We start from the raw sequence: 227,864 nt of genomic DNA, 5'->3' as shown, positions 1-227,864 counted from the left end.
CTTCTCCCAGGTGTCCATATTTTGGCTCTTTGGGATAATGATTTAACACAACCTTTTATTGCTGGAATAATCTAGTTCACCAAACGACAGTGACTATGTACCCGTTGACAATGATGGTCATTGGTGCTTTAGCCTAGATCCAAAGGACTCAGAAAAAGGACCAGTATAGCAATGGAGCTGGTCACTGAGCATCCCATTTTGTTCTTGGATGATCCCACCACTGGCTTAGACTTGAGAACTACGACTGATGTCATCTCAATCCTGAGAAGGTATGCGCTAAAGGGACATTAAAGTCTTATTTACTTAATGCCTGGTTGCTGGTGGGCATTTTCAGTGCAGGAGATGCAGAAGTAGGCAACAGAATTCTTGTTTATTAGAGGGAAACTTCAAAGAACAGAAAGAGGCATCAGGGGGTTGGGGATTTAGCTCAGTGGTAGAGTGCTTGCCCAGCAAGCGCAAGGCCCTGGGTTCGGTCCCCAGCTCCGAAAAAAAAGAAAAGAAAAAAAAAAGAAAGAAAGAGGCATCAGGAACACATCCTAGAGCCTATGACGGGTGGCTGTGGAGAAGCTGGAGCACTGCTTTAAATAGCGTCGTGTCCCTAAACCCTCAAGCGTGTGACAAGTGAGCCAGGGTCATGGAGAGACCTGAACAGAGTGACAGCTGCGGAGAAAATGAGTTTTCTCTGACGCAAAGCATGTTTGATGTGTCTGGAACATTCAAGAGACAGGGTAGACCAGAACCCAGCAGGCTGAGAGGATGGAAGGTTCCTTGCTAGTAACCACAGGGTGCGTCTGCTGAGCATGTCTCACTGAGCTGTGGATCGTGTATCCTCCTTCTCTGTGTCTGTGCCCTGATCTGTCAAATCTTAAATGGACGCCAGTTACATTAGGGCATGCTAGTAATCTCATTTAAGAGTGATCTTTATAATGCGTCTGTCCCCCATTATAGCTGCATTCTAAGTGCTTAGACAAGTGCTTAGACGTGAGGACTTCTACAAATGAGTCTCTGGAATTTGGCCCTGCACACTCCCCATTGGAGTGGGAAGGGCGTAGTTTGTGTTGAATGTAGTTTGCCTAGATCACCTGGGCCACTGTCAGCAGTGAGGTTGTTCCCATGGCAGGGGATGTGGGAAGGTTTAAGAGCAGAGCCATGCAGTCATGGGATAGGGTACACAGTTGCACCATGGGGATGAACAGATGCCCGCAGGAGGCCTAGATGTGGGGGTTCTTAGCTAGGAAATGCTGGGTTCTCTTATGCAGAATAAATGGGATTATCTCAGGGATTCACCCTGGATGTGTTGTTGGAGGGAATGGTTTCTTAGGTCTGGTTTCTGAACCGTGGGGAAGAATGAAGTAAAAGAAGTAACATTTCCTTCTCTCAAGAAAGAAGCCTGTGACTGAAGAATTTGTAGGAAAAATTGACCAAGAGTTTGGTTTTGTCCATTGAAAAAAATCAGTAAGAGTTTCAAATTGACTGAATAACCCCAAGATCCATACAAGGACCATGCAGTCTGCTGACCCAGGCTCCTGCCTCTTGCTTACCCTTTACTGCACTCTCTGTTTTCCCTTCCTCCCCTGTTCCGTCATCATCCTCCATCATCCTAACATCCCAGCGTGTAACTCCATGAACCGAGAGCACTCCCCATTGTGCTGTCCCTGTGAGGGGTCCAACAAGCGGGGCCTTGCCACCCCCTGGTCTGTGGACTCCTCAGGTGTCACCCTGCCTGTGTGTCCCCTTTCCTGTCTGCTTCAGGATACTCTCTAAGATCAGGTTCTTGCTCATTCTCCAGTATGGAACACTTCCCTCTGTCCATTTCTCTTGTTGTTGTTAGTCTTAGTTCATTGTGTGGGGTCATCCTACGTGTGGTTTATCCCAGTGTTCTGGGAGCAGACTCAGGACCTCACATGCTGTGCATGCCTAGGTCTCCAACACTCATGGAACTGCACCCTAGATGAAGAATTTTCTTTAAATTTTTTTACATTTATTTAGTCATTTATTTAGTTGTGGACATGTGTGCCTATGTTTGCATGTATGTGTGTATGCATGTGTATGTATGTGTGTCTGTCCATCTGATTGTGTGTAGCATGCACATAGAGGTCAGAGGACAACTCAATGGAGTTGGTTTTCTCTTTCTATCAAGAGGGTCTGGGAACAGAACTTGGGTCTTCACACTTGTCAGCATGTGACTTACACATTGAGCCATCTGGCTTGCCTATATGAAACTTTCTCATCTAATCATGCAGGTAGTTGCTGGATTCTGTGATATGAATTACAGTTTTTCCTCTGGTGCATTATTAATAGTCAGTCAGGGAAAACAGTCACCTCTTATGCCATTACTCTGCACCTCATCTGGTCTCTGCCAACCAGTTTCATGTGAACTTGTAATTTCCCACTTGATTTAATTACTTCATAGGCTGACATGGCTCTGTGTGGAACTAGGTCTCTCCTTACTTCCCATTTTGTACCATGGGCTGTAATTCCTTTAGTCTTCATTGTTCTAAGTAGTAAATAATTCGCCAGTCTAGTGGAAACTCCTTCACTGGGAGGATTTTTATGTTTCTCATGATTCTTTGAGGATTTCATACAATATATTTCAATCCTATTCTTTCCTTCAACTAGGATTCATATTTTTTAAAATAAAAAATTTTTAAATAAAATTATTTGACTGAGATGGACAGATGGGTTAGCACTGCTGCTCTTCCAGAGGGCTCAGGTTAAATTCCCAGCATGCATATGGTAGCCCACAACCATCTATGCTACAGCCCCCGGGCATCTAATTTATCTTTCTCACCTCCACATGAACCAGGGACACGTGGTCACAGGTGTTCTGGTAAAGCAGTAATAACACAAGGAAAAACAACAACAACAACAACAACAACAACAACAACAACAACAGCAACAAACAAAAAAATCACCTTTCTCTGTCCTGCAAGGCAGGGGCAGGATTCCTAACTGAGCTGTGAGAGGAGACCCTGCTGTGCAGCTGATCCTGGGCCTTGCTTCCAGGAAGGAGCTGGTCATATCTGCTCTCTGCTCTCTGCTCTCTGCTCTCTGCTCTCTGCTCTCTGCTCTCTGCTCTCTGCTCTCTGCTCTCTGCTCTGCTCTCTGCTCTCTGCTCTCTGCTCTCTGCTCTCTGCTCTCTGCTCTCTGCTCTCTGCTCTCTGCTCTGCTCTCTGCTCTCTGCTCTCTGCTCTCTGCTCTCTGCTCTCTGCTCTCTTAAGCACCTCTCTGCCACTGTCTGCCTCAGGTTCCAGCTTAGGACCGAAGGGAGGCATTCTTTCTTTGGATGTGTCGCCCCCTGAGCAATGTGTATAAAATGCTTTTCTTCAAGTTTTCTGTTTTCATTATTTTACTGCATGGGTCAGGTTGAACTCACTTTGTGCCTCCACCTTCGGAAGGCTGGGATTCAAGGTGTGCACTGCAGCCAGCAGCTCTCCCTCGCTCCCTCCCCTCCTCCCTCCCTTCTTTCCTCTCTTCTCTCTCTTTCTCTCTTTCTCTCTTTCTCTTCCCCCCTCCTCTCTGTCTCTCTGTCTGTCATTCTCTCAGTCTGTCTGTCTTTTTGAATAGGAATACTATGCAATCTATGTGTGTATTGAGTTCCTGAGGTTATCCTAGTTGCTGGGATTATACAGATATGCCATCATACCCAGATTTTATGAAATATTTTTGTTGTTTTTTTTAATACTGACTGCATATTTTATTAAATACAACTAGTAAAGGAGTCAGTCCTTATTTCAGTTCTAAGGATATAATTAGTTTCAGATAAATTTCTTTTTTTTCTTTTTTAATTTTTTTCTTTTTTTTTTTAAAAAAATGGGTATTTCTTATTTACATTTCAAATGTTATTCTCCTTTCCCCATTTTCTGTCCATAAGACCCCTATCTCCTCTCCCTCCTTCTATATAAGGGTGTTCCCCTCCCCATCCACCCACCCCCCACAATTTCCTACACTGGGACCAAGGGCTTCTCTTTCTATTGGTGCCCAACAAGGACCTCCTTTGCTACATATGCAGTTGGAGCCCTGGGTCAGTTCTTGTATAGTCTTTGGGTAGTGGTTTAGTCCCTGGGAGCTCTGGTTGGTCAACATTATTGTTCTTATGGGGTTGCAAGCCCCTTCAGCTCTTTCAATCCTTTCTCTGATTCCTCCAACAGGGGTCCTGTTCTCTGTTCAGTGGTTTGCTGCTAGCATTCGCCTCTGTATTTGATATGCTCTGGCTGTGTTTCTCAGGAGAGATCTATATCCAGTTTCTGTCAGCATGCATTTTCTAGCTTCATCCATCTTATCTAGTTTTGGTGGCTGCGTGTGTGTGTGTGTGTGTGTGTGTGTGTGTGTGTGTGTGTGTGTGTGTATGGGCCATATGTGGGCAGACTCTGAATGGCCGTTCCTTCAGTCTCTGCTCTTGGTTCTCCAGTAAGTCACAACTCTGTGTTACAGTAGTTCAGCTCATTTTTTCCCCTGTCATGGAATTAAACCAACAATCAAACCCCAGCTCTTTGTTCCTCACTGACTGTGTTCCATTAACCTGTTGCTTGGCCTTTTAATGCTTAGCCTCGAAAAGGGAAATTTATATTGAAGTTTCCCTTTGCCAATATCACTCAAATTGAAATGAGGTCATCACTGAAGCATTTAGCAGAGTGACCAGGTAGTTAGCAGTATGAGTCCTATTATCAGAACAATGAAAACCAATTCCTGAAGAAGCAGAAACTTTAGTGATCAAAGAGACTTCTTGTGCAATACAATCATAGTTTTCATATCTGCCCTATCACTGGCTCTCAATCATGCAGTACGCCTATATGTGATCTAATTCAGTGTGCCCGATGTACACTGCCTGGAGATCTACAGTGTCAAGAAAACTCTGGTGGACTGAGAACAACTGGTGCTCCACACATTAACAAATTTTAAACTTTCAAATAGAAGCATGGGGCTTGGTTTCTTCCTCGCGTGTATAACACAAGTGAGGTGAGGTGTTTATAAGGACATTTCAACCTGAAATGGGAGCAAAGAGTGTAACTTCAGGAATGAAATATTCTGACGAGAATTTCAAGGTTCCAGTGTCCTGTGACTTATCATGTCTCCTTCTCTGAACTTAGGATGTCGATGAAGGGAAAGACAATCATCTTCTCCATCAATCAGCCTCAGTACTCCATCTTCAGATTCTTTGATAGCCTCACCTTAGTGGCTTCAGGAAAACTCATGTTTCATGGACCTGCACGGGACGCTCTGGAGTACTTCACATCTGCGGGTACGGTCGCCTGTTGCTGTGAGAGCTCCTCCATTCACAGGACCTGCAAAGAGAACATGGGGTATCAGGGCTGCTGTTTGACTCTCGTGCAGGCTTACTGAGTGTGGGTTCCACTTTAAATACCGGTGGTTAATTTGGTGGCAGGATTTTTGCTAGTTTAACAGTATTGGCTTGATATCCAGGTCTTTTTTTTCTCTCCCTCTCTCTCTCTTTTCCTGCATGCATGGTTGCGTTTGAGTATTCTGACTGAACTCCTTGTTCTGCTTCCCGGTTGTGGTGACCCTCTTAGGTAACATGCTGGCCTCAGGCCCACTTATCTGTCATTTATTTGAACAGCTTGGGAAAAGCCCACATAGCAGATGGTGCTGTTAAGTTTTCCCCTAGTGTGTGATCTGACTTGGACCTGCTGTGGAGAAGCTACTTAACTCATGAGTGTGTTCTAGCTTCAGATTCAGACGTTGCTTGGGGAACTATAGAGACTTAAGTCTGACTTCATAGTTCTGGTCTTCCAGGGTCTTTCAGAGCCAGATTGTATGGTCAGAGTTTTTTCAAAGGTTAATGCAGTCAGCGTCATCTTTTAGAAATATGGATAGAGTTATGGAGGCTTCTCTGACTCCAGGTGTAGCCGTAACTATTTACTTTCCAGCACTCTTTATATTTATCAGTGATTAATCATTGTCACTCAAAATGTGCAAGCTTGTTGAATCTACGGAGTCTGATAAAAATGTAGACTGAGTTCAAATGTTTGTTTCACAGGACGAATTCACATGTCTATGTCTGGTCTACATCTCTTCTATTATCTATAGCTAGTTTATATCTATTTATTGTGTAGTACCAGCACACGTGCACACACATGTACAAAAACCAACACACACACACACACACACACACACACACACACACACACACACACACACACACACAGGCTGGGAAACAGAGAACGTCAAAATATTGTGTGGATATAAGAGGAAAAGGTAAATTAGTGAAGGGAAATAGAAAAGAGGAAGACGTTAGACTGCATCCTCCCTCTACTCCCCCACTCTCTGAGAGAGTGTCCTGAGGCTGTGTTCTTTGGTTGCATTCTTTGTAGGTTACCAATACGAGTCCCACAACAACCCTGCAGACTTCTTCCTGGACGTCATTAACGGAGGTTTCCCTGACACAGAGGAAGATGGCCATGAAGGTATGTGAATCTCCTAGAGTCACACAATTTTGCCTAACTGATTTCATTTAAACACAACACGGGTTCATTGGAATATAGCTTTTTATATTAATTAAGTGTCCTAAAATTAGCTGATAGACTTTGCTGTTGGTCGGTGCTGGGTGCGTTTGATATTATTTATGAAGGAACATTTCTGTGACATCGTCAGTAGTAATGACATCTGTTAGAAAGTGAATGCACTCATTGCTTTGCATATTATTCTCGTACTGCCTTAGACTGGGTTTGCTTAGGTGGCCAGGCTGGCCTTGCATCTGTGCTCTTTCTGCCTCACCTCCCAAGTACAAGAATTACAGGACTAATTCACTATGCCTGGTTTTGTTTATAACATTTCAAAAATAAAAACTTGGGCAGTTCATGTATGTGCATGTGGCAGAAAGCAAGAATCAGGTCTTCATATTCAGAAGCATAGACCGTATGGGAAAGGAGACTTTGTTAAGAATGAGAGTCCAGAAGGGAAAAGGCCATCAGTTTGCTGTATCCATGGGGTAATGACAGTAGACAGGTCACTTAGGGATGCTCTTCTAATATGTGAAGGAATTTCACAGCAGCAATTGTTTCATTCTTAATTTTCTGTGGGCTGAGGATGTAGGTCAGCCAGGAGAGTGCTTGCCTAGCAAGCACAAAGCATGGAGTTTGGTTTCCAGCCCTACATAACTGGGTGTGAAGGCAGAGACCGGGAGAAGTGTGCAGTCACTCTTGGCTACACAGCAACTTTGAGGAAAGTCTAGGTACTTGAGACTCTGTCTCAAAGAAAAATCAATACATAATTTATGTGTTATTCATGAAAATGTATCATAAATGTATCTGCTAATCACTCCTTGTCGTTGGCCACTTTCATCCAAAAGCTGACGAAAATGAGGAGTTTGTTGAGAGACAGCATCAAGTCACGGGAAAATTGGCCAATATGTATGCCCAGTCCCCCTTACACAGTGCCACAAGAGCCAGACTGGATCAACTCTTGGGGGAACAGAAGCTGGACAGGAGCTCAGCTGTGGAGACCACATGTGTCACCCCTTTCTGGCATCAGCTTGGGTGGATCACCCGTCGATCCTTCAAAAATTTCCTGGGTTTTCCATGGGTCACTACAATTCAGGTAATCCGATGAATTATTTTAAATGTACTGCAAAAAAAAAAACAAAAAACAAAAACAAAAACAAAAAAACAAAAAAACTCAAGTAGGAACAATTTATGTTTGTGTCAGAGACTTCCGGGTCACACTTGCCTTATGCTACTGTCTGTGTGTTTGTGGTCCCTCCGTACTTGCTGTGTAGAAATGTTCACGAGAGCAAGCAGAACATGACTAACGTCATACTTACGGAAAACCTTTCAGTGGTTATTTTTTACTTAGAGGGACTATAGTCACTAAGGCATGTAGGACATTTGATTCAGCGGTTGCATGAAGTAATGAGAGGCACACTTGGGAGTTCCTCTCAGCTGTACTCTTTAATTCACCAGTGCATCCTCAAGTTTAAGTACAGGCGTGAGTAAAGTGAGCACAGAGGCTTTTTCAAGATGCAACCTTCCATGTGGGCAGACGGATAAAATAGATAGATCTCCACAGGTAAAATAAAATAGATAGATAGAAAGATAGATAGTTTAAACAGATAAAATTCGTAGCATGCCAGTTGAAAGAACGGACTTTGGAGAAAGTCTAAGTTGAGAAAGGGTGGAGATGGCCAGAGAAAGGGAGGGAAAGAGGAGTTATCTGTAGCTGAAATCAGTCCGTGAGGAAACAATGCCATTGAACCCCTCTGAGGGGAGCCTTGCATCTACTGCCTGAGCGATGAGTCTGTTGTAGAGGGCTGATCTCTTCTTTGGGGGGGCTGGTGTTTGAGAGCAGTAGCTACTCAGAGACCAATTTATTACACAGTGCACCCAGATCTAACAACAAGACTCCTTGTCAGCTGGGAACTGGGAGGAGGGCACTCTCTGCTTTTCTTTAAACTGTCTCTCTAGCAATGGTCATCCTGCCTTAAATTTTCTGTTATTTTAACATGAATGTGACCGGAATGTAGTTCTTCCAGATTACGGGGGCCCAAACATATTCATTTATTTTTTATGTCATGATGATGATTCTGTTGTGTCATCTCTTGGTCGCAGGGTCTTTGCCGTTAGAGGGTAAGAACTGTGCTGTGGGTCTACATCTCCATTCCTGTGTAACCTTTACAGTCAGTCCACCCGGTTATTGCGGGCCGTTACTTTATTTACCAGACTTCAGTTTCTGTTGAACACTGAAACCGTGGCCAGTTGTTGGCTGCACCGAACCCCACCTAGTTCTTAACACAGGCACAGCCTTTTCATGTTTAAAGGTTGCTGCCTTTCTTTCCTCTGCGTGAGTACTGTTATTATTTGAGTTGTTCTGTTGGTTGCTCCCAACACTTTGATCTTTATAATTTGGCAGATCTGTCATAAAAGGGACATTTTCTGTCCTATTTCCTTGAAATAAAAAGATTTGATGTAATTCAAAACAGGTGAGTTACACTCAACCTGAATTATTCTTTTTTCCCCAATGAGACAATATCACGAAGTCTTATTTACTAATTTTTATGCGTGGGAAGATTTTCAGGAGGGTCAACATCTTTGGTGTGTAAACCTTGTTAAAAAATCTCTGTTGCACGGTGCTTATCAAAAACTTCTCTATTACAGAGAAACGGGACAAGCCGAGTCTTCTCCTTACATTTCTCTTTCGTGCATTTGTTTAAAACTCATGGTGCATGAGTTTATGTATAGGTGTATGTGTACGTATGTAAACATGCACGAATATTTGTGGAGTTGATCGTGATTGGCCGGCCCAGAGACTGTGAGTGTGTGAGTGTTGACTGTGCGTGTGTCTGTGTGTATTTCCTGTCTAAAGTATCTTAATTCTTTTCCCTTCCTGCCACAGAGCGCCAGCAATACGTCCTTTCACTTAAATTCCGGATTGCTAAACAGTATGTGTTAGCTGCCAGATATTAATGTTCACAGAGAGGTAGAAGGTTTAATGAAACACAGAGTTAGAGAGAAAAGAAACCAGCATTTTTTTTAAAAAAAAAGATTTATTTATTTATTTTATTTATGTGAGTCCACTGTAGCTGTCTTCAGGCACACCAGAAGAGGGCATCAGTTCCCATCACAGATGGTTGTGAGCCACCATGTGGTTGCTGGGAATTGAACTCAGGATCTCTGGAAGAGCAGTCAGTGCTCTTAACCGCTGAGCCATCTCTCCAGCCCTGAAACTAGCATTTTTTAACCTTGGAATAGTCAAGAAAGTTTTTTTTAGAACCTTTTAGAAGTTATCAGCAAGCATTGAGTACAGTTAGAGAACTAGAAGGCCAGAGACCATCCGTTTTTAAAAGTGTGTCTGGAGACTGGATATTGAAGATCAGCAAAGGATAAAAAGAAACATAGAAAAAGCAGTTTGGCAAGGGGAGAAGATCCCTGTAATGTTTTGGTCAGTTTGGACCTTTGTTTCAGTAGTACTAAAGGTTATGAGAAATACATTTGCTTCTGAGTTCACTATGTGTCCCTCCTGTACCTGTCTCTTGCGTCTTTCCTATAATCAACTTTGCTTGTGCCGGCGGGACCAGTTCAGAAATTATAGAAAGGGAGTTTGTAGAAAAGTAAGGGAGCTTGTCCAAAGTAACAGTACAATTTAGCAACCTTGAAACTGGGATAAGACTTAAAGTTATTATAATGTGTATGGACCAGGTAAAGTGCCTGTAGGTACCTTTACTCTTTGAACATTGATTAGAGCTAGGAGAGAGAGAGAAGTGGATTTGGAGATGCAAAACCCGTCAGGCTGCTTTGGCGGGAGAGAAGGGAAGTGAAAGCAAGCCATTCTGAGGCTAGGCGCAAAGGCAGGCTGTGTCAGAGGCTGCCCCAGGGGACAGCACAGCACTGCAGACTTTCAGCTCTGGTAGGAATAAGTAGTTAGGATTTCTGGTTTTCAAGCCTAAATGACACAAACTAACACATTATGCAAGTTAAAAAATGTAAATTATATAGAGCAAGTGCAGATTATGTGCATTTAATATAAACTATAAAGGCTGGATATGATTTACGTGCATTAGTGTATACATGTGTACAGTGAATAAAACTTTATACATTAAATACTGATATACTTGAAAATTATATGCTAACATATGAACTAAATATGAGTTAAATCTATAAAATATGAATCATAGTCTATACAATATACATAATTTTAAAAAATTCTTCAGGTCCTCAACTATTTTTTTAAGATTTATTTATTTATTTAATGTATATGAGTCTACTGTAGCTGTCTTCAGACACACCAGAAGAGAGCATCAGATCCCATTACAGATGGTTGTGAGCCACCGTGTGGTTGCTGGGAATTGCACTCAGGATCTCTGGGAGAGCAGTCAGTGCTCTTAACTCCTGAGCCATCTCTCCAGCCATATATACATAATTTTAATGTCTACAAGGACAAGGAATTATGAAATGAACCCATGGAACTCTAAAAATTCAGATGTATAAAAACAGAAATGGGAGGTGTTTCATGTTTCTTCCACATACTCTTGTTTCTTCAAAGTTCAGAATTTTAACATTGATCAATAGAGTTCCAATAAGTTAATGGATCATTGGCAGTTTGCAATTCAGTCCAAGCTCGAGATTTTAATTTCTCTTTGGTTGTTTTCTGAATATAAACTTAAAGATGCTTCTCATCATGCTAAAAAAACATCTCTGCTCAATCTGTATATGTATAGGTGTAAACCTATGGCTTTTACAACAGAGTAAATTTGTAAAATATGGATTTCAGTACAATGGTAAATGCCAATATCTATTCTTTTGTAAACTAAAGTTCACATAAGCTTCAGGGAATCAAGAGTCCTAAGACTTGGACCTTAAAAAATTAAAAGGGAGGAAAGTACAGGAACCTTTCATGTTTCTCTATAAGCAGTTGCAAGCTTCGCTGAGAACACTTATCCATCAAGCTTCATTCATACTTAATTTTCTTAATTTACCTCGAGGGGCTATACTTACTAGGACAGAAAAGCATTTTGATTCAGAATTGAATACAGAAATTTCTGTCCACAAAAGTCTGGGTTAAGACAGCTGCTGATGCCGAAAGGCTGAAAAGGGATGTTGTTAGTTGGAGGGAAAGGTATGGTGCTGTATCATTTCAGGGTGGACAACACCAACTCTGGTTGCTAGGGAGATGGATTCAGAGGTGCTGTGAGGCTGAGGAGGAAAGCAGCAATGAGGTGAGACAGGATGGTCCTCTTGCTGAAGAGCTGTCCGTTCAAACTGTGGCTCGTTTACTGGGACTGCTCGATCCACTTCTAATTATAGTTTTAAACAAAGAAAAGAAATACAATATTTCTGCTGTGTACCTTTGCCTTACTTAGTGCTGGCTGGAGAATTGAGCTTTTTATATCAGGAAATTACATGTACACGTGGTTTGTTTTTTTTTTTTTTTTTAAGATTTGTTTATGTATGTGAGTACACTGTATCTGTCTTCAGACAGACCAGAAGAGGGCATCAGATCTCATTACAGATGGTTGTGAGCCACCATGTGGTTGCTGGGATTTGAACTCAGGACCTCTGGAAGAGCAATCGGTGCTCCTAACCACTGAGCCGTCCCTCCAGCCCCCGTAGATTGTATTCTTGTATCAATAATAGCAGATTTTTATTTTTATTTTATTTCACACTCAGTGATGCTTGTGAAAAAAAAAAAAAAACGCAGTCATGCATGGTTACCTGTACGTATGGGCAGGCCTTGGGAGAAGAATCCTACTGACTTGTTACTAATGGAATTTTTTTTAAAAAGGACAAAGTGTATGTTAGGGATTGTTGTTGCTGTGATTTTAAGTCTTACTGTAGTGGATACCACAGCCTCAGTGGCTGGTGTAGCTTTGCATATTCCCTGGCAAGCTAAACATTTTATAGAACAATGACAGAGAAGACTCTCCTAAACTATGGGTTCATCAGGTGGACATTGATGTAAAGCTGCAGAGAGAAGTAGACGCGTTAAAGCAATCTGTATGTTGGTTAGGTCAAAAGTATTTGTTGAGTGTGTGACAACAGCTGCAGTTAAATTGTGGTTGGAATTCTACAACATTTTTATTGCTAATTTCAGTATAATGCCAGCCTTCAGGACTGGAAAAAGACCCAACAGTATTTGAAAGGAAATTTGTAGGGTTTGGGGGTCTTGCATCTGCTCTGCCACAGGGTATGGGCCCCTCGGGGAGGCGGAACACAGGAAGTGACTGTGTTTACAGCATGCCTTAGCCACGTGGCTGTTGGACTGTAGCTAGGGAAGCCCCGGGACACCGCTCCAGGAATGCTGAGGAAGTGCTGAGAACAGAGTCGCTCCCCCTCCCCCACACGGGGTGAGTGAGCTCTGGCGGGTCCTGTGGTTTGTGTAGGGGAGGGGGAGGGGGCTGTCCATGGCTCGATGACAGCAGGCTTGAGGCTTGAGTTTAGGCTTGGTATGGTGGCAGCTGCAGCTGCTAGTGCAGAGATCAGAGGGCGGCTCCAGAGGCCTTCTTCTCCTTGAAAAGAGGCAGTCCATGATTTTAAAGCATTTATTGTCGTGGCGGAAAGTCTATGTGTTAAAACCATAGCCCCCTTCTCAGAGTGGGCCTGAGATTAAACACCTTTTGCAGGGAAGAGTGTCTGGGAAGGAACGCTTATCAGCTAATCCCTCCAGGCCTTTAGGTACCTCATTAAAATGGAGATCCATCTTGAACCTATGTGACCACAGGTCACATACTCTACATGTGGAGGGGCTTGGGGTATTGCCCCTATGTGACATAGCCATAAATCTATGGGGGGCTGCAGCTAGCGACAGGGGCTTGGGGGGGGGGGGGCAGGTGAAGTGCCTGTCATCTCTTCAGGGTTTCTGGGATTTCAAGCCTTAGCTCAACGGGGAACCAGGCTACCTTTCACAGTCCCATAGAAATTCTACTGTTAGACAGGATGTTGAACACTTACAATGCCAAGTACAAAACGTTAAAAAATCAATTTCCATCTAACGATTCATCTGATATTGCTCAAATATTAGCTGATAAATTACCTGGCATGAATCCTAAAGCTTTAATTCAGCTCATGACTCACGGAGCTGGAGGAGCCTGTGTTCCTTTTTCTTAGTATTGTTTTAATTGGTGTTGTTGAACTGGATATTTACTAACGTTGTTTTTACAAGCACACTTTGCAAATACGTATCTTATGGCAGAATCTTTTAGAAACTAAAAAAAATGAAAAAGGAGGAAATTGTAGAGAAATGACATGAGGTCACTGCTCCCAGCATGCTAGCCAGCTGTGAGGTGACATAGGACTTCTGTAAATCTCAGCATACCGAGGCACCAGGAAGGCATTTTCTCAGCAGAGCATTCTGGGGTTCTGCCAAGCAAGCTGCACACCTGAGGAAGGGGTCTTCATGATCATTTTTCCCATGAGAAAGGAACTTTGTTTATAATTAAACTAAGCCGCACATCGAAGAGTTGGACCGCAGACAGATTTCTCAGTCTGCAAGGAGGTTTGGGTCACCTTGAACCAAGAGAACTATTGCTTGAGAAACAGAAGCTGGTGAGAATTAGAAGCTGTAGGAAACTTTTAATCTGCTTGCCTATAAAGAATGCCGGGACAATCAATAAACCATGCATTGACACATTGTGGCTGTGCATCCCCTGTGTCCTGACTCTCCCCTTAGGGTCCCAGCGCACTAGATGTTGACAGAGCCTCAGATTGCAGGGCCCTCGATTTTCAGTTTAACGTACTAACAGCCTATTAACATGCATGTTATATATTCTCACAGGGACACCTGCCAAAATATAGTATTTATTTCACTGTAGAGATCTGCTTAGAGAACTATATATCTTAAAATGTGTCAACACTACTTACTCCTAATGAAAGTTTTTACTTTTTCCTTCTATTTCTTTTTGGAAGGTGATTATCATAGTCATACTGGCGGTGGTCGTGGGGACTGCTTTCCGTCTCCTGCAAAATGTTTGTACTGAACTCCAGATGAGGTGAGCCAATCAGAAAATGCTGTCGTCTCATTGAAGCATGTAAGAACTGGAATTCATGACAAGAGCGTAAGCAAGGTCGAGTGCGATAGACACTGGAAGCTGAGCAGAGCTGACTTTTCCACGTATTTGTGTGAGGATAGTTCAAAACGATACACACCACTCAGTTCAAATTTTAATGGGTTTGTGTGTGTGGAACAGCCTCTCTTGATGCAGACAGACTACCATCTCATTCTACATGGAGGGCAATTTTTCACCTTCCTACATGGAGTTCCATAACTCTGGGAGAAGATCTCCCTACTTCATACGAATCACTCCCAATTCGTGGCAACCACCATTCTCCTCTCTGACTGTGAATCTGACTAATGTTAGACCCCGAATTGGCGTCACGATGCATTTGTGGCTTGTTGTTGTCTAACTTAGGTTCTTGTTTGTTCTGGCTGACTAGATTCCATTAGTGTAATGTCTTCAGGGCTCATCATAGCGTGGCGGGTGTGAGGATTTCTCGGACACTGTAAGGCAGAATAATTGTCCATTGTGTGTACATGCTGTTGTTTCCCGTTCATATCTGTCTGAAAATGTGGTTTGCTCTCACCTTTGGCTACTATGACCGATGCTGCTGAGGGTGGAATACATGTTTGAGCTCTAGAATTTTGTCCTTAAGGTAGAAAGGTACAGTTGACAAGTCATAAGGCCATTGTGACAGAAGTCATCTAGGAAAGGCTATTATTTGTCTTAGTCAGGGATTCTTCTCCTGCACAAACATCATGACCAAGAAGCAAGTTGGGGAGGAAAGGGTTTATTCAGCTTACACTTCCACATTGCTGTCCATCACCAAAGGAAGTCAGGACTGGAACTCAAGCAGGTCAGGAAGCAGGAGCTGATGCAGAGGCCATGGAGGGATGTCACTTACTGGCTTGCTCAGCTTGCTCTCTTATAGAACCCAAGACCACCAGCCCAGGGATGGCACCTCTCACAATGGGCTGGGCCCTCCCACCCTTGACCACTAGTTGAGAAAATGCCTTACAGCTGGAGCTCATGGATTTCCTCAAGGGAAGCTACTTTCTCTGTGATAACTCCAGCTTGTGTCAAGCTGACACACAAAACCAGCCAGTACAGCAAGCAAGTGAGTTTCCTGGAGATGTCCCACCATTTTTGCATGGCTGTGATGGGCGCACTCTGGAGAGGCGCAGCGCCAGAGATTTCATCCCAGGATTGCTTCTAACTGCTGATATGCCTTCCCTGACACTATTGCATAGCTTAATGATTCTTGAGCATCAGCCAACCCTATGTGGCAAATTCCTTACAGGTCAACATGAGGATGGACTTTCATGAATTAATACTGTTTAGATGAATTATTGACTTTATAGCATTCCTGATTTGACTCAAATAATTCTAGGAAGACGCTTCAAGGAGATGGTTTTAGTTATTTTGCCAGAAAGACACAGTAAAGTTAGAATCCAGAATAGATTGTGCCCCCTCCTCATAGAATAGACTGCATAATAAGGAATACAATAATCTTTCATAAATAGCATGAAGAAGAGAAATAGGCTTGAAACAAATTTGTGATCAAGGAAAAACATTCATTCTAGGTCAGGTCCAAGGATAAAGCCACAGATGTGCACTATGATAAGTCAAGGACTTGTGAAACTGTTGCTTTGAACTTCTAATGAGCTTACAGAATGAAACACTGCTTTCAACTTAATATCAACATCCTTCTGTAATTTCCCTTTTGTGTAACATTTTATCGATGAGGTAATTTATAGATAAGTTTATAGAGAACTTTTGTCTAAGAAGGTATACATTGCCAGAGAGAAGAAATAAAGTGTAGCTTTTGGGGCTCTGCCCCATCCACCAAATTTTTATATGTATATGTCTGTCTGTCTATATGTATGTACATATATATGTATATAGGTATATGAGAATATATACAAGTATGCATAAACACTTGTGGGACTGATAAAACATGTCAAGCCCAGACAAAGTGTGTGTGTGTGTGTGTGTGTGTGTGTGTGTGTGTGTGTGTGTGTGTGCGTGCATGTATGTCCTATAGTATGCATGCAGAGGACAGGCAAATTTACAAGAACTGATCTGCCCACCACATGGGTTTCAGGGATTGCTTGCAGGTCATCAGGCTTGGCATAGTCATCTTACCTGCCGAATCATCTCACTGGCCTTGGATTATTCTTTGCTATTGACTGAGAGTTATTTTTATTTCTGAAATATGAACCCCTCACCACATACATACATGATGCACACACATTTTCTCCCCTTCTGTGTGTTGCCTTTTTATTCTGTTGATAGTGTCCTTGATGCAGGGATGGCTTTAGCTTACCTATCTATTCTGCATTTGTGGCTTCGGGGTCAATTTTCCTGAATACACTAGGTTTGTTTGAATGTGAGTGTTGGGTAACGGATGGGATTCAGTTATTCTGACTTGTGGTTGTTGTCTAGTTTTGAGTTGTAATGTGGCCTTAAAGATATCCATTCATGATAAACTAAAGCATGTTCCAAACATCAGCAACATCACGATTATCACGATTATCACTGAAATTTAAGTATGGAAAACGACCTTGCTCACCTTAGTGGCCTATGTCTAGTTGAGCTGTTGTACAGTTTTAAAGATAAGCTTTCAGATACCTAGACATCCCCTCTGGTCACGACTAAAAAGAGCAAGTAACAGTGGAGAGATGAGAGAGAAGCAAACACAGAAATGTGTGTGCACAAGGAGGAGAGGTGGAACCGCAGAAGAGAGGATGGGAGGTACAGCCCGATATGAGTAGTCTGTGCTGCCCCCTGAGGTCACAGTGAGGTCCTCACCCAGGCTGCCACTGGGAACCTGCAGCAGTAGGGGCTCTGCATCAGTGTCTGTGGCCCATGTTACTACCAAAGGCCCTGTGGACATCTCTCTTCCGGGCTGCTGTCTGGGGCTATGTTGACGTCTGAGGGCTGCATAGAGTTCCCCCCAACCCCCTCCACCTCTTGCTAGCTGTAGGAAAATGCCTTCATCGGATTGACTATAGGCAAGTCTGTGGGACATTTTCTTGATTAATGATTGATATGGTTGAGGCCAGCCCATTGGGAGCATTGCTACTCCTGGGCACGTGGTTCTGGGTTGTATGAGACAGCAGGCTGAGCAAGCCATGGGGAACAAGGTAATAGGAAGATTCCTCCATGACCTCGACTTCCATTCCTGCCTCCAAGTTCCTGCCTTGAATTCCTGCTCTGACTTCCCTTGGGGATGGACTATTACTTGGGATGTGTACAGCAGATTAAATTTCATTTCCCCAAGTTTGCTTTGGTTATAGTGTTCACCACAGCAAAAGAAACCCAAGCAGGACAGTTAGAAACAGTTCCTCAGCACTACCCACTGAATTATTTTCAGTGTTACTATTTAAACTGTCGCTAATGTTCAGGAGGCCAGAAGTCACCTCTCCTGTTTGGATCCGGGGTTGTCTTTGTGCTTTGTTCAATTTGTGTAATTAGGAACTGGATTTTTTAAAAAGAGTTTCTTATTTATTTTATGTATACATTGTTGCTGTCTTCAAAAGAGAGCATCAGATCCCATTTCAGATGGTTGTGAGCCACCATGTGGTTGCTGGAATTTGAACTCAGGACCTCTGGAAGAGCAGTCAGTGCTCTTAACCACTGAGCCATCTCTGCAGCCCAGGAACTAGATTTGAATTTTGTGGCACATGAGTTCCTTTGACTCAACAGCCTTATAAGGTTGAGATACCAACAGACTATGAAGGAACTCACATTGAAAGAAATAATTAGACCCAGAAATTTATCCTGTGCACACTAATAAATATATTTGAAATAACTTCCCAAAATGCATCTGTACTCTGACATACCTTAGAGCATTGCACGCAGTATCCAAGTTTAAGACTTTCTGTCTGCCAACAGAAAACTGGCAAAGAAAATGAGACTTGCAATGTACTTATCTTGAAAAATGGGAATATCGAGAGAACTGAAGATTTGAAGAACAATCATGCAAAATAAAAGAATGCAAGGATCGAAAGACAAGCACATGGTTCACTTACATGTGGAGCAATTCACCTCCAGGCAGCGTGGCTGGCAGTGACAACCTCCAGAGGTGCTATGCACTGAGGAAACACACGTGACTTAATACTATACCACCTGATAAACCGGAGAAATAAGTTTTATTCTCTATTGAAGTGAATTATATTGAGCACACTCAATCCAGCAAATATACTCCGCACTTCAAAGTTTCTGAGACAACATTTCAAATGAGGTACTGTAGAAATGACGCATATTTGTAGAGACGGGTGTCGCATAATTTAGTCTGATATAATTATTTCACAAAATCATCCATGAATTATTACTTTTATGCCTTAAATATACAGCTGTTAATCTATCAATCTACAATTGCAACATTTAAAATATCAGGTCAGTAAGTAGATGTGGCATATAGTTTAACTATAATCAGGGCCACAAGTTTCCCTTCCTAAGTGTCTAGTTTTGTCAATAAAAAGATAGGAAAGTGTATATACAGATGGGAATGGGAACTGGAGGACAACTTATTAAAGATAGAGTGATGGAGGGAGGATGCCCACCAGCTGAGATCAGATGTGTGGGGGAAGGGAAGAGTGGAGAGAGAGTAGAGTGGAGGTAAAACAGGGGAACCTTGAAAGGCAGGACTGGCTCCTCAAGAGAGGAGGAAGAGCCCAGGCCTGCTATTGTGTCTGTCACAGGGTGCCCAGTTCCTCTGCTCTTATTTGACCTTGTGAGGCATGGCCAAAGTTGTAAACTGACAGGCCCAGAATTGTCCTGTAGCCCAGGATAGCCTCATTCTGTAGCAGCTCTCTGCCTCTGCCTCCTAAGTTCTGGGAGATCTAGAGGCCAGCCTTCCTAGTTTTCCCAGAGTTTTAATCCCATTATCAGGTTGTCTTTTTCTTTTCAACATTTTACTTTAATCTGGCCTTTGATAAATGGTAAGTGGAATTTTTTTATGTAGGAGGAGACTTGTCTCCAATAAGGCCCCTCATCTGATCTGCCTATCCATCCACTGTGTACCTGTATAAAGAGAGTCACTAACCTCTCTATCTGTCATTTAAAAGGGTGTTTTGTAGCAGGCTGTTAGGATCCAAATCCTGGCTTTTGTCTTAGACAAACCTAATGCATAAATCCAAGAAACACTTAACTACAGGTGGCTTTTATCCCCCTCTTCCTGCTTACTATCCCTTATCACACAAACACAAATTATTTCTTCATAAATGTGCACAACTGAATTTTTCTTTTAATGCTCTTGGAAACCATGCAGGAAGATGGTTGTCCTATTTTGGGAATAATCACCGTCTTGAAGGATGACACTATGGTGAAGTGTGTGGTGAGCTGTTGAGTGGAGATTCCCTCCACTGGTTCATGTTTTTATCCTTCCTCACCTGTGAAAGCAAAGTGGCTAACTGAATGTGAAAATGAGTTTTATTTTGCTTTCTTTTTCTGTATATTAGGAATGATACTTACCAATTTTGTTAGATAACTGAAGTGGTGGATTGGGGTGCCGTGACTAAACACCACAGGCTCAGTGGATTTAAAACTAAATGTGTCTGTACATTGCAGTGTGAGAGTCTAAGGGGAGGGTTCTGCCATGGTCTCTTCCTGTCTGGGCACCTTCTCTCAGGGCCCTCTCATGACAAAGGCGACAGTGCAGAGCCTTCGCCTAATGAGGACACAGACCACACTGTGTGGCTAGACTCTCATCATTTCATCACACTAAAAGGTCATTATATTAGGGACCATTAGCAAATTGTTGGATTTTAGAGGACACACGTCAATCCGTAGGTACTGCCGTGGAGTCAGAAAAAGTAAATACCTCATGGGACTCACACTTCCTGACCTTTGTAATCTAAATAGTTCTACATAACTCTACTTTCCCCCTTTTTTTCTCTTATTTTAAATACTTATTTTTATGTATACGCGTGTCTGCCTATGGGGTGTATATGCAGCCTGTGTGTGTCCTGGGGCCTGTGTATATCAGAAGAGAATGTTGTATTGTTAGGACCCAGGTAAAATATCAAGGCCTAAGTCAAATGTTAAGGCCTAGGTAACTGTTACCTGGATAGTCTGCTATTATAAGGAAACTTTCTCATAGGTTTCTTCTATTATAGGAAACCTTCTAATGCCATGATCGATTACGTATTCTGTGCTCTTGGAAACCAATCATAATAGAAGTCAGTAGAGACATTTTGTGTAATTGCCTACAATAAGCTTGGACCTGAACCAACTGCCCAATAGCATTTCCTGCACCTAGGTGTAAGCTTTTTAAGGGCCCAAACCTGAGAGAGACACTTGCACCAATATAAGAAAATATTTGGAACCTGGTCAAGTAAAGTTTAACTTCCCAAGACCTCTCTGGGAACTGACATCCTACTTGGCCGAAAGAGACATGTATGTGGCTAACTAATGTTCTTGTTGGCAAGTTAAGACATGAATGTTAGGGAAGTCCTCTTTTGACAGACAAGTTAGGACATGAATATTAGAGAAGGCAAGTCCCCTGCCTCAGTTGAATACCCCAACAAATGGGAGCAAGATAAATGAACAACAAAGACATGCTCCTAAGAAAATCTCCTATCTCTAAATCCAGAGTGGTGGGATAACTTGGCACAGATGTTTGTGGACTTTGGCCATAACAACCCTGTAGGATCTTAACTCAGGGTCATGGTTCAATTCCCAAATCTGGACCATGGCCCTGGACAATCAGTCCTGGGGCGTATGCTCAATAATCTAGCCCTGGGTGACTGATATCAGCGTTAACATGGTTTGTTAGACTATTCCCGGACCCCAACTACGTCTCCAGACTTGGAGTGACAGATGATTGTGAACCACCATATGGGCGTTGGGAAATTAAACATCCATGTTTTGCTAGATCAACAAGCACTCTTTATTGCCAATCCATCACTCCAGCCCTGCTTTTAAGTTTGTTGCTGTTGCTATTGTTTGGCTGGTTGGTTTTGTTGTTTTGTTTTTAAAAAACCTGGGTGATATCATTTAATTTGCAGGACGAGCTCTCCTAAGGAAACCATCCAAACGTTGAATTTGCTGTTTGCCTTTGTCTCTGTTCTCTCCCCGCAGAGCTATCCTGATCCTCCTGCTCACTGGTTTCCAGTGCATCACAAGTGTGACTGCAGGGGAGCTCTTTGTGATTGACCAGGATCGCTTTCTGTGAGTAGCTCCTGCTGTAACAGGCATCAGCCGCTGGTAATCAAGTTGATTACATTCATAGTTCGGCCTAGAACTTTATCTCATGAATTACCAGTATTTTTCTTTTTTTATCTTTATTTGTTTAACAAATAACAAATTCTTATGTTTCTCACATGCCATCATGTGTTTTGAAGTATGTACAGAGATTACTAATATTAACTGAAGAAGTGGGTGGAAACTCAAGGGCAGAGGTGTCTGCAGCTCAGTGGAAGTTTCCAAGTTGGGGTGTGGTCACCAGGTCTCGGTGCTGTAGACAAAGTAGCAGTAGGAAGATGAAGACCTAGGAAGATGAAGGATTGTTGGCCTTCATACTGGAGGCTTTCCATGGAGATCTCAGGCCCGGCCACTTGCGATGATTCAGACTAAGGGGAGAGAACTTGAGCACAGAGGGGAAATCACCTCTGCTTTCTCTGCTGCCACTTCAATTGCTCCAAGACATTGCTGGGCAGAGCCAGCAGGAGGCTGTCTAGTTAGCAAAGGGTGCAGGGGAGCTTCTGGAGGTGATTTTGGGAGAGCAGATCTCTTCTCCAAGTGGCCATGTTACAGCTCTTGTGACAGCTCTCAGACAACGGAGTAGTTCTCACATACCTTTACTCCTTCTGGATAGGAGGATTCTTAGATACAGTTTTGGGGTGGGTCAGGGTCTGACAGCAGGTACTTCCTATTGGCTCAGTCTGAGAGCTTGGGAATACCTTATCTATATGTGGGAGGGCATGGTCCTGCTTCTACGTGACTGATGGCCACAAGCCTCTCTACTGGGGGCCGTGGGTGGGTGGGTGAGGGTGGGGTGTAGCTACATGAGAAGGGCCTGGCCTCCTGAGAGTTTAGGGAAGCTCCTACTGTCCCTTTCAGGGTCACTGGGGTTTCGATCTTATCTCGACCGGGAACTAGGATACCTTTCACAGCCCGTCGCCCCACAGAAAATCATTCATGAACCCCTAAAATGATGTCAGGTCTTTGATAGAGCTTAGAGAGTTAGCAGCAAATTGGAGCTGGAGAGGTAAAGCTACACAAGAACGAGGGTGTGCAGCCCCCTTGGACGAAGGGCAAGAAAGAGCCAGAGAGATGCTCTAAGTGAACAGCTGTCTGATCTCCTGTGCTTGTCAAACACGGAAGAAGACTTCCCGCGTGGCCTATGCTAAGGACTCACATTTGCCTACAAGCGCATGCCAAGAAAAGAATCATCAGAGAGGAGCTGAGGGCATAGCTCAGTTGGTAGAGTGCTTGCTTAGCATATGAAACCCTGGGGAAGACTCACAGTACCACATTAACCTCAGCAGGGAGATATTCTGTAATTCTAGAACTTGAGGGTGGGGCAGAAGGATGGTCATTTTGCCTACATATGGAGTTTGAGGCCAGCCTGCACTAGTGGTCCTTTCTCAACAATTAAATTAAATTAAAAAAGTAAAATCAGAGATGTAATGAAGACACCGGCAGGGACGAGCCTGGAGTTTGGAATGGCTCAGTGATAGTTGCTTGGAAGGGGAAGGACTAGGTGTGGTAGCTCTTGAGGATTCATGGTTGTAAAGTGAGATTATTGAAGGAAGAAGTCTTTCCTAAAATGAGAGATGCAGAAGAGAAGGATATAGTAGCTGTAGGGTGACCTCAGAGGGCCAGTGTCACCTTTCTCATAAGAAGGGCATGGTGAGGAGTCTCCATGACTACTGCCTACAGTGAGGTACTGAGAGCTGAAGTACCTCAGGGAGCCAGCCTCAGAGGAGCAGAGTCTCTGAGGAGAGTGCGAACATCGGACTGTTTCCCTGCAGGGGCTGTTCTGTGGCCTAGTGAACCAAATGGGATTTCTCTGATGGGAGTCACAGTGAAAATGCCACAAGGATGATAACCTAGAGATGCTGGTTCAAAGAATGGGAGGTGAATGGGAGTCAGCCTGGAGCACAGGGACACTGTCTTCATAGTCTCCCTGTGGTATCAGAGGTCAGGCTAGCCAACACCTCACCTGTGCTTGCTGGACCAATCTATGGATGTATAACAAGGACTTTTGTTTCTGTAGACATGAGCACACCAGTGGATACTACAGAGTGTCATCCTATTTCTTTGGGAAATTGCTGGCTGAGCTAATACCCAGGAGGCTGTTGCCAAGTACAATATTTACTCTTATAACATACTTCATAGCAGGTGAGCAACAAAGCCAGAGAATGCGTCTTTAGGCTTTGAGGAACATGTTTTGGTTCTTACAACTTCAACAAGCCTTTGAAAAGAAAAGCTTGTCTCCACTGCGTGATATCTAAAATGATGGTTCAGTATCAAGTAAAATCTCTGAGATGTGTTCACAAGGAACCTCCAAAGCTGTTTATGAAACTGCATTTCCGCTAAGAGATTCTGTGCATTATAATGAATGTAGAATTAAACCACACATTTGAGGCAGTGCCAGTAGAGCAAAACCATTTATTAGATAGCTATCCATGTGTATTGTTGCATACATACAGAAACACGCACAAAGTCACAAAAACATAAACTCACTAACACAGAGACATACATCCTTATACACAGAACACACACATACACGCACACACACACACACACACACACACACTCATGCATGTACTCACACTCACAAAAGAGCATAGCCACACAGTGACTCACACACACATATGCACACACACTCACACATGTACACAGACACACTCTCACATACATGTTGTAGAAATTATTTAAATCTCTGCCTGGGGTTTCTTCCTCGTCTTTGGTTATTGACATCCCGGATAAAAGACACATTCACAGCTTCTATATTAACAATAAACTCTAAACTGCACAGTGGCTGGACAGCCGTCTCTCCTCCATGCTCTTGGAATCCACTCGCCTATTGATAACCCTGAATTATTACTTACAATTACTATATCCCATCTGGGCTTCTCTTAGCTCCAATTCAGCAGCCCTTAAGGCTGTGCTGCCTTGACCCTTAGCCTATGGTGGCCTCTTGACCTAGTTAGGGTTTTACCTCTGTGAACAGACACCATGACCAAGGCAAGTCTTATAAAAGACAACATGTAATTGGGGCGGGCTTACAGGTTCAGAGGTTCAGTCCAGTATCATCAAGGCAGGGGCATGGCAGCATCCAGGCAGGCCTGGTGCAGGAGGAGCTGAGAGTTCTACATCTTCATCTGAAGGCTGCTAGTGGAAGACTGGCTTCCAGGCAGCTAGGGTGTGGGTTTTATAGCCTAAGTCCACAGTGACACACCCACTCTAACAGGGCCACATCTACTCTGACAGGGCCACCCATTCTAATACTGCCACACCCTGGGCTGGGCACATACAAACCATGACACCTTTCCTTCCCCTTCTCTGGAACATTCTTCCTCTCCCTCTAAGCCCATTGGAACCTAAACCTCACCTATGTCTCTTCTGCCCACCTATAGGCTGTCAGCATCTTTATTCACCAATCAGAATTGACCTGGGGACAGGGTCAAAAGGGCTATGTGTAGACTCCAGGTCTTGGGGACCACACTTTACATTACAATAGACAGTAAAAGACAAAAACCTCAACTCACACATAGATATAGACACATACACATTCACACACACTCACACACGCACTCACTCACACACACACACACACACACACACACACACACACACACACACACACACACACACCCCTTCATAAGCAAGTACTGATAAACTTTAGACTTGTCTTTATAAGTAAGAGATTTATTATCCAGGATCACTCATTTAGGTCATGGGATGGCTTATGGGTAAATATGCTTATCCTGCAAGCCTGACAACCTGAATTCCATCCTTAAAATCTACAATGGAAGAGAGAGTCACCACAGAGAGCTGTCCTTCACTACGCACATACACAGCATGACATATGACCACCATGGCACATGCCCGCCATGACACATACACAACAACACTCATGTATGATACACAATTATTAACAATAACCTCTATTAAAGAATTAGGCATGAACTTCAGCTACCCCAGACCCCAACTTATTTTCCTGTGACTATTATAAAAGCACAGGATTATGTATGACTCATCCCTCAACTCCATAAAGCTTATGAATCAGCTTATGAAACTTACTGCCCTCCTGTATAGCTGTTGCATGACTTCCTAGGAAAAAATAAAGTTGGAGGTAGCCTCCCATCATCTAGGTATTAACATCTCTTCAGGCTTGTTCAATCCATGCAGTTAAACCAGGTATTGGGGTGATGGTGGAGGACTTACCTGTGAGCTTGTGGATGTCAGAAATCCTGGGCGGGGGCAAGCTATCTCTGGGTGTGGGCAGGTTGGGGAGGGCTGGAGCACAGGATCTGCTCCTGGGTACAGATGTGCACCAGAAGGAATTCCCTTGCAGCTTTTAATATTCTTTCTTTGTTCTCTAGATTTGATATTTTGATTATTATGTAGCAGGGGAATTTTTTTCCTCTGGTCTATTCTGTTTTTGTTGAGAATATTTCTGGGCCTTGGAGCTAGGACTCTTCTCCTTCTTTTATTTTTATTATTCACAAGTTAGGTCTTTTCATATTATCCCAGATTTTCCTCGTGTTTTGTGTTAGGAATTTCTTAAATTTAACATTTTCTTTGACTGATGTATCATTCTTTTTTTAAAATCATAAGGTTCTCTTTTCCATCCCCTATACTCTGTGGTGATGCTTGGGTTGGTGTTCCTGTTCTCTTTCCTAGGTTTTCTGTCTGCAGATTTCCCTCAGTTCGTGTTTTCTTTATTTCATCTATTTTTGTTTTCAAATCTTGAACAATTTTATCCATTTCCTCCACTTGTTTAATTGTATTTTCCTGTATTTATTTAAGGTATTTATTTGTTTCCTCTTTATTTTTTTAAAGATTTATTTATTATATATAAACTATAGCTGTCTTCAGACACACTAGAAGAGGGCATCAGATCATATTTCAGATGGCTGTGTGCCACCATGTGGTTGCTGGGAATTGAACTCAGGACCTCTGGAAGAGCAGTCAGTGCTCTTAACCACTGAGCCACCTCTCCAGCCCCTTGTTTCCTCTTTAAAGGTAGCTATCATCTTTATAAAACTGGACTTAAGGTCATTTCCTTGTGCATAGGTTATGCTATGATATCTAGGGATCTAACACTTGCTGAAGTAGGATCATTTGGCTCTAAAGGTGCCATGTTACCTTGTCTCTTGTTGACTATGCTCTTATGCTGGTCTTTAACCATTTGGTTGTCCCTGGATGTTTCTGTTGTAGAAGGTATTGGGAAGGTGTTCCTCCAGTGAACACCATCGTGGTTGACAACGGAACTCAGGGAGCATTGCACATCTCAGAGCATCTGGGTGTGTCCTGGTGGCACAGCCAACAGGAGATAGGGATAGGAGGAAGGGTCTAACCTGGATGTTTCTAGGGTAGCATGTCTGTCAAAGGCAAGCAGGTAAGTCACTGAATAATTGAGCTTGGTGGATGGCAAGTAGATCCATGCCCTGTTTTACTAATGAGGTTGCCTTTTCCCACATGGATGTAGCTTTCATTAAATTGACAAAAAGCCAGGTCAATTCTGATCCTGATTTCCTTATTAATGCAACCATAATAAACTCAGGGAGTGTAGACATAAACATTTTCTATCGGTGATTCTCCTGTGGGAGAAGGTAGTAGAATTTGAGCCATTCGTGTTGCCTGTAGCTCTCCCAGTCAGGATCTCCTAAGTTGTTCTTGATTACGCATAAAGGAAAAGAGGTATTATATGGAAAGGTATTTCTTGGCCAGTCTGAAAATAAAGCCATATGGTGGGGCGTGAGAGATGACCCATCAGTTAAGAGCACTTGGTACTCTCTGGAGCTCCCAGATTTGGTTCCCAGCATCTGTATAATGGGACAGTCTTCAACTGCCTGCAAGGACAGCTGTAGAGGTTGTGAGGCTCTCTTCTGGCCTCCAAAGGCACTTGCACACGTGTGGCATACATTCCCAAACACATGTAGATTCAAATAAATAAAAACAGAATAGGGCTGGAGAGATGGCTCAGTGGTTAAGAGCACCCGACTGCTCTTCCAGAGGTCGTGAGTTCAAATCCCAGCAACCACATGGTGGCTCACAACCATCTGTAAAGAGATCTGATGCCCTCTTCTGGTGTGTCTGAAGACAGCTACAGTGTACTTATATATAATAAATGAATAAATCTTAAAAAAAAACAGAATAAACATTATAAAACACTGTATGACAATATTATGAAGTCACATGGAAGGAAACAGTGGCATTGGAGACCCAGAGGTGAGACGAGGGTGGCCATAAAACTGTTATTAGTTTGTTTTTTCTCCATCTTTATTAACTTGGGTATTTCTTATTTACATTTCATTTATTATTCCCTTTCCCGGTTTCCGGGCCAACATCCCCCTAACCCCTCCCACTCCACTTCTGTATGGGCTTCCCCTCCCCATCCTTCCCCCATTACCATCGTCCCCCAACAATCTAGTTCACTGGGGGTTCAGTCTTAGCAGGACCCAGGGCTTCCCCTTCCACTGGTGCTCTTACTAGGATATTCATTGCTACCTATGAGGTCAGAGTCCAGGGTCAGTCCATGTATAGTCTTTAGGTAGTGGCTTAGTCCCTGGAAGCTCTGGTTGCTTGGCATTGTTGTTCATATGGGGTCTCAAGCCCCTTCAAGCTCTTCCAGTTCTTTCTCTGATTCCTTCAACGGGGGTCCCGTTCTCAGTTCAGTGCTTTGCTGCTGGCATTCGCCTCTGTATTTGCTGTATTCTTGCTGTGTCTCTCAGGAAAGATCTACATCCGGCTCCTGTCGGCCTGCACTTCTTTGCTTCATCCATCTTATCTAATTGGGTGGCTGTATATGTATGGGCCACATGTGGGGCAGGCTCTGAATGGGTGTTCCTTGTGCCTCTGTTCTAAACTTTGCTTCCCTATTCCCTGCCCAAGAGTATTCTTGTTCCCCTTTTAAAGAAGAAGTGAAGCATTTGCATTTTGGTCATTCTTCTTGAGTTTCATGTGTTCTGTGCATCTAGGGTAATTTGAGCATTTGGGCTAATATCCACTTATCAATGAGTGCATACCATGTGTGTTTTTCTGTGATTGGGTTAGCTCACTCAGGATGATATTTTCCAGTTCCCTCCATTTGCCTATGGATTTCATAAAGTCATTGTTTTTGATAGCTGGGTAGTACTCCATTGTGTAGATGTACCACATTTTCTGTATCCATTCCTCTGTTGAAGGGCATCTGGGTTCTTTCCAGCTTCTGGCTATTATAAATAAGGCTGCTATGAACACAGTGGAGCATGTGTCTTTGTTATATGTTGGGGCATCTTTTGGGTATATGCCCAAGAGAGGTATAGCTGGGTCCTCAGGTAGTTCAATGTCCAATTTTCTGAGGAACCTCCAGACTGATTTCCAGAATGGTTTTACCAGTCTGCAATCCTACGAACAATGGAGGAGTGTTCCTCTTTCTCCACATCCTCGCCAGCATCTGCTGTCACATACTTCTTTGGGCTCAGTACCTGGACTGACACACTTTTTTCTTTCTAAGGACTAAGAACAAGTGTGCGGGGTTTCTTCACCATGACATTTACCATCATGATGCTGGCTTATTCTGCCAGTTCCCTGTCACTGTCTTTAGGAGCTGGGGAGAATGTAGCAGCTATAACAACACTACTGGTGACCATCTACTTTGTGTTCATGCTGGTGAGTGCAAACTGTGTTTTTCTAAGAGAAACATTTTCCCCTGTATTCCTTCGTAGTGATGGAATTTGCTTGATAAATCAGTACTTGGGACATGAAGCCATATGCTAAAGCCTATTATGGTCTGTAGTAGAGAAGGAGCTGCCTTTCTTCCTAGGCTTTGTACTACTGCTCTGTTAGTACTGGGATGCAGTTAACACGCCCTTTCCAGTGGGTTCTTAAAAGAAATTTCTTGAGATCATATTAGAAACCATAATAAATTGGAATTCAGTAAAGTGCTCTGGGTGGCTGATTCCCTCACTGAGGGAGCAGATTGCTGCCTTGCTTTCATGCTGGTGTAAGAGAATTGCCGCCATGTTAGCTACAGCAGAGATGACCTGGTTTATTCACTGGTCTCTAATGGGAAAGTAAGGGTCATGAGAAAGTAAGTGTTCATCAGGAGAAAGCTCTCTCAGGACTCCCTTGTGTCCTGAAAAGCATTAGAAACAGTGGGAGATTCCAGAGTCCTCAGTACTAAGTCAGTCTCCTCTGTTAGCATATGTCTGCTCATCTCTGTAAAGTTGTTTATTCAGTCTTGCATGTCCATAAATGATACCGTTAGAGTATATGAATCAACAGACAAGTGAACCAGATTCCACACTTTCCCACCAAGCAGAGCAGATGAATAGAACTATTGAACGTGCTAATAACTATGTCATTTCTTCTGGTGCACGAGCTTCTTGTAGCTTGGCAATGGGAGATGCGTGGCTTTGAGAAAGTGCTCAGTTTGCTTCTATTTCCTATCTATATGGTCATATACATATGGCCATCCAGTGATGTAAATCTTCAATAAATATGTTTTTAATTAAACTTTGAGAGCTGTATAAATGCCTATAAGGTGTGTTGATCAAGTCTACCCTTATTTCTCCTTCCCAAATTCCTCTTCCGTGGGGATTTTTGAATGAGAAATGCCTCTAAGCCTTAGGGGACGCTGGGTTCACAATTGCTGCGTGAGGAAGGGACGTGATGGGGGAAGCATGTTGCTCAGGCAGGTTTTGAATGGTCGTGGTCCTCCTCACTTGCTCTTCCCTCTGTACTCTGTGCATTCATGTGAACACGTGAGCATTTGCCTTCCTGATCCCACATCCATGCCTGCCGCCTGCTGCAATACTGCCCTGTCAAGATGGCCTTTTATCACTCTGGAAACTTAAGGCTGAGCAAACTCCTCCTTATACGAGTTGCCTTGGCCATGGGGCTGTATCAGCATCAGGAAAGCAGCTGCTCCATTTCCTGTCACACTCACCACTCCTCCCATTCTGCCTCATGCTTTGCTTTGGTGGTTTTTTTTTTTGTTTGTTTGTTTGTTTGTTTTTTTAAGATTCATTTACTTTACTTATGAGTGTCACTGTCTTCAGACACACCAGAAGAGGGCTTCAGATCTCATTACAGATGGTTGTGAGCCACCATATGGTTGGGGGGAATTGAACTCGGGACCTCTGGAAGAGCAGTCAGTGCTCTTAACCTCTGAGGCATCTCTCCAGCCCCTGTTTTATTTTTGATAAACCCACTGGGTCTACTTAGACTACCTGTGTGTTTCTGTGTGGCCATAGCCACAGCACCAGACATGAAATTTCCATCTTATAGAGCAGGCTATGAACACCATCGGAAAAATGAGTGTGTGGTTACTGCCATTGTAGTAGTCTGTGCAGTGCCCCACACCCTTTTTGCCCAAGGGAAAGAAGTCGAAAAAGGCAGGCAGGATGGTGTCTGTCCTTGAGCATACTTGTAATTTCATCACATGAGTCCTGTGATTGCTTCCAACAGATTTCAGCACTTTTAGCTCATTGCCCATAGTCTACAGCACCCAATCGAAATGTTGAGTCACCGCACACAGGAGATAAAGAAAAACTGATGAAAAGACCTGCCTATTACACCAGGACTTGGACCCACAAGGTCTCGCCTGCTGGCATGCCCATAAACCAGTGTCTATAAAGGAATCTTTGGCATTTTGGTTCTTAGAGCTAAAAGCCTATAACTTGCTCACTCCTGTTCGAATATAGTGATGGCATTTTCTCCTCAGTTATTGCTTGGGTACTGGACTGCTAGAACATGGGGCAGTCAATTCACATGACAGCAGTGGACCTGTTGATCTGTAGGATATTGGCTCTGCTGCCATCCAAGAGCAAGGACCCCAAACATAGCAGAAACAGCAAGGCCCAGGAACCGCTTCAGGGAGCTCTGCCCATCAGGCTGGCAAGAAATCAGGTTCATGTTAGTCACGCTCATCCTATCCCAGAGTGTAAAAGTGAATCCGGTCACCTTCTAAAGCCCAGAGCTGCCTGTGTATTATGATGGAGTATTACAAAACTATGAAATGCAGTTCTTCAGTGACTCTGGAGCATTGGGTGAAGGGTGGGAGATGAATGAATATGTCCATATAAATAAGAGGGGGGAAGAGTGTGTGGCTCCTTGCTTTTTCTCCTGTGTGACTGTGGTATGTAAGGGACGGTAGAATATGGGCAAAAACCAGTAAGTACACCCCCTAGAATATATGGGGGAATTTCAAAAGGACTACCCAGGAGATTGTGATGTTAAACTGTCCCCTGGAGGTTGCCTCACAATCTGTGTAATAGACTGGCCTTTGTGTGGGATGAGCTGGCCCAAACCACAGCTTTCCCTAATGCTGTCACTCCTGTTGCTTTCCAGCCTGCCCTCTTTGGTCTCACTGTTGCTTCTGCTATGTGGAGTTGTTTGATTCCTAAATTTCATATGCATCTGCAACAATTTCAGTCTTCGCTTAAGACATCGGAACTAAGGCAGCGCTGAAACGAGTCTGTGAACTTTGAGTGTGCTCTTGAGCAAGAGCAGCTCCTTGGGTGGCTTCTGCAGGGCTTCCTCCTCCAGTCCCTATCTTGCTCTAGCAAGTTGGCAACCATCCACTGCTTAGTACCCAGAAGCAAGCAGGCTTCAGCCAGCTTGAGGCTGTGTGGCTTCTCCATCCATAACCAAATCTTGCCTTCACCTTAAAAGCACTTTTTGTTTTACCATAAAGTTGGACAGGATCCCTCTATGTTGATAAGCTTAAAATCTTAACGAAACTCTGGTTAATTGCTCAAGTCTCTTAGAAATGAAACTTCAGAACGATGGCTCCAGATTTGCCATCTTTAAAGGGTTACTAAACAAAGGCAAATGGTGGCTGCCCAGCTAGCCTGTTGCTTCTACTGCCAGGGCTAAAAACCGAAGTCCCTGACTTTACCAGACTCAGAACTTCTTTTGCTGTCAGAAGGAAGCCTGCAGAGCTCTTCGTGGACTTTGCTATTGTCTACAACAAGCCTTAGACAGACAACGAGGTTGCTACCACTGAAGTTCCTATCACCAACTTCTTTCATTGGCATAGGAAAAATGCAAAGTCTGATTCTTAAAATGAATTATCAGTAAGTAAACCTTCATTCTGTGGCTACAGATCCTCATACGATTGCTGATTGGACATGCTAAGATATGGGCACCCATAAAACAGAATCCCTAAAACAGAGGCAGAAGGAACACCCATTCAGAGCCTGCCCCACATGTGACCCATACATGTACAGCCACCCAATTAGACAAGATGGATGAAGCAAAGAAGTGCAGACCGACAGGAACCGGATGTAGATCTCTCCTGAGAGACACAGCCAGAATACAGCAAATACAGAGGCGAATGCCAGCAGCAAACCACTGAACTGAGAGCAGGACCGCCATTGAAGGAATCAGAGAAAGGACTGAAAGAGCTTGAAGGGGCTCGAAACCCCATATGAACAGCAATGCCAACCAACCAGAGCTTCCAGGGACTAAGCCACTACCCAAAGACTCTACATGGACTGACCCTGGGCTCCAACCGCATAAATAGCAATGAATATCCTAGTAAGAGCACCAGTGGAAGGGGAAGCCCTTGGTCCTGCTAAGATTGAACCCCCAGTGAACGTGATTTTGGGGGGGAGGGCGGTAATGGGGAGAGGATGGAGAGGGGAACACTCATACAGAAGGGAATGGGGAGGGGCTAGGGCAATGTTCGTCCGGAAACCGGGAAGGGGAATAACAATCGAAATGTAAGCAAGAAATACTCAAGTTAATAAAGAAAAAAAGAAAAAAGAAACAAACAAACAAAAAAAAAAAAACCCAGAATCTCACATTCTAACAACATCCCTTGTAGCTGCTTGTATTCTTATTGATAATTTCAGTTCCCCAAACTGCTCACACAAGTGTCCACAGGTAAGATACTCAGGGAGCCTGCGCCAGATTGATTCTGATTGGTAAATAAAGATTCCAAAAGTCAATGGCTATGCAGGGCAGGCAAAGGAGAGACTTAGAATTCACAGGCTTGGGAGAGAGGAAGGAGGAGGAGGAGGAGGAGATTGGCCATTCATCGGGGGATGGTCAGGAGATGCCATGCCTGGGAAGGTGTGAGACAGCACGTAGCCACCACGTAGGAGTGTGTGTATTTCATCAGGAACCCAGAACAGTGGTTGGGTAGCAAGGAACTCAGAGCAGCTGCTACCACTGGGGTTGATTTGAGTAGTTTAATGGGGTACAACTACAGTCCCTAACCCCTCCAACATGTTTGAAATTAGAAAAAATAAGGCCGTCACTCATACTGAACCTGACGTGCTTCTTGCTGAGATAATGAAAATCACCAATTTATTTCAACAACAACAAAAAACAAGGATCAGATAAACCTGTTATGATTATCTATTTAAAAGATTGCTTTGAGGGGTTGGGGATTTAGCTCAGTGGTAGAGTGCTTGCCTAGCAAGCGCAAGGCCCTGGGTTCTGTCCCCAGCTCCGAAAAAAAAGAAAAAAAAAAAAAGATTGCTTTGTACTATTCTGTATCCTGACGGTAAAGGAATAGTTGCATTTTTTCATTGCCTATGTTCAGTCGTCAAACACCCATGCCAGGTGGAATTTTTTAAACATAAGTTAAAAAAATTATAAAAATATAAAGATGATGCAGGGAAGTGAGTGACTTTAACCCTAGCATTAGGGCGGAGGCGGGAGGATCACAAAGAGTTCAAGGTCAACCTGGTCTGCATTGTACTGAGTTCCAGGACAGCCCATGCTACATGGAGGAACCCTGTCTCAATAACAAAAACAAAAACAACAACAACAACAACAACAACAACAACAACAACAAAATAATAAAGGAGAATGAGGAAGAGGCAAAGACTGATTTTTAATTAATAAAGGTCTATATATGAAGATTAGTGAATGTTCCCAGAATGGAAAGAAAAGCAAGGAAGTTTATGCAAGTGTCCAAGTAAGTTATTTAAGATATGTAAAAGATAAACCTTAGAGATGAGAGACAGGATATTACAAATTGTAAGCCAAAGATCAATGCATTTATGTCAAGTCTGTTCTTTTTTTTTTTTTTTTTCTTTTCTTTTCTTTTTTTCGGAGCTGGGGAATGAACGCAGGGCCTTGCGCTCGATAGGCAAGCGCTCTACCGCTGAGCTAAATCCCCAACCCCGTCAAGTCTGTTCTTAAATCAACAGAGTTCCTTCCCATAAGGTACTGACCAATCATGCTAACACTTATAAACACTGGCTTCTAAAGCTTTAGGCAAAGAGTTTCGATGATCACAGATACAAAATAAAAATACACGTAATCAAGATAATTGCTGTTTTTAACCTTGTTAGATTTAACTACTTAAAAAACAGAACCCAACCAAAAAAACATTTTAAAATGTCTGAGCTTTATCTACATGCCACACAGTTAAAGGGACAAGGCTGGGAATGCTGTCTTATTTCCAACAAAACTTGAAAGATGCAGCAAAGAGGGTAAGATGTTCAGAGAGGACAAATAGCATTCTGTCTTCCTACGTCAGACAGGATGCAGGACAATGAGATCCCTCTGATAAACAGTCTGTTTCCGAGAGGCCGTAGAGTATTGAGGCTCTAACCAGCCTACATTTTACAAGGAATCCACTGGGGACCCCAGGCTGTGGGTGATGCAATATAGAGGTTGGGATTGTGCAGGGTTTGTGCTGGTTACTTTTTTGCCAACTTGACACAAGGTACAGTCACTGGAGAGGAGGGGATGTGAGTTGAGAAAATGCTTCCGTTAGATTCTTATGTAGGCAAGTCTGAGCATGGGATGGTTCTGGATCAATGATTAATGTGGGAGGACCCAGCCTACCGTGGGACAGCCCTGTCCTGGGAATGTCACCCTGAGGTGTATAGAAACCATGGTTGTGTGCCAGTAATCAGCATTCTTCACCATCTCCTCTTCATCTCCTGCCTCCAAGTCTCTGTCTTTTTCCTGTCATGGCTTGACTTGATAGATTGTGGTCAGGGTGGGAGAGGCAAATCAACACTTTCTTCCTCATACTTTTAATCATGGTGGCCTTATCACAGCAATAGGACATCAGGGGTATAGAGTCAAAAATAACAAGTCCTATAAATAATGAGTTTTATGGATCCTTGGAAGTAGAGGTGGGTATATGATATTCAGTGTTTTTCCTAGCAAGGGCTTCTATTACCCTGATGAATAAAAGGCAAGTTACAGAGGAAAGCATTTATTGGGCTTATGCTCCCACATCACCATCAATAAAAGAAGTCAGGACAGGAATTCGAACAGGCAGAATCCTGGAGGTAGGGGCTTACACAGAGGCCATGGAGCGTGTTGCTTACTCATCTGAACTAATCACTCACTCAGCCTGCTTTCTTATATAACCTAGGACAACCAGACTGGGTGCGGTCCCACCTACAGTGGGCTGGGCCCTCCTACATCAATCACCAATGAAGTAAATGCCCTACTGACTTGTCTACAGCTGATCTTACAGAGGCATTTTCTTAATTGGCACTCCTTCCTTTCCAAGGACTTTAGCTGTGTCCAGTGGACATGATATGAGGCAGGCACAGTGTTTTTCCAGTATGTATTCCTAGATGGCAATAATTTTACTAGAATAGTCACTATAATTGGCCTGTCACACTGTCAAAGATTCAACTACTCACACATAGACGGTCTATGGAACAGTTAGTGCTTCTGTTCTGATTTAGCTCCATCCCCTGAATTATTTTGGATAAACTATATAGCTAATAAATTATACATTGTAAGAAATCTAGAAAGGATTTTAAACGTGTAGGATGGGTTCATTTAAAGTTTAAAAGATGCGCCAAGTTCACATTCCATTTTACATACAATGTAAATATCTATAGGATTTGCCTTGTGCAGAGTGGGTTGGCAGGCCTTTTGCTTTCAAACCGCAAAGAACCTTGACTTTAAGGAATGAACATTTCTGTTTAGAGTTAACTGAAATGTATATATTTTTTTAACAAGCTGGTTTGAACAGAGGGATGTAGGGGACTTGAAGGAGGAGGTCTTTCTGTAGAATGTGTAGTCACTGGACTGGTTCTAACTCGTGGTTCTACTCTTTGTAGTTTTTTTCAGGTCTGTCACTAGATACAGGCTTCCTGCCTGTACTCTCGTGGATTCGGTACTTTAGCATTCCTCATTATGGATTTAGGGTAAGCTGTCTTGTTTGCTGTATTTGCGTCCTCTAACTGTAGCAACTAAAATGAATGACCCAAGTCCTTTCATCAGCTATAATCTCCCCCTGCCCAGCTCTTGCCCAGGAACTTCCGTCCTGGAGCTAAAGATGAACAAAGTCCTACTCGTTTCACTTAGCATAAGGTCACTGAGTCATCGGGGGTTTTCCCCAGTCACCCGTTAGCTAAGGGTTAGAGACTCTGGAAATTAAAAGAAACAGAAGCCATGCAATGCCCACAGCCATATTGACTTCAAAAGCTTTCTCTGTAGTAAAGTGGTGTCTTAATATATTTTTACAACCAGTTTCGATGAAAATAAGGAAGAAAATACTGTTAGCATAAATCAACATTCATTTTATCAGCTGTGTTGCTTTAGTTATAGGGTTTACAGGGTTATGGAATTGGGCAAGGACGAAGATACCCGTGGTGACGTAGTTAGAGAAGCCACACATTAATCCAGTGGACGCATCATCATCTCAATACTAAAACTCCTGGGTGTGGGGGCAGTGGTGGGAGACACTGCTTAGCTGGGAAGACTGTGGTCTGAGTGCTTGGGGTTGAACTTTTTTTTTGCAAATTACAGTAAAGATTGAACTTGAAGATATAGATGTATTTGTTCTTTGAAAAGTTATGGACATATAAAATAATTTGCCTTTCCCCGTTCCTGCTTATGCTACAGGCTTTGCTACACAACGAATTCCTGGGACAAAACTTCTGTCCAGAATACAACACAGAAGAAGTCAGTAGATGTCAGAACTATGTAATGTAAGCTTGAGTTTAGTGTCATAATGGGGCATGGAAAGCTTGTAGACTTAGAGAGACCTGCCTGTCTAAGGTTAACCTCTGTCCTTTGCCTGTTCCCCGGAGTGAATCCCTGTACCACAGAGGACATATGAATGGGTTTAGACCCTAATTCTTTATGGTGTAGATAATATACAGAAATGGTTCTTTGGGTCATCGGGGGAAACACTTTTGGTATTTTGACTGTGGATTTTTGAGTTGCTTGTTTCAGAACATTGGAGTTTGACGTGGGTTGCTTTGATAAGTTAGCAAGGACATAGCGTTCCTAAATGTACAGGATACGGTACCTGTGAGCTGGCCCTGATACAGTCAGGGCAGCGAGGGTGAAATGTAGTGAGCTTTGCCTGTTATTCAGGGTCTTCTCTCTGCCTCACACTCTGGAAGACTTCAAGAAGTCAAAGGCTGGTGTGTGTGTGTGTGTGTGTGTAAAATGTCCTATCAGGAGATATGTCCTGCAATGAAAGAAACACATATTTCAGTATATTGAAAAGGAAATCTCATTTCTGCCTAATGCTATTAAAATGAAAATAGAATTAGTGTATTGTTTTAATGTTACAATTTCTTCAGTTTCTACTATTGTTTTCATTGATTTGATTTGGATATATAGCTTAGAAGAAAATATGCTGATATGTTAAATCTCTTATGGATGTTCAAAATAATAATGAATAATAGCAACACAAATTTGTGTTTTGAATTGCTGATAAGAAAACCACTGTGGGGGCTGGAGAGACGGCTCAGCGATTAAGAGCCCTGACTGGTCTTCCAGAGGTCCTGAGTTCAATTCCCAGCAACCACATGGTGGCTCACGACCATCTGTAATGGGATCTGATGCCCTCTTCTGGTGTGTCTGAAGACAGCTACAGTGTACTTATATATAATAAATAAATAAATCTTAAAAAGAAAAGAAAAGAAAACCACTGTGGAGAGAGATCTCATTTCTCATGTCTTCTTTCTCCTGGTGTAGTCAGGCATCTTTCAAATACAACTTCCTTACCAGTTTATGGTCAGGAGTAGGTAAAGTGAAAGCAGAGGAGGCCATCTATAGACTTCCTCCTCACAGGTTTGTCCTCTCAAGGGGCTGAACTCTGCTCTTTCAGCAGATTTGTGAACTGCTAAATTCTAAGTGATACAAGGGAATGGAGAGTCACAGCAGTTGTAGCTGCATGCGGACTTCGCAGCATCAGCTCCTGTGCTAACCTGTGTCAGGCCCACTGCATGCTGCTGTGCTCTCACTGCTACCACAGACTCAGGCTGTCACCTGTGCTTCTGGGGATATTCTGTAGCTAAGCATCTGTGATTGTCACTCCAGTCTTAGTACAGGAGCAGACAGGAATTCATTGACTCCTAGCTGAAACTCTTGATATCCTCTGGTCCCAAATCTAGAATTCCATGCTTCTGTTCTTGTGCATGACTGTCTACTGGGTCAGCAAGATGCTGACACAGCTTTTATCTCCTTGGAATGTCGGTGTCATTAGGAAGCTGGGGTTTTCCCATGTGTTTACCCTTTGTAGAGAGGAGCATTGTAGGTGTAAAAATGAATGGCATTGTTGGGTCTACAGAGTTGGGTCATAGTGTGGCCCTGAAAACTTCCCAAGTTTATTAGGACTACTTCCACTATGCTTTTGTGTTGCTGTAAAATTATTTTTTAAAAATGCTGTTTTTATCCTGCACTAGATCTGGTACCTTGGTACCCCAAGATATCTGGTAGACATCTTCATCTCAGTCAGCAAACCATCTCACCTGCTTTGCTCTAACCCATATCACACTGCCAATGGCCTCTCTCTGAGCCTGGCAACACTTTCTCTACACATCTAGTTCCCAAGGGAGGTTGCCACCATGCCAGACATACACATCCCAATTCCGTGATGGCCCAGTGTCTCCAGGGACCACATACTCTCTTGAATTCAATTAAATCACCACATGAAAGAACACACAACACAATAACCTCTGATCCAATTGATAATATATAATTGCACACCTAGACATATAAAGCCCTGTACACATCCATCCCTTAAGAATACTCATAACAACCTGTAAATGTACAGAGAGGAATCTAACATCCACCTCCATGTTTTCTCGGCTGCTTCCTCTCCCTCTTGCTCCAGTCTTCTCCTCCTCTCTAAAACTTTTCTCCCACCCATCCTTCCTTCTCATCCAATGACAGCCTTTCTCCCACCTATCCTTCCTTCTCATCCAATGACAGCCTTTCTCCCGCCCATCCTTCCTTCTCATCCAATGACAGCCCTCGTTCTATCTTGCGCCTGCCTTTACCTGCATAATGACATCATCCTATACTTTTGAGTAGCTGTTGCAGGTATACCAATTTGGATTGTTTATGAAATTAACTAAAGTACCAGATCCAAGTGGATTGGTTGGCATAATAGATAATAAAATTGTAAGCATATCATAACAGCTGTCAATTAAATAAAGAAATGTTTAATGGTGTGTCTTAACTGTGAGTTTGTAGATGGAAGGAAGTAAATGCACTGAATAAACTCTGACATTACCTTTGTGTGTGTTGAATTACAGATGTACTGGTGAAGAATTCTTGGAGATCCAGGGCTTCCATCTCTCATCGTGGGGCTTCTGGGAGAATCACCTGGCCTTAGCTTGTATAATGATTATCCTCTTAACAATTACCTATGTACAATTGCTACTTCTTAAGAAAAGGAAACATTGCTAAATTACCTTTGTGTGTGTGTGTTTTCATATTTAAATTTTTAATTCATTTGACTGATCCTGACATTAAACAGAAACCATCTTCTTTTTTCTATTTCTTTTAATTTTTTTTTTGTACTGTAAATTCAGCAAACAAACCTGTAGCTGACAAGGATTTAGGTCCTATGGTGGGAATTTTCTACAATTATTGAAAGAGATATAATTCCAGTAGAGAGCCAGGACTGTTCCACAGTCCTCTGACACAAAACCTGCCTGCAGAGAGCTGGTCTTCCAGGAGCGCTCTCTCTCCAAAGATCACAGGCTCCCAGGCAAAGAGGCCCACAGGAAAGACAAGCGCCAGTCAGAGGCAGGAAGACCAACTAACACCAGAGATAACCAGATGGCTAGAGGCAAGTGTAAGAACATAAGCAATAGAAACCAAGACTACGTGACATCATCAGAGCCCAGTTCTCCCACCACAGCAAATACTGGATACCCCAACACACTGGAAAAGCAAGATTTGGATTTAAAATCACATCTCATGATGATGATGGAGGACTTTAAGGAGGACATAAATAATTCCCTTAAAGGAATACAGGAGAACACAGATAAATAAGTAGAAATACAAAAAATTCTTCAAATAATTACAGGAAAACACAACCAAGCAGGTAAAGGAATTAAACAAAACCATTCAGGATCTGAAAATGTAAACAGAAACAATAAAGAAATCAGAAAGGGAGACAACCTTGGATATAAAAACCTAGGAAAGAGAGCAGGAATCGTAGACGTAAGCATCGCTAACAGAATACAAGAGATTGAAGTGAGAACCTCAGGAATAGAGGACTACATAGAAAACATTGACATAACTGTCAAAGAAAATGCAGAAAGCAAAATGCTGGTAACCCAAGACATCCAGGAAATTCAGGACACAAGGAGAAGACCAAACCTAAAGATAATAGGTGTAGAAAAGAATGAAGATCCCAACTTAAAGGGCCAGTAAATATCTTCAACAAAATTATAGAAGAAAACTTCCCAATCCTAAAGAAAGAAATGCCCATGAACATATAAGAAGCCTACAGAACTCCAAACAGATTGGACCAAAAAAAAAGAAATTCTTCCTGTCACATAATAGTCAAAACACCAAATACACAAAACAAAAAAGGAATATTAAAAGCTGTTGTTGTAAAAATATAAAAAATAAAAAATTCTAAATCCTGCTCTAGGTCCGGCACCACAGTGCCCCAGATATCTGCTGGATTTCTTAATTCTCAGTCAGGAAAGTGTCTCACCTGCTCTGCTCCATCCCATATCACACTGCCAAAGGCCTCTCTCTGAGCCTGGCAGCAATCTTTCTACCTATCTAGTTCCCAAGGCAGGTTTCCATGCCAGAAACACACATCTCAACTCCGTGGTTGCCCAGACCAGCTGCCGCACTCTCTCTTTCTTTCTTTCTTTCTTTCTTTCTTTCTTTCTTTCTTTCTTTCTTTCTTCCTTCCTTCCTTCCTTCCTTCCTTTCTTTCTCTCTCTCTCTCTCTCTCTCTCTCTCTCTCTCTCTCTCTCTCTCTCTTTCTTTCTTTCTCTCTTTCTTTTTTTTTTCTCGGAGCTGGGGACCGAACCCAGGGCCTTGCGCTTGCTAGGCAAGTGCTCTACCACTGAGCTAAATCCCCAACCCCGCCGCACACTTTCTTACACTTAAATCTACACATGAAAGAACACACAATTATTTTGTGGAATAAGATTGAATGTAGAGGTATGGAAATAAATTATAGAAACACAAGGGGAAAGTCTGTGAAGGTGCATATACAGTAGCTAGTAAGCAAGGGCTACTTATGACTAAAGCTACAGAGGATGTTGGGAACTAGAAGATCTGGAAGTGAGCAATTATTCTAAGAGGAAGTGTGCAAGGCAGAGCACAAACATCTGCCTACCAGGAAAGTTCCTCAGGAACGTCTCTAGCCAAATCCTATACCACTGAGTCAAACCTGGTAAATACGTATTAGCCTAAAAGCTTGAATTACCCAAGATACAATCCACAGACTGCATGAAGCTCAAGAATAAGGATGACCAAAGTGTAGATGATTCAGTCCTTCTTAAAAGGGGGAACAAAAATATTCATAGGAGGAGATATGGAGACAAAGTTTGGAGCAGACGCTGAAGCAATGGTTGTTCAGAGCCTGCTCTACCTTGGGATCCAGCCCCTATACATACAGCCATCAAACCCAGACAATATTGCTGATGCCAAGAAATGCATGCTGACAGGAGCCTGATAGCTGTCTCCTGAGAGGCTCTGCCAGAGCATGACAAATACAGAAGTGAATGCTAGCAGGAAACCATTGAACTGAGAAATGGGTCCCCATTGGAGGAGTTGGAGAAAGGACTGAAGGAGCTGAAGGTAACTGTAACCCCATAAAAACAACCATACCAACCAGAGTTCTGCAAAACTAAACCACTACCAAAAGACTACACATGGTCAGACCCATGGCTCCAGCCGCATATGTAACAGAGGATGGCCTTGTCGGGCATCAATGTGAGGAGAAGCCCTTGGTCCTGCCAAGGCTGGAAGCCCCAGTGTAGGGGAATGTCAGGGCAAGGAGGTGAGGAGGAGTGGTAGGTTGGGGAGGGGGAACACCCTCATAGAATAAGGGAGAGGGAGGTTGGGATATGGTATTTAGGGATGGGAAACTAGGAAAGGGAATAACATTTAAATGTACATAAATAATATCCAATAAAAAATTTAAAAATATTGTCATTAAAAATATTTATTTATTATTTATTTATTTATTATTTATTTTATGTGTGAGTACACTGTTGCTGTCTTCAGACACACCAAAAGAGAGCATCAGATTCCATTACAGATGGTTATGAGCCACCATGTGGTTGGTGAGAATTGAACTCAGGACCTCTGGAAGAGCAGGCAGTGCTCTTAACCGCTGAGCCATCTTTCCAGCCCAAGGCAAATCTCAGATGACAACATTTAATTGCAGCCGGCTTAAAGGTTCTTAGCTCCAGTGCACTATCATAATGGCTGGAAGCATAACAACATCCAGGCAGACATCAGGCTGGAGGAGCTGAGAGGCCTACATTTTGTTCTGAAGACAAACAGAAGATTCTCCTTCAGGCAGCAAGGAAGAGGATGTAAAAGCCCACACCCACAGTTGCACACCTTTTCCACTAAGGCCACACCTCCTAATAGTGTCACTTACTTGGACAAGTACATTCAAACCACCACAATGTGTGTCGCCATCTATGTCCTACAGCCTGCAGGTGAAGGACAGGAGAGACAGAGAGAAACACAAATGCAGACATACACACAGTGAAACACACACATACACATGCAGATACACACACACCATCATTCATATACAGACACACAGAATCAGACACATTAATCTTTTAAAAATAAGCACTGACACATCTTGGACTTGATTCTATATGTAAGAGATTTACCATCCGGAATCAATCATTTAGGTCACGTTTTTCTAAGGATTAAAATCAGGTGTGAAGAGTTTCTTCAGTATGGTACTTACCGTCATGGTGTTGGCTTCTTCTCCCAGTTCCCTGTAACTGTCTTTAGGGGCTGGAGAGAATAGAGCTCCTCTACCAACAACACTGATAACCTTCTATGTTACATTCATACTGGTGAGTGTGAACTGGTATTTTCTAAGAAACATTTTCCATGTGTTTCTTCTTGGACATGGAACCTCCTTGATAAAGCAGTACTTGGGAATTGAAGTCATGATAAAGCTTACTGTGGTCTATAGTAGAGAAGGTGTAGGCTTCCTCTTGGGCTTTGTGACTATTGCTCTAACACTCAACAATGTCAACCCCAAATGTATCCTGTTTACAACAAATGCATGCATAGGGAATGGAGGAGAGACTCAGGGAATGGCCAACCAATAACTGGTCCACCATGAGACCTATCTAATGGACAAGCACCAATCCCTAACACTATTAATGATATGCTATTAGGCTTGTAGACAGGAGCATGTTGTCCTCCAACGAGTTTCACCCAGCACCTGACTCATACAGATACAGACACCCACAGCCAAACGGTTGATGCACCTTGGGGACTCTTATGGAAAAACAGGAGGAAACATTGTGGGCTTCTCAGGGGAGAGGAACTCCACAGGTTGATTCTCTTGAATCAACCAAACTGGACCATTGGGTTTCTCAGAGTCTTAACCAGCAACCAAGGAATATACATGGATGGGCTGGACTTATGATTCCCTGCTCAAATGTAGTAGATATGCAGCTGGGCCTTCATTGGGTCCCAAATAACTGGACCCGGGGCTATGCCAAAAGCTGTTGCCCATATATGGGATATTTTTTCTTTCTTTTTTTTTTAATTGAATTTTTTATTTGCACTTCAAATTTTACCCTTTCCCAGATATCTTCTAGTTCCATTCATTTGCCTATGAATTTCATGTAGTCATTGTTTTTAATAGCTGGGTAGGACTCCATTGTGTAAATGTACCACATTTTCTGTATCCATTCCTCTGTCGAAGGACATCTGGGTTCTTTCCAGCTTCTGGCTATTATAAACTATGAACATAGTGGAGCATGTGCCCTTGATATATGTTGGAGCATCTTTTGGGTATATGCCCAGGAGTAGTATAGCTGAGTCCTCAGGTAGTACTACGTCCAACTTTCTGAGGAACTTTCAGACTGATTTCTAGAGTGATTGTACCAACTTACAATCCCACCAACAATGGAGGAGTGTTCCTCTTTCTCCACATCCTTACCAGCATCTGTTGTTACCTGAGTTTTTGATCTTAACCATTCTGACTGATGTGAGGTAGAATCTCAGGGTTCTTCTGATTTTCATTTCCCTGATGACAAAGGTTGTTGAACATTTCTTTAGGGGCTTCTCAGCCATTTGGTATTCCTTAGCTGGGAATTCTTTGTTTAGCTCTGTACCCCATTTTTAATAGGATTATTTGATTCTCTGGAGTTTAACTTCCTGTGTTCTTTGTATATATTAGATATTAGCCTTCTATTGGATGTAGGATTGGTAAAGATCTTTTCCCAATCTGTTGTTTGCTGGTTTGCTCTATTGATAGTGGCTTTTGCCTTACAGAAGCTTTGCAGTTTTAAGAGGTCCCATTTGTTGATTATTGATCTTAGAGCATAAGCCATTGGTGTTCTGCTCAGAAAATTTCTTCCTGTGACTAGGTGTTCTCAGCATTTCCCCACTTTCTCTTCTATTAATTTCAGTGTAACTGGTTTTATCTGGAGATCTTAGATACACTTGGACTTGAGCTTTGTACAAAGAGATAAGAATGGGTCCATTTGCATTCGTGTACCTGCTGACCACCAGTTGAACCAGCACCATTTGTTGAAAATACTGTCTTTTTTTTCCAATGGATGATTTTAGCTCCTTTGTCTAAGATCAAGTGACCATAGGTGTGTGGGTTCATTTCTGGGTCTTCAGTTCTATTCCACTGATCCACCTGCCTGTGTTGGTACCAAAGCCATACAGTATTTTTATCAGGATTGCTCTGTAATACAGCTTAAGGTCAGGGATGATGATTACTCCAGAAGTTGTTTTATTTGAGAATAGTTCCAGATATCCTGTTTTTTTTTTGTTGTTGTTGTTATTCCAAATGTATTTGCAAATTGCTCTTTCTAAATCTATGAAGATTTGAGCTGGAATTTTGATGGGGACTGCATTGAATCTGTAGATTGTTTTTGGCAGATGGCCATTTTTACTCTATTAATCCTGCCAATCCATGAACATGAGAAATCTTTCCATTTCTGAGACCTTCTTCGATTTCTTTCTTTAGACACTTGAAGTTCTAGTCATACAGATCTTTCACTTGCACCAAGGTATTTTATACTACTTGTGTCTATTGTAAAGGGTGTGGTTTCCCTAGTTTCTTTCTCAGCCTGTTTACCTTTGAGTAGAGGAAGGCTACTGTTTTGTTTGAGTTAGTTTTATACCCAGCCACTTTGCTGAAGTTGTTTGTCAGGTTTAGGAGGTCTCTGGTCTAATTTTTGGGGTCACTTAAGTATGCTATCTTATCATCTGCAAATAGTGATATTTGACTTCTTCCTTTCCAATTTGTATCCTTTTAACCTCTTTTTGGCCTTGTTCAGCATGAATAGGAGGAAAAGTCATTGATCCTGTGAAGGTTCTTTTCCCCAATGCAGGGGAATGGCAGGGCGTTGAGGTGGGAGTGGATAGGTGGGAATGGGAGCATCCTCATAGAAGCAGGGGAATGGGGAAGGGAGTATGGGAGAGGGATAACATTTGAAATGTAAATACATATAATATGCAAGAAAATAAAATAAAAATTATAAGGAACAAATATAAACAGAGATTTCCCCACAATCTCAAATGGCTGAGAAACATTTAAATAAACATTCACCATCCTTAGTCATAATGGAAAAGCAAATGAAAACTCTTTTCTGATTCCACATTATACATATCAGAATGTTTATGATAAATAACGTGAGTGACTTTTGATATTAGTTAGAATAGAGAGCAAGCGTGCCACCCTTTACTGCTTGTAGGAGTGCAAACTAATATAGCTTTATGGACATCAATATCACGATTCCCCAGGGACCTGGGAATCCATATAGTTCAAGACCCAGCTATATCAGGTTCAGGCATATATGCCAACTGCATGCCATCAAAAACACCACAAGGACACGTCCTCAACCATGTTCACTGCAGCTTTCTTCATACCAGCCAGGAGCTAAGAAAAACTTAAGTGACCCACTGCTGCAGAATGAATAAACGAAATGTGGTACATTTACACAATGAAATATCACTCAGTGCTAAAAATATGACAACATGAAGTAAATGCATGACAACAGGCTGGTGACTGCTATTAGAGTAAAATCACCCTACTTGAGGTAACCCAGCTCTACAATGATGGAAATTTTATGCATTCCATGATAAGTGGATACTAGCTCTTAGGTAAACTTTAATCAAGCTATTCTTCACAGACCCAGAGAGGTTATCTAAAGAGAAGGCATATAGAGGGGATACGGGTATCGTTACGAAAAGGGCAAATAAAATAGACTCTCTGGGTAAACTGAGGTAAATGGGGAAAGAAGTGGTAGGTATCATTTGGAAAGAGATGTAGGAAAAAAGTAAAATGCAGGGAGAAAGAACTAGAATTAGAAGGCATTTGCAGATTAGTCAATGCACTTAAGGTACTGGTAACAGCTAGGAATTCTGAGGGTGACACATGGGACCACTGCTCTTAATGGAGGACAGAGTCAGAAGTGGCTAAACAGGAACACTCCAGTATTGTGAACAGGTTTACAGTTTACTGTTGTATTAGCCAAGGAGGTCTCTAAACTACACATAATGATTCCAGGAAAAACACTTTGCTTTCTGCAACCTGACCACAGGGTCACATTGTTTTGGACAACTTTCACAGAGTTCAATAAAGGTGAAAATCAGGAGGTACAGGCTTGGAACGCTCATGCCTCTGTTCTAGTCTCTTTGGGGAGAGAAGGTAGTCCACAAGCCACAGAAAGATAATCATGGACACACTACAAGCTGTAACATCCTCCACCTACTCTCTCCTGCCTGCAAAATGTGCTGGGCTAAGGTGGTAATGAACTTTTTGAGTGGCCAACCAATAATTGGTTTACATTGAGGATCGGGACATCAGAGGGAAAGCAATTCTTACACTGCCTGGGTTTTCAGGAACCTCACAGAGATTTAGATGGCAAAGCGGGGCCTTGCATGGGTCTCAGCCAGATCATCAGCTTATGTGCTATGGTGAGAAGCTTGGTGATTTGCGACCCTAACACTGGCTCTGGTTCCTTTGCTTGACCTTGATGCTCTTTTCTTCCTATCTGCTTGCCCTGTACAGCTTCACATGGAGGACTTTCAGAATGTCTTTTCTATTTGCTTTGTTCTGCTTAAGGCTCCTCTCTGAAACCTGCTCTCTTGTAAAGCGAAAAGAGCAGGAGTGGAGATCTTGTGAATATGAAGATAGGAGAGGAGGGGTAACTGGAAGGAATGGAAGGAGAAACAGTGGTCCTGATATATTTATTATAAGAGAGGAGAATATATTTTCAAGGTAAAAGTTAATTCAATATTTCTTGAATGAAAATGCAAAGAAAAAAAGGGAAAAATAATGAGGAAGGAAAGGAAAATAGTGAAGACAAGGAAAGGATGATTTTGACAGAGACAGTTCTCATGCTGTTTCTGAAGAGGATGACCATCACAGAAGAGTTCATGCCAAGCCCATTCCTAAGACTTGTCTAGATCTCTGAAATCAGAAATTTTACTCCCAGATCGATATATACACACACACACACACACACACACACACACACACACACACACACACACGTAAATACAAAAATAGTTACATATGAAAGTATTATAACCCAAGGCAGGTTATTTACTAAGAAAAATGTTGAGATGAGTCACTTGTGTAAAGTTATTTCATTTCTGTTCAACTATCATTTATTGTCATTATTGAAATTCAAACAGTAACAATTAAGTGTATTTCTTGACCTCATTTTCAACTTCTCATGCAGAGAAAGTTCTGTTTCCATCCTAAGAAAAGAGTTTTCCTGACTGTTACAGTATGCTGTAGTAGCTATTTAATTTTCATTGTTCTGACAACTCTGGGTGAAAAAAGCTTGATACTTATATTGTCTTCTCCACACACCAACTAAGAGAACATTGTAACAACCCCTTGAAAGTGAATGCTTCATCTAGACTCTGTGTTTTTTCCCCTCAGTTTCTGTTTCAACCTGTAGTGCAGACAAGATGGCTGACACTCTTACATTCATGTGGTAAGTGGCAGTGCCTTTAGAGATGTAAATCAGATGGGGGAGCTTGAGCTCACACTGTATGCTGTCTCATGAACAATAGGGCACTGATTGTAGGGATCCTTTATAAGGGTACAGTCCTTTAAAAGTGAAATTGACCAATGTTACCAATGAGCACATGTATATACAAATTTATAAAAATCATAATCTTCAGAGCTTCCACAAAAATAATTCAAAGGAACTTTTAACTGTTATATTTCTCCATGGCAATCTACTCCTGATCTTTCTTCCAAATCCAGAGGCCCCAGGCTCTACAGATCTCTCTGCATGGAGGTAATCAAAATGGAGCATATGGCTCTGCAGTGCCACATGCCTCTGTGAGATTTCAGGGAGATCCATGCCCTCTGAGGCCCACATACAAAACAATGTTGAAGAACAAGGTAGCATATGATTCCTGAATACCTGGAAAACTTCTGAAACTCAAAACTCCTTTTGTAACCCCGAGTTGAATTTCCCTGAAACATGTGATTCATGTTGATGGTAGTGGAAATGAAAAAGGGTTCCAATCAATATTGCTGAAGGATGATTCCTATCTTGTTTCTTTCTAACAGTTTTCAAATTTTTAGTAAAATTTATCACACAAAACTGAACAGGGAATTCATTGTTAGGAACAACTAGAAACTAAATCTTCAATTTCTAAATCTCTCCACCGCACAACAAAAGTAATGCCTGTGGCTGGAGAGATGGCTCAGAGGTTAAGAGCACTGACTGCTCTTCCAGAGGTCCTGAGCTCAATTCCAGCAACCACATGGTGGTTCACAACCATCTGTAATTGTCGCGCCCGCCTCCGCCAGCAAGGAAGACACAACACGGTCAGATTCTTCTCAACAGCCTTTATTGCAGGACCACCTCTTTGCTGATCCGGGGACCTCGAGCAGCAAAAGTGCTTGCCTTATATACACAGCGGGCTGAGGCTATGCTAATTGTCCTTCAGGGATTGGCGGAGCATGAATCCCTCATTAGCATATTACCATCCTGGCCAACTGATGCCAGGTGCAAAACCCGAGCATACGCAGTACCGTGGGTCACCACAGGAGGGCACCCTACAGCTCCCCCTTTTTTGTTTAATAAAATGACTGGTCTAGATCAGGATGTCATGTCCATATTTGTCATTGCTCCTGTCTTAGGTCGTTCCTCTCGGCGATTTTACCTTACCCGTCATAGGGTTACCCTATCGCCACCAGGCCCCGTGTCTTAGGTTGGTCCAAGCCCGGGAAAGTTGCCCGTCTTTGGATACAATGACTTCACATGACTATGCCTAAAATGATCTAGGGCGAACTCTTAATCTTTCAAAGAGGCCAGCCATATGTTGGGAGAAGCACCATTTTCAATGGCAGTCATAGCCTGGTAAACAACCACTTTGTGTCTGGCATGTTCTCTTTTTAAACGGCCAATAAGCCAGAGACCTACTCCGCATCCCAGGAGGACAATAGCTCCCCAGGCAAACATGCCCGCCCACTCCTTAAAAAGGGAGAAAGCATTGGTAATCCATGAGGTAAAATCTTCAACTGTGATGGGGTCCAACCTAGTGCTGTTGAGGACAGCAATCTGCATCAGCAATTGTCTTGATAGTTGCTCTGCTTTCATGGACCAGTTTCCTTTCAGATAATTCGAGATTTCTTTGCTCTGTTGAGAATGTTGAGAAAAGTTAGCTCACAAAGGAGTAATGCATAAACCTCTAAGGGAGGAAACGCAGAACAGCTGCGTCATATGATACAGTGCTTCAATTTGTTCTTGAACTAAATCTATCCTTTGATTAGCTAATAGAAGGCCAGATGCCAAATGGGTACATTGCTCACATTAGAGCTTATATTATATTGAATAATGAAATGTGGCTCTACGCAACCAAATGCAGGGCAGGGAAGAGATCTTAACAGTAAAACATAAGGTATGCAACAGAGAAAAGTTAGTGGCGGCATACCGTTGGGGCATTTCGCCCTGAAGAGCCCCATATATTTGAGGGCCCTGGGGATGTGGACCCCGTTGTCCGTTTTTTGGTCGTGCACCACCATATCCTGTTGCTAGGGGTTGGCCATCCAAGTCCTTCACAGATCTACACTCATTTGCCCAGTGGCTTCCCTTCTTACACCATGGACATAGTCCAGGCTGCTTAGGTCTATCACTAATTCTCCCCTTATTCCTTTCAGGACACTGTCTTTGATAATGCCCTTTACGGCCACATTTGAAACAGGTATCCGTGGTGGCAGTTTTCCCTAACTGCACCACAGCTGCCTCTAGGCCAGCATTAGTCAATGGTCCTCCCATTTCCCTGAAGACTTTCAACCAAATTTCTAAACCTTTATGTTTGTATGGTGTTATAGCAGTCCTACATTCTTTTGTACATTGCTCATACACTAGCTGTTTAATGAGAGGCATGGCTGTATCAGGGTCTCCGAAGACCTTGGTAGCAGCCTCTACCATGCGGGCTACAAAGTCTGAAAATGGCTCTGTGGGCCCTTGCAGAACCTTGGTAAGGTTCCCAGAGACTGTGCCCCTATTAGGCAGTGCTTTCCATGCCTTAATGGCTATTTCATTAATTTGGCTATAGACTTGTTCTGGATAACCAGTCTGGTCCAGAGTGAATCTCCCTATACCCAATAGCATGTCAGCATCCCAATGTCTCTGAGAGTCTACTCCTGAGGCCAGATTAATGGCGGCCTGAGTATTAGCATATTCAAAAAGATAAGATTTCCAATCTAAGTATTGACCTGAGGAGAGGCAGGCTTTAGCCAGACTCCCCCAATCCCCAGGGGTGAGGCAATACCTAGCAATAGCCTCAATCTGATGCCCTCTTCTGGTGTGTCTGAAGACAGCTATAGCGTACTCATATATAATAAATAAATAAATCTTTTTTATGCCTGTTATGTGCAATGGACAGTGATATAATAAGCAACACAGCTTTCTCTGCTCAGACTTGTAGTCTCCCGCTCCGCACAGTATCAAAACTGAGTGAGTGTCAAAGGCCAATGGCTTCTGACCAGGCTATCACATGTACCAGCAGAACCAGTCTGTTTCACAGCCCACCCCAGTCCCTAAACACTGGACCCTGACACCTAAACAATCTTGTTCTTCTTGTTGCCTCACCCTCTCTCAACCCACATACACTATGGCACAGTTGAAGGCTCCCTCACAGCATCCAGGAATTGCATAGGGGAGAATCCAGGAAAGAACCTTAAAACTACCTCTCCCTGGTGTTCCTAGACCTGCCCAGATCTCTCATTCGCTTGGACATAAGACAGCATCAACTTTTCTGCTTGAGGATCAAAGCTGACATGAGTCAGAAAGAACAAGCCTTCCAATTTCTGACATTCCTCAGAAGGGGAGGTCTCAGCCATAGTCTTGTTCATTTTTATTTTCATAGAATCTTCCACTTTCCAGTGGCAACTGTTCATCATCCAAGGCACAGGATCTTTTGTATGCACTTCTCTTTACATACTCAAGGACTAGTCCAGCATCTCTACCTCATGTCTTGGGATGTCCAGCAGACAAACTTCAGTCAAATTTAAAAAGTAACAATTGAAGCAAGAAATGGGTATGGATGTTACAGCAAGTGGTGTTAATGGGAGGTCAATGGAAAAAGAAATAAAAAGGAAGGGACATGGCGTCTCCTAAATATGGTGAATTAGAAAGATTATAAATTGAGTAAAAGGGAGAGTAGACATAAAGGCAGGGACATCTGAGAGAATCCAAATTGGAAAGGAACATGAGCCATGTGAAGAGAGTTTCAAGGATCCTCCTTTATCCTCCCCCTATACAGAAATGTGCCACCATGCTGAATTTTAGGCAGATACTGGCGAAAGAAAAACAATGCTGGAGACATGATTGTACTGTATGAATATACAACTTTAGAAAATGTAGTCATGTAGGGAACCTGAGATAAATGGAGAAAAAGTAGTAGTATTCACAATGAGAAAGTTGACTTTAATAAAAAAAATTGACAGCCTGCTAATGAGATTTATCAACAAAACAATGAAAACTCTTTTAAAAAACAAATATTTAGAAATATTGCCATTATTAACACAAAGAAAGTATCACAGGCAGAAATCTATGTGACAAAGACTTAATTTGAGATTGTTAACAAAGTGTAGTTAGGAACAGTATATTTACGCACTGTTCCTTGAGGAACAAAGTAAAGACAGCTTCATGATTTACCAATGAAAGTGTTTTTCCAACTAAACTATGAAAACTGATTTTTTTCCAGTGAGATATTTTTAAATTTTTTATTAAATATTATTTTATTTACATTTCAAATGGTACGTCCTTTCATGGTTTCCCATCCATAACCCCCTAACACATCCCCCCAACCCCTTATTCTAATATGGTGTTCCCCCACCCCCAATAACCCACCCATTCCCACCTCCCTGCCCTGATATTCCTCTACACTGGGGGGTCAAGCCTTGACAGGACCAAGGGCTTCTCCTCCCATTGGTGCCCAACAAGGCCATCCTCTGCTACATATGCAGCTGGAGCCAAGGGTCTGTTCATGTGTACTCTTTGGATGATGGTTTAGTCCCAAGGAGCTCTGGCTGGTTGGTTCTTCTTGTGGGGTTTCAAGCCACTTCAGTTCTTTCAATCCTTACTCTCCGTAGAATGGGTGGGACCCCATTCTATGTTCAGTGGTTGGCTGTGAGTATTCCTTCTGTAATTGTCATGCTCTGGCAGAGCCTTTCAGGAGACAGCTATATCAGGCTCCTCTAAGCATGCACTTCTTGGCATCAGAAATATTGTCTGTGTTTTGTGGCTGTAGTACATGGGTTGGATCCCCAGGCTGTGCTGTGAATGGTCATTCCTTCAGGCTCTGCTCCAAACTTTGCCTCCATATCCCCTCCCATGAATATTTTTGTTCCCCCTTTCCAGAAGGACTGAAGCATCCACACTTTGGTCATCCATCTTCATGAACTTCCTGTGGTCTGTGGATTGTATCTTGGGCAATGGGAGCTTTTTGTCTAATATTTACTTATCAGTGAGTGCATACCATGTGTGGTTTTTTTGTGATTGCGTTACCTCACTCAGGATGATATTTTCTAGTTACATCCATTTGCCCATGAATTTCATTGAAGCCATTGTGTAAAGAATTACCGCATTTTTCTGCATCTATCCTCTGCTGAAAGACATCTGGGATCTTTTGAGCTTCTGGCTATTATAAATAAGGCTGCTATGAACATAGTGGAGCCTGTGTCTTGTTATAGTTGGAGCATCTTCTGGGTATATGCCCAGGGGTGATGTAATGGGTCCTCAGGTAGTACTATGTCCAATTTTCTGAGGAATCTCCAGACTGATTTCCAGAGTGGTTGTACCAACTTCCAATCCCACCACCAATGGAGGTTGCTAGAACTGTGATACAATCCACAGACCACATGAAGTTCATGAAGGTGGAAGACCAAAGTGTGAATGCTTCAGTCCTTCTGAAGAGGGGGAACAAAAATATTCAGTAACACCAGTGTTCATCACAAAATCAACAACTTTGGGGGGCCCAGAATACAGTGTGAATCTAGGCAATTTTGTCACATGCATTTAAACATATTGACATACTATATTATTTCAAGGAAATTCTTCTATTCAGTGTATGTTCTATTATTGTGGAATGGCAGCTCAGAGAATATCCATAATGATTGCTTCTCTGGTGGACACTACCCCAATTCTAGTCCTTATAGGGTGGCTCATGACATTCTGCAACAGAAGTTCTAGTTGACCTCTAACCTCCTCTGTCTTGCAGCTCACAGATCTATTTCCAAGCAAAATACTCATAGACACAAAATACAGAGACAAAAGAGCTGAGAAATAGAATATCAGGAGGTGATATCAGTTATAAATTTGCTTCTTACTATATAGTACCCTACTCTGATGATTTTCCAAAGAAGCCCACCATTGTCATTAAAAGTAGAGAAATCATTTAACCCAGTACAGAGGAAAAATAATTGTGGGGCAGAATAACTTACATATCATGAAGTAGAATCAAATAATTTACAAACACTTGATCATTTATTTCTAGATTGTGAAATCTCAAAGACACTCTGGGAAATGGCTAACTTATTTAACATATCAGAAGCAGAAACTGGTTGTTACTACATGTAATACAATCCTGGCTCTTCTGAGCACTTGTTCTGTTTGATAATTACCTAAATTTTCTTTCCAGTGAGATATGCTAGTTATAGGCTCCTTCTTCTTCATGGGCTTCCAAGTAAACCAGTCAATTGTTGGCAATCCAACAACTTCTGTGTTACCATTACACCAGCACATCTTTCAAGTAGGAAAGATTATAGGCTGAAGGTTTTGTTCCTGGATTATGTCACTCTCTGTACACTTCTCTATGGCTCTTCCAACCTACATTCACAGCCAGAACCACAACTCTGCCATTTTGAGTAAAAAAAAAAAAAAGGAGCAGGATCCCAGGGATAGCAACTGAACACCACATCACATGTGAAAATAAGAGTAGGCACAAATCCTCATATCAAAGCTAGGCAAGGTAATTAACTACTTGGAAAAGCATTGTAAGTTCAGGCAAAAGAGTCAGACACACAAACCCACTGTGGCTCTCCTATATGAATGCTTTCATGCATTAGAGGATGACTCTGATATGCGAAGGCTTAATCAAGTTGATATATGCATAGGGGCTCACTGCATGGTGTCATTTGGAATTTTTTTGAAGACCACCATAATGAGCAAAGGCTTTACAGCATTGGTTATATTCATAGGGCTTCTCTCTGGGAGGCATTCATTTATGACTTTGAAGATCACAGCTGTGATATGGCTTTACCAGAATGCTTACATTCACCGGACTTTTGCACATCATGTGATATTTTATGACTTTGCTAATGGCTGTAACATGCTTAGGCTTCACCATATTGATTACATTCAAAAGAGTTCTTTTATGACTCTAAAATCACTATTCTGTTCAAAAGATTTACCACATTGGTTATATTCATAGGGTTTTTCAATAGTATGTGTCCTTTTATGACTTTGATGTTGACTATGAAAGGAAGGATATTTATGATATAGGTTAATTAATTGGGCTTCTCTCCAGAATGTGTTCTTTTATTTCTTTGAACATCACTGTAATCTGCAAAACGTTTATTACATTGGTTACATTCACAAAAATTCTCAGCAGTATGTGACTTTTTTTATGCCTTTCAAGAATTCCGATCTGTGCAAAGGTTTTGCCACATTAGGTAAATGCACTTGGCTTCTCTGAAGTTTTATGGCTTTTCAGACTGCTATGACATGCAGAAACTTTATCACATTGCTTTCATGCACAGGAATTCTCAGCGGTATGTGATCGTTTTATGCCATTGAAGATTTCTATTTTGTACAAAGGCTATGCCACATTGGTTACAGGTAAAGTGCTTCGCTCCAGTATGTTGTTTTATGGCTTTGAACATGGCTGTAATTAATAAAGGCTTCACCATGTTGGTTACATGCATAGGACTTATCTCCAATGTGAGTTCTTTTTTTGGTTTGCAGATTGCTTTGACATGCAAATGCTTTACCACATTGGTTACATGCATAGGGCTTCTCTCCAGTATGAGTTCTTTTATGGCTTTTTCAGAATGCTATGACATACAAAAGCTTTACCACATTGGTTACATTCCTAGGGATTCTCTCCAGTATGTCTTCTTTTATGACATTGAAGATCCCTTTGATAAACATTGGCTTTACATCATTGGTTACATGCATAGGGCTTCCCTTTAGTATGTGTTCTTGTATGGCTTTGAAGATCACTGAGATAAGCAAAGGTTTTACCACATTGGTTACACTCAGGGCTTCTCTTTAGTATGTGTTCTTTGATGGCTTTGAAGAGCGTTTTTCCATGAAAAGACTTTACCACATTGGTTACATTCATAGGGCTTCTCTCCAGTATGAGTCCTTATATGGCTTCGAAGATTGCTCTGACAAGCAAAGGCTTTACCACATTCGTTACACTCATAGGGCTTCTCTCCAGTATGTGTTCTTTGATGGATTAGAAGATTTCTGTAATAAGAAAAGACTTTACCACAGTGGTTACATTCATAGGGCTTCTCTCCAGTATGAGTTCTTGTATGGAGATGAAAATCACTGTAAAGGGCAAAGGCTTTGCCACATTGGTTACATTCATAGGGCTTCTCTCCAGTATGTACTCTTTTATGGTCTTGCAGATACCTGAGCCATAAAAAGACTTTACCGCATTGGTTACATTCATAGGGCTTCTCTCCAGTATGTATTCTTTTATGTCTTTGAAGATACCCATATTCAGCAAAGGCTTTGCCACATTGGGTACATGTATAGGGCTTCTCTCCAGTATGTGTTCTTTTATGGACTTGCAGAGAGTTGTGCCATGTAAAGACTTTACCACATTGGTTAATTCATAGGGCTTCTCTCCAGTATGTGTTTTTTTATGGGCTTGCAGAGACCTGTGCCATGAAAAGGCTTTACCACATTGGTTACATTCATAGGGCTTCTCTCCAGTATGTGTTTTTTTATGGGCTTGCAGAGACCTGTGCCATGAAAAGACTTTACCACATTGGTTACATTCATAGGGCTTCTCTTCAGTATGTGTTTTTTCATGGTTTTGCAGAGAGATTTGCCATGAAAAGGCTTTACCACATTGGTTACATTCATAGGGCTTCTTTCCTGTATGTGTTTTTGTATGGTTTTGAAGATGGTCGTATTGAGCAAGGGCTTTGTCACTTTGGTTACATGCATAGGGTTTCTCTCCAGTATGACTTTTGCTATGGCATCTCAGATGGCTGTTTGATACAACGCTGTTTTCACATTGGTTAAATCCATAAGGTTTCTCTCCTGTTTGTGCTTTTCTGTTTACTTGAACAGTCCTACAGTGAACAAAGTCTTCAGTAAGTGTGATTTTATGTGTATGAAGATCATTGTGACTTGCAAACCCTTCTTTGTATTGTACACCTTCATAGGTTTTCTCTCCAGTGTGAATTCTTTCATTCCACTGAAGATGGCTGTGATATAGAATATCATTATCAGATTGCATATATTCAGAGTTTCTCTACAATATGAATTATTTCATGCTTGTGTATGTAATGGCACATATGGACAGTTTAATACACTCAGTATACTAATAAATAATTTTAACTTTATGAATCAAAACTGCTAGAAATCACAGTTTTACTTCAAGATTGCATTCATAAATTTTTCTATTATGTGGCCCATTCAACATTTTCAACTTCAACCAGGATGCACAGAAAATTTCTACATTACTAATACTCATCAAAATTTTCTGCAGTCTGAGGTTGTTGATGTATGCATAATACAACTGGAAAATCAATTAACTTTAAAATGGTATCAGATTCAACAAATTTACACTAAGTGGGGAAAAGTACATATCTTCTAATTGTACTGGGACAGAGATAAGTAAAGTGTGTCAATATCCCTTAGGAATATTGTTGTATTTCTTATATTGAGTAGATAAAAGGATAGATCAATAAAAAGATAAATAGATAGATGAATAAATATATAAATAAATAGGTACATAGATACATGATTGATAAGAGACAGAGATTTACTTTGATAAAGATAGCAATAATTATATATCTGTCCATTATAATACACCAATTATAAAGGAAGAATAACAAATAAAATGTATCCACATTGCATTCACACACTTTGAGATGTTTTGCTCATAGACATGTGGTATTTTGATTAAGTTTTCTCCACACCTTTTTTAACCTTCTTGAACTGCCCCTCTCACTAAAGTTAAGCAGCTTACTACAAGTAAATGAGTAACATCTGCTTTACTATGCACTATTTGCTTACTCATAGCTTCTGGATATATAAGCATCACATGTTCAACATGTACACTGCTATTATATCTTAGTGTTACAAGACTAAGCAAACTGGCATTTTGACAGAGTAGCTCTAAGGGAGCTGTAATTGAAATCCTACTTCTTGTTAAGGCATTGCTTCCATGTATTCTATCTTAAAGGAATGCCTTGCAAACACAAATCGACACAGAAACACATGCATTTGTAAGAATTTAATAACCAATATCCTTACAGCTCTGCTGATTTAGGGTGAGGCTCTTAACTAAAACTTCAAGAAAACATTAAAATTTCTTGAGGGGCATATTTGGATCAGAATGCACTAAAAAATTACCTTCCATGTCTTCTAGAATTTTGACAATTTTCTTCAATACTGTGGTCTTTCCAGTAATAGCCTAAAACACAGTACCAGAAAAATGCATGACATATTAATGGAATTTAGGGGATATTTTAGGTACTATCTTAAGTGAACCTTAGAACCATGCCTAATTAATTCACCTCATTTTCCCTCCTTCTCAATTGAAAGCAATGAAGCAAACAAATAAACAAAAATCGTTGCCCCCCTATTTTAAAAAGGAAACAAGAACAGCGTTACCTACAGCAGTGAGGTTCCCGTAGGTCTCCAGCATCACATCTCTGTAGAGACTCTTCTGGGAAGGATCCAGCAAAGCCCATTCTTCCCGAGTAAAGTTCACATGAATGTCCTCATATGTCACTGCTTTCTCAGATATCACATTCATGTGTACAAAACAAAGCATGTATACATATTGAACATGTATATTTCATTGACCATATATTCACATTATTCTAGTGTTTTCTCTAGCTATTTAATGATAGAAAAGTTGTAATGTTACCACTAATTCATTGTAGAAGGAAACTGAATGATAACGTTCAAAACTCTCACTTCCTCACCTTTTGAATAAGATAGACACTTGCAAGGGAAATGCCACTGGAGAGACATGAAGAGACCAGTATATAGATCAACAATGCTAAGCACACATCATAGATGTTGTATAAATAATTACTAACTACAAAAGCACTGAGGCTTTGGTAAGATGGCCATTTTTACTACAAATCCTACCTATTCATGAGCATGGAAGATTTTTTTACTTCCTTTGAAATCTTTTTCAATTTTTTTCTTCAGGGATTTGAAATACTTAACAGGGAGATCTTTCACTTGCTGGGTTAGTTACAAAATGATACTTCATATTATTAGAGGTTATTGTAAAGTATGTTGCTTCTCTTATTACTTCCTTGGCCCAGTTATCATTTATATAAAGAAGGGCTACTGTTTTGTATAGTTAATTTTGTATCCATGACATTGCTGATGGTGGGTATCAGCTGCAGGAACTCTGATAGAATTTTGGGGGTCACTCACTTATACTATCAGATCATCAGTAAACAGCTCTACTTTGACTTCTTCCTTTCCAATGTTTATCATAAACTCATTTAGTTGTTTTGGTTTTTTCCTATTTCTCTGCCTAAAAACTCAAGTACTCTATTGAATAGACAGGGAGAGAGAAAGCTGCATTGTTTTGTCCTGATTACAGTGTAATTACTTTATGGTTCTCTCCATTTAGCTTGATGTTGGCTATTGGTTTGCTTTAAATAGTTTTCATTATGTTTATCTCAGAATTCTATAATACCTTGAACCTGAAAGGGGTCTTGGATTTTATCAAGTGTCTGTTGGGCTTTATTCCTAGAGCTTTATCCTACCTGCTGGAAACTGGAGACAACCTAGATGTTCTTTGAGTGAAGAATGAATAAAGAAAATGCGGTACGTCTACACAATGGATTACTATTCACCTATTAAAAACGAAGACACCATAAATTTTGCAGGCAAATGGAAGGAACTTGACGATATAATCCTGAGTGTGGTAACCCAGTCCCCATAGGACATGGATGGTACTCACTTATCAGGAAAGACTCGCTGGATCATACAGGGACCATGCTACACACCACAGGCACAAGGAAGCTAAACAAGAAAGTAGGTCCAAGCAAGGATGACTGAATCCCACTTAGAGGCAGAAATAAAATAGAGGAAGATATTGGTGGGGACCTCGAATCGAGAGGAGATGGGAAGGAGAATGAGGGATTCAGGAAGGATCAGGTGTGGAAAAGGACAGGAGAAATGGCTGGATGGCCAGAAAATGACTATAAATCTGTACCTGACAGGGGTGAGGAGGTGAGGAACATCTCCATAGGATAACTGAGGCAATCAAGAAGCAATGTGGGTGACATTAGCTGTAACTCACTACATTGGGATAACAAACCTGAAGAGAATACCTTCTGTAGCCGGGCAGGAACCCCAGTAGTGCAATAGGGAGTCCAACCTACGCTCAACAATGTCAACCCTGTCTACAACAAATGCATGCATGTAGGAGAGACACAGGAAATTGCCATCCAATAACCTGGCCAAATTGAGACCCATTCCATGGTGCAGCACTAATCACTAATACTATTAACAATACTGTGTTAAGCTTTCAGACAGGAGCATGTTGTCCTCCAAGAAGTTTCACCCAGCACCTGATTCAGACAGATACAGACACACTTAGCCAAACAGTTGATGGAGCTTCAGGACCCTTATGCAAAAATAGGAGGAGGCATTGTGGTCTCCCAGGGGAGAGAAACTCCACAGGAAGATCAAGAGAATCAACCAACCTCGATTCTTTGGGTTCTCAGAGTTTTAACCAACAACCAAGGAATATACATGGATGGGCTGGACCTACGACTCCCTGCTCATATGCAATAGATATGCAGCTGGGCCTTCCGTGGATCCCAAACAACTAAAACAAGGGCTATGCCAAAAGCTGTTGCCTATATATTCTTTTTCAGTTTGGTGCACTTATCTGTCTTAAGTGCATTGATGGACAGGAAACTGGGAAAAGGGATAACATTTGAAATGTAAATAAAAAATATCCAATAAAAACTTTTTAAAAAACTTTTGGGATATAAGGGATGAATACAAATATAATAATTAAAATTTACTGTAAGCCGATATCATCAAATTAAAGGTAAACAAAGTCAAAAGAATTCCTTAAAATGATGAACAAGGCAAGGCTGACCAGTCTCTATATGTATTCAATGTATGGCATGAAGTTCTACCTACAACAATGAGACAATGGAAGGACATCAAGGGGATATAATTTGGAGAGTAAGAAATGAAAATATCCTAATTGGTAAATGATATGACAATATACATCAGTGACCCTAAAAATTCTACTACCCACTTTGTACAGCTTTAAAACATTTGATACAAGATTAACTAGAAAACAAAAAAAAAAACCAAAAAAAATCAATAAACCCTCCAATATGCCTCCTATATCAAAATGACAAAGGGACTGAAAAATCAGAGAAAACGGCAAATAGAAGAGACTCTATGGGTGGACTGTGCTAAATGGGCAAAGAAGCGGTAGGGATCATTTGGAGAGGAGACAGAGGAAGAGAGGAAGTGCAGGGAGAACGAGCTGGAATCAGAGAGCATGGGCAGATTACTACAGGAATTTAAGGCACTGGCAACTCCCACGGAATTCAGAGGGTGACTCTAGGGACCACTGCTATTAATGAAGGACAGAGTCTGAGGTACCCATCTTTATACCTAGCAAGGTCTGGTATTGGGACAGATTTACAGTTCACTGTGGTGTTAGCCAAGGAGCTGTCTAAACTATCCATGCCGATTCCAAGAAAAACATTTTGCTCTCTGTAATCTGACCACAGGGCCACATTGTATTGGACAACATTCACACAGCTCACTAAATGTAAAAATAAAGGGGGTGCAGGCTTGGAGACTTCACCCCTATGTTCTAGTCTCTTTGTGGGGTGGGGGTACTCTACAGGCCACAGAAACGTAATTCTGGACACAGTACAAGCTATACCATCCCTCACTGACTCTCTCTTGCCTGCAACTGTGCTGAGCCAAGGGGATAATGAGTTTTTTGAGTAGCCATCTAATATTTGGTTTAATTTGAGGAGCTGAGCATCAGAGGGAACCCAGTCCTTACACTGCCTGGGGTTTCAAGATCCTCACAGACACTTAAGTGAAAAGGGGAGCTTGCATGGGTCTCAGTCACGTCCTCCTTTATGTGCTATGATGATTAGCTTGGTGACATGTGGTAATGCTAACACTGGATGTATGGCTCTGTTCCTTTCCTTGAGCTTGATGCTCTTTTCTTCCTGTTTGCCTACCATGCCCAGCTTCACATTGAGGACTTTCAACATGTCTTTTCCATTTTACTTGCTCTGCTTGAGTTTGCTCTCTGAAATCTGCTATCTTCTAAAGGTAAAACATATGGGGTGGAGATCTTGGAGAGAGGAAAGTATGAAAGGAGGAGGTAAAACTGGAAAGAGTAGGGAGGAGACACAGTGGTACTGATATATTATATAAGAGAAGAGATCTATTTTCAGTGAAAAAATTAATATAATATTTCTTGAATGAAAACGCAAAAGGAAGAAGAAAAGCAAATTAGTGAAGACAAGAAAAGTATAATTTTGACAGATACAGTTCTCACTGTTTCTGAAGAGGATGAACATCACAGAAGAGTTCATGCCAAGCCCAGTCATAGGTTCTGTGTAGATCTTTGTATTCAGAAGTTTTACTCTCAGTAAGTACACACACACACACACACACACACACACACACACGAATGCATGTGTAACCATTTAAGGCTGGTTATTTACCAAGATAAAAAGAAACAGATGAGTGACTTGTCAAAGATATTACATTTGTGCTCAACAATCATTAATTGACATTATTTAAATTCAGACAAAACAATTCAGTCTGTTTCTTAACCTCTTTCTAATTTTTCATGCACTACGACCTGTGACTGATGGGCAGAAAGTTCTGTTTCCATGCTAATAAAACAGTCTTTGGATTTTTTTATTTTATTTTTTTTTATTAACTTGAGTATTTCTTATTTACATTTTGAATGTTATTCCCTTTCCCGGCTTCCCGGCCAACATCGCCCTAACCCCTCCCCCTCCACTTCTGTATGGGTGTTCCCCTCCCCATCCTCCCCCTATTACTGCTCTCCCCCCAACAATCACGTTCACTGGGGGTTCAGTCTTAGCAGGACCAAGGGCTTCCCCTTCCACTGGTGCTCTTAGTAGGATATTCATTGCTACCTATGAGGTTGGAGCCCAGGGTCAGTCCATGTATAGTCTTTGGGTAGTGGCTTAGTCCCTGGAAGCTCTGGTTGCTTTTGATATTCGATCTCAAGCCCCTTCAAGCTCTTCCAGTCCTTTCTCTGATTCCTTCAACGGGGGTCCTATTCTCAGTTCAGTGGTTTGCTGTTGGCATTCGCCTATGTATTTGCTGTATTCTGGCTGTGTCTCTCAGGAGAGATCTACATCCGGCTCCTGTTGGCCTGCACTTCTTTGCTCAATGTGCAGTCCAGCATCTCTACCTCATGTCTTGGGATGTGCAGTAGATAAACTTCACTCAAATTTAAAAAGTTACAATTGGAGCAAGAAGTGGGCATGGACGTTACAACAAGTAGGTGTTAATGGGAGGTCAATGGAAAAAGAAATAAAAAGGAAGGGACATGGCTGCTTCTAAATATGGTGGATTAGAAAGATTATATATTGAGTAAAGGGGAGAGTAGACATAAAGGCAGGGACATCTGAGAAAAACCAAAGTGCACAGCAACCTGAGCCATGTGAAGAGGGGAAGGAGAAGAGAAAAAAGCAAGTCCAAGAGAGGAGGTAAATGATAGATGAAAAAGACCGGGCTGGAGAGATGGCTCAGCAGTTAAGAGCCCCAACTGCTCTTCCAGAGGTCCTGAGTTCAATTCCCAGCAACCACATGGTGGCTCACAACCATCTGTAAAGAGATCTGATGCCCTCTTCTGGTGTATCTGAAGACAGCTACAGTGTACTTATATATAATAAATGAAAAAAAAAAGACCATGTAATGAATTTGGGTGGATCACATAAGGAAGGGATGCTTGGGAATAATACAGCCCAAGTCCGGGTCTCCAAGGCAGTTTTGCCATTCATAGACTGCAATTCAGTTAGCGACTGAGGAATTCTGGGGGAAACTGACAGCCTTTCCAGATTTCATTTGTTAGGTAGGGACTTCAGTAATTCTTGCCAGAGTTTGACAGTTAACCATAGGATAAAGCACTAAGCTTACATGATTTAACTATAATCTCAAGATTTACTTTAAAAAGTTGAAATAGGCTTCACAGTGGAAAATTATCCAGATATGAGACATATGTTCCAAAGCAGTCTATTTATTCCTCATATCTTTTCTCTCTGATATGCAATGTCAAACAGAATATTAGCATTCACCTTAGGCACAGACATAATAAATTGCCAAGACCAACTCAAGTCGGTTGAACCTGTGCAACTACCAATCTTGAGTTTCTAAAAATTTAATCCATTTCCTGATCTAGATTCTTGATTGCCTTATTTTCTGTACCCCTTAAGATTTCCAGTTTGGATTTTTATTGATCATATAGCATTGATAACATTAGAACCCAAAGATAATGGAAACTATGATTAAAGCAAGAAAGATCACTCATTGTTCCTCTCCCTTTTCAAGTTGGTCAGTGAACTCAATTCGCAATGAAATCTGTCTTTATTATTTCCCCAAGAAAGGCAGGGAGGTCGGGAACATTCCTTCCATTGTCTCTTTTTTTCTTACTGACTGGTCAGGGCTCAACCAGGAAGGAATTGCAAGACTCTCTTCAGGCACTTGGCAGCAGTTTTATGAGATCCCATTTATCAATTCTTGATCTTAGAGCATAAGCCATTGGTGTTTTGTTCAGGAAATTTTCTCCAGTGCCGATGTGTTCAAGATGCTTCCCCACTTTTTCTTCGATTAGTTTGAGTGTATCTGGTCTGATGTGGATGTCCTGATCCACTTGGACTTAAGCTTTGTACAGAGTGATAAGCATGGATCTATGTGCATGCTTCTACATGTTGACCTCCAGTTGAACCAGCATCATTTGCTGAAAATGCTGTCTTTTTTCCATTGGATGGTTTTGGCTCCTTTGTCAAAAATCAAGTGCCCATAGGTGTGTGGGTTCATTTCTGGGTCTTCAATTCTGTTCCATTGGTCTATCTGTCTGTCTCTGTACCAATACCATGCAGTTTTTATCACTATTGCTCTGTAATACTGCTTGAGTTCAGGGATAGTGATTCCCCTGAAGTCCTTTTATTGTTGAGGATAGTTTTAGCTATCCTGGGTTTTTTGTTATTCCAGATGAATTTGCAAATTGTTCTGTCTAACTCTTTGAAGAAATGGTTTGGTATTTTGATGGGGATTGCATTGAATCTGTAGATCGCATTTGGTAAAATGGCCATTTTTACTATATTAATCCTGCCAATCCATGAGCATGGGAGATCTTTCCATCTTCTGAGGTCTTCTTCAATTTCTTTCTTCAGAGTCTTGAAGTTCTTATTGTACAGAACTTTTACTTGCTTGGTTAAAGTCACACCGAGGTACTTTATATTATTTGGGTCTATTATGAAGGGTGTCATTTCCCTAATTTCTTTCTCGGCTTGTTTCTCTTTTGTGTAGAGGAAGGCTACCGATTTATTTGAGTTAATTTTATACCCAGCCAATTTGCTGAAGTTGTTTATCAGCTTTAGTAGTTCTCTGGTGGGACTTTTGGGATCACTTAAATATACTATCATATCATCTGCAAATACTGATATTTTGACTTCTTCTTTTCCGATCTGTATCCCCTTGACCTCCTTTTGTTGTCTGATTGCTCTGGCTAGAACTTCAAGAACTATATTGAATAAGTAGGGAGAGAGTGGGCAGCCTTGTCTAGTCCCTGATTTTAGTGGGATTGCTTCAAGTTTCTCTCCATTTAGTTTAATGTTAGCAACTGGTTTGCTGTATATGGCTTTTACTATGTTTAGATATGGGCCTTGAATTCCTATTCTTTCCAGGACTTTTATCATGAAGGGGTGTTGAATTTTGTCAAATGCTTTCTCAGCATCTAATGAAATGATCATGTGGTTTTGTTCTTTCAGTTTGTTTATATAATGGATCACGTTGATGGTTTTCCGTATATTAAACCATCCCTGAATGCCTGGGATGAAGCCTACTTGATCATGGTGGATGATTGTGTAGATGTGCTCTTGGATTCGGTTTGCCAGAATTTTATTGAGTATTTTTGTGTCGATATTCATAAGGGAAATTGGTCTGAAGTTCTCTTTCTTTGTTGGGTCTTTGTGTGGTTTAGGTATAAGAGTAATTGTGGCTTCATAGAAGGAATTCGGTTGTGCTCCATCTGTTTCAATTTTGTGGAATAGTTTGGATAATATTGGTATGAGGTCTTCTATGAAGGTTTGATAGAATTCTGCACTAAACCCGTCTGGAGCTGGGCTCTTTTTGGTTCAGAGACCTTTAATGACTGCTTCTATTTCGTTAGGAGTTATGGGTTTGTTTAACTGGTTTATCTGTTCCTGATTTAACTTTGGTTCCTGGTATCTGTCTAGGAACTTGTCCATTTCCTGCAGATTTTCAAGTTTTGTTGAATATAGGCTTTTACAGTAAGATCTGATGATTTTTTGAATTTCTTCTGAATCTGTAGTTATGTCTCCCTTTTCATTTCTGATTTTGTTAATTTGGACACATTCTCTGTGTCCTCTCGTTAGTCTGGCTAAGGGTTTATCTGTCTTGTTGATTTTCTCAAAGAACCAACTTTTGGTTCTGTTGATTCTTTCTATGGTCCTTTTTGTTTGTACTTGGTTGATTTCAGCTCTGAGTTTGATTATTTCCTGCCTTCTACTCCTCCTGGGTGTATTTGCTTCTTTTTGTTCTAGAGCTTTTAGGTGTGCTGTCAAGGGGCTGATATATGCTCTCTCCTGTTTCTTTCTGCAGGCACTCAGCACTATGAGTTTTCCTCTTAGCACAGCTTTCATTGTGTCCCATAAGTTTGGGTATGTTGTACCTTCATTTTCATTAAATTCTAAAAAGTCTTTAATTTCTTTCTTTATTTCTTCCTTGACCAGATTATCGTTGAGTAGAGCATTGTTCAACTTCCACGTATATGTGGGCGTTCTTCCCTTATTGTTATTGAAGACCAGGTTTAGGCCGTGGTGGTCTGATAGCACGCATGGGATTATTTCTATCTTTCTGTACCTGTTGAGGCCCGTTTTTTGACCAATTATATGGTCAATTTTGGAGAAAGTACCATGAGGAGCTGAGAAGAAGGTATATCCTTTTGCTTTAGGATAGAATGTTCTATAAATATCTTTTAAGTCCATTTGGTTCATGACTTTTCTTAGTCTGTCTACGTGTCTGTTTAATTTCTGTTTCCATGATCTGTTCATTGTTGAGAGTGGGGTGTTGAAATCTCCTACTATTATTGTGTGAGGTGCAATGTGTGTTTTGAGCTTTAGTGAGGTTTCTTTTACATATGTAGGTGCCCTTGTATTTGGGGCATAGATATTTGGGATTGAGAGTTCATCTTGGTGGATTTTTCCTTTGATGAATATGAAGTGACCTTCCTTATCTTTTTTGATGACTTTTAGTTGAAAATTGATTTTATTTGATATTAGAATGGCTACTCCAGCTTGCTTCTTCTGACCATTTGCTTGGAAAGTTGTTTTCCAGCCTTTCACTCTGAGGTAGTGTCTGTCTTTGTCTCTGAGGTGTGTTTCCTGTAGGCAGAAGAATGCAGGGTCCTCGTTGCGTATCCAGTTTGTTAATGTATGTCTTTTTATTGGGGAGTTGAGGCCATTGATGTTGAGAGATATTAAGGAATAGTGATTTTTTGCTTCCTGTTATATTTGGATATGAGGTTATGTTTATGTGCTTTTCTTCTCTTTGTTTTGTTGCCAAGACGATTAGTTTCTTGCTTCTTCTAGGGTATAGCTTGCCTCCTTATGTTGGGCTTTACCATTTATTATCCTTTGTAGTGCTGGATTCGTAGAAAGATATTGTGTAAATTTGGTTTTGTCATGGAATATCTTGGTTTCTCCATCTATGTTAAGTGAGAGTTTTGCAGGATACAGTAACCTGGGCTGGCATTTGTGTTCTCTTAGGGTCTGTATGACATCTCTCCAGGATCTTCTGGCTTTCATAGTCTCTGGCGAAAAGTCTGGTGTGATTCTGATAGGTCTGCCTTTATATGTTACTTGACCTTTTTCCCTTACTGCTTTTAATATTCTTTCTTTATTTTGTGCATTTGGTGTTTTGACTATTATGTGACGGGAGGAGTTTCTTTTCTGGTCCAATCTATTTGGAGTTCTGTAGGCTTCTTGTATGCTTATGGGTATCTCTTTCTTTAGGTTAGGGAAGTTTTCTTCTATGATTTTGTTGAAGATATTTATTGGTCCTTTGAGCTGGGAGTCTTCACTCTCTTCTATACCTATTATCCTTAGGTTTGATCTTCTCATTGAGTCCTGGATTTCCTGTATGTTTTGGACCAGTAGCTTTTTCCGCTTTACATTATCTTTGACAGTTGAGTCGATGATTTCTATGGAATCTTCTGCTCCTGAGATTCTCTCTTCTATCTCTTGTATTCTGTTGGTGAAGCTTGTATCTACAGCTTCTTGTCTCTTCTTTTGTTTTTCTATATCCGGGGTTGTTTCCATGTGTTCTTTCTTGATTGCTTCTATTTCCATTTTTTAATTCCTTCAACTATTTGATTGTGTTTTCCTGGAATTCTTTCAGGGATTTTTGTGATTCCTCTCTGTAGGCTTCTACTTGTTTATTTATGGTTTCCTGTGTTTCTCTAAGGGAGTTCTTCACGTCTTTCTTGAAGTCCTCCAGCATCATGATCAAATATGATTTTGAAACTAGATCTTGCTTTTCTGGTGTGTTTGGATATTCTGTGTTTGCTTTAGTGGGAGAATTGGGCTCCGATGATGCCATGTAGTCTTGGTTTCTGTTGCTTGAATTCCTGGGTTTGCCTCTCTCCATCAGATTATCTCTAGTGTTACTTTGTTCTTCTATTTCTGATGGTGGCTAGACTGTCCTATAAGCCTGTGTGTCAGGGGTGCTGTAGACCTGTTTTCCTGTTTTCTTTCAGCCAGTTATAGGAACAGAGTGTTCTGCTTTCGGTCGTGTATTTTTTCCTATCTACAAGTCTTCAGCTGTTCCTGTGGGCCTGTGTCGTGAGTTCACTAGGCAGATCGCTTGGAGTAGGAAGGTTTGCCTTACCTGTGGTCCGGAGGCTCAATTTGCTTGTGGGGTGCTGCCTACGAGCTCTCCATGGGAGCAGCAACCAGGAAGATCTGCGCCGCCCTTTCCAGGAGCTTCTGTGCACCAGGGTTCCAGATGGTGTTTGGTGTTTTCCTCTGGAATCAGTAATGTGGGCAGAGCGCAGTCTCTTCTGGTTTCCCAGGCGTGTCTGCCTCTCTGAAGGTTTAGCTCTCCCTCCCACGGGATTTGGGTGCAGACAACTGTTTATCTGGTCGGTCCCTTCAGGTTCCGGCAGTGTCTTAGACGCAGGGGACCTGCTGCTGCTATGCCCTTATCCAAGGGAACCCAGAGGCCGTATACAGTTTCCTCTTGGGCCAGGGATGTGGGCAGGGGTGGGCAGTGTTGGTGGTCTCTTCCGCTCTGCAGTCTCAGGAGTGCCCACCTGTCCAGGCAGTGAGCTCTCTCTCCCACGGGGTTTCGAGAAAATGAAATTTTACAAGTGTTAATAACAACCCACTTCTTTTTTTTTTTTTTTTTTTTCGGAGCTGGGGACCGAACCCATGGCCTTGCACTTGCTGGGCAAGCGCTCTACCACTGAGCTAAATCCCCAACCCCAACAACCCACTTCTTAAAAAAGAAAGGTAAAATTGGAAAAATTCCCAGCTTTAGTGACTTTTAAGAAGAGCAGGCCATTCCCTGCTAAAGGAAATGGCATCAGTGAGATGATGTACGATCTTGTTGCTATGTGCAACATTAGCTGCTGAGATCTGTAACCTGACACACACCGCTATCCCCATAGCCCCTGATACAAATTTCTGAGCTGACATAATTGGATCAACAAAGTTTGGTTCAACATAAACTCCCCAAGTTTTATGTCCAACAATGTAGACTATTTTCCCATGCATGAATTAATAAATGCTGGGGAATCAAAAAAAAATCACTCTGCCCCATACAGTACCTCCTTCCTAAAGGTGGCCCCTGCAGATGACTCTCTTAAACTTATGTCTGTGAGCTGGCTCTTGTCTGCATTGTTTAACCCTGCAGTGTACACAGTAAAGTATTCCTCTTTCTGGTCTGAAGGCAGAAGCCATGCTCCCCATGCAAGTATTTTACTTTTACTGCAGGGGACCGTTCATTACATGACTGAGACGAATAATTTTAAAATGCTCTTGTGGTAAAGCCCTTTAGCTAAAGAATTTAGGAAGTTTCATAAAAAGGAAAGCAGAGTCATAGCCCTGGGGGAGCATGAGAATGGGCTACAGATGACAACATAGGTTGTCTCAAACACAGTTTTCTAGAAGGCTAAACACGCAGCCGTTCAAAAATTATAAAATCGGGTTTTGTTTCTTAGTTTGTTCTTAAAAACCTAAAATATTGAAACAATATGCTTTCAGACACCCAACACACGAGCTTCCTTTTACAACCCAGACAAAATTAACTCCAAATGAATGCCAACCAAAATGTTAAATGGAATAGAATAACTTGTAAACTGTACTGGAGAAATTAAGACTGCCTGCCAGTGGTGTCCTGCCAATGGTGTCTCTATACACAAGCCAGTGCTCTAAGTGCTTGGTGGAGATTCAGCCCAGCCAATGAAATCTTTGAGATACCGCTGCTAACTCCAGGCTAATAACAAGAGGGACCCCACACACGTGGCTGCACCAAGGTGCTTGCTTCCTCCCGCCCTTATCTACGACCCATTACAGCAGATCCCGCTCCTCACCTTTGTGAGCAGTGAGCATACACTGGCCATGTTGCAGCTTCAGAGCTTGCCTAAGTTCCCTCAGTACACAGCATGAGATCAAAGTACAGCATGGCAAATCGCTCTAACCATGCTCAAGAGCACGAACCCTGCAAAGGGATTCCCGGAAAAACCCTCCTCCTCTTCTGACTGACAAGTCCTCTTGGAGACCCTGATTGGCCAATACATCTGCCAGTCCCTGTCTGTGCTTCCACTAGGCACTGCCTCTTGGAACACTAGAGCTGGGACGATCTATACTATGTTTTTTCTTGCCATTGCTTGGGCGATTCTGAACTTTAGGGAAATGCCAAGACCCAGTTTGAGGATGGAAAAGCAGTCCAAGAGGAGGGGTGAGGCTAGAGCACTTTTGGGTTCCTGGGTCAGGGACAAGGAAAGTGCCTCAGTGGTTCCGCGACTATTGTATATCAACGCACCACTGGGTGTCGCAGGAGAGCCAAGAACTGATTCACTTGTGCATGCCTTGGGCACTGAGGGAACAGGGAGTTCTGGCTCAGCTCAGCACAGATGGACCTTAGCTTGGCAGGGGCAGTCTGAAAGCACAGATGGGCCCTCGATGGGAGAGCTACGCTGAGGGTCTGTAGGCAAAGACCTTCTGCATGGTATCAATGGCAGTGGTAGATGATTGACAGAGTCCATGGTTGTAAACTGTTTATTGACGGTTCCTGACAGAAAGTTCAAACCCTTTTCTCGGGGTCTGAACTGAGATAAAATAGCTTTTGCAGGAAGGAATGTCTGGGAAGTTCAGCATAACGGCTAAGCCCTCAGGGTCTCTATTAGCATGAGAATCTCTGTTCTGGGCCTACAGGACCACAGGTCACATAGTGGGGAGCATGCAAATGTTCCAGGCCAGGGGCCGAGTGGGCAGCAGGACGTCACGTAAGTCTCAGATGTGTGCCCACCTAGTCTCCTGAGTCTCAACCCACTCTACCATCCATGCTTCTGGGCCTGGTTTTATATCCCACATGCATCTTGAGTGTCATGAGCACCTCCATCAGCGTTAGGGTGTGCTGAAGCAACTCACCATAGTGGTTCCTGTTACGGGCTTTCATTCTAGGTGAACACCTTTTCCATATCTGCAAAGATATGGATTTTCATAGCAGTTTCCGTAGCCAATTTCCAACAGCTTACATGTCTGACATCCCTGCCAGCCCTTGGGAGGTCTCACCACTCCAGCTCACCTCCGATTGGCTACCGGCTCCTCCCTTTTGTGGGCCATGACCTTGTGCTCACCAGGTCAGGACTTCTCTTCTGTCCTGTCCTTCCAGCACTGCACTCCGGAGGCATTTCCCCTTACCCCTCCTACAATCAGGCATGTTCCTAAAGCTTCAGTGGAGGAAACAATCTGTCCCACAAGTCAAAGACGCCCAGAGTGTTGACAATTAAGGGAGACTTTAAGAAATGAGATTTTGGGTTCATGGCTAAATGCTTGTTTCAGGGATATTGCAGTTCCCTTTCACCTGGTAGGTGTGTGACAGCATTGGGAGAAAGACAGAAACAGAGGACAACCACTGTCGAGCTTTACTCATAGTCAGCACATTTTCATCAGCTGCAAGAAAATTAACAAAAACACACGTATAATAGTAAAACCCTCTAGGAGGACAGAACTGATATAATGGATCTCTCTACGTACGTCAAAGTTACATTTACTAGAGTGACTACTGTGGGTCAACTACGCCAAAATTAGCTATTTGTCAACAAGATGCTGAAGAATGGAGTAGCGGTTCAGTCCCTGTGGATGATGTCTCAGTTGTTCCTCAGTGTATACCAGAATCCATATAGAAGAAAAACTTTACAAGTGTAAACAGTGTAACCAGTACTGCCAATCTTTGCACTCATCACAAAATCCATGCTGTAGAGAAACCTTAGGCATGAAAGAATGTGTGACCGTCTTCACCACAATCCCCCTCATTGAAGACATGAGAAAATGCATGCAAGTGCGATGCTTGAAAAGAAACTAATAAATATGAAGGTTAATTAACTCTTCTGGGACTTACGAGAAAAAAATATCTCTTCAAACTGTATGAAGACTCTACAAACATTATGACCAAGTTTTTCTTTTTGAACTACCTGAAATGTCGAACCATGTAATCATAAACATGATATGAAGTTTTAACTAATTTTCTGCCAAACACTTCACTAAAGTGCTTATTGGAAAATAACGTGAGCATGCTGTACTGTTTCAGTTTCAACAATCAAAGTGTTGGCTACTTAACATGGAACAGAAGCTCCAAGATACTATGTCAATGTTAGATTGACACATAAGTGTTTACGCCAGGAAATGATTGTTCATCACCAGGGAGAGTGCAAACATCTTTTAAATCATGGCTTATATTTTTGTGTTACAGGAAATTCTCTTATGTGGGGTATGATTTGAAATTTTGTACTCATTATTCATGTTATTTTAGCTTCTTAAAGAGTAAATATTAAAGGCTTTTTGCAATCTCGAATTTATTGTTTTTCATTCCCAATCCTCAATAAATGTATTTGAATGGCTCGTGTAAGTTCTTGCTGCCTCTCCATGATGGAGCTCTGTATTATTTGAGGATGGCATGAGGTAGTTTTTCTCTTTCATGAACCACAGTGCTTTAAGATCTGCTTCATAGTTGCTTGGAAGCCAGTCTTCCCATGGCAGGCTTTTTAACAAGATGTAGAAATCAAGCTCCTCACGCACCCTGCCAGCCTCCGCTCTGCCATGCTCCAGAACTGATGATCATAGACTGAACCTCTGACCTGTAATCGACCCCAATTGCATGTTGTCCTTATAACAAGTGACTTTGTCATGGTATCTGTTCACAGCAGTAAAATCATAAATAAAATAGAAATGAACAATTAAAAGGACAAAACAAACAAACAAAATGATTAAAGGCCATTTGAATGGACATATCCAGTGACTACCATTATTGCCTGTGCCCTGGAATACTTGATATTGACCCCATGTGCCCTTGGGGGTTGGAGGTGAGGTGGTGCAAAGTCAAGGACACAGACTCTGGAAGCAGGTGGAAAAGGCAACAGCAAACTCTCTTAACAATGCTGTAAGCTCTTTAATACCCTCCACCTGTGCTCTTCTTGTCCTAAGAAAGCATTTGTTCTAAATAGCAGTTCCTGATTGGCTGCACCAGCAATCCACAGTCTCTCAGGCAGTCCTCAATTAGGTTCTTCTGCAGGAGATGCTTTTGAGGCCCCACTGTCCCGGCTACATACCATAGTATCATCCTACATTTTATACATTTATGAAAGGAATTTAAATAAAGTCACCATATAATGGAGGAGACAAGGGCAGAATAAGACAGCTTATATTATCAAGTAAGATGTCACCTTGAGTGCTAGGAATGGATGACATCACGTTGAGTCTTTTGTCAAAGGGGATTCGATGGACTCCCACAACATCACAGACTAGTGCCAAGGCTACTGGTTACTGTCCATAAGTTGATAGTAGAACCCTGTTGCTGAAGCCCTCATTTACTTATGACATTGAACACAAATACATTAAGCTGCTACCTCTCTGGAAACATCTTTGCTGCTGTAATTGATCCTAAGATTGGATTGTGAGTCTTACTCAGCACACAGAGGATGCCCTACAGCGTTGTTTTACCATCTGTCTGGAAGACATTGCTATACTGTTTTAACTTTGAACTTAAGAGGGACATATGTTTCCCTTATTCTTATAACTCACTCAATGTCCTGAATATTTTGTGAATATCAGGGTATCTTAGTTCTATTTGATAAAATATCATGGCAAAAAATAATTTGGGGTAAGAGGGACTTCTTTCATGTTAAAGCTTAGAGTCCATCATCAAGGGAAGTCAGGGCAGGAATTTAAGGCAGGAATCTGGTGGTTGTAACTGATACAGAAGCCATGGAGGTCTGCTCCCTGGCTTGCTCGTTATGGGTTATTTTTCATGGCTTGCTCAATCTGCATTCCCATAACACCCAGGGGCAGCAGCCTTTGGGAACGGGCCAGTGGTCCCCGCACTCAAGTGGTAGCAAGCACTCTTTGAATGATGTTAGGCCTCCAACTCTCATTCTATTTTAAATACATAATTTTTCAAATGAATGTGAGATAGGCAGCACTGATTTTAATTCTGAAAGGGGTAGTGAGATTGCTGGTTATATCTTTCTAGTGTTTTCTTATATATTAATATATTCTCGTAAAGTAGGAAGACATCAACTCAGGTATCAGAAACATCTAATGTCATAAGAAATTACTAAAAATTATATATATAACATAACATTTAATTGTATGTTATATTACATACATTATTTATTACAACTAGGTGGGTCTCCTCAGGTGCATTGCTCCTTCTCTTTGAGGTGTGGTCTCTTACTGAGACTGAAGCTTACTGATGCAGGTAGATCTGCTGCAGAGTGAGCTCCATGGATGCTCACGTGTTCCCACCCATTATGGACATGGACCCCCGTGCTGGCTTTAATGTGGCTGCGAGGCATATGAACTAAAATGCTTGTGCTGCAAGGTAGGCCCTGTGCAAACTGAGCTTTCCCGAGGCATCCTATTTTCTTCCCGTTTCACAATGTACAACACAGTGATATATTCACAACGCTGCTCAATATCATCATGATGCATTACCAATTAATGTTTTCCAGGATCTGAAGTGAAAATTTATGTTAATTGTCAGATTTTCCTTTTTTTTTTTTTTTACCCGAATCTAAAGCACTTACACTTGATTTTACTTTGTCATTAGGGATGACTCTAATGCACTCCAGAAGTCAGGGGTGAGATGCAGTCACATGGGAGTTAGCACCTGAAGCTTTTCTCTGACCGTGAGCAGAAAGACAAACATCCAGTGGCAGTGTGGACAAACCCACCTTCTAACTGTTTCACAAAGAAACCAAGAAAATGGAGAGGGTAGGGGGGGACAGAGAAAGCAGGGGAGTAGTAAAACCCAAAGAGAAAAATTTCTAGAATATCATATCAAATGGAATCAAAGAATAGTTTCTAGAATATTTTATACAATGGATCCAAAATCCAGAGTGACTGAGAAGCATTAGAAAAGCCATCCCCTCTGGCCCTGGAGGAGGGAGGTAAGAAAGACTGCAGAATCAGCAACAGAGTTCATTTCTCCATTTAGACACCATATACGCAATTGTGCCACCGTGCCATGATACCTGCCAACAGTTAGGTATTGAGGTGGGAAGCAGGTGACCTCTAAGCCATTAACCTTACTGTTTGGGGATCTAGAATTGATGAATTCTAGCAACTATCTCTTTCTTCCCTTGTGGGGCAAAAATCTTCTGCCTTTTGGCAATGAACTCTTGCTGATTGCAACAGGGGACAGAGAAAAGAGACTTAGTTACTTGGGCCTTTTACTCTTTGACAGACTGGGCTTCTTGCTAAACTAAAGGCTAGGAGTGGATGAATTCTTCGTGAGCCCTAGAGAAAGAAAAACAAGTCAGGAACGCACGCACACAAACACACAAACACACACACACACACACACACACACACACACACACACACACACACAAAGAGAGAGGTGGGGGAGACTGGATGAAGCAGAAGAGGCTACATGTAAGCTTTTTAGCAAAAGGTTTCTCTTTAGGAAAAAAAAAAGCCTCATACATAAACTGTTACACTAAAGGGAGTTACGGCAAAATGTAGATCATAAGGTAAAAGCAGTGTTTCATTCTATTTTACTGTCTTTACTGTCTTCAGAGGCACCAGAAGAGGGCAACAGGTCACATTACAGATGGTTTGAGCCACCGTGTGGTTCTGGGAATTGAACTCAGGACCTCTAGGAAGAGCAGTGAGTGCTCTTATCGGCTGAGCCATCTCACCAGCCGTGTAGATGGCTCTATCCAGTGGTTATTCATCCAGAGCAATAGCTTTAATGCCCTTGCTTTCTCATAGGGCATACCTGTAGCCTCATCCTTGGACCAGAACAAGAATGAATGTTTTTTTTTCTTCTTGCTTTTTTTTTTTTTAAGATTTGTTTATTTATGTGAGGAATCTGCAAGTGTTTTCAGACACACCAGAAGAGGGATTCAGAAATCAGTCTTTGTAGATGTTTGTGAGCCACCATGTGGTCACTGGCTATTGAACTCAGGAACTCTGGAAGAGCAGTCAGTGTACTTAACCAGCCTTTTTTTCCTGATCATTAATATGGTCCAAGGCTGTTTTATTTTCCTTGTACAATTCCAGCATAACAGTTTTAGGAGTGCATCAAATCCCCCTGCACGTCGTAACTGCCCTGCTGGTTAAGTTTTATCCACTCAATAGAATACAGTCTTTTTTTTTTTTTTTTTTTTTTTTTTTGGTTCTTTTTTTCGGAGCTGGGGACCGAACCCAGGGCCTTGCGCTTCCTAGGTAAGCGCTCTACCACTGAGCTAAATCCCCAGCCCCAATAGGATACAGTCTTATCCATTACTTTGACAAATTTGGAGGAAAGGGATTGTACATCATCAACACTCCCATCACAGAGAACCGGACAATCCGCCTACAGTGGCACATTTGTTTGTAAAAAGTGTCTCTTTACATTTGCATTCAGTTGCATATGATTTGCACTGGAATAAGGTTCTTCACTGACATCTCCTCCTGTGAGCCTGCAACCCTACCGTGACACCTTACAGAGCCCAGCCATCCACACTCACTGACCTAGGGGTCAGGGGAGAATCCCTGTGTCTCTGAGTCTCTTTGGGTGCTGGGACCCAGATCAACTTAGTGGACACAGCCCTGCAGGAATAGCTGGGGTGGGAAGGTTCTGAAATCCTGGGACCCATGTGGGAATAGGGAGTGGCACAGGCCATGTGCAAGGTGTCAGAACAGGCACAGGACCAAGGTCCTGGCTTAGTGAGCACTGGAGGGTCTATATGCACAGAGCACAAGCTGGAGCCCCAGCCCAAGCTCAGCAAGTTCAGAAAGCCACCTCTTCTTGCTGTAATGAGTAAGCATCAGGTTCCTGAGTCAAGTTTCAGAGCAGAATTGGAAATCTGACTGGAAAAACGAGACAACAGCACATTGGAGTGTGAGTCACTATGTTGTCCACAGCTAGGCTAGACAGTGATACACCCTGAAAAAAGATATACAGCATGGAAACAGTTAATTAGTGATTAATAGTCAAGCTGGGCAATCAGTAATAAAAAAAAGTAACAGTAATTATGCAACCATAAGCAGAGTACCTAAATGTAGGGATTTTTAAAATAGTAAACCTTTGTTGAAAAAAATATCCTTCATAGCACAGACACTTAAAGCCTCAGAAGACACCTTGATGTGCACGTATAACAAGTACTCCAATGTATGTGCCACATGGACACTTTGAACTTATTCATGAACTCTGTATTTTCCCTCCAGTTCCACCATACACATTGTCAGGAACCATAATGGGACAGGGTCATAACAAGCAGGTGATTTTCCTGAGATGGCCTGCTTCAGATTATTATATACTCTACAACAGGTTCAGTCTTATGAGGCAAGGCCTTAGCAGAAATCATTTTAGGAAAGGTGCCTGCTATTAATATGCTTTTCCTGTTATTATTAGACATGTATAACAGTCTCTACGTTATAGCCCTTCCCCCAGAGTCATAGGTCTCTGGGGATCTATGAAGACGCACTGTCTTGTAGTGATGCTACGTAGACAAACAAATGACTCCTTAAGCCTTCATGATGAACCTGTAAGGATTCCTGAAATTGTATCAGAGATTATTAAGCTCTTTTAGAGTGGGACTGTTATTAGGTCATTTCCTGATCATCAAAACTGTGATAGTCTCCGAAGTATCACCAGTTAATTGCTGTTAGATAGTAGCCAGACTTTCTCCTACTCAGAGCACATCCCAAGTGTCTGTTAATCAATTAACAAAAGATCATATAAAGAGAACTAATGATTTATTGTTGGTGATGCGACAGAAGATAAAATACTGACTGGGTTTATCTATACAAACTTGACTAATAACTTAGTTATGGTTTTCAACCTGCAGTGAATCTGTGGAGTTGACAAGTGAGGGATGTTTAGTCAGATAATTACTCCTAATGGATATGAATGTAAACATTGTCTGTGGTAAACTTCTATTTCAATTTATGATTTGATTTCTTGAGTGTGAACTTGTGATGAACGTTTTAACATATGATCATGTATTCTGAAAGATGTATACGTACTGAGGACAAAGGGATGAAAGAGAGGAGTAGAATTTTTCCCTTTCTAGAATTTTTTTTTTGGGTTTCCCTGAATACAAAACAATGTTTTTCCCTTTCGATATTTAGAAGATTTTTTTCCCTTTCACGCTTAGGATCGTTCTGACATTACGCAAGACCCAGATACACAAATCCGGAGAATATACCAAAAGGACACTGTCCTATAACACAAGAGCACTTGCTCAATTACATTTATAGCAGATTTTTTGTAATAACCAGAAATTGGAAACAAGCTATATGTGTCTCAACTGAAGAAGGAATAGAGAGAAATTTAGTACAACTACAAAAGGACATACTATTCAGTTATTCAAATCAAAGACATCGTGAAATTTCCAGGCCAATGGAAGGAACTTGAGCATATTATCCTGAGTAAAGTAACCCAGACCCAGAAAGACACATGTGGTATATACTCACTTGTAAATTGACATTAGCCATAAATTTCAGCATAACCATGCTGCAAGCCACAGACCCAAAGGAACTAAGCAATAAGGAGAGCTCAAGGGAGGATGCTTGAATCTCACTCAGAAGGGGAAAGAAAATAATCATTGGAGGTGGATGAAGAGAGGGAATTAGGTGGGAGAGGAAGAAGTCAGTGTCTGGGAAAGAGAAGGGATTGTACGGGGCATCTCTAGGACTAGCTGGAGCCCTTGGATACTGAAGACTACTTGGAGTCTGTTGGGTGTGTGTAGCTGAGACTCCTAGCTCTGAGCATATGGAGATTGAAGTGGTCAACTCCTGTATCGAGTTCAGACTTTCAATACAGGGAGGGAGACATAACTCACCCATAAAACCTTCAACCCAAAGTATATATTACCTACAAGATGCACAGGGTTTAAGGTGGAGAAGAGACTTAAGGAACAGCCAACTGATGGCTAGCCCACCTTGAGGTCCATGCCATGTGAGATAACCATTCCCTAACACTACTAATGATATTGTTTTATGCTTACAGACCAGAGCCTAGCATCCCTTTCTCCTGAGATGTTTCATCAAGGAGATGATACAAACGAGTACAGAGACCCAAAGCCATACATTGGTCAGAACTCGAAGAGTCTTATAGAACAGTGGGAGTTAGAACTGACCAAGCCCAAGTGCTCAAGGACACCACAAAAAGACCCATATCTTCAACTTACCTCAGCCCATGGGGGCTCCCAGAGAAATAACCACCAACTAACACCATGCTGATGATGGATCCAGCCCTATTCATGTTTGTAGCAGATGTGCAGCTTGGTGGGCTCCCGATCAATTGGGAGTTAGGGCTGTCTCTGACTCTGATGCCTGACATTAGATCCCCTTCCTCTCCCTGGACTGCCTAGGTGGACCTCGGTGAGAGAGGGTGTAGTTAGTCCTGCTGGAACTGGATGTCCCAGTCAGAGAGGTACCCAAGGGGTGTTTTCCGTTCTCTAATAAGAATGGTGCATGGCGTAATGGTGGGAGTGATTTGTGAGGGTGGTCCTTGGTGGAAAAGAACAGGGGCTAAGGTCAGAATGTAAAGTGAATGCATTAATTAATGTGAAAAAAGAATTTACTTACACAAATCTTCCATTTCCCTTATCTGTTTATGATTGTATCATTACTGGTAATTTTATACTGATTTCTGAAACCAACTATTAATTCCTAATTAATATTTTCCCACGGTGTATAACCTTTTAAAAGTGAATGTACATATATATATATATATATATATATATATATATATATATATATATATATATATATATATATATATATATATTTTGGTCTAGCATAGTAGCAGCTAACTTGGGCCATGCCCACGGATGTGCTGGTCTTTGTATTTTCCAGACAGGCTGACAAATCCGTTCTGAAACTTCATTCAGGAACCAGGTCCTTACTTTTGGCAGTCAGAGGCACTGATTTTCTGATTTCTTGAGGTTGGTTTTGGGGCTCCCGCTTGGCTCTCAGCCTGTAAACTCACCCTCCACTGTGACCTAGGCTCGGGCCTTAGTTGAGTCTGCTGATGCTTTTACCTCCTGAAGCCATCACTGTAGAGCTGTGTCCCCTTATCCTAGCTACAAATCCCAGCACCCAGAGACCCTCACACTGACACTCATCTGACCACTAAGCTAGTGAGTATGGGTGGATGGTCTGGGTGAGATTACCTGCTCATTCCTGGAGAAGATTGTGAGGATTGTCCTTGCAGTGGAAATCAACTGAAAGTGAATGCGAAATGGAAACTGTTCAGAAACGAACTTGAAGCTGAACACAGAGGGTACAAGTGCTTTTGGGGGGTTGATACTGTAACATTATTAGTTCTCCAAATGAGCAAAATGAATCTAGTTAATTAATGGATAAAATTTAACTAGGAGGGCAGTTAGCAAAGGCATATCGATATTTAATACATTGATATGTTCAGAGGGTTGACCAGCCTGGCTTTAGTGGGTGGTTGGGGAACAACCTCATATAAGAACAGGGAATGGGCATGGGATACGGGGCTTTTGGATGGGAAACCTGGAAAGGGAATAACATTTGAAATGTAAATGGAAAATATCCAATATAAAAAGTAAAAAACACACCAGTTAAAGTATATCTACAATATTGCTTCATTTTTTGCTTAATTGGGAAATGGAAAGGCTCCTTTCACTTTTACAAAAACATACAGATTTACAGTACCAACTGTTCAAGGGGAATCAATGTGCTTGGATTTTAGGAAGTGTGTGTGTGTGTGTGTGTGTGTGTGTGTGTGTGTGTGTGTGTGTGTGTTTTTCTAGCCTCCGTTCTTTTTATGACTTTGATGATGCCCAGGACAGGATCTTTATCATCTCTGTTACATTAATTGGCTGTCTCTGCAGTATGTGTCCTTTCACGAATTTGAAGATCACTGTGACCGGCATAGGCTTTACCACAATGGGTACTTTCATAAGGTTTCTCTCCAGTATGTGTTCTCCTATGCCTTTGAAGATTTGTCTTTTGTGTAAAGGTTTTACCACATTGGTTACATTCATAGGGCTTCTCTCCAGTGTGTGTCCTTATATGGATTTGAAAAGTACTGTGATGGGCAAAGGCCTTTCCACATTGGTTACATTCATAAGGTTTCTCTCCTGTATGTGTCCTTTTATGATTTTGAAGAACACTGTGTCGGGCAAAGGCTTTACCACATTGGTCACATTCATAGGGTTTCTCTCCAGTATGAGTTCTTTTATGGCTTTGAAGATTATTGTTACTTGCAAAGCCAATTCCACATAAGTTACAGGAAAATGGTTTCTCTCCAGTATGTATTCTTTTATGGCTTTGAAGAGCACTGTAATAGGCAAAGGCCTTACCACATTGGTTACATTCATAGGGCTTCTCTCCTGTATGTGTCCTTTTATGACTTTGAAGCGTACTGTAATAGGCAAAGGCCTTACCACATTGGTCACATTCATAGAGCTTCTCTCCAGTATGTGTTTTCATATGGCTTTGAAGACCACTGTGATGGGCAAAGGCCTTACCACATTGGTTACATTCATAGGACTTCTCTCCTGTATGCATCCTTTTATGGCTTTGAAGATCACTCTGACCAGCAAACGCTTTACCACGTAAGTTACATGTATGTGGTTTCTCTCCAGTATGCGTTCTTTTCTGGCATCCCACATTGCTGCAACATGCAAAGGTTTTCCCACATGGGTTAAAATCATAAGGTTTCTCTTCTCTTTGTGTTCTTCTGTTTATTTGGACACTATTATAGTATACGAAATCTCCAGTAAGTGTTCTTTTACATGTATGAAGATGACTGTGACTTGCAAACACGTTTTTTATACTGCACACCTCCATAGGGCTTCTCTCCAGTGTGAATTCTTTCATCACCGTGAAGAGGCCTGTGATATACAAAATTGTTATCACTTTTCATATATTCAGTGCTTCTCTACAATATGAATACTTTCATGCTTGTGTATGTAACTGGCAATGAAGAACTGTTTACTAAATTCATTATGCTAATGAATATATTTATCTGTACTAATTTATTTTATAACGTTTCTTGAATGAAAAGAGGAATCAGATGTACTAAGGGTTTATCATTTTCATTAAATCCATTCTGCTTCATTAAGGTTCTTATAGTATTCTTTTCCTTTTCGGGGTTTTTGTCATATCTGACAAAATTGCAAAAACTCTGAGGTTTGCCAAACGATTACATTCATAAATTTTCCCATACTGTGGGCCATTCAACATTTGCAACATCAACTAGGATGCACAGAAAATTTCTACATAGGTAATTTGTGTAGTGCGAGGTTTTGAATGTATTCATAATGAAACTGGAAAATCATAGAACTGTAAAATTGTATCATGTTAAACAAGTCTGCACTAAGTGGGGAAAACTACATATCTTCTAATTTCCCAAGGATATAGAGAGGTACAGTACCTCTGTCATTATCTCTTAGCAATAGAATCTTATATCTTTTGTATATGATAGACTGATTGACAGATAGGCGAATGGATATATATATATATATATATATATATATATATATGTAAATAGATATCTAGATGGGTGAGAAGTAGAGGTAGATTTACCTTGAGAAAGATAGATATAGATACATCTGTCCCTTATAATACACCTATGAAGAGAAAAATAACAAAAAAATTATCCACATCGCATTAACACAGTTTGACATTTTGTTTTTCATCGATATGTGCTATTTGGATAAAGATTTCTCAACAACTTTCTTAACTCTGTTGAACTGCCCCTGTCACTAAACTTAGCCTCCTTTCTACAGGTATATGACCAACATCGGTTTTACTATGCACTGTTTGCTTATTAGATGGTTCTGGACTTATATGCATCACATGTTCAAAGTATAAACTTTTGATATATCTCAGTGTTATATTACTAAACAGACTGGCAGTTCTACAGAGTAGCACTAATTCAGCTGTACTTGAAATAGTAGTACCTGTTAAGGCATTGTTTCGTGTATTCTTTCTCAATGGAATGCCTTACAAACACAAATCATGCATCTGTGAGAATTTCATAGTCAATATCCGTAAAGCTCTGCTTATTTACACTGATGCTTTTTAACTACAATGTCAAGAAAGGCATATTTGAATCAGCATGCACATAAAAATTACCTTGCTGGCCTTCCAGGATTTTGACAATTTTCCTCAATACTCTGGTCTTTCCAGTAATAGCCTAAAACATGGTACCAGAAAAATGAATGACATATTATTGCTATTTAGAAAAAAAGTCAAGGGGGTGGGGATTTGGCTCAGTGGTAGAGCGCTTGCCTAGGAAGCGCAAGGTCCTGGGTTCGATCCCCAGCCCCGGAAAAAAAAAAAAAAAGTCAAGGTACTATGCATCTTCACTGAATCTTAGAAACATGCCTGATTAATTCACCACATTCTCCCTCCTTCTCTATTCAAATTATAGAAGAGTACCAATAACAGCAACAAAAGCACTGAAGCAAGCAAGATAGCAAAAAACAAAACACAGTTGCCCCCTATTTTAAAAATGGAAACAACAATAACAGCCTTACCTACAGCAGTGAGGTTCCTCACATCTCTGTAGAGACTCTTCTGGGAAGGATCCAGCAAAGCCCATTCTTCCCGAGTAAAGTTCACATGAATGTCCTCATATGTCACTGCCTTCTCAGATATCACATTCATGTGTACAAAAGAAAGCCTGGTGCTTACATATTGAACATGCATATTTCATTGGTAATATATTATTCTAGTGTTTCTCCAACGTACTTCCTGACACAGAAGTTGTAATGTAATCACTAACTCATTAGAGAAGGAAACTGAATAAGGCTAACATCTTTCATTTCTTCACCTTTTGAATAAGATATACCCTTGAAAAGAAATGCCAATTAAGAGGCATAAAGAGACAAGTAGAAAGATCAACAAGAATAAGCACATATCATAGATGTTGTATAAATAATTATTGACTGCAGAAACAATGAGCTTTTGATGAGATAGGCATTTTTAATATGAATTATATTCATTACTGAGCACGGAAGTTCTTTGAAGTCTTCTTTAATGTCTGTCTTCATGGATCTGAAGTCATGTTATACACATCTTTCACTTGAGTCGTTAGTGACATCAAATATTTTCTATTATTAATGGCTATTGCAAAGGGTGTTGTTTCATTTATTATATCCTCATCCCAGTTATCACTTGTATAAAGGTGCACTACTGTTTTGTTTGCATTAATTCTGTATCTAGCCACATTGCTGAAAGTGTGTATTAGCTCCAGAAATTCTCTGATAGAATTTTTGAGGTCACTCCTGTATACTGTAACATCATCTGCATACAGATGTACTCCGACTTCCTCCTTTCAATTTTGTGTCCCCTTAATTGCCTTTAGTTTTTTTATTACTGTGGCTAAAATTTCAAGTACTATACTGAACAGATAGGGAAAGAAAGAGGGCATCCTTTTTTTTTTTCATTTATTTTAGTGGAACTTCTTTAAGGTTCTCTCCATTTAGTTTATGTTGACTATTGTCTTGCTTTACATTGTTTTGATTGTGTTTACGAATATGATGTGTAACTCAGATTTCTCTAATACCTTGAACATAAAGATGTGTCTAATTTTATCAAAGACTTTCTGACCTATGTTCCCACCAGCTTTATTCTTAACTGTTGGAACCTTGAAAAGACCTACATGTACCTTGACTGAAGAATGGATAAAGAAAATGTGGTACATCTACCAAATGAAGTACTATTCAGTTATTAAAAACAAAGATATAGGGGGCTGGAAAGATGGCTCAGTGGTTAACAGCACTGACTGCTCTTCCAGAGAACCTGAGTTCAATTACCAGCAACCACATGGTGGCTCACAACCATCTGTAATAAAATCTGATGCCCTCTTCTGGTGTGTCTGAAGACATTACAGTGTACTTATACATAATAAATAAATAAAATTAAAAGGGGGGGGCTTACTCTCTTAAAAAAAAAGATATCATGAATTTTGCAGGCCAATGATGGAACTTGAGAATACAATCCTGAGTGAGGTAACTCGGTCCCCATAGGAAATGGATGCTATGTACTCACTTATCAGGAAACAGTCACTGTATCATATGGGTACCATGATATATTCCACAGACATGAAGATGCTAACTGTGAAATTATGTCAAAAACAAGGATCCCTGGATCCCACTTAGCAGGGAGGAATAAAATAGGCATAAGAGGAAGGAGGAAGGCAGGGACCTGGAGTGGAGAGGGGACAGAAATTTGAATGGGGGATTCAGGATCAGGTGTGGAGAAAAATAGGAGAAATGGGTAGGTGGCCAGAAAATGAGTATACATCTTCAAATGACATGGATGAGGAGGTGGAGGCATCTGCAGGAAGAGACAGGGACCTGAGATAATCAAGGCAATAAGAAGCAATGTAGGTGACCTTGGCTGTAATTCACTATATTGGGGATACTGAACCTCAGTAGGACACCTTCTGACGCCAGGCAGGAACCCCAGTGGTGCAACAGAAAGAACAGCTCACCAACAATATCCACCCAAAATGTATACTTTCTGCAACAAATGCATGCATGGAGAATGGAGGAGAGACTCAGAGAATGGCCAACATTAACCAGCACAATTTGAGACCTATCCCATGGTTATGCACCAATCTCTAACATTCAATGATCTGCTGTTATGTTTGCAGAAAGGAGCATGTTATTGTCCTAGAGGCTCCACACAGCCCCTGACTCAAATACAGACACCCACAGCCAAACAGTTGATGGAGCATGGGGACACTTATAGAAGAATAGGAGGAAGGACTGTAGGCCTCTAAGGGAAAGGGAACTCCACATGAAGAAAAACAGGGTCAGCCAACCTGGAGATCTGGGGTTTTCAGAATTTTAACAACAACCAAGGAATATACATAGGCTGGACTTATGTCACGTCACTCACATGTAGGTGATGTGTTGCTGGGCCTTATGTGGGTCCCAAGAAAGTGCAACAGGGCCTATTCCAAAAGCTGTAGCTTATATATGGGACATGGTTTCTAGCAAAGGTGCATTGTCTTGTCTCAGTGACAGGCGAAGTGTCTAAAACAGCATAGACTTTATGTGCCAGGATGGGAGTAAACGCAAGAGGGCCCTTCGCACTCAGAGGAGAAGCAAACAGGAGAGGATGAGAGAAAGACTGTGGGAGGGGATGTAAGGAGGGGTCAGTAAGCACGTTGAAAAAGTAAATAAATATTTTAAAAAGTTAAAAAAAAAAAACAACCAATGAGCAGGCTGGTTAGATTGGCTCATGCCCTTAATACCAGCACTAGGTAGACAGAGGAAAAATGTCTTAGTGAGATGGATCCGTAAATGTCAAAGGATTCAGATTATAGAAGAGTATTCCCATTTCAAAAGCTGTAATGAAACTAAAACCACCACAGTGATCAATTCTCCGTATTTATTTAATTCCATATGTAGTCAACTTGATTCTCAGCAATAACAGTCCATACACCTATGAAGCACAAGAAGTTGGAAGACCAAAGTCTGGATGCTTCACTCCTTCTTAGAAGGGAGAACAAAATATCAGATACACTCAAACTAATAGAAGAAAAGTGGGGAAGAATCTTGAACACATGGGCACTAGGGAAAATTTTCTGAACAGAACACCAATAGCTTATGCTCTAAGATCAAGAATCATAAAACTGCAAAGCATCTGTAAGGCAAAGGACACTTAAGACAAAATGGCAACCAACAGATTGGGAAAAGATCTTTACCAATCCTACATCTGATAGAGGGCTAATATCCCAAATATGCAAAGAATTCATGAAGTTAGACTTCAGAGAGCCAAATAACCCTATTAAAAATGGCGTACAGAGGTAAACAAAAAAGTTCTCAGCTGAGGAATATCGAACGGCTGAGAAGTACCTAAAGAAATGTTCAGCATCCTTAGTCATGAGGGAAATGCAAATCAAAACTACCATGATATTCCACCTCACAGCAGTCAGAATGGCTAAGATAAAAAAACTCAGATGACAGCAGATGTTGGCAAGGATTTGGAGAAAGAGGAACACTCCTCCTTTGTTGGTGGGACTGCAAACTGGTACAACCACTCTGGAAATCAGTCTGGAGGTTCCTCAGAAAATTGGACATTCCACTACCTGAAGACCCAGCTATACCTCTCCTGGGCATATACCCAAAAGATGCTCCAACATACAAAAAAGACACATGCTTCACTATGTTCATAGCAGCCTTATTTATAATAGCCAGAAGCTGGAAAGAGCCCAGATGCCCTTCAACAGAGGAATGGATACAGAAAATGTGGTACATATGCACAATGGAGTACTACCCAGCTATCAAAAACAATGACTTCACGAAATTCATAGACGAATAGATTGAACTAGAAAATATCATCCTGCGTGACACACATGGTATGCACTCATTGATAAGTGGATATTAACCCAAAATCTGGAATTACTCAAGATGCAATCCACAGACCTCAGGAAGCTCAAGAAGAAGGATGAGCAAAATGTGGATGCTTTCCCTTCCTTCTTAAAAGGGGGAACAAAATTATCCATAGGAGGGGATATGGAGACAAAGTTTAGAGTAGAGACTGAAGGTATGGCCACTTAGACCCTACCCCATATGTGGCCCATATATATATATACAGCCACTAAAACTAGATAAGATTGATGAAGCTAAAAAGTGCATGCTGAAAGGGACCAATTACAGATCTCTCCTGAGAAACACAACCAGAGCATGTCAAATACAGAGGTGAATGCTAGCAGTAAACCACTGAACTGAGAACGAGACCCACCCTTAGGGGGAATTTGAGGAAGGATTGAAAAAGCTAAAGGGGCTTGCAACCATATAAGAACAACAATGCCAACCAACCAGAGCTTCCAGGGACTAAACCACTACCCAAAGACTATACATGGACTGACGCAGGGTTCCAACTGCATATGTAGCAGAGAATAGCCTTATTGGGGCACCAGTGGAAGGGGAAGCATTTGGTCCTGCCAAGGTTGGACCCCACTGCAGGGGAATGGTGGGGGAGCAGTGAGGGGAGTGGATGGGGGGAAAAGCCTTATGGGAGAGGGGGAGGGGATAGGGGGCTTATGGAAAGAAGACCAGAAAAGGGAATAACATTTGAAATGTAAATAAATATATCCAATAAAAAAATAAAGAAAAAGAATGTAAGTAAAGAAAATATCAAATTAAAAAAAAAGAATAACAAGCAAGAAAGAAGAGCTGAAAAGATTTCCTTTTTATTTTGTCAGGTAAGAAGAGTTTGGGAATCATTTCCAAGTAATGATTTTATTAAATAAAGGAAGAACTGAGATTTTATATAGGGGTTCTGGTTGTGTTCACATAAAGGGTTGCTTGTTACTCATCTTTCTGTGAACATGGTCACAGTGTAAAAGTAGAGATATTTAAGGGAAATTTTGCTAGAAGTCATAAAGAGGCATATGTAAATCGTAAAAACTGATGGGCAGAAATGACCATGAAATTTTAATTTTGTAGCATAGTATGTTAGCTAAAAATTAAGTAAATGACACCAAGAACATAGATTGCATACCAGCTCTCTTAGCGTTTCTATTCCTACACAAAACATAATGACCAAGAAGCAATCTCTGAAGGAAAGGGTTTATTCAGCTTACACTTCCACATTGCTGTTCATAACCAAAGGAAGTCAGGACTGGAACTCACACAGGTCAGGAAGCAAGAGCTGATACAGGGGCCATGGAGGGATGTTACTTACTGGCTTGCTTCCCCTGGCTTGCTCAGTCTGCTCTCTTAGAGAACCCAAGTCTAACATCCCAGGGATGGCACCATCCACAGGTGACCCATCCTTTCACTTTCCTATTTGAAGGTAGACTTTACCTACATTTAGCTGTAGAAGCAGACACTGTCCATCTTCTGCAGAACAATTATCCCACACCCTCTCTTCCCTAGACTGTTTATCATCCTTAGGGGGAATGTCTTATGTTCTTCATTACCTCTATGCCTTCTGTCAGAGACCACACTAAATTCTAGGTCATTTCTAAATAGAACAAATTGTTGTGGCCACAGGTACTTCATAAAATGGTTTCTATGTCATCAAAACTCAAACTGTATTGTATGCCGAGAATTGGATTGATTAGAATGATTGTTGCCTGGAAATATTTACCCCAAATGTACTTTATTTTAAATAAGCAATAGTTGGGCTGGAATTAGACTCCCCATTTCTGTACCAGGTTGACAAAGTCAATCTGCAACAGGTTTTCCTTCTCATCTCTTAGCATGGTTCACTTCCCTATTTGATACATAAAGGGACATCATGAACAGAAGTTCGTTCTGCAAGTGACCTAGACTGCCTTCAACAGAAAACATTATCATATGTAAAAATCTGGGGTGGAATATACCTCAAAAGCTAGTAAGGCAGAATGATCTTCAGGGGCACCCAGCTTTCATTCCCAGTATATAAAACTCATGTTCCAGTATTTCTAACATAACCCCTCCTCTGCCCTGCAAGCATGACCAGGGTACAAACCATGCATATGGGCAAAACATTTGTACAAATACAACAATGGTTAAAATTCTTTTAGTAGGAGAGGGGTGGGGAGAGAACACTAGAACCATAAAATTTGCTGTTCAAGCTGGGCACCGTAGTACATTTTCTCAATATCTGCACTCAACATACAAAGAGAATGTGGAACACTGGGTGATGAGTAACTGGAAGTAGCCACAAGGAAGTCCCAAATGTCAGAAAAGCAAGAGGTTGCCAGGTCTCTATAGGGATGAAATTAGATGAAATTCCCAACCAAGGGGAGAGAGAACCTGTACAGACCATATCCAGCGGTTAGGCACAGCCTCTGTTTAAGGGATGGAGCTACCCACCCATCACAAAAATATTAACACAGAATTGTTCCTTCCTAAATGAAATGCAGTAACAAGGAATGGACCAGGGACTCAGTAAAAGGCCATCCAGAGACCAAACCACTTAGGGATCCAACCCATCTGCATACAACAAACCCAAACACTATTGCTGATGCCAAGAAGTGCTTGCTGACAGGACCCTAGTATGGCTGTTCCCTGAGAAGCTCTGTCAGAACCTGACCAATACAGATGTGGATTCTTGGAACCAACTATCAGACTGAGCATGGCACCCCACAGTTTATACACACACACACACACACACACACACACACACACACACACACACACACACATCCCAGGGCACCCAGGGAATAAACCCCCAACCAAAGAGTACACATGTAAGTACCCATAGCTCCACCTGCTTATGTAGCAGAGGATTACCTTATCTGGAAACAGTGGGAGGGGAAGCCTTTGGCCCCATGGAGACTTGATGCCCCAACCTAGGGTAATTGTAGGGGTGAGAGGCAGGAGTTGGTGAGGTCCCTCATAGAAAAATGGTGAGGGAAGGATAGACGAGGAGGTTTTGGGAGGGGAAACTAGGAATGGATTTAACATTTGAAATATAAATAAAATAACCAATAAAAGAGACTGAGAAGGAAATAAAAATTAAAATAAAATCAAAAGTTCCACCTAAAAAATAGGGTACATTCTTTTTTTTTTTTTTTTTTTTTGGTTCTTCGGAGCTGGGGACCGAACCCAGGGCCTTGCGCTTCCTAGGTAAGCGTTCTACCACTGAGCTAAATCCCCAGGCCCAATAGGGTACATTCTTAAACAGAGGATTCTCAACAGACAATCTCAAATGACGGAGAAACGTTCAAAGGAAGGTTCACCATCCTTGTCATTATGGAAATTCAAATGAAAACTATTTTGTGACTCTATGTTACACATGTCAGAATCATTAAGTTGAATAACATGAGTGACTTTTCCTATTAATAAGAATATAGGGAGTTGGGGATTTAGCTCAGTGGTGGAGCGTTTGCCTAGCAAGCGCAAGGCCCTGGGTTTGGTCCCCAGCTCAGAAAAAAAAAAAAAAGAAAAGAAAAAAAAAAAAGAATATAGAGCAGGTGTGCCACCCCGCGTGCTCGTAGGAATGCACACCGATATAGGCAATATGGAAATCAATATCATCATTACTCAGAAAACTCAGCATTCATCTAGCTCCAGGTGATGATGTAGCTTGTCTCAGAAACAATTTTCTAAAAAGCTAAACATGCAGCTTTAAAAAATTATCCCATGAGTTTTCTTTATTCGTTTATTTACAATAACCGTGAAATATTTAAAAAAAAATATGCTCTCAGTCACCCAACACTTGAGATGGGTTCTATAACCTAGACACAACTGACTCCAAATGAATCAAAACCAAAACGTTAAGGGAAGAGAAGAGCTTGTAGACTCTACTAATCCTGTCATCCACTGGCATCCTGCCAAGGCTCTTTCTCTACACAAGCCCCTGCTCCAAGTGTTTTGTGCAGATTCAGCTCTGAGAGTGAAGTTATGCAGACGCCACGGCTAGGTCCCTTAATGGCTAACGCCAAGAGTGAAGACGCAGGTGCCTTCATCAAACGGCTGGTACCCACCCATCCCTGCCTAGGCACCCCCGCAAGAGCTTCTGCTCCTCACCTTTGTGGGTAGTGAGCATATCCTGGCCATGTTGCAAATTCAGAGCTTTCTGAAACTTCCCTCCGCACAACACACCAAATCACTTAAAACCGCTCAAAAGCATGGAACATGCAGGGGGATTACCGGAAGAACCCTCCTCCTCTTGGGACTGGCAGGCCCTAATACAGGCGCTGATTGGCCAGAGAATCTGTCAGTCTTTGCTCTTCCACTGAGCACAGCCTCTTGGGACACTGAAATTGGGAAGTTCCTTACGGTTTTCTATGCCATCGCCTGGGTGGTGCTGGGCTTCAGAGGAATGCCAAGACAGGGCTCCGAGGTGGGAAAAGCAGTCTGAGATGAGAGGCGGGGCCAGAGCTGGTTCTGAGAATACTGGACCCCAGATTAGATCGACCCTGAGGGGTGGCCGGTGGATCCCTGACTATTGTACTTCTAGGCAACACTAGGTGTAGCTGAAGAGCAATAAAGAGTTGGACTCCCTAGGCGTCTTGGGGAATGTGGACTCCCTGCTTAGCTGAGCAAGGATGGTCCTTAGCTTGGCAGAGGCAGCCTCAAAGCACAGGTTGGCCTTCTGTGGGAGAGCTATGCTGCTGGTCTGTCTGTATGTGAAAAAGACCTCTGCACATTCCCCATGGTGGTGGTAGATGAAAGAGATAGTCCTTCGTTCTAATCTGTTTATTGTCTGTTCATGGCAGAAAATGCATCCTTACCCTTTCCTCAGGGTCTGACCTGAGATTAAATATCATTTCTAAGGAAGAAAGAATGTCTAGGAAGGGAAGCTTGTTGGCTAAGTCCTGTGGTCTGCTAGGTACTTCTGGTACTCTTGACTTCACTTTTTCCATGAATGATAACTCTAAATGTGTATGGAGGTAAAAATCATACGGCTCTGTTCCCTTGACTCCACTTTGTCCATGATGTCTCTAAACATTTAAGTAAAATCATATTAACTGTCCCCTTTATGTCAACCTCATTCACTGGTATAATGTTGTCAAAGTTCTTGTCATAAAACATATGTAAAATATTCTGTCTTTTTATGCTCACAAATTGATCATGTACGTTTCATTTTTAATATATTATTCTAGTGTTTCTCCAACATATTTCCTGACACAGAGGTTATAGTGTAATCATTAACTCATTTTAGAAGGAAACTGAATAATAAGGTTCACATCTTCGATTTCTTTATCTTTTGAATAAGATATACCCTTGTAAGGGAAATGCCAATTAAGAGACATAAAGAGATGTGTAATAAGGAAAAAATTAAAGATTTTTTAGAATTTAATGAAAATGAAGGTACAACATAACCAAACTCATGGGACACAATGAAAGCAGTGATAAGAGGAAAACACATAACTCTGAGTGCCTGCGGAAAGAAACAGGAGAGAGCACACAGAGCCTGACAACACACCTAAAATCTCTAGAACAAACAGAAGCAAATACACTCAGGAGGAGTAGAAGGCAGGAAATAATAAAACTCAGGGCTGGACTATACAAACAATCAACAAAACCAAGAGCTGGTTCTTTGAGAAAATCAACAAGATAGATAAACCCTTAGCCAATCTAACCAGTGGGCACAGAGAGTGTGTCCAAATTAACAAAATCAGAAATGAAAAGGGAGACATAACAACAGAACCTGAGGAAATTCAAAAATTCATCAGATCCTACTATCAAAGCCTATATTCAACAAAACTTAAAAATATTGAAGAAATGGACAATTTTCTAGACAAATAACAGGTACCAAATTTAAATCAGGAACAAATAACCATCTAAACAACCCCATAACTCCTAAAGAAATAGAAGCAGTCATGAAAAGTCTCCCAACCAAAAGGAGCCCAGGACAAGATGGGTTTAGCGCAGAGTTCTATCAAACCTTCATAGAAGACCTCATACCTATAGTGTCCAAACCATTCAACAAAATAGAATCAGATAGAGCACTACCAAATTCCTTTTATGAAGCCACAATTATTCTTATATGTAAACCACACCAAGACCCAAGAAAGAAAGAGAACTTCAGACCAATTTACCTTATGAATATGAATGCAAAATACTCAATAAAATTCTTGCAAACCGAATCCAAGAACACATCAAAACAATCATCCATCATGATGAAGTAGGCTTCATCCCAGGGATGCTGGGATGGTTTAATATATGGAAATCCATCTACGTATTGTACTATATAAACAAACTCAATGATAAAAACCACATGATCATGTCATTAGATGTTGTGAAAGCATTTGACAAAATTCAACACCCCTTCATGATAAAAGTCCTGTAAACAACAGGAATTCAAGGCCCATACCTGAACATAGTAAAAGCCATATACAGCAAACCAGTAGCTAACATAAAACTAAATGGAGAGAAACTTGAAGCAATTCCACTAAAATCATGGACTAGACAGGGCTGCCCACTCTCTCCCTACTTATTCAATATAGTTCTCGAAGTCCTAGCCAGAGCAATCAGACAACAAAAGAAGGTCAAAGGGATACAAATTAGAAATGAAGAAGTCAAAACATCACTATTTGCTGATGATATGACAGTATACTTAAGTGACCCTAAAAGTTCCACCAGAGAACTACTAAGCCTGATAAACAACTTCAGCAAAGTGTCCAGGTATAAAAATAACCCAAACAAATCATCAGTTTTTCTCTACTCAAAGGATAAAAACACTGAGAAAGAAATTAGGGAAATGACACCCTTCACAGTAGTCACAAATAACATAAAATACCTTCGTGTGATTCTAACCAAGCAAGTGAAATATCTGTATGACAAGAATTTCAACTCTCTGAAGAAAGAAATTGAAGACGATCTCAGAAGATGCAAAGAATTCCATGTTCATGAATTGGCAGGGTTTATATAATAAAAATGGCCACTTTGTCAAATGCAACCTACAGATTCAATGCAATCACCATCAAAATTCCAACTCAATACTTCATAGAGTTAGAAAGAGCAATTTGCAAATTTACTTGGAATAAAAGAAACCCAGGACAATGAAAACTATCCTAAACAATAAAAGAACTTCTGGAGGAATCCAATCCCTGACCTCAAGCTCTATTTTACAAAGCAATAGTGATAAAAAAAAAAACCTGTATGGTATTGTTACAAAGACAGATAGATAGATCAATGGAATTGAATTGAATACCCAGAAATGAACCCACACATCTACCGTTACTTGATCTTTATAAAGGAGATAAAACCATCTGGTGGGAAAAACATAGCACTTTTCAACAAATGGTGCTGATTTAAATGGATGTCAGCATGTAGAAGAATACAAATCAACCCATTCTTATCACCCTGTGCAGAGCTTAAGTCCAAATGGATCAAGGACCTCCACCTGAAACCAGATATACTCAAACTAATACACGAGAAAGTGGGGAAGAGGCTCGAATATATGGGCACTGGGGAAATTTTCCTGAACAAAACACCAATGGCTTATGCTCTAAGATCAGGAATCAACAAATGGGACCTCATAAAACTACAAAGGTTCTATAAGCCAAAGGAAACTGTCATAAAGATAAAATACAGAATGGGAAAAGATCCTATATCTAGAGGGCTAATATTGAATATATACAAAGAACTCGAGAAGTTAGTCTCCAGAGAGCCAAATAACTCTATTACAAATGGGGTACAGAGCTAAAGAAAGGATTTTCAGTTGAGGAATATTGAATGGCTGAGAAGTAACTAAAGAAATGTTCAACATCCTTAGTCATCAGGGAAATGCAAATCAAAACAACCCTGAGATTTTACCTCACACCAGTCAGAATGGCTAAGATAAAAAACTCATGTGACAACAGATGCTGGCAAGGCCTTAGAGAAATATGAACACTTCTCCGTTCTTGGTGGGATGGGAAGCTGGTACAACCACCCTGAAAATCAAGCCGGAGGTTTCTCAGAAAATTGGACATTTTACTACCTGAGGACTCAGCTATACCTCTCCTGGGCATAAACCCAAAAGATGCTCCAACCTACAACAAACACACATGCTCCACTATGTTCATAGTAGCCCTATTTATAATAGCCAGAAGCTGGAAAGAATGCAGATGCCCTTCAACAGAGGCATGGATACAGAAAACGTTGTACATCTACCCAATGGAGTACTATTCAGCTATCAAAAACAATGACTTCATGAAATTCATAGGCAAATGGATGGAACTAGAAAATATCATCCTGAGTGAGGTAACCCAAGAACAAAACGCACACACACACACACACACACACACACACACACACACACACACACACTGTATGCACTCACTCATAAGTGGATATTAGCGCAAAAGCTTGAATTACGCAAGATAAAATACCACATTACCACATGAAGCTCAAGAAGAACGACCAAGTGTGGATGCTTCAGTCCTTCATAAAAGGGGGAAGAAAAGTATTCATAGGAGGAGATATGGAGTCAAAGTTTGGAGGAGAGACAGAACGGATGGCCCTTCAGAGCCTGCCCATCCTGGGGTTCCAGCCCATATACATACAGCCACCAAAACTAAACAATATTGATGAAGCCAAGAAGTGCATGCTAACAGGAGTGTCATATAGCCTGCTCCTGAGAGACATTGTCAGAGCATGACAGTACAGATGTCAACACTAGAAGCAAACCACTGAACTGAGACTGTGGTCCCCCTTGGAGGAGTCAGAGAAAGGATTAAAGCAGTTGAAGGGGCTTGAAACCCTATAAGAACAACAATATCAACCAACCAGAGCTCCCAGGGACTAAAGCACTACTCAAAGAGCACACATGGACTGACCCATGGATCCAGCGGCATATGTAGTAGAGGGTGGCCTTACTGGGCACCAATGAGAATAGAAGCTATTGGTCCTGCCAAGGTTAGACAACCCCCAGGGGAATGTCAGGGCATGTAGGCAGGAAGGGGATTGGATGACAAGGGGGAACACCATTAGAGAGGAAGGGGGAGGGGTGGGATAGAGGACTTATGGGCAGAAAATCAGGAAAAGGAATAACATTTGAAATTTAAATTAAAAATCCAATGAAAAAGAAAATGTTCTGTCTAATATCAACATTTAGACTTTAATTTTTCAATCTAAATATATTATCTGTTCTAAACTTTTATTTCTTGAATTTAAAAAAAAAGGAAAAGAAACAACTGAGAATTTAATATGGTCTCTGACCTATGGCATAGAAGTAATGAAGTACAACACACATTTCCTCTAAGAATGGTAAGGGAAGAGAGAGTATGGGACAATTATTCTGCAGAAGTTGGATAACATCTGCCTCGACAGCAAAAATAAGGTCATGTCTGCCTTCAAATAGCAAACAGGTCACAAGATCATTAACCAAATGTACTGCGAGCCTTTTGGATCTAATGAAGCTATTTTATCTTTTTTATAGAGAAGATCCCTATGTGTGTTAAATATTCCTGGGTTCCCTAGTGAACTGTGGGTACAAAGGAGTTTTTCGCCAATATCCTGTTTCTCATTACAGAGGGAAAATCTGCAGCAATTGGAAGGATTATCCTGAGGGAAAGATGACTTCACTACTTGAATATTCAGTGCAACATGCCCAGTCCTGAAGTCATTATACGCGCACACAACAGAATATACTGAGGAAATTCTATTCATATACTTCTGTATACTTAATCACACATTCTTAACCAGGAATAAATCAGATGGGAAAATTTTTAGAAGGAGTATAGAGAAGACTAAGAGGAAAACTGACCTAATATGTTTTAAATAAAGAGTGTAATAAACAACAAATAAAATGTATAATTGAAAATAAATGAAAAGTGACTAGAATTTTTGTTACAGTGGACAGTGTTTCCATCCTGAGACACCACATTTTATTTAACACTTTATGTGGATGGATTCCCATACATCTCCTGCCTTCTTCTGGCTTCCTTTGGTAAGTCGCGCAGACCCATGAAGGCAACATTCACTACAGATATCATAAACAAATTGACCTGTATACAGTGATGCCAAAGCCCTGAGACAGACGGTCATCAAGTCTAGTTCAACTGTGATATTTCTGGTCCTGCACGGAAGGCATTGTGGCCTTCCTTTGAGCCAGCCTGCTCAGAGGCAAAGGCCGCCTTATTCTGAGGTTAGAATAGCACAGCAACGTTGTTTTTCTAGTAACAATGTTCACAGTATTGATAGGTGACTTTTCCTTGATGTCGTCTGAAATTTCTTCTCTGTCCCTTATGTGAGAATTGTTGAAATAATACTTCTATCTGTTAGATCTTATATAACGAATAGGTAGCATTGACTGGGATCTTTTGTGTGTCAACTTAACAGAAGCTGGAGTTATCAGAGAGAAAGGAACCTCCCTTGAGGAAATGCCTTCATGAGATCCATCTGTAATGCATTTTCTAAATTAGAAATCAAGGGTGGGAAGGTGCATTGTGGGTGATGCCATCCCTGGGCTGATAGTCTTGGGCTCTATAAGAAAGCAGGCTAAGAAAGCCAGGGGACGCAAGCCAGTAAGTAATATCCCTCCATGCCCTCTGCACCAGCTCCTGCTTCCTGACCTGCTTGAGTTCCAGTCCTGACCTCCTTTGGTGATGAACAGCAGTGTGGAAGTGTAAGCTGAATAAACCCTTTCCTCCCCAACTTGCTTCTTGGTCGTGATGTTTGTGCAGGAATAGAAACCCTGACTAAGACAACTGATAAACGGTCTACATTCTCACTGTCATATACTTTAAGCTTACATGCTATGCCAGAAGATGAAAATTCCATGGCCATTTCTGCCTATCATTTTTATTATTTAAATATGTTTCCGTTTGACTTTGAGCTAAAATGCCCTTAAATATGTGTGCCATAACACTTAAAACACTGTGACCATGTTCAGACAAGGACCAGTAGCAAGCAACACTTTATGTGAACACAACCATAATCCCTATTTAAAATCTCGGTGCATCCTTAATTTAATAAAATCATTGTTTGGAAATGAATCTTAAGCTCTCCTTGCCTGCCAACTTAAAAAAGAAATCTTCCTCATCTCTTCCTTCTTGCCTATTGTGATTGCTATCCTTGAGAGCCATGCTGACTACCTATGGAATCGACGAAACCCAGAGAGTTGAGTACTCTGGAGGTTTGGACTAGTATCCCTTATGAAGTAGGAAAACTTGCTGCCATATTCTGAAGCTTTGACCTTTTAAAATCTACCTCAATGATATATTTTCCTCTCTCTACCTTGTCCTGTGTTTAAGTGAATGTGTTTAAGTCTAACCAGCATGCTCACTGACTTTTTACTTGCCTTCATATCTTTTTAAATTTATTTACCTTTTAATTGTGCTTAATGCCTCCCTCCCTCACCATCACCCTCTCCCAAAATCTTTCCCTCATTGCTTCTTATACTTTTCACCTCTGAGTGGGTAGCCACCACCTGGATATTTGCCGAACCCTTGAACATCCATTGTGCGCTAGGGTAGGCCTGTGACACTGAGGCCAGATAAATCCACCAAGCTAAAAAAACACCTATCCCATATATAGGGAGCAGCTTTTGGGATAGTCCCCGTTCCAGTTGTTTGTGCCCCAATAAAGGCCCAGCTGCATATCTACTACATATGATTGGGGCGACATAGGTCCAGCACATGCCTATTTGTTGGCTGTTAGTTAAAACTGTGAGAACCTCAACGGTCCAGGTTGGTTGATTCTCTTGGTCTTCCTGTGGAGTTTTTCTATCCTGAGAGGTCCACAAGGCTTCCTCCTATTCTTCCATGAGAGCCCCCAAGCTCCAGCAACTGTTTGGCTAGGGTTGTCTGTATCTGTCTGATTCAGGTGATTGAAGAAACTTCTTGGAGGACAACATGCCTCTGTCTGCAAGCATAACAGTATATTATTGATAGTATTGGGGATTGATGTTTGACTATGGGACGGGGCTCACATTGGGCCAGTTGTTGACTGGGCATTCCCTGATTCTCTCCTCCATCCCCTATGCATGAATTTGTTGTAGACAGGATACATTTTGGGTTGACATCATTGTGGGTAGGTTGATCTCTCTCTTGAACCATTGGAGTTTCTGCGTGGCTACAGGAGGCATTATCTTCAGGATCGATATCCCCAATATAGTAACTCACATCTAAGGTCTCCCACATTGGTGTTTGAGTGCCTCGATTATGCCAGGTCTCTGTCTCTTCCTGGAAATGACTCCTGCCCCCTCTCCCCTGCAAAGTGCCGATTTATACTCACTTTCTGGCAATTTAGCCATTTTTTCCAGTCTTTTGTCAGCACCTGATCCATGCTGAATCTCCAATTCTCCCTCTCCACTCCAGGTCTCTACCTTCCTCCTCCCTCTATGACTATTTTATTCCACCTTCTCTCTGAGATTCAGGCATCCCTGCTTGGGCCTACTTTCACGTTTAGCTTTTTTGGGTCTGTAGAGTATATCATGGTACCTGTATGATACAGCGAGTGTTGACTGATAAGTGAGTACATAAAATGCATGTCCTATGGGGACCATGTCACCTCTCTCAGGAATATATTCTCACGTTCCATCCACTGGTCTGCAAAAATCATGATGTCTTGGTTTTCAATAACTAAATAGTACTCCATTGTGTAGATGTAACACATCTTCTTTATCCATTCTTCAGTCAAGAGATATCTAGGCTATCTCCAGTTTCTAGCTCTTAGGAATGAAGCTGCTAGGCAGATAGTTCAGCAAGTGATAAAATAAAATATCTGTTTATGATCACGGTATTAGAGAAATCTGAGATACAGGTCATATTCCTTAACATAATGAAAACAATATTAAGCAAGCCAACAGTCAACATCAAACTAAATGGAGAGGATCTTAAAGCAATTCCACTAAAATAAAGGGGGGGAAAAGGCTGTCATCGTTCTTCCCATCTATTCAGTATAGTACTTGAAATTCTAGCCATGGTAATAAAAAAATACAATCAAGGGGATAGATATTGGAAAGGAGGAAGTCAAATTAAATCTATTTGCTGATGATGTAATAGTACACAGGACTGACCCTAAAAATTCTATCAGAGAAGTCATGCAGCTAATACACAGTGACAGCAATGTGGATGGATAGAAAATTGACACAAACCAAACAGTAGTGATCCATTAGACAAATGATAACTGGGCCAAGGGGGTAAAAAGGGAAAGAACAAGGTTTACAATAGCCACTAATAATATAAAATATCTTAGAGTAACTAATGACTCAAGAGAAAGGTCTGTAAAACAAGAACTTCAAATCCCTAAGACAGAAATTAAAGAAAATTTCATAAGATGGAAAGATCCTCCATGCTCATGAATAAATATAATTCATAATAAGATAGCCATCTTACCGAAAGCTCATTGCTCTTTTAGTTAGTAATTATTTGTACAACATCTACTATGCATGCACACTATTGTTGATCTATTTACACATCTCTTTATGTCTCTTAATTGGCATTTCCCTTTCAAGGGTATATCTTATTTAAAAGATAAAGAAATCGAAGATGTGAACCTTATTATTCAATTTTCTTCTCAAGTGAGTTAGTGATTACATTATAACCTCTGTGTCAGGAAATATGTTGGAGAAACACTGGAATAATATATTAACAATGAAACATACATGTTCGATTTGTGAGCATAAAAAGACAGAACATCTTACATATGTGTGATGACAAGACCTTTGTCTTTGTCTTGGTCTGAAGTTCTCTTTCTTTCTTGGGTCTTGGTGTGGTTTACATATAAGAATAATTGTGGCTTCATAAAAGGAATTTGGTAGTGCTCTATCTGATTCTATTTTGTTGAATGGTTTGGACACTATAGGTATGAGGTCTTCTATGAAGGTTTGATAGAACTCTGCGCTAAACCCATCTTGTCCTGGGCTCCTTTTGGTTGGGAGACTTTTCATGACTGCTTCTATTTCTTTAGGAGTTATGGGGTTGTTTAGATGGTTATTTGTTCCTGATTTAAATTTGGTACCTGTTATTTGTCTAGAAAATTGTCCATTTCTTCAATATTTTTAAGTTTTGTTGAATATAGGCTTTGATAGTAGGATCTGATGAATTTTTGAATTTCCTCAGGTTCTGTTGTTATGTCTCCCTTTTCATTTCTGATTTTGTTAATTTGGACACACTCTCTGTGCCCACTGGTTAGATTGGCTAAGGGTTTATCTATCTTGTTGATTTTCTCAAAGAACCAGCTCTTGGTTTTGTTGATTGTTTGTATAGTCCAGCCCTGAGTTTTATTATTTCCTGCCTTCTACTCCTCCTGAGTGTATTTGCTTCTGTTTGTTCTAGAGATTTTAGGTGTGTTGTCAGGCTCTGTGTGCTCTCTCCTGTTTCTTTCCGCAGGCACTCAGAGTTATGTGTTTTCCTCTTATCACTGCTTTCATTGTGTCCCATGAGTTTGGTTATGTTGTACCTTCATTTTCATTAAATTCTAAAAAATCTTTAATTTTTTCCTTATTACACATCTCTTTATGTCTCTTAATTGGCATTTCCCTTACAAGGGTATATCTTATTCAAAAGATAAAGAAATCGAAGATGTGAACCTTATTATTCAGTTTCCTTCTAAAATGAGTTAATGATTACACTATAACCTCTGTGTCAGGAAATATGTTGGAGAAACACTAGAATAATATATTAAAAATGAAACGTACATGATCAATTTGTGAGCATAAAAAGACAGAATATTTTACATATGTTTTATGACAAGAACTTTGACAACATTATACCAGTGAATGAGGTTGACATAAAGGGGACAGTTAATATGATTTTACTTAAATGTTTAGAGACATCATGGACAAAGTGGAGTCAAGGGAACAGAGCCGTATGATTTTTACCTCCATACACATTTAGAGTTATCATTCATGGAAAAAGTGAAGTCAAGAGTACCAGAAGTACCTAGCAGACCACAGGACTTAGCCAACAAGCTTCCCTTCCTAGACATTCTTTCTTCCTTAGAAATGATATTTAATCTCAGGTCAGACCCTGAGGAAAGGGTAAGGATGCATTTTCTGCCATGAACAGACAATAAACAGATTAGAACGAAGGACTATCTCTTTCATCTACCACCACCATGGGGAATGTGCAGAGGTCTTTTTCACATACAGACAGACCAGCAGCATAGCTCTCCCACAGAAGGCCAACCTGTGCTTTGAGGCTGCCTCTGCCAAGCTAAGGACCATCCTTGCTCAGCTAAGCAGGGAGTCCACATTCCCCAAGACGCCTAGGGAGTCCAACTCTTTATTGCTCTTCAGCTACACCTAGTGTTGCCTAGAAGTACAATAGTCAGGGATCCACCGGCCACCCCTCAGGGTCGATCTAATCTGGGGTCCAGTATTCTCAGAACCAGCTCTGGCCCCGCCTCTCATCTCAGACTGCTTTTCCCACCTCGGAGCCCTGTCTTGGCATTCCTCTGAAGCCCAGCACCACCCAGGCGATGGCATAGAAAACCGTAAGGAACTTTCCAATTTCAGTGTCCCAAGAGGCTGTGCTCAGTGGAAGAGCAAAGACTGACAGATTCTCTGGCCAATCAGCGCCTGTATTAGGGCCTGCCAGTCCCAAGAGGAGGAGGGTTCTTCCGGTAATCCCCCTGCATGTTCCATGCTTTTGAGCGGTTTTAAGTGATTTGGTGTGTTGTGCGGAGGGAAGTTTCAGAAAGCTCTGAATTTGCAACATGGCCAGGATATGCTCACTACCCACAAAGGTGAGGAGCAGAAGCTCTTGCGGGGGTGCCTAGGCAGGGATGGGTGGGTACCAGCCGTTTGATGAAGGCACCTGCGTCTTCACTCTTGGCGTTAGCCATTAAGGGACCTAGCCGTGGCGTCTGCATAACTTCACTCTCAGAGCTGAATCTGCACAAAACACTTGGAGCAGGGGCTTGTGTAGAGAAAGAGCCTTGGCAGGATGCCAGTGGATGACAGGATTAGTAGAGTCTACAAGCTCTTCTCTTCCCTTAACGTTTTGGTTTTGATTCATTTGGAGTCAGTTGTGTCTAGGTTATAGAACCCATCTCAAGTGTTGGGTGACTGAGAGCATATTTTTTTTTAATATTTCACGGTTATTGTAAATAAACGAGTAAAGAAAACTCATGGAATAATTTTTTTAAAGCTGCATGTTTAGCGTTTTAGAAAATTGTTTCTGAGACAAGCTACGTCATCACCTGGATCTCCGTCTCCTGTTCCCCAGGGCAAGGACCCTACGTTCCTTTTCATTAAACGTCTTAAATTCGATAGTTAAAGTATGTACGGCAAGAGCATTTCAAAATTGCTCACCTCTGCCGTGTAATGAAGTGTCATTTGCAGTGACAGGAAAGTACTTGCGTGGATGGGGAACATGCCTTCTGCTCTCAGAACAGAAAGGAGGAACAGTTTACTGTGTACCCCGCAGGGTGAAACTGTAGAGAATAGCTAGCTCACAGATTTAGTGTAAGGGAGTCACCTACAAGGTCATCATTAGGAAGGGGGACTGAAAGGGCAAAATGAGTGATTTTGTAATTCCCCAGCATTTATTAATTCATGCATTTTAATAGAAATTGTCCAGATCGGTGTGTATACAAATGGGGAGATACTGTTTAACCCAACTTTGTTGATGTACTTAAGTCAGCTCAGAAATCTGAATCAGGGGACATTGGCTATCGCTGTGTCTGTCAGGTTACAGATTTCTGGAGCTAATATTGCACATACTGACCAGACCATATTTTATGTCATCGACACTGTGTTCCCTAGGAGGTATTGGCTGTTCCTCTCGCATGTCCCTACAGCTATCCATCGTTCTGACTTTATCTTTTAAAGAAGTGAGTTGTTAGCAACACTTAAATTTCATTTCCCTAAAGTATCACAGCTCTGGTCAACTATTTATTCTTATTTCTGCAATGTCTCTGGGGAATTAAGAATGTTATTCCTTTTTCTCAAGTCTTTTGCTTACTTGTTTCTCTTTAGAGGAATTTCTTCTGTAGGGCAGGCTTGCCAACTACTTTGTAATTACTTTGAAAACCTAATTCTGCCTCTGCTGCCCAGTGCCTGAAGAGAGTCTTGCAAATCCTGTCTGAGCCCTGATAGAGCATGTCCTCCCACTTCCCTGATTTTCTTGGGGGAAATATAAATACAGAGGGATTTGAGTATGAGTTCAGTTTGCTGACCAACTTTGAAGCTGGTGTAATCACAACAAAGAAAGTGAGGGTGAGGAAGGAAGGAGGGAGCTCTGTTTTATGATAGTAATTATCAGTGGGTTGTGATGTTAGCAATGCTGGACGATCAATATGTCCAAACTGGAAAACTTAAGGGGTACACAAAATAAGGCAATCAAGAATCTAGGTATGGAAAAGGATTGATTTTTTTTATAAGCTAATTATCTGTAGTTACACAAGTTCAACCAACAGAGAAGGTCTTGGCGTATTAGTGTGTCTGAGCCTGGCATATTAGTATGTCTGTGTCTAGTGGTAGTGATAAAATTCTGATATTGGAGGACATGTCAAAGGGAAAAGTTCTAATAACTTCTGTGCTTTGGAATATATTTCTCTTACCTGAATAGTTTTATACCATGAAACCTATATTGTCTGTTTACAGTAAATTTTCAGATTATAATTACATCATCTAAGCTTATACTTTCTACTATTGTTAAGTCTCAAACCTTGAAACAAATGTCTAAATTCCCTACCTGAAAGACCCCCAGAGTGGGGAGACCCTCACTGCGATGATGCGAACCCCCAAGAACTCACACAAGACCGTCCTTGCTGTAATCACATGAGGTTTATCGATAGAAACCTGTGCACTGGGGTCGAGACTTACAGTATCCCATGCAGGTCAGTGGAGTTCGAGGACCAGTAGCTGGTAGAAGGGGTAATTAAAGGAAGAACACACCCAAGGGGGCAAGGGTGGTGTCATGTGAAAAATCACAAGGAGAAGTTCCCAGTCTCTCAAGATTGCTTAACTTTATGGTCCTATAGTTCCTAGGAGAGGCTTCCTGCTTCTCAAGGTTATTCTCTTAAGATTTTAATCTAACCTTTTGGTCAGCTAGTTCCTGGGAGAAGCTTTCTGTTATCTTTACTAGGTCAGGAATCGCTTATCTAAGGGCCTTATCTTAAGTCCTTTTATCTAGTTTCTGGGAGAGCAGGCTCTAGAAATGTGACCTTTTACCTACTTATAGGTAGAGAGTAGGGTCTGGAATTTGAGGTATTTAGGGCTTCTTAAGGGCGAGATAGCATTTTTAAACTTCTGACTTCTCAGCTGCATATTTTTATTCTTTCAATGTAACAAATGAAAGCAGGACATTTGTGGGTTTTGCTCAGAATTCCTCTATCCTACCTGTTACCATCTATGACTGGCAAAAGCATCTTGGACTCCATGGGTTGGGCTGCACCTCTCCAAGCTGCCCTTCCTTATGCCATACACTGAAATGTATTACATGTTCTCTTCATCTATCATTAACCATTTCATCCTCTCCACTGGCTTATTTCTCCTCTCCTTCCTCTCTTCACATCGCTCATGTTCCTGTTCACTTTGGACTCTTCTAGATGTCCCTTCCTCTAGGTCTTCTCTCCCCTTTGTGCTCTCTGTAAACTTTCTTGTACCATATCCAGGAGCAGCCATGTCCCTTCCTTTTTATTTCTTTTCCAATTCACCTCCCTTTGACTTTTACTTACATTCACATGCATGGCTCTTCCAGCTTCAGTTATTGTTACTTTTTGAATTTGTGCTGCAGTTTGCATGCTGTACTTCCCAGGACATAAGGTAAGGGTGCTGCACTGGACATTGGGTATGTAATTAAAGGTGCAGACCAAAGACCCTGAGCGTGGATGATGGAGAGTTACTCCTAGAAAGTGGAGGATTCTATGAAAATAAAAATGTTGAAGACTAAGGGTGAGTCTACCCCTATTTATGTAAGGTCACATCTAGGAAGACCTGTTCTTTCTGACTCACGCAAGTTCTAGTCCTCCAGCAGAGAATGTGATACTGTCTAAAGTCCAAACTAGGGGGTCACAACAATGAGGGATCTGGGCAAGTCTAGTAATTAGGATCACCAGTGGGAGGTAGCTTGCAGCTTCTTTCTTGAGTTCTCCTTCGATGCAATTCTGGGAAGCTGTGAGGAAGGCCTTAAGCTGTGCCACAGTGTGTGTGAAGGAAGGAGGATGATGAAGCAGAAAGAACAGGATAGCTGTGGTGTCAGAGTCCAGTCTTCTGGGACTGTGGTGGACTGTGCACCAGACCTTGGTTCTCTTGGTTCATATCATAAACCAGGCTGAGGCCCTTGGCCTGTGATCCTCTCTTGATTTTGATTTAGTGGCGAGGGGATGACTCCACAACTCCAGGCACATGAAACTGTGTTGCTTATGATATCACTGTCCATTGGGCATAAGGGCATTACTTTTGGTCAGCAGTGAATAAACAGATGTACAATTAGAATATCTGGTTTCTAGTAGTTTCTAACATTACCTTCCATGTTGAGTTTTGTGTGATAAATTTTACTAAGAGTATGAAAACAGTTAGAAAAAAGGATGATGGGCATCATCCTTCAGTAATATTTGATTAGAATCCTCTTATATTTCCACTATCACCTGCCACAATCACTTTTTCCATGAAAATTAAATTCCAGGGTAGAAAAGGAGTTTTGTGTTTTTCAGTGGTTTTTCATGTGTTCATGGTGCTTGGCAGGGATCAGCCATTCAAATGTTCTTCCACATGTATTTGTATATGGATTCAGATGGGTTGGATTTCCTGAAGTCACAGTGAGGCACGAGGGACTGCAGAGATCACCTCCATGCAGAGAGGTCTGTAGAGCTTGAGGCCTCTCAGTTTAGAAGAAATATCAGGAAGAGGTTGACATGGACAGTTAAAAGTCGCTTTGAATTAGTTTTGTAGAAGGACTGAAGATGATGTATGTTTAATTTCTATACACATGTGCTGATAGGTACCATTGATCAAGGTCACAAGTAAGGGATTATGCCCTTATAAAAGATCACTACTATCAGTGCCCTGTTGTTCATGAAAGACCGTACAATGAGAGCACAAGTAGTGTGAGGCTGATGTTCCCACGCGATTTAAATCTGTAATGGCACTGCCATTTGTGACATTTGAAAGATCCCACGCAGAGAGACCCTTACTCAAGTTTTGGGAAATCGCGGACCCCAGACACAGAGAGACCATTTTGGATGTAATAAGGAAAGGCGAGGTTTATTACGGAGACCTATTACAGAGATCTCCAGGCCGACACATATCCCACGCAGAGACAGAGGTGTCGACCCCGAGAGGCTGGGAGAAAGCATTTAAAGGCAGAGGCTGTGAGCCCCAGGGGATGGGGGGACGTCAAAGGGGAATGCGCCACAAGTTACAGGATTGTTTTATGGCTCCAGGAGATAAGGGGACTCCAGAAGGTTTTATGACCTCCTGGTTCCTGGAACAGAGCTACTAAATCAGGAGAATGGTTGGGTCTTTAGGTCCTCATTATTTTTAAAAGTTTGTCAAAATTGATGAAGCATCTGTATTTGAAACACCTCTGGTTAGGCTTGGGCCGCTGGTTTCCTGGGGTGCTCTCTGTAGGACGCAATGGCTAGAAAGCACAAGTAGGGGCTTAAATAAACATCACAGGGGCAGAACAAAGAACAGTTACTCACACCGGTGATAAGCAAAGTAGTTCTCTTGCATTCCTTTTCTTTATCTTTATGGCCTGTTATTCCTGGTGGCAGAGCTTAGCCCTGAGTCTGTGGCTTTTGGGGCTTACTCTTTTAATTTTATATTTTTAAACCTTAAATTTGTATAATTTTCCTTTCAATTGATGTAAGAGCGTCAGCCATCTTGTCTACCTTACAGGTTGAAATAGAAAGTGAGGGGAGGAAACACAGAGTTTAGATGAAGCATTCCCTTCAGTGTGTTATCATAATGTTCTCTTAGCTGGTGTGTGAAGAAGATAGCGTAAATATCCAACTTTTTCTACCCAGAGTTGTCAGATAGAAGAAAATCAAATAACTACTACAGTATACTGTAAAATCCAGAAGGTTCTTTTATTAGGATGCAAACAGAACTTTCTGCCCTTGAGTCATAGTGCATGAAAAATTTAAAATGAAGTCAGGGGGTTGGGGATTTGGCTCAGTGGTAGAGTACTTACCTAGGAAGCGCAAGGTCCTGGGTTCGGTCCCCAGCCCTGGAAAAAAAAAATAAAATGAAGTCAGGAAAAATGCTATATTGTTTTTGTTTGAATTTAAGTAATGACAATAAATGGTATTTGAGCAAAACTCTTATAGCTTTGGACAAGTCACTCATATTTCTTTACTTCTTTTTTTTTTTTCCCGGGGCTGAGGACCAAACCCAGGAACCCAGGGCCTTGTGCTTGCTAGGCAAGCACTCTACCACTGAGCTAAATCCCCAACCCCTCTTTACTTCTTAGTTAGTAACCAGCCTTAAATGGTAAAACTGTCATTCATATACATGTGTATGTATGTGTGTGTATATACACACACAGACACACCCACACACAACCTACTCTCTCCAAGGTCCCCACTCCATCTGTTTTATCTTTAGCAGAGAGCAGATGTCAGAGCAGAGCCAAGCAGAACAAAGCAATTAGAAAATGCATGTTGGGGGTTGGGGATTTAGCTCAGTGGTAGAGCGCTTGCCTAGGAAGCACAAGGCCCTGGGTTCAGTCCCCAGCTCCGAAAAAAAAAAAAAAAAAAGAACCAAAAGAAAATGCATGTTGAAAGCCCTCAATTTGAAGCTCAACATGGCAAGCAAACTGGAAAAAAGAGCATCAAGATGAAGCAAAGGAATCAGAGCCATATTTCCTCCCAGTGTCAGGATTACCACAAATCACCAGGTTAATTGGCCATAACACATAAACAGAGGCCCTGTTGTGGGATCCACTCAAGACCCTGTTTTGACATTTTAGTCTCTGTGAGGTTCCAGAAAACCCAGTCATGTGGTTCCCTTGATGTCTAGCTCCCCAAGTTAAACCAACCATTGGTTGTCCACACAAAAAGTTCATTATCACCTCAGCTCAGCACATTTTGCAGGTAGAGCGTAGGTGGAGGATGTTACAGCTTGTACTGTGCATGATTACCTTTCTGTGGCTTGTGGACTACCTTCTCTCCACAAAGAGACTAGAACAGAGGGGTGAAGGCTCCCAGCCTGTGTGCCCTATGAATTTCTTCTCTTTATGTAAGCTCCCGGGGCATGTGGAGGGTAGCTTGATTGAGGTTGATTTAAGAGCTAGTATCCACTTACCATGGAATGTCTATCATTTCCATCATTCTAGGTCTGGCTTACATCATGTAGGGGATTTTACTCTCGTTCCAATCATCAGCCTGTTGTCATGCATGCATTTCCTGTTGTCATATTTTTAGCAGCTGAGTGATACTCTATTATGAGAAAAGACCACATTTTGTTTATTCAATCTTCAGCATGGGCCATTACAGATTTTCTTACTTTCTGGCCAATACAAGGAATGCATCAATGAACACAGTTGAAAATGTGTCATTGTGGTTTCGTTGATGGTATAACATTGGCATACATGAGTGAGACTCATATAGCTGAGTCTTGAGCTAGATGGATGCCGAGTTTTCTGAGGAATGGTGATATTGATTTCCATATTGACTATATCGGTGTGCATTCCTACGAGCCTTAGAGGGGTGGCATACCTGCTCTATTTTCTTATTAATAGGAAAAGTCACTCATTTTATTCATCTTAATCATTCTGACATGTGTAACATAGAGTCACAAAATAGTTTTCATTTGAATTTCCATAATGACTAAGGATGGTGAACCTTCCTTTGAACGTTTCTCAGCCATTAGAGATTGTCTGTTGAGAATCCTCTGTTTAAGAATGTATCCTATTTTTTAGGTGGAACTTTTGATTTTATTTTAATTTTTATTTCCTTCTCAGTCTCTTTTATTGGTTATTTTATTTATATTTCAAATGTTAAATCCATTCCTAGTTTCCCCTCCCAAAACCTCCTCGTCTATCCTTCCCTCACCATTTTTCTATGAGGGACCTCACCAACTCCTGCCTCTCACCCCTACAATTACCCTAGGTTGGGGCATCAAGTCTCCATGGGGCCAAAGGCTTCCCCTCCCACTGTTTCCAGATAAGGTAATCCTCTGCTACATAAGCAGGTGGAGCTATGGGTACTTACATGTGTACTCTTTGGTTGGGGGTTTATTCCCTGGGTGCCCTGGGATGTGTGTGTGTGTGTGTGTGTGTGTGTGTGTGTGTGTGTGTGTGTGTATACACATATATATATATCTTATGCAACTGCGGGGTGGCATGCTCAGTCTGATAGTTGGCTCCAAGAATCCACGTCTGTATTGGTCAGGCTCTGACAGAGCTTCTCAGGGAACAGCCATACTAGGGTCCTGTCAGCAAGCACTTCTTGGCATCAGCAATAGTGTTTGGGTTTGTTGTATGCATGGGTTGGATCCCTAAGTGGTGTGGTCTCTGGATGGCCTTTTACTGAGTCCCTGGTCCATTCCTTGTTACTGCATTTCGTTTAGGAAGGAACAATTCTGTGTTAATATTTTTGTGATGGGTGGGTGGCCCCATCTCTTAAACAGAGGCTGTGCATAACCTCTAGATATGGTCTGTACAGATTCTCTCTCCCCTTGGTTGGGAATTTCATCTAATGTCATCCCTATTGAGTCCTGGCAACCTCTTGCTTTCCTGACATCTGGGACTTCCTTGTGGCTACCTCCAGTTACCCATCACCCAGTGTTCCACATTCTCTTTGCATTTTTAGTGAAGATATTGAGAAAATGTACTACGGTGCCCAGCTTGAACAACAAATATTATGGTTCTAGTGTCCCCCCCCCCCCCCACCGCTCTCCTACTGAAAGAATTTTAACCATTGTATTTGTACAAATGTTTTGCCCATATGTATGGTTTGTACCCTGGTCATGCTTGCGGTGCAGTGGGCGCGGGGGGGGGGGGGGGGTTATGTTAGAAATACTGGAACATGAGTTTTATATACTGGGAATGAAAGCTGGGTGCCCCTGAAGATTGTTCTGCCTTATTAGCTTTTGAGGTATATTCCACCCCAGATTTTTTACATATGATAATGTTTTCTGTTGAAGGCAGTCTAGGTCACTTGCAGAATGAACTTCTGTTCATGATGTCCCTTTATGTGTCAAATAGGGATGTGAACCATGCTAAGACATGAGAAGGAAAACCTGTTGAAGATTGACTTTGTCAACCTGGTGCAGAAATGGGGAGTCTAATTTCAGCCCAACCATTGCTTATGTAAAATAAAGTACATTTGGGGTAAATATTTCCAGGCAACAATCATTCTAATCGATCCAAGTCTCAGCATACAATACAGTTTATGTTTTAATGACATAGACCCATTCTTATTGCCTTGATTATCTCAGGTCCCTGTCTCTTCCTGCAGGTGCCTCCACCTCCTCATCCATGTCATTTTCAGATGTATACTCATTTTCTGGCCACCTACCCATTTCTCCTATTTTTCTCCACACCTGATCCTGAATCCCCCATTCAAATTTCCATCCCCTCTCCACTCCAGGTCCCTGCCTTCCTCCTTCCTCTTATGCCTATTTTATTCCCCCTGCTAAGTGGGATCTAGACATCCTTGTTTTGGCATAATTTCACAGTTAGCATCTTCATGTCTGTGGAATATATCATGGTACCCATATGACACAGTGACTGTTTCCTGATAAGAAAGTACATACCATGCATGTACTATGTGGTCCAGGTTACCACATTTAGGCTTATATTCTCAAGTTCCATCATTGGCCTGCAAAATTCATGTTGTCTTTGTTTTTAATAGCTGAATAGTACTCCATTTGGTATATGTACCACATTTTCTTTATCCATTCTTCATTCAAGGTACATGTAGGTCTTTTCCAGGTTCCAACATTTAAGAATAAAGCTACTAGGCATAGAGGTCAGCAAGTCTTTGATAAAATTGATGTAACTAATGACTCAAGTGAAAGATATTAGAGAAATCTGAGTTACAGGTCATATTCATAAACACAATCAAAAGAATATAAAGCAAGCCAATAGTCAGCGTAAACTAAATGGAGAGAATCTTGCAGCAATTCTACTAAGATAAAGGGAAAACAAGGATGCCCTCTCTCTGTGCCTATCTCTTTAATACAATACTTAACATTTTAGCCAGAGTAATTAAAAAAAGTAAAAGCAATAAAGTGTATACAAATTGGGAAAAAGAGGAAGTCAGAGTACATCTGTATGCAGATGATGTTACAGCATACAGGAGTGACCTCAAAAATTCTATCAGAATTTCTGGAGCTGATACATACTTTCAGTGATGTGGCTGAATACAAAATTCACTCAAACAAAACAGTAGTGCTCCATTATACAAATGATAACTGGAACCAGGATGTAATAAGGGAAACAACACTCTTTACAATAGCCACTAATAGTAGAAAATATCTTGATGTAACTAATGACTCAAGTGAAAGATGTGTATACCATGAACTTCAAATCCCCGAAGACAGAAATTTAAGAATACTTAAAAAGATGGAAAGATCTTCCATACTCAGAATGAATATAATTCATACTAAAAATGCCTATCTCATCAAAAGCTCATTGTTTCTGCAGTCAATAATTATTTATACAACATCTATGATATGTGCTTATTCTTGTTGATCTTTCTACTTGTCTCTTTATGCCTCTTAATTGGCATTTCTTTTCAAGGGTATATCTTATTCAAAAGGTGAAGAAATGAAAGATGTTAGCCTTATTCAGTTTCCTTCTCTAATGAGTTAGTGATTACATTACAACTTCTGTGTCAGGAAATACGTTGGAGAAACACTAGAATAATATATTACCAATGAAATATGCATGTTCAATATGTAAGCACCATGCTTTCTTTTGTACACATGAATGTGATATCTGAGAAGGCAGTGACATATGAGGACATTCATGTGAACTTTACTCGGGAAGAATGGGCTTTGCTGGATCCTTCCCAGAAGAGTCTCTACAGAGATGTGATGCTGGAGACCTACAGGAACCTCACTGCTGTAGGTAAGGCTGTTATTGTTGTTTCCATTTTTAAAATAGGGGGCAACTGTGTTTTGTTTTTTGCTATCTTGCTTGCTTCAGTGCGTTTGTTGCTGTTATTGGTACTCTTCTATAATTTGAATAGAGAAGGAGGGAGAATGTGGTGAATTAATCAGGCATGTTTCTAAGATTCAGTGAAGATGCAAAGTACCTTGACTTTTTTCTAAATAGCAATAATATGTCATTCATTTTTCTGGTACCATGTTTTAGGCTATTACTGGAAAGACCAGAGTATTGAGGAAAATTGTCAAAATCCTGGAAGGCCAGCAAGGTAATTTTTATGTGCATGCTGATTCAAATATGCCTTTCTTGACATTGTAGTTAAAAAGCATCAGTGTAAATAAGCAGAGCTTTAAGGATATTGACTATGAAATTCTCACAGATGCATGATTTGTGTTTGTAAGGCATTCCATTGAGAAAGAATACACGAAACAATGCCTTAACAGGTACTACTATTTCAAGTACAGCTGAATTAGCGCTACTCTGTAGAACTGCCAGTCTGTTTAGTAATATAACACTGAGATATATCAAAAGTTTATACTTTGAACATGTGATGCATATATGTCCAGAACCTTCTAATAAGCAAACAGTGCATAGTAAAACCGATGTTGGTCATATACCTGTAGAAAGGAGGCTAAGTTTAGTGACAGGGGCAGTTCAACAGAGTTAAGAAAGTTGTTGAGAAATCTTTATCCAAATAGCACCTATCTATGAAAAACAAAATGTCAAACTGTGTTAATGCGATGTGGAAAATTTTTTTGTTATTTTTCTTTTCATAGGTGTATTATAAGGGACAGATGTATCTATATCTATCTTTCTCAAGGTAAATCTACCTCTACTTCTCATCCATCTAGATATCTATTTACCTATTTCTTTATTTATATATATATGTATATATATATATATGTATATATATATATATAATATCCATTCGCCTATCTGTCAATCAGTCTATCATATACAAAAGATATAAGATTCTATTGCTAAGAGATAATGACAGAGGTACTGTACCTCTCTATATCCTTGGGAAATTAGAAGATATGTAGTTTTCCCCACTTAGTGCAGACTTGTTTAACATGATACAATTTTACAGTTCTATGATTTTCCAGTTTCATTATGAATACATTCAAAACCTCGCACTACACAAATTACCTATGTAGAAATTTTCTGTGCATCCTAGTTGATGTTGCAAATGTTGAATGGCCCACAGTATGGGAAAATTTATGAATGTAATCGTTTGGCAAACCTCGGAGTTTTTGCAATTTTGTCAGATATGACAAAAACCCCAAAAAGGAAAAGAATACTATAAGAACCTTAATGAAGCAGAATGGATTTAATGAAAATGATAAACCCTTAGTACATTTGATTCCTCTTTTTATTCAGGAAACGTTATAAAATAAATTAGTACAGATAAAAATATTCATTAGCATAATGAATTTAGTAAACAGTTCTTCATTGCCAGTTACATACACAAGCATGAAAGTATTCATATTGTAGAGAAACACTGAATATATGAAAAGTGATAACAATTTTGTATATCACAGGCCTCTTCAAGGTGATGAAAGAATTCACACTGGAGAGAAGCCCTATGAAGGTGTGCAGTATAAAAAACATGTTTGCAAGTCACAGTCATCTTCATACATGTAAAAGAACACTTACTGGAGATTTCGTATACTATAATAGTGTCCAAATAAACAGAAGAACACAAAGAGAAGAGAAACCTTATGATTTTAACCCATGTGGGAAAACCTTTGCATGTTGCAGCAATGTGGGATGCCAGAAAAGAACGCGTACTAGAGAGAAACCACACACATGTAACTTACGTGGTAAAGCGTTTGCTGGTCAGAGTGATCTTCAAAGTCATAAAAGGATGAATACAGGAGAGAAGTCCTATGAATGTAACCAATGTGGTAAGGCCTTTGCCCATCACAGTGGTCTTCAAATCCATAAAAGTGCACATACTGGAGTGAAACCATTTGTTTGTAACTTGTGTGGTAAAGGCTTTGCAGGTAACAATGATCTTCAAAGACATAAAAGAACTCATACTGGAGAGAAGCCCTATGAATGTGACCAATGTGGTAATGCCTATGCCCGTCACAGTACTCTTCAAAGGCATAAAAGGACACATACAGGAGAGAAGCCCTATGAATGTGACCAATGTGGTAATGCCTATACCCGTCACAGTACGCTTCAAAGTCATAAAAGGACACATACAGGAGAGAAGCCCTATGAATGTAACCAATGTGGTAAGGCCTTTGCCTATTACAGTGTTCTTCAAAGCCATAAAAGAATACATACTGGAGAGAAACCATTTTCCTGTAACTTATGTGGAATTGGCTTTGCAAGTAACAATAATCTTCAAAGCCATAAAAGAACTCATACTGGAGAGAAACCCTATGAATGTGACCAATGTGGTAAAGCCTTTGCCCGACACAGTGTTCTTCAAAATCATAAAAGGACACATACAGGAGAGAAACCTTATGAATGTAACCAGTGTGGAAAGGCCTTTGCCCATCACAGTACTTTTCAAATCCATATAAGGACACACACTGGAGAGAAGCCCTATGAATGTAACCAATGTGGTAAAACCTTTACACAAAAGACAAATCTTCAAAGGCATAGGAGAACACACACTGGAGAGAAACCTTATGAAAGTACCCATTGTGGTAAAGCCTATGCTGGTCACAGTGATCTTCAAATTCGTGAAAGGACACATACTGCAGAGACGGCCAATTAATGTAACAGAGATGATAAAGATCCTTTCCTGGGCATCATCAAAGTCATAAAAAGAATGCAGGCTAGAAACACACACACACACACACACACACACACACACACACACACACACACACACACACACACACTTCCTAAAATCCAAGCACATTGATTCCCCATGAACAGTTGGTACTGTAAATCTGTATGTTTTTGTAAAAGTGAAAGGAGCCTTTCCATTTCCCAATTAAGCAAGAAAATGAAGCAATATTGTAGATATACTTTAACTGGTGTGTTTTTTACTTTTTATATTGGATATTTTCCATTTACATTTCAAATGTTATTCCCTTTCCAGGTTTCCCATCCAAAAGCCCCGTATCCCATGCCCATTTCCTGTTCTTATATGAGGTTGTTCCCCAACCACCCACTAAAGCCAGGCTGGTCAACCCTCTGAACATATCAATGTATTAAATATCGATATGCCTTTGCTAACTGCCCTCCTAGTTAAATTTTATCCATTAATTAACTAGATTCATTTTGCTCATTTGGAGAACTAATAATGTTACAGTATCAACCCCCCAAAAGCACTTGTACCCTCTGTGTTCAGCTTCAAGTTCGTTTCTGAACAGTTTCCATTTCGCATTCACTTTCAGTTGATTTCCACTGCAAGGACAATCCTCACAATCTTCTCCAGGAATGAGCAGGCAATCTCACCCAGACCATCCACCCATACACACTAGCTTAGTGGTCAGATGAGTGTCAGTGTGAGGGTCTCTGGGTGCTGGGATTTGTAGCTAGGATAAGGGGACACAGCTCTACAGTGATGGCTTCAGGAGGTAAAAGCATCAGCAGACTCAGACTAAGGCCCGAGCTTAAGTCACAGGGGAGGGTGAGTCTACAAGCTGAGAGCCAAGCGGGAGCCCCAAAACCAACCTCAAGAAATCAGAAAATCAGTGCCTCTGACTGCCAAAAGTAAGGACCTGGTTCCTGAATGAAGTTTCAGAACGGATTTGTCAGCCTGTCTGGAAAATACAAAGACCAGCACATCCGTGGGCATGGCCCAAGTTAGCTGCTACTATGCTAGACCAAAATATTATATATATGTATATATATATATGTACATTCACTTTTAAAAGGTTATACACCGTGGGAAAATATTAATTAGGAATTAATAGTTGGTTTCAGAAATCAGTATAAAATTACCAGTAATGATACAATCATAAACAGATAAGGGAAATGGAAGATTTGTGTAAGTAAATTCTTTTTTCACATTAATTAATGCATTCACTTTACATTCTGACCTTAGCCCCTGTTCTTTTCCACCAAGGACCACCCTCACAAATCACTCCCACCATTACGCCATGCACCATTCTTATTAGAGAACGGAAAACACCCCTTGGGTACCTCTCTGACTGGGACATCCAGTTCCAGCAGGACTAACTACACCCTCTCTCACCGAGGTCCACCTAGGCAGTCCAGGGAGAGGAAGGGGATCTAATGTCAGGCATCAGAGTCAGAGACAGCCCTAACTCCCAATTGATCGGGAGCCCACCAAGCTGCACATCTGCTACAAACATGAATAGGGCTGGATCCATCATCAGCATGGTGTTAGTTGGTGGTTATTTCTCTGGGAGCCCCCATGGGCTGAGGTAAGTTGAAGATATGGGTCTTTTTGTGGTGTCCTTGAGCACTTGGGCTTGGTCAGTTCTAACTCCCACTGTTCTATAAGACTCTTCGAGTTCTGACCAATGTATGGCTTTGGGTCTCTGTACTCGTTTGTATCATCTCCTTGATGAAACATCTCAGGAGAAAGGGATGCTAGGCTCTGGTCTGTAAGCATAAAACAATATCATTAGTAGTGTTAGGGAATGGTTATCTCACATGGCATGGACCTCAAGGTGGGCTAGCCATCAGTTGGCTGTTCCTTAAGTCTCTTCTCCACCTTAAACCCTGTGCATCTTGTAGGTAATATATACTTTGGGTTGAAGGTTTTATGGGTGAGTTATGTCTCCCTCCCTGTATTGAAAGTCTGAACTCGATACAGGAGTTGACCACTTCAATCTCCATATGCTCAGAGCTAGGAGTCTCAGCTACACACACCCAACAGACTCCAAGTAGTCTTCAGTATCCAAGGGCTCCAGCTAGTCCTAGAGATGCCCCGTACAATCCCTTCTCTTTCCCAGACACCGCCTTCTTCCTCTCCCACCTAATTCCCTCTCTTCATCCACCTCCAATGATTATTTTCTTTCCCCTTCTGAGTGAGATTCAAGCATCCTCCCTTGAGCTCTCCTTATTGCTTAGTTCCTTTGGGTCTGTGGCTTGCAGCATGGTTATGCTGAAATTTATGGCTAATGTCAATTTACAAGTGAGTATATACCACATGTGTCTTTCTGGGTCTGGGTTACTTTACTCAGGATAATATGCTCAAGTTCCTTCCATTGGCCTGGAAATTTCACGATGTCTTTGATTTGAATAACTGAATAGTATGTCCTTTTGTAGTTGTACTAAATTTCTCTCTATTCCTTCTTCAGTTGAGACACATATAGCTTGTTTCCAATTTCTGGTTATTACAAAAAATCTGCTATAAATGTAATTGAGCAAGTGCTCTTGTGTTATAGGACAGTGTCCTTTTGGTATATTCTCCGGATTTGTGTATCTGGGTCTTGCGTAATGTCAGAACGATCCTAAGCGTGAAAGGGAAAAAAATCTTCTAAATATCGAAAGGGAAAAACATTGTTTTGTATTCAGGGAAACCCAAAAAAAAAAATTCTAGAAAGGGAAAAATTCTACTCCTCTCTTTCATCCCTTTGTCCTCAGTACGTATACATCTTTCAGAATACATGATCATATGTTAAAACGTTCATCACAAGTTCACACTCAAGAAATCAAATCATAAATTGAAATAGAAGTTTGCCACAGACAATGTTTACATTCATATCCATTAGGAGTAATTATCTGACTAAACATCCCTCACTTGTCAACTCCACAGATTCACTGCAGGTTGAAAACCATAACTAAGTTATTAGTCAAGTTTGTATAGATAAACCCAGTCAGTATTTTATCTTCTGTCGCATCACCAACAATAAATCATTAGTTCTCTTTATATGATCTTTTGTTAATTGATTAACAGACACTTGGGATGTGCTCTGAGTAGGAGAAAGTCTGGCTACTATCTAACAGCAATTAACTGGTGATACTTCGGAGACTATCACAGTTTTGATGATCAGGAAATGACCTAATAACAGTCCCACTCTAAAAGAGCTTAATAATCTCTGATACAATTTCAGGAATCCTTACAGGTTCATCATGAAGGCTTAAGGAGTCATTTGTTTGTCTACGTAGCATCACTACAAGACAGTGCGTCTTCATAGATCCCCAGAGACCTATGACTCTGGGGGAAGGGCTATAACGTAGAGACTGTTATACATGTCTAATAATAACAGGAAAAGCATATTAATAGCAGGCACCTTTCCTAAAATGATTTCTGCTAAGGCCTTGCCTCATAAGACTGAACCTGTTGTAGAGTATATAATAATCTGAAGCAGGCCATCTCAGGAAAATCACCTGCTTGTTATGACCCTGTCCCATTATGGTTCCTGACAATGTGTATGGTGGAACTGGAGGGAAAATACAGAGTTCATGAATAAGTTCAAAGTGTCCATGTGGCACATACATTGGAGTACTTGTTATACGTGCACATCAAGGTGTCTTCTGAGGCTTTAAGTGTCTGTGCTATGAAGGATATTTTTTTCAACAAAGGTTTACTATTTTAAAAATCCCTACATTTAGGTACTCTGCTTATGGTTGCATAATTACTGTTACTTTTTTTTATTACTGATTGCCCAGCTTGACTATTAATCACTAATTAACTGTTTCCATGCTGTATATCTTTTTTCAGGGTGTATCACTGTCTAGCCTAGCTGTGGACAACATAGTGACTCACACTCCAATGTGCTGTTGTCTCGTTTTTCCAGTCAGATTTCCAATTCTGCTCTGAAACTTGACTCAGGAACCTGATGCTTACTCATTACAGCAAGAAGAGGTGGCTTTCTGAACTTGCTGAGCTTGGGCTGGGGCTCCAGCTTGTGCTCTGTGCATATAGACCCTCCAGTGCTCACTAAGCCAGGACCTTGGTCCTGTGCCTGTTCTGACACCTTGCACATGGCCTGTGCCACTCCCTATTCCCACATGGGTCCCAGGATTTCAGAACCTTCCCACCCCAGCTATTCCTGCAGGGCTGTGTCCACTAAGTTGATCTGGGTCCCAGCACCCAAAGAGACTCAGAGACACAGGGATTCTCCCCTGACCCCTAGGTCAGTGAGTGTGGATGGCTGGGCTCTGTAAGGTGTCACGGTAGGGTTGCAGGCTCACAGGAGGAGATGTCAGTGAAGAACCTTATTCCAGTGCAAATCATATGCAACTGAATGCAAATGTAAACAGACACTTTTTACAAACAAATGTGAGACTGTAGGCGGATTGTCCGGTTCTCTGTGAGGGGACTGTTGATGGTGTACAATCCCTTTTCTCCAAATGAGTCAAAGTAATGGATAAGACTGTATCCTATTGAGTGGATAAAAGTTAACCAGCAGGGCATTTACAACATGTGCAGGGAGATTTGATGCACTCCTAAAACTGTTATGCTGTAATTGTACTAGGAAAATAAAACAGTCTTGGAACATATTAATGATCAGGAAAAAAAAGGCTGGTTAAGTACACTGACTGCTCTTCCAGAGTTCCTGAGTTCAATATCCAGCGACCACATGGTGGCTCACAACCATCTACAAAGACTGATTTCTGAATCCCTCTTCTGGTGTGTCTGAAAACACTTGCAGATTCCTCACATAAATAAACAAATCTTAAAAAAAAAAGAAAGAAAGAAAGAAGAAAAAAAAACATTCTTGTTCTGGTCCAAGGATGAGGCTACAGGTATGCCCTATGACAAAGCAAGGGCATTAAAGCTATTGCTCTGGATGAATAACCACTGGATAGAGCCATCTACATGGCTGGAGAGATGGCTCAGCGGTTAAGAGCACTCACTGCTCTTCCTAGAGGTCCTGAGTTCAATTCCCAGAACCACATGGTGGCTCACAACCATCTGTAATGTGACCTGTTGCCCTCTTCTGGTGCCTCTGAAGACAGTAAAATAGAACGAAACACTGCTTTTACCTTATGATCTACATTTTGCCGTAACTCCCTTTGGTGTAACAGTTTATGTATGAGGCTTTTTTTTCCTAAAGAGAAACCTTTTGCTAAAAAGCTTACATGTAGCCTCTTCTGCTTCATCCAGTCTCCCCCCTCCCTCTCTTTGTGTGTGTGTGTGTGTGTGTGTGTGTGCGTGTGCGTGCGTGCGCGTGCTCGTGCGTGCGCGTGCTCGTGTGTGCCTGCGTTCCTGACTTGTTTTTCTTTCTCTAGGGCTCACCAAGAATTCATCCACTCCTAGCCTTTAGTTTAGCAAGAAGCCCAGTCTGTCAAAGAGTAAAAGGCCCAAGTAACTAAGTTCTTTTCTCAGTCCCCTGCTGCAATCAGCAAGAGTTCATTGCCAAAAGGCAGAAGATTTTTGCCCCACAAGGCAAGAAAGAGATAGTTGCTAGAATTCATCAATTCTAGATTCCCCAAACAGTAAGGTTAATGGCTTAGAGGTCACCTGCTGCCCACCTCAATACCTAACTGTTGGCAGGTATCATGGCACGGTGGCACAATTGTGTATATGGTGTCTAAACGGAGAAATGAACTCTGTTGCTGATTCTGCAGTCTTTCTTACCTCCCTCCTTCAGGGCCAGAGGGGATGGCTTTTCTAATGCTTCTCAGTCACTCTGGATTTTGGATCCATTGTATAAAATATTCTAGAAACTATTCTTTGATTCCATTTGATATGATATTCTAGAAAATTTTCCCTTTGGGTTTTACTACTCCCCTGCTTTCTCTGTCCCCCCGACCCTCTTCATTTTCTTGGTTTCTTTGTGAAACAGAAGGTGGGTTTGTCCACTGCCACTGGATGTTTGTCTTTCTGCTCACTGTCAGAGAAAAGCTTCAGGTGCTAACTCCCATGTGACTGCATCTCACCCCTGACTTGTGGGGTGCATTAGAGTCATCCCTAAGGACAAAGTAAAATCAAGTGTAAGTGCTTTAGATTTGGGGGAAAAAAAAAGAAAAAAAAACAAGAAAAATCTGAGAATTAACGTAAAATTTCACTTCAGATCCTGGAAAACATTAATTGGTAATGCATCATGATGATATTGAGCAGCGTTGTGAATACATCACTGTGTTGTACATTTTAAAATGGAAACCAAATAGGATGCCTAGGGAAAGCTCAGTTCACACAGGGCCTAGTGTGCAGCATGAGCATTTGTTTCATGTCCCTAGCAGCCGCATTAAAGCCAGCACGGGGGTCCATGTCCATAATGGGTGGGACACCTGATGATCCATGGAGCTCATTCTGCAGCAGACCTACCGGCATCAGGAATCTTCAGTCTCAGTAAGAGACCACAACTCAAAGAGAAGGAGCAATGCCCCTGAGGAGACTCACACAGTTGTAATAATATAGTGTATGTAATATAACATACAATTAAATGTTATATATATATATATATATATATATTTCTTAGTAATTTTTTTTCCAGAGCTGGGGACCAAACCCAGGGCCTTGCGCTTGCTAGGCAAGTGCTCTACCACTGAGCTAAATCCCCAACCCTTAGTAATTTCTTATTGGCATTACGTTTCTGATACCTGAGTTGATGTCTTCCTACTTTATGAGAATATATTAATATATAAGAAATCACTAGAAAGGGGTTGGGGATTTAGCTCAGTGGTAGAGCGCTTGCCTAGCAAGCGCAAGGCCCTGGGTTTGGTCCCCAGCTCCGAAAAAAAGAAATGAAAAAAAAAAAAAAAAGAAAGAAATCACTAGAAAGATGTAACCAGCGATCTCACTACCCCTTTCAGAATTAAAAACAGTGCTGCCTATCTCACATTATTTGAAAAAAAGTTCTGTACTTAGAATGAAAATTGGAGGCCTAACATCATTCAAAGAGTGCTTGCTACCACTTGAGTGCTGGGACCACTGGCCCGTTCCCAAGGGCTGCTGCCCCTGGGTGTTATAAGAATACAGATTGAGTAAGCCATGAAGAATAATCCATAAAAAGCAAGTCAGGAAGCAGAACTCCATGGCTTCTGTATCAGTTCCAACCACCAGATTCCTGCCTTAAATTCCTGCCCTGACATCCCTAGATGATGGACTATAAGCTTTAACATGAAGCAAGTCCTTTCTTCCCAACTTATTTTTTGTCATGATATTTTGTCAAATAGAAACCTGAACTAACATACCTTAATATTCACACAATATTCAGGGCATTGAGTGAGTTATAAGAATAAGGGAAACATATGTCCCTCTTAAAGTTCAAAGTCAAAACAGTATAGCAATGTCTTCCAGACAGATGTTGAAACAACGCTGTAGGGCATCCTCTGTGTGCTGAGTAAGACTCACAATCCAATCTCAGGATCAATTACAGCAGCAAAAATGTTTCCAGAGAGGTACCAGCTTAATGTATTTGTGTTCGATGTCATAAGTAAATGAGGGCTTCAGCAACAGGGTTCTACTATCAACTTATGGACAGTAACCAGTAGCCTTGGCACTAGTCTGTGATGTTTGTGGGAGTCCATCGAATCCCCTTTGACAAAAGACTCAAGGTGATGTCATCCATTCCTTAGCACTCAAGGTGACATCTTACTTGGTAATATAAGCTGTCTTATTCTGCCCTTGTCTCCTCCATTATATGGTGACTTTATTTAAATTCCTTTCATAAATGTATAAAATGTAGGATGATACTATGGTATATAGCAGGGACAGTGGGGCCTCAAAAGCATCTCCTGCAGAAGAACCTAATTGAGGACTGCCTGAGAGACCATGGATTGCTGGTGCAGCCAGTTAGGAAGTGCTGTTTAGAACAAATACTTTCTTAGGACAAGAAGAGCACAGGTGGAGGGTATTAAAGAGCTTACAGCATTGTTAACAGAGTTTGCTGCTGCCTTTCCCACCTGCTTCCAGAGTCTGTGTCCTTGACTTTGCCCCACCTCCCCTCCAACCCCCAAGGGCACATAGGGTCAATATCAAGTATTCCAGGGCACAGGCAACAGTGGTAGTGACTGGATATGTCCATTCAAATGGCCTTTAATCATTTTGTTTGTTTGTTTTGTCCTTTTGATTGTTCATTTCTGTTTTAGCTATGATTTTACTGCTGTGAACAGACACCATGACAGAGTCAACTGTTATAAGGACAACATGCAGTTGGGGCTCGATTACAGGTCAGAGGTTCAGTCCATTATCATCAGTTCTGGAGCATGGCAGAGCCCAGGCTGGCAGGGTGTGTGAGGAGCTCGATTTCTACATCTTGTTAAAAAGCCTGCCACGGGAAGACTGGCTTCCAAGCAGCTTTGAAACAGATCTTAAAGCACTGTGGTTCATGAAAGAGAAAAACTGCCTCATGCCATCCTCATATAATACAGAGCTCCATCATGGAGAGGCAGCAAGAAGTTAACTGAGCCATTGAGATACACGTATTGACGATTGGGCCTGAAAAGATAAATTTGAGGTTGCAAACAGTCTTTAGTACATGTCCTTTAAGAAGCTAAAATAGTGTGAATGCTATAATGGTTACAAAACTTACAATCATACCACAGAGAAGAGAGTATCCTGTATGTCAAAAATATAAGCAATGATTAATGTTTGCACTCTCCCTGGTGATGAACAATCATTTCCTGGCGTAAACACTTATGTGTCAATCTAACATTGACATAGTATCTTGGAGCTTCTGTTCCATGTTAAGTAGCCAACACTTTGATTGTTGAAACTGAAACAGTACAGCATGCTCACGTTATTTTCCAATAAGCACTTTAGTGAAGTGTTTGGCAGAAAATTAGTTAAAACTTCATATCATGTTTATGATTACATGGTTCGACATTTCAGGTAGTTCAAAAAGAAAAACTTGGTCATAATGTTTGTAGAGTCTTCATACAGTTTGAAGAGATATTTTTTTCTCGTAAGTCCCGGAAGAGTTAATTAACCTTCATATTTATTAGTTTCTTTTCAAGCATCGCACTTGCATGCATTTTCTCATGTCTTCAATGAGGGGAATTGTGGTGAAGACGGTCACACATTCTTTCAGGCCTAAGGTTTCTCTACAGCATGGATTTTGTGATGAGTGCAAAGATTGGCAGTACTGGTTACACTGTTTACACTTGTAAAGTTTTTCTTCTATATGGATTCTGGTATACACTGAGGAACAACTGAGACATTCATCCACAGGGACTGAACCGCTACTCCATTCTTCAGCATCTTGTTGACAAATAGCTAATTTTGGCGTAGTTGACCCACAGTAGTCACTCTAGTAAATGTAACTTTGACGTACGTAGAGAGATCCATTATATCAGTTCTGTCCTCCTAGAGGGTTTTACTATTACACGTGTGTTTTTGTTTTGTTTAGTTTTCTTGCAGCTGATGAAAATGTGCTGACTATGAGTAAAGCTCGACAGTGGTTGTCCTCTGTTTCTGTCTTTCTCCCAATGCTGTCACACACCTACCAGGTGAAAGGGAACTGCAATATCCCTGAAACAAGCATTTAGCCATGAACCCAAAATCTCATTTCTTAAAGTCTCCCTTAATTGTCAACACTCTGGGCGTCTTTGACTTGTGGGACAGATTGTTTCCTCCACTGCAGCTTTAGGAACATGCCTGATTGTAGGAGGGGTAAGGGGAAATGCCTCCGGAGTGCAGTGCTGGAAGGACAGGAGAGAAGAGAAGTCCTGACCTGGTGAGCACAAGGTCATGGCCCACAAAAGGGAGGAGCCGGTAGCCAATCGGAGGTGAGCTGGAGTGGTGAGACCTCCCAAGGGCTGGCAGGGATGTCAGACATGTAAGCTGTTGGAAATTGGCTATGGAAACTGCTATGAAAATCCATATCTTTGCAGATATGGAAAAGGTGTTCACCTAGAATGAAAGCCCGTAACAGGAACCACTATGGTGAGTTGCTTCAGCACACCCTAACGCTGATGGAGGTGCTCATGACACTCAAGATGCATGTGGGATATAAAACCAGGCCCAGAAGCATGGATGGTAGAGTGGGTTGAGACTTAGGAGACTAGGTGGGCACACATCTGAGACTTACGTGACGTCCTGCTGCCCACTAGCCCCCTGGCCTGGAACATTTGCATGCTTCCCACCTATGTGACCTGTGGTCATGTAGGCCCAGAACAGTGATCCTCATCCTAATAGAGGCCCTGAGGGCTAGCCGTTAAGCTGGAATTCCCAGACGTTCCTTCCTGCAAAAGCTATTTTATCTCAGTTCAGACCCCGAGAAAAGGGTTTGAACTTTCTGTCAGGAACGGTCAATAAACAGTTTACAACCATGGACTCTGTCAATCATCTACCACTGCCATTGGTACCACTCAGAAGGTCTTTGCCTACAGACCCTCAGCGTAGCTCTCCCATCGAGGGCCTATCTGTGCTTCCAGACTGCCCCTGCCAAGCTAAGGTCCATCTGTGCTGAGCTGAGCCAAAACTCCCTGTTCCCTCAGTGCCCAAGGCATGCACAAGTGAATCAGTTCTTGGCTCTCCTGCGACACCCAGTGGTGCGTTGATATACAATAGTCGCGGAACCACTGAGGCACTTTCCTTGTCCCTGACCCAGGAACCCAAAAGTGCTCTAGCCTCACCCCTCCTCTTGGACTGCTTTTCCATCCTCAAACTGGGTCTTGGCATTTCCCTAAAGTTCAGAATCGCCCAGGCAATGGCAAGAAAAAACATAGTATAGATCGCCCCGCTCTAGTGTTCCAAGAGGCAGTGCCTAGCGGAAGCACAGACAGGGACTGGCAGATGTATTGGCCAATCAGGGTCTCCAAGAGGACTTGTCAGTCAGAAGAGGAGGAGGGTTTTTCCGGGAATCCCTTTGCAGGGTTCGTGCTCTTGAGCGTGGTTAGAGCGATTTGCGGTGCTGTACTTTGATCTCATGCTGTGTACTGAGGGAATTTAGGCAAGGTCTGAAGCTGCAACATGGCCAGTGTATGCTCACTGCTCACAAAGGTGAGGAGCGGGATCTGCTGTAGTGGGTCGTAGATAAGGGCGGGAGGAAGCAAGCACGGTGGTGCAGCCACGTGTGGGGTCCCTCTTGTTATTAGCCTGGAGTTAGCAGCGGTATCTCAAAGATTTCATTGGCTGGGCTGAATCTCCACCAAGCACTTAGAGCACGGGCTCGTGTATAGAGACACCATTGGCAGGACACCACTGGCAGGCAGTCTTAATTTCTCCAGTACAGTTTACAAGTTATTCTATTCCATTTAACATTTTGGTTGGCGTTCATTTGGAGTTAATTTTGTCTGGGTTGTAAAAGGAATGTCATGCGTTTGGTGTTTGAAAGGATTTTTTTTTTTCCAGTATTTCAGGTTTTTTTAAAAACAAACTAATAAAACCCGATTTTATAATTTTTGAACAGACACATGTTTATCCTTTTAGAAAATTATTTCTGAGTCAAGCAATGTTGTTACCTGGACCCCATGCCAAAGCTGTACCCACCAGCGTAGGGGAATGTCAGGGTGGGGAGGCAGGAAGTGGGTGATTGGGGAGGGGGAACACCCTTTTAGAAGAAGGGGGAGGGGGATAGATAGGGGTTTTGTAGACCAGAAAGTGGGAAAGGGAGAAACATTTGAAATGTATAGGAAAAATGCCCAGTAAAAAAAAGATTTTTAGTTTGTCCTTATATTGATCATGTAACATTTCTTACATCAGAAGTGACTGATAATGAAAACTTCTGTCAAAGCAAAATAGTTCCTTCCTTCCTACTTCTCCCTTCTTTGTGGTTACACCAGCTTCAAAGTTTGTCAGTGAAATCAATTCATACTGCAATCCTCTTTATTTATATTTTCCCTAAGAAAGTCAGGGAGGTGAGAAGACATTCATTCCATTGTCTCTTTTTCTTACTGACTAGTCAGGGCTCAGCCTGGAAGGCTTGTCAAGACTCTCTCATGAACTGGGCAGCGGAGGCAGAATTAGGTGTTCAAAGGAAGAGGCAAGCCTGAGCTACAGAAGAAATTGCCCTAAAGAGAAACAAGTAATCAAAGAGTTGGGAAAAAGGAACAAGGAACAACATTCTTTTTTATCATTCGATATTTTTAATTTACATTTCAAATATTCTGTTTATACGTTTCCTGTTCACATACCCCCTATACCTTCCCTTTTCCCCTTCTGTGAGGGTGTTCCCCTCCACAACCTCCCATCCCTTCCTGCCTCCCCGCCCTGGCATTCCCCTACACTAGGGGGTCCAGTCTTGGCAGGACGAAGGAATAACATACTTAATTCTCCACAGACGTTGGAGGATTATAGACAGTTGACCAGAGCTGTGATGCTCTAAAAAAATGAAATTTAAAAAGTGTTACTAACTCAGTTCTTTAAAAGATAGATAATATTGGAACAATTTATAGCTAAAGTGACTTTCAAGAAGGACAGGCCATTCCCTGCTAGGGGAAAAGCCATCAATGAGATAAAATATGATCTTGTCATTAAGTGTGATTTGTAGCCTGACATACACAGCTATAGCCAATATCCCCTGATTCAAATTTCTGTGCTGACTTAACTACATCAACAAAATTTTCTTAAATAATACCTCCCCAAGTTTTATACCCGCCAGTCTGGACAATTTCTATTCACATGCGTAAATTAATAAATGCTGGGGAGTTACAAAATGATTCACTTAGCCCTATCAGGTTTCTGAGACAGCTAGGAAGTGTGTTCATTCACTACCACAGGATCCTTGTCGCTCTCTTCATAGTGGGAGCAATGCTGACTCCTGTGAAGCAGCCCCCTCAGTTCTTCTTGTCCATTATGACTAGAAAACTGCACCAACTTTGCTCAGACATCTGCTCTTTGTCTGTTTTAATGGCCATGTAAAATGTCAGTAACAGAAGACAGTGTCTCTGCTCAATGTGCTGCTGTAGCCTAAGTTCTGAAAGCAGTTTTTCTCGTGATGTCTCAATGCTTTCTGCACAAAAAGTCCTCAGGCTTTCCTGGTCTGGGAGTGCGGCTCTGTTAAAAAAAAAAAATGCAACGAGTAATGCCTACTTCTCATTCCTTGGGATGTACTTATTGATAACACAAAATTTACCAACCTCCTGATTTTATCTTGTGAGTGTGTTGTTTGTATTGGCATGTGTGTGCAATGTGATGTCTCTCTCTCTCTCTGTGTGTGTGTGTGTGTGTGTGTGTGTGTGTGTGTGTGTGCTATACACATGAGTGCATGTGCATGTGTGCTTATGTGCATACAGGTGTGTATACACATATGGTAGCCAGATGTCCAATGTCAATATTGGGTAATTTTCCTCTATTCAGAAACCAAAGTGTTATGTGCCACACTCAATTGTGGTTTTGGAAAGCTATGTCATGGTCTTGGTAAGATGGATGGATAAATTTGGAAAGGTATAAGAAAGGAAAGAGTAGTGATACAATGTGTATCGTCATAAAATGGGTATTATTTCTCCATAAAAAGTCATGGAATAACTTACATCTGTCTTATGTCAAGATCTTTGACAACATTATACCAGTGAATGAGCATGAAGTTAAGGGACAGTTAGTATAATTTTACTTACATATTTAGAGACATCAATCATGGACAAGGTGGATTCAAGGAAATAAATAGTATGATTTTTCTTCTATACACATCATTCATGGACAAAGTGAAGACAAGGGTACCAGAGGTACCTAGCAGACCCCAGGACTTAGCCAATAAGCTTCCCATCATAAACATTCTTCCTTGGAAAAGGTATTTAATCAAAGGGTATGGATGCATATTCTGCCATGAACAGTCAATAAACAGATTAGAACCAAGGAATGTCTCTGTCATTTACCGCAACCTTGGGAACCGTCAGAAGGACTTCACATACAGAGAGCAGCCTAGCTCTCCCATAGAAGACCCAGCTGTGCTTCCGGGCTGCCACAGCCAAGCTAAGGACCATCCCTGCTCAGCTAAGCAGGGGCTCCCCATCCCCACAGCCCCTGAGAACACCACACCCAGTGGTGCCTAGATGTCCAATAGTTGGCTATCCACACCCCACCACCTTATCCCACCCCCATGTGAAACCTAATTGCAGGTCCAGGAATCCCGGAACCAGCTCTTCCTTCTCCCTTCATCTCGGACTGCATTTCCCATGGCTGAGCAGTGTCTTGGCATTGCCCTGAAGCCCAGCATCACTCAGGCAATGGCACGGGAAATCAGAGTCAACAAATCCCCACGTTCAGTATTTCAGAAGATCAGTCGCAGACTGACAGATTGTCTGGCCAATCAGTGGCTCATCATTTTGACTGACCTCTTTACACGGCTCATGTTCCTGTTCACTTTGGACTCTATCAGATGTCCCTGCCTCTAAATCTACTCTCCACTTTACCCGTTTGATGAACTATCTATTCCATGATATGTAGGAGCACCCTTGTCCGTTCTTTTTCATTTCTTTTTCCATTCACCTCCCATTAGTTCTTACTTCACATTCATGGCTCTTCTTACTTCTATTATTGTTATGTTTTGGATATGAGTGATGTTTGTGTTCTGGATTCCCGACATACAAGGTAAAGATGCTGCACTATACATTGATTGTGTAATGAGAGGGGCACACAAAAGACCCTGCACCATGGATGATGAACACTTGCCCCTGGAGAGTGGAAGAGTCCATGAAAAAAAAATGTACAGGACTAAGGCTGAGTCTGCCCCTACAATGAAAGGTAGGATCTAGGAAGACCTGTTTTTTTTTTTTTTTTCTGACACATGTGAGCTCTAATCCTCCAGCAGGGAAGGTGCGATTGTCTTATGTCCAGACTAGGAGGTCAAACTAATGAGGGATCAGGGCAAATGTAGAAATTAGGAGCACCAGTGGGAGGTAGCTTGAAGGTTCTTTCTTTGATTGTTCTCTGATGCAATTCTATGAAGCTGTGAGGGAGGCCTTAAGCTGTGCCATGTTTTGTGTAGTGGGAAGGAGGGTGAGGCAAAAGGGAGAACAGGATGGCTAAGGCATCACTGTCCAATCTCCTGAGACTGGTGTGGCCTGTGTCCCTGGTGAGACTGGTGGTGTGTGAGACTGGTGGTTGTGTTGGTACATGTGATAACGTGGGCAGAAGCTCTTGACCTTTGAACTTCACTTAATTGTGATACTGTGGGGAAGGAGGCCCTCTATGATTCTGGTTACAGGAATATTGGTTGCTTACAATATCACTGTTCATTGTGCAGTACAGGCATTACTTCTGGTGTGTACTAGATAGACAGATGTGGAAATGGAAGAACGGGAATTAAGAGTTCCTAGCATTGTGGTCCATGTTCAATTTTTTACTAAGATTTTGGAAACCGTTAGAAGGAAAGATGATGTGAATCGGCCTTCAGCGATATTTGATTTGAATCCTTTTACATCTCCCCTACCACATGCCACAAGCACACGTTTCAAGGAAGTTAAAATTCCAGGGTACAAAAGGAATTTTGTGTTTCAGAGCTCTTTCAGGTATTCATGGTGCTTGGCAGGAATCAGACATTAAAATATTCGTCAACATGGATTTTTGTAAGGGTTTCTGAGGAGATGGGATTTCCCGAAAAGACAGGAGGGAATACAGAGTCATAGCCACCACTGTGATCATCTCCATGTACAGAGTTCTTTAGAGCCTGGTGACTCTGGGTTTGGAAGAAATATCAGGAGTAGATTGACATGGAGAAATATAACAGTTAAAAGTCACTTTGAATTATTTTTGTTGAAGTTCTGAATTTAAGGTGGTTTTTAATTTCTATACCCATGCTCTATAGGTAACTTTGGTAAGGTAATATTTAAGGGACTTTTCTCTTATATAATATCCCTACAATCAGTGCCCTATTTTTCAAGAAATAACATAGAATGAGAGCATAAGCAGTGTGAGGCTGACTTTCCCATCTGATTTAAATCTGTAATGACACTGTGATTTGAACATTGATGTAAGAGCTTCAGCCTTCTGTCTACATTAAACGTTAAATGAAAATTAGGGGAGAAAACACAGAATCTAGCCAAAGCCTTCACATTCAATGGGTTATTACAATGTTTTCTAAGTGGGAATGTTGAGAAGATAATGTAACTATCGAGCTTTTTACACCCAGAGTTGTCAGATCAATGAGAATCCAATAGTTAATACAGTATACTGTAAAAATCCAAAGACTGATTACCATGGAAACAGACCTTTCTGCCCATGAGTCACAGGTCATAGTGCATGAAAAATTAGAAAGAGGTTAAGAAACAGACTGAATTGTTTTCATCTGAATTTAAATAATGTCAATTAATGATTGTTGAGCAAAAATGTAATATCTTTGACAAGTCACTCATTTGTTTCTTTTTATCTTGGTAAATAACCAGCCTTAAATGGTTACACATGCATTCGTGTGTGTGTGTGTGTGTGTGTGTGTGTGTGTGTGTGTGTGTGTGTGTGTACTTACTGAGAGTAAAACTTATGAATACAGAGATCTATACTGAACATAGGAATGGGCTTGGGCTTGGCATAAACTCTTCTGTGATGTTCATCCTCTTCAGAAACAGCGTGAGAACTATATCTGTCAAAATTATACTTTTCTTGTCTTCACTAGTTTGCTTTTCTTTCTTCATTATTTTTCCTCTTCCTTTTGCATTTTCATTCAAGAAATATTATATTAATATTTTCATTGAAAATAGATCTCTTCTCTTATATAGTATATCAGTACCACTGTTTCTCCTCCCTACACTCCTTCCAGTTTTACCTCCTCCTTTCATACTTTCCTCTCTCCAAGATCTCCACCCCATATGTTTTACCTTTTCGAAGAGAGCAGATTTCAGAGAGCAGATTCAAGCAGAACAAATAAAATAGAAAAGACATGTTGAATGTCCTCAATGTGAAGCTGGGCATGGTAGGCAAATAGGAAGAAAAGAGCATCAAGCTCAAGGAAAGGAACAGAGCCATACAACCAGTGTTAGCATTACCACTAGTCACCAAGCTAATCACCATAACACATAAAGGAGGACGTGACTGAGACCCATGCAAACCCCCCTTTTCACTTAGTGTCTGTGAGGATCTTGAAACCCCAGGCAGTGTAAGGACTGGGTTCCTTCTGATGCCCAGCTCCTCAAATTAAACCAAATATTAATTGGACACTCAATAAGTTCATCATCCCCTTGGCTCAGCACAGTTGCAGGCAGGAGAGAGTCAGTGAGGGATGGTATAGCTTGTATTGTGTCCAGAATTACCTTTCTGTGGCCTGTAGAGTAACCTCACCCCACAAAGAGACTAGAACATAGGGGTGAAGTCTCCAAGCCTGCACCCCCTTTATTTTTACATTTAGTGAGCTGTGTGACTGTTGTCCAATACAGTGTGGCCCTGTGGTCAGATTACAGAGAGCAAAATGTTTTTCTTGGAATCGGCATGGATAGTTTAGACAGCTCCTTGGCTAACACCACAGTGAACTGTAAATCTGTCCCAATACCAGACCTTGCTAGGTATAAAGATGGGTACTTCAGACTCTGTCCTCCATTAATAGCAGTGGTCCCTGGAGTCACCCTCTGAATTCCGTGGGAGTTGCCAGTGCCTTAAATTCCTGTAGTAATCTGCCCATGCTCTCTGATTCCAGCTCGTTCTCCCTGCACTTACTCTCTTCCTCTGTCTCCTCTCCAAATGATCCCTACCGCTTCTTTGCCCATTTAACACAGTCCACCCATAGAGTCTCTTCTATTTGCCGTTTTCTCTGATTTTTTAGTCCCTTTGTCATTTTGATATAGGAGGCATATTGGAGGGTTTATTGATTTTTTGTTTGTTTGTTTTTTAGTTAATCTTGTATCCAGTGTTTTAAAGCTGTACAAAGTGGGTAGTAGAATTTTTAGGGTCACTGATGTATATTGTCATATCATTTACCAATTAGGATTTTTCATTTCTTACTCTCCAAATTATATCCCCTTGATATCCTTCCATTGTCTCATTGTTGTAGGTAGAACTTCATGCCATACATTGAATACATATAGAGACTGATCAGGCTTGCCTCGTTACTCACTTTAAGGAATTATTTTGACTTTATCTACCTTTAAGTTGATGATCTAGGCTTACAGAAAATTTTAATTATTATATTTGTGCTCATCCCTTATATCCCAAAAGGTTTTTTTTTAATTTTTTATTGGGTTATTTTAATTTACATTGCAAATGTTATCCCCTTTCCCAATTTCCTGTCCATCAATGCCCTGTCCCATATCCCCTCCTCCTCCTATGAGGGTGTTCCCCCACCCATAAATCCACCTCTTCCCACCTCTCCGCCCTGACATTCCTCTGCACAGTGGGGTCCAGCCTTGGCAGGACTAAGGGCTTCTTCTCCCATTGGTGCCCAACAAGGGCATGCTCTGCTACATATGCGGCTGGAGCCATGGGTCTGTCCATGTGTACTCTTTGGATGGTGGTTTAGTCCTTGTGAGCTCTGGTTGGTTGGTATTGTTGTTCTTGTGGGGTTGCAAGTCCCTTCAGATCCTTCATTCCTTTCTCTAACTGCTCCAATGGGCTTACAGTAAATTTTCTGTATCATGTTTGCTTATATCCCTTGTTTCCTGCAAGGTTTTCTCAAATTCACAGTGAGTACATTCCCTTTGCGTTTTGAGTGCTTGGATTGAAGAAATCTACTAAGGTGTCCAGATTGAACATGAAGTTTTATGGTGCTAGTGCTCCCCACCCCCTTTCTCTCCCATACCAAAAGAATTTTAATCATTATTGTATTTGTACAAATGTTTTGCCCATGTGTATGGTTTTTTTCTACCCTGTTCATCCACATAGGACAGAAAGATGGGGGGCTCTGTAAAAACCCTTAGAACTTGACTTACAGATAGTGAGCTGGGAATGAAAGCTGGATGCTCCTGAAGAACATTCTGTTTTCTTAGTTTTTAAGGTACTTTCGCCCCATATTTTTATACCTGATGATTTTTCTGTCCCAGGCACTCCTGGTTACTTACAGAACAAACTTCTCTTCATGATGTTCCTTTACCAAATAGGGAAGGAAACCATGGTAAGAGATGAGAATAAAAACCTGGTGGATATTAACTTTGTCAACTTGATGCAGAAATTGAGGAGTCTAATTCCAGCCAAATCATTGCCTTCATATTTAAAATACAATACAATTTGGGGAGCTATTTCCAGGCAACTATCAGTCAAATTCTAGGTACACAATATACTTTATGTTTTGACAACATGGAAACCATTTTATGAGGTACACATACCACAAGAATGGGTTCTATTTAGAAACGACCTAGAATTTAGTGTGGTCTCTGACCAAAAGCACAGAGGCAAAAAAGTACATAGGACATTTCCCCTAAGGCTGATAAACAGTCTCAGGAAGGGAGGGTGTGGGATAGTCGTTCAGCAAATATTGGACAATGTCTGCCTCTACAGCTAAATGTAGGTAAAGTTTGCCTTCAAAAAGCAAAGAGGAAGGTTGGGACAGCCTGTTGTGGGTGGTGCCATCCCTGGGCTAGTACACTGTCTTCTATAAGAAAGCAAGCTGAGCAAGCCAGGGGAAGCAACCCAGTAAGCAGCGCTCTCCGTGGCCTCTGCATCAGCTCCTGTATCCTGACTTGCTTGAATTCCTGTACTGATTTCCCTTGGTGATGAACAGGAATGTGGAAGTGTCAGTTGAATAAACCCTTTCCTCTCCAATTTACTTCTTGGTCATGATGTTTGTGCAGGAATAGAAGCCCTGACAGAAACAACTGACAAGCAGTCTACATTCTCGGTGTCATTTACTTTATTTTCAGCTACAATACTAAGCCACAAAATGAATTCCATGGCCCTTTCTGCCTAACATTTTTATCATTTAAATATGTTTCTGTATGACTTTGAGCTAAAATGTCCATAAATATGTCTGCTTTTACACTATGACCATGTTCAGACAAGGACTAGTAGCAGGCAACCCTTTAGGTGAACATAAACAGAATCCCTATTGAAAATCTCAGTGCTTTATTATTTATTATAATCACTGTTTGGAAATGAATGCCAAGCACTCTTTGCCTACAAAGTAAAAAGGAAATCTTCCTCAGCTCTTCTTTTTTGCCTGCTGGGATTGTTATTCTTGAGAGTCAAGTTGACTGCATACGGAATTAACTAAAGCCAGAGAGTTGAGTACTCTGGGGGTTTTAGTTTCAGTATAGCTTATGAAGTGGGAAACCCTCCTATATTCTGAAGCTTTTGACATGTGAAGATCCACCTCAGTGAGATACTTTTCCTCTGTTTACCTAGTGCTTGTATTAGTCCATGAGCCAATCTAACCAGCTTGCTTTTCCTTTTGTATTCTTTCTTGTCTTTTATATATATTTCTAAATTTATTCACTTTTCATCCTGCTTCCTGCCTCCATCAGCCTCTCCCACCATCTCTCCCTCAACCCCTCCTGTCACATTCTGCTCTGAGTGGGTAGTCACCTCCTGGGTAATACTCCATCCCTGGCACATTAATTCTATGCTAGGGTACGCAATTCTTCAGGCAGTTAGGCCAGATAATTCCACTGTTGCAGTTGTTTGGGACCCAACGAAGGCCCAGCTGCACATCTACTCCATATGAGCAGGGAGTCATAGGTCCAGCCCCTGGATATTCCTCGGTCGTTGATTAAAACTGTGAGAACACAAAGGATTGAGGTTGGTTGATTCTCTTGATCTTCCTGTGGAGTTCCTCTCCCCTGAGAAGCCCACAATGCTTCCTCCTATTCTTCCAACAAGTCCCCAAGCTCTATCAATTGTTTGGTTAAGGGTGTCTGTATCTGTCAGAATCAGGTGTTGGGCGTAACTTCTCGGAGGACAACATGCTTCTGTCTGAAGGCTTAACAGTTTCATTCATTGTATTAGAGATTGGTGCTGCACCCTGGTATGGGTCTCAATTTGGCCCGGTTATTGGATGGCAATTTCCTGTGTCTCTCCTCCATGCATGCATTTGTTGTAGACAGGGTTGACATTGTTGAGCGTAGGTTGGTCTCCCTATTGCACTACTGGGGTTCCTGCCTGGCTACAGAAGGTATTCTCTTCAGATTTGTTATCCCCAATGTAGTGAGTTACAGCTAAGGTCACCCACATTGCTTCTTGATTGCCTCAGTTATCCTATGGAGATGTTCCTCACCTCCTCACCTCTGTCAGGTGCAGATTTATAGTCATTTTCTGGCATCCAGCCATTTCTCCTGTCCTTTTCCACACCTGATCCTTCCTGAACCCCCATTCTCCTTCCCATTCCCTCTCCATTCCAGGTCCTCACCTCCACAGTCCTCTCATGACCGTTTTATTCCTTCCTCTAAGTGGGATTTAGGCATCCTTGCTTGGACCGACTTTCTTGTTTAGCTTCCTTGTGTCTGTGGTGTGTAGCATGGTCCCTGTATGATCCAGCGAGTGTTTACTGATGAGTGAGTACCAGTCATGTCCTATGGGGACTGGGTTACCACACTCAGGATTATATCGTCAAGTTCCTTCCATTTGCCTGCAAATTTATGGTGTCTTTGTTTTTAGTAGGTGAATAGTAATCCATTGTGTAGACGTACCGCATTTTCTTTATTCATTCTTCACTCAAGGAACAGCTAGGTTGTTTCCAGTTTCCAGCAGGTAGGATAAAACTCTAGGAATAAAGCCCAGCTATCTTTGGTAAAATCCAGTACCCTTTCATGTTCAAGGTATTACAGAATTCTGAGATAAACATAATCAAAACTATTTAAAGCAAGCCAATAGCCAACATCAAGCTAAATGGAGAGAACCATAAAACAATTTCACTGTAATCAGGAAAAACAAGGTGGCCTTCTCCCTATCTATTCAATAGAGTACTTGAATTTCTAGGCAGAGAAATAGGAAAAAAAAAAACCTAAATGAGATGAAGGAGATATAAATTGGAAAGGAAGAAGTCAAAGTAGAGCTGTTTAGTGATGATCTGATAGTATAAGTGAGTGGCTCCAAAATTCTATTTCAGAACTCCTGCAGCTGATACCCACCATCAGCAATATGGATGGATACAAAATTAACTATACAAAACAGTAGATCACCTTTATATAAATGATAATGGCGCCAAGGAAATACTAAGAGAAATAGCATATTTTACAATAGCCACTGATAATATAAGGTATCTTTTTGTAACTAGCCCAGCCAGTGAAAGATCTCCCTGTTAAGTACTTCAAATCCCTGAAGAAAAAAATTGAAAAGGATTTCAAAGGAAGTAAAAAAATTTTCCATGCTCATGAATAGACAGAATTCATAGTAAAAATGGCCATCTTACCAAAGCCTCAGTGCTTTTGTAGTTAGTAATTATTTATACAACATCTATGATGTGTGCTTAGCATTGTTGATCTATTTACTGGTCTCTTCATGTCTCTCCAGTGGCATTTCCCTTGCAAGTGTCTATCTTATTCAAAAGGTGAGGAAGTGGGAGTTTTGAACCTTATCGTTCAGTTTCCTTCTACAATGAATTAGTGATAACATTATAACTTTTCTATCATTAAATAACTGGAGAAAACACTAGAATAATGTGAATATATGGTCAATGAAATATACATGTTCAATATGTAAACCTGCTTTGTTTTGTACACATACATGTGTATGTGTGATATCTGAGAAGGCAGTGACATATGAGGACATTCATGTGAACTTTACTCGGGAAGAATGGGCTTTGCTGGATCCTTCCCAGAAGAGTCTCTACAGAGATGTGATGCTGGAGACCTACGAGAACCTCACTGCTATAGGTAAGACTGTTATTGATTCCTTTTTAAAATAGGGGGGCAACTGTTTTTGTTTGCTTGCTTGCTTCATTGCTTTCAATTGAGAAGGAAGAATGAGGTGAATTAATGAGGCATGGTTTTAAGGTTCACTTAAGATAGTACCTAAAATATCCCCTAAACTCCAGTAATGTGTCATACATTTTTCTGGTACTGTGTTTTAGGCTCTTACTGGGAAGAACATATTATTGAAGAAAATTGTCAAAATTCTAGAAGACATGGAAGGTAATTTTTTAGTGCATTCTGATAGAAATATGCCTCTCAAGAAATTTTAATGTTTTCTTGAAGTTTTAGTTAAGAGCCTCACCCTAAATAAGCAGAGCTTTAAGGATATTGGATACTAAATTCTTACAAATGCATGTGTTTCTGTGTTGATTTGTGTTTGCAAAGCATTCCTTTAAGATAGAATACATGGAAACAATGCCTTTTTCATCGCCATACAATTCAATTACAGCTCCCTTAGAGCTACTCTGTCAAAATGCCAGTTTGCTTAGGCTTGTAACACTAAAATATAATAGCAGTGTACACATTGAACATGTGATGTTTATATATCCGGAAGCTATGAGTAAGCAAATAGTGCATAGTAAAGCAGATGTTACTCATTTACTTGTAGTAAGCTGCTTAACTTTAGTGAGAGGGGCAGTTCAAGAAGGTTAAAAAAGATGTAGAGAAAACTTAATCAAAATACCACATGTCTATGAAGAGCAAAAAGTCTCAAAGTGTGTGAATGTAATGTGGATACATTGTATTTCTTATTCTTCCTTTTGTTGGTATATTATAAGTGACAGATATATAATTATATCTATCTTTATCAAAGTAAATCTATCTCTGTCTCTTATGTATTCATCAATCTATTTATCTACGTACCTACTTATGTATATATCTATTCATCTATCTATCTATCTATCTATTTATCTATCTATCTATCTATCATCTATCTCTTTATCTACCCTATATACAAAATACAACATCATTCCTTAGGGATATTGACAGAAACATTTTACCTATCTCTGTCACAGTACAATTAGAAGTATGTAGTTTCCCCACTTAGTGTAAATTTGTTGAACCTAAAACCATTTTCCAGTTAATTGATTTTATAATTTCATTATGCATACATCAACAACCTCAAACAGCAGAAAATTCCGATGAGTATTAATATCGTAGCAATTCTCTATGTACTAAGGTTCAAGTTGCAAATATTGAATGGGCTACACAATAGAAAACTTTATGAATACAATCTTGAGGTAAAGCTCTCAGTTCTTGTAATTTTGTTGACATATTTATGTGAAGAACCCTGCAAAGGGAAAAATTGATATAAATATGAGGCATATAATCAAAGCTTTTACCATCACAGCAAACATGTAAACTGAACCAAAATGAGGGAAAACAATGGATATAAGAAAGTGAGAAATGCTTATTAGATCTGATTCTTCTTTACATTTACAAAACACTGTAAAATCAATTCATGTAGATAAAAATATTCATTAGTATACTGAGTGGAGTACACTGTCCATATGTGCCATTACATACACAAGCATGAAAGAATTCATATTGCAGAGAAACTCTGAATATATGCAAGCTGATAATGCTATTCTATATCACAGCCATCTTGACTGGAATGAAAGAATTCACACTGGAGAGAAAACCAATGAAGTTGTGCAATACAAAGAAGGGTTTGCAAGTCAAAATCATCTTCATACACATAAAAGCACACTTACTGAACCCTTTGTATACTATAGTACTGTTCAAGTAAACAGAAAAGCACAAACAGGAGAGAAACCTGGAGGATTTAACCAATGTGAAAATGCCTTTTTATCAAACACCTATCTGAGATGCCATAAAAAAAGTCATACTACGGAGAAACACTACGCATGTAACCAGCGTTGTAAAGCTTTTGCACAAATCTGTAGTCCTCAAAACCATACAAAAACTCATCCTGAAGAGAAGCCCTATGAATGTAACCAATGCAGCAAAGTCTTTTCATCGCACAAGTCTCTGCAAGCCCATAAAAAAACACATACTGGAGAGAAGCCCTATACATGTAACCAATGTGGCAAAGCCTTTGCTAAACATGCCCATCTACAAAGACATAAAAGTACACATACTGGAGAGAAGCCCTATGAGTGTAACCAATGTGGTAAAGCCTTTGCTTGTCAAAGCTATCTTCGAATACATACAAGGACTCATACTGGAGAGAAGCCTTATCAATGTAACCAATGCGGTAAAGTCTTTACATGGCAGAGCATTCTGCAAAGCCATAAAAGAACACATACTGGAGAGAAGCCCTATGCATGTAACCAATGTGGCAAAGCCTTTGCCCATTACAGTGATTTTCATCGCCATACAAGAACTCATACTGGAAAGAAGCCCTTTGAATGTAACCAGTGTGGTAAAGCCTTTTTTCGTCACAGCCATCTTCTCAACCATCAAAGAACACATACTGGAGAGAAGCCCTATGAGTGTAACCAATGTGGTAAAGCATTTGTTTCTCAGAGCAATCTTCAAAACCATAGAAGGACTCATACTGGAGTTAGGCCCTATGAATGCAACCAATGTGGTAAAGTCTTTGCTTGTCACAGCAATCTCCAAAGCCATAAAAGAACACATACGAAATAGAAGCCCTGTGTGTGTAACCAATGATGTGAAGCCTATGCCCATCAAGGGGATTTTCAGCGTCAAAGAACATATACTGGAGAGAATCCCTGGGAAGGTAACCAACATGGAAAGGCTTTGGTATGTCATAGCATTCTGAAAAAGCTATAAAAGAACTCATACTGGAGAGAAACCCTATGCATGTAAGCAACGAGGTAAAGTCTTTGTTCATCACAGTAATGTTCAAAGCCATAAAACAAGACGTACTGGAGAGAAGCACTTTACCTGTAACCAATGTGGCATAGCCTTTGTACAAAACAGAAATCTTCAATGGCATAAGATGATCACATACTGCCGAGAATTCCTGTGCATGAAAGCAATATGATAAAGTTTCTGCATGTCATAGCAGTCTGAAAAGCCATAAAGAGAAGCCGAGTGCATTTACCTAATGTGGCAAAACCTTTGCACAGATCGGAAGTCTTGAAAGGCATAAAAAAAGTCACATACTGCTGAGAATTTTTGTGAATGTAACCAATGTAAAAAACCCTTTGCAGATTACAGTGATGTTCAAAGAAATAAAAGAACACATTCTGGAGAGAAGCCCAATTAATTAACCTATATCATGGGGTTGGGGATTTAGCTCAGTGGTAGAGCACTTGCCTAGTAAGCGCAAGGCCCTGGGTTCGGTCCCCAGCTCCGAAAAAAAGAATAAAAAAAAAAAATTAACCTATATCATAAATATTCTTCCTTTCACAGTCAACATCAAAGTCATAAAAGAACACATACTAGAGAAAAACCTTATGAATGTAACCAATGCGGTAAATCTTTGAATAGAATAGTGATTTTAAAGTCATAAAAGAACAAATACTATAGAGAACTCTTTTGAATGTAATCAATATGGTGAAGCCTAAGCATGCTACAGCCATTTGGAAACTCATAAAAAGAAAATCACATGATGTGCAGAAGTCTGGTGAATGTAAGGGATCTGCTAGGGCCATTGTACACAGCTGTGATCTTCAAAGGCATAAATGAATGCCTCCTGGAGAGAAGCCCTTTAAATATAACCAGTGCTGTAAAGCCTTTGCTCATTATGGTGGTCTTCAAAAAATTCCAAATGACACCATGCAGTGAGCCCCTGTGCATATATCAACTTGATTAAGCCTTCGCATATCAGAGTCATCCTCTAATGCATGAAAGCATTCATATAGGAGAGACACAGTGGGTTTGTATGTTTGACTCTTGCCTGAGTTAAGTACTTTGCCTAGCTTTGATATGAGGATTTGTGCCTACTCTTTTTCACATGTGATGTGGTGTTCAGTTGCTATCCCCGGGATCCTGCTCCTTTTCTTTTTTTTTAATCAAAATGGCAGAGTTGTGGATCTGGGTGTGAATGTAAGTTGGGAGAGTCATAGAGGAGTGTTCATAGGGTGACCCAACCCAGGAACAAAACCTTCAGCCTATAATCTTTCCTACTTGAAAGATGTGCTGGTGTAACAGTAACACAGAAGTTGTTGGATTGCCAATAATTGACTGGTTTACTTGGAAGCCCATGAAGAAGAAGGAGCCTGTAACTGGCATATCTCACTGGAAAGAAAATTTAGGCACTTATCAAGCAGGACAAGTGTTCAGAAGAGCCAGGATTTTATTACATGTACTAACTGCTAGTTTCTGCTTCTGATATGTTAAATAAGTTAGCCATTTTCCAGAGTTTCTTTGAGATTTTCACAATCTAGAAATAAATGATCAAGTGTTTGTAAATTATTTCATTCTACTTTATGATATGTAAGTTATCCTGCCCTACAATTTTCTATCCCCTGTACTGGATTAAATGATTTCTCTGCTTTTAATGAGAATGCTGGGCTTCTTTGGAAAATTATCAGAATAGGGTACTATATAGTAAGAAACAAATTGATAACTGATATTACCTCCTGATACTCTATTCCTCAGCTCTTTTGTCTTATTTCTTTCTTTGTATTTTGTCTTTATGAGTATTTTGTTTGAATATAGATCCGTGAGCTTCAAGACCAAGGAGGTTACAGATCAACTAGAACTTCTGTTGCAGAATGTCATGAGCCACACTATAAGTACTAGAACTGAGGTAGTGTCCTCCAGAGAAGCAGTCATTATGGATAATCTCTGAGCTACCAGTCCACAAAAATCGAACAGTGAATAGAATTCCCTTGAAATAATATAGTATGTCAATATATTTAAATGCATATGACAAAATTGTCTAGATTCACACTGTATTCTGTGCTCCACAAAGTTGTTCATTTTGCGATGAACACTGGATAAATGAGTACTATCAACCTCCGTTGGTGGTGGGATCACAAGCTGGTACAGCCACTCTGGAAATCAGTCTGAAGATTCCTCAGAAAATTGGACAGAATAATACCTGAGGACCCATCTATACCTCTCCTGGACATATACCCAAAAGATGTTCAACATATAGCAAGGACACATGTTCCACCATGTTCATAGCAACTTTATTTATAATAGCCAGAAGCTGGAAAGAACCCAGATGTACTTCAAGAGAGGAAGGAATATAGAAAATGTGGTAGGTCTACACAATGGAGTACTACTCAGCAATTAAAAAACAATGACTTCGAGGTTGGGGATTTAGCTCAGCGGTAGAGCACTTGCCTAGCAAGTGCAAGGCCCTGGGTTCGGTCTCCAGCTCCGAAAAAAAGAAAAAAAACAAAAAACAAAAAACAATGACTTCATGAAATTCATAGGCAAATGGATGTAGCTATAAAATACCATCCTGAGTGAGGTAACAAAAGTCACAGAAAACCACACATGGTATGTACTCACTGATAAGTGTATATTATCCAAAAGCTCAGATTGCCTGAAATACAATCTACAGACCACATCAAGCTCAAGAAGAACGATGACAGATGCTTCAGTCCTTCTTGAATGGAGGAACAAAAATATTCATAGGAGGGAATTTGGATACAAAGTTTGGAGCAGAGACTGAAGGAATGGCCATTCAGAGCCCACCCTACCTGGGGATTCAGCCTATATACTACAGCCAAAAAAACAGGACTGCTGATGCCAAGAAGTACATGCTATCAGGAGCCTGATATAGCTGTCTCCTGAAAGGCTCTGCAAGAGCTTGACAAATACAGAGGGAATACTCACAGCCAATCATTGAACATAGAACAGGGTCCCCACTGGAGAATTGTTTGCAACTCCGTAAGAGCAACATTACCAACCAACCAGAGCTCCCAGCGACTAAACCACCATCCAAAAAGTACACATGAACAGACCCATGGCTTCAGCTGCATATGTAGCAAAGGATGGCCTTGTTGGGCACCAAGGGAGGAGAAGTCCTTGTTCATGTCAAGGCAGGACTCCCCAGTGTAGAGGATTGTCAAGGCGGGGAGGTTGGAATGGGTGGGTTGTTGGGGGAGGGGGGCATCATCTTAGAAGAAGGGATTGTAGGGCTGGGTTAGAAGGGTTATGGACGGGGTTGGGGATTTAGCTCAGTGGTAGAGTGCTTGCCTAGGAAGCGCAAGGCCCTGGGTTCGGTCCCCAGCTCCGAAAAAAAAGAAAAAAAAAGGGTTATGGACAGGAAACTGGGGAAGTAGATAAGCTTTGAAATATAAATAAATAGTCAATAAAAAATTCTTAGAAATCTCACTCTGGAAAAAAAATCAGTTTTCATAGTTTAGTTGGAAAAACACTTTGATTGTTAGATCACGAAGCTGTATTTTCTTTGTTTATCAAGGAACAGTGCTTAAATACAGTGTTCCTAATTACAGTTTGTTATCAATCTCAAATTAAGTCTTTCTTGCTTAGATTTCTTCCAGCAAAACTTTCTTTATGTTAATAATGGAAATATTTCCTAATATTTGTTTTTTAAAAGAGTTTTCATTGATAAATCTCATTAACAGACTATCAATTTTTTATTAGGATCAACTTCCTCATTGTGAATACTACTACTTTTTCTCCTGTTTACCTAAGGTTCCCTACATGACTACATTTTCTAAAGTTGTATATTCATACAGTCCAATTACGCCAGCATTGTTTTTTTGTTTTTTTTGCCAGTACCCGCATAAAATGCAGCATGATGGCACATTAATGAAAAGCGGGAGTGATAAAGGAGGATCCTTTTAACTCAGTTGGAAGCCAGCCTGGCTGTATTATGGAGCTTCAGGTTTAACAGGATCCTGAATCAATAAATAAAGTGGAGTCCAGCTGTGGAATATCACCCAGTTATCATTATGTAACATAATGTACAATAATATACTACATATATTTCCATTTAGTGTATGTTCACTTACCATAGCATGCCTTTGATACCTAGGTTATGACATCAGTACTTTCCAATATGCAATCATATAAGAAATCAGTAGGAAAATATAACAGTTACATTGTTGCCATTGGGCAGTTTAAGAAATATGTGGCCTTCAAGGGAGGGTCAGAAATAGCTATTTAGAGTACAATGAGAAAGGAAGACCTAACATCATTCATCTTGATTCCTTTCACTTCTGAAATTAGATACCTTCCCAAATACTGTAGCTTTACGTAGCACTGGAGCCAGCCCCGCGCCAGTATTGCATTATGATATTGTGCAGGCATGTTACTGGTGTGGTTACAGCACTCGTAGATGATACTTGTGATTGTTCTATTGCAAAGTAACTTCCAACATCATGAATGATAGCAGTAGGGGTGACTCTACTGGTTGGGTACCTCTTTGACTTAATTTGTGTTCAGTGCCATAAGTGACGGGGACCTTCAGTAGGGTTTCCCTTTAGGTTATGAATAGTAACCAACAGCCTTGTTCGCTGATGCCATACAGGAAGACGTACACTTGGCAGGTGATCTTTGTAGAGATCGCCAACCATTTTGCATGGCAGTGATGGGTGTATCCTGTAGAAGCATGGACCCAGAGGCTTCATCTCAGGATTGCTTCTTGCTGCATGCTCTGTCATGTTTGTCATTGCTTTATTCCTCATATATCTAGCATGGTATAATTAGGTGTGGGCAGACCCTCACTGCCTGTAACCTTGTGTGATTGCTTCCTGCTTACTCTATTAAGTAAGTTTCCTGAAGACAAACAGGATGATGAACTATCAAGAAATAAAAACTTGTTCAGATCAACTAACAATTTTACAGAATTCCTGATCTGACTTAAATAGCTTTAGGAAGTTAGACTGGGTTGTAGAAAGTATAAGGCGATGGTAAGTGGTTGTTCCGGAAAGATGAAACAAAGTTAGAATTTATAAAATGTACCTCCTCCCTTGTAGAATAGTGAGGACTGCATAGGTAAGGAACAGTGTAGTGTGAGCTTTCATGCCTTACAAACACGCAGTTATCCTTGGAAGACAAAAATAGTCTTGGGACAAGTTGATGGTCCAAGACAACATTCCTTCTAAGTTGGGTCTGAGTTCCTGGACCTTTCATCTAGGGCTGTAGCCACAGGTTTTGGGTGTACCATGAAAGGACGAGATTATGAAGAAGGGGTAAATAATTCTACTTTAAGAAGAGAGAATTTGACTCCAAACCCATTCCCAAAACACCCACAGGAAGCCCATCTCCCAGGTGCTCTAACACACCCAGGATCACAGATGAGGAGGCCACAACAATTGCCCCAACAGCCAGAGTAATTGTGAAACCCGCACGCATCCAGAAACACAGAAACCTGCCAGCTTGAACCTGCAACTGGAGCAGACCTGGTTCTTCGGCTCTGCACCCTCTCCTCCAACACTCAGTGGGAGCCCAATTTCCAGGTTTCCTGAAACACAAAGGATTACAGGAGAGGCCACAACATGTACTCCAACACCTGGACTACCTGGGTATCCCAGGATCCAGGGACTCAGGAACCACTGTCCAGTCAGTAGCATGGGTTGCTTCCGGTTTGAATCTGCACTGGGAGCAGACCTGGAGTGCTAGCTCTGCATCATTTTTTTTACAACACCCAGAGGGAGCCTGACTCCCTGGTGCTCTGAAAGGCCCACTATCATAGAGGAAACTCCACTCCCAGGAGATCCGACAAATCCAAGAACACTGGAGTTCTGACACACTCAAGATCACAGTTGAGGCCACAACATCTTTCCCAACATGCAGCATAACCGTGACCCCCACCGGAATCAGGAGAATACAAACCTCCACCCAGCCAGAGGCACAGTTCCTTCCAGCTCACTTCTGTTCCTGGGGCAAACTCTCCACCCAACCCTGCAACACTTAGAGGCAGCTTGACTCCCAGGAGCACAGGATCAAAGGGACAGCTGGACTCTGAGGAGGTCTGAAAAAGCCAGGATCACCGGAGGGTCCTACTCCAGTTAGATACAGCAAAGGCAGGTAGCATTAGAGATAAGCAGATGGCAAGAGGCAAGTGCATGAACACAGACAAAAAAAAAAAAAAAGAAAGAAAAAGAAAAGAAAAGAAAAAGCAAATATATTGGCATCATCTAAACCAAGTTTCCCCACTACATTATGTCTGGATACCCCATCACACTGCAGTTTCAAAAGCAAGTTTGAAATTTAAAATCACACCTCATGATGATGGAGGACTTTAAGAAGGACATAAATAACTCCCTTAAAGAGCACAGGTAAAGAGGTAGAAATGCGGGGTTGGGGATTTAGCTCAGTGGTAGAGTGCTTGCCTAGGAAGGCCCTGGGTTCGGTCCCCAACTCCAAAAAAAAAAAAGGAAAAAAAAAAAAGAGGTAGAAATGCTTCTAGAGGAAACCCAAGAATCCCTTAAAGAATTCCACTAAAGCACAAGCAAATGGGTGAAGTAATTGAACAAAACCATCCAGGATCTAAAAATGGAAATAGAAACAATAACGAAACCACAAAAGAACACAACCCTGGGGATAGAAAACCTAGGAAAGAGATCAGAAGTCATAGATCAGTAGTCACCAACAACACAATACAGGAGATAAAAGAGAATCTCAGGGGCAGAAGAAACCATAGAAAACATTGACACAAAAGTCAAAGAAACGGCAAAATGCAAAAAGCTCCTAACCCAAATCATCGAGAAAGCCCGGGACACAATGAGAAGACCAAACTAATCATGTATTCTGAAGGATGTTTAAGTGCTTAGGGCAAAGAGAAAAGACAGGAACTGAGCTGCAGAAAACTTTTTTGGACAGAACACTTCTTAGACAAAGATGAAACGCTAAGAAAAAAATTATCCCTTGTGCAGCTTAGGGTCTTTCCCCTTTCCTTATATAGCTTTCATAAGAAATTTTACAGCTTAGTAATAAACACTATAGTCACATTTCAAGGTAGCCCCTTTCCCTCCTGTGACTGCTGACTAGCAGGCTGAAAGTAAGAGCCCCACAGGTCCCGCTGAGATAGCATAAAAGCCACATTACGTAATCCCCTGCTGTAGGGCTGCAGGTGTAAATCTCCTAAGGAAGCAGTTTTTTACCATCCAAAACAGCAAGAAAATTTCTAGACTATTTGGAAGGTATCATCAGCATTTCGGTACAGTTAGAGAGCTAGAAAGTCTTGAGACTTTCAGACTTTAAAGCCATACCATAGTCCTACTTTGTGTCTGTCCACAACCCTCTCCAGGCAGGAAGGCTCCTGGCAAAAGAGGAACTATCCTCCACTGCTGGTAAGATTGCAAGTCGGTAAAACCACTATTGAAATTAGTCTGGTAGAACCTCTGAAAATTGGAAAGAATTTTACCTGAGGGCCCAGCTATACCGCTCCTGGGCCTATACCCAAAAGATGCTCCAACACACAACAAGGACACATGCTTCACTGTGATCATAGCAGCCTTGTTTATAATAGCCAGGAGCTGGAAAGAACCCAGATGTTCCTCAACAGAAGAATGGGTAAACAAAATGTGGTACCTTTACACAATGGAGTACTATTAAGCTATTAAAAACAAAGTCTTCATGAAATTTGAAGGCAAATAGATGTAACCAGAAAATATCCTGAGATGGGAGTGGATGGGTAGGTGCAGAGTACCCTCATAGGAGCAGGTGGTACTCGGATGGGACAGGGGGTTTGTAGAGGGAAAACCAGGAAGGGGGTTAACATTTAAAATGTAGGGCTGGAGAGATGGCTCAGCAGTTAAGAGAACTGACTGCTCTTCCAGAGGTCCTGAGTTCAATTCCCAGCAACCACATGGTGGCTCACAACCACCTGTAATGAGATCCGATGTCCTCCTCTGGTGTGTCTGAAGACAGCTACAGTGTACTCATATAAAATAAATGAGTAATTTTTTTTTAAAAAAAGAAAAGAGATTATAGAGTTTATTACTAAGTTGTAAAAAGTTTCCTCTTAAAGGAATCTAAGGAGAAAACCAGAAAGATGCTAAACAGTGAAAGGGAAAAATTCTTCCAGGAGGGGAAAAGGAAAAAAATTCTTCTAAGTGTGGAAAGGGAAAAACATTTTTTTCTAATGAGGGAAAGGCAAAACAATTCTAGAAAGGGAAAATTCTACTCATCTCATCTCTCACTGCAGTTTTGATGATCAGAAAACAGCCTAATAACAGTCCCACTATAAAAGAGCTTAATAATCTCTGATACAATTTCAGGAATCCTTACATGATCATCATGAAGGCTTAAGGAGTCTTCTGTTTGTCTATGTAGCATCACTACAAGACAGTGCGTCTTCATAGATCCCCAGAGGTCTGCTCCAAAGGGATGGGCTATGACTTAGGGACTGTTGTACATGTTTAATAATAACAGGAAAAGCATATTAATAGCAGGCACCTTTCCTAAAATGATTTCTGCTAAGGCCTTGCCTCATAAGACTGAACCTATTGCAGAGTATATAATAATCTGAAGCAGGCCATCTCAGGAAAATCACCTGCTTGTTATGACCTTGTCCCATTATGGCTCCTGAGAATGTGTATGGTAGAACCGGGTGGGGGGAGGAAATACAGAGTACATTAATAAGTTCAAAGTGTCCATGTGTCACTTACATTGAAGTACTTGTTATACGTGCACATCAAGGTGTCTTCTGAGGCTTAAGTGTCGGTGCTATGCAGGATCTTTTTTTCAACAAAGATTTACTATTTTAAAAATCCCTGGGGTTGGGGATTTAGCTCAGTGGTAGTGCACTTGCCTAGCAAGCGGAAGGCCCTGGGTTCGGTCCCCAGCTCCGAAAAAAAGAAAAAAAATATCCCTACATTTAGGTACTCTGATCATGGTTGTATAATTACTGTAACTTTTTTATTACTGATTGCCCAGATTAACTGTTAATCACTAATTGTTTCCATGCTGTATGTCTTTTTCAGGGTATATCCCAGTCTAGCCTAGATGTAGGCAACATAGTGTCTCATACTCCAATGGGCTGTTGTCTCGTTTTTCCAGGCAGGTTTCCAATTCTGCTCTGAACTTGACTCAGGAACCTGATGCTTACTCATTACAGCAAGAAGAGGTGACTTTCTGAACTTGCTGAGCTTGGGCTGGGGCTCCAGCTTGTGCTCTGTGCATGTAGACCCTCCAGTGCTCACTAAGCCAGGACCTTGGTCCTGTGCCTGTTCTGACACCTTGCACATGGCCTGTGCCACTCCCTATTCCCCCATGGGTCCCAGGATTTCAGCACCTTCCCACCCCAGCTATTCCTACAGGGCTGTGTCCACTAAGTTGATCTGGGTCCCAGCACCCAAAGAGACTCAGAGACACAGGGATTCTCCTCTGACCCCTAGGTCAGTGAGTGTGGATGGCTGGGCTCTGTAAGGTGTCACGGTAGGGTTGCAGGCTCACAGGAGGAGATGTCAGTGAAGAACCTCATTCCAGTGCAAATCATATGCAACTGAATGCAAATGTAAACAGACACTTTTTACAAACAAATGTGAGACTGTAGGCGGATTGTCCGGTTCTCTGTGAGGGGACTGTTGATGGTGTACAATCCCTTTTCTCCAAATGAGTCAAAGTAATGGATAAGACTGTATCCTATTGAGTGGATAAGACTTAGCTAACAGGGCAGTTACCACATGTGCAGGGAGATTTGATGCACTCCTAAAACTGTTAAGCTGGAATTGTAGAGAAAAAAATAAAATAGGCTTGGAACACATTAAAGATCAAGAAAAACAGGGCTGGTTAAGAACACTGACTGCTCTTTCAGAGGTCCTGTGTTCAATTCCCAGCAACCACATGGTGGCTCAGAACCATCTACAATGCTTTCTGATGCCCTCTTCTGGTGTGTCTGCAGATAGCACTGTATCATATGTAAAATAAATTAATCTTTTTTTTTAAGTATCAAACACTACTTTTACCTTATCATCTACATTTTACTGTAACTCCCTTTGGTGTAACATTTTATCTTTTATGCTGGGAGCCAAGCTGCTTACACAGCCTCTGTCTCAGGAATGTTTCAGGAATGTCAAGCCCACGTACACCCTCTGAGAAACCTAGCCAATTATCTGTTCTTATCAACACACCTGCAATTTGAGGTTTAGGGTTACAGGAACCAAAAGAACAACGGGAGGGTGGTAACAGTAGTGAAATTGGTCTTGGGCCTTGCGTTGCCTTCCTGCTAGCTTGTCTTTATAAGCCACTGCATGGAAATAAAATTTGAGAGCTTGATCAGACCATAGACTTGCTCTCCTTTGTGCCTCCTGTCCCCCATTCTTTAGCCCCCTCCCAGGTTTCCTCTGAACACCCGCAGGCCAGGGCACTATAAGGCAAATTTTTTCTACAGAAAAGAGTTTTGTTAAAAAGCTATAAAAAGCTGACATCAAAAAAATAAAGGCGGGCTGGAGAGATGGCTCAGCGGTTAAGAGCACCCGACTGCTCTTCCAGAGGTCCTGAGTTCAATTCCCAGCAACCACTTGGTGGCTCACAACCATCTGTAAAGAGATCCGATGCCCTCTTCTGGTGTATCTGAAGACAACTACAGTGTACTTATATATAATAAATGAATAAAGCTTTTTTAAAAAAAAATAAAGGCTTAAGTGTAGCCTCTTCTGTTTCATCCAGTGTGTGTGTGTGTGTGTGTGTGTGTGTGTGTGTGTGCCCACGCCTGACTTTCTGTTTCTTTTTCCATTTCTTTTTCTCTAGCTCACCAAGAGTTCACCAACTCTTTAGCCAAGCCATTAGTGTAGCAAGAGGTCCCTGAGTAAAAGAGTAAAAGTCCCAAGTAATTGAGTTTCTTTTCTCAATCCCCTGCTGCTCTCAGCAGGTGTCTATTGCCAGAAGCTAGAAGATTTTGGCTCCCCAATGCAAGAGAGATATAAATTGCTAGAACCCATCAATTTCTGGCCCCCAGAAAAGTAAGGTTAATGGCTAGAGGTCATCTGTTTCCCACCTCAGTACCTAACTGTTGGGGAGGCATGGTGGCACAATTGTGTATATGGTGCCTGCACAGAGGATGGGACTCTATTTTTGACTCTACAGTCTTTCTTACCTCCCTCCTACAGGGCCAGAGGGGATGGCTTTTCTAATTCTATAGGCTTATCAGTCGCTCTGGACTTTGATTCCATTTGATATGATATTCTAGAACCTTTTCTCTTTGGGTTTTACTACACCCCTGCTTTCTCTGACCTCTTCATTTTCTTGGTTTCTTTGTGAAACAGGTAGAAGGTGGGTTTGTCCACTGCCACTGGATGTTTGTCTTTCTGCTCATGGTCAGAGAAAAGCTTCAGGTGCTAACTCCCATGTGACTGCATCTCGGCCCTGACTTGTGGGGTGAATTTAGAGCCATCACACAGGAACAAAGGAAAATCAAGTGTAGGTGCTTTAGATTTGAGAAAAAAGGAAAGAAAGTCTGATAATTAACATAAATTCTCACTTCAGATCCTGGAAAACATTAATTGGTAATGCATCATGATGATATTGAGCAGCGTTGTGAATACATCACTGTGTTGTACATTTTAAAATGGAAACAAAATAGGATGCCTAGGGAAAGCTCAGTTCCCACAGGGCCTACTGTGCAGCATGAGCATTTGAGTTCATGTCCCTTGCAGCCGCATTAAAGCCAGCACGGGGGTCCATGTCCATAATGGGTGGGACACCTGAGGATCCATGGAGCTCACTGCACAGGAAATATATCTGCACCAGGAATCTTCAGTCTCAGTAAGAGACCACAACTCAAAGAAAAGGAGCAATGCACCTGAGGAGACTCACACAGTTGTAATAATATAGTGTATGTAATATAACATACAATTAAATATTTTGCATAATATATATAATTTTTAGTATTTATTCACTTTGCATGACTTGTCTCTGATACCTGAGTTGATGTCTTCCTACTTTACGAGAATATATTAATATATAAGAAATCAGTACAAAGATGTAACCAGCGATCTCACTACCCCTTTCAGAATTAAAAAACAGTGCTGCCTAGCTCACATTCATTTGAAAAATTATATATTTAAAATAGAATGAGAATTGGAGGCCTAACTGCATTCAAAGAGTGCTTGCTACCACTTGAGTGCTGGGACCACTGGCCCGTTCCCAAGGGCTGCTGCCCCTTGGTGTTATAAGAATACAGATTGAGGGGGTTGGGGATTTAGCTCAGTGGTAGAGCGCTTGCCTAGCAAGCGCAAGGCCCTGGGTTCGGTCCCCAGCTCCGAAAAAAAAAGAAAAGAAAAAAAAAGAATACAGATTGAGCAAGCCATGAAGAATAACCCATAAAGAGCAAGTCAGGAAGCAGAACTCCATGGCTTCTGTATCAGTTCCAACCACCAGATTCCTGCCTTAAATTCCTGCCCTGACTTCCCTAGATGATGGACTACAAGCTTTAACATGAAGCAAGTCCTTTCTTCCCAACTTATTTTTTGTCATGATATTTTATCAAATAGAAACCTGAACTAACATACCTTAATATTCACACAATATTCAGGGCATTGAGTGAGTTATAAGAATAAGGGAAACATATGTCCCTCTTAAGTTCAAAGTTAAAACAGTATAGCAATGTCTTCCAGACAGATGTTGAAACAACGCTGTAGGGCATCCTCTGTGTGCTGAGTAAGACTCACAATCCAATCTCAGGATCAATTACAGCAGCAAAGATGTTTCCAGGGAGGTACCAGCTTAATGTATTTGTGTTCAATGTCATAAGTAAATGAGGGCTTCAGCAACAGGGTTCTACTATTAACTTATGGACAGTAACCAGTAGCCTTGGCACTAGCCTGTGATGTTTGTGGGAGTCCATCGAATCCCCTTTGACAAAAGACTCAACATGATGTCATCCATTCCTAACATTCGAGGTGACAGACATCATACTTGGTAGTATGAACTGTCTTATTGTTCCCTTGTCTTCATTATATGTAGAAAATGAAGGGTGATACTATGGTATGTAGGTATTTCTTGCAGGAGAACTAATTGAGGACTGCCTGAGAGACGAAGGATTGTTGGTGCAGACAATGCCAGCCAATCAGGAACTGCTGTTTAGAACAAATGCTTTCTTAGGACAAGAAGAGCACAGGTGGAGGGTATTAAAGAGCTTACAGCATTGTTAACAGAGTTTGCTGCTGCCTTTCCCACCTGCTTCCAGAGTCTGTGTCCTTGACTTTGCACCAACTCACCTCCAACTCCCAAGGGCACATAGGGTCAATATGAAGTAGGGCAGGGCACAGACAACAATGGTAGTGACTGGATATGTCCATTCAAATGGCCTTTAATAATTTTGTTTGTTTGTTCTGTCCTTTTAATTGTTCATTTCTGTTTTAGTTATGGTTTTACCGCTGTGAACAGATACCATAAAACAACTCTTATAAGGACAACATTTAATTGGGGCTCGGTTACAGGTCAGAGGTTCAGTCTATTATCATCAATACTGGAGCATGGCAGAGGCCAGGCTGGCATGGTGCAGGAGGAGCCGAGATTTCTACATCTTGTAACAAAGGTTGCCATGGGAACACTGGCTTCCAAGCAGCTATGAAATGGATCAAAGCAACGTCATACATGGAACAGGAAAACTTTCTTATGCCATCCTCATATAATACAGAGCTTCACAATGGAAAGGGAACAAGAAGGTAACTGAGGGGGTTGGGGATTTAGCTCAGTGGTAGAGCGCTTGCCTAGGAAGCACAAGGCCCTGGGTTCGGTCCCCAGTTCCGAAAAAAAGAACCAAAAAAAAAAAAAAAAAAAAAGAAGGTAACTGAGGTATTGAAATATATTTATTGCAGATTGAGGCCTTTAAATAAATAAATTTGAGGTTGCAAACAGTCTTTAGTATTTACTTTTTAAGAAGCTACAATACTGTCAATAATGTGATGGCTACAAAATTTAAAATCATACCACACAGAAGAGAATTTCCTTAACACAAAAATATAAGCAATGATTAAAATGATGTTTTGAATCTAGCTGATGATGAACAATCACTTCTTGGCATAAATACTTGTGTGTTAAATTAACATTGCTATTGTAATTTGTAACTTTCATTTTGTTCCATTTTAAGTAACCAACAATTTGAGTGTTGAAACTGAAACAGTACTACATGCATAGATTATTTTCCAATAAACACTTTAGTGACTTTTTTTTTCAGAAAAAAGTTAAATATTCATACCATGTACATGATTACATTGTATGATATGTCCCATAGTTCACAAGGACGAAACATTGTTCAGTGTTTGTACAGTCTTCATACAGATTGAAGAAATATTTTGTTTCCTTAACTCCCAGAACAATAAATTAACTTTGATATTTATTAAAGGATCTTTTCTAGCTTTGAAATTGCATTCATTTTCTTATGTTGTAAGTAAGTGAGATTGTAGTTAAGAGTATCACACATCCTTTACCTGCCTCAGGTTTCTCTACAATGTGGATTTTGAGGTGAGTTTAAATATTTGGAATACTTTTTACATTACTTACATTTTCTTTTACCTGGATTTTAGTATATACTGAAGGACATCTGAGACATTCCGTCACAGGCGCTGGTTCACTATTGGATTCTTCAACAGCTAATTTTGGATTAGTTGACCCACAGCCTGTGAACCAGTCTAAAAAAAAATCCACACATAAGGAGAACCATTATATCAGTACCGTTCTCCTAGAGAATTTTAATGGTACGCCTGTGTTTTTGTTTTTGTTTGGTTTTCTTGCAGCTGATGAAAATGTGCTATGAATAAAGCTCCACAGTGGTTGTCCTCTGTTTCTGTCTTTCTCCCAATGCTGTCACACACCTACCAGGTGAAAGGGACCTGCAATATCCCAGAAATGAGCATGAAGCCACAAACCCCTATCTCTTGCACGTATGGAGAAGATGTTCATCCATACTGAAAGCCCATAACAGGAACCACTATGGTGAGACATCTGAGACTTATGTGACTTCCTGCTGCCCACTAGCCCCCTTGCCTGGAACATTTGCCATGCTCCCCACCTATGTGACCTGTGGTCCTGTAGGTCCAGAACAGAGATCCTCACGCTAATGAGTTATCTAGAGGCCCCGTGGGTTTAGCCATTAAGCTTGACTTCGCAGACATTCCTTCCTGCAAAGGTACCTAATCTCAGATCAGACTCTGAGAAAAGGGTATGCTTCCACTTCCTGCCATGAACAGTCAATGAACAGTTTGCAACCATGGACTCTCTGCCACTGCCATTGCTACCATGCAGTTCTTTGCCTACAGACCATCAGCATAGCTCTCCTATTGAAGGCCCATCTGTGCTTCCAGCCTGCCACTGCAAAGTTACTAACCATTCCTGCTAAGCTGAGCTGCAGCTCCCCATTCCTCCTGGTAACTGAGGGCCGCCTACTTGTTTCTTGACTCTTCTGCTACAACCAGTAATGCCTGGATGTCTAAGAGTCAGAGAAACCCTCCACGCAGGCCCGGGCCCTATTTCCGGCCCAGGATACCCTGAATCTGCTCTGGCCTCAATTCTCACCTCTGATTGCTTTTCCCACCCCTGAGCAGTGCGTCTGCAATTCCCTGATTCCCAGAATCTGCCAGGGGAATGGTACGGAAAACAAAGAACTTCAGCAATTTCAGTATCCCAAGAGGCTCTGCTCAGCGGAAGGACAGACACAGACTGACAGACTAACTAGCCAACCAGGGCCTATGTGAGGGCCTGGCAGTCGGAAGAGGGGAGAACCACAATGCAGGGTCCACCCACTTGAGCGAGCAGCATTAAGTCATTGGTGCGTTGTCCTTTTGCCTAACTGCTGCGTTCTGAGGGAAGCTTCGGCAAGCTCTGAAGTTGCGACATGGCCAGGATATGTTCACTGCCCGCAAAGGTGAGGAGCGGGAGCTGTTGTGGTGGGGCCTACCCAGAGCTGGTGGAAACCAGCAGCTTGGTGAAGGCACGTGTGAGATCCATTCTTGGACCTAGGGGTGGTGCCTGAATAACTTCTTTATCTGTGCTGAATCTGCACAAAGCATTTGGAGCAGTAGCTTGTGTATAGAGATGCTCTTAGCAGGATGCCAATGGCAGACATATATTTAGTTTCTCTCATAGAGTTGACAAGGTAATCTCTTCTATTTAACGTTTTGGCTGTGATTCCTTTGGAGTTAATTTTGACTAGGTTGTAAAAAGCATCTCAAGTGTTGTGTGACTAAAAGCACATCCTTTCAAGATTTCTGGTTTTTTTGTTTTGTTTGTTGTTGTTGTTGGTGGTGGTGTTTTTGTTGTTGTTTTTAGCTAGAAACAAAAAACCCCATGCAATCATTTTTGAACAGCTGCATGTTTAAAAATTGTTTCTGAGACAAGCTTTGTTATCACCCGGCTCCCCGTCTCATGCTCCTCAGGGCAATGACCCTGCTTTCCTTTTCATTAAACTTCCTAAATTCTTGAGTTAAAGGGCTGTACCACAGGGGAGTTTTAAAATTACTCATCTCAGTCATGTAATGAACTGTCCTCTGTAGAGAAAGGAAAGTACTTGTATGTGGAGCATGGCTTCTGCCTTCAGACCAGAAAGGAGGAACAGTTTACAGTGAACACTGCAGTAGAAAATACCACACAGACTGAAGTTTAGGGGAGTCATTTTCAGGTGTCCCCATTAGGAAGGAGGACCCTGATGGGGCAGACTTTGTAACTCCCCAACACTTATTCATACATGTGAGTAGAGATTGTCCAAATTGCTGGGTATAAATGTTCCAGAGGTTATGTGGAACCAAACTTTGTTGATCTAGTTAAATCCATTCAGAAATTTGAATCAGGGGCTATGGGGTATAGCTGTGTGTGGGTCAGCTTACAGATTCTAGCAGCTAATATTGCACATAATGACAAGATCATATTTTTTCTCATTGATGTCTTTTCCCCAGCAGGGAATGTCCTGCTCTTCTTGAAAGTCACTAGAGCTATGCATTGTTCCAGTTTTATCTATCTTTTTTTTTTTTTTTTTTTTCGGAGCTGGGGACCGAACCCAGGGCCTTGCGCTTCCTAGGCAAGCGCTCTACCACTGAGCTAAATCCCCAACCCCTTTATCTATCTTTTTAAGAAGTGAATTGTTAGTAACATTTTAAATTTCATTTCCTTGGGGATCACAGCTCTCATCAACTATTTGTTCCTCTTCTGCTATTTCTTTTGAGACTTAAGAATGTTATTCCTGGGGCTGGAGAGATGGCTCAGCGGTTAAGAGCACCCGACTGCTCTTCCAGAGGCCCTGAGTTCAATTCCCAGCAACCACATGGTGGCTCACAACCATCTGTAAAGAGATTCGATGCCCTCTTCTGGTGTATCTGAAGACAGCTACAGTGTACTTATATATAATAAATGAATAAATCTTTTAAAAATATTGTAAAAAAAAAAAAAGAATGTTATTCCTTTTTCCCAAGTCTTTGATTACTTTTTTCTCTTTAGGAGAATTTCTTCTGTAGCTCAGGCTTGCCTCTTCTTTGTCATTTCTTAGAATAGCTAATCCAGCCTCTGCTGCCCAGTGCCTGAACAGAGTCTTCACATCCTTCCCAGTTGAGCTCTGAGTAATCAGTAAGAAAAAAGAGACAATTTGAATGAATGTCCTCCCACCTCCCTGACTTTCTTGGGGAAAGTATAAATAAAAAAGGATTTCAGTATGAATTGAGTTTGCTCAAATTTGAAGCTTGTTTGATTATAACAAAGAAAGGGAGGGAGAGTCAGGAAGAAGAAAGCTTTCTTGCTTTGACAGTAGTTTGCATTATCACTGGGTTCTGATGTTATCAATGTTGTATGACCAATAAAATTCCAACCTGGAAATATTAAGGGGTACACAGACTATGTCAATCAAGAATCTAGATAAGAAAATGGATTATTTTTCCAAACTACCTATCTATTGTTACACAAGTTCAACCAACACAGGAGGTCTTGACAAATTAGTGTGTCTGTGCCTAATACGAATGTTAATATTTGAATTTTACAGTGCACATCAGAGAGAAATATGTGAGTCATAACTGGTCTGTTCTGGAACATATGTCTGATACATGGATAATTTCCTACCATGAAGCCTATTTCAGTTTTTTTAAAGTAAATTTAGAGATTATAATTAAATCATTTAAGATTATACTTTGTACTATTGTGAAGTCTCAAACTCTGGAACAAATGGCTCAAGTCCCTACCTAACAAAGGAAAGCTGGCCAGTATGTCAGTTTCCCCAGAATCCTTCAGTCCCAACTTGTTACTGTCTGTGACTGGCAAAACCACCTCACAGCCCAGGTGTTGGATTGCACTTCTACCGGCTGCCACCCTAAGTCATTACATCATCTTTTCCATCAATCATTTTACCACCTCATCTTTTCAACTGTTTTTTCTCCTCTCCTTCCCCTCTTCACATGACTCATGTTCCTGTTCACTTGGATTCTCTCAGATCTCCCTTCCTCTAAGTCTACTCTCCTCTTTATCCATAATAACTTTCTTTCCAACCTATTTAGGAGCAGCCACGTACAGTCCTGGTTGGTTCTTTTTCCATTCTCCTCCCATTGATAGCTATTTAACATTCATGGACAGTTCTTACTTCAATTGTTGTTACTTTTTGAATTTGACTGAAATTTACCTGGACTTCTCAAGATCTGAGGTAGAGATGCTGCACTGGACATTGAGTATGTAGGGAAAAGTGCATACAAAGACCCTGAACCTTGCATGATGAACAGTCGCCCCTGGAACGTAGATGATTCTATGGAAATAAAGGCTTCGGCTAATTCTGCCCCTAAAGTCAAAGGTAGGATCTGGGAAGGCTGTTCTTTCTGACTCATGTGAGCTCCAGTCTTCCATCAAAGAAGGTGATTAGGAGCACCAGTGGGAGGTACCTTGCAGGTTCTTTCTTGGATTGTCCACTGATGCAATTCTAGGGAGCTATGAAGGATGCTTTAAGCTGTGCCATGGTGTGTCTGGGAGGAGGGACTCATGAGGCAACAGGAAGAACAGGATGGCTACTGTGTCCAATTCTAATCTGCTGGGTCTGGGATGGACTGGGATGACCAGTTGATCATTCTATTGTTACACGTGATAACCTAGGAAGAAGACCTTGGACTTTGAGACTCACTCACTTTTGATATTGTGGGGCAGGGGAGACCCTACAACTCTGGTCACAGGAATCTGTGTTGCTTATGATAACAACTGTCCATTGTACATTTTAGGCATTGCTTTTTGTGTGCAATGAGAAGACACTTCTTTTTTTTTCTTAATAAATAACCAGCCTTAGATGGTAACACACATACACACACGCGCGCGCGCTCGCGCTTACGCACACACATGACGTATGAGATCTGTAACTGTCAAAATCATGCTTTCCTTGTCTTCACCATTACATTTTTCTTTCATCCTTATTTTTTCTTTTTTTCTTTGAACTTTCATTCAAGTCATATTAAATTAAATGTTTTCGTTGAAATCAGATTCTTTTCTCATACAGTTTGTCAGGACCACTGATTCTCTTCCCTGCATTTGTTCCTGTTACCACTCCTCCTCTTGTATATTCCTCTCCCCTAGCTCCTCACCCCACCAGTTTTATCTTCAGAATAGAGCAGATTTCATAGAACAAAGGAAATAGAAAAGACATGGTGAAATTCCTCTGTGTGAAGCTGGACATGATGAGCAAATAGGAAGAAGAGAGCATTAAAATCAAGCATACCTCGTTCCAGTGTTAGGGTTACCACAAATCACCAAGCCCCATGTAAGCCCCATTTTTGCCTTTTAAGTCTCTAGGAGGTTCCTGAAAACCCAGGCAGTGTAGGCACTGTGTTCTTTCTGATGTCCAGCTCCTCTGAGTAAACCAAATAGTGGTTGGCCACTCAAAATGTTCATTATCTCCTTGGCTCAGCACCTTTTGCAGGCAGGATAATGTAGATGGAGGATGTTATAGTTGTATTGTGTCCAGAATTATCTTTCTGTGGCCTGTGAACTCCCTTCTCTCCACAGAGAGACTAGACAGGGGTGAAGGCTCCAAGCCTGCACCTTCTTAATTTTCACATTGAGTGGAACTTGTCCATAAAAATGTGGCCCTGTGGTCAGGTTACAGAGAGCAAAATCATTTTCCTGGAATCAACATGGGTAATTTAGAGACCTCTTTGACTCACACTACAATGAATGAACTGTAAACCTGTCTCCAGTACATAATCCTTGCTGTTTATAAAGATGGCTACTTCAGACTTGGTCCTCCATTAATAGTAGTGGTTCCTAGGGTCACTCTCAGAATTCCTTGAATGTTGCTAGTACTTTAAGTTGCTTTACTACTCTGCAAATGGCCTCTAATTCCAGCTCTTGCTCCCTGTACCTTACTCTGTTCCTACATTTCCCCTCCAAATGATCCCTACCACTTCCCATTTACTTCAGTCTACCCACAGAGTCTATTCTATTGTCCCTTATCAGAAAAATGCATGTGCCCTCTTTATATGCCTTCTCCTTATATCACCTCTCTGGGTCTGTGCAGGATATCTTAAAGTTTACCTAAGAGCTAATATCCACTTATTAGGGAATGGCTAACATTTCTATCATTTTGGTTTGGAGTACCTCGTTTAGGGTGAATTTACTCTGAAAGACCCCCAGAGCGGGGAGACCCTCACTCAAGTCTCGGGATGACATGACCCCCAAGAACTCACGTAAGACAGTCCTTGCTGTAATTTACACGAGGATTATTGATAGGAACCAGTGCACTGGGGTCGAAACTCATATCCCACGCAGGGGCAGTGGAGTTTGACCCGGAGAGGCTGGGAGAAGAGGTATTTAAAGGAAGAAACCACAACCCAAGGGGGTAGGTAGGGCATCATTGGAAAATGTCGAGAATACCAGTGAAAAATCACAAGGAAAAGTTTCCTTTTTCTCAAGATTGTTTAACTTTATGATCAGCTAGTCAGTTCCTGAGAGAAGCTTCCTGCTTCTCAAGATTGTTCTCTAAGATTTTAATCTAACTTTATGGTCAGCTAGTTCCTGGGAGAGAGTTGTCGAACCAGGAACTGGCTGATGTAATTACCTATTCTATGGTCCTAGGAGAAGCTTCCTGGAACATACAATCTCAGGGCCTAACCTGTTTTTTGCTTCTACTCTGAACTGTTTTATGGGGTTGGGGGCAGGGGGAAGCAACCTTAAAACTTCTACCTTTCAACTCTAGTTGCAATCATCAGCCTGTTGTCATGTATTCAGTTTTATGTTGTCTTTTTTTAGCAACTGAGTGATACTCCATTGTATAAACATAACACATTTAGTTTATCCATTCTTCAGCAGTTGGGCACTTAAGTTTTTCTTACCTTCTGGCTAGTACCAAGAAAACTGTAATGAACATAATTGAGGATGTGTCCTTGTGTTCTGTTTTGTTTTTTCCTTTTTTTTTTTTTTTTTTTTTTGGTGTACCAAACACATATTCCTGAACCTGATATAGCTGGGTCTTAGGCTGAATGCATTCCCATTCTTCTGAGTACTCATGATATTGCTTTCCATGTTTGCAATATTAGTTTGCACCCCTACCTGTACTAGACGGTGGCACGCTTGCTCTATGTTCTCACTAATATGAAAAATCACTCATTATTTATCTTTCTGATGTGTAATATGGGATTGTCTGTTAGGGATTCTCTGTTTAAATATGTACCCTATTTTAAAACTGGAATTTTTATTTTATTTTATTCCTTCCTCAGTCTTTTTTTATTGGTTATTTTATTTATCTACATTTCAAATGCTATCAATTTTCCCAGTTTCCCCTCAAAAAACCCATGCCATCCTCCCTTCTCCCTTCTACAATGAGGGAGCTTCCTCACTCCCCCACTGACTTCTGCCTTGTATTGCCAAGTATTCCCCTACATTGGAGCATCAGGTCTCCACAGGACCAAGAACCTCCTCTCCCACCGATGCAAGATAAAACCATCCTCTGCAACATAAGCAGCTTGAGGCCTGAGTCCCTCCATGTGTGCTCCTTGATTGGTGATTTAGTTCCTGGGAACTCAGTGGGTTCTGTTTAGTTGATATTATTGTTCTTCCTATGGGCTTGCAAAATCCTTCAGTTCCTTCAGTCTGAAGGATTAAAAATTAATAATAAGCCGCCTAGCTACCCAAAAAGAAGAGGTAGGGTCTGTGAGAACATGAACTTTTCACCCCTCCCTTGCTGTACAATGGTTCCCGGAACATTCTTGCATGAAAAGTTTCCTGGAACAGCCACAATGACCCATAGCCTCCGGCCACAATGGTCCAATGGCCCTGAAAATGTCACTACCCCTAATCACAATGTCACAAAGTCCTGGGTGTGTTGCCTAGTGTTACACATGACTAGCATATGACCTAAATGTATGGGCAGTTTGTGGTTTTGGAATTCCCCTCCTCCCTCCCTCTTGATCCCCCTGGTTTGTGGTTTTTTCCTTTATAAGCTCTGTGAAAATTCAGGTCGGGGTCGAACTCCTCTACTCCCTGTGTGGTGTATGAGTCTCGACCCCAGCATGCTGGCCTGAGCTCTCGTTTCATCTCGCCTACAATAAATCTTCCTCGTGTGATTGCAGCAGGTCGGTGTCTGTGTCCTACTGGGTGCGCGTCTTTCCCGAGACTTGAGTGGGGGGCTCCCTTCGGGGGTCTTTCATTTGGGGGCTCGTCCGGGATCTGCGCGACCACCCAGGGGTCCTAGACCCACTTGGAGGTAAGATTCTCTGTTTTATCTCAGCGCTGTGTCTGGGTCTGTGTCTATGTTCTGTCTGGGAATCTGGTGCGATCGCTGTTTCGGTTTTGCGGACGCTCAGTGAGACCGCGCTCCAGGAAGGAGAGCGGGGTGGATAGGGATAGACGTGTCCAGGTACCCACCGTCCGTTCGCCCTGGGAGACGTCCCAGGAGGACAAGGGGGGACCAGGGACGCCTGGTGAACCCCATCTGATAGGTCCAGAGGAGACTTTACTCCTTGACGACCGGTTTGTTAGGCAAGGTCTGCGACCTGCCGATCAGTTTCAGTGCCTCTGGTCGACACGAAGTCGACGTCGGTTTTGTTTTCTTTTTTCTCTTTTGTTTGTGCTCGTGTGTGTGAGTGTGTGTGAATTAAGTCCTGTAGTCTGTGTTTTTCGGTACCGGTTTAAGGTCTTAGTGCACTGTCTGGGCAGATGAAGGATTCCTGCCCTGTGCACGAGAGTCTTAGTGCACTGTCTGGGCAGAAGAAGGTTTCCTGCCCTGTGCACGGGTGGAAGAAGGTTCCCCACCCCGAAATGGCGCCTGTGAGTAGATGAAGGATTCCTACTCCGAATAGTCTTTTTCTTTCTTTTTTTCCTTTTTAGAAAGCGCACCGGGGGACGCCCCAATCGCGCAGGCTCTGGGACTCGTGAGAGACGTTCCACGAGTCAGCCTTTGTTGGGTCCTGGCTCTGGGACGGGTGAGAAACGTTCCTCGAGCCGAATTTTGTCGGGAGGACCCGGCAACGGACAGTCAAAAAGATCTGACTGTGACTTTGGAGGTCGAGTTCGGCTGCCTATTTAAGTATAGGCACGGACAAGTGTGCTTAGATGTGTTAGTGTCTGTTGTCTGTATTCTGTTTCTGTGTTTGGTATCCCGGAAGCAGCTAAGGTTAAGCTGCAGTTTGGGCCAGGTACTGAAGGTACCAGGCATCTGTGGAAATTGGTTATAGGATGCTTTGTCTTGGTCTTGTTTGTCTGGATTGTTTTCTGTGGTATTGTCCAGTGTTTTTTTTGACTTTTGTTTCGTGTTTGAATTTGGACTGACGACCGTGTTTAAAATCTTGGACTGACGACTGTGTTTGAAATCATGAAACTGTTTGCTTTGTTCGTCGAAGAGTTTTACTTGGTCCCCTTAACGCTTAGTGAGTAAGAAACTTAATTTTGTAGACCCCGCTCTAGTGGCAGTGTGTTGGTTGATAGCCAAAGTTAATTTTTAAAACATAGTGTTTTGGGGGTTGGGGATTTAGCTCAGTGGTAGAGCTCTTGCCTAGCAAGCGCAAGGCCCTGGGTTCGGTCCCCAGCTCTGAAAAAAGGAAAGAAAAACAAAACAAAAACATAGTGTTTTATCTGTGCTTATGCTCGCAGCCAGCTGTGATGAACTGGGAAAGATTTAAATTTTGCTTGGGAGCAAAGAATCTTAAAGGCAGAGTTTCAGCCGGTATGACACGTAGTGCATAACTGCCTAAAAGATCAAAAATGCTGTTAACAGGCTAAAAAAAAAAAAAAAAAAAAAGGGACAGGCTGTGTTAGAAATGCTACAGGAAGAATAATCTAAAAAGGCTGAGAGCTAGGTGGGGCTATAAGGAAAACAAGAATAGGAAAGGAATTTCTGACATTTGCTCACAGTAGGAGAGCACTCATTTAGAGAAGTTCTTTAAGGAAGCCTGCCTTATCTGCTGTCTTTATTCCAAGGGAGGAGTCAGTCTCCAGCACTAAATTACTTGGCGGTAGCCAAGGTCAGGATTAATGTTTTCTTTTCCTTGGCCCCTTTAAACCCAGTGAGACAGTTTGGTAAAGGGCTACTACTGAGGTCCTGATAGCCCCAGGTGAACTGGTTACAATTCTTTTATCAGCCCCCTGGCATCTAGCACCCAGGTTCTAACCATCTCTCCATCCTTTTGTTATTAGTTGTTACTAGAAGCCTAGTGTCATTTGGAGGCTGGTTCTCTTGAGAGGCAAAGCCATGGAGCTGACACTGACAATGGCCTTTTTGTTCCAAGAAAGGCCTCCTGGTTTAGCTGTGTGACTAAATGCTGTTTGCCCTCTTCGGTAGACTCTATTCTCAAGATTCTCTTGTTTTCTCACCATCCCATTTGATATGCTTGTTAGTAACTGTTACAGGTCTTCTTTACCACCGAGGAAAGACAGAATCCTACTAGAGGCCTGAAAGAATGTTCCAGACATGGCTAGAAGGCCCTCACTTGTGCCTGCTCTCTTCAGACGCCTGAAGGTAGGGAGTGCCAGGTCTGCCCCCAGGCTCCAAGGGTCGGTCTCCTAGGGGCTGGAAAATGCCCCACCAATCTGGCTAAGATAAGGAAAAGATATGAAGAGAAAGTTACAGAAACTTGAAGGGTTAAGCTAAGTCGCTGAGAGAGTTATTGTAAGTTGATGCATGGTTCAGGGTCTGTGCAGAAAAGTGGACAGCACCTAATAGCTGTAGAAGAAGATGCAGAGAGACTGAAAAGAAAAAAAAAGAAAGAAAGAAAGAAAGAAAGAGGTAAAGAGTGCAGGAAGCTAGGGAAGAAAAGAGACTAAAAGAAGAGGAAGCTAGAGAGCTAAAGAGAGATAAAAGACAAGAGAGGAACATATACTGGCCACAGTAGTTAGGGAACCTAGGAAGACAGTACCTGGCAACAGAAGAGAATTCCTGGCTAAAGATCAGTGTGCCTAATGCAAAGAAAAAAAAAAAAGACACTGGGTCAGGGACTGCCCCAGAAAGAACAAGAGGGGACACTGGAGAGCCTCTTGGTCCTAGAGTGCTGGCTATGTACAGAGATAGAAGGGAAGTGTGGATGCAGGGACCCAATGCTCTGTGCTCCTATGCCCCCCTCCAGTGGGCCAATATCCAAAGACCTTGGGTACAGGGGCCTACTGGCAACAAACAATACTTATGGACTGCCCGAAGAACAGTGGACCTTGGCGTGGGCCGGGTAACCCACTAGTTCATAGTCATCCCTGACTGCCCCTATCCCTTGCTCATGAGAAAATTGCTCTCCAAAATGGCTTGCGTGGGCTGAAATGGCTGGGTGAGGCCATGTGTATGCATATCTACAGACTGTGTGTGCGGAGCTTAAGACCTGTCTCAGTGCACCAGTACCTGATGCTGGGAGACGAATGGCTTAGCGCTGTTCTACTTGGAACATATCACTCCTGCCAGCCGGGCACTAACAATTATCACCCAATCCAGGACTTAAACTGTGATAGAGTGGCTGATGTTCTGCCTTTGAATAGAGTGTCCCAAAAGATGGGACCACTGGTCAGCTGCCATGGACTAGATTCTCCACCGGTTGGGGACAATCTGGTCACCTTGCTGCCCAATCCGGACCTGGAGCCACCACAGCACGAGTGTCAAGTACTGGCAGAAGCCCATGGGTGGAGGAAAGACCTCTGCGACTGGCTGATTGACCCCTGCTGAAAGCCGAGGACCTTGTCCACAGACGGGAACAGTTCTCTTCATGAATGAAGGTCAGAGACAAGTGGGTGCTGCCATGGTGGACAACACAATGTCATCTGGGATGACTGAACCTCTACCCCCCCCCCAGTACATCAGCACTGCAGATGCCTTTACCATCTCTTGGATGCCCTGGTGAAGCCAACAACTGTGAGTACTATTCATTGCTCAGGATATCAGGAGGGAAGAGATTCAGTGACATGGGGCAATAACGAAGCAGATAAAGTGGCTCGAAAAATGGTTATGCAGGAGCCCATCCTGGTTGCAGGCCTGCAAGAGACAGCCACTGGGAACTGGGATCGGACTAAGGGATGGCCTCACTTAGAAAAGGCCCAAATTGCTTAAAAGATAAAGGACAATGGCACATTGAGGGGAAAGCTATACTTCCCAGAGAACAAAGAAAAGACTCACTTTGCCAAATACAGAAATGGACTCAATTAGGAGATAAAAAGTTTGTCCAAGTAGTTAAGTGTATGTAATAGACTTTAAGATTTTAGCCAGAGAGACAGTAGAAAGTATAAGGTATGTCAATAAGTGAATGCTTAGCAAGCAAACAGGGCAAAGAGACCTAGAGAGTTTGGTGAAAAGTCGAAGTGAACTTCACTGAGATAAAACCAGAAAAATATAATCACAAGTATCTCCTAGTGCTTGTAGATACTTTTTCAGGAATAGATAGAAGCTTTCCTCACCAAACAAGAGACGGCCTCTGCAATCATCAAGAAGATACTGGAAGAAATCTTCCTCCGATTTGGAATGCCCAAGGTAATCTGGTCAGACAACTGGCCCTACTTTCGTTGCCAAGGTAAGCCAGGGTGTGGCCAAGTATTTAGAGGTCAATTGGAAATTACATTGTATTTACAGACCTCAAAGTTCAGGACAGGTAGGGTAAATAAATAGAACTCTAAAAGAGACCCTGACCAAATTAACCATGGAGACTGGCACAGACTGGGTGACACTCCTTCCCTCTTGCTCTCTTCAGAGCAAGAAATACCCCTTCCAGATTCAGCCTTACCCCCTTTGAGATCTTATATGGGGCCTCAGCCCCCCTGACTGTATTAGATGATGTTACTGAACCAACATGTCATAGTGCCATAGTAATAATGATTTGTGTGCCAGGCTAAAAGACCTACAGGTGATACAGAAAGAAATCTGCTCACAGCTGACAGCAGCCTATGCCCCGGAGACCCCTGAGACATCCCATCAGTTCCAGGTTGCAGCTACACTGAGTCCAGACACTCGAGCCTCGCTGGAAAGGACCGTACCTGGTGCTGCTGACCACCCTGACAGCTGTCAATTCTCAGCCCTCACCAGCCGTGTACTAGCTGTTGGGGCTGAGAGCTGGGACCTAGAGGGAAATTCAGTCATGTTTGTCCTGGGTTCTATCAAGATAGGTGTGGGATAGGCTTGATTTCCATTACAAATGATGTAACATTGCATATGTTAGTACTCTTAACACTTCTTGGGACTGTGCCTCAGGGATCACAGTCCGTATAAGCTTAGAAGTTCTAAAAGCTAGTCATGACCTTGGTGGATAGGCTTGGATAGTGTCCAGGTTAGAATCCTCATGTTAAGACTACAATACCAAGCTGTTATGCTAGATGAAGCTGAGTTCTCCATGAAGTTCTAGGATTAGAACTATTAACAAAAAAAGAAGTGGGGAATGAAGGATTAAAAATTAATAATAAGCCGCCTAGCTACCCAAAAAGAAGAGGTAGGGTCTGTGAGAACATGAACTTTTCACCCCTCCCTTGCTGTACAATGGTTCCCGGAACATTCTTGCATGAAAAGTTTCCTGGAACAGCCACAATGACCCATAGCCTCCGGCCACAATGGTCCAATGGCCCTGAAAATGTCACTACCCCTAATCACAATGTCACAAAGTCCTGGGTGTGTTGCCTAGTGTTACACATGACTAGCATATGACCTAAATGTATGGGCAGTTTGTGGTTTTGGAATTCCCCTCCTCCCTCCCTCTTGATCCCCCTGGTTTGTGGTTTTTTCCTTTATAAGCTCTGTGAAAATTCAGGTCGGGGTCGAACTCCTCTACTCCCTGTGTGGTGTATGAGTCTCAACCCCAGCATGCTGGCCTGAGCTCTCGTTTCATCTCGCCTACAATAAATCTTCCTCGTGTGATTGCAGCAGGTCGGTGTCTGTGTCCTACTGGGTGCGCGTCTTTCCCGAGACTTGAGTGGGGGGCTCCCTTCGGGGGTCTTTCAAGTCCTTTCCATAACTCCACCATTGGGATCCCCATGGTCATTGTGATGGTTGGCTGCAAGCATTTGCATCTATGTTGGTCAGGCTCTGGCTGAGTGTCTCAGGAGGCAACCATACTAGGCTCCTGTCAGCAAGCACTTCTTGGCATTAGCAATAGTGTTTGGATTTGGTGTCTGAAGATGGGATGGATCCCTAGGTGGGGCAGTCTCTGAATGACCTTTCCTTCAGTTTCTGCTCCACTCTTTGTCCCTGCAATTCTTTAAAAAGAAATGATTCTATGTTAACATTTTTTAGAAGGATGGGTGTCCCCGTCCCTCAATCAGGGGCCATGATAACCTCTGGATATGGTCTCTACAGGTTCTCTTTGTTGGGTATTTCCACTAATGTAGGACCCTATTGGGTCCTAGAAGCCTCTTGCTTTCCTAGTATCTGGATCTTTCTAGTGGCTAAAACCAGTTCCCCATCCCCCACTGCTACACACTTCTGTTCAATTTCCTGACCCTCTTTATTTCTCCCATATCTCTTCCCACACCTGATCATTTCCCTAATTTTTCCTACCACTCACTCCCTCTCTCAGGTCCCTCCCTGCGTTTATATCCCGTGTTTGTTTTGTTCCTCTTTCTAAGTAGGACTGAAGAATTCACTCTTTGGTCTTCCTTTTCCTTGAGTTCCATATGATCTGTGACTTTTATCCTGGGTATCCCAAGTAGTGTGAATGATATGAGGGGCTTCTTCATTGATCAGTGTCAAAAAGGCAGCTACACCAAGATCCAACTTGACAAAAGATACAAAGGCAGGGAGATAAAAAGGCAGACACATTTCAAGTTCAAGGTCAGCCTGGAACCCAGCAAGTCCAGGCCCAGGAGTGGTAAAAATGGAAACTTCAGGGCAGAGTCCCATTCAACTAGCTTGTTATGTATGCTTACCAAAGCAGACAGATGTCTGAATTCTTTTGCAATGTTAAACAATGTGGGCAGGCTGATGTCTTAGAATTGAAGGGTTGGGTTATTGAGATGTTGATTTCTGAGATACTCAAATGGAAATCTGGAGTAACTGATTAGATTGATATGTAAAATAAAATACTAGAGCTGTGTTATGCAGGAGATGTGCTATCCTGTATAATTTTTAAGATTAAAAGAAATGGGGCTGGGGATTTAGCTCAGTGGTAGAGCGCTTACCTAGGAAGCGCAAGGCCCTGGGTTCGGTCCCCAGCTCCGGAAAAAAAAGAACCAAAAAAAAAAAAAAAAAAGAACTGCATGGAGAACACACACACACTACTCTTAGAGTAACAAGAAAGTCGGATATATTCAGAGAGCTTTCCCCGGAGAAAGCAGAATATACAGAGAAGCATGCTGGACAAACTGTATAAAACAGAACACAGGTCATCAGCTAGAATACACACTTTACCTTCTAGTCATGCCTTTTGCTATTCCCAAGTCCCTGTTTTCTCAGAACCCATCTCTGATCCAAGGTTGGTCCTTGGCACCACTTGTTTAAGGTGCTGTGTATTTCTGAGTGTGTCTAGATGGATTCTGTAGAAAACACTAGGTGTGCTTATGTGATTGGAATTGTTCCAAATTGGTTTAGCTCTCCAGGGTTTGTTCCTAGGGGATAGAAATTGTCCTTTCAGGTCTATAAAGACTTGTTTTGAAATATTGATGAGGATTGTGTTGGACATGTAGATTACTTTTGGGATGATAGCTATTATTATTTTATTAACCCTACCAAACTATGAGGATGAAGGATTTTACCATCTTCTATGTACTTCAGTTTCTTGAAATTCAAATTTTTATCATTCAAGTCTTTCACTGGCTTTTAAAAAGGTTTTCAAATATATTTCATTTTATTTGTTATTTATTTCTCTGATTTTTTTAAGTGCATTTGCCATTTTGACATAGGCATAGTGGAGGGTTTATGGATTGTTTTTTGGTTTTCAGTTAATCTTGTATCCCACCATTTTCCTGGAAGTGTTTATAAGCTGTAGAAACTTGGCAGTATAATATTTAGGGTCACTAACATATACTGTCATGTCATTTATCAATTAGGATATGTTGACCTCTTACTATCCAAATTATATCCCCTGATTTCCTTCAATTGTCTCATTGTTGTAGGTAGAACTCCATATTGTGCATTGAATAAATATAGACTGGTCAGCCTTGTTCCTCTGAGTTTATCTCCATTTAATTTAATATTTGTTATAGACTTACAATAAAGTGTCTTTATTATGTTTATTTCCATCTCTTGAATCCTGTATACTTTTCTCAAATTGTTATCCTGCTCCCTTTGTGTAGTGTTAAATATTTAAAAAAAAAGAAAGAAAGAAAAAAAAAGACTAGGCACCCTAGTATGCTAGTGCCTGCTACTTTGTGGCCCCATGACTCTGCCATGGCTAGCCCCAGCAGTGTCCACCCATCTAGATTCCCTGGTGGGTTCCTACCATGCCAACTCCATTCAAGGACCACCATCTTGCTGTCAGCTGTCACAAATCCCTGTAACTTGGCAAAATCAAAACTTTTGAGGCTTGAAATTTATCAATCAGATTTATATCAGTAAATTGTCATCCCAAAAAAGTTCACACAATAAACTCAGAACCAATTGATATTGATATAAACTGCCTACCTAGATAAGACAAATTGTCCTGTAATTATACATCCCTTATAAGATATTCATAGTTACCTGTGGCTATTTGAAGCCACATCTATCTGGTTATCTTTCTCTTCCTCCATTTTCCTCCTTTCTCTCCAATCTCTCCTGCCTCACAAAACTCTGCACCAGCCCTCCTTTTCTACTATCACAGGCCTTTCCTTATCTTGTGCCTGCCCTCACCTACACATAGACATCAACCTACAGCCTTGTGTTCTGAGTACTGGAGATTGAGGGAAAGCTCACAGATGCCCAGTTTAAACACTTAAGTTTTATGTTCCTATTCCTCCCTCTCCTTCACTCCCTGATTTTGTAGGTAGTAGTTATTAATACAACATCTATTATGTGAACTTAGTATTGTTGATCTATTTCCTTGTCTCTTTATGTCTGCTAATTGGCATTTTTCTTACAAGGGTATATCTAATTCAAAAGGTGAAGAAATGAGAGATTTGAACCTTATTAATTCCGTTTCTTCTACAATGACTCAGTGATTACATTACAACTTCTGTATCAGTAAATAAATTGGGGAACACCACAAAAATGTGTATATATTGTCAATGAAATATATATGTTCAATTTATGAGCAACATGCTTTCTTTTGTACACATGAATGTGATATTGGAGAAGGCAGTTACATATGATGATGTGCATTTGAACTTCACTCGGGAAGAGTGGGCTGTGCTGGATCCTTCCCAGAAGAGTCTCTACAAAGACGTGATGCTGGAGACCTACAGGCACCTCAGTGCTGTAGGTAAGACTGTTATTGTTGTTTCCATATTTAAAATAGAGGGCAAATGTTTTTGTTTGTTTGTTTGCTTGCTTGCTTGCTTCATTGCTTTTGTTGTTGTTGATGCTTTTATAATTTCAATTGAGAAGGAGGGAGAATGAGGTGAATTAATCAGGCATAGTTCTAAGGTTTACTTAATATAGTACCTTAACGTTTTCATAAATTCCAATAATAAGTCATTCATTTTTCTGGTACTATGTTTTAGGCTATTACCTGGAAGACCACAGTATTGAAGAAAATTGTGAAAATTCTAGAAGACATGGAAGGTAATTTTATGTGCATGCTGATCCAAATATCCCTCTCAAGAAATTATAAAGTTTTCATGAAGATTTTCTTAAAAGCATCAGTGTAAATCAGCAGAACATTAACTATATTGGGCATTAAATTCTTCAAGTGCATATACCTCTGTGTCAGTTATTTGTTTTGTGTTTGCAAGTCATTCCTTTCAGATGGAAACGATGCCTTAACAGGTAGTACTATTTCAAGCAGACTGAATTTAGTGCCGTTTGTAGAACTGCCAGTGTCTATATTCTTATAACACTGAGATATAAAAAAAGAATAAACTTTGAACATGTGAAGTGTATATATCCAAAATCATCTAATAAGCAAACAGTGCATAGTAAAGCAGATGTTACTCATAGACTTGTAATAAGTTGGTTAACTTTAGTGAAAGGGGCAGTTCAAGAGAGTTAAGAAAGTTGTAGTTGGGGGTTGGGGATTTAGCTCAGTGGTAGAGCGCTTGCCTTGGAAGCCGAAGGCCCTGGGTTCGGTCCCCAGCTCTGAAAAAAAGAACCAGAAAAAAAAAAAAAAAGAAAGAAAGAAAGTTGTAGTTGTAGTTATGTTAATCAAAATACCACATGTCTATGAAGAACAAAATGTCAAAATGTGGGAATGCAGTGGGGATATATTTTATTTGTTATTCTTCCTTTCATAGGTGTATTATAAGGGATAGATTATATCTATTTTTGTCAAGGTAATTCTATCTCATCTATTAATCTATGTATCTACCTACCTATTTGTGTGTGTGTATGTGTATGTATCTATATATCATCCATCTATTATTGACCTACTTACCTACTTATCTATCTATATTTCATCTATTCTATTCTATTCTATTCTATTCTATTCTATTCTATATAAACATACAAGATTCAAGGTCTAAAGAATATTAACAGAAACATTGTACCACTCTCTGTCCCAGTACAATTAGAAGATATGTAGTTTTCTTCACTTGATGCAGATTTATTGAACTTAATACCATTTAATAGTTAATTGATTTTCCAATTTCATTTTGAATACATTAACATCATCACACTGCAGACAATACTATGAGTATTAGTAACATAGAAATTTTCCCTGTGTCCTGTTTCATTTTGCAAATGTTGTACGGCTGAAACTATAGAAAAATTTATTAATGTAATCTTGTTATAAAGCTCTAATTTCTTGTAATTATGTCAAATATGTGAAAAACCCCACATAGGAAAAGAATGCTATAAGGTTGATGCATATAATCAATGCTGATACCGTCCCAGGTAAGATGCAAAGTGAACCATAATGAGGGAGAACACCATGGATATAAAGAAATTAATAAACCCATATTGTATCTGATTCCTCTTTACATGTGAAAAATACTGTAAAGTCAATATATACCAATGAAAAATATTCATTAGTATACTAAACAAATCGTTATTATGTGTCAGTTACATATACAAGCATGAAAAATTTATATTGTAAAGAGACTCTGAATATATGCAAACTAATAACGATTTTGTTTATCATAGGCATCTTCACTGGGATGAAAGAATTCACACTGGTCTGAAACCCTATGAATGTGTGCAATATAATGAGGAATTTCCAAGTCACAATCATCTACAGATACATAAAAGAACACTTACCGGAGCCTTTGTACACTGTACTGGTCTTCAAATATATACAAGAAAACACACAGGAGAGAAGCTCTGTGATTGCAAACCCTGTAGTAAAGCCTTTGCATGCCACAGTCATCTGCAATGCAATAAGAGAATGCATGCTAGAGAGAAACACTATGCATATGACCAATGCTGTAAAGGCTTTGCACAGATCAATAGTCTTCAAGGGCTTGAAAGAGCACATACTGGAGAGAAGCCTTATGAATGCAGCCAGTGTAGCAAAGCCTTTGCCCATCACAGTGATCTTCAACACCATAAAGGAACACATACTAGAGAGAAGCCCAGTGCATGTAACCAAGGTGGCAAAGCCTTTGCCCATCACAATGATCTTCAGAGGCATAAAAGGACACATACTGGAGAGAAGGCATATGAATGTAAACATTGTGGTAAAGCCTTTGCTCGTCACAGCCATCTTCAAAGGCATAAAAGAACACGTACTGGAGAGAAGCCCTATAAATGTAACCAATGTGGTACAGCCTTTGCTTGTCACAGCCATTTTCAAAGCCATAAAATTACACATACTGGAGAGAAGCCGTATGCATGTAACCAATGTGGCAAAACCTTTGCCTATCCCAGTTATCTTCAACGTCATAAAAGAACACATACAGGAGAGAAGCCCTATGAATGTAACCAATGTGGCAAAGCCTTTGCATTTCACCGCTATCTTCATCGCCATACAAAAACACATACTGGAGAGAAGCCATATGAATGTAACCAATGTGGTAAAGCCTTTGCTCGTCACAGCCATCTTCAAAGGCATAAAAGAACACGTACTGGAGAGAAGCCCTATAAATGTAAACAATGTGGTACAGCCTTTGCTTGTCACAGCCATTTTCAAAGCCATAAAATTACACATATTGGAGAGAAGCCCTATGCATGTAACCAATGTGGCAATGCCTTTGCCCATCACAATGATCTTCACCGTCATAAAAGGACACATACAGGAGAGAAGCCCTATGAGTGCAACGAATGCGGTAAATTCTTTTCACGTCGAAGTAATCTGCAATGCCATAAAAGGACACATACTAGAGAGAAGCCCTTTTAATTTAACCAGTGTTGTAAAAAATCTTCCTTTCACAGTCACCATCAAAGTCATAAAAGAACACAACCTAGAGAAAATCCCTGTGAATATAACCAAATTTGGTGAATCTTTTGGACAGAATGGTAATTTTCAGAGGTATAAAAGAATAGATACTATAGAGAATGTAATCAACGTGATAAAGCCGTTGCTTGTTATAGCCATCAGCAATGCCATAACAGGACACATATTGTGGAGAAGGCTTATGAATGTAATGACTGTGGTAAAGCCTTTGCACACAACCATGATCATCAAAGACATAAATGGAAACAGTGAAGAGAAACCCTATGCATATATCCAATGCTATAAAGCCTTTGGTCATTATGGTGGTCTTCAAAGGCCTCCAAATGACACATTGCAGTGAGGCCCTATGCATACAGTCAACTTGATTAAGCCTTCGCATATCAGAGTCTCCTAATGCATGAAAGGAATCATACTGGAGAGATATAGTGGGTGTGTATGTCTGACTTTTCCTGATCTTGCAATGCATTTCCAACCAGGATTTGTTCCTATTCTTATTGTCATATGTAATCAGTTGTTCAGTTGATATCCCCAAAAGTTCTGCTCTTTTTTTTTAAGGAATTGGCAGCGGACTGGATCTGGGTGTGATGGTTGGGAGAGTCAGTGTCTTTTTTTTTTTTTTCCTTTTCTTTTTTTCGGAGCTGGGGACCGAACCCAGGACCTTGCGCTTGCTAGGCAAGCGCTCTACCACTGAGCTAAATCCCCAACCCCAGGAGAGTCAGAAAGAAGAGGACAGAGGGTAATCCAACCCCGGAACAAAACTCTGCCTATAATCTTTCCTGCTTATACATTGAGCTGGGGTAATGGTAGCACAGAAGTAGTGGGGCTTGCCAACTTTTGACCAATTTAATTGGATGCTCATAATAGAAGAAGAGTCTATAATTGACAAATCTCACTGGAAAAAAATTTAGGCAAGTAGTGGATAGGAGAAGTGCTCCAAAGACCCAGGATTTTATTATAGGATTTTATTGCCAGCTCTTGCTTCTGATATGTTAAATAAGTTAGCCAGTTGTCCTGAGTTTCTTTGAGATTTCATAATATAGAAATAGATGAGCAGCCTGGAAAGATGGCTGAGTGTTAAGAGCACTGACTGCTCTTCCAGAGGTACTGTGTTCAATTCCCAGCAACCACATTGTGGCTTAAAACCATCAGTAATGGGATCTGATGCACTCTTCAAGTGTGTCCGAAGATAGTTACAGTGTCTGCATATAAATAAAAATTAATAAATCTTGAAAAAAGAAAAGAGCAAGGGTTTGTGAATTACTTCATTCTACTTCAGGATATGTAAGTTATTCAGCCCTATGTTTTTTTTCTATTTACTTGTATAAATGATTTCTCTGCTTTTAACGTCAATGCTGTGGTTCTTTGGAAAGTAACCAGGGTACTGTACTATATAATATGAACCAAATTTATCACTGATATTACCTCCTGATATTCTATTTCTCAGCTTTTTCATCTTGAATTTTTTCTTTATGTGTATTTTATGTCTATGGATATTTTGCTTGCATATACATCTGTGAACTGCACGACAGGGGAGGTTACAGATCAACTGGAACTACTGTTGCAGAATGTCAAGAGCACCCTATCAATACTAGAACTGAGGTAGTGTTCTCCAGAGAAGCAGTCATTATGGTTAATCTCTAAGCCACCACTCCAGAATAATAGAACATAAATTAAATAGAAGAATTCCCTTGAAATAATGTAGTATAACAATATTTGTACATGCAGGTCACAAAATTTCCCAGATATACACTGTACTCTGGGCTCTCCAACATTGTTGATTTTGTATTGAACACTGGGTAAATGAGTACTCAGTAGGGAAAGCAATTTTTTTATTCATAATTTCATTCATATATTTCATTCATAAATGACAAAACTTTTTACCCCTGGTTCTTTAAGGAAAAGTGCTTAAATACACTGTTATTAATACACCATTGGTATCAATCTTGAAGTAAGCCTTTCTCACATTGATTTCACTTTGCAATACTTTCATTATGTTAATAATGGGAATATTTCTCTAAAAGTTTGTTTTTCAAAAGACTTCTCATTGTTTTTGTTGGTAAATTTCATTAGCAGTTTTTTGATTTTTTTTTAATTAGGTTCAACTTCCTCATTGTGAATATTACTATTTTTTCTTCTGTTGATGTAACTTACCCTACATGACTACATTTTCTAAAGTTGCATATTCATATAGTACAACCATATCTCCAGCATTGTTTTTCTTTCCCCAGCACCCACATAAAATCCAGCATGGTGGCAGATTTCTGTAATGGGGGAGGGATGAATAATGATCCTTGAAACTTAGTGGGAAGCCAGCCTGGCTGTAGCATGGAGCTGCAGGTTTAACAGAAGATCCTGACTCAACAAATAAGAGGGAGTGCAGCTAAGGACCATCACCCAGTTATAATATTATACTGTAACACAACACACAATTATATATTATATAAATTACAATTTAGTATATGTTCACTCAACATAGCATGTTTTTGATACCTAGGCTTATGACTTCAGTACTTTCTAAGTATATACAATCATAAGAAATCAGTAGAAAAATGTAATAGTAATATTGCTGCCTATGGGCAGGTTAAGAAATAAGCCTCATATTTAACCTTCAAGATTCAAAAATAGCTATTTAAAATACAAGGAAGTAGAAAGACCTCACTTCATTCAACTTGATTCCATTCATTCCTGGGAGTAAATACCTGTCCAGCCACCATAGCTTTAGGCAGTACTGTAACCAGTACTGTGCCAGTATTGTATTATAATATTTTGTAGGGACGTTACTGGCTTAGGTTACAGAGTTTGTAGATGAGTGATACTCCTGTTGATCCTATTGCAAAGTAACTTCCAGCATCATGAGTGATGGCAGCAGGGTTGAATCTCCTGGTTATGTACCAGCTAGACTTATTTGTGTTCAGTGCCATAAGTAACTGGGTTCGGAAGCATTAGAGGCTTCCATTCAGGTTATGGATAGTAACCAATATCGTGTGGCTGACGCAATGCAGGAGGCCATACAGCTGGCAGATAACCTTCTTAGAGATCACCAACCATTTTGCATGGCTATGATGGGTGTATCCTTGAGAGGCATGGACTCATGGACGCAGAGGCTTCAGCCCACTGTTGCTTCTTGCTGCATGCTTTCTCTTGTTTGTCATTGCTGTATTCCTCATGTATCTAGCGTGGTGTAATTAGTGGTGGGTATACCCTCACTGCCTGTAGCCTTATGTGATTAATTCTTGGTTGATAGCCCACTCTATTGGGCAAGTTACGCACAGGAAAAAAAAAAGAAGATGAACATTCATGAAATAAAAGCTTGTTCAGATCAAACAACAATTTTACAGAATTCCTGATCTGATTTAAATAGCTTTAGGAAGGTAGGGTTAGTTGGTAGAAAGTTGATGGAGTTGGTAAGTTGTTTATCCTGAAAGATAAAATGAAATTAGAATTAATAGAATGCAACCGCTCCCTTGTAGACTAGTGAGGGCTTCATAGGTAAGGAAAGGAACAAAGGGTTTCATGCTTTACAAGCACGAAGATGTGTTTGGAAGAGAAAAATAATATTAGGACAAATTAATGATGCAAGAAAACATTTCTTCTAAGTTGAGTCTGAGTTCATGGATCTTGTCATCTGGGGATGTGGCTACAAGTTTTGGGTGTACCATGAAAGGACAGGATTATGAATGAGGGGTAAATAATTCTACTATAAGAATAGAGAATATGGATCCACACCCATTCCCACAACACCCAGAGAAAGGCCAACTCCCTGGTGCTCTAACACACTCAGGATCATAGGCGACAAAGCCAAAACAACTACCCCAACACCTATTCCAGGGTACAGGGATGCAAAATTGCCTGCCCAGCAAGTGGCATGGTTTCCATCTGGTCTCAACCTGCATCTTGAGCAGACCTAGAGTGCTGGCTCTGCATCCACTTTCACAGCTCCCAGAGGGAGCCCGAGTCCTAGATGCTCGAAACACCCAGAATCACAAAGAGTCACTGAGGAGTTCTGACCCAACCAGGATAAAAGAGGGACAAGCTCCAGTCAGAGAAAGGGCAGGTAGCACTAGAGATAACCAGATGGCAAGAGGCAAGCACAAAAATATAGGCAAAAAAAAAATAATAATAAAGCAAGGCTACTTGGCATCAACACAATCTAGTTCTCCAACTACAGCAAGTCCTGGATACCCCATCACACCAGAAATGCAAGAGTCAGATTTAAAGCCACATCTCATGATGATAATAGAAGATTAGGAGGAGGATATAACTCCCTTACAGGAGAACACAGGTAAACAGGTAGAAACCCTTAAACAGGAAACATAAAAATCCCTTAAAGAATTACAAGAAAACACAACCAAAACAGTCATCGAATTGAACAAAGCAATCCAAGATCTAAAAATGGAAATAGAAACAATAAAGAAATCATAAAGGGAGACAACCCTGGAGATAGAAAACCTAGGAAAGAGATCAGTAGTCATAGATAGATGCAAGCACCACCAACAGAATACGGGAGACAGCGGAGAGAATGTACAGAAGATACCATACAAAACATTGACAGAAGAGTTAAAGTAAATGCAAAACAACAACAAATCCTACCCCAGGAAATCCAGGACACAATGAGAAAACAAAACTTAAGGATAATAGGTACAGAAGAGAGCAAAAATTCCCAACTTAAAGGGCCTGTAAATATCTTCAACACAATTATAGAAGAAACCTTCACTAACCTAAAAAAAAGAGATGCCCATGTGTCCCGCGCTACGTCTCGCCAGCAGGAACGACGCGGCACACATAGGATCCTACTACAGAAAAGCTTTAATGCGTCTTGAGAGGGAGAGCATAAGCTTACAATGCGGAGACGGAGAGTGAGGAATAACCGTCCCTTATATAGGAAACTATCCTCGCCTAGGACGTGTCACTCTCTGACTGGTCGCTGCCAATTATGCCAGATGACGTACCAAAACGTACGTGTCCCTTTGAGTAGGGACATTACCAGGCGCCTGCGTATTGCCCTTTTTACTAGGTGCGTTCTGCCGGATGCCGGTGCCATCTTGTAATGGAGTTTGTGAGGACAGCTCCTCACATATGCGAGGACAGCTCCTCGGACAGCTCCTCACATCTCTGTGAGGACAGCTCCTCGGACAGCTCCTCACACCCATGAACATAAAGGAAGGCTACAGAACTTAAAATAAATTAGGCCAGACAAGAAACTCCTTCTGTCACATAATACTCAAAGCACCAAATGCAGAAAACAAAGACTATTAGAAACAGTAAGGGTAAATGGTCAAGTAATTAATACAGCCCTATCCAAACTACACCAGGTTTCTCACTAGAGACTCTAAAAGGCAAAAGATCCTGGGGAGATGTCATAAAGATGCTAAGAGAACAAAAATGTCAGCCCAGGCTACTATACCCAGCAAAACTCTCAATTATAGATGGAGAAACCACAATATTCCATGACAAAACCAAATTTACACAAAACTTTTCACAAATCCAGCACCACAAACAACAGTAAATGGAAAACTTCAACACAAGGAGGGAAACTACACCCTCAGAGAAGCAAGAAAGAAATTGTTTTTCAACTAACCCAAAAGAAGAAAGCCACACAAATATAATTCCACTTCTAATAACAAAAAAAGCAGGAAGCAACAATCACTTTTTCTTAATATCTCTGCACAACAATGCCCTCAGTTCCCCAATAAAAAGACATATACTAACAGATTGATTATGTAAACAGGACCCAGTATTTTGCTGCATACAAGGACACAACTGAGTGACAAAAGACAGACATTACCTCAGAGTAAAGGGCTAGAAATCTTTTCCAAAAATTTGGTCCCAAGAATAAAGCTGGAATAGCCATTCCAATATTGAATAAAATTGACTTTCAACCAAAAGTTATCAAAAAAGATAAGGAAGAACACTTCATACTCATCAAAAGAAAAATCAACCAAGATGAACTCTCAATTCTGAACATGTATGCATCAAATGCAGGGGCACCCACAATCATAAAATAAACTTTACTATAGCTCAAAGCATGCATTGCAACTCACACAGTAATACTTGGACACACATTTCTCTCAGCAATGGAGTGATTATGGAAACAAAAACTAAACAGAGACACAGTGAAACTAACAGAAGTTATGAACCAAATGGATTTAACAGATATCTATAGAATGTTTCATACTAAAACAAAAGAATATACCTTCTTCTCAAGAGCTCATAGTACCCTCTCAAAAACTGACCACACAATCAGTCATTAAACAGGTCCAACAGATACAAGATTATTGAAATAATACCATGCACCCTATCAGATCACCATGAGCAAAGGATGATCTTAAATAACAAAACAAAACAAAACAGAAAAACAGAAAGCCAACATACACGTGGAAGTTGAACAATGCTCTACTCAATAACTTGGACAAGAAAGAAAGAAATTAAAGGCAATTTATGATTTGATGAAAATGAAGGCACAACATGTGAAAACTGGTGGAAGCAGTGCTAAGAGAAAAAAATCATAGTTCCAAGTGTCTCCAAAAAGAATCTAGAGAGAACATACACTGACACCATAAATGCACACCAGAAAGATCAGGAACCAAAAGAACTGAATACACACAAGAGGAGGAGACATAAGGAAACAGTCAATCTCTGGGCTAAAATCAACCAATTAGAAACAAAAAGAAGGACACAAAGGATTAACAAAACCAGGAGCTGCTTCATTGAGAAAAATCAACAACATAGATATATCCTTACCCAGACTAACCAAAGGGCACAGAGTAAGTATACAAATTAACAAAATCAGAAATGAAAGGAAGATATAACAAAAGAAAAGTATGAAATTCAAAAAATGATCAGATACTAATACAAAAGTCTATACTCAATAAAACTGAAACATCTGGATGAAATGGGCAGTTTTCTACACATATACCAGGTACCAAAGTTAAATTAGGGTCGATAAACCATCTAAATAATCCCATAACTGCTAAAGAAATAGAATCATTCATTAAAAGTCTCCCAAAAAAGAGTCCAGGACCAGATGGGTTTAGTGCAGAATTCTATCATACCCTCAAAGAAGACTTTATATCAATACTCTTCAAAACTTTCCAAAAAATAGAAACAGTAGTAAGTCTACTGAATTTGTTCTGTGAAGCCACAATTACACTTATACCTAAACGACACAAAGTCAACAAAGAAAAAGTATTTAAGACCAATTTGCCCTATAAACATCAATGCAAAAATACAAAATAAAATTCTCAAAAACCAAGAACAAATCAAATCAATCATCCGTAATGATCAAGAAGGCTTCATCCCAGGGATGCGGGGATGGATCAATATATGGAAATCTATCAATGTAATCCACTATATAAACAAACTCAAAGAAAAAACCATATGATGATCTCTTTAGATATGAAGAAAGCAGTGCACAAAATTCAACACCCCATCGTGGTAAAAGTCTTGGAAAAATTAGGAATTCAAGGCCCATGCCTTACCATAGCAAAAGAAAAATACAGCACACCAGTAGCCAACATCAAACTAAGTGGAGAGAAACTTGAGGCAATCCCACTAAAATTAGGCACGAGAAAAGGCTGCCCACTCTCTCTACCTATTCAATATAGTACTTGAAGTTGTAGCCAGAAGAATTACACAACAAAAGGAGGTCAAAAGGATACAATGGAAAGTAATAAGTCAAAATATCACTATTTGAATATGATATGATTGTATATTTAAGTGACCCCAAAAATTCCACCAGAGGACTCCTAAACCTGATGAACAAATTCAGCAAAGTGCCTGGATGTAAAATTAACTCAAATCAGTAGCTTTTCTCTATCATCATAGGATAAACAGGTCGAGATAGAAATTAGGAAAGTGGTAACCCTCACAATAGTCACAAATAATATAAAAAAACACTGGTATGACTCTCACCAAGCAAGTGAAAGATCTGTATGACAAGAACTTCAAGTCTCTGAAGAAAGAAATCAAAAAGATCTCAGAAGGTGGAAAGATCTCCCATGCTCATTGATTGGAAGGACTAGTATAATAAAAATGAACATCATGCTTTAAGCAATCTACAGATTGAATGCAATCCTCATCAAAATTCCAAATCACTTCTACATAGAGTTACAACGAGATATTTGCACACTCATTTGGAAAAACCACAAATCTATGATAGTGAAAATATACTCATCAATAAAAGAACTGCTGGGGGAATCACCATCCCGATCTCAAGCTGTATTACAAAGAAATAGTGATAAAATCTGTATGGTATTGGTACCAAGACAGGCAGGTAGATGAATAGAGTTGAATTGAAGACCCAGAAATTAACCCACACACCTACGGTCATTTGATCATTAACAAAGGAGCTAAAACCATCCAGTGGAAAATAGACAGCATTTTCACCAAATGCTGATGGTTCAACTGGGAGTCAGCATGTAGGAGAATGCAAATTGATACATTCTTATCACCTTGTATAAGGTCAAATCCAAGTGGATCAAGGACCTCCACATAAAACCAGATACAATGAAATTAGGAGAGAGAGAGAGAGAGAGAGAGAGAGAGAGAGAGAGAGAGAGAGAGAGAGAGAGAGAGAGAGAGAGGGTAAAAGCCTCAAATATGGGTACAGGGGAAAATTGACTGAACAAAAAACCAATGACTTATGCTGTTAAATCAAGAATCGACAAATGGGACCTCATAAACTGTAAAACTTCTATAAGGCAATGGACACTGTCATTAGGACAAAATGGCAACCAACAGATTGGGGAAAGATCTTTACCAGTCCTACATCCAATAGAGGGTTAATATCCAATATATACAAAGAACTCAAGAACTTAGACTCCAAAGAGCCAAATATCCCTATTTAAAAATGGGGTACAGAGTTAAACATAGAATTTTCAGCTGAAGAATATCAAATGGCTAAAAAAAATACCTAAAGATATGTTCAACCTCCTTAGTCCTCAGGGAAATTCAAATCAAAACAACCCTGAGTTTCTATCTTTTTTTTTTCTTTTTCTTTTTTTCAGAGTTGGGGACCGAACCCAGGGCCTTGCGCTTGCTAGGCAAGCGCTCTACCACTGAGCTAAATCCCCAACCCCCTGAGTTTCTATCTTATATCACTCAGAATGACTAAGTTCAAAAACTCAGGTGACAACAGATGCTGACAAGGATGTGGAAAAATAGGAACACTCCTCCATTGTTGGTGGGAATGCAAGCTGGTACAACCACTCTGGAAATCAGTCTGGAGGTTCCTCAGAAAATAGGACATAGTACTACCTGAGGACGTAGCTATACCACTCCTGGGTATACACTCAAAAGATGCTCCAAAATATAACAAGAACATATGCTCCAGTATGTTCATAGCAGCCTTATTTATAATAGCCAGAAGCTGGAAAAAGCTCAGATGTTCTTTTATTTATTTGTTGATTTCTTTAAATTTTTTATTAGGTATATTTCTTTACTTTCATTTCAAATGTTATTCCTCTTCCTGGTTTCTTACCATAACCCCCATTCCCTCCCCTCGCCCTCCCCCCATACGAATATTCCCCCTATATATCCACCATACAGCTCCCACCCCCCATATTCCACTGCACTTGGGGTCCAACCTTGGCAGGACCAAGGGCTTTCCCTTCTACTGGTGCCCCAACAAGGCTATTCTCTGCTACCTATGCAGTTGTAGCCCTTAGTCAGTCCCTGTATAGTCTTTTGGTATTAGCTTAGTCTCTGGAAGCTCTGGTTGGTTGGCATTGTTGTTTTTATGGGGTTGCAAGCTCCTTCAACTCTTTCAATCCTTCCTCTAATTCCCCCGAGGAGTTCCTGTTCTCAGTTCAGTGGTTAGCTGCTAGCATTGACCTCTGTATTGGACATGCTCTGGATGTGTCTCTCAGGAGAGATCTTTATCTGGTCCCTTTCAACATGCATTTTCTAGCTTCATCAATCTTATCTAGTTTTGGTGGCTGCATATATATGGGCCACATGTGGGGCAGGCTCTCAATGGTCATTCCTTGAGTTGCTGCTCTAAACTTTGCTTCCATATCCCCTCCTATGGATATTTTTTCCCTTTTAAGGAGTGGGAACATCTGCAGTTTGGTCATCCTTCTTATTGAGCTTCCTGTGGTCTGTGGATTGCATCTTGGGTAATTCAAGCCTTTTGGCTAATATCCACTGATCAATGAGTGCATACCATGGGTGTTTTTCTGTGATTGAGTTACCTCACTCAGGATGATATTTTCTAGTTCATTCCATTTGCTTATGAATTTCATGAAGTCATTGTTTTTGATAGCTGAGTAATACTCCATTGTGTAGATGTACCACATTTTTTTTAACCCATTCCTCCGTTGAAGGGCATCTGGGTTCTTTCCAGCTTCTGGAATGTCAAATTTTCTGAGGAACCTCCAGACTGATTTCCAGAGTGGTTGTACCAGATTGCAAGCCCACCAACAATGGGGGCATGTTCCTCTTTCTCCACTTCCTTGCCAGCATCTGCTGTCACCAGAGTTTTTTATCTTAGCCATTCTGACTGGTGTGAGGTGGAATCTCAGGGTTGTTTTGCTTTGCATTTCCCTGATCACTAAGGATGTTTAACATTTCTTTAGGTGCTCTTTGGCCATTTGATAATCCTCAGCTGAGAATGTTTTGTTTAGCTCTGTACCCCATTTCTTAATAGGGTTATTTGGCTCTCTGGAGTCTAACTTCCTGAGTTCTTTGTATATTTTGAATATTAGCCCTCTATCAGATGTAGGATTGGTAAAGATCCTTTCCCAATCTGTTGGTTGCTGTTTTGTCTAATGACAGTGTCTTTTGCCTTACAGAAGCTTTGCAGTTTTATGAGGTCCCATTTGTCGAGTTGTGATCTTAGAGAATGAGCCATTGGTGTTTTGTTTAGGAAATTTTCCCCAGTAACCATGTGTTCAAGACACTTCCCCACTTTTTCTTCTATTAGTTTGAGTGTATCTGGTTTGATGTGGAGATCCTTGATCCACTTGGACTTAAGCTTTGTACAGGTGATAAGCATGGATCGATCTGCATTCTTCTACATGCTGACCTCCAGTTGAACCAGCACCATTTGTTGAAAATGCTATCTTTCTTCCATTGGATGGTTTTAGCTCCTTTGTCAAAGATCAAGTGACCATAGGTGTGTGGGTTCATTTCTGGGTCTTCAATTCTGTTCCACTGATCTATCTGCCTGTCTCTGTAGCAATACCATACAGTTTTTATGACTATTGCTCTGTAATACTGCTTGAAGTCAGGAATGGTGATTCCCCCAGTAGTTCTATTATTGTTGAGTAAACTTTTTGCTATGGGTTTTTTGTTATTACAAGTGAATTTACAAATTGCTCTTTCTATCTCTATAAAGAAATGAGTAGGAATTTTGATGGGGATTGCACTGAATCTGTAGATTGCTTTTGGCAAAATGGCCATCTTTACTATATTAATCCTGTCAATCCGTGAGCATGGAAGATCTTTCCATCTTCTGAGATTTTCCTCAATTTCTTTCTTCAGAGGCTTGAAGTTCTTGTCATACAGATCTTTCACTTGCTTGGTTAAAATCATGCCAAGATATTTTATATTATTTGGAACTATTGTAAAGGGAGTTATTTCCTTAATTTCTTTCTCTGTTTGTCCTTTGAGTAGAGGAAGACTACTGATTTGTTTGTGTTAGTTTTATACCCTGACACCTTGCTGAAGTTGTTTATCAGGTTAGGTAGTTCTCTGGAGGAGATTTTGGGGTCACTTAAATATACTATCATATCATCTGCAAATAGTGATATTTTGATTTCTTCCCTTCCAATTTGTATCCCTTTGATATCGTTTCATTGCCAGATTGCTCTGTCTAGGAATTTGAGTACTATATTGAATAATTAGGAAGAGAGTGGGCAGCCTTGTCTAGTCTCTGATTTTAGTGGGATTGCTTCAAGTTTCTCTCCATTTAGTTTTGTGTTAGCTTCTGGTTTGCTGTATATTGCTTTTACTATGATTAGATATGGGCCTTGAATTCTTGATCTTTCCAGGACTTTTATCATGAAGGGGTGTTGAATTTTGTCAAATGCTTTCTCAGCGTCTAATGAAATGATCATGTGGTTCTTATCTTTGAGTTTGTAATATAGTGGATTACTTTGATGGATTACCATATATTAAACCATCCCTGCATCCCTGGGATGAAGCCTATTTGATCATGATGGATGATTGTTTTTATGTGTTCTTGGATTCGGTTTACAAGGATTTTATTGAGTATTTTGAGTCAATATTCATAAGGGAAATTGGTCTGAAATTCTCTTTCTTTGTTGCGTCTTTGTGTGGTTTAGGTATAAGAGTAATTGTGGCCTCATAGAAGGAATTTGATAGTGCACCATCTGTTTCAATTTTGTGGAATAGTTTGGACAGTATTGGTATGAGATCTTCTATGAAGGTCTGATAGAATTCTGCACTGAACCCATCTGGACCTGGACTCTTTTTGGTTGCAAGACTTTTAATAACTGCTTCTATTTCTTTAGCAGTTATGGGGCTGTTTAGATGGTTTATCTGTTCCTGATTTAACTTTGGTACCTGGTATCTGTCTAGAAATTTGTCCATTTCCTCCAGATTTTCCAGTTTTGTTGAATATAAGTTTTTGTAGTAGGATCTGATGATGTTTTTAATTTCTTCAGATCCTGTTATATCTCCCGTTTCTGATTTTGTTAATTTGGATACACTCTCTGTAACCTCTGGTTAGTCTGGCTAAGGGATTATCTATCTTGTTGATTTTTTCAAAGAACCAGCTCCTGCTTTTGTTGATTCTTTGTATAGTTCTTTTCATTTCTACTTGGTTGATTTCAGCTCTGAGTTTGATTATTTCCTTCCTTCTACTCCTCTTGGGTTTATTTGTTTCTTTTTGTTCTAGAGCTTTAAGGTGTGCTGTAAAGTTGCTGACATATGCTCTCTCCTGTTTCTTTTTGCAGGCACTCAAAGCTATGAGTTTTCCTCTTAGTACCACGTTCATTGTGTCCCATGAGTTTGGGAATGTTGTATTTTCATTTTCATTAAATTCTAAGAAGTTTTTAATTTCTTTCTTTATTTCTTCCTTGACCCAGTTGTCATTGAGTAGAGCATTGTTCACCTTTCATGTATATGTGGGCTTTCTGTCATTATTGTTGTTATTGAATACCAGTCTTAGTGAATGGTGATCTGATAGGATGCATGGGATTATTTCTATCTTCCTGTACTGTTAAGGCCTGTTTTGTGACTGATTAGATGTTCAATTTTGGAGGAGGTTCCTTGAGGTGCTGAGAAGAAGGTGTATCCTTTTGTTTTAGGATGGAATGTTCTATAAATATCTGTTAAGTCCATTTGGTTCATGATTTCTCTTAGTCTGTCTACGTCTCTGTTTAATTTCTGTTTCCATGATCTGTCCATTGATGAGAGTGGGGTGTTGAAATCTCCTACTATTATCATGTGACGTGCAATGTGTGCTTTGAGCTTTAGTAAGGTTTCTTTTATGAATTTAGGTGCCCTTGCATTTGGAGCATAGATATTTAGGACTGAGAGTTAATCTTGGTGGATTTTTCCTTTGATGAATATGAAGTGTCCTTCCTTATCTTTTTTAATCACTTTTGGTTGAAGGTCAATTTTATTTGATATTAGAATGGCAACACCAACTTTTTTCCTCAGGCCATTTGCTTGGGAAGTTGTTTTCCAGCCATTTACTCTGAGATAGTGTCTATCTTTGTCTCTGGGATGTGTTTCCTGCATGCAGCAAAATGCTGGGTCCTCTTTACGTATCCAGTCTGTTAGTCTATGTCTTTTTATTGGGGAATTGAGTCTGTCGATGTTGAGAGATATTACGGAACAGTGATTGTAGTTTCCTGTTATTTTTGTTGTTAGAGGTGGAATTATGTTTGTTTTTCTCTCTTTTGGTTTCATTGCAAGGAAATTATATTCTTGCTTTCTGTACAGTGTAGTTTCTCTCCTTGTGTTGGAGTTTCCCATCTATTATCCTTTGTAGGGCTGGATTTGTAAAAAGATATTGAGTAAATTTGGTTTTGTCACAGAATATCTTCATTTCTCCATCTATGTTAATTAAAAGTTTAGCTGGATACAGTAACTTGGGCTGGCATTTGTGTTCCCTTAAGGTCTGTATGACATCTGTCCAGGATCTTCTGGCTTTCATAGTCTCTGTTGAGAGGTCTGGTATAATTCTGATAGGTCTGCCTTTTTATGTCACTTGACCTTTTTCCCTTACTGCTTTTAATATTCTTTGTTTTGTGCATTTGGTGTTTTAACTATTATGTGATGGGAGGAATTTCTCTTCTGGTGCAATCTATTTGGAGTTCTGTAGGCTTCTTGTATATTTATGGGAATCTCTTTCTTTAGGTTAGGGAAGTTTTCTTCTACAATTTTGTTGAATATATGTATTGGCCCTTTATGTTGGGAGTCTTCACTCTTTCTATACCTATTATCCTTAGGTTTGACCTTCTCATTGTGTCCCGGATTTCCTGGATGTTTTGGGCTAGGAGCTTTTTGCGTTTTACATTATCTTTTTCAGTTGTGTTGATGTTTTCTATGGTATCTTCTGCCCCTGAGATTCTCTCTTCTATCGCTTGTATTCTGTTGGTGATGTTTGTATGTATGACTCCTGGTCTCTTCCTTAGGTTTGGTTTTGTTTTGTTTTGTTTTTTTATCACCAGGGTTGTCACCCTTTGTGCTTTCTTTATTGTTCCTATTCCCATTTTTAAGTCCTGGAGGGTTTTGTTCAATTCATTGTGTTTTCCTATAATTCTTTCAGGGATTTTTGTGTTTCCTCTTTAAGGCTTCTACTTGTTTACTTGTGTCGTCCTGCATTTTTTTTATTTTTTTATTTTTTATTTTATTTTATTTTATTTTGCCTTTTCAGGGTTTTTAATAGTCACATGCAGATGTCCGGTTCATTTCAGCTCCTTCACTGCCAAACCTGGGGGGCAGGGACTGCTTCAGCTTCTCCACCTTCTCCTTGTCTGTGATAACCAGGGTGTAGAGGTACCTGCTACAGTGGACCTTGAACTTTACATTATCCTTGTTTTCTTGATCTTGATAGATTTAGCATCCTTCTGCCGGACTGTGAGTAGAAAGTCCTTGATTTCCTCAATTTTCCGAGGCATGGCGACAGGCCCTCGGCTCTGGCATCAGCACCTGCCCAAAAAAAACTCACAGGGGCCAGCTCGTCCTGCATTTCTTTAAGGGAGTTATTTATGTTCTTCTTAAATTTCTCTATCAGTATAATAAAATGTGATTTTAAATCTAAATCTTGCTTTTCCAGTGTGTTTGGATATCTGATATTTTCTTTGGTGGAAGAACTGGGCTCTAATGATGCCAAGTAGTCTTGGTTTCTGTTGCTTAGGTTCCTGCACTTGCCTCTCACCATGGGGTTGTCTCTGGTGTTCGCTTGTCTTGCTGTTTCTGAGAGTAGCTTGATCCTTCTGTAGGCCTGTGTCAGCATTCCTGTAGAACTGTTTTGCTATTTTTCTTCAGTCTTTTCTGGGGACAGGTGCTCTGATCTCAGGTGTGTAAACACTCCTGGTGACTGTCTTTTAGCTCTAGGCATGGGCATGAATCAGTGGCTGACTATTCCTGTATTCCTGTGTCCAGAGGCACTATGCAGTTTCCGCTTAGACCAGGGATGTGGGCAGAGGTGTGCAGAAGTTGCAGTCTGCCTTTTGGTCTCAGGATGTCTGCACTTCTGGGTGTCCAACACTCTTCCCCACCAGATTTGGGTGCAGGTAACTGTGGGATGGTATCAGTTTAGTTTGGGGCACAGCCAGAAACAGGAAGTGCCCTGACCCAGAGGACTTCTGCCTCTGTGTGTCCTGAATTCACCAGGCAGGTCACTTGGAGCAGAAAAGTGGGTCTTACCTCTGCACTTAGATGTGTAGGCACTCCTGGTGACTGTCTTTCAGCTGTAGGCATGGCCAGGAATCAGAAGGGTCCTGCCCCTGATTCCTACTAGGTCCTTGTACCCAGGAGGCACAGTTAACATTAGGCGATTCCCTCTTGGGTCAAGAATGTGGGCAGAGGGTAGTATCCTCTGACTTCTCAGGATCATCTGCACTTCTGAGAGTCTAGCTCTTTCCCCACAAGATTTGGGTGCAGGGAGTTGTTTGACTGGTTCAGTTCAGTCCTGGGTGCAGAACAGAAGTACCGGCGGCTGACTGTTCCTATATTCCTGTGCCCAGAGGCACTGTGCAGTTTCCCCCTTGGACCAGAGATGTGGGCAGAGGTGTGCAGAAGTGGCAGTCTTTCCTGTGGTCTCAGAATGTCTGCACTTCTGGGAACTACCAGTTCTTAAGCCAATTTTCTGTTACCAATGTTATAAATGTTTTACCATACCCAATAACTTAAAAACCAATATATAGCCAAGACAGGTGAAACACATTTATACTTTTAAAACCAGTCAGAAACAAAAATGAAATGGCTATATACATCTTTCATATTTACACCAAACACAATTTTCTTACTTTTTTCTACCTATAATAACAATTAGATTTGTGTTCTATGGGAGATGAGGTATCAGAAAAATTTTTAGGATAAAATGAGAAACTGCTTGGAGAACTCATACACTTAAACACACATGCATAGGACACAGAACATGGACAGAGTTCAAATAAAGCAGGATATTGACAGAGAGATCTCTTAGTATAGAGAGAAAAGAGAATATACACAGAGAGTTCTCGATGTTCTTGATAAAACAGAATATATAGAGGAGCAGACTGGAAAGGCTTTATGTATCACAACACAGGTCATCAGCTAGAATCCATAGTTTCACTTCTAGTCATAAATTTTTCACTGTTCCCAGGCATCCCTTGTTCAGAACCCCTCTTAGAGCCCAGGCTGGTTCTTGGCATCACTTGTTTAAGATGCACTGTGTTTCTTAGTGTGTCTAGGTGGATTCCTTAGGAAATATCAGGGTTCCATATGTGGCTGGAATTATCTGTGGGTCTTCAACTCTATTCCATTGATCAAGCTGTTAGTATGCTGATGCCATGCAGTTATTTGTTGTTGTTGTTGTTGTTGTTCAAGAATGCTATTTCTCAAGGGATTTTGTCCTGGGAGTTGAAAATTGTCATTTCAAGGTCTGTAAACTGATATGATTATATAATATATAATATATGTATATTCCCTAACATATTTTGTGTTATTTGTTATTTATTCCTTGTTTCCCAGACCATTTCTCATTTTGATACAGGAGGCATACTGTACTTCTATTGATTTATTTTTCCATTTTCAGAGAATCCTTTATCCAGCCACTTTCCCGAAAGCATTTATAAAGCTATAGACAGTCGGTAGTAGAATTTTTGGGGTTACTAATGTCCAATCATCTACCAATTAGGAGAAATTGAATTTTACTGTCCAAATTATATCTCCTTGATTGTTTTCAATTGTCTTATTCTTCTAGGTAGAACATCGAGCCACATATTGATTACACATATAGTGACTGGTCAGCATTGTTTTGTTCCTCATTTTAAGGAATTCTTTTGAGTTTATCATAATATATTTTGATGTTGGCAGATATTATATTAAGCCTGGCTTATAGTTTAAGAGGATTACTCCAGTTTCATCAAAGCATGAAGCATCGCAGTGTGTAGCAGATATGATGCTGGAGGAGCCAAGAGTTCTCCATGGACACTCCATGCAGCATGAGCACTTGCAGACATCAAAACCTATCCCTACCACTACACACTTTCTCCAACAAGGCCAGACATCCTCCAAAAAGTCAGGTCACCTAAAGGTGTCACTCTCCATGGGCCAAGCATTTACGTACACAAGTTTATCTAAACTTATTCAAACCACCCCAGGACTCAGAAATGGGCTGGTCATTGACTATCAAAATTATGCTGTTCTTTTCTTCAACATTTTGATTCTCCTTCATCGTCTTTGCTTGCCTATTTGCATTTTTATTTAGAAATATTGAGCTAATGTTTCCAAATGAAAATATAGCCTTCTATTATGTAATATATACTGACAACTGTTTCCCCTACCATCATTTTTCCCACAGTTCACACATTTCTTTTATCCTCTTCTTTCCCACATCTTCTCCCCCTCCACTGTTTCCTCTTCAGAACAGAGTTTGAGACAAGAGAGGACAAAGAGTACAAAGAGCAAGATAGAATTTAAGGCAAAAGACCTCACAGAAGCCAGATGTCATCCAAATGGAGGGAAAGTATCTCAAGAGTAGGCAGAGCTACACCTCTCCCACTGTTAGGAATCCAACAAAACCACCAAGCTAACAGCAACAACATGAGCAGAGAACCTAGTATTGACTCATGCAGGATCCCTGCTTCCTGTTTAAGTCACTGTGAGTGTTCTGGCCACTCAGGCAGTGTAAGGCATATCTTCCCTCACATATTTTGGGCTTCAAGTAAAACCAAGCATTGATTGGCCAAAGTACTTTGATAGCACCATGAACCTACTGCACGTGTTGTGGTTGATGACGGTTTTTTTTTTTTTTTTCTTTTTTTCGGAGCTGGGGACCGAATCCAGGGCCTTGCGTTTGCTAGGCAAGCGCTCTACCACTGAGCTAAATCCCCAACTCCTGATGACGGTTTTGTAGCTGGGTTGGTATCCTGGTTGCTCTTTCTTATAGCCTGTGGAGAACCTTCTTACACAAGACTAAAACATAAGGGTGAAGGCTCCAAGCCTGTACCTATTAGATTTCTCTATTTAGTGAATTGTGCGGAAGTTGCTCTCAGCAATGAGGCCCTGCTTTCAGTTTTCATAGAGCTATATTAGGAAACGCTACAGGACCATGTTGGCCAACAACTCACATACATGTAACCCAATCCCTACACAGAAGCCCTGCTTGTCTACAAAGACAGTCAATTTCTCCTGTTAAATCTGAAGCTCCATGTACAGTCAGACTGGCTTCCCACTGAGTTCAAAGGATCCTCTTCTATACCTTCCCCTTTACAGAAATTTGCTGCCACATTAGAATTTCTGTGGGTATTGGTGAAAGAAAAACAATACTGGAGACCTGACTGTACTGTATGATATTCAACTTTAGAAAATGTAGACACATAGGGAACCTTAGGTAAACAGGAGAAAAGGTAGTAGTATTCACAATTTGAAAGTTGACCCTAGTAAAAAAATTGATAGTCTGCTAATGAGATTTATCAATAAAAACAAAAACTCTTTTAAAGAAACAAATATTTAGAAATATTTCCATTATTAACATAAAGTATTGCAGGAAGAAATCTATGCAAGAAAGACTTAACTTGAGGTTGATACCAAAGTGTAATTAAGAACAGTTAATTTAAGCACTGTTCCTTGATAAACAAAGGAAATACAGCTTCATGATTTACCAATGAAAGTGTTTTTCCAACTAAATTATGAAAACTGATTTTTCCAGAGTGAAATTTTTTAAAATTTTTTTATTGAATATTATTTTATTTACATTTGAAATGTTATCCCCTTTCCCAGTTTGCAGTCCATAACTGCCCAAACCCATCCCCCCTCAACCCCTTCTTCTAAGATGGTGTTACCACCCTGCAACAACCCACCCATTCCTGCCTCCCTGCCCTGACATTCCTCTACACTGGGGGGGTTCCAGCCTTGACAGGAACAAGGACTTCTCCTCCCATTGATACCCAACAAGGCCATCCTTTGCTACATATGCAGCTGGAGCCATGGGTCTGTTCATGTGTACTCTTTGGATGGTGGTTTAATCTCTGCGAGCTCTGGTTGATTCATAGTGTTGTTCTTATGGGATTGCAAACCACTTCTCCAGTGGGTACCCCAATATTCTATGTTCAGTGGTTGGCTGAGAGTATTTCCTCGCTATTTTTCATGCCCTGGCAGAACCTTTCAGGAGACAGCTATATCAGGCTCCTGTCAGCATGGACTTCATGGCATCAGCAATATTGTCTCGGTTTCTTGGCTGGATAGTATATAGACTGGATCCCCAGATAGGGTGGGATCTGAATGGTCATTCCTTCAGTCTCTGCTCTAAACTTTGTCTCCGTATTTCCTCCTATGAATATTTTTGCTCCCCCATTCAAGAAGGACTGAAGCATCCATACTTTTGTCATCCTTCTTGAGCTTCATGTGGTCTGTGAATTTGAGGCAATTTGAGATTTTGGGCTAATATACATTTACCATTGAATGCATACCATGTGTGTAGGTTTGTGTGTGTGTGTGTGTATGTGTGTGTGATTTTTGTTACCTCACTCAAGATGATATTTTCTAGTTACATCCATTTGCCTATGAATTTCATGAAGTCATTGTTTTTAGTTGCTGAGTAGTACTTCATCGTGTAGATCTACCACATTTTCTGTTTCCATTCCTATGTTGAAGGACATCTGGGTTCTTTCCAGCTTCCGGTTATTATAAATAAGGCTGCTATGAATATAGTGGAGCATGTGTCCTTGCTATATGTTGGAGCATCTTTTGGATATATGCCCAGGAGTGGTATAGCTGGGTCCTCAGGTATTCCTATGTCCAACATTCTGAGGAATCTTCAGACTTTTTTCCAGAGTGGTTGTACCATCTCATAATCCCACCACCAATGGAGGTTGATAGTACTCATTTACCCAGTATTCATCACAAAATCGACAACTTTGGGAGGCACATAGTACAATGTGAATCTAGGCAATTTTTTCACATGCATTTAAACATATTGACAAAAGTTGGGTGCAGCCATAAGATGGTGGTAGCAGCCTTCATGTTAAAAACCAATTGTATTTTAGCCTTATGTTAGATCAAAGGAGCCATACCTATGCCAGCACCTGCAGTTCTGCTTGAACTCAATAGATAGAATGAATCTGGTTGTCAGGTTGCTTAGCACTGGTGGTCAGGTTGCTTGGCACTAGTGGTCAGATCACTAAGCAACCCACCCTACTGTTTCCCCCACTGGCCAATTTACCCAGCCAATATCTTGGTCATCGAGCCAGGCCCAATCCTTTGTGGTTAACCCCTACCTACATTTTGCTTCTACCAGTATATCTTCTGCCTGAGAAAAATTAAAAATTGTCAGCTTGATCAGACCTCTTGACTTGCTGTCCATTCTTGGGATTTCTTGTCCTCCATTCTCTCCTAAGTTGACCCCAGACCCTGGTTGACTGCCCTGCGGGATGGGGCAGACATACTATATTATTTCAAGGGAATTCTAGTATTCACTGTATGTTTTATTATTGTGGACTGGTAGCTCAGAGATTATCCATAACGACTGCTTCTCTGGAGGACACTACCTCAGTTCTAGTACTTATATGGTGGCTCATGCCATTCTGCAACAGAATTTCTAGTTGATCTGTAACTCCTGTCATGCAGTGCAGATTTATATCAAGCAAAATACTAATAGAAACAAAACACAAAGAAAGAAATAAGTTCAGACAAAAGACCTGAGGAATAGAATATCAGGAGGTAATATCAGTTATAAATGTGTTTCTTACTATATAGTATCCTACTCTGATGATTTTCCAAAGGAGCCCAGCATTGTCATTAAAAGCACAGAAATCATTTAACCAAGTACAGAGGAAAAAAATGTAGGGCAGGATAAGTTACATATCATGAAGTAGAATGAAATAATTTACAAACACTTGATCATTTATTTCTAGATTGTGAAATCTTGAATAAGCTCTGGAAAATGGCTAACTTATTTAACACATCAGAAGCAGAAACTGGCTGCTAGTACATGTAATAAAATCTTGGCTCTTCTAAGCACTGTTCCTGCAGCTGGATAAGTCCCCAAATTTTCTTAACAGTGAGACATATCATTTACAGGCTCCTTCTTCTGTCATGGGTTTCAAAGTAAACCAGTCAATTATTGGCAATCCAACAACTTCTGTGTTACCATCACATCAGCACATCTTTCAAGTAGGAAAGATTATAGGCTAAAGGTTTTGTTCCTGGGTTGGGTCACCCTCTGAACACTTCTCTATGACTCTCCCAACCTACATTCACAGCCAGAACCACAGCTCTGCCATTTTGATTTAAAAAAAAAAAAAGAGCAGGATCCTGGGGATAGCAACTGAACACCACATCACATGTGAAAATAAGAATAGGCATAAATCCTATCAAAGCTAGGGAAGGTAATTAACTAGTTGGAAAAGCACTGCAAGTTCAGGCAAAGGAGTCAGACACAGAAACTCACTGTGTCTCTCCTATATGAATCCTTTCATGCATTAGAAGTTGACTCTGATATGCAAAGGCTTTATCAAGTTGATATATGCATAGGGGCTCACTGCATAGTGTCATTTGGAATTTTTTTGAAGACCACCATAATGAGCAAAGGCTTTACAGCACTGATTATATTTAAAGGGCTTCTCTCTAGGATGTATTCATTTATGCCTTTGAAGATCACAGTTGTGTACAATGGCTTTACCAGATCCCTTACATTCATAGGACTTCTGCACATCATGTTATATTTTATGACGTTGCAAATGGCCATTAACATACATAGGCTTCACCATATTAATTATATTCAAAAGAGTTCTTTATAGTATAGAATCTGTTCTTTTGACTCTAAACTCACTATTCTGTTCAAAAGATTTACCAAGGGTTTTTCTCTAGTATGTGTTCTTTTATGACTTTGATGTTGACTGTGAAAGGAAAAATATTTACAATATAGGTTAAGTTAATTGGGCTTCTCTGTAGAATGTTCTTTTATGCCTTTGAAGATCACTGTAATCTGTAAAGGGTTTATTACATTAGTTACATTCACAAAAATTCTCAGCAGTATGTGATTTTTTTTTTTTAATGCCTTTCAAGAATTCTTTTGCGTGCACAGGTTTTGCCACATTAGGTAAATACACTCCGCTTCTCTCCAGTATGAGTTCTTTTATGGCTTTTCAGAAATGCAAAAGCTTTATCATGTCGTTTGCATTCACAGAAATTCTTGGTGTATGTGATGGTTTTATGCCATTGAAGATTTCTGTTTTGTGCAAAGGCTATGCCATGTTGCTTACAGGCAGAGTGCTTGGTTACATTCCTAGGGCTTCTCTTCTGTGTGTGTTCTTTTATGACATTGAAGATCCCTATGATAGGCATGGGCCTTACAATATTAGTTACATGCATAGGGCTTCTCTCCAGTATGTGTTCTTTTATGTCTTTGCAGAGTGCTGTGCCATGTAAAGACTTTACCACAATGGTTACATTCATAGGGCTTCTCTCCAGTATGTGTTCTTTTATGTCTTTGCAGAGTGCTGTGCCATGTAAAGACTTTACCACAATGGTTACATTCATAGGGCTTCTCTCTGGTATGTGTTCTTTGATGACTTTGAAGATGGCTGTGATGAGCAAAGGCTTTACCACATTGGTTACATTCATAGGGCTTCTCTCCAGTATGTGTTCTTTTATGGCTTTGAAGATGGCTGTGATGAGCAAAGGCTTTACCACATTGGTTACATTCATAGGGCTTCTCTCCAGTATGAGTTCTTGTATGGTTTTGAAGATATTTATGACAAGCAAAGGCTTTACCACATTGGTTACATGCATAGGACTTCTCTCCAATATGTGTTCTTTTATGGCTTTGCAGAGTGCTGCACCATTTAAAGACTTTACCACAATGGTTACATTTATAGGGCTTCTCTCCAGTATGAGTTCTTGTATGGTTTTGAAGATAGCTACGATAAGCAAAGGCTTTATCACATTGGTTACATTTATAGGGCTTCTCTCCCGTATGTTTTATTTTATGGATTTGCAGAGTGTTGTACCATGAAAAGACTTTACCACATTCGTTACATTCATAGGGCTTCTCTCCAGTATGAGTTCTTGTATGGCTTTGAAGATAGCTATGACAAGCAAAGGCTTTACCACATTGGTTACACTCATAGGGCTTCTTTCCAGTATGTTTTATTTTATGGATTTGCAGAGTGTTGTACCATGAAAAAACTTTACCACATTGGTTACATTCATAGGGCTTCTCTCCAGTATGTGTTCTTTTATGGATTTGCAGAGTGTTGTACCATGAAAAGGCTTTACCACATTGGTTACATTCATAGGGCTTCTCTCCAGTATGAGTTCTTGTATGGTTTCGAAGACGACTACGATAAGCAAAGGTTTTACCACATTGGTGACATTCATGGGACTTTCCTCCAGTATGTGTTCTTTTATGTCTTTGAAGATGGCCGTATTGAGAAAAGGCTTTGCTGCATTGGTTACATTCATAGGGCTTCTCTTCAGTATGTGTTTTTTTATGGTTTTGCAGAGAGTTTTGCCATGAAAAGACTTTACCACATTGGTTACATTCATAGGGCTTTCCTCCAGTATGAGGTTTTGTATGGTTTTGAAGATGGCCACATTGTGCAAGGGCTTTGCCACATTGGTTACATGCATAGGGTTTCTCTCCAGTATGTGTTTTTTTATGCCTTTGAAGACTACTGATCTGTGCAAAAGCTTTACAACATTGGTCACATGTGTAGTGTTTCTCTCCAGTATTACGTTTTTTATGGAATCTCAGATGGTTGTTGCATACAAAGGTATTATCACATTGGTTAAATCCATCAGGTTTCTCTCCTGTTTGTGCTTTTCTGTTTACCTGAACAGTACTATAGTATACAAAGTCTCCAGTAAGTGTTCTTTTAATTGTATGAAGATCACTGACAGTTGCAAACCCTTCTTTGTATTGCACACCTTCATAGGTTTTCTCTCCCGTGTGAATTCCTTCATTCCACTGAAGATGCCTATGATATAGAATATCATTATCAGAGTGCATGTATTCAGAGTTTCTCTACAATATTATTTCATCCTTGTGTATGTAACAGGCACATAAGGATCATTCAGTATACTAATGAATATTTTTATCTGTATGAATAGAATTTACAGTGTTTAATAAATGTAAAGAAGAATCAGATATATTAAGTGTTTCTCACTTTATTTATATCCATGGTGTTCTCCCTCATTTTCATTCAGTTTACATGTTTGCTGTGATGGTAAGAGCATTGATTACATGCCTCACACTTATATCAGTCTTTTCCTACGTAAGCTTCTTCACATAAATATGTGAACAAAACTGCTAGAAATCAGTTTTACCTCAAGATCTCAAGATTGCATTCATAAATTTTTCTATTTTGTAGACCATTCCACATTTGCAACTTGAACCAAGATGCACAGAAATTTTCTTTCCTTCTTCTTTTTTTTTTTGTTGTTGTTTTTAGAGCTGAGGACCAAACCCAGGGCCTTGTGCTTGCTAGGCAAGTGCTCTACCACTGAGCTAAATCCCCAACCCCAGAAAATTTCTACATTACTAATACTCATCAAAATTTTCTGCAGTTTGAGGTTGTTGATGTATGCATAATAAAACTGGAAAATCAATTAATTGTAAAATGTTATTCAGTTCAATAAATTTACATTAAGTGGAGAAAACTACTTATCTTCACTTTGTACTGGGACAGAGATAAAGTGCTTCTGTCAATATCGACTAGGAATAGTGCTGTATTCTTTACATAGAATAGATAAAGAGATAAGATAGATAGATGAATAGATATATAAATAGCTACTTAGATACATAGATTGATGGATAGATGAGAGGTAGAGATAGATTTACTTTGATAAAGATAGATATAATTATATATCTGTCACTTATAATACACCTATAAAACAAAGAATAACAAATAAAATGTATCCACATTGCATTCACACACTTTGAGACTTTTTACTCTTCAAAGATATGTGATATTTTGATTAAGTTTTCTCTACATCTTTTTTAAACTTCTTGAACTGCCCCCTCACTAATTTTAAGCAGCTTATTACAAGTAAATGAGTAACATCTGCTTTACTATGAACTATTTCCTTATTCAAACGTTTCATATACATAAGCATCCTATGTTCAAAGTGTACATACACTGCTTCTATGTCTCAGTGTTATAAGACTAAACAAACTGACATTTAGACAGAGTAGCTCTAAAGAGCTCTAAAGTAGGGGTTGGGGATTTAGTTCAGTGGTAGAGCGCTTGCCTAGCAAGTGCAAGGCCCTGGGTTCAGTCCCCAGCCCCCCCCCCCAAAAAAAAAGAAAAGAAGAAAAAAAAAAGAGCTCTAAAGTAGCTCTGAAGTTGAAATCCTACTACTTGTTAAGGCATTCTTTCCATGTATTCTATCTTAAAGGAATGCCTTGCAAACACAAATCGACACAGAAACACATGCATTTGTAAGAATTTAATAACCAATATCCTTAAAGCTCTGCTGATTTAGGGTGAGGCTCTTAACTAAAACTTCAAGAAGACATTAAGATTTCTTGAGGGGCATATTTGGATCAGAATGCACTAAAAAATTACCTTCCATGTCTTCTAGAATTTTGACAATCTTCTTCAATACTGTCGTCTTCCCAGTAATAGCCTAAAACACAGTACCAGAAAAATGTATGACAAATTATTGGAATTTAGGGAATATTTTAGGTACTATCTTAAGTGAACCTTAGAACCAGGCCTAATTAATTCACCTCATTCTCCCTCCTTCTCAATTGAAAGCAATGAAGCAAACAAACAAAAACAGTTGCCCCCCTATTTAAAAAAATTAAAACAATAAAATTCTTACCTATAGCAGTGAGGTTCCTGTAGGTCTCCAGCATCACATCTTTGTAGAGACTCTTCTGGGAAGGATCTAGCAAAGCCCATTCTTCCCGAGTAAAGGTCACATGCACATCATCATATGTCACTGCCTTCTCAAATATAACATTCATGTGTACAAAACAAAGCATGTTTACATATTGAGCATGTATATTTCACTGACCATCATTCTGGCGTTTTCCCCACTTATTTAATGTTTGAAAATTTGTACTGAATGATAAGGTTCAAAACTCTCACTTCCTCACCTTTTGAATAAGATATACCCTTGCAAGGGAAATGCTACTTGAGAGACCTAAAGAGACCAGTAAATAGAATAACAATGCTAAGCACACATCATAGATGTTGTATAAATAATTACTGACTACAAAAGCACCGAGTCTTTGGTAAGATGGCCATTTTTACTACAAATCCTACCTATTCATGAGCATGGAAAATGTTTACTTCCTTTAAAATCTTTTTCAATTTCGTTCTTCAGGGATTTGAAATGCTTATCAGAGAGATCTTTCACTTGCTGGGATAGTTACAAAAAGATTATTTATATTAGTAGTGGCTAATGTAAAGTATGTTGCTTCTCTTATTACTTCCTTGGCCCAGTTATCATTTATATAAAGGAGGCCTACTGTTTTGTAAAGTTAATTTTGTATCCATGACATTGCTGATGGTGTGGATCACCTGCAGTACCTCTGAGATAGAATTTTGGGGGTCACTCACTTATACTATCAGATCATTAGTAAACAACTCTACTTTGAATTCTTCTTTCCAATTTTTATCTCCTTGATCTCATTTAATTTTTTTTTTCTATTTCTCTCCCTAAAAATTCAAGTACTCTATTGAATAGATAGGGAGAAAGAAGGCAGCCTTGTTTTGTCCTGATTACAGTGGAATTGCTTTAAGGTTCTCTCCATTTAGCTTGATATTGGCTATTGTCTTGATTTAAATGGTATGAATATGTTTACGTCAGAATTCTCTAATACCTTGAACATGAAGGGGTATTGGATTTTATCAAAGATTTGCTAGGCTAAATTCCTAGAGCTTTATCCTACCTGCTGGAAACAGGAAACAACCTAGCTGTACCTTGAGTGAAGAATGAATAAAGAAAATGCAGTATGTCTACACAACAGATTACTATTCACCTATTAAAAAACATGGACATCATAAATTTTGCAGGGAAATGGAAGGAACTTGATGACATAATCCTGAGTGTGGTAATCCGGTCCCCATAGGATGGACATGCATGGTATGGACTCACTTATTAGTCAACACTCGCTATATCATACAGGTACCATGCTATACTCCACAGACACAGAGGAAGGAATAAAACAGTCATGAGAGGAATGTGGAGGTGAGGACCCAGAATGGAGAGGGAATGGGAAGGAGAATGGGGATTCAGGAAGGACAGGAGAAATGGCTGGATGGCCAGAAAATGACTATAAATCTGCAACTGACAGGGGCAAGGAGGTGAGGAACATCTCCATAGGATAACTAAGGCAATCAAGAAGCAATGTGGGTGACCTTAGCTGTAGCTCACTACATTGGGGATAACAACCTAAAGAGGATACCTTCTGTAGCCAGGCAGGAACCCCAGTAGTGCAATAGGGAGACCAACCTACTCACAATAATGTTAACCCAAAATGTATCCTGTCTACAACAAATGCATGCATGGAGAATGGAGGAGAGACTCAGGGAATTGCCATCCAATAACCAGGCCATATTGAGATCCATTCCACGGACAAGCATCAATCCCTAATACTATTAATGATACTCTGATAAGCCTTCAGACAGGAGCATGTTATCCTCTGAGAAGTTTTACCCAGCACCTGACTTACACAGATACAGACATCCCTAGCCAAACAGTTGATGGACCTTAGGGACTCTTATGAAAAATTGGAGGAAGAATTGTGGGCCTCTCAGGGGAGAGGAACTCCACAGGAAAATCAAGAGAATCACCCAACCTCAGCGCTTTGTGTTCTCACAGTTTTAACCAATGACCAAGGAATACCCAGGGGCTGGACCTATGACTCCCTGCTCATATGGAGTAGATGTGCAGCTGGGCCTTCATTGGGTCCCAAACAACTGCAACAGGGGCTATGGCAAAAGCTGTTGCCTGTATATGAGATACTTTTTTCTTTCAGTAGGGCAGACTTATCAGGCCTAAGTGCCAAAAGAAGTGCCTAGCATAGCGTAGAACTAATGTGCTATGGATGGGGTAATGACCAGGGAGTGTCTACCCACTCACAGGAGAAGATGATAGGAGGTGTTGAGGGGAAGATGGAGGGAGAGCGTGATGGAGGTAGTAGCAGGATGAAAAGTGAATAAATTAAAATATACATATATATTTATGTCAAGTAAGGGAAAAAAAAAAAAAAAAAAAAGGAAGAGCGAGCTGGCTAGATTAGCTTAATACCAGCACTAGGTAGACAGAGGAAAAGCACCTCATTGACGTGGATCTTAAAATGTGCAAGGCTTCAGGATATAGAATATAGAACTGTTTCCCACTTCATAAGCTATACTGAAACTAAAACCCCCACAGCACTCAATTCTCTGGCTTTAGCTAATTCCATATGCAGTCAACTTGATTCTCAAAATAACCAGTTCAACAGGCAAGAACGAAGAGCTGAGGAAGATTCCCTCTTTATTTTGTCAGGCAAGGAGAGCTTGGGATTCATTTCCAAACAATGATTTTATTAAATAAAAGAAGCACTGAAATTTTCAATATGGATTCTGGTTGTGTTCACATAAAGGGTTGCTTGCTACTGGTCCTTGTCTCAACATGGTCACAGTGTAGAAGCAGACATATTTATGGGCATTTTAGTTCAAAGTCATAAAGAAACATATTTAAATCATAAAAATGATAGGCAGAAATGACTGTGGAATTTTCATCTTGTAGCTTGGTATGTTAGCTGAAAATAAAGTAAATGACACCGAGAATGTAGACTGCTTATCAGCTGTCACTGTCAGGGCTTCTATTCCTGCACAAACATCATGACCAAGAAGTAATCGTAGAGAAAAGGGTTTATGGAGATTACACTTCTCCATTCCTGTTCATCACCAAGGGAAATCAAGCAGGTCAGGAGGCAGGAGCTAATGCAGAGGCCGTGGAGAGATGTTACTTACTGGCTTGCTTCCCCTGGGTTTCTCAACTTGCTTTTTTATAGAACCCAAGTCTACCAGCCCAGGGATGGCACCACCCACAACATGCTGTCCTACCCTTCCTCTTTCCTTTTTGAAGGCAAACTTTACCTACAGTTATCTGTAGAGGCAGATATTATCCAACTTCTGCTGAACAATTATTCCACACACCCCCTTCCCTAGACTGTTTATCAACCTTAGGGAAAATATTTTTTACCTCTGTGCCTTTTGTCAGAGATTATACTAAATTCTAGGTCATTTCAAAATAGAACCTATTCTTGTAGTATGTGTACCTCATAAAATGGTTCCTATGTAGTCAAAACATAAAGTATATTGTGTACCTAGAATTTGACTGATAGTTGCCTGGATATATTTCCCTTAATTGTACTGTATTTTAAATATTAAGGCAATAGGGGCTGGGGATTTGGCTCAGTGGTAAAGCGCTTACCTAGGAAGCGCAAGGTCCTGGGTTCGGTCCCCAGCCCTGGGGAAAAAAAAATATTATGGCAATGATTGGCTGGAATTAGACTCCCCCATTTCTATACCAGGTTGCAAAGTCAGTCTGTGCCAGGTTTTTATTCTCATCTCTTACCATGGTTCCCTTCCCTATTTGATAAAGGAACACTTTGTTCTGCAAGTGACCTAGAGTGCTTTGGACAGAACATCAGGTATAAAAAAATATGGGGGCAAAAATACCTGAAAAATTAAGAAAACAGAATGTTCTTCAGGAGCATCCAGCTTTCATTCCCAGTATATAAGCAGCTCACTATCTGTAACTCAAGTTCTAAGGTTTTTTACACAGCCTCCTTACCTGTCTGCCTCACATACATGAACAGGGTAGGACAAAACCATGCACGTGAGTAAAATATTTCTACAAATATATTCATGAATAAAATTCTTTTGGTAGGAGAGAGAGACAGAAGGGAGAGAGAGACAGACAGACAGACAGACAGACAGACAGACAGACAGACAGATACAGAGAGAGAGAGAGAGAGAGAGAGAGAGAGAGAGAGAGAACTAGCACCATAAAATTTAGTGTTCAATCTGGGCACCTTAGTACATTTCCTCAATTCCAACACTCAAAATGCCCCATTGGAGCAGTTAGAGAAAGGAATGAAGGATCTGAAGGGGCTCGCAACCCCATAAGAAGAACAATATCGGGCTGGAGAGATGGCTCAGAGGTTAAGAGCACCGACTGCTCTTCCCGAGGTCCTGAGTTCAATTCCCAGCAACCACATGGTGGCTCACAACCATCTGTAAAGAGATCTGACGCCCTCTTCTGGTGCATCTGAAGATAGCTACAGTGTACTCATATATATAATAAATAAATAATATAAAAAAAAAAAAAAAAAGAAGAACAATATCAACCAACCAGGGCTCCCAGGGACTAAACCATTACCCAAAACTACAGATGGACAGGATCATGGCTCCAGCTACATGTGTAGCAGAGGATGGCCTTGTTGGGCACCAGTGGAAGGAGAAGCCCTTGGTCCTGCCAAGGCTGGATCCCCCAGTGTAGGGGAATGTCAGGGCAGAGAGGTGGGAAGAGGTGGGTAGATGGGTGGGAGAACACCCCCATAGGAGAAGGGGGAGGAGGGATAAGATAGGGGGTTTATGGACAGGAAACCAGGAAAGGTGATAACATTTGAAATGTAAATAAAAAATATCTAATACAAAATTGTTTAAAAAATCTTTTGGGATATAAGAGATAAAAACAAATGTAATAATTAAAATTCACTGCAAGCCTATACCCAACATCAAATTAAATGCAGATTAAGTCAAAAGAATTCCTTAAAATGAGGAACGAGGCAAGGCTGACCAGTCTCTATATGTATTCAATGTATGGCATGCAGTTCCACCTACAGCCATGAGACAATGGAAGGACATCAAGGGGATATAATTTGGAGAGTAAGAAATCTAAATATCCTAATTGATAAATGTTATGATAATATACATCAGTGACCCTAAAAATTCTACTACCATTTTGTACAGCTTTAAAACACTTGATACGGGGCTGGAGAGATGGCTCAGCGGTTAAGAGCACCCGACTGCTCTTCCAGAGGTCCTGAGTTCAATTCCCAGCCACCACATGGTGGCTCCCAACCATCTGTAAAGAGATCCGATGCCCTCTTCTGGTGTGTCTGAAGACAGCGACAGTGTACTTATATATAATAAATGAATAAATCTTTAAAAAAAAAAATAAAACACTTGATACAAGATTAACTAAAAAACAAAACAAAAAAACAAAAAAAAAAATCAATAAACCCTCCAATATGCCTCCTATATCAAAATGACAAAGGGACTAAAAAATCAGAGAAAACAGCAAATAGAAGAGACTCTATGGGTAGACTGTGTTAAATGGGCAAAGAAGCGATAGGGATCATTTGGAGAGGAGACAGAGGAAGAGAGTAAGTGCAGGGAGAACGAGCTGGAATCAGAGAGCATGGGCAGATTACTACAGGAATTTAAGGCACTGGCAACTCCCACGGAATTCAGAGGGTGACTCTAGGGACCACTGCTATTAATGGAGGAGAGAGTCTGAAGTGCCCATCTTTATACCTAGCAAGGTCTGGTATTGGAACAGATTTACAGTTCACGGTGGTGTTAGCCAAGGAGCTGTCTAAACTATCCATGCCGATTCCAAGAAAAACATTTTGCTTTCTGTAATCTGACCACAGGGCCACATTGTATTGGACAACATTCACACAGCTCACTAAATGTAAAAATAAAGGGGGTGCAGGCTTGGAGACTTCACCCCTATGTTCTAGTCTCTTTGTGGGGTGAGGGTACTCTACAGGCCACAGAAACGTAATTCTGGACACAATACAAGCTATACCATCCCTCACTGACTTTCTCTTGCCTGCAACTGTGCTGAGCCAAGGGGATAATGAGTTTTTTGAGTGGCTAACTAATATTTAGTTTAATTTGAGGAGCTGGGCATCAGAAGGAACCCAGTCCTTACACTGCCTGGGGTTTCAAGATCCTCACAGACACTTAAGTGAAAAGGGTGGTTTGCATGGGTCTCAGTCACATCCTCCTTTATGTGCTATGGTGATTAGCTTGGTGATTTGTGGTAATGCTAACACTGGATGTATGGCTCTGTTCCTTTCCTTGAGCTTGATGCTCTTTTCTTCCTATTTGCCTACCATGCCCAGCTTCACATTGAGGACTTTCAACATGTCTTTTCTATTTTATTTGCTTTGCTTGAGTCTGCTCTCTGAAATCTGCTCTCTTTTGAAGGTAAAACATACGGGGTGGAGATCTTGGAGAGAGGAAAGTATGAAAGGAGGAAGGAAAACTGGAAGGAGTGTAGGGAGGAGAAACAGTGGTACTGATATATAAGAGAAGAGATCTATTTTCAATGAAAAAATTAATATAATATTTCTTGAATGAAAACGCAAAAGGAAGAGGAAAAATAATGAAGAAAGAGAAGCAAATTAGTGAAGACAAGAAAAGTATAATTTTGACAGATACAGTTCTCACGCTGTTTCTGAAGAGGATGAACATCACAGAAGAGTTCATGCCAAGCCCAAGGCCATTCCTATGTTCAGTATAGATCTCTGTATTCATAAGTTTTACTCTCAGTAAGTACACACACACACACGAATGCATGTGTTACTATTTAAGGCTGGTTATTTACCAAGATAAAAACAAACAAATGAGTGACTTGTCAAAGATAATACATTTTTGCTCAACAATCATTAATTGACATTATTTAAATTCAGACGAAAACAATTCAGTCTGTTTCTTAACCTCTTTATAATTTTTCATGCACTACAACCTGTGACTCATGGGCAGAAAGTTCTGTTTCCATCCTAATCAAACAGTCTTTGGATTTTTACAGTATACTGTAGTAACTATTGGATTCTCATTGATCTGACAACTCTGGGTGTAAAAAGCTTGATGCTTACATTATCTTCTCCACATACCCACTAAGAAAACACTGTAATAACCCATTGAATGTGAAGGCTTTAGCTAGATTCTGTGTTTTCTCCCCTCGTTTTCATTTATCGTTTAATGTAGACAGAAGGCTGAAGCTCTTACATCCATGTAACAAATCACAGTGTCATTACAGATTTAAATCAGATGGGAGAGTCAGCCTAGCACTGCTTCTGCTCTCATTGTATGCTGTTTCTTGAAAAACAGGGCACTGATTATAGGGATATTATATACGGGAAAAGTCCCTTAAATGTGACCCTGACTGAAGTTACCTATCAGCACAAGTGTGTAAAAATTAAAAGCACCTAAACTTCAGAACATCTGCAAAAATAATTCAATGTGACTTTTGCATCACCTTCCTTCCCCCACACCCTGTGGAACAGCTTTAAGGCCTCCCTTGCAGCCTCCTGGAATTGCATCAAAGGACAATGCAAGAAAGAACCTGTAAGCTACTACCCACTGGTGCTCCTAATTTCTGGACTTGCCCACATCCCTCAATAGTGTGACCTCCTCACCTGGACATAAGACAGTATCACCTTCCCTGCTGGAGGATTAGAGTTCACATGAGTCAGAAAAAAAGAGGCCTTCCCAGATCCTACATTTTACTGCAGGGGCAGACTCAACCTTAGTCTTGTACACTTTTATTTTCATGGAATCTTCCACTTTCCAGGGATAACTATTCGTCATCTAAGTTGCAGGGTCTTTTGTGTACATCTTTCATTACATGCTCAATATCCAGTGCAGCATCTCTATGTCATGTCTTGGGAAGTCCAGCACGCAAACATCAGTCAACTTCAAAAAGTAAGAATCATAGAAGTAAGAAGAGTCATGAGTAGGAAAGCAAGTAAGAATTAATAGGAGATGAATTGAAAAAGAAATAAAAAGAAGGGAACATGGTTGCTCCTAAATATGGTGGAGTAGAGGGGAGAGTAGACATAAAGGCAGGGACATCTGATAAGAGTCCAAAGTGAACAGGAACAGGGGCCATGTGAAGAGAGGGAGGAGAGGAGAAAAAAGCCAGTGGAAGAAATGAGGTTGTTAAATGATAGACGAGAGATGTAACAAATTAGGGTAAGGAAGCGCAGCTTGGAGAAGTGCAGCCCAACGCGTGGGCTCTAAGCTGGTTTTGTCAGTCACAGACTGGAACAGGTAGGGACTGAGGAACTTTGGGTGAAAACTCAAGAGCCTGTCCAGCTTTCATTTGCTAGGTAGGGGCTTTAGTCATTTGTGCCAGAGTTTGACACTTACCCATAGTACAAAGTAAAAAGTTAAATAATTTAATTATAATCTCAAAATTTACTTTAAAAGGTTGAAATAGAATTCATGGTGGAAAATTATCCAGGTAGGAGACATATGTTCTCCAGAGCACATCAGTTATTACTCATGTCTTTTCCCTCTGGTGTTACTGTAAAATCAGAATAATAGCATCACTACTAGGCCCAGACACACTAATATGCCAGGACCTTCTCGGTTGGTTGAACTTGTATAACTACAGATATTTAGTTCCTAAAAAAATTAATCCATCTCCTTATGTAGATTCTTGACTGCCTATTTTCTGTACCCCTAAAGTTTTCAACTATAAATAAAAGTCCAATAAAAGTTTGGACTTTTATTGATCATCTAACACTGCTAACATCAGAACCCAGTGATAATGGAAAATACTTTCAAAACAAGCCAGCTCCCTCCTTCCTTCTTCCCCCTTCATTTCTTTGTTGTAATTACAGCAGCTTCAGAGTTGGTCAGTGACCTCAATTCATGAAATGCTCAATTCATACTGAAATTCCTCTTTTTTTTTTTTTAAGATTTATTTATTTATTATATATAAGTACACTGTAGCTGTCTTCAGATACACCAGAAGAGGGCATCAGATCTCTTTACAGATGGTTGTGAGCCACCATGTGGTTGCTGGGAATTGAACTCATGACCTCTGGAAGAGCAGTCGGGCGCTCTTAACCGCTGAGCCATCTCTCCAGCCCCAAAATTCCTCTTTATTTATAATTTCCCCAAGAAAGTCGGGGAGGTGGGAGGACACTCATTCCATTGCCTCTGTTTTTTCTTACTGACTACTCAGGGCTCAGCCTGGAAGGACTTGCAAGACTCTCTTCAAGGTATTGGGCAACAGAGGAAGGATCAGGTGTTGAAAGACATTACAAAGTAAGAGGCAAGCCTGAGCTAAAGATATTCCCCTAAAGAGAGGAAAGTAATCAAAGACTTGAGAAAAAGGAGTAACATTCTTAATTCCCTAGAGACATTGGAGAATAGGAACAAATAGTTGAACAGAGCTGTGATGTTCTGAGAAAGTGAAATTTAAAAAGTGTTGCTAACAACTCATTTTTTAAAAAGGTAGATAAAATTGGAACAAATCATAGTTATAGTGACTTTCAAGAAGATCAGGACATTCCCTGCTGGGGAAATGGAATCAATGAGATAAACTATGATCTTGTCTTTATGTGCAATATTAGCTGCTGAGATCTGTAACCTGCCACATATAGCTACAGCCAGTAGCCCCTGATTCAAATATCTGAGCTGGGGGCTGGGGATTTAGCTCAGTGGTAGAGCGCTTACCTAGGAAGCGCAAAGCCCTGGGTTCGGTCCCCAGCTCAAAAAAAAAACAAAACAAAAACAAAAAAACAAACAAACAAACAAAAAAAAACAAATATCTGAGCTGACTTAACTGGGTCAACAAAGTTTGGTTCAACATAAACTCTCCATTTGTATACACAGTGATCTCGACAATTTCTACTCACACACATGAATTAACAAATGCTGGGGAGGGGCTGGAGAGATGGCTCAGTGGTTAAGAGCACTGACTGCTCTTCCAGAGGTCCTGAGTTCAAATCCCAGCAACCAAATGGTAGCTCACAACAACCTGTAATGAGATCTGATGCCCTCTTCTGGTGTGTCTAAAGACAGCGACAGTGTACTCACATACATGAAATAAATAAATCTTTATAAAAAAAAACAAAACAAAACAAAAAACAAATGCTGGGGAATTACAAAATCACTCACTTTGTCCCATCAGGTCCTCTTTCCTAATGGTGGCCCCTGCAGATGACTCCCCTTAAATTCAGTCTGTGAACTAGTCCTTGTCTACATTGTTTCACCCTGCAGGGTATACAGTAAACTGTTCTTCCTGTTCCAGTCTGAAGGCAGAAGCCACGCTCCCCATGCAAGTACTTTCCTTTCACTGCAGAGGACGGTTCATTACACGACTGAGAAGAATAATTTTAAAATGCTCTTGTGGTACAGCCCTTTAACTAAAGAATTTAGGAAGTTTAATGAAAAGGAACGCAGGGTCGTCGCTCTGTGGAACAGGGGACTTGCATCCAGGTGACAACGTAACGTCTCAGAAACGGTTTTCTAAAAGGCTAAAGATGCAGGTGTTCCAACACTAATTTACCATTTTTATTTGTCTCTCCCGTGGATCCCCATTCCATTCTTAGCTCTTCCGAGGCACTCCGGCGGTGCCTGGATGCCAAAGAGCCAGAGAATCAGACGGCACTGGCCTCCTTGCACCCCCCGGGGAACCCCGAGCCAACTCTAGTTCTGTCCTGCGCTCAAACCGCGCTTCCCAACCCCCGGAGCGGTGTCCGGCGGCTTCCCACGGCCGGACATCCGCCCGCCCGGCGGCAGCGTGGGGTAAAGGCGGTCAAACTTCCCGCATCCAGCTTCCATTGAGCGAACAACCCGAGCCGCTTAAACCTACAGGCCCCGCCACAACAGATCCCGCTCCTCACCTTTGTGGGCAGTGAGCACACCCTGACCATGTTGCAACTTCAGGCCTTGCCTAAGTTCCCTCAGTACTCAGCAGTGAGGTCAAAGCACAGCAAACCGTAATCACTTAAAGCTACTCAAGTGCGCGGAACCAGCAAACGTGATTCACAGAAAAACCCGCCCCATTTCTGACTGGCAGTCCCTCATAGACGCGCTGATTGGCCAGAGAATCTGTCAGTCCGTGACTGCGCTTCCGCTGGGTACAGTCTCTAGGGATGCTGAATTTGGGAAGTTCTTGACTGTTGTTTCCCCATGCCATTCCCTGGATGGTGCTGGGCTTCAGGGGAATTGGCGACGCTCTGCTCAGGGATGGGAAAAGCAGTCTGAGATGAGGGGCGAGACCAGAGCTGGTTCGGGAATTCCTGGGCCTGCGATTAGGCCGCACCCAGGGTCAGCGGGAAGTGGGGAGATGGGGATGGCTGACTTTTGTACACCTAGGCACCAACTGGATAGAACAATGAACTGAATTGGATGTCCTTGGGGGCTGGAGGAATGTGGACTCCCTGCTTAGCTTAGTCCTTGGTTCTGATCTGTTTATTGACTGGTCCAGGCAGAAAACGGATCCAAACCCTTTTCTCAGGGTCTGAACTGAGATTAAATACCTTTTCCAGGGAAAAAATGTATAGGAAGGGGAACTTACTGACTAAATCCTGAGATCTGCTAGGTACTTCTGGTACTCTTGACTTCACTTTGTCCATGAATCATGTCTCTTAATGTAATCCTCATTCACTAGTATAATGTTGTCAAAGGTCTTGTCATAACACATATATAAGATATTCTAATGTCTTTTTATGGTGAAATAATATACCACTGTATGAGGACACCACATTGTATCACTTTTTTTTTCTCTTTTACTTTTTTTTTCGGAGCTGGGGAACCGAACCCAGGGCCTTGTGCTTGCTAAGCAAGCGCTCTATCACTGAGCTAAATCCCCAACCCCTCACTAGTCTTTCAGATAGCTTTCCAAATTTATCTGAAAGACCCCCGGAGTAGGGAGACCCTTACTCAAGTCTCGGGATGATGCGACCCCCACCCAAGAACTCACACAAGACCGTCCTTGCTGTAATCACATGAGGTTTATCGGTAGGAACCAGTGCACTGGGGTCGAGACTCGTATCCCATGCAGAGGCAGTATAATCTGACCCCGAGAGGCTGGGAGAAAGGGTATTTAAAGGGAGAAAATACAACCCAAGGGGGCAGGGATGGCGTCATTGGAAAGTGTGAAGATTACCAGTGAAAAATCACAAGGAGAAACTCCCTGTTTCTCAAGACTGTTTAACATTATGGTCCGCTAGCTCCTGGGAGAAGCTGCTTCCTGCTTCTCAAGACTGTTCGCTAAGATTCTAATCTAACTTCATTGTCAGCTAGTTCCTGGGAGAAAGCTGTCGAACTGGCCAATGTAAATGAAAGAGATGTAAATGAAAGAATAAAAAAATGCAGCTAAGAAGCCAGAAGTTTAAAAAAGCCCTAAATACCTCAAATTCCAGACCCTGCCCTCTACCTGTAAGTAAAGGTCACATTTCGTGAGCCTGCTCTCCCAGGAAGGACTTAAGATAAGGTCCTTAGATAAGCGATTCCAGACCTAATAAAGATAACAGAAAGCTTCTTCCAGGAACTAGCTGACCATAACATTAGATTAAAATCTTAGGGCTGGAGAGATGGCTCAGCGGTTAAGAGCACCGACTGCTCTTCCAGAGGTCCTGAGTTCAAATCCCAGCAACCATATGGTGGTTCACAGCCATCTGTAATGAGATCTGATGCCCTCTCCTGGTGCCTGAAGACAGCTACAGTGTACCCATATACAATAAATAAAATCTTTAAAAAAAAAATTTAAAATCTTAGAGAACAACCTTGAGAAGTAGGAAGCTTCTAGGAACTAGCGGACCATAAAGTTAAGCAATCTTGAGACAAGAAGCTTCTTTTTGTGATTTTCCAATGACACCACCCCTGCCCTCTGGGGTTGTGGTTTCTCCCTTTAAATACCCTTTCTCCCAGCCTCTCAAGGTCGAACTCCTGTGCTCCTACATGGGATATGAGTCTTGACACCAGTGCACTGGTTCCTATCAATAAACCTCATGTTTATTACAGCAAGGATGGTCTCACGTGAGTTCTTGGGGAGGGTTGCATCATCCCGAGACTTGAGTGAGGGTCTCCCGGCTCCGGGGGTCCTTCATTACCAAGATCATGGCACAGCTCTCCACAACCACAATTTAGTGTACCACATAACACTTTGTTTTCTCAACAGAGGAAAATTACCCAATATTGACATTTGACATCTGGCTACCCTAAGTGTACACACACCTGTATGAACACATGCATATGAACTGGTATGTATAGCATACACAAACGCACACATCACACTGCACACACATGCCCTCCCCCACGAGATAAAATGGGGAAGAGTTAAATTTTTGCTTTGTAATTAAGTACATCACAAGGAATGAGTAAGCATTACACCTTGCCTTTATCACTGAGCCGCACTCCCAGACCAGGAAAGCCTGAGGATTTTTTGTGCAGAAAGCATTGAGACATCACGAGAAAAACTGCTTTCAGAACTTAAGCTACAGCAGCACATTGAGCAGAGACACTGTCTTCTGTTACTGACATTTTACATGGCCATTAAAACAGACAAAGAGCAGATGTCTGAGCAAAGTTGGTGCAGTTTTCTAGGTCATAGTAGGCAGGAAGAACTGAGAGGGCTGCTCCACAGGAGTCAGCATGTGAAGCTTTGCTCCCACTTTGAAGAGAACAACAAGGATCCCGTGGTAGTGAATGAACACACTTCCTCAGAAAGTCTCAGAAAGAAAACTAAGAAGGTAACAATTGGTCAGGGGAACACAGTGAGAAGTAAAATAGTAAAACCAAAGAGACAAGTTTCTAGAATATGATATTCAATGGAACCAACGTCAAGAGAGGCTGAGAAGGCTAGAGAATTTGGCAAAGAAGCCATCTCCAAAGGCTGGGTAAGTCAGGTAAGAGACTGCAGAGTCAACAGCAGAATTCATGAGATCAAGTTGTTAATAATTTCCCAGCCTGGGCATGTGGCTCAGTGTCAGAGGTCCTGACCTGAAGAGGTCCAAGGTTTGTTCCCACATCACTGCTGACAGTCCATGACAATGTGCATGGTGGAACCTGAGCAAAGATACAGATTAGATTTGAGCTGGTCCTGGGGCAGTGGAGGGGAGGACTGAAGAGGGAAAAAAAAAAAGATACAGATTAGATTTAGTAAGTTTCAAGTCTCCGAATGGCAGGTTTGTGGGTGTACTTGTTATGCATACAGATCGAAATGCCTACTGAGGCTTTCGGTGTTTGTACTATGCAGCTTTTATTTCAATAAAGATTGTCTTTTAAAATCCTTCATGGAGCTGATCTGCTTATGGTTGTAGAATTACTGTAATGGTTTATTACTGATCGCCTAGATTAACTAATGAAGGACCCTAGTTCTTACTGAAGTGTAAGAGCTATTAAGAAGCTTGGCCTGGTAGAAAGTAGGTATGTTGTGGGGTTCCTGTGAAGGACCCTAGGGGCTTTTGCCAGCATTACACCCACCGCCTCAAGTCAAGATTAGGCCAAGTATTGTCTTCCCGCCTTGGGTCAAGGTTAGGGCAAGTTGCATTCTCTACCCACAGTTCTTGGGAGGAGCAAGGACATTCTTGAAAAACCCCAGAACGTACTGATAGTCACCTGACCCTCTGGTTCCAGATAGAGTTCAAATGCCTCTCATATGCTTGCTAACCAAGACTCAAAGGTCAATATGCTTAGCCAATGAGTTTAAACTGTAACCTTGCTGATGTAACCTGTACCCCTCAAAAAGTATAAAAACTGCTTGTTATAGCCATTCAGGATCACCTTCTAGTCACTCGCCACAAGGGGCTGATTGAAGGTCGACCCATTAGTGATTAGCCCAAAAGTTCAGAATACCCAAGATACAATTCACAAATCACATGAGGCTCAAGAAGAAGGAAGACCAAAATGTGGATGCCTCAGACCTTCTTAGAAGGGGGAACAAAAATACTCAAATGAAGACATATGGAGACAAAGTATGGAGCAGAGACTAAAAGGCCATTTAGAGACTGCTCCACATAGGGATGTGTCGGCGCCAGCACCGACACGGTACTGAGAATCGGGCGAAAGCCTACAAGGATGAAAGAAACACACACACACACACACACACACACACACACACACACAGGTTATCGTGTCAAGCCAGGAAAGGAAGAGAGGGAGAGAGAGAGAGAGAGAGAGAGAGAGAGAGAGAGAGAGAGAGAGAGGAAGGAAGAGTGAGAGTGAGGAAGAAGAGTGAGAGACTCCTGTAGCTTTATTCACCACTTATATACCCAAGTCTCCAGGTAGAAAATAACTGGGAAGCACAGTGGGAAACCCTGGCTCGTGACTACCTGGCTCATGAGTTCGGTAACCGACTAGGAGACCTGAATTAATTAGGGAGAAATCCCAGAAGACCAGCCTAAATCTCAAGGATAAAGGCTGAGGAAGCAAAAGGCAGAAGTAAATTGACCACCACCCAGGTGTGGTCCAGGTGTGTCGGTTCCACATGCATCAGCCGGGCTCAGCAGAGGTCATGCAGTGGAGACACCGGGTGTTTACTACTTGGTCTTTTCTTCCTGTGCCGTAAATACATGGGAGAGGCCTCTGTCCAACAATCCCATGACTTCTTAACTGTGGCCATGCAGTTACAAAGCGGCCAGGCCCAAATCCAATATGGCTCACTACAGGGATGCATTCCATATACAACCACCAAACCCAGACAGTATTGTGAATGTCAAGAAGTGCATGCTGACAGGAGCCTGATATAGTGGTCTGCTGAAAGGCTCTACTAGAGCCTTAAAAATATAGATGGGGATGCTCACAGCCAACCATTGAACTGAGAACAGAGTCCCCAAAGGAGGAGTTAAAGTGTCAGAGCCTCCTGGGTTCCCAGCAATGTTTCACCCACCTTGTCATACCCTTCTGGGTCTCTTGCAGGGTTTGACCCCTGCTGAGCCCTGCTGATACATGTGGAAGCCTTTTGTTCCTAACAAAGAAGCAGTCAGGCCAGGTAATGACACACCTGGGTCAATCCCTGTCTCTTGTCTTCCCAGTCTTTTGTTTTTGAGGTTTAGACTGGTCTTCCAGGATTTCTCCCTAGTTAATTCAGGGCACTTAGTCAGTCTTTTGTTACCAAAGTCTTGAGCCGGGGTTTCCCACTGTGCTTCCCAGATTTTTTCCACCTGGTCAACTTGGGGTATATATTCGGTGAATAAAGCTACAGTAGCCCCTTTCTTAAAATGAATAAACTCTGTGTGTGTGTGTGTGTGTGTGTGTGTGTGTGTGTGTGTGTGTGTGTGTGTGTTCTTTAATCCCGCAGGCTTTCGCCCAATTCTCCGTGCTGTGTCTGTGCGGGCATCGACATTAAAGAAAGGACTGAAGTAGCTGAAAGGGTTCTTCTTAGAACACACTATCAATCTATGACACCTCCCTAGGGGTTCCAGGGATGAAACCACCCAAGAGAACACAGGAATGGAGCTATGGCTCCATTCTCCTATGCATCAGAGGATGGCCTTGTAGGGCATCAATGGGAAGAGAGGCCGTTAGTCCTGTTAAGTGTGGATATACCAGTGTAGGGGAATGTCAGGGGGGCAGGGGGAGAGGAAGTGAGTGGGTGGGTGAGGGAGCACCCTTATAGAATGGGGGTATAAGGGGAGAATATGGGGTCTTTGGAGGGGAAACCAGGAAATGGGATAACATTTAAAATGTAAATTAAAAATGCAATTAAAAATGAAACAAAACAAAATCCTATAGTCCACCAAATCTGAAAATAGAAGGAAAGAAAATAAATTAATAGATGGGTAAATAAATAAATAATTGTATCAACCAATAGCACTATCCAATATTAAATCAGGATAATACAGACAGTTTTAACAAACATAGAAAACATTAGTGAAATAGAAGAACACATGATGGACTTTGAAGTAAAAATGATAGGGCTGGGTGATTTTATTGCCGAACCCAACAAGATTTTTAAAGAACACTTGAGGCTAGTACTTCACAAAGTAGTCTACAAAATAAAACAGAAAGAATATTATTCAAATTCTTTTATGAATCCACAGTTACACTTATACCAAAGCCCATAAAGACTCAAGAAAGACCAATATCCTTCATGATCAAAGATGCAAAATTATTTGATAAAATATTTGCAAACTGCCTTTGAAAACACAACAAAGAGACTGAGTGATGAGCGACTAGACGACATCCAGAGATGTAGTGATGGCTCAACTTAGGAAAACGAGTAAATGTGATCCACCATATAAATAAACTCACAGAAAGAAAGCCCAGCATCATCTCACGGGACACCAAACATGTCTTCAACATGCTGGCAAGGATGTGCATAAAGGAATCACCCCTCCATTCCTTGAAGTAATAAAAACAAATACAGCCACTGTGGAAATCCACATCATGAAACTAAGAGTCCATTTGTTTGAAAGACACAGCTGTAAAAACTTTGGGCAAACATCCAATACTAGTTCTATCCTACTATAAAGACTCAGACTCAATTATGTTTATAACAAACTTATTTGTATTAGTAAAAAGAGGAGGCAACGTAGATGTCCCTTTACTTAAGAATGGATACAGAAAATGTGGTATCTTGGCACATTTGAATATTACTCAGTTGTTAAAAATTGACAACATAAAATTTACAGGCAATTGGATTCAATTAGAAAAATCACACTAACTGAAGTTCAATGTTTGAATATGCTTGGCCCAGGGAGTGGCACTATTTGGAGGTGTGGCCTTGTTGGAGTAGGTGTATCACTGTGGACAACCCTCATCCTAGAGGCCTGGAAGTCAGTATTCTGCTAGCAGCCTTCAGATGAAGATGTAGAACTCACAGCTCCTCCTGCACGATGCCTGCCTGGATGTTGCCATGTTCCTGCCCTGATGATAATGGACTCAAACTCTGAACCTGTAAGCCGGTCCCAATTAAATGTTGTTCTTATACGAGTTGGTCATGGTGTCTGTTCACAGCAGTAAAACCCTAACTAACGCATAAGTTGGTACCAGGGACTGGAGTGTTGCTGTAATAGGCCTCACCATGCTTTTGTTTGGAACAATGTGGATTTGGGGATTTTGGATTTGGAAAGAAGTGGAATGCTTTAAATGGGGCTTAACGGGCTATTCTAGTAGGAATATGGAAGACGTTGTTGATTAGCTGAGAATAATCCGAACTGTGCAGACCTGCAACAACAGCTTTCGGTGGAGAAAATTTTCAGTATGTGGAGTAGCAACTGTTTTGGGGGTAACTATAAAATATACGGTTTGAGTATTAAAAGGGCACCGGGAAGTGAAATGGAGCTGAATCCTAAGTTCTAGGAGATAGCAGATTAAGAAAGTGGAACTTTGGGGCAACATTCTACCCAGCTAAATTTAGATCCAGGCATGGTGGTACACATCTTTAATGCCAGGAGACAGGCATGCAGATCTCTGAGTTCAAGATCAATCTACAGGGGCTGGGGATTTAGCTCAGTGGTTAGAGCGCTTACCTAGGAAGCACAAGGCCCTGGGTTCGGTCCCCAGCTCCAAAAAAAAGAACCAAAAAAAAAAAAAATCAATCTACAGAGCAAGATCCTGAACAGCCAAGCTTAGGCAGTAAAGGAACTGTTAAACATAAAGCTAGTGACAATGCACTAGAACAAGAGGGTCATGGTCCAGCTCCTGCAAGCAGCAGACTTCACCGGCTTTGGCCGAGGGGTTCTGGCCTTAGAGTCCAGATTAGAAGGGACTTCTTGGACTGTTGATGATGGTTAGCTGGGGCTAAGAAATCAGCAGCCATTAAGAAGAGACCAGTAGCACTTAGTAAAAAATATTCTGATAGCAGAAAGAAGCTATGTTCGAGAGATAGCCAAGGTTGTACCTTGTGCCACAGCTGTACGTGGTAACATGTAAAAGTCACCGGGACATACTGGGTTTGAAGGCATGAAAGGGTCATGAAGAGCAGCTGAGGCTTGGCACTTTGAGAGGCCATGGAAGGCCATTGGTGAAGGTACAGCCTCTGTTTTAGTTGATGGCCAAAGACTAAAGGAGTCGTACAAAGACTATGAAGAGAGCCCACGTGAGGCTCTTGGTGAAGCATCGTTGAAGTGGAACACCCCAGTGTATTGGGGATGCCAGTGCCATGGGATGATCACCAAGAACAACTGCAGCAGTGGAGTGGATCAACCTGAGCTTAGGGGGCTACAGAGGGCAGAGCTGGAGATGTGACACCAGCCCTTTAAAGGAGCCTAGATCGTGTGTGGATGCCAGACACTGAAACAAGAAGCTGTAACATCGAAGTTAACAAAATTATTTGAAAACTCAAAAATAAATCAATGTCCTCACATATGCATGCCTTCTATATCAAAATGACGAATGGACTAAGAATAAAGTATCAGAAAACAAATAATAACTAGCAGTTAAAATAAAATATATCGCTGTAACTCTAAAAAGGCAAGTGAAAGACTTGTATCATAAAAAGTTGAATTATCTGAAGGAAACGGTAAAAATTTCCTATCCTCATAGATTGGTAGGATTAATAAAGTAAAAATACCTATATGCCAAAATAAACCGACAAATTCAATACAGTCCTCATCAGTGTTCCAAAAGAAGAGGTTACAGGCCTTGAAAAAGCAATTTCCAACTCCCAAGACAAACATCCTGGGGAGCTAAAACAATTGGAACGAACAATAAAATTACTACATGGTATTGGCATACAAACACACAATCCTTGGTGTCTTGGATTTTGATCAATGGAATAGAGTTGAAGACCCAGAGACAATTCCAGCCACATAGGGACACCTGATATTTCCTTAGGAAACCCCCTAGACACACTGAGAAAAACACATCACCTTAAATAAGTGGTGCCAAGGAACAGCCTTGTCCCTGAGAGGGAGACAAGGGGTCCCTAGGAACAGTGAAAAGGATGACTAGAAGCCAAATTGTAGATTCAAGCTGATGACCTGTGTTCTGCTTGATACAGCTTTTCCAGTCTTCTTCTATGTTCTGCTTTCTCCCTGGAGATCTCTGTGTTTATATATGCAGCTTGCTGGCTACTCTAAAAGATCTCTCTGTTCAAGTCCTGATTTTTTTGTTATTCTAAGAGATCCCTCTATCCAAATTCTAGTGTGTGTGTGTGTGTGTGTGTGTGTGTGTGTGTGTGTATGTGTGTGTATGTGTGTGTGTGTGTGTGTGTGTGTGAGAGAGAGAGAGAGAGAGAGAGAGAGAGAGAGAGAGAGAGAGAGAGAGAGAGAGAGAGATGACAGTTGTCCAGGCAGTTACTTCTTTTTATCCTAAAAGTTTTTCTGGAGAGCTCATCTCTTGTAGAACACATGACAGTCTTCTATCTTACATTTCAATCCAACCATTTCCTCCAGATTTCCTTTTGAGTATCTCATGAATTCTCATGAATCCCCACGTCCAGCATGGTGGGCAAGAATCCACTAGAAACTTAAGATTCTCAGGCTGAGAGTTAAAGCGATTGAGTTGTCAGCAAGAGGAGTGAAGTCCTGCGACCCCACCACACGGGAATCTAAACAAAGATTTTGGGGTTAGAGAATTGTCTGTTCTAAATCTGACTGATGAATTATAAGCCTTTGGAGTCCTAATTATCAGGAGCTAGTAGTTTAGAGCCAGTGGTCACCAGTCTAGGCAGGCTAGCCACAGGGGAAGGATGACTTGGGAAAGGTGAGTGATACAGTGAGAGGAAAAACCTGGGAAACTGGGAAGACTACAGCTTGCAGCTCCTAGTGGGGGTGAGGAGACCACATTGCCAGCAAATAGCCAGCATTACTGTGGATTTTTTTTTTAAATAATTACACAATCCACCACCCCATGACCCCAGCCCTTGGATTTTAGAAGACAATAAGGATAATTTTTTTCTTAACACTGCAAAAAAAAAAAAAATCAGAAATCTGCCTGTCTTTGTTAAGAATACAGGATAAGCTAGTTGGATGGGACCTGCCCTGAAATTACCATTTTTACAACACAAGGATCTGTACTTGCTGTGCCCTAGGCTGACCTTGAACTCAGGAATGTTCCTGCCATTCTGTTTCTGACACGCTGGCTGCTTGCCTTTTTTTCTTTTGGATTCAGGAAGAAGCCCCTCATGTAATTTACATTGCCTCCTTATTTTTTACATACTTCCCCCCCCCCCCCCCCCGGAGCTGGGGACCGAACCCAGGGCCTTGCAGCTCTACCACTGAGCTAAATCCCCAACCCGCTATTTTTTACATACTTAGAAAATTATATATTTTCAAACTCATGCACTTAGAACTCTTTCCTATAACCTTAGGTGTGCCCGGAAGATCCTAGTGTTCACCATTCCGCTGAGACATAGCTACATCCTAAACTCCTGGAGATCGTGGAGAGAGGAAGAGTAACTGGAAGCAGTGAAGAGAGGAGAAACAGTGGTCCTGATACATTGCACGAGAGAAGAATCTAGTTTCAATGAAAAAATTAGTTCAAGATTTCTTGAAAAAACGCGAAGAAGGGAAACAATAATGAAAAAGAAAAGAAAAGCAAAATTGGGAAGACAAGGAAAGTGTGATTCTGACAGATACAGTTTTTCTTCTGTTTTTGAAGAGGATGACCATCCCAGGCTCATTTCTAGGCCCTGTCTGGATCTCTGAAAACAGAAGTGTTACTCTAAGCAATGTAGAATATGTATATATGATACAGGAAACAAACTCAGGTCATTTTCTTGTATTATTTTTCACTTATCTGAATTAGGAATTAGAGAGGTAACTGCACATTTAATTCCAAAAAAAAAAAAAAAACACTCTTGGTTTTCAGTAAGAAAAACAAATGTTTGAATAACTATTTAAATAATATAAATACAACTATAATGTTATAGTCTATAGATACTGTTCGTATAAAACATTAAACATAAAGAAACTGCTATGTAAAGTAGCTGGGTATAAAAAAAACTCAAATAAATCAGTAGCCTTCCTCTACAAAAAAGAGAAACAAGCTGAGAAAGAAATTAGGGGAATGACACCCTTCATTTTTAAAAGATTTTTATTTATTTTATATATAAGTACACTGTAGCTGACTTCAGACACACCAGAAGAGGGCATCAGATCTTATTACAGGTGATTGTGAGCCACCATGTGGTTGCTTGGATTTGAACTCAGGACCTGTGGAAGAACAGTCAGTGCTCTTAACCACTGAGCCATCTCTCCAGCCCCGAATGACACCCTTCATAATAGTCCCAAATAATATAAAATACCTCGGTGTGACTTTAAACAAGTGAAAGATCTGTATGATAAGAACTTCAAGTCTCTGAAGAAAGAAATTGAAGATCTCCCATGCTCATGGATTGGCAGGATTAATATAGTAAAAATGGCCATTTTACCAAAAGTGATCTACAGATTCAATGCAATCCACATCAAAATTCCAATCCAATTCTTCAGAGACTTAGACAGAACAATTTGCAAATTCATCTGGAATAACAAAAAACCCAGGATAGCTAAAACTATCCTCAACAATAAAAGGACTTCTGGGGGAATCACTATCCCTGAACTCAAGCAGTATTACAGAGCAATAGTCATAAAAACTGCATGGTATTGGTACAGAGACAGACAGATAGACCAGTGGAATAGAATTGAAGACCCAGAAATGAACCCACACACCTATGGGCACTTGATTTTTGACAAAGGAGCCAAAACCATCCACTGGAAAAAAGATAGCATTTTCAGCAAATGGTGCTGGTTCAACTGGAGGTCAGCATGTAGAAGAATGCAGATCGATCCATGCTTATCACCCTGTACAAAGCTTAAGTCCAAGTGGATGGAGGACCTCTACATTGCCCCTGCCAGCAGGTACCCAGTTATTCGTGGGGGTCGAGGGGGACCCATACCTGCAGGAGAACGGGCAAGAAAGAGGAGCGAGACCAAGCAGTGTCCTAGTCAAGGTCTGTTTATTGAGAGGAGTGTACAGCATTTAAAGCTCTGAAGCAGGAATTGAAGCAGGAACTGAAGCTTAGGGCGGGGTGGGGGTTGGGGGGGGAATGGAGTACTGGGAAGTGCCCAAGGACATAAGGTGAATCACTAAACCGCAAGATATTCTTCTTAGACAAAGAGGCAAGTGTTCTTTCCTTGAAAAGGTCAAGCCCTTCTCAGGAATCTGCTCTGAGCAGGGCTCTAGCTTTGCCTAGTCTGGCAGTCTGGTCCCCGACACTACATAAAACCAGATACACTCAAACTAATAGAAGAAAAATTAAGGAAGAGTCTCAAACACACGGGCACTGGGGAAAACTTCCTGAACAAAACACCAATGGCTTATGTTCTAAGGTCAA

At 41.0% G+C, this 227,864-nt stretch overlaps 5 protein-coding genes and 2 pseudogenes across 18 annotated transcripts in view; 3 read left to right on the top strand and 4 right to left on the bottom strand.

Annotated features, from left to right (window-relative positions):
* The window catches only part of Abcg3l1 (ATP-binding cassette, subfamily G (WHITE), member 3-like 1), a 54,207-nt gene extending 13,948 nt beyond the window's left edge, over positions 1-40,259 (top strand). For 2 of the 8 annotated variants that reach the window (XM_087582395.1, NM_001004076.2), the window contains 11 exon segments: positions 133-269; positions 5,091-5,242; positions 6,333-6,425; positions 7,310-7,557; positions 14,355-14,437; positions 21,530-21,619; positions 23,670-23,794; positions 29,124-29,278; positions 36,664-36,750; positions 37,451-37,536; positions 40,102-40,259. In XM_087582395.1, the coding sequence (XP_087438521.1) occupies positions 133-269; positions 5,091-5,242; positions 6,333-6,425; positions 7,310-7,557; positions 14,355-14,437; positions 21,530-21,619; positions 23,670-23,794; positions 29,124-29,278; positions 36,664-36,750; positions 37,451-37,536; positions 40,102-40,255 (1,410 nt within the window). In that variant the 3' untranslated portion in view covers positions 40,256-40,259. 8 annotated transcript variants of the gene reach the window in all.
* A 15,780-nt stretch (positions 40,260-56,039) lies between these two features.
* Positions 56,040-59,536, bottom strand: LOC148001194 (uncharacterized; annotated as a pseudogene).
* Positions 59,537-82,345: 22,809 nt separating this feature from the next.
* Positions 82,346-93,304, bottom strand: LOC148001193 (uncharacterized). The gene is made up of 5 exons (XM_087584651.1): positions 93,212-93,304; positions 85,268-85,379; positions 84,864-84,924; positions 84,312-84,355; positions 82,346-83,617 (listed from the first exon to the last, which is right to left on the bottom strand). The coding sequence occupies exons 1-5, from the start codon at positions 93,239-93,241 to the stop codon at positions 82,593-82,595; spliced, it is 1,272 nt and encodes a 423-aa protein (XP_087440777.1). The 5' UTR covers positions 93,242-93,304; the 3' UTR covers positions 82,346-82,592.
* Positions 93,305-104,658: 11,354 nt separating this feature from the next.
* Positions 104,659-122,307, top strand: Zfp996l1 (zinc finger protein 996 like 1). 2 transcript variants are annotated; one of them, XM_087584650.1, is made up of 5 exons: positions 104,659-104,809; positions 114,966-115,089; positions 115,336-115,396; positions 115,905-115,948; positions 121,736-122,307. In XM_087584650.1, exons 1-5 carry the CDS (start codon positions 104,780-104,782, stop codon positions 121,750-121,752), a joined length of 276 nt encoding a protein of 91 aa, XP_087440776.1. In that variant the 5' UTR covers positions 104,659-104,779; the 3' UTR covers positions 121,753-122,307. The 2 variants fall into 2 exon arrangements, with proteins under 2 accessions (XP_087440776.1, XP_087440775.1); XM_087584649.1 differs by lacking the exon at positions 121,736-122,307 and adding an exon at positions 116,670-118,118 and having other exon boundaries at positions 104,670-104,809.
* Positions 122,308-128,762: 6,455 nt separating this feature from the next.
* Positions 128,763-154,041, top strand: Zfp951 (zinc finger protein 951). Of its 3 annotated transcripts, none has more exon segments than NM_001395603.1 (4): positions 128,763-128,908; positions 140,448-140,571; positions 140,769-140,829; positions 142,209-145,043. In NM_001395603.1, coding segments are annotated over 4 exon segments (1,227 nt in total). In that variant the 5' UTR covers positions 128,763-128,878; the 3' UTR covers positions 143,221-145,043.
* Positions 154,042-154,161: 120 nt separating this feature from the next.
* Zfp950l12 (zinc finger protein 950 like 12) lies at positions 154,162-215,641 on the bottom strand. Of its 3 annotated transcripts, XM_087584647.1 has the most exons (6): positions 215,503-215,641; positions 204,666-204,789; positions 204,407-204,467; positions 202,767-202,816; positions 177,080-177,188; positions 154,162-158,051 (listed from the first exon to the last, which is right to left on the bottom strand). In XM_087584647.1, exons 1-6 carry the CDS (start codon positions 215,530-215,532, stop codon positions 158,024-158,026), a joined length of 402 nt encoding a protein of 133 aa, XP_087440773.1. In that variant the 5' UTR covers positions 215,533-215,641; the 3' UTR covers positions 154,162-158,023. The 3 variants fall into 3 exon arrangements, with proteins under 3 accessions (XP_087440773.1, XP_087440772.1, XP_087440771.1); XM_087584646.1 differs by lacking the exons at positions 154,162-158,051; positions 177,080-177,188 and having other exon boundaries at positions 197,568-202,816; XM_087584645.1 differs by lacking the exons at positions 154,162-158,051; positions 177,080-177,188; positions 215,503-215,641 and having other exon boundaries at positions 197,568-202,816; positions 204,666-204,854.
* On the bottom strand, positions 191,986-193,331 carry LOC148001192 (large ribosomal subunit protein eL38 pseudogene; annotated as a pseudogene). Its single transcript, XR_015637691.1, has one exon. The product of XR_015637691.1 is annotated as a large ribosomal subunit protein eL38 pseudogene (transcript).
* Positions 215,642-227,864: the final 12,223 nt, after the last annotated feature.

Source organism: Rattus norvegicus, chromosome 14 (genome assembly GCF_021556685.1).
Source record: "Rattus norvegicus strain SHRSP/BbbUtx chromosome 14, alternate assembly SHRSP_T2T, whole genome shotgun sequence".
NCBI lineage: Eukaryota > Metazoa > Chordata > Mammalia > Rodentia > Muridae > Rattus > Rattus norvegicus.
Note: the sequence above shows the minus strand (reverse complement) of the source record. Positions and strands in the feature narration are given on the sequence as shown.

Bases quoted from the DNA above. Each gene is read 5' to 3' on its own strand.
- Zfp996l1 (XM_087584649.1), top strand. From the start codon at position 104,780: ATGGCCAGGATATGCTCACTACCCACAAAG. The intron at 115,397-115,904 runs GTAATTTTTATG...TTCTTTTCATAG, and splicing joins AATCCTGGAAGGCCAGCAAG to GTGTATTATAAGGGACAGAT. The intron at 115,949-116,669 runs GTAAATCTACCT...TGTATATCACAG, and splicing joins CTATATCTATCTTTCTCAAG to GCCTCTTCAAGGTGATGAAA.
- Zfp950l12 (XM_087584645.1), bottom strand. From the start codon at position 204,828: ATGCTTTGTTTTGTACACATGAATGTTATATTTGAGAAGGCAGTGACA. The intron at 204,468-204,665 runs GTAAGAATTTTA...ACTGTGTTTTAG, and splicing joins CAGGAACCTCACTGCTATAG to GCTATTACTGGGAAGACGAC. The intron at 202,817-204,406 runs GTAATTTTTTAG...TCTATATCATAG, and splicing joins AATTCTAGAAGACATGGAAG to GCATCTTCAGTGGAATGAAG.
- Zfp951 (XM_087582059.1), top strand. From the start codon at position 140,373: ATGAAATATACATGTTCAATATGTAAACCTGCTTTGTTTTGTACACAT. The intron at 140,572-140,768 runs GTAAGACTGTTA...ACTGTGTTTTAG, and splicing joins CGAGAACCTCACTGCTATAG to GCTCTTACTGGGAAGAACAT. The intron at 140,830-142,208 runs GTAATTTTTTAG...TCTATATCACAG, and splicing joins AATTCTAGAAGACATGGAAG to CCATCTTGACTGGAATGAAA.
- LOC148001193 (XM_087584651.1), bottom strand. From the start codon at position 93,241: ATGGCCAGGATATGCTCACTACCCACAAAG. The intron at 84,925-85,267 runs GTAAGGCTGTTA...ACCATGTTTTAG, and splicing joins GAGGAACCTCACTGCTGTAG to GCTATTACTGGAAAGACCAG. The intron at 83,618-84,311 runs GTAAATCTACCT...TGTATATCACAG, and splicing joins CTATATCTATCTTTCTCAAG to GCCTCTTCACGGTGATGAAA.